This window comes from Cygnus olor, chromosome 2 (assembly GCF_009769625.2).
Source record: "Cygnus olor isolate bCygOlo1 chromosome 2, bCygOlo1.pri.v2, whole genome shotgun sequence".
Classification (NCBI taxonomy): domain Eukaryota; kingdom Metazoa; phylum Chordata; class Aves; order Anseriformes; family Anatidae; genus Cygnus; species Cygnus olor.
The window spans coordinates 18,021,130-18,277,574 of record NC_049170.1 but is presented as its reverse complement, the minus strand read 5'-3'; the positions used below and the strand labels follow the sequence as shown (position 1 = coordinate 18,277,574).

Here is a 256,445-nt window from a genome sequence, read left to right as displayed (position 1 = left end):
TTCTGTGCAATGAGAATTTTGTTATTACTTTTCCATCAAAACTGATTATTTTTAGTATTAAGGAGCTTAGAGAAAACTACATTTCTGATTGATCAAGTATCGCCCCGTAACATTCTGCCTACTTAAATCATTAGTCCAGCTGAAACAAGTACGCGTCTTGTAGTTCTTAGAATCATAGAATCAGAATATCCTGAGTTGGAAGGGACCCACAAAGATCATCAATTCCAACTCCTGGGTCCCCAAAGGACCAACCAAAAATCAGACCATGTGTCTGAGAACATTGACCAAATGCTTCTTGCCCCAAGCTCGAGTTTACTTGTGCCATTAAATAGTTGCATTTGACCTTTGGGGGATGGATTTCAATGGAAGGTGCAGAACCCACAGCCTGCATATGGTTGTGTTTAGATTAAGGCACAGTTTTATGCTGTTAACCTGCTCCTGCTTTTACCTCACAGTAAATTGTCTTTCAGTAGAAGTAAATTATTTGGATATTGTTTCATCAAAACTGTGTGCATGTTTAGAGCATTAAGCAGGAGGTTATAAAAGGAAATACACTGAAACAAAACAAACAGTACAGTTTTGGAGGTTGTTCATGCATATTTTGTACTTTGCTTGTTTCTTTTCTCCTCTAATGGGAAGTACATTTTCTAGTGTAGCTTAATAAGGGTCAAGAGAAGACTTGGAAGAAAATGGGCACCATTTCACTGAATGAGAGACAAACTATTAATTGGTTAATGATTAGAACAGAAATCAATGATTTTCAAAGCCACTGAAAGAGAAAATTTGGTCTTCGGTCCTCTATGAATTCAGCACTTCTCTGAAAACTGCACTCTCAAATAGTTAAGCTATTGGTTTGAAGGTGTGACGGATCTTTACAAATAGCAAAAGCAAATCTGCAAAATCAGCAGAGTCCGTGCCCTCATACCCCCTGGAGAAACAGGCCCGTGCTAAGCCAGGTAGACCCTTGGCATGGGAAGCTTTTTTGAACAGCACACGGGACCACATGAACTATATCCAGAATTAATGCATTTAGGACTACCAGGAATGAGATGTTAAAGCCAAACATGTGAAGTAACGTTTGACACCACAGACATCTTTTCACCTGGATTTGGACAGAAAGACCACAGACTCATTTAAACTAACCCACTGAACGAGTTGGCCTGTGTTAAGTCAGGATCTGGATCATGTTCACATCAGGGAGAGAGAAACATGCTGTCAGCGATCCCCTGAATACAAAACTCTTCGGGAACAAAGAAACATTTGTTGCCAAAAGAGCTGCCACTGGCCTTTTCACACCCCTGCTTTCTGTGGGGGGTCCCATCAGGTGCCTTCAGCTCTTTGTCACCCTGCAGACAGTACAAAAGGTTCAACTTTTTGTTAGAAATGTCACAGTCGCTTATGCTTGGTTTTGCTTTCTTTTCAGCTAGAGGCCAGAGCATTGTGCTGCAAACTAAAGCTCTTTCCAGATTTTTCTCCAGGCTGTTCAGCTCCCTTTGATCCCCTGGGGTTACTTTCCCAAGCTGAAACTCTGGACTGACAGCAGCACTCTTCTAACCTTCTCCAAACACCCTACATTATTTTAACATCGCATACCACCCTACGGACTGGAACCATGTTCTTAAAATATCTCCCTACCACCTCCCAGTCCAGAGCACTCACCCAATTTTCTGCCTCATTTTAAGTTTTGTGTGTAGATTTAGAAGTCGCTCAGGGAAAGACTTTTTGCATAGGTGCTGCTCCCTGTGCCTTAATTTTCCATCATCAGTGTGGGGTTGACATGACTACTTGTGAAATGTATAAAAGAGGATAAATCCAAACATCTTTTGGTCTTCAAATACTGTTGATGGCACTAGCAAACACATGTTATTGCTCCTCACTTTTTATACTATAATGGATTTATGCAGTGTCTAATGGCAGTCAAGTGGGTTCTGATTCCCAACGGATTTTAAGGTACATGGTTATCACTTTGCAAGTTATGGATGCTCAGTGAAGGGAAACTGTTTTGCACTATGTGAAATTTCCTCTTGGCTCTTTTATATTATAATCTGCAGTTCTTAGTGGAACAGATAAAACCAAACAAATCAGAAGTAGAAATGTCCTGACCTTTTCCTGCATTAAAGTTTTTATGGTCTCTGAGCTGTTCAAACGTAGGAAATAAATACTTACTGGTTTTTATCACTGGCATCAGGAGTCCTCCAGAATTTCCCTTGCACAACTTTGCAGCTTGCTGCTGCCATAGCAGCATTCCTGTGTACACATGAAAAATGAATTAAAAATCCTCCTTCCTTCTCCAAATACTATCCAAATGTCACAGGGGCGGTCTTGGGTATTTGTGTCTCTGGTATATCTGGTACAGTTTTGTGTGTCTGTTTAATTTCAGCAGATCTTCATCCCTGTTTAATTCCAGCAGATCTTCATCTCTGTTTAATTCCACAGAGCCAGGTAAATTAAAAGAAATAATGTCAAAGTCTCTTCCTCTTTGCATCCTTAACTTTGTAAACAGAGCTGAATGTGCTCAGAAGAGAGGTGATTTGTGGCACAATGTAGAAATCGATGTTATGAAAAAGCCGGTTTATTTGTATCTAAGGTCACTGTCACATTCTTCATGCAAAGTCCACCCAGATCTTGAGGAAACCTTTAAGTACTTTTCCTGATCCTCCTTTCTAGCATTCTCTATTGATCTCCTTCAAGGATTGCATTTCCTCCCTCTCTCTTACAAAGAGTAATCAAAATGAGCTCATTCACTATCATAGCCTCAACAATACACTCTGTGCAGGTGTGTCCTGGACTTGCCTCTTTATGACCCTTGGCTGCAGTTTTCGTTATAAGCCCTTTTGCATGTCCAATGTCCAGTTCTTGCTCTGCCTGTAGTGTTAACGAAGGTATCACACTAAAGGACTTTACTGCCATTGTACTGTACCTTTTGGATACTCTTTATCCTTCAAGTGTCATGGGTTTTGAATGAAATGCTCCCTTATTATTACTACAGATAATAAAAGGAGGAGGACTCCTTTCACCGTGCTGCTGTTTTCCCCACTGCTGCATGGCAACGTTATTGTTCATGCACTCGGTTTCTTCCAGCCCTCTCTGATGAGAAGGACTTCTGTGCCCTGCTGATCCTAACCACATCAGCTTTCTGGCTGAGATGTTACCTCCCCACAAATACTTTCTAGTTTAACCTCTCACACTCTGGGTGCTGTAGCAACCTTATTTACCCCACTTGTACGTTTTCCTTTAGCAGGTTTTCTCTTTGACTGGGCTTTTCCTCCTGTGTGCAGACCCTTGCTTCTAAGTGGGATTGCAGAGCACAGTCTCCTGGTGGAGGATTCCCAAGCTCCATTAGTCTCTGTGGGAGACTCTGCATCTGAAGAGGATGTATTGCAGTGCTTCAGGATTGCCAGGCAATTATTCTGCCCATGTTGCTGGCAAAGTGTACCAACAACTTGGTCTTCCAGCTGCCTCCTGGTTCCCAGTGGCAGATGCTTTGCGGGACTGCTCTGGATGGATCTCACAGTGTGGAAACCCATGTATGGGTGAGTCTTCTCTATGGTCAATGGAGTTTTATTCAGGCTCATCATTAATGTCTATGGCATAGTTCATTTCACACTGAAGACAATGCCTACCCTAGGTCATTTAAAAGGCACCCTGAAGTTGCTATCTTCCCACTGACCATAAAGGGAGATGAGGGTGACTAGCTCAGATTTCGAAGTATCCAAGATGTCTCATACTAGGTGAGATGTGGTATCCCACATACGATGTGACTCAGCCTGCACTGTACATATTGGCACTGACCGTGCCTTAGTTGCCTTTCCAGCCTCCCAGCTTTTCATCTGGCAAGAATTATTCAAATACCTAATCTTACAGCACGGATGACTGTCTGAGTAAAGCATAGCAGACACAGGCCAGACAAAAACCTACAATTTTACACTTAGTATTCATTGCTATTCAGTATAGAGTGGTAATGTATACAGGGATAATGTACTCCTTATCATTTAAAGGGAGCAGATCTGTTTTATCTCCTCCAGGAGCCAAGGCACGAGTGGGGATTTCATTAAGGTGCAGTGTCTCCATTTGGCTAGTGATCATTATATTTACTGCAGAATTTGTATTGTTGCATGCATGCTCTCATTTGGACCCTTGCACCCAGCAAATGAAAAACAGCTCACCACTGGAAGTTCAACAAGCCCCTGACAAGTCCAAGCAATAATTATTCAATGCATTCATTTTTTTCTGCAGCAGGGAAATTCTCTGCTTCCTACACTAAGAGATCTCTAAAGGACTAAAATGTAATTACAGTTCCACCTAGAGCTTGGTCAAGCTCCATCTGTTTCTCTGAGATGAACATTACAGCTCCGAACTGTGCCAGGAGCTGGTATGTAGGAGTCTGCCCAAGTTATCAACCTGTTGTCTGCTCCTTTCGTGAGTGTCGTTCTGTTATTTATTGGCACTCTCGTACAAAGCCCAATGAAGCCACAGGGAGTTTTTGCACTGACTTAAGTAGGTTTAAATCAGGCCCCAAAATAAAAAGTCTCTCTTTAGAAGGCAGGATGTAACAGAATGGTGAGGAACTATGAGTGGCTTAATCATTATATTTACTCAGCTTTATGACTAATGCTTGTGTCAGTTAACAAGTTTTATTAACAATATAGTGACCTTGAAAATTCTGTACATCTGACTAACTCATTCTACTTTATGAGTAAGTGCTCTATATATTGAGCAAGGATGTAATTGAAAAGATGTCATATAAAGTGACTTGATGCTTAAAATGATTTAAATATTATATGGATTGTAATTTCACTTGAAACTGATACAGTTTTTAAATATTGAAAGAATACCTTAAATTACTGAAATTAAGGGTGGCAGTATAGTATCAGCATCAGGTAAAATACATGTGTAAAGTGAAGTGAATATGAGGTTATTAATCATAGGTATTAAGTGCTAGATAGTACAGAAGTATTCCAGCACTGGAAACTATTAAATGTGGATATGATGAATTTGCGGTCCATAATTTGCCAAGTTTGGAAATCTGTATGACAAAGAAAATGGGTGTCCTTGAAATGTATTGATCATAACGCTAATGTTGTGGCAGGTCATATTTTACACGAAGTGAGGCTTAAAATATGCTCCATGCACAAGCAAGTGCAGAGAGCTGGACAATAACCGTGTAGTTATGAGGTGTGTCCCTGAGTTGCCACATCAATGGGGAGGGTGCAAACAGTACATCGCACTCCAACCCACTCAGAAATCTACACACCCCTTCTTTCTGCCCCCAAAATGTCACTTAACACTGAGCTAAATCAGCACATCTACTTAGCCATTTAAGCTCTTTCTCTTCCTCAAAAACTGTTATATGCCATAGCACAGGTGTGATATATGCAGCGTGATCACACCTCCCGAGATACATAGCTGGCCTGCCTTCTGTTGAAGCCAAACTTTTACACCGCTCAGCTAAATACCATACCCTTTCTTTGAGAAATGAATCTCCATACATTTCTCTGTGCATGTTGTATTCTGCCCTGCATTATAACTGTGTAGTCCATAGCCTCCATCAGTGTGGTAAACCATGTGCAAAAATGCACCATGGTTGAGCACCATGACTCCACGTCCCCCTTGATGGCATCCTTGACCCAACAGACACCAGGACTCAAGTGCAAGTGAGACCTGACCTTTCACATGTTTCTTAGTTCTGAAATAAATGCGAAGGACACTGCTCCTGTGTCAGTTCCCTCATCCAGGAGCACAGTAATGTCACAGCATTTCCCAGCCATGACACAACTCTACAGAATGGGGTGTGCTCCTTCACCTTGGTGCTCAGCTGTGATTGCCCAGTCTCCTCTCATCTTTTCTGGAGATCTAGCACGGGGGCACTGGGGCCACATCCTGATGAAGGGGTTGAGCCCAGGTGAAATAGGACCTGTTCTGTAGAACATGTAGAGGAGAGATCACAATGGTTCACTGAGATGACTGTCCTTCACACCACGTTTTAGCCAAATCCGTGTCCAGGAACTAAGATCCCCAGGTTGGTGGGGGGAAAAAAAAACAAAACACGTGTGAGAGAGAACTCCACTATGAAAGGTGTGTGGGAGGGATGAAGGAGGGAATCGAGAAAACCTGGGAAGTAACAGCAACTTTGTTGGATAAGACTACTCAAAATAGTATTCATTTAACTATGCCAACATCTCTATCTGCTAGTCCCCTTAGGCTCCCTTTATAAACAGAGATGGAGCCTGGGACACAATTTGTCTCCTGCTAAACCCAGTATCTGAGACATCAAATGAATCACACACCCCAAAGTACTAATTTCTCTTGAATACGGGGGGAGTCAAGGTGACTAGCTCAGACATTGGTGTTGACCTTGTGGACGTCTAAAGTATAACTCAGATGAGAGCCACCACTCTTGTCTTTACTGAGGAAGCCATTTTTTCTTCCCACGATAGTGTTAAGCAAGATTAGTACTTAACTATGAGTAACCTGTGTATGTGAGGTTTGTCAATAACTATAATTGTTAAGTTTTCATTTAACTTCCATGTCTCTATATATCCATATACATCCATAACTTCTATGGATGCATTTAAATACAGACATAGACACAAATACACAACCATACTCAACTATCCCTGATTTTTCACCTAGGAGCTGCACAAAGATGCTGTCATATAAAAGCAGTTATTTTAAAAACACAAACAAAAGCTTTAAAAGAAGGATGTTAACTTATGCATGTTAACTTTATTGTTATAACTTATGCATGTTAACTTTATTGTTATGCAGATGTTTTCTATCGCCATTGTAGTTGCAAATCCATTAGGATATACCTTCACTCCAGCAACGTACATACAGTGCTGCAGATTTTAATTGATCGTGTAAGGTGACTGTCAGTCCATGTACATTGAATGGATGCCACGCTGGAGAAATGTGACTCAGAATAAAGTGCCATCAGGAGGCTTTCTGTGCTATATCTGCTAAAGTGAGTCATTATGGAGTGAACTGCCTCTCTTTGCAGGCAGACCTTTAGACAAGAGACTATGAAACATCAAGAAGCTCTGAAACATCATCCTTGTTCTAGAAATCCTTTCATACAAAAAGAAGCCAGTCTACTGACATGAGACGCTAATCCAAACCTTCTTCTGTCTCGGCTTATTGCGTTTTACTATCTGGAAATATTTTCCCCAGAGCAGAGAAATGCTCTAGTGGTGTTAATATTCCCATTCGCAACAGAGGTTTCAGATGTGCAATGTTCTTCTGCCTTCTATACCTGAGTGCTATGGATGCCTATACTACTGCAGCTGTAGTCTAGATTGAAGCTGGCAATATCCTGTATTTGCAAGATCTTATTAAACACAGTTAAGTTTCATCATATATGGCAGCAACATACAGATAACTAAAATGTTGAAGTTACAAGAAAACCTGTAGCAACTTATGCACTCAGTTTCCATTTTAAATCTAAAAGAAATCTGAGCCTTTTTGCAAGTGAGGAATTGCACAGAGAAAATACCTTAGAAACCTCAGCTCTGCCCCGCTAGCAACAGCAATCCAACTTCCTTCCTCCTGGCAGAGCTTCTCCAAGACATATGTTCTTTGAGCTGACACATAGTGTGTTGCTATTAGGGGAGGACTAGGGAAGCTGGAAAATTAAAATTCTGTTCCGTGGGGAGTGTCACTGTTTGCTTATGTGGTTCTTTTCAAGTTTAATTAAAAAATCTAGGATGAGTGACTGCAGCCTGGAGATCATGACCACATTGGTGCACTGTGGAGAGGCATCTTTGTTTGCCCAGGTGTATGCTAGGACTTAAGCTCTTGCTATGGAAAGATACATCAGTACATTGCCATGAAAAGTTTCACCAGGCTGTCATCTGGCAGCAGTATAAAAAGCTTCATGGAAAAAAAGAAATCTTAACCAGCTCCATTGAGGGTATCTGAGATACTGTCCTGCCTCGATAAGTGTCCTCTGTAGCTTAGTTTTGTCCTTTGATACTTTCAGAAAGTCTTTGAAAAGCTTCCTGTAGATACTGCTGCTAGCTCCTGCTAGGCCAGAATGCTCCATGGCATCACTTCTCTTTCTCAAAGTTAAGGCTGAGGAAGTCAACAGTAGGATGGAAAATTGGCCTCAAGCTATGTCTAAGACCCGTTGTTTGCTAGGAAGGGAGTTGGAGGATCAGCTTCATTTATGGTTTGCACCTCTGTGGTTGAATCAGAGAGAAACGCATTTCTTCCCTCTCCCCCTCCTCCTACACCCTTAAATAATAATTCAGGAAAACATCTGAAATAGCTCTTTGATAGAAATGTGTATCTTCAGTTTCCTTATTTAAATGCAGGGACTTTATTAGGTAGAAAAAGTCAGCTTTCATTTATACCAATTTATATGAATTAAATAGCTGCAAAGAGGATCATAAAAACATGAAGCCTGAAGGCTCAAACATCAGAAGGCAATTAAAGCTCGAGGCTTTGCGTGTACTGGGAGGAAGAGCGGCTATACAAAAATATCTTTGAAGAGGATACTTCCATGGCAGAGGAGCAGCTAACTCCTACGTGCAGCAACACATACACGCAGCCTACTTTTTGTCAGCAATGTATCCAGGGGTCCCTAGGGGTCCTGCCTGAATACTGTCACTGTGCATTCACAGCTTCAGGCTCAAGAAAATCCACTGAAGGGCATGCTTAATCCTTCAGAGGAGCCTGGAAAACCCAGAAACCTGGACTTTGTTACACACACACACACACACACACACAAAAACAAACAAAAAAAAAACCAACTCATATTCAATATCTGATTTAAGTATTCCTTGACCTCTATCAAAATTACATGAAAAAACACCAGCATCTCCAACGCCAGTGACCCTATCATCTATTAAAATAAGATGTTTTAAGCAGAGTTCTCCGTGGAAGGTTCCGTTTTTCCATTAGAAGCTTTCTTCTCCGTGATTATTTCTCTGCCTTCACTTGTGTTAGTAATTCTTCTCATTTGCTGACAATATCATTAATATTATGCACTAGATAAGTAATGAAGTGAGTAATAAGGGGTAAACTGCTCTAGTTCACAATAGGAAGCCAGAAGAGTTCTGGGATATGGATTAGCCTGCAGAAAGGAGCTCTGAGCATGAGCCCAGAACCTCACAGTGAGATACGTGGATGTATATGGCATACAGCTGCCTCTCACCGATTTATTTATTCTTGCTCTGAGCCACCAGTAATGCCACTCCACTGGAAGGCTGTGAATGCACCGTGTGGGCACAGGCCAGGAAATAACAAAATTGGGCCCAGCATGTTTCCATCCAAAGATCTGGAAAACTTTGATCATTCATTAGGCAAGAAAGAGCGATACCGAAACCCTTTCCTTTGTACTAAAAATAAATCAGAAGCACAGAAACAAGTTCTGCAGCCTGCCACCAGCTTGGTCCTCCCGAGGGCTGTGGCTGAGGCTCCCACTGCTGCAGCTGCAGCTGTACCTACCTGCTTCAGGCCAGAGCATCAGTCCGTCGGGGCTTGAGAAAACAGCCATCTCCACGTTGGGTTGTCTTTGTTCCCTCTGCAAATTCGTTGCATTTGGCTTTGGATCTGAAAGCTTTTTTCTGGCTCTGTGTCAGCTTTGCCATGTTAACTTCCTGACGTCTTCTCAATTCCTGATATTTTGATGCAAGTTTTTTTTGTTTTTTTTTGGAGGGGGGCAGATTATTTAGCTGCAAATTAATTCATTTTACTGGACTTTTCCCTCAGCAATTACTAAGTAAATCACATATCATTCCTGATGTGCCCATCAGGCTCACCTCATGTCATGATGAAAACTGGCATTTATTCTGATTGTTTGTTTCATAACCTATGCAGCTGATTCTGGTAAAAATAAAAATTATTTTTAAAAAGTCTTTAAGAGATCAGTCAGGTGCAATTTTTCTCTACCAAAATTCTGGCAAGAAGTTCTAGATATCCTGAATAACTAAGAGTTTCACAGTCTCATATTTAAAATGGTTGTTAAAGACAGTTATATACTACCAAAAATAAGGCTGAGAGATGTATGTTTTTTTCCTGCGTTATCCTTTTTAATAACAAGAGGAGAAACACCTATAGTTGTTTGTTTCTCTCTCAAAGCCACTGCATTTTAAGAGCTGAAAAAAGATAATATAAGAAGTAGGAAATCCCTACAGCATGGAGATATTTAAGCGAATTGCCCCATTTAAGTAGGCAGTATCCAAAGAGAGTCTATGGCAGCACATCTGATGTACAAGTTACAGATGATTATTCAGACATAGGTGATGTAGGTTTATAGCAGTAGGCATAATACCAAGTGTATAAAGGAAACATCATAATGCCATGGATTTACCTTACCTCTACTAGATTTAGCATTAGGTAGCCAAATTTAATCTTAGGCTATATAAAATGAGTTGGTTATACTTGATTAAAAACATGGCAGGATTTAGAAAATGGGACTTTCTCATTGTGTTTGTTCTGCATTTATTGCTAGTTGAATCAAGTGAGCCTAGGGGGATATTCTACTTGAAACAGGTTTGTTTTCTTGAAGGTTAAGTTCATTAAATCGAATTTTGACCTTTTGGAGTTTACACTGGCAGAGCCTTTCTGCTCCCTGGACCTCTAAGCAAAACCATTGGTCCAGAGATCGCACCTTCCCGCAAACCTTCCCCACCTTCCTGACCATTAAATGCCCATCCTTGCTTTCAGACTGTTTGCTGCCATTCATCAACATGCAAGAAAAAAGGATGTCTACGAAGCAAGTATTAAAACAACATGGCTTCAGGTCTAAATGAAATACTTTGCAAAATAAAACCATTTCTGCAACCACAGATTTCCCAAATCAGCACAAGTGTGTAGTCATGAGAACATCTGTATGCATTTATACATACATATAACATATGTACAATTATATACGTACACAGACACTTAAGCATGTGAGATGTTTTTCAGCTTGCTGTGATGGTTGTGCTCTGACCCTAACCTGAATAAACTGTTTCATTAACTCCAGCCCAAGATGAATAGATTGCCAGCTGAACAGAGTCTTTTTATAGTACTAGTCTGTGCGGAAATTCTTCAACAAAAATGTTTTTCTGATCACATTTGCAATTCATATATGCTATAAACAGGATTCTATTAATTGAACACTGGAAAAAGAAATAAGAAAAAAAACACACTAATTATTGCATATATTATTAATGACCTTCCTGCATCTATGATAAATGACATGGTCATGTTTGATACCAACGCATGTTTTAAGAGTTTCTTACTGCTGGTTCTGTACAACTGCTCTTCAAATGGTTATTTTTTCCTAAGGATTTCTACATTTAGATGACAAATCAAGCAACTCTAATTGCCAAATTGTATCTGCTTCTTCATCAAGAGACACCTCACAGAGCTTCTGAGTCAGAGTAACCAGGCAACCCTAAGCCTCTAGACTTGGAGGCAAAGAAAAACGCGTACTCCTACAGCAAGAAGAAAAATGATCATTTCAATCTCTATTCAAAAATCTGTCATAATAGATAAAATGTTTGCTGCAACGCAAATATTTAATGGGTGATATAAATCCTCAGGCTCCCAAGATGTCCCGGTCAGGGGTTGCTGAGGGGTTGCTTGCCAGTTCTCCCAAAGTACTGGTGCTGGGCAAACCAGAGCTCCAGTGGGAGCTCACCTGGCAATGCTGGGCCTCTGCGCTATCGCATTTTTAGTTAGCTAGGTGTGTGAAGTTATACCAGGGAGATACCAAACTGCAATCTACTGTTTTCTTGGGGAGAAATCTCCTGATGGTTTTGTCAAAGCCAAGCATTCATAGTGTAAATTCCCATAAGTCCCAGTGACGACCTTCAACAGAGGGAAGCTGCATAACCTCAGCATCTGTTCTTTGAGCCTCTGAGGTTTATCCAATGACCTGCCAAAGACCACAAGATCATATTTATTACAAAAACAAAACAAAACAAACAAACAAAAAAAAACCACCAACCTTACACACAACTATCTATATGCACGCTTTGGACTACCAAGTGCTCTGTTTGTTCTCTGTCATCTGAAAAAGCAAACCTCTTCACAGGTCTCATGTTTGACACTTGGCTCTGCTTTGTTTCTCTCTTTGCTTCATTTCTTCTCTAAAATGCCCAGAGCATTTTCCTTGTCTCTGCTGGGTGAGGAGGAGAAGAAGCAGGGGGCACGGCAGTGTTTGCTGGTCCCTGTCCTGCCACCAGCCTCTGTCTGGAAGGCAACCAGACACATGATGAAATGAAGCTATGGACCTCACTCCATTGATTTCACTGGGATTTACGTGGATGTTTCCACGATTTTTGAAGGTAAAGGGTTTTAGACATTTGTTTAAATGTACAAATTAGTGCCCTAAGAGTCCATTTGTTTTAAATGAAACTACTCCCGGATTTAGATGCGGTTTGAGGCATAAAGGACATAACTGTGTCCTGCACTGGGTAATCTTTCATTTCTCACATCCTTAGAAGCACACAGGATTAATGCCTTGGTGTTGTGTGAAAAAGCACAGCATGGAAAACGCTGCAGTCCTGCTACCTGGAGTGCTGTGGGCAGCCTGGCTGGAGAGGGCTGCTTGCTCCAGGACCATGGCAGGGAGAGAGGAGAGCATCCCGGAGGCAAAACTGATCAACTGGCCAAGGATGAAGGAGCTGTGCTCAGTGCCTGACAGCCGGGCTGAGACCAGGAGGTCATCAGAGCCAGGTGGGAGCAGGCTCAGTGATGAAAACCCAGCACGGCTCGCTGAGTCACTGGGTTGTAAGTAAGCAGGACACGGGGACATCACCCAGGGCCTCATTCCCATTCTTGGGGCTGTCTGGACCCGGTGCTGTCTCCCAACACAGGTACAGCAGCAGTGCAACACGGCGTAATGTTATTTGGCATTCAATATCAAATTCAAAGGACATTTCCCCCCACACACACACACAAAAAAAGTCTATTTTGTAAAATGTACAGCCTTACACATGGAAGGTGAGATTTATAGGGAGGATTTTCAAGGCGAAAAGAGTGGCCGAGCTCCACCTGGTGCTGCTTCTGTGTCTCTGCCACCGGTGCATGGGATTAGGGAACGGCTTTGCAGCTTTTGGCTGCTGGAGGAAGTTCGTTGTGCTCATTTCTGCTCCCACCCAGCTCTTGCTTATGAGGGCACAAACAATGTTTTAAATGAAAGCGTTTTAAGGGGAGAAGGTCCTGCAAGATTTTCACTGCTATGTGTTGAACCAGTTCTAGCATGACCTCAATCTAACTGTCCACAATAGTTATCTTAACAGCACTACAAAATCCTATTTAGCAACTGAATAACATTTCCCCAGCTTTTGTAGATCAAGATACAGTTCAAGACTTAAAATAAATAAATAAATAAATAAATAAACAAAGTGTTTCAATGCCAGTTTGATGCTCAATCGGGAATTTACCCAAATCCAAAATTTCCCAAAACAGTACGACCATAGTAGAGAATCTAATTAATGCTTTATTTTCAAGTGTCCTAAATATTCAACAGCTCCCAGTGAAATCAGCTCGATTTCTACAACATTCAGTGCTCATAAAAGCAGCTGAGTCAGACCGGTAGGTATTTGTGACAGCACAATTTCTTTATCTATAATTAACTGCAATGTAAAAAGTTCCCCCAAGTAGTTTCTAAGCCCATTGCAACAGGAAAAAAAAAAAAAAAAAAAAAAAGTGGATGGCTGTGGAGGGGAAAATGCCTTTATTTCTGTGATAGTTGCAAAATAATAGAGAAGAGAGGTGTAAGACAAGTGAGCGAATATGTAAGAATCAGTATTATTTATGCCTTTCTGAGACAGGTCATCACATGGGACAAAACCAGAGCATTTACAGCTTTGGGCACATGGAAGTGGCTAAACCATAAGCTGACGTGTCAGGGACTATTTTACATAGCTGTCCTAAAGAGCTGCTGTGTGGGTCTCAGTTCCCCTAGGAAGGTGAAGGAAACATGAGGGGATGGTGAGTTTTCAGGGAACCTGTGTTTCAGTTCAGTTTTGAGGCAAAATTGTGGGCTTGGATTGAGCCTATCCAGTTACATCTCAAGTTGAGTTTCCACAGAAAAATCCTGAGGAATATTCACTTTCCTCTAGTATGCCCTCAAAGTCAGACTCCAAACCTACAAATTGTTCTCAGCAGATCAATTCTCCTATCCCTGCAGGATCACTGAGGGAAGACTGTTATTTAATACAGGTACAGTGAGAACTGCTCATTACTGTGGATAAAAAATGTTTATTCCTGACCAAATGCTTGCAAAAAGATAGCTGACCTGTGACACTGTCCTAATTTTAATTCCTTCAGCTGTCCATTTATGAACAGCTCCAGTTCGCGTGATTGACTTCAGTGCCAGTAGTTTATTCAATAACATTTGCAGTATGGTTTGTTTTGTTGGTTGTCCCTAAATGTCTAAATTATTATGACTTGCTATGACTTGTGTGTTCCTTTCTATTCCTCTCTGAGAACAGGATTAAAAATGTGTTCTCATTTTGTAAAGCTGGTTTATTAACCAGTGAGGCTCACACAGCACACAGAATTTTATAAATTCATCAATATGTGAAGGTCAATGCTTACTCTGGGATCATTTCCATCACGGTGTGACAGTGAGGTGGAGATATGGGGCCAGTCTCATTCTCTCCTTCCGCATCTCCAAGGAGAAAGTGTGGAGGCAAAGGTATATGAATAGGGACTGGAGCATTTTTTCTGCTGAGTCTCTTCCTCCAAGGGAAATTTGTGCCTTGGGAGATGGCCTGGGCTAGCAAGAGTCTGCAATTTTGCTACACTGTGCTGAGATGCCACAGGGTCCTTGGGGCTCCACCCCAGGATGAAGGTAACAGTTCCTCATGGTCATCAAGTACGGGTGGTGGCCTGAAGCCACCAAATTAGTCATTAGTAAGTTTTTATTTATCTACAAATATGTAATTTTTTCTTTTAGTAAACAGGCATTGGCTGGAGCCTGCTTCCTCCAGTGGAAGTTCCTCCCTATGGAAAATTCCCCTCCAGAGTTGATGTAAACCATGTAATGAGAAAAAGGCACCAAAAATGTAGTTAAAATTACACTAGCTGTTTTCTGTACTGGGAAAACAACAAAGAAAATGTCCAAGACATACTAGTTTACAGGAAGAGAGGAAGGAAGATACTAAAACAAGTGAAGGAAGTCTCTACATTTCCCATGTACATGTAATTTAGAAGGCAACATGGTGATAAATGAAATATAGAACACTTTTTAGATTTGATTTCAATATACACTGGAGGACACATTAAATGTTGCCCACCCTGTCCCCTTACAGAATGCATCTGTTCACTCCTCTCAGAAATAGGCAGCCATAAATCTTGTATGTGACTGGAATAAAGGTTGTGGGATGTTTTATTCAAGGAAACATTTATGAAAAGAAATCTAAAGGCATCAACATACCTCAAAAGGACGTGTGGTTTAAGAAATGCTCAGTTAAAGCTGCAGGGCTGTGTACAAAAGCCTGAGTTTGAGCAGCCATAAAATCACAGCATCACTTCATCAAGAAGGGACTTCCAGAAGTCAAATGGGTGGTGTCAGGAGGCTGCAACAAAAAAATGTCCTACACCTACAGCATAGAAATGGAAACCGCGGCACAGTTCTTGATCTGAATAGTTTCCCTGTCTTGCTCCCAGCATTTAAAGATGTTTCCAAGGCAGACCACAGCATCTTTAAATGAATTGAAATAAAGATTTCCTTGAGAGGTGTTCAGCTGAGAAGTTTAGTAGGAGTGAGAATAACCTACCAAAAAAGCCGGTCTTCATATTTCACCCGTATGAATTCTGACACCAAACAAGAATATGTGGAAGAAAGCAGTTTTAAATGACCACTACAACCCAGGCCTTACGAGTGGCCGCTATTAGACAGGGCAAGTGCCTGAAATGTATGTGAGCACTCAGGGAAGGTGTGAGGTGTTTCCCTAAAGCCAGTCTCCACCGATCCACAGAGTGAGAAATGACTAAAACAACTTGTGCTCTGAAAGCATATGCCGGATAGCAAATGCCATCTGGGGTACGCGGTGCAGGTCTCATCTCTCCACAGGTTTGGGAGAGCCTCGTGCAGTGTCTTGGGGAAGGAGCGAGCGTGCCAGGGTCAGCTCCTCTCTGGCAGCGTAGCCTCTGGCACAGGACTGGGGAACTGCTGCTTGACCAGGGGGACCAGTTGGTGTTAGAAGCTGGGTCCCAGCCCAAGTACCCTCTTGCAGAGCCCTTTTACCAGTTCTGAGGTGCCAGAGATGTTTTTTTCACCTTTTCTCCTACGTGAGGCTGGGCACTGTGCAAGCGAGACTGTTCTCCTGCTGGCATCTGCCATTGTCTCTGCAGGCTGACAAATTCTCTCTGTAATGAGTCATCTTCTATATTTAAAACTAAAATTAAAAATTACCTTTAGTTTTTATTTAAAACTTGAGTTGTCTCTGTTCTGGATCAGAGGAAAATTATGTCCCACCACCACTTATGTTCTACCCCACCACTACTTATGTTCATTTTCTACCCCTTCCTGTTTCAACGGTCAAGAAAAGATGGAAGTCAAATAACAACAAATTCTAATTTAGAAGGTGAAATCTGGCCAAATTTGACATGGTTTTGTCCTAACAACATGTGCCTCATCCGGTCTTCTATCATTGCAGGTGGACTTCACCCTTGTAAGGTGATGTTAATGAGCTGTGGTAATACATCTGCTGCCTTTTTTCTCCCCTGGGGAAGATTAACTTTGTCTCCTGCTGCTGGGAATGAAGCTATTTAAATGATAGAGTTCACAATGCGTGAACCTTCCTCACCCCCCTTCCATTCCCAAAGCTGTTCCCAAGGAATTAAAATTCAGATGTAATTGCACATTCTGATTTCTTTTTTCAGGGGGGAGGACGTTTTCCTCATGAGTGGGTGAGCAGAGGAAGATGCGGAGGACAGGGTGAATCTCATTTGAATGTTGAGTGGCATCTCACCTAATGCTAGTCCTCGAAACCTTAAATGTGGTGAGGAGTTAGCAAGCTGTCCTCTACAAATACCTGCCTTAGATGAGAGGAACTTTAAGCCCTATCTTGATCCACTGACTTGAGATAAAGTGACATCTGAAAGTATGTGTTAGTCTAGAATGTTTGCTGCTTTTCTCTACTGTATGCTTATAAGTAGAGGTTACCGCACTACTGTACTAATGTCAGCAATTACAGGGCTATTCTGTGCTGACACTGACTTGATTCTATTTAATTTTAAAAAACTGCGTAACAAAACCCATCAAATCCAGCTCCCAGGTTTTCTCACGGGAGCTGACAAACTGATGACAAGGTAAGCTCTGACATAAAACCCAGCACATCACAGCAAGTCTAGGAGTCACCATATAGGAAACGCTGTATACAACACAGCATTTTTGTATACCACACAGCATTTGCTATTCATGCAAATCACTGGCAGCCCCAGCACTGGGTTCCTCCTGCATCCATGCTGTCATCCACAATGTTAAAGATCTGAGGCTTTAGTACATTTTCTGACAATTTTTTTTTGAGGTGTCAATGTGGGTAGAGGTGCAAGGTTATAATTTTGTTGAGGAGCAGACCTTTGCGAGTGCATCCATCTGAGATATATATCTGGTCTCTCTTTCTTTTTTGATCAGCCCATCAATTCCTGCACCTGAGACCTAGATCTCAGTGCCAAAATCCCTCATTAAACATTGAAAATCTTAGCGACTGGTAAAACAACTTCAAATCTCCAGCGGAGCAAATGAGGCCAGAATTTAGTCCCCTTCCCATTGAAAGCTGGCGTGACTGCTGAGCAGAAGCGCACATCAAGGACGATGCCTGACTTATTCTCCGTGCCCTCCTGAAGGCTCTCCTCTGTAATGTGGGTTGCCATGGTGAGCCTGAGCGCTCAGGGACATCTTTGGCCAAGCGCTAGTGGAAAGCTCCTGGCGCTAATAGGGTTGATGTGGTCGTCTTTGGGGAAACGCAAGGGTAACAGATTGATGTGGTCTGACCTTACTGTGATGGGTGCAATTGGAAAGGGACAGAATAAACTCAGAAGCTGTTCCGCTGTTGATTCAGAAGTGTTTGTTTACAGCCAAGGAAAACAGAAAAGTTAAATTAAAAAGTTGTCTCTGGAAGCGCTCTGCTGGGGGAAAAAAAAAAAAAAAAAAAAGCAATCTCTTCAGCATTGTTTCTGTCTGAGGTATTCAGTGTCCAACGTATATTCAATTACCTCCCTAGCTGTCAAAGCAATTTTCTCCTTTTTGTATGCATTTTCCTCTTGTTTTTTCTTTAAGATTTGCTACTTTTGTTTTGTTCTTCATTAGGAATTGTACCTTAGGCTCCTCTTGGGCAGCCACAGCCTCACGGAGATCATACCTATGGCTGATAAAGACTAAGAAGTTCTCCATGCAGCTTATTTTGTCCATGTTAGCTTATGTGTCATTTGTTGTACTGACGACTCTGCCCCTCTTGGTGTGTATCAAACACATAAAGGCAGAGCAGCAGCATCCACGAGTTAGCACTTCAGCTTTGCTCCGCTGTGGCAGAGCTTCATGCCCTGCCTGTTCCTAGATCACCACAAACAATGAAGTCCCAGGTCCCTGCTGGTTTCAGGTCTCTTCCTTTGGATTCTTTCTTCTAGTCTTGCATGGATTGCAATGCCCAGGTAAGGTTTAGTATATACATCATAGCTCTCACACAGTGGGGAAACTGAGTCCTCTGAAATGTTGGCTGGCAAGGAGGTGTGGGTTAGCCCCAATAAGCAGCTAAGCACCATGAAGCTGCTCGCTCACTTCTTCCCAGTGGGAAGGGGGAGAGAATTGGTAGGGTAGAGGTGAGAAAACCCATAGGTTGAGTTAAAAACAGTTTACTAGGTAAAGCAAAAGCTGCATGTGCAAGCAAAACAAAACAAGGGATTCTTTCACTACTTCCCATTGGCAGGCAGATGTTCAGCCACTTCCAGGAAAACAGGGCTCCATCATGCCTAACGATTACTTGGGAAGGCAAATGTCATCACTCTGAACACTGTCCCCCTCTTCTCCTTTTCCCCAGTTGTTATTGCTGAACATGACAGCATATGGGGCAGTGTGAAAAACAGAGAAGGCCTTGGTGGTGCTCAAGCACTGCTGATCAATAGCTAAAACATTGTTTAGTTATCAACACTGTTTTGGTCACAAATCCAAATCACAGCACCATATGTGATGCATTGAAGAAAATTAACTCCATCCCAGCCCAAACCAGTACACACAGAAAAAGTATTTATGTTGTCTGTAGTGCTATTTATGGGTGATCGTTCATACTTCTATCACCCAGCACAAATCATCAAAGTGGTCCATTGCATCCTAAAGGTGTATCCCTGTGGTTTTCTGTACTAGACAAGCAATGAGATTGCTCCATTGGCTGCTGCCTCTTCCAAAACTAGTTAATGACAATATCATTAGACATTCTGCTTCATCTGAAAATTTAGCATACGCACTTAGAACTTAACAAGGCCACGTCTTCCTACATTGGTTGTTCTGAAGGGTCAAGAGTGGTAAAGAAGCATGAAGGTCCGTCTTTGGTAACTAGAAAGGCCAGTCTGGCTAACATTGTTTCCTCAGCAGTGTAGGAGGCTTTGCTGATACAATAAAGCAAACTAGCCAAGAGGTATTTAGCCTGGTCTGGTAGGAAGCATAAATTGCCCTGAAAGCTCTAGGCAGACAGAGTTGTTATAAGGTCATGTATACTGGAAGCTGCCTGCCACCAGGGGAAATTCATAAGGGCTTTTTGGAAACAAAGTTCATATTGTACATCCCTTCTCAGAGCCAGGTAGGTATTTATGTCTTTGCAGCCCCATCCACACCGCTGGTAATGGGTGGCAGGTGATGGCTGGTGCCCCATGGGTGAGGAGCAGGGAGTGGGCAGTAACTCAGCAAACGCACTCCCAATCCAGCTGCGTTCATAACAGAGCCCTTTGCTGGCAAATGAGCAGCATTGCTCTGTCATGAGCACACAGACAGTGTACTGCGAGTTTCCCCGAGTACCAGATGGAGGCTTGAGCTGGTGTCAATCAAGTGTTTTCAGTTGGAATCCTTGGAAATTGAGCCCAGGCCATTTTACTGCCAGTTGGTTACTGACAAAAGAGCTAAACAAACATCAGGGAAACAGAAGAGAAAATTATGGTAATTACACAGCCTTTGAGAGCTCCTCACAAAATATAATATTCTATAAAAACCATGATGCAGGGAGGTGACTCTCTGGGAAAGCACCACTGTAGATGGCAAAGTTCATTAAAAGAATGAAAATAGTTTAATTTCTGCTTAGGCAGCATTTTCTGTGTTCGGTGTTGAAATCATTCCATTAAACTGTTTCTTTTTGGCAAAAGGCTTTGTTCGCTAAATGTGAAAGCTACCCAGCTTTTCATGTATATGTCCCACAACCACCATCCCCAAAAGCCAACAGAGTAATGGTCAGTATGGCCCGAGGAGCCTAAGAGCAATGCTGCCCCCTCTACCAGAGAAACCAGTTGGCTGATGGCCTCAGTCCCCCGACACTTCACTGACACTTTGACTCCACCAGCTACAATACAGTCGACATACTTAGCTCACACACATGCATGTATATAGGTTTGTATCTGTAATATAGCATTTGTATTTGTATATAGTATATATGTATGTGTATTTGTATCTGTATATAGGTTTGTATCTGTATCATGTATCATGTATATAGGTTTGTATCTAGGTTTGTATCTGTATAAATCTCTCACCAAGTCCCAAACCCCCAAAGGACTGTATGGTCAAAGCCAACCAAGCCACTGGCTTCCAGCTGATCTGTAGGGTCCCTACATTATGTGAATGTGGGAGAGAATACTAGAACAGCCTGACTGAACGCCATGCTAAAGGATAGGGAAACTGTTTTTTGGAGCTGTAAGGCTCCCTTATTTTCCCTCCAACCAAAAGTCAATAAAAGCAGTTTCTTTTTGCATTGAGGACATCTCCTAGAGGACTATGTCATATGCTTTCTCTGTTGCATAGAATATGCCAGATCATGATTGCTTCATCTGTCACTGGGATATCATGAGATACCACATTAGTGCTGCACAATGCATGCTAACCCACGTCCAGATGGTGCACGATGGTCAGAGGATAATGGTTTGAACTCTCTTTGGCTGGTCTTGGTGATGCTCCTGCACTCACGTGGCAAATCTGCAATTTGTTTCTTCATGGAAGAGCTGCAGCGAAAAAGGAATCCAAGGCAGGCTGCCAGCCCAAGGAGATGCCAGCATGCCCAGAACTCAGTTGCCAACTGAGTGTAAGTGATCCCAGCTGCAAAATACACTGGAAATCTCCTATGGCACCAAATGCTCAACAAACAACAAGTCTGTGCAGGGCTAATGGGACCAAGAGGGAGCCCTCAGGGATGATATACTTTGGCCTCAAAGTACATTGTGATCGTGCAAGCTGTTAAATCTTCATTTTAAAGTAGCTCCCAGAGATAGAAAATTCCATTTCCTCTTTGAAATATTTTCTTTTCTACCAGTAAGATGGAGCCAGACTAGTTAGATTTTCCTGTTGACAGTCTGCCTTTTCCTGCAATGCCTAAAGCACAAATACTTCATCTTAAATGTTTGCTCTTAAAAATGGTGCATGTCTATACGAGTGAAAAGCAGGTGACTAAATGTTCTAGGACATGTGGCATGGTGACAGTGTAAAGCAGACACTGTAATCCCCAATTTGCTTGTCCTCATGGGTATTTAATATAAGCAATTTGAGATGCTGAAATGTGCCAGCTGTAAGCATGAGCCCCTTACGGCTCTAAAATGTGGATTTATGATGCTTTTGTGTTTTCTTCCTGTATTATACCACCCAGGTGTATAAATGCTGTCCTTGCTGGCTGCTCTTTCAGTATGCTGATATTGTTAACCTGTTTGCTCTTTGGCTGAAGATAAACCACAGCAGACAAGTATGATTATACGTATGTGTTTGGATTCCTGAGCATGTGAAATTGCTGATAAATTGTGCCCGGCCAGCACAGAGGCACAGCTACAGCACAGCACAGCACATCCATTTCACAGCAGGCTTGAGGGTGCCAAAAGTCTGCCTCCCACAAGGATGAGACCAAAACCACCTTGCAGCTCTGCACCTCTCAAACCTCCTGGAGAAGTCAGGGGTCAAAACTGCACATCAAGACAACATTTTAGTTTGAAAAGGAGAAATAAAATTGTGCTAAAAACATGCTGGAGTGCTCTAGTTTTCAGCTAGTTACAGGACAACCTGTCCTGCTTGAACCTGCCTGATCTCTGAGTCAGTGTTGTACTTACTGTTTTGTTTTAACATTATCGTTATTTAACTGCATATTAACTAATCCCATCTGATTATTACAGTTAGTTAACTATATGTTTCTTATAGGTGGTGTATTTACTGTCAGCTGCTGCTAGTCCTGACTTATTGGTGATTTCCTTCTGTTCTGGCTAAGAAATGAAAATTGACAATTACTGCTGTACTTGTGGGCACTCTCAAGTTTGCTTGCTACATCTTAGTGCTGAATACATTTAATGAAGGTCTTCAAAAAGAGAAGAATTTTAGGATAATTAAAAACTGCAGAGTGATGAAATTTATCAATGCAAACACAAATGTTTGGATCAGACTAGCTAGACAGAGACTAATGCTTGCACAAGGCTGTGTATGCCACCCAGTGTATGAAACTTGTACTTGGCATGAAAATCAGCCTCTGAGCATTCGAGTCCTTTCTGAAGCATCAATATAATATTTTGAAGGTCAAATATTGGAAAATAAGGAGTAATCTTCCAAATCATGAAAATGCATGAAAAATATTGTGGTTGAGGATTTTTGAAATTAGATTTGGCTAAGATTTTTAAAATAAAGCAGAAACAAAAATGTTGAGTTTGCCCCTTGTCTCAAGTAAATGAGACTTTAGAATACAAAAGATTAAAAGAACCCTGAAAAGCTTGTGATAGTTAATAGCATACAGGTAAGATACCACATAACCAACCACATGCAGTCACACTAACTTTTTTCAGGCTGAGAAAAGTGCCGTCTCGGCAAGGTAAGAAATTTAAATAAATTGTGCAAAGTAGTTTAAAATCTTTTTTTTTTTTTTTTTAACTGCCATTCCAGTTCCAGCATCCTGCACATCTCTCCTCATCAGCCTTTCACTGCACTCAGACACTTCATTCCGACATTTCTCCTGGTTGTCCATTTACTACATATTTGCCACAGAAATTTGTGCTGAAATACCAGTTTTTGAGGGGCTGAGGACTGAGTTTCCCCCCTGGCCTGCAGTGGCCCAGTAGCCCCCATAGGAACTTCCCAGGAGGCTGGTTGCCACGTATTTTGTGGAGGCAAACCTGCTTGGTATCTCCCTCCTGGAAGTTTCCTGCTGGTCAGCGGTGTAAAGAAAAGCCCTGCTAGCATCATTCCACCTGGCACATCATTTATGTATCAGCTGAATGGACTCATAATGCTCAAAGTGTCTTTTAGGTGTATTTTGAGATATGTGGGCAGGGAAGAGGAGCTCCCTTCTCCAGGCTTTTGCATCCTGACGTGGTAAGAGCAGCAAGTCCACTCCATTGTACATGCTGCAGCCTGTGTGAGGGTGGTGTGCTGATAGCTTAGACTGTTATTAAAGTCAAGCTCCCAGAACACTTCAGCTGCTAAATTTGACCCACTTTTCTTCTAAGAAACAGCAGAAAGGATACTTTGAAGACTTACTTGCATTAGGTCTGCTGTTTACTTACAGCCGTGGCTATGTGGGGAGATCTGCCTGCCTCTGAAATTTTCCTGGTGGATGTTTATGATGAGTGAATACCAGCAGTGGGACACAATGACAGGGTTTTTTGAGAGTGTCTGAACATCCTGCTTCATCCTTCAAGATAGTTTGTGCCCCTCACACAGGCTGTGCTCTGCAGCAGGCTCAGCTTGTAAACCCAAATCATTAAAGGCATGGAGCTCTTGGTAAAAAGGAGGATGTTTTGTGAGTAGGCCCATGTGGCCTCTGGTGTAGATGAAACCCAAACCTCCTCAGGCTGGCTGTCCCAGCTCTGCAGGATGTTCTTAGCTGCAGGTGAATATGTAACAGGGGTGGTTGCTGAAGGCATTTAGAAAGATGAGGTGATGGAGCAAGCGTGTTCAGATGGAGATAACATGAGTTGGGATGGGAGCTTGGTGGCAGGGGGTGCACTGCCCGGCCACCCACCTGTGGTGGCATGGATGAGTAAATGGTGAAGCTTGGGGGCATCCTCCCATCCCAAGCCCACCACCCACAACTTCTCATCTAATTTTGGCTTGAGGGTTTTTTATGAAATAGCTTCATTTTCTGCCAATGCTATTCAACTCCTCCCACATGAGGTTGAAGGGAACTGTATCTTTCAATCATCTCTTTGAAATGCTTGGGAGAGGTGCGCGCTATTTATTACTCCTTCCTTAGGACTACACATGATGGCGTGAACTTACCCGGGGTTGTGTGACCTGTCCTTACCAAAGCCTTGGGATTAAGCTGTATGTCTTCCAGCTCCTGGAGCTGTAGGATATGAGAGCATCTCAGCTTTCACCTTTTAAAAATTACTGCAGTCGTAAAGACATGAAAGTATGTTGCAAGAACAGTCTGTAGATTTAAAATTGAAAATACAGATCATGCCTTCATCGTGAAAGGAATAGGTTGGTTTGTTCTGATTTTTGTTAATGAGATGGCTTGGAAGCAGCCACATTTCCAGTTTTGCAGTAGCTGGGTGGGAAAGCCTCTGCTGCCAGAGGGATGTCAGATGAAGTCAGTGGTACAAATGAAGGTGAAGATTTGCAAAATCAAATTTTACAAATGTATATAATCAAAACAAGTGAGGTTTGTAAACCTTTCATGTTTTCTCTAAGTGGTTTAAGTGGTTGTCTTTCTGTGGCAAATGCCAATCTGAATTCTGATTTCCTTCTGTGAGAAACAACTGATTTTTTAACTATTGTCTTTTCTTTACTGGCACCTGATTGTACTTTTTTTTTTTCTTTTTTTAGATCGGCTTATAGCATTCATTGTACTGCATGTGATTTCTGAGCCAGACAAAGACAATTACTGAAGAGAATGCAAAGCATGTAGCCTATTTCTCTCGGCACTGCTGTCAAAATTGAGTGACTTTATTTTATTCCCCCTTGATGCACTGATTGAAACATGAAATTGTATTAGTAAGTGTCTCTCTCTTGCCTATTTAGTAGGGTTCATCTCTCCATTCAGGCAGGTGATAGCTCATATAAAATCGTAGAATCATTAAGGTTGGAAAAGACCTCCAAGATCATCCAGTCCAACTGTTTCCCTATCACCAGTATTACCCACTAAAACATGTTCCTAAGTACCACATCCAACCTCTCCTTTCCTTAAACACCCCTAGGGACAGTGACTCCACCACCTCCCTGGGCAACCCATATCTAATGCTGAATCCTCTCTTGCTTCATACAAGCTCCTCCTTTGGCAAAGTGAGGTTTTTTACCCTTGGACATTAGTTTGAGAACTGAAGTAAAGTGGCGCAGAACAATGAAAAAGCTGATTAAGCTAATTAAATACTATGATTAGATTAATGTGTTAGCCTGAGTGCAGGAGGCCATCACGACTATGACATCTTGACTCTTGCACAGCTTCTGGGTCCCATTTTTCAAATTGGTGAGTTCATTTTGTGCTATTCAAGAGGTTCATAATCCATTTAACACTGACGTGGATATGAGAAGCTTCCTGGGAATGTTATGTTCACTACAGGAGGAGAAAGAGCTTATGCCAAGGAACAAAAAGGTGTACCAGAGGTAGGAATGGGAAAGAAGGTGACTGACTTTCTACCTGGACCCCTTCAGCTAGAGAGAGTGAAAGCTGCTAAGGACATTACAGTGGAGTGTCCGCTGGTTTAGCCTCTGCTAGGGCTGGGAAGCTGGTAGGGGACCCACATCTGCCCCTTCCTCTAAGCTGAAATGCAGTAGAAAGTTGAGGCCATTATTTTGAAAATTACCCTGCTAGCTAAGAAGACCTCAGCTGGCTTGTCCCTGCAGCTGGGGCACATCGTCAAGATTTCCAGAGCCCTGCCAAGGGAAAGGTGCCCTGGGTGGCTTGGGGAGAGCTGCTTTCTCTGCAGCTGAGCGCAGCAGGTGCGTGATGGGGGCACAGACCCTGGTGGGAGGAGATAGCATCAGGTCAACCCTACAGCCCATTCTGCTGCCTGAAGGGATGACCACTGACCACACTGTGTCAGCAGCCAACAGCAAAGCCTGCACAGAGCTATTTCATGGTCCACATTTGTACTTTTGAAGTGAAAGTGCTCCTGTATGTTTTCAGCTACAGCTGGGAAAAAGCTGTGCCCTTTGCTGGGCTTTGCAGAGTTCTGGTGGCTTCCAGAGCAGCACTAAAAGGCTAAGCACACGAAAGGGCACCACCAATTTCTATTTGCTGTGGACATCAAAGCAACTGCCTGTGTCCATCAAGGCTCCAAAGCCAGCTTCTGTGAAATTTCAGCGGTGTGAAATAACAGCGTGTATAACAGCAGTATTTGCTTTAGGAACACAGCCTGCCCCAGAACTGCACATCCCAGTTACCTCAGCACTGCTCTTCACTGGCCTATGTCCCTGAATGCAGAAATGGAGTTTCTAAGTAATGTTTTGTCACCAAAGGTCGCCTTGACTACATTAAGCTGAAGATGATGGGTTATTTCTAAAAATGTCTGTGCACATACAGATGCTTGTGATGCTTGGAGCTGATTCAGGTGCAGCTTTGCCTCACCCTGTACTTACATCTATTACTTTTAGAAAATTATTTTGCTTTTTCAGTGACTGACTTTGAGGTGGATTGTCTACATTTCCACGATAACTATCATCAACTGTTTGTGTACTGCTGTATCCCATCTCCAACACAGGACTCAATTATATTTATGAAAACGAGTGTGTCAGAAAGTACCAGCAAATTATACCAAAGAAATCTCAAGACAGTTTCACAAGTCATTATTATCATCGTATGAGGTCAGGAGAAAACTGGTTTGTTTAGTGACACATTGTTTGATTTAGCAGCTGTGTGACTTACATCAAATTGAAGATTTGTTGCTACACTGAATGCTTAATTGCAAAGACAAGCCACTCTGTTAGTTCAAAGATAGTGTGTAGGCTGGGACAAGCAGATGCCAAAATCATGAGGACGATTAGTGAAGTTTAAATTATAAAGTCTGAATTGAAAGCCGTGATTAAATACTGACTGTCCTTCATTAATCACTATTTATGGTTTCCCTTCTGGGTTTCATTCGTCATTTTGACAGAAGCAACCCTAAAGGACCATGAAACACTTCTGTAAGGATCTGAAGTAGAGCTAAATACTGGTGTCCAATACGAATCTTGTTTACAGGGATCCTCTGTTTGCAGGCACCACCTATTAACATCAGTGTATTTTCCCGGGTATAGAAGGAATCAGAATTTGAGACTTACCTGAGATGTCTCAGATGTGTCTGAGATGGGATGACAGCGCTCACACCTATCTCATCACCTGCTGGCCCCGTGCTTGTTCAAAAGGCAACGTATAGAAGCCTCATATATAATCTTTCATGCAATTACCAGTGCTCACTTGCCTGTCTTGGTGCAAACAGGAATGCATTGGCTGTGTGCCTGGTGTGAGCACGGGCTCAGTGGTGGCTGAGGGTCAGCGGGGCCCAAGGACAACAGTGCAGAGCAGTGAATGCAGCTGGAGCCCCTCTCCCTGGGGCTGGAAGAGACACTTCTGTCTCCAAGCAGCCAGTTGTAAAAGTGTTGGCAGGAGCACTACCGGTTACCTGAATGAGGAATCTTAACCCGGTGCTCAGGTGTGCCTTAGGACCTTAGAAGGGGGACACCGAACATGGAGCTCCCTCTGAGTAGAGAATCAACTGTGTACATCCATTTTTTACCTGAAAAATCCTCACTTTTCCTTGCTGGAAACTCCTTTGCTCATCTCACCAGCAGATGGTGCAGTCTCTAGCATCATCAGCTGCTCAAGGCATAAAAAAACTTCCTTTTCCCCTCATGCACACACAAATACACATTTAATTACTCCCAAGACTGCAATGTGTGTGATCACTCCCACCCGTGCAAGCAGTGCCCTGCTCACCAGAGTTGCTTTCCGTGCCCAGCATCGGGGCACGACATCCGGCACATGGCGGCGGCTCCCTCACACCGGCCTCCTTGGGCGGCATCGGGAAAACCTGTCCTGTGTGCAGCTGATGTGGCTGCTGGTGCTGCCTGCTTGGGTTATAGGGTGTGTGGTGGCTTGGAAGTTCCCTCTGGGCATCCCCATCCCACAGAGCTGGGTACGGGCTGGTAACTGCTGTGGTTTTCCAGGGAGCTCGGTCAGGTCTGCCCAGTGCCTTAAGGCCGAGCATACGTTTGCTGGGAGGTAAGCTAAAGGTTGTCTTTGTGGTGGGTAAGCACGCAATGAAAGCTATGAGCAGAAATAATCAATAGAAGAAACCACAACAGCTGTTGGCTGAAATTTCATAATTCCTTGCGGTAACAACAGACCCAAATGTGCATGCAGGCAGTCATCTTTTCCCATTGAACGATGAAAATGAAATCATGACCCTTGAGTCTACGGAGGTAAAGAAGCAAAGCAACAACTGATTGGTTTGATTCAGAAATCACAGTTTGGGGGGCAAGACATTCGCAAAGAAAAGTTTTGTTTTGTTTTGTTTTGTTTTTTACATCATGTGAGAGAGGGGTACAACTGCACCAGCTGAATCATCACCCACAGGGGGACAATACACAGGTGGAAGCCTTCCTACAGTACCCGTGAAAGCAGTTTGCGCCCAGCTGTTCCTGTGGAATAACAATGCTGGCCGTGGGGCCTGCTCTCCCTTGCAAGCAGATGAGGCTGCTGCCTCTTAAGCTCATTGCTGATACTGCCCCTCAGCCTGCAGGATTACCTTATCAGCAGCAAACAGATGGAGTGTATCAGGGCCGTGCCAGTCATCCCACACCTGTTGATCCTGCATGGCAGCCAAAAAATTAATTGCTTTAGAAATGTAAAAGCCAAAGCCTGAAATCATGAAAAAAAAAGATTAAAGGGAAAAAGCGGGGAGGGCTGGGAGCTTTTTGCCTGATATTGGTATCGGTGTCAGCACATTTTGGAGGATGACTTATGCAGCATCTGATGCAGTTTGCAAACGCAAGAGAGGTGGAGACCCCAGAGAGCAGATATTCTTGGCAAGAAATACCAATTTAGCGGCTACCAATCAAGTTTAATTTGCATACATTTAGCTCAAGGAGATAAGAGCAAATGCAAAAAGCTTTCTGAAAGGATGCCGCACCGTGATGCTGTTATCTTGCTGCTCGGGCTGTCACTGCCTCCCCAAAGTGCTCCCAGCATGACTGGGGTGCCCCAGCACGTGGCATGGGGTGGGCTGTGCTGCTCTGCAAGCCTCCCTGTGCCATGGAGTGTGAACGAAAAATGTTTTTCAGCTCCTTGCCATGGTGATCTCCAAGTGCCTGAGCCGTGAGCATGAGTTAGGCCACTCTCCTCAGCCACCAGAGGGACACGTGCCATGAAACAGCTCAGAAAGCAAGTGGACATAATTTGCCCATGCAGGCCTACCCCATCTTCTGTAAATCACCAGTCACATTTTGGGTAATGGGAATAAAGGCAGCAAGTCAGGGGAAAAAATACTTATAAAGGTGCATTTGCAGAAATGGACATTTTTAGCTTTGCCTGCTGCTCAGAGCAGTCCCAGGAAGGAGTGATGTTACTCAGGTCCATGGACCTGGGGAGGCTGGTGCAAGCACCCCAGCACTGGAGGAGGCAGAGGTCTGTAATTTCATCCTGCCCCACACCTCGCAGCATCCCTCTGACCACTCTCTGTTTTTTTTTCCCACAGCTGATGGGCAGCTCTGCCCTGGCTGGGCAGGCAGCACAGAAGCCTCTCACCATTTGGAAAAGCCCAGGTGGGTGAGCAGGGTGGGCTGGGAGCGGTGGTGGGGTGTGCTTGGCTGCCCACGGGCTGAAGGGAACACCCCACACCTCCAGCAAGTGCCCAAAGCCAACTGGCAGGTACAGACCTACTGATGGCAAGGAAAATGAGAGACAGAAGATGTAAATTGGGTGTCTGTGCTCACCAGGGAGATGAGTTTCATTTTTCCATCTCTGTAGGTACCAATAGCCCAAAGGCCCAGGCAATGGTAAATGTGGAAAAATGTGGAAAAATGTGGAAAAATGTGGAAATTTACTGTCATGCCCCTGAGGAGCCCTGCTCCAGATGGTTGCTTCTAGAAGCCTTCCTTTGGGAAACTCATTCTGATTCCCTGAAACTAACTTTGGGTGATTCACACACTTGGTTTTGCCATGTTAAATGATGGTTGTCCCATACCAGTCCTTCTACAACCTTTATTTATGGGTACAAAATGAAAAGAGCACTGCTAAAAATAGCAGGAACTGAAGAGTGTTTCTATTCATTATGTACAACTAACATTATTCCACTTAGTGGTTTTGCCATCATTTCTAATTGAAATCTGTGTTCATGACCTTTAGTCCCAAATTTGTTAACTTCTTGTGGGAATAATTAGATTTTAATTCTCTAGATCCATCTCTTCTTTTAGTTCTCTCCCACAAAATGATTCAGGCAACTATGAGAAATTTCTTATTCTCCTTATTTATGCTGTTCAGACTTGCTTGACTTCTGAAGAGGACCTGGACTTCTCACTGTGCCTCTGTACAGAGCTCCACAGCTGCCAGCTCATGGCATGGACCATTCATGTTGTGTTGGGTAACTAATACCCAAATGGATTTTATGTACCTGACAGCAAAAGGAAATATTTTCTTAAACACAGGCTGCAGCAATGGTAAGTAAGTGGTGATGGAAACCTTGCTGGGTGTGGGAATGTGACTGTCCGTGCTACTGAACTATCAGATCAGCTCCTGGTCTGTTTTCTGCAGGGCCTACTGAGGGCTCTCTCAAACCATTCCCCATCCTGAGAGGTATAGTAATCTGGCTCAAAGCTGTTTAATAGTAGAGGGAGGTTTATGTAGGAAAGATCTAGATACTGCTTCCAAGAAAACCCTGCTGCAGAGGTACCGGCATCAAGTAAAATGGGTGGGATTCATCTCATCTGACTTTCTGCCCTTCTGCTGGTCACCTAAGGCTCCTGCAGAGTCAGTGGGGAGAAACTGCAGCCTGCAAGACTTCACCTTTCTGAGCCATGTGCTACAAGTTTTCATTAAAGTGGGATGAATCACTTTCCTGGAATTGCCTGTTCCTCTCTACTGACTTTAAAGAGAGTGATGTGTATTCGTTTGACCAGCTGAACAGCATCTCAAGCTACTTGAAAGGGAACACATACACACACACACACACAAAAAGGCTTTGGGACTGCAGAAAGAAGCCTTTTATGGAAAAGATGCCTGAAAAGAACCCATAAATGCAATCACTGCAAAACATCCACCAGAAATGCGTGTGGGAGGCAGGGGGTTTGCCCAGTCTTTCTGTAATTTCCATCCTTGTGCAGAACTGTTGTGCAGAAGGGGATATAAATACGTATACGTTTGTTTACTTAAACGTCAGCTGTCAAAGGGCTGTCAGCAAGATTTTGTCTTCCACGAAGCAACAGTGACATCCAGCGGTGCTGCGGGAGCCGCCGGGGGAAGGCAGAGCCCTCCCCGGGACACCTCCCTGCACGGCCACCCGCAGCCTGCCGGCATCAACGAGCCTGGGGAAAAAGAGGGAAAAAAAAATGCATTTTCTTCTGAACATGTAGTGGGAGCACATGCAGTTCAGTGGTTTTGCAACTGCATATGCATTGGAAAAAAAAAAATCAGTCTGTTTTCTAAAAAGTAACATCTGCACGTTGATCAAAGTCTATTTCCACGTAAAGAAATGCATGGTATAAAAATGATTCCTAAGCAATTAAATACTTAATTTCACTCACTTTAAGGCATAAATAAAGTTGTCTTTTTCTTTTACTTTTTCCCCCATTTTCTGTTTTGTATGCTGACTTATACCTGTCTCAAAAAATGAAAAAAAAATATCCTTGGATTTTTTCTCTAATCTCTTCCAATTTCCATTTGCTTTTCTCTATCATTTAGTTTTGGATTGGATTGACTCACTTTATTTTTCTTTTCTACTTCTGACCAGTCCCCTGGAATCGGCTCTTGGAGGGTGCCTGTCTCTTTCTGCTCTCGGTTTGGCTTCCTTATCACTTTGCATTGATTTTCTTCGTAGGACTTCATTTTAATCCAATTTACAGTGCCGGTAATCTGGGTCTCTTCTTTCAGTCACCTTTAGGTTCAAACCCATTTGCTTCCCACTGACAACTGACCGACTTTCTCTGCCGAAATCACTGTGCTCGCTGGTTCTCTGCCGGTCTGTTCCTTTCCTGGCTACCTCTTGCTGGCGGCTGGAAGCGAGGGGCTGGGAGATCGGCGGCACCAGCAGAGCAGGGGGGACAGGGGCTGTCTCCGGTCCCCCTCCCCAGGAACAGCTGCGGTGGTCGGGCTCTGTCAACACACATGAAGATGCACGAACTAACGGGGGGAAGCCAGCACACGGTGGTCAAAAAGGTTTTAAACCGCCCTCATCTCACCCCCCAGAGGTGGTGAGCGCTCTGCTTTCTGGAGTGAAATGGTCGAAACGGGCTGCCTTTGTCAGGCGTGAAGCTACTGTGAGATGGGAATGCTCTTCTTTCCAGGGTATTTCTGAGAGGTATCTGTAGATATGTGACGCTCTTCTCTCTTTTTTTTTTTCTTTTTTTTTTTTTCTTCTTTTTCTTGCCTTATTACTTTTCTTGCATGATTCACGTTCTTTTTTTTTCCTTTGATATGTAAATGAAAAAGCTGTTTCATCAGATCTATATAGAAAATCATTAATGTTCTTATATCTAATATGATAAGAAAACCAGAATATAATCATATGGTGGGTTTTTTTTGTTGTTGTTGGTAGTGTTTGCTTGTATTTTTAATGGGGGGGTGGGGGTGGGAGGCACTGTTATTTGACCACAATTTCTCTCAGAAATGTACGGCTTTATAATATTTAATTAAAGATAGAAAAATTGACCTTTCCAGTTATTTTCTGATAAAAATTTAATTTCTTCCATTTCTTCCATAGGACTCGTGGACACACTCTTAAAAATGCAGTAAGAAGTAGCTGTGCTTAATGGGGAAGGAGCAACACGCTGCAGTATTTTCTGCTGCTGACACTGAACCACAACAACATCAGCTCTGCATCTATCAGGGACAATTACAGTGCTCTTTCCCTAGTGTACATCCCTCTTTTGTCCACTCGCCAACTGGCTTAACCTTTCATCAGCAAATAATTTTCACTTAATGAGAATTTACTCTGAAGTGCATTTTCCCTCAGGAGCACAGGTTCCCCCTTTGTCCAGCAGGAGCCTCGCCATGCAGATTGCAGCAGTTATTGGGGCACGATGAGCCTCAGTGCAGGTATTGATTTGTCTTGGGCTGCTGTCTAGACCACTATTTGCATTGAGCTGTTACACACACACGCACACAAAGATCTGCCTTCATTTTTCAGCGGCTGCTTGCTTCATATATTGTGGCATGAACAGGCTCATGGAGCCTGGTCTGCTGGGCTCAGCCTCTGAAGCTGTGGCACTGCTAACGTGTGGGGACGCAGCCAGCGGGGGCAAGGAGGGGGCTGTAATGGGCTGTCACATCCCACAGGCTGCGAGGGCTTATTTTTAGATCAGTGCATCAGGCACACATGTTTGAGCGGTGTGAACTTGCTCACAACTGCTCCTTTTTGAAGAGACTTTCAGCAGCTCCGTGTGGCCCAGCCACAGTGCCTGCTCTGGGGACGTGGTGCCCGGGAGGCAGGAAGGGGAAGGATGCCTGAGCACTGCAGGAGGAAAGGAGGGAAGTACAAAGGGGGTCCTGAAGACACCAGGGATAGAAATGATATATGTTTATGACCAGGCACCTGGTCATAAACATGGGCAGGGCTGAAAAGCCCAAGTAGCTCTAATAGGAAAAAGTCACTTAAATCTACACTGACTGAGAAAAGGAGGATGGTCAAGGAAGGTTATTTACTGAATGAGACCTTAAAGGATTAAAGCTCTCCTCTGCCCTGCTCCTTCGCTCTCCCTACAACCATTCAGTCCCGTGGTATTTCTTCCTCTTGCTCGTGGCAGCAGGAGAGAGCTGGCACAAGCTCCCATACAAAGGATGTGCTCCTCTGCCACCCTCCCATAAGCACTCAGACATGGTGGCATTATTTTCCTTATTAGATTTTTTCTTTCTATTTACAAAATGTAACAAACAACCAAACAACCTTAGTTGTGAATCCAAAACATCTTTTGCTACCTGAAATCAAGGTGTTTTGTTTTGTTTTGTTTTGTTTTTTTTGACAAGACCATTTTCTATTCTGCATAGGTCAATCCTCAATTACCCTTCTTAATTAATTCTGAAAGAGGTGAATGATTCTGTAGCTCTGGGAAGACTTTTTTTTTTTTTTTTTTTTTTTTTTTTTTTTTCCCCAGATCATGTAACTTTACTGAAGTGCTTGATGGGCTTAATTTTGAAGCTCCCAATACCTTCTTAGTTTGGCTTTAATTTTCAGAGATTTGCCTCTTATAAAGTTATTCATCCATGTTGTTAACATGCAAGCTTTTCATGGGGAATTTCTAAGGAATTAATTCATTTAAATAATTCAGTTGCTCTCTATATGGTTGAAGTTAGCCATCTGCACTGAAGGACAACACCACCATGCAATTCTACTTCACCTCACTCCTGATATTTGGCAGGCATTTTCTTACATAACCAGAAATAAGCATTAGTGCCAATCCTCCTAAGATTGTTCAAGGGATGACACTTGGAATGATAGAGGAGGCATGAGCTGTTCTGGTTTGTGTTTTAATGGGCAAGATCTTCAGGCTGCTGACTTTTTTACAGTCACGTTGGAATTAATGCTTCCCTCTTGCGGGAAACATTCCTGGGAAATCAGCTGCATGTCCCCTGTCATGCTGAGCACTCCTAGAGATGAAAGTTCCTTGCAGTAGAGCACTGCTTGTTCTTCAATTCATGTTCGTTGTTCTTAAGAAAATCCCACCGTCATCTGAGGATTTTGAATGTTGGAAAGTCATTAAAAAAAAGATGTCATATAATATGTTTTTTTCTACATGGACCTAGTTCTTGCTGCACTCCTTGCACTTACAAGCTTTTGGCAAATGAAAATTCCCACCAGAGTCTTTGAGCTGAAATTTTGATCTATAATGACACACAAAAACAGTTGAAGGAAGTTTCAAGAGCAACGTCCTGTTATTGTCTTGCATCTCTGCATTGTCACCTGCTGTGTTGCTGATTTAATGTGTAAACCTTTGCACTAGAACCATATTTCATGTCTGAGGAGAAAGCTGCCTTGATACCCTGAGCACTACTACTGCATGCAGGCCTAGCCAGAACTTCTGAAGTATCAGCTTGCAAACAGAAAAGGGATTAATTTTTTTAAAAAAACTTCTCAGAAAAAAAAAAAAAAAAAAAGTTAATCTCACTTCTTAACTGTCTCTATTATTATGCTAGAGATGGGTTTCACGTGCTTAAGAGTGCTGTTCTATCAATTCAATATTTATGTCTTCAGTTTTTTAAGGGCACTAGTTTTATTTGCACCGTCTGCATTTGGCTTCCTCTTTTAAAGAGCACCAATAAAAATGAACAGCAAAATCATTATCTTGTCTGGCAATAGATGAAAGAATGCCTTCTCTAGAGTAATTTTAGAATCATTAGGTTGTAAGGTTCATTTTAACAAGGTGTGTTAAAGCAGCAATAAAGTCATGCTTTATCTCCTGCTCACCATTGTTGTGGTTCTGGCTTCCTAGGCTGCATGGGACTTTGAGTGAAAGCAGAGCAAAACAGCCCAGAAACAGGGCCCCAGGCAGCCCCCTCAGGCAGCAGACAGAGCCAGCCGTCCTCCTCCATGGCCCCCTACACGAGGCTGGATGACCAGTGCAGTGGGGAGTGCTGGTCTTGACCTCCAGCACCTTCCTCCATGGGGATACAGAAGTCAGGACAAGTTGGCCAACCCCCTATTAAAATTCTGGGGACTTGGTGCCAGATTGCATTCCTAAAGCAAAGGCTAAGTCTACCGCACACTTACCCCAGAAATACCGAGCTGCCAGATACACTTCCTCTTCTCTGCTGTGATCCACTTATCGAGTTATGACATTAAATATAATTAGCCATGCTGTTGCATTTGCAATCAATTTAAAATTAGCAGCCTTGGTTTGTTTGGTTCTTTGTTTTCAGTAAAACTATCCCAGGGTGTGAAAGTACCTGAAGATTGAGAAATAAATTAAGAGATTTATAGTTCAAGTCAGGCAATCTCCTTAAGGATTTGGGGACTGTTCTGAATATATCTGTTCTCAGTCACCACCAGCCCATGAACCCACCAGCACTTCCACACATGAAGTCAGCAGCTTTCATTTTCAGAAACAAGTAGTGATCATTGAAGCTTAATTGTAAGGAATTGCTTTCTTGACTCTGCACACCCAGTATGCTTGAAATCAGTCCTCAGAAATGCAGATTTGGTTAATGCAGGCCAATGTGCATGTGTTTTTCAGATTCAATCTTTAGTATATATATTTTGTGCCTTACATTTCATAAACTATTTGCAAAGCACAGAGATAGGAATGTGAGTAACCTAATATGCAACTGAAGCAGAAGAAGCTGTCTGAGCAACTAACCCTGAATGAATGAAGCCCTTTCAAAGAAGTTAATTCAATATATATCATTTGTACGCCCATTCCCTTTAATATTTTACTTTGAAGGGAAACTATCCGGGGAAAACCTGTCCCTCATTGACATAGCAAGAAAGGAAGTGACTTTGTGACCCTTGAAATCATGGAGGCTCTCCCCAGGGAACTGGATGGGAGCAGAGCTCCCATTTCACTCCTCTCACATCAGTGCTGTTCACATAGGTGCACCACTCAGTTACCATCAGAGCTCCTCTTGCAGCATGTTTCCCATCAAGTGCTGGTGAAGATGTTTTTTCTTAACTCCAAAAATCTATAACAAGTAACATGTTAATGAAATGTCTCAAAAAGAAAAGACACACTCAGTTATTTTTATATTGTTATAAGGATGCTGAATCTGCAAGTTTCCCTTTGATATTTCTGCCTCCCCCATTGGAAGATCTTGAGTTGTCATCTTCCATCAACATACTATAATTTCCATGCTGGAATGGAAATTTGCCATGAACTACGGAATGTGGGTGAGAGAATAAATGTGTGTCCTCTATCTTAGCACAGTGCTCTGGATTTCCTTTCTTATCACATGTATTATAGACACTGTACAAACGGATGGTAAGGGAAAATCCTGTCCAGTCTTGGTTCAAGACCCTTCTAAACAAATAAAGCAAAGAAGGAATGGCAGTAGGGAAATAATAGCTCTTTGTATTTTCAGTCTATGGCCTGGATTTTGGAAATTCAGGTACTTTTCTGTGTGGTGTAAATTAGGAGCCTCATCACCCCAGGATCCTTCAGTCCTACCTAAAGAAATAAGCACCCTCTGGAGCACTTTTGATCCTATTGCTCCAGGAAAAAAAACAGGCTAAGTTCGTATCTCTAGATCCAGGATGTGGTTAATTATTTAAAAACATCAAAAATTGAATTTTTCTCCTGTATCAAAGTACTTTTGACTAAACCTATATATTTTTACTGGCTTTCCTGCTCTAATAAAACAGTGTGGTCTCATTAAATGACAGGAAGACCTACCACTGCTGTCTTCTTATAAATCTAGTACCTTTTAATCAAAGAAGGAAGCTTTGTATTGTATCAGACAGCTTATAAAGTGGCTTTTACTGAGCTGAGCCACTTATTTGTAAGCCTCCCTATTAGGGAGCTGCAGATAAGCCATTCCTGAACTGAGCGAGGGCTGCGGGCTGGTGACCAGACACTGGTGCAGATTTGCAGCAATGTCCCAAAGTTGACAGATGGATGTAAAAGCTGGAAAGCACTCAAATCAAACTGTCATCCACCCAATGCGTTTCTTCCCTGTAACCCCCTGCTTTTACTGAATGAAATACTTCATTCAGAGGCAGACAGGAGAGCTCCTTTGTTTTTCAGCACCCTTTTAATCTCGCGGCAGGATTAAAATGCTTTTCGGTTTAATGCTAATCATATGCCCACTGATTTTAGAGTGGCCTGGAGTTCCTCTAAATTGTCAGCATGACGTGATGAGGTTGCTTCTGAGAGGATTAGAGAACTGTGCATGTCATTTAAGGTCAAAAAGGCCTCCCATTCCTTTTCAAAATACCAAATTTTCCTAAATTTATTTTTCCACACCTGTACAAGCATATGTGTAACATTGAAAATGAAGTTATACTTTGTCCACTTCAGAGGATGGCCTGGTAAGGGACTTATCCAGTGTGTGATCGGCGGTGACTGCCTCGAGCTCCCACTTCCAGAGGGGTGTCCTGAGGTGCCCCCAGCCCTCAGCTCCTGAGTTCAAGTCCCTTGGCAGCCTGGTCCCACAGCAGGGGCCTGCCTGGGCTGGGTGCAGCTGCAGCAGGGCTGGAGATGCTTTGCAGCATTACTCTGCCACTGCCCCAGGCTATGGCACAGCAGTTAATGGGAGAACCCAAACTCCTTAACCATTCTTTCCCCTAGTCCCTTAAGCTCCATGCACTCCAGAAGGTTCTTTCTTTAGTTTAAGCTGACATTTTAGAAATTTTTTGTCACAAGCATTAACTGTGACAACAATTTGGCTGCAGTGAACCCTGGTGCAAAAAACAACCTGTAATGCTTGGAGGTTTTCCCAGTCCATTAAGCAGCAGATTGACCTCCTCACTGGTCTTCCTCTGACCACGAATCTACTTACTGAATGGCTCCTGTCACTCTCCATGCCCCTTCTTAATTGTGTCTCATTTTCACCTCCTAACCACCCGAAGTTTCTGCTTGCTCCTGCCCTGCCAGTTGTGGCCTCAGTTCCCAATCCTTGGTTGCCTCCCACTTGTGTTTGAGCACAAGGAAGGGAACATGATTTGGCCCGTTAGTTGCTTACTAGACTTCCTCTCCTTCCACAGCATTGGGACAATGCTGTTCCTTTGCAGTATTGCTATTTCCTTTACCCTGAGTGTCCTTCAGACTAGGACTGTGGGACAACTGTGGTTGGACTTGACGACCGTATTGGTCTTTCCCAAAATAAATGATTCTATGATCCCATGATTCTATGAAGCTTGGGTCTGAGTTTGTTCCAGCATGGATTAAACTCTTGTTAATGGTTAAAATGTCTGTCTGAGATCCTTTTTGCATAGTGAAAAGAGCTATCACATTTATGTAGCCTGCTAAGTTCTGAGACACAGTGGTAAGGGACAGAGAGACTCGGTCACCTTGAAGAATTAAATGACTTTCTTATAAATTAACCATTGACAGTTTTTTATTCAATTGATTTAGCAAAGCTTTGTTATATCTTATCTTAACCCTCTGTTACATTTAAGTGCAGATTTTCAGTTCCTGCATGAGTGTGATGCAGGCCATTTGAAGGCTTGGGGTCTTTCTCAAGAGAATAGATTGGCAAACTTGGTCAAAAAATAATTCATTGTAGTGGGAAATGCATAGAATAAATTATTTTCTTATTGCATTCAAATGATTTTTTGGAGGGAATTTTCTATGCTAGCTTAAATTCCTTCTCCCTTTCTTCCTGCCTCCTCTCACCTCTCCCACATACTTGGGTGGTTCTTGCTGATATTTGTACTACTTCTTTATAGCAATATATATATTTTCAAATCTCTGGGTGCTTGAAGTTTGTTTCAAGAGTAGAAGATTAAGAGGTGAAAATAATCTGACTCAGTTCTATCTGAACTGATCTCCACCTTCAAACATCTATTCTTCTTAGGCATATTAGCTTTATTTAAAAACATTTCATTAAGTTGCTTGATTTGCAAATCAGTTATTTAATATTCAAATCTTGTCTAAGGGAATACATTCCATATAATATCAGCTTTGAAAAAAATGACTTGGGAAATAGAGGTTTATAGAGAAGTATAGAGAAGGTGAAAAATAAGTGACTGTTTCTCACCATGCAGCAACTTAAAGGGCATTAAATGACATTTTCAGCAAGTCTAAAAGAATGAAGCATTTGACATAAAATGGTTAATTAAACTGTGGAACTCGGCTGCTGCCACAAAATGCCAAATGTGAATGTCCGTGCAATGCTGGGCACTGGGGATAAGATAATGAGTTGCTCTGAGCTTTTATCTGGCTCAGACTGTTGGTTCTTACACTCTCAGATTCTTGGTGTATTTCTTATTCTGCATCTAGAAAATTTAGAAATTCATCCAGTTTCAGAATACTAGCTAGCAATTAAGCCCATGCTAAGACATGGATGTAGTGGGGATTCTTACCATATATCCTAAAGGCTTAACTTCCTCACCCCATGGGCCAGGACTCACACTGTTTGGGAGGACTTCCCAGCCTTATCCTCCTGCGATGTATCTATCAGCATGCGGAACAGATGCACCATTCTGTTTCACAGCCCTCAAGGAGACCGATCCCATTTAGATGGTAGGTGGCTTTTTGAAAATAAGAGAACAGAATCTGAATAGACATGACAAGCCGTGACACACTGACATTTTGGCAGGGAAAAATGTTTCGTTTCTATGCCAGTCCTTTATTGTCCTCTCAGGTAAACACATTTCCTGCCAAGGAGATCTGCTGTTAACATGTACAGAGATATGCAAATCCTCAGCATTGTGTTTCAGGGAAGGCAATAAATATGAGACAGTTTCAACTCAAAAAGTCTAATCATGGCCAGACTTCAGCTCCATGTCTCCTTCTCTCTTTTTAAGAAAGAAGAATATAACTGTTGCTTGGAAAGTTCTACGTGAATGTTGCTGGCAACTAATTGCTGCATCCATCCATTGCCACAAACAAGCCAAAAGCTCAGTGAGGGTAGGGTTGTGCAGTCCTTGGGCATGGCTCAGCACTGAACTGCAGCTTGGGGCTGCTCCTCTCCAGTCTCTCTGCTCTCCAGGGATAGGGATGTCCTGACAACTGACAACAATGGCTGGCACTTTTTGGAAGAACTTGAATGCTTTTAAATAAATGCTGCCTATTCTTGGAAGTCAGCTATCAAAGGCATCTCAGGAGGCTCTGCAATGTACTGCATGACCTATGTCTTGTTTTTGTTTTGTGAGCTGTGCACCTCTGGGTTAGCTAAACTGAGGATGGATGTCTTGACCTGAACTCTGTGGTTAAGCTAGGTTAGCAAATATACATGGCATTTTCCACAGAAAGAGGGACATTATGTCATTTAGTGGCTTGTTTTAAGAAAAAGAAAAGTTTTATCTAGATCTTACAGTCCTTGTTCTCTGACGACCCACTTTCTTTGGAGTCAGATCGTTCTGTGATCCTCCTTCCTAATTACAACAAAGGTTAAATATGTATTGATAGATTTTTAGATTTGTAGCTTATTTGTGTACGGTGGTTTGTTTTTTTTTTGTGTTTTTTTTTTTGTTTTTCAAGGTTGGAAGTGCATTTGAGAGCTGTGAGGTGAGGACATGCTCACTGGATGAAGCACCACAGTCACTGCCCATGCCTGCCCATGTTTTCAGCACCCATTTGTATAGCAAGTAGGCAGGATCTCCTTCCTGTAAAGAAGGTCAGAAGACATATGTAGCTATTCCATAGCATTTCCCCAACTCTTCAGCATTTAGTACTGTATCTGTACTAATAAATTGCACTGAGGTAGCTCTGTGGTGGCTCTTTCTGTGGTAGCACTGTGCTGACCTCCTTTTTTCTCTGCCCGTTGGCTTTGCCTCTTGCAATGCCAGGCTGTGGTGATGGCACTCAGCTGCCCGGACATCCTGCAGGATCTGTTTGCACCTGTTTGTTGTGACACTGGTGAAGATACAGTCCTCCTTTGTGGTCACCATGATGCTATTAGTTAAACCCTCTTTCTTGGCCTGGTGTGGTATTTCACAATCATGCAGCTTCACACGACAGCACACTGGCTCCTTTGCTACTTCTGCTGGAGTTTTTCATTTCCTCCCTCCTTGCATGGAGATCAGCCCCTTTTAATTAGAAATAAAGGCAACGGAGGTCAGCATGGAAAATCTCCACTCTTTAAGAGGAGCAGAAGGAGTCGATAATCAGCTGCCATGTGCATGAACACTCTGCAAGGGCTTTTCTCAGACTCAGCACGGAAAATGAAATTCACTCTGTAATCAGCGTGACTCTCTCCAGCTCCTAAAAAAAAAGGGCAAATAGACTTAAACATCCAAATTAAAGCATGGAGCTGAATGGGCCATAAAATACAGTATCTACAATGCTAGTCTTCTTTGAACAGTGCTCTTCACCTTGCACAAAATGTAGCCCCTGTGTAGTAATAGCTGTGGGGAGAAAAGGAAGAAAACAGAAGACATCTGTGCAAAATAAATATTGCTTTGCCTCTGTTTTAAGCACAAAATATCTCTAAGCTCATCAGGGTTTGTAATAGAGGGGTATTATTTTTCGTAAATGAAAATGTCAGAAGTCCAAAGTACAGGTTCGTGAATTTAATAGAAATTGTCTCTGTTGTAAAGAGTGGTTTACATTCCAGTCACGACGCATCAGCAGTTTATTCTGGAGTTCATTCTGAGGAGGTAATGACTAGGAAAATGACAAAGAAAACTGTTACTGACCATTAGTGAGCAATCACTCTGTCATATTACCAAGATAATTTAGATAAATGTGGGGTTTAGCTGTCTCCAAGGGAGACGGGATGCTGATATCTTAGACAGTGCAGCTTTTTAAAGCTTTTCCATTTGATGAATATATATTTTTGCCTCAAAGACATAGAATAGTTCCCCATATCTTCCTGATGGAAATAGTAATAGCTCATTTCAGTGCTGTCATTTTTGCCCAGTTGTTTCGAGGATGAAGCTACAGAGTTTTGCAGCAAATATGGAAGGTTCTGTTTGGAAACATAAGGTATTTAATAAATGAATGTAGAACATACCATGTTTTTCTTCAATTGGCTTCCATTATTTTAGCAGCTGCTAATTATGCAGTGTTGATATTTAGAGAAAGAGTAACAGATTTATCTGTTCCATCTGGATAATCAGGCTTTCAGAGCATGTCCTTCTACCAACAGTGGACTTAACACTTCCTGTGTTTTTTGTTGTTGTTGTTTTTCTTTTTTCCTGAGGCCATAGTAGGTTAAATTAAAAGGTGCAGAATTACAGTTGAGAAGTTGAAATAACTAAACAGTTTTGCTCTGTTTTATAAAAGTAGTATCACTGCAGTCATTGCTAGCATGAGATGGCTTACAAGAAGCTGGATCTGCTTGGTGTTAAGGTATGAATTCACAAAATGCAGGCCAAAGACTTACAAGATCCACCTGCCAACACTAGACTTAAGCATATTCTATAATAAGGGCTTTTATATGTTGCACATCAAATGCCACATTCTCCTCCAAAAATGTGAGAGACATAGCTTTGCAGGAAGGTTTTGCAGCAGCCAGATGATTGTCCAGATCTAAAGCCAGGTATCCAGGTGCAGGGTACCCAATATCTCTGTATATTTGTGAACGCCTCTAGAATGGTTGCACATCGGGTCATCTTTCTTGGCAGGAGCCACTCAGCTGTCATTCAACAACCTGAGTTTTCATCTTTAAATTGACTCTACATTCTTGAACATTACCAAACATTACCAAAGTGGTGAGATCCATCTGAAACAAGATATCCTGAATGAGAACCAGAGAGGTGCAAGTCACAATTTTTGACTTACATCTTCAGCTTCAGTCATCACTTACCTAGGGATCCAACTAAGCAAAAGGAGGACTATTATACTCTCAAGAACTGATGTAGTGATAGGATTAGACCTTGTTACTCCTGACATTATGTCAATTTTTGCAGTACAGAGTGATGTTTTTGCCTCAATTTAAGTGAATTGGATATTCAATATATAATACAAGTGAATATATTAGATGGCCAAAATGAAGCAAACAGTTGGGGTGTGGGGGAGCTGAAAGGACAAAACTGGTGTTTGGGGGCTTGTCTGACAGGCAGGTTGGTGATCCAGGCTGCTGCATCCTGGATTTTGATGGGATAGAAATGATACCTGGACAGTGTATCTGGATTATCTTGGGATGTAGAATAATTGGGATGTAGAGCTTGTGGAGCCCCACCAGAACCGGCAGCACTAACTGCAGCACCTGCACACACACACTCTCCTCAGAGTGGTTGCTTTCTACATCTGAAAACTCATAACTTTTGCAGAGCTAAGTCCTGCTCTCTGAACCCACGGTGTCAGCAATACTTAGTGAGAACAGATACAACCACCCCAACCAAACATATGCAGCAAAACAGAGAACTCATTTGGGGGACTTGGGTGCAAGCAATTCCTCTACCTACCACCCCCTGCCTGGGGGAAGGTGGTCACTCTGCCTGCAGGTACAAAGAGCCAATGCAAGCATTATTAATAAAGACTAGATTTTCACAATTAATGAATTGTTGATATAGTTTACCCCATTGATTTATTTTACTCATGTGTGCTTTACTTATGTGTTGTTTTTTATTTATTTATTTGTTTGTTTGTTTTTCCTTCCAGCCTGGTCGTTAAGGCAGCACAAGTCATCTCATTGAAGATGCAACCACACAGTTATTTCCATAGCAACAGGCTCTTCTAAGTCTTGATTAGGGTTTCTTGGCACTGCTATTTTCTCAGTGCCTTGTTTATGAAGGAGAAAGCTTCAGTCAAAACCTTTAAGGAAGATGTATATAGAGAAAACAACTAGGAAAGGAAGATATTTATTTTATGAAAAAAAAAAAAAACTCTTCAGAATTTAGTAGGATACATTTCTGTAGGGTTTTTGAACCTATAAAAATTGTGAGATGAGATTTAAGCTAAATATATCACATGGTGTGTATCACCAAAAGATGAGTAAAAATAGCAGCCCTGGGAGAACTGTTGTTTCTTATTCATATCTAAAACACACATTTTCCATGAAACGGCTTGTTGTAACGCCTCCTTTCTTTTTGTACAACAGATTTTCCCAGTGTGGAAGTTCCTCTTTAAGTCAGATTGCATTTTTACCGAGGTTGCTCTTTAACTGCTGAACAAAGGGAGGTTGTAGCTCCTGAAGTTGTCACTTGACAGATACTGAATTATTTTGTTTTCGTTCTTCCCTTAACACATCTCTACTTTTCTGAACTTTTCAGTCTCCATGTGTTGAACTCACTCAAAGTGCAGTTCCTGGAGGGGAAAGTGAAAGGATATATACCTGTTATGCAGTCAGAAAACTTGTACTAGAGATGCTGATGAACTCAAATAATACCTCTAATGCTATGTAAAGGTTTCAAGAGCTTTCTGATTAATCTCAATCAATCCTAAGAAATAACAGAAGAACAACAAAGTCCCAGCATACTTTCTGCAAACAGTAGCATAAAGGCCAGCAATGATTTAATTTGATAATCTTATATGAGCAAAAAATTTTTATTTATCCTAGCTGGTAAATTAATATGAGCACAGTCATCTTCTGGCCTCTAATCAATTCCGTGCTGGCCATAAAGATTCAGGGGACTGGGTCATTTATAACATCTCCTTTTTGACTCCTTTGCCAGCCTGAACAGTGCAGGCTTACTCTGCCTGCTTTTTTCAGTATGATCACAGGTCAAAATGTTCAAGCCTACCACAGATGGGCAAAGCATATAGAAATGCATAGAAACGTGTTGCTCAGACGGACACCAGCAAGATATTAAATACCATGGGATCCACTACTGCACTGTAAGAAGTTTGTCAGTTTGGATTTGTTCTCTATTCCTTTCTTAATAACTCCTAATGTTTGGTGTATATATTTTTAACTCTGAGCTGACAGTTTTAATGGGATACTTATAGCCCAAGCTTTTCAGTCAGTTCAAACTCTTTGTGCTTTGCATTTGTATGTATCTACATACAACTTCATTTCTTTTATTTTTTGCCCAGCTCCTCAGTACTTGCAGGGCTCTTCTGCTGCTCTTTACAAGCAGCCCTTGTCCTTTTCTCCTCAAATGACTCTGAGTCACCAGCAGGCCATGCCACCTCTCTGCTCTCCCATTTTCCAGATCATCTGTGACTGTGCTGCAACACTCAGACCCCACTGGTAGCCACATCTATTGCTAACACTGATCACTTATTCTTACCCTCTTTTTCCTATCTTTTATCCAATTAATTTATTCAGGCCAGGGCCATCTGTCTTCCTTTCTGGCAGCAAAACTAGGTGAAAAGCCCCTTGATAAGGGAACTTGTCAAGTAACTTTTGGAAATCTAAGTACGTGACACCAGCTGGAGCTCTCAGACACTGGTTTGCTGACTCCTTCAAATGAAAGGCAGTAAGTTAACAAAGTACAACTTGCTTAATTAAAAGCTGTCTTGGTTATTCTTACCCTAACACAGTTACGTCTCCTCCAATATATCATTTGCTAATTCTATTCTTCATGGCGGTGTCTAATAGTGTGAGCATTACAGGTGTCAGAGCTACTGGTCAATAGCTCTGTGGCTCATTCTGGGCCCTTTTTATTTATTATTATTCTTTTTTAAATTAGCATCACATTGGTCTTCTTCTAGCCCATCAGTACTAGTCTGATTTTAAGTGGTAGGCTGCACACTCCACTTGGTAGCTCATCCATTTCATTCTTGAGCCGCTGGCTGGAAATCATCTGGTCAAGCAAGTTGTTGCAAATTGATTTGCTCCAAATCCATATTTGCTCCATAGCTTTTCCCATTGGCCCTTCAGATTGGATAAATCCTCTGGTGAGTCTGTTCCTGGGAAGGAATTGATCCAAATTCCTCCTTAGTGAATAGGGAAGCAACATTTATTTTCACAATCCTGTTATCCAACAGCAGCGTACACTGATTTTATATTTTATGTGTTTTATGTATTTATTTTTTCTCCCTCAGTGCCCTCACTTTTTGTTGTACTTGGTACTGGATTCATGACCAGCAGCTGGAGCACAAGCTGTACCTGGCTCATGCTGTCCTGCACCCCTGAAGATACAACAGCCTGAGCATTACCAGGGCTCGCGTTTCACATCTTCTCACATCTTGAAGTAATTAAAACATTTTTTCTTTCATGCACAGTACAAATACACTCCCTCACACTCCATTGTTCTTTGCTAACAATTTGATGTGGTACTTACTGAATACAGTAAATGTCGTTCGGAAAAAGAGAAATAAATAGCATGAGGCAAGTGGTACAAATCCTCCTCTCCTCCTTAGAACAGAGGAGAAAATGGTCCAACAATTCGGTACATCTGCTGATACCACACATGAATAAATCAGTTTGGCAGAACATTTGGGGGATGGAAAAACCATTCAGAAGCTGTGAAGTGCCAAAAGTGAGGTTGTGTCACTCATGTGTCCCCTGGACAAGAAAAGGGAAAATACAGACCACAATGCCAAAGCTGCCAGTCAAATAGCTTTACAGGATGCTATGCTTGCCTGAAACCATGATGCTCTTTCACAGGCTAAGGAGATTTTAAAATTGCTGTTCCCACAATGCCACCATTCAGGGTGTGGACCCCTGATCATTTGCAAGGAGGCAAACTGTACCTCTGATAGGTGTAGGTGGATTTCTCGCCTGCAGCTGGGGGGAGATGAAAGCCAGTCTTACAAGATAAAAACTAGATTTCTTTTTTTTTTTATATATATATTTTCACAATGAAAATGATTCTGTATTACTTGTAATATGTGACAGTACAATACTATTTTTTTTCTGTCAGTGCACCTGCCCCCACAAAATCTCAATCTTCCAAAAACTGGAAAGAAAAAAACAAAACAGCTTTCTGCCGTGATTTTTTAACATTCTGCAGTCAGTTGCTGGAGGACACCATTACACGCCAGCCTTTGTTTGAGCAGGGGTTTCAGTACACTGTAGCAAGGGGCTGTATGCTTGATCTAGTCAATCTGGGGATAGAAAATCCACCTAAGATATATGAAGCAAAAGGATCTGTGGGAAGTACGAGTTCCCGTCCTTGTCGGACCTCACATAAGATAAGGTCACAGCAAGACAAAATAGGGTCACTTTCAGATAAAGTCTAATTAATAATATCAGCAAACAGTTTCTTTGATTGAAGATAACTTCTAGAGGAAGTACGTGATGTTATGAAAGTGAGTTCCAAATATAGTTGCAAGATAACCTTTACTGCACTGCCTTTATGGTTATCAATTAAGATACATATCCCCATGAGATTTAACCTGTCAGTTATAATAGCTTTGTAAATCTTAATGTTCTTCCACATATAGCTGGAGAGGTAAATTCATGGCACGGAAAGAGGACATATTTTTCCCTTCAAGTAAGTACCTGGAACTCCACAGCCATGCCAGGTACAAATACATATAAATTCTTACACACTCTATGCATGTATATGCATCCATATATATGAAAGTAAGTTATTTGAGATCTTTTATTTCTTTTAAACATGTTGTTTCTCAAATGTTCTATGTTGAAATAGGCAATTAATTTCCTTATTTTGGGAATGTGGCTTCAACATTGATCACATTTTCCTTCAGCCACTATCGATAAAAATCAAATAATTCAGTATAAACTAGACAGACAAGAATTCCTGAAATTCAGTCAGCTGGAAACAAGACAGACGAATGAATAAAGAAATAGATATCACTATTTGCTTGTGCTTAGTCTCAGGCAGCGGAGTCATCAGCAAACAAATTATTATTTTCACAGTTATACTCAGGGCCCAGCAAGTTTTTGAGGTTTTTGGTCTCTAATTTCCTTTGGTTTGCCTAAAGCATTTCAACTGCTATAGGCTAAGTGTGTTGATCAGGCTAGCCTACATCTACATTGGTCAGAGCTGCTTTTGTCAACTGAAGTCATTCACATTCATGTGTAGGGTGACATAGTGGTATATCCTGAGATGTCTTTGTAATTTTCCCACCTCACACCACCCCAGGGAATCACCATCAGTTTTTCCAAGTTAACAAAAGATAATCCTAAAAAGGACCTCACTGACAAAGCTTGAGGAAAATTCAGTGTCCTAGAAAATGTTATTGGCAAGACAAGCACAGCGTAACATGCTTAACTGCATTATTTTGTTCTCCAATAGATTTCTTTTTTTATTGCACTACAGTAACCTGTATGGTACTAAACATCCCCTTGATGCTTAATGCATCAGTTACATGCAAGTAACTAATTTTGCTTTCAAAATACTAATGGGACGTTTCTTCTGCAAGAGCTGTGCCTTGGACATGGCACAGCACTGGTGAATGCAAGAAATATTATTTAAGCATAAAATCAAACATGCTTTAGTTTTGGTGAGTTGCTGAACATCATAACCATAAATTCTATGTGAATGTTTCCCCAAAATAATTCAGATACCTCAGGTAAATGCTGTCACTGTTATTACAGAACCTTTTATATTCATACAGGCTTAACAGATTTATTAAGTCTTCTTCCCTAAAATGTCCTCAGTCTGCTGTAGATGACAGGTATAAACTCAGAAGACTGACACCCCACCCCACCCCCCAAATGCCAAGCAAATATTAAAAAATTGCAGTGCATTTTACAAACACATCAGTCATTCATTTCTCAACACATCAGTTGCTCATCTCCCAAGGCTGCATTTTTTTTTGAGCTGAGTGATTCATTGCAGCCTATCTTACTTTCAGTTCTCTGTGTCCTCTGTCAGGTTCAGGATCATGGTGAAGTGTCAAGCTGGGTGAACAAGCTGCTTTTCTCCTTCCTCCTCCAAAAAATCAGCTGGTTTAATCCCAAAAGGAAAAGGTTACCAAGAGATGTCCTGGTGCTGCCTGCTAGACCTTTCAAGAGGCAATAGTGAAATGAGTGTTAGTGAGGTTTTGGTTGTTGGTGGTGATGGATTTTTTTTTGGTGGTTTTATTTTATTTTATTTTTTTATTTTTTTAATTATTTTTTTTTCTTGTTAACCTCAGGCTCCAGGTGCTTTCACTCGGGTGTCTGATTTTCGGAGTATTCCCTCCCATTGTAAGAACTTAATTTCTAGTAAAACAAAATCTCAGCAAATGATGCCATGTCTCTGCTTTCATAGGATACCCTGATTTAACAAAACGATCACACCAAAGTCTCCTACTAGTCATAAAGCTTGTCCCCTTCAGTCGAAGAAACGTAAAGAGTTGATGGCACATGTTTTAGAATAAAACAGGGTACAAATCTATCTGTTCAGTGTCATATCTGATTCTTGTATCCTGATATCTCAGATGACATTGATGACTTTGCATCCAGCAATTTAGTATCAATCTTTCTGACATTCTGGGGTCTCCATAGATATATAGATCTTGACGCTTTAATTTATTAGACTGACATTTTGTTCTGCTATTAAACAAGAAGAAAAGGAAGAGTTGAATGCCAGGGTTCATCAGAGCAGTCATTTCTGATTCAGCCATTGACTATCTGGAGCATAAATAGGGTTATTTAATGTAGGAGCAAGATGTATTGCTTTTAGTTTTGCATTTAGAGAACAGATCATTCACTTCTCATTGCCTTTAATTTTACCATAGGGAAAAACTTAATGTGACTTATGAATAAAATCATTATAATCATGATTATTGAGCAAAATGGGAAAAAAGTTTGCCAGGAACTGAGCAATTTCTGTTCCTTGGCTTCATATTCTATTTACTGAAAAACAATGTCATTTGGAAAACAAATGAAGACTAATATTAGTCTTGCTAAAGAGAAGACGAGAACTGCTAATGGGCAACATTTTCTCTAGGTTGTTAGAAATAATGTTCCATATGTTTCAGCATTTCTAGTTTTGATGATGTAAATATTTTTCTTAGTACATAAGTGACTTCAACCATATGTCCTAGAGATCCAAAATTATACTTCTGCCATTTGAATAGCCAGATCCTGCTACCTTGTCAAGGCTGATTAAGCCCAGTCCATATGTCCTGGTTTCAGTTAGGACAGAGTTAATTTTCCTCCTAGTAGCTGGCAGGGTGCTATGTTTTGGATTAGAATGAGAAGAGTGCTGATAACATGCTGATGTTTTAATTGTTGTAGAGCAGTGCTTACACCAAGCCAAGGACTTTTCAGCCTCTCTCTGTCCTGCTATCGAGCAGGCTAGGGATGCAGCAGGAGCTGGGAGGGGACAGACCCAGGACAGCTGACCCAAACTGGCCAAAGGGGTATTCCATACCATCTGACGGCATGCTGAACAATATATAGGGGTGGCTAGCCGGGGTGGAGGGGGGGCCGGCTGCTCGGGGATAGGCTGGGCATCGGTCAACGGGTGGTGAGCAATTGCATTGTGCATCACTTATTTCGTACACATTATTACTATTAATACTATTATTATTATTATTATTATTGTTATTCTTTTCCCTGTCTTAATAAACTGTCTTTATCTCAACTCACAGGCTTCACTTTCCCGTTTCTCTCCCCCATCCCAGAGAGGGAGGGGGGAGGGTGAGCGAACGGCTGTGTGGTGTTTGACTGCCAGCCAGGCTAAACCACAACACCATATTAAAGTGTTACACTATTGGCCACAGGAATCATGAATTGTGATGTTTCCTGTTTCTTGAGGACCCAGAGCAGATGACTGTCACAAGCAAGGTTTTTCCTTGACTGGGACATTTTGAAGCCATGGTAGCAGCCATGTGTCCACGTCATCACTGTGGTTCTGATCAGAAGAGCACAGTTTAAGCAAATCATCACCATTTATCACACGGAGTAGATTGAGAGCATGAAAACTGGCTTCTTTTTGGGTGAAGCTGAGCAGACTCTGTGGGCACACTTCGGGTGCTCCCACCAGCTCTGGGTGTTTGGAGGTGGCCCAAGACAGCCCCCAGCTGCAGGCAGTGTGGACATCTGGTCCTCAGCACCAACTGCTTCGCTCTGCAGCAGTGCTGCTGCTGCTGTGCCTCTTTTCCTGCTGTCACAGGCCTGGTTATGCACTCATGCCTTGTGTCAGGAAAAATGATGTCGGACGAGCAAGTGGCAGCGCTGTATTAGATGTGGTTGGTAACCGATGGGTGTTACGGGATTGACAGATCAGTGTATATAATGTAAGGGCAGAAGGAGGCTGCTGTGCTCACTCATGTGTGACTGTGGCTATTCCAAAGGACAAAGATCCCCCCATCATTAATAACTGCACTACCCAGTCATAACATCTGTAAGACCTAGAGGAAGCAGGGCAAATATTTCAAAAAGAAACCCAAGATCTGCTTACATTTTCAGGTGGTGCCAGCGAGGACACTTCATCTGTAATGATTTGTTCCCATGGCTTATTGCTCTCCCTGTTTTATAAAAGGCCTCATTTCAAATCTGTTCAGTTTGCTGAGCTCCATATGCTCACCTTTGCACTAGTGCTCACTAGTGCTGGATTGCTGTGGGGACACTGTGGTGAGGGTGCCCTGTCCCTGTTCCACCACAGACCCATCCAGCTCCTGCCAGCAGCCCCCAGCCCTGGATAAATGACTCACCCAGGGGCCATCGCTGCACCTCCAGCCTTTGCTGCCCCTGCCACGCACAACACGTAAGGTTTTGGGGGAGGAAGGAGAAAGCCTGAGGAGGAAGCTCCTTTCCCAAAGCACTGCAGTAAGAGAGAAGGCAATGGTAGGCAATGGAAGGCATCTCATCTCCACAGGTGATGAGATGGTTTCCTGGCTTGTTTGTTAGTGGGGCATGCCTGTGCCACCACCTGGCTGGATGCCCAGAGCAAAGCAATGTGAGTAGTCAAGAAAGTGGTTTCTAGGTGCTGCCACCATGCTTTGACACATGGATGTAGACGCAGACTTGTCTCTCACTCTTGGAGCCAGGGACTGCCTGTGTGAGGAGCTGCTCACACATGTGGTTAATCCCTCTGGACATTAGCAGCAGCATCCACACATATCTCTAGCATAAAGCAGATGCCAGTTGTAAACTTAAGAAGTAATGAAAAGAAAGAAAACAAGAAGTTAGTCAACTATGTGTCACACTCTTTTTTAAAAAGTTGGTTTTGTTTGTTTGTTTGTTTTGTTTTTTGTGTTTTTGTTGTTTTTTTTTTCCTGAGGAGGAGGGTATGTGACTTTCTTCTGCATTCTCAAAAAATTTGTATCCAGACAAGGTGAAATTTAATAATCTCACCCAGGGCAATTACTTGAATTCTAATAACACATGTAAATATAGTAAAGATTAAAATCCTCCTGTCAATAAAGAATTTGAATCTTTAAAAGTTCACACTAAACCAGAGGGAATGTCTCCTGACAAAGGCCCTTCAAATAAGCAGGATGGTGTGACTAAGGCTTTGCAGTAAAAGGCTCTGCCAAGAAGCAAATGGCTGCTCTGCTGTTCCCCCTCCATCCTCCTAGACATTCAGTAATGTCAATGAGCTGAAGGGCTTGCGTGGCTATCACTGATTGTGTGTCCTCATCTCAGTTCCGCGGGCACATCTGGCAGTGTCACGCTCTGCTAACACTGAGCGGTAGCATATAAATGGGTGAGAAACAAATGGAGAATATTATTCACCAACATGAAACTCCATCAGTCGTGTTAAGATAGTTTTAAAGTAATAGCTCTTGCCATTTTAATTAGAAGAAAATGCATGCCATTATTAGCATGTAGCAGGAAGCTGCAAATCCATCATCCAGGAATATGCTATGCCTATTGATTTTATATAAATTCAGTGAATGAAGTTGCTATTCTGAACTGTTTTAACAAGACATAACCCCATTTTTGTAAGGTATTTGTTTTCAAGAGGTGGCTTTAAACCTTTTCATACATTTGGAGAATGTGAGATATTTTCCTTTCTTTAGTTCACGTGTATGTTGCTAAAGACTAAATATATGTATTTTTACAAACAGCATGATGCTGATTGCTGGAAGAGGGTTCTGTGAAACCACCACCCAGCATATGGCATCCATTTTAGCTCTTTTATTGCCCTAGCCTATTCAGAGCAGAAAAAAAGCTTATAAGCCTCCGTGTCCAGTATCTGCTGCCTGATTGCCAGAGTCTCTAGGATATACGCACCCAGCATATGGCATCCATTTTAGCTCTTTTATTGCCCTAGCCTATTCAGAGCAGAAAAAAAGCTTATAAGCCTCCGTGTCCAGTAGCTGCTGCCTGATTGCCAGAGTCTCTAGGATATACGTGTGCAAGGAGGGTTTTCCATGGAAGTAAGTTTCTTACCAAATTCAATATAACATTAGTGCCACTTACATGCTAGCAAAGCAGAACCTGTGCAGTTGTATTGGGATTGATGAACTGAAACTTTATGAATGGTTGTATTTTAGTAAATGGTAATGAAGTTATTTAAGGCGAATTTTGTCAGTGTCACGGTTTTGGTTGGGATAGAGTTAATTTTCTTTATAGAGGCTCACACAATTCTCTGTTTTGGATTTTTGATGAAAACAGTGCTGATAACACACCAATGTTTTAGCTGCTGCCAAGTAGTGCTCTCACAGAGCCAAGGCCTTTCCAGCTTCTCGTGCCACCCGGCCAGTGAAGGGCTGGGGGTGCGCCAGGAGCCGGGAGGGGACACGGCCGGGACAGGTGACCCAGGCTGACCAAAGGGATGTCCCACACCACGTGGTGACATGCTCGGCAGTAACAGCTGGGGGAAAGAAGGAGGAAGGGGGGGACATTTGGGGTGATGGCGTTTGTCTTCCCAAGGAACTACTACGCGTGCTGGGCCCAGCTCTGCTGGGAGCGGCTGACACCTGCCTGCCGGTGGGAAGCAGTGACTGGATTCCTTCTTCTGCTCTGCTCATGCGCAGCTTGTGCTTTACCAGGTGAGCTGTCTTTGTCTCAACCCATGAGTTCTCACACTTCTACCTTTCCAATTCTCTTCTCCATCCCACCTGGGGAGAGTAAGCAAGCGGCCATGGGGTCCTGAGCTGCCTGCTGGGGTTAACCCACAGCAGTCAGGAAAATGCTCTGGAATTTTATCATGATGATGTGTGGCTTTGGGGGAGTCACACACTTAAATCACTAAACAGAGGAGAAAATGAATCTCATTTGACTGTACTTGCAAAGTACTGGGGTTCAATCAGTAGCATTCTGTACCTGGGTGCTTGCGTCCCTTCTGTTTTTCAGCTACATCTAGTCTGAAGTAGCTGTTTCGCGACTAAAGAGAATAACACAGGAGTATAACGACTGCTTCTAGTAAGGTATAATTGACACTTTTTATCCTTAAGGTGTTGGGAAAGATTAACTAAATCATCTCTGGAACTTCCCATCACGCATAGCCAAAGTAATTTAAAAACTTTCCTAGACATTCAAGCCAGAATTTCTTGTATTTTGGCAAGACTTCAAGATCTCTACAAGCAGCTCACAGATTTTTAGTAAATGCTATACTAAGACAAGGGATTCAGCTGCTTTTCCCAAACCTTCACTAGTATGGAGTCCCCTGGCCATATGCCGGAGCAATGAGGGCAATGAGACATGGATCACACATTTGTGTTTCATCTCTTTGGTTGCAACTACACATTTTTAATATTATCTGAAAAGGAGAAAGCCTTTTGCAAAAGATGGAGCCATTCAGTTCCCAAAGTGCTCCTGAGTTGTTCGTCTGTATCCCACAGTGGCTCCAAGTTTGGAGGGGAAAGGAGGACTATGCACAAGCAGCTCATATCTTGGGAGATAATTGCACTGAGCTGCAGTGACCCATTTCCCATGAGATGAGAAAGGACAGACAGCACATTACCCAGGAAGGATCCCAGAGAGGCTGAAGCATGGGATAATTCTGGGAAATTCCCCCAAAATCTGGAGATATTTTAAGGCAAACTAAGGCCAAATGCAGGTGCCTTGTGCAGTGGCTGTGATACCTCGACAGCAAGTCAATATTACTTCTGTGTAGCTAGCCATGAAACCAAGGTAAGGACCTTTTCACTCAGGGGTGTATCTATTTAACGGCATCATTCAAGAGACTAAATTTCTGCAGTGTGAATGCAGCTAAGCCTGTTCAAGCATGCTGAGAAGGGGATTGCCCTGTACCAGTGTACCTGCACCAGATGTTAGACCCACACCCTTAATGGGCATTTGGCACAGCAGGCCAGAGCAGCAGAAGGAAGGTGTGACATCCTGCTTGGCGGTTAGGAGAATGGATGTGTGGTGGAGGTAGGGTCTGATGCTCTCCTCTGTGCAGATTCAGGACTGGAACATCTCTCAGGAGACTGTAGCCTAAGGTATTTATCACTAGGGAAGAAGTCACAGCAGGAAGCACAATTCTTACAGATTTTTTTAACATTTACATCTCCTCCAGCCCACACATAAATGGAGTGAGAATGATGCTCTCACCTATTGAACCATAAACCATTATCACTCATTTGGTTTTTGTCTCAGTGAATCTTCAAGTATTTTAAACAGCAAGGAGGACAAAAGCACCTTTCTCAAGGATAATTATATAATGCACCTGCATCAGAAGCGGGACTCATATTTAATTGGTTTAAAGAAGAAAAAGAAGGCAGTGGCAAACAATGGAATTATAAATCTATTATTTGGGATCATTCTGTGACAATAAATCAATGACTGCATCCCTTAGTTCCATTTTCAGCCTCTCTAAACTTCTAGGTACCCCTTAATTGGTTTGATTGTCCTATTGATTTCTACAGCTTGCAGGGGTCAGAAGGGTTACAAAGCTGTCTCTCACCTTAGCCCATTCAGTGTTAGCACCCACTCTATAATAAGCCACCTGTTTTTTACAATGTTAACTTACTCTCTTTCAATATTTGAAACAAGGCACCAAAAATCAGCATTGAGCATATAAGGAACCCCTTGTCTGTAAAAAAGCTAGATTTTAACATAGCTTTTAGTATTGCAAAATACTGCAGGACTCTATTAGAGACATTTGGGCATGGCTGAGTTTTACTTACACATTTCATTATTTATGTCTGGAAGAGAGAAGAAGAAAAAAAGAGGGGGGAGGGGGAAATAGAGCAATTATTCAGAACTCAGTTGCCTGAATTTCAGATGACAGTAGATATATGATGGTGTCCCTCCCCTCCATCATTGCCATCACCCACAAGGGTTGCTGATAGACATTAGGAGGTTCTCTCAACTATAGCAGTGCTAATGGATGCCATTCTAACGCTGTCCATCACAACTAATTATAATAATTTACAGCTCATCCATGGAGAGGTAGGGACAAAGCAGAGATTAGTAATCGGAATAGTGCAGTGGCAATTAAAACACTTGTGGTTAGCAGCTGCTGTAAATTGTTCGAAATCGGTATTTACATAAACAAGGGCTTTCCTGTAAGGAAAGGGGCCTGCGTGCTGTGCAGGTTTTGTTGTGTTCATTTCTGGTTTCTAGGTATCCACAAATGGAGACTTTCAGCTGCATGATAATATTTACTGCTTCTTCCCATGAAGAGCTGCTTTATAGCATTTGCATGACTGGGTCTCCCCTTATAACAAAGGAACTAAACTACCCTGGGGAATAAATTGCATTTTAAACTTGTAATTCAAGTACAGACATTCAATTTCTCATACACTTTTTGAAAAGTCTTCCTTAGGTATTTTGAGATTCATTCTGAGATTGTCTCCTAAAGAAATCTGTTTGGCCTTCAGACCTTCAAGGTAATTCCTGCCTGAAGGACAGGATTTGTCTGAAATCCCCCTCTATCAAATTGCCTTCCATCCCTGAAGACAAGCAGAGGGCTAGCCTTGCCAGGTAAGGGCTTATCACTGGCAGATTTCCTTTTCTGATTGTTCTTGGTATTTTCCAGACAGAAATAAAACAAAACAAATAGAGAATAAATACTATTTTAACCCATTTAAGTATGTCTGTACCTACTATTAATCAATCAGTTTCCTTGCCAGTTCCATACCCAGGATTCTCAAGAGAGATCTGAGTACCAAGAGTGTCTGGGGCCAGGGCTGGCAGCTGGGCAGCTGGAGATGCCAGGCACTGGGAGATGGACAAGACAGTGGGAAGGAGAAGGGTGTTGTGGTTTATGGAGGGAGGGATGTTTCGGCACCTGGGTACCAGTGTGAGGGTGCCATGGCAGGGCAGGTGTGTTTGAGAGGCGTGCCATGCGAAACAAAGCAGGCAGCGGAGGTTGATATAAGTTCCTCCATCTTGTGGATGTGACAAGTTGGGGAGAAGAGGATGTTTCTAGGAAAAACAGAGAGTAGTATTAGAAAACATATTAATTTACTTCACTTTATAAAGACATCCCCTCCCTCTTTACCCTCTTTGCATTAACCATATTCTCGTAACATATATCCTAGTTAGGATGGCTTTGCTACTGCTCTGTTAAAGACTGAGAAAGAAATATAAATTTCTTGACAAAAGCCAGTTTTCAGTGCCTGCTGACATTGAAAGACAAGGCAAGACAATGCACTAATAATATATCTTTACCTCTTTTTTTCTATAGGAAAATTCTGTATAGGAAGCAAACCAGAGAACTTTCATATAAGGGAAAGAAGAAATGAGAGAAGAAAGCTATGAACTGAACACTGCCAATTAAGTTATCAGATACAACTATGTAGACCAGTAACATATTAGAAATACTTTTGGTTACCTTTCGTAGAGCAGTGACTGTGACTTGACTGCTGTCTGTAAGTATCTGGAGAGGATGAAGTCTCCTCAGAGCGCAAAGTTCATTTTTTTCAGTAAATTAAGGCATTTAATCTAAATGTCATATTACAGATAGGCAATAAAATCTACTAGGGAGAAATTAAAACTGAATAATGCAGCTTGATAAAGCATGTATCTTTCATGTTATTTGGCAGTTAATGATTCAAAATAGTACAATAGAAATGTACTAGTTTATCATTTGAATTTTTAAGACTTCATGTTTTTCTTTAAAAAAAAAAAAAAATCTTTTGGAGGAAAGTTTGCAACTATGTTGTACAGGATGTCATAACCAAAGGAACACAATGGTCCCTCTCTGCCTTTAAAATGCATAATTCTATTAGCAATTTGCCATCTAGCCAGAAATATCAATTTGTTGGAAACTTCTTCACAGTTGCCTGGGGCATTCTGACACATACCTTTCATCCATTTTAATTCCCTTGGACAACTTTGCAAAGCTTGACTAATATTTTTTTTCTTGAAATGCTAATCTTATGAGCCACACATCATTTGGTTTGATCTCTAGGCTGGCAATGACTGCACTATGGAAAATATACAACAACAGTTACTGTTAACGGATTTCCATATCACAGTCTGCCTTGGGTAGAATCATATCATATCATATAATATCCAAGTTGGAAGGGACCCACAAGGATCATCAAGTCCAACACCTGGGTCCCCAAAGGACCACCCAAAAATAATAATAAAGAAATCAGAGAATGTGTCTGAGAGCATTGTCCAAACTCCTTCTGAATTCTGGAAGCTGGGTGCTGTGACCAGTGCCCTGGGGATCCTGTCCCAGTGCCCGACCACCCTCTGGGTGCAGAACCTTTCTCGAACGCCCAGCCCGACCCTCCCCTGTCCCAGCTCCACACTGTCCCCTCGGCTCCTGTCGCTGTTCCCAGGGAGCAGAGCTCAGCGCCTGTGCCTCCGCTCCCCTCGTGAGGGAGCTGCAGGCCGCCATGAGGCCTCCCCTCAGCCTGCTTTGCTCTGGGCTGAACAAACCCAGGGACCTCAGCCGCTCCTCATATGTCTTGCCCTCTAGATACTTTGCCATCTCTGTGGCCCTCCTTTGGACACTCTCTAACAGTTTTATATCTTTCTTATGCTGTGGCACCAAAAACTGCACATAGTGCTCGAGGTGAGGCCACACCAGCACAGAGCAGAGCTTCCCTCACCCATCTAGCAATGCCGTGCTTGATGCACCCCAGTGTACAGCTGACCTTCCTGGCTGCCAGGGCACACTGCTGGCTCATGTTCAGCTTGCTGGCAATCAAAACCCCCAGATCCCTTTCTACAGGGCTGCTTTCCAACATCTGTACCCCAGTCTGTATGTATAACCAGGGTTGCCCCTTCCCAGGTGCAGAGTACTACACCACTGCCAACAGCTTTCCACTGTTGCCCACACAGCAGCCTGAAGGGTCATCAGACAGGTGTAACAGCTCTGTTTCCCTGTTGCAAGAGCAGCCCTTGTTCCTTCCTCGCAGCTTGTGACAGAGGGAGTCCATCATTTTGATATGGTCTTTTCCTTTGATTTTCTTTTCCTATTCAGTGATATACCAGTCTTACGTGATAAAGTGTTGAAGTCATTACTCCGTGCTTTTTGATTCCTTATCATTGATTAATGATTCTCATAAACTTTTGCCTTTTGCTTCTTTTTTTCCCCCATTCTTCATATTTTCTGATGCATTCAGACGTGTGATAAAGACTCAAAAATGTCAGCATCACTCTACATCTATTACTTTCCCAAAGATCTCTCTTTCACACTGGATCTCTATTTGTCCCTTTCAGAGATGCTGGTCTTTGGCTGTCTCTCTAACTGATGTCGTGTATTATGCTGGCCATAATTTATGTAGCCAAAAAGTTTAAACCCTAGCATTCCCAAATCAAAGGCGAAGCAATGTCTCCTTATAGCTGACAGCATTTAGGTTTGGTATATCTTAGTGGGCAAAAGTTCTCAATAACTTTTGTAATTACTGAAGTGCATAACTCCTCACTGCATTTATATCCTGATGATCTACTGGTATTCATGGCTTCATCAGCAAAAAATATGAGGGCTGATTAGAGATTTCTCAAACTTTAGTCGAGTGTACAGTACCTGCACCTCGGTCACTGGTAGCTTATGGCAGCTGCTTTTCTAACTGGCTTTGCACATTGTGTCTTCCAGCACTATAGTTTTCTCTGTCCATTTCCTCCCTTTTCTGGATGGAAGCTGAAAGTTCCTTCTTCTCAGTGATGGTCTCGTCTGTTATGTGACTTCCCTCTGCTACCAGTTTTGCTCATTCAGACCTACTCTGTACCATCACCATAACAGCAGCTTTTACTGTGCCTGCATGGCAGTGTCTGACTGTCCCACTTCTGAGACCTCAGAGCAGGTTGGGCACCAAAGAGATGGGACATAAGGTCTCCCAGGCCTCCCCAGCCCCTTGCTGGCCCTCTCACAAGTGGTCTGAAAGAACATATGCCCTGGGTTATCCCTGCCCACAGCAGCCCCAGATTGCATACAGCAGCCTCAGATTGCATACAGCAGCCCACAAATCAATGCAGCCTTCCTGCTGTCCTTTATATCAAACCAGTGTAACGCTTGCACGATGTTGTGTGATGGCAGCTGGGACCAGTGCTGGTGTGAGTTTTGTTCAGCATCTTCATCAATCACAGTGAAATCTCCAGGTTTGCAGATGGTACCAAGCTTTAACAGAAAATAATAAAATTTAAACCATGCCAGATGATGGTGAGTGGAACTGACAGGTCCAAGACAGGAAGACCTTGGATCTTCAAGTCCTCTGAAATCATTGACTCAATGTGCAGAAGTAAGCATGAAAGCTGACAAAATGTGCATCATCAGGAATTATATGGAGTAAAAGACCGAGTTTTACTGCTACATTCTTGGTGGATAGGGGGAAAGGTGTTTGTAGTTTGCTTTTAGTTCTCGCAGTTCTAGTCCCCTAGTGATACATGATAAATTTTATTAATCTCCCTATGCTGAGTCTATTTCGCTGTGATGATAATTGGTGAGTGACCTCCCTGTCCTTACCTCAACCCTTGAGTCCTTTTATTGTATTTTCTCCCCTTTTTTTCCATTGAGAAGGGGGAGTGAGAGCAGTTGTGGTGGAGTTCAGCTGCATAGCAGGGTAAAACCACCACATTCCCCTCCCATCCAGCAGCAATACTTACCCCTCTCACCTCCCTGTGCCAGATGCAGCAGGGCATGTCTGCTTGCAGAGCAAGGGAAAACACAGTTTGTCTTCCATGTGATTTGCATGTACTAATACACCCTTGCAAACTGAAGACAGATGTTCAGATCTGCCTATCCTGAATTTCTGTTACCTGGGGAGTTATGACAGTGATTTTTTATTTTATTTATTTTTTTTTTTCACACAGCCAGGGCCTATTTGGCACAGCCAGAGCACAGTCTCATTTAACAGACCTTCTGGATTCAGCCTAATTCTTGCCAAGCAGCTCCAGTATCTCTGCACTGTACTTCCCAAGGCCCCACTCTATTTATTCATATCTTCTATAATGAAGAGTTAACAGTACAAGATTTTCCCCTGAGGTTGATGTTCCAGTTTCTGTGAGGCTGAGATCTAGTAGATACTGTTTAATATAAAAAGAAACAAATAAAATAGTGAAAGATTTTGCACCGTCTTTATCACTTTAAAGCAGTAGAAACATTAAAGAATGGGGAAGTAAATCTCAAGGTCAAAAACACTATCGTCGTTATATGGTCAATGCTATTTTCATTCACAATGTTTCTAGCAAGAATGTGCTTGACATAATACTGCAGGAGTGATGTAAATGTTCTTAATACCTTTGGAAATCCAGCCCTGCACTGCTTGGAAGAGCATCAGGTACCCTACTGTCAGACCCCCCTGTGCAGGATAGAGTCAGGAACCTCATCAGAGTCATGACATGTCTCAGGAAGCAGAGTTGGATTATTTCACTCAGGAGCGATGTGCCAAAGCCTTTCAGAAGTCATGCTGGAAGAATGATATAAGATTTCTTTTCTTTTTTTTTTTTTTTTTTTTTTAATAGTCTGGGGAAAGTATTCTGAGCCGGATGGCTAAGGGAAAAGAAATGACCTTGTGTAATAAAGTCCAAGGTTTTGCTGTTCAGACACATGTGGCTTCAGGAAGATCTTGATGCTGATTTCACTTTTGGAGGTTCCAGACTTTCTCCTATATTTCAAAAGGTATATTTTTAAACCTGTTGGAAAACAAAACAAAACAAACAAACAACAAGAAAAAACAACTTACACAGTAGCATGGGACAAGAACCTGAAGGACAAAAAAAAAAACACAAATGTGAGTTGAATGTTTCCGATCTGGAAGTAAATTGACACAGGCAGGAAGACTGCTGTCTGCCATATCTACGCAAGAGAAAGCAGAGAGCAACATCTAATCAGAGGACAGATACCTTGATTCTTCTATATAATGTCCCCAGGGATCATTTGCGGTACTTGGAATTACGTATTCATTTACAGACCACAATACAACAGCTGTGATATGTAACTGTCGCTGTTATGTTTCCCAAGTGCCAATCAGGAGAATCTTGGGATTCATAGGACTCTGGGGAATAACCACTTCTCATACTGTGAGACAGAGTGGATTGATTGTAACTTGATTTCTTCTCTGTTTCTGTCATTGCAGCTGAAGATTAGATAGGGAAATCTGAAATTCATGATTGAGCAGTGACCTAAAGTTCAAAAAAGCCCAAAATGCAAAATCACTGGCACTGCTTCTGCTTAAACCCAGGCAGACTGCCAGTTCCTACAGAAAAGGAGATTAAGAGATGTGAGAATTATCAAGTTCAAAGGTAGAATTCAACCACAAAGCACTGAGCCCAATTCACTGTGTGGGTAAGTCCTGTGGGAAAAATGGGGAGTCAACCAGCTCATGGAAAAGACTCTGACTGTACAAAATCAGCACAGGTTTCTGCCTAAACTTTTCTGTGCTTGGTTCAGTGTACTTCAGTAACTGTTCCCAGGCTCAGCAGCAGTATGAAATGTCTGCATGTTTCCTTCCAATGAAAAGAGATGCTCAGTTAACTGAAGAGTTTAAGAAGGTGGTGTCATACCAAAAACACATTCACCATCTGATTCAAAGCACTGAACTGCTTAGTCTGCCCAAAGCAGCAAATATATATATATATAATATATATATATAATATATATATATAAAAAAAACTTAGCACCTTTCTGCATTATGTGGGAAAGTTAATGTTTTCATTTATGCCATTTTACTTGCCATTTTTGCCCCTCCTTTCTCCCTGCAATGGCTCAAGCTGTCCATTCCTGGCTGTCCCCATTCCCCTTTTTGAGCAGGCTTTATACAGCCCACCTTCACCAGGTTTGGAATTTTCCTCCCCGATGCCAGCTACTTCTACCCCAGTACAGATCGCCTCAAACCATGGCATGTGTCCATTGCTCAGCCAGGGACTGCCCTGAAGGAAGAGCTAGCCCATGCAGAGGAGGCAGTCACTGTTCCCATTGGATGTGGTCCCAGCTGAACTGAGGTGGAGGGCCTGACCTGCCTGGATTTTGAGGAGACACATCAATCAGAGGAGCTCATACTTCAAAATTAGATCGTAATGATCACCTTCTCAGCTCTAGTAAGTGACCTAGCAGACACCCCATTAAGCGGGTCAAGGCTTCCAGATGGACCACAGAAACACCACTGAGGATGATGGAAGTGCCGGGACTGACATGTTCTGCCCTGCACGTGAGGGGCTGAGTCCTCTCGAGGGACTTTCAATAGAAGTATCAAAAACATTTCTTTGAAGGCAATTTGCCACTTCAGTATAAGAGGAAAAAATAGGGGTTATTAAAGGTTTGTGGAAGGAGAGGACAGTCCATAGCATAAGGAGAATGAAGCCATGATTTCTTTGAATTGCAGATGCCATGAGGTGATAGTCTCAGGGAACTGAGCAGATTGCTAATTCAATCCATAAATAGAGTGGGATATTGCTTCAGTCCATATTTGTCATGGGGAAAGTCTGTCCATCCATGCTGCATGGCCCATAGCCCTATCCTGGTTGGCCTGGCAAAACAAAGCATAGAGTGGCAAGCTGAGAAAGCAATGTGGACTCAAACATCTGTTTCTTCTAAAAATTATTTTGTGCAATAGCATGAAGCGCTTCAGTGTCAAACTTTCAACCCCAAACCTCTATCTGCATGAAAAAACAATTGACTTCTCCAGTGACACAGCAACATACAGCATTCACGTTCAAGAGTCCAGTGCATCCACCACATCTGTGTTTTGAGCAGGGCATAGATGACTCGAGGGCAATGAATTTCCCTGAGCCTAGCATGACAAGGCCACTTGATTGTGATTAATATGAAAGGGCTGAGATGCCTCAGGAAACAAGAGAATTAAAAACACACTGGCCTGGGGAAATGTCATTTCACCAGGAGGAGGGGACACACAGGCTTTTTTCAAGTCTTCACCTTTGCAATAGTATCAGAAAAAAAAATATATTTACACAATTCTAATAGTAGCATTTGATTTGTAACTGCAACTCCAAGAGCAGAAATAATCCACTTCTGAGTCTGAAGTTCTCCATGAATATTCACATCATGGCATTTCCAATAATATGCTTCTGATCTGTTCTTTCTGTCCCTTTCATTTCAATGACAAAATTACAGTATTTTCCCTAGTAGAGCATGAAAGAAAATACCAAAATATTAGTATATACTTCTATGATTTTATATGTGGCCAAGACATTTTCTTGCTACTTTAGCAAAAGTCATTGTACGTAGCAAAATAGCCCACACAGCGTACAACTACAAATGGTTTGAAATTACATGCTTGTACTGTATTCATATTGCAAAAATATGCATTCATTTCATTGTATCATTGTCAACATTTTTTTGTTGTTGTGTCCCATCTCCTAAGAGAAAGTCAAGTGACGACACAGTCACATGAAGCAAAAAATGTTTCATGGATTTAAGAAATTGTTGTGATGAAGTTTTTAAACGTTTAATAATTACTTGCTGGAATAAAAGCTACCGTGCAAGTTTTCAAAACCAAGCTTCCTGTGTTTGATTAGTGTATAAGCGTTAATACTGATTTCTGTTGTTTTAGTAGAAAATTGATATTCCTGGTCTACTAATTAATTCATTAACCAACTAATATCAAATATGTCCTCTAGCAACTAATTCCTTCTTTGTATGGTTTATGAGATGGCCTGATGGCTTGATGACCTGATATGATTCTCTGCCTCACATTAGGCTGATTGCAAAGTGAAGGAGTATTGCTGGACGAGTCAGCAAAGTACCTAATCCTGAACTCCCTTTTCAGCAATTCTTTAATCTCATTGGTGCTTGAAGTGACTGTGCACTGATGAACATAGGTAGGACAGAATGCACTTGGATGCTTAGGGAAATTGTATCATATTTATTTACTTATTTATTTATTTGCTTATGTACACATATTTATAGGAGGGTGGGATGAATCATTACTTGAAGACTTCAATTTTAGTAGATTTGCTTCTAAGATGAGGTGGAGAGAAGGATGTAACAATTGCACTCCTTCCTTGTTGGCTCTTGTGAATCCTAACTTGCCACTGTAGGTCAAAGAGAAAATACCATATAATGTACCACACGTTTAACATTGAATATTCCCTCCTGGCTCCATTGGTGCTGTGGGAGAAGTGATGGGCTGTGTGACAATAACAAGGAATCAAGGCAGTCGCTTCCTTCTCACAAGGATGACAGGACATCACTAGAGGAGACCCTTGTCCTAATACTGAAGATCTCCGTTCGATGGTGCTTCTTAGAATCATTTCTGCCTTGCCCAGCCTGCCTTCCTGTAGCAGCATTTAAGGAACACTACACAAGTCTGTGTTGCTGTTAATCACCTTTGGCTGGCCAAGAGACTGCAGACCTTACAGCATTCATCCATGACTCTGTCTCTGCCAGGTTTGTCTAGGTAGTGTAACTATTTTAAGTAGTTTGCTGAGCAGTGCTGCTGATGGAGGGAGCGTCAAATGCCTTGTTGCAAGATTCCCTCAAATAGGTATGTTTTTTTCTTTCATTTATTTGTCTTGTATACTTATACTGCAAAGAACAATTAATTTCCTTTCTACATAGAAAAGTGATGTAGTGAGATCTGGTATTTCATTATTTCTGTTCTATCTCTGCCGTTCAGTGCTAATCAACTGCCTTTCAGTGCTAATCAACAGCATAGAATACCAAACAAACAAATACCTACATAGATGAGCAGGAGTTTGCATACATTCCATTGAGTTATAGACAAAAAGAGCTTATGACTAACTAATATGCTTTATGGTAAAAACGTTTGCTGATTCCAGCATACACTGGAAATGTACGCTTGGTGTACTTAGAAGCTTAGAAATGAGTCACCTCTTTTAGGAGAGGAAATAAGCACCCAGCAATTGTCAGGCTAACAAGCTGTTCTGATTTTCTTTTATTTGTGAAGACTCTTCCAGGCAGGCCTGGAAAACATTTGAAGCCATACAAGTGAGGTGTGCAAAAATAGAGGCATTAACAGGGTTTAACTTACTGTCCTCCCAGGATGAGTCTTTCCATATCTCCATGTCTGCAGAACCTAGCTGCTCTTCAAGACTCTTCTTTCCAGCAGGTTTTGACCCCTTCAGCCCTCCTAACCCCCACAAACCTTTGAAAGGAACCCCCTGGAAATGGCACAAAGCTCCTGAGGACACAAGCTGACCCAAATGGGTAGCAAGCGGGCTATTCCCCCACGTTCCTTGCTCCCACCCAATACCTGTGCACAAGGATGGTGCAGGCAGCAGAGTCAGGGAGGTGCAAGCAGACTGGTGGCTGTGACTCTATTACATTTTAAACCCTTCCCTTTCCCAGGGGAACTGAACTCCAGCACCAGCACTGATTTCCTGAGCTTTTGCTGGGATTGCCCTCTGCTGGGCCAGGGCGAGCTAGGCTCCCATTGCCCTGCTGCGAGCATCAACTAACCAACAAAATCACTGTTACCAACACTGCTGGCTGTTACCTCCCTCTCTGCCTCGATGGTCCCTTCCTGAAAAGTGACTACTAATGGCAACAGTGATTTCTAAATCAGGACTGCCTTTCTCTGCAGGAGAGACACTTTAGTCTTTGCTCTTCTCTCTGCCAGTCCCACGTTATAATAATGAGGACAGACACACATTTAGAAACTCCAGCTTGAATGGGGGAATGGATGGCAGAGCTCTTTTAAGGTGCTTCACTGGTTATCATGTGTTTGTATGGAACATACAGGTGCCTTCGAAGACTTTGCATAAATAATAATGCTATTATTTATGAACTGTGGCATGCTGGATCTCCAGACCTGCCTGCACAGGCTGTGACTCTATCAGGTAGCATAAATATGGGCAGGCTGGGTTAGGGATTGAGAGGAGGACATCTGGATCCTGCAGAGAGGCAGCAGGTAGTGTTGTCCCTTTTGAATCTGTCTGATGTTGCATCTCAGAATGGTTTAGGGATGTTAGGTTATGGTCCCCTTAGTTTTATTAAACAATGAGAGATGTCTGGGCTCTCTCCATGCACCTGGGAGAGCACAGGAAAATCCAAGTAACCTCTGGCTTTGCTGGTCTATGATTTCCTACTACATATACTTTGCCATAAAAAAGGATTAATAGGCTTAACTTCTCCTACCCCCCCTTGCCCCCTTTTTTTTTCATAATTATGTCCTATTGTAGTGAAGTGCCCTCTGCAATTTCAGCTGCCCATGATAAACCTCTGTGTATCTTGGTGTGAACTGTAAGAGGTGGGGTGCACTACTAATCAGTTGCCAGCAATTACAGTAGCAAACTCTATTTCACACATGGATAAAGTGATTTTTCTTGCACATATGTGTATGGCAGCTTGCTATTACCCTTGACTCATCTGCAATGTTTAGACTGTTAAAGTATTTCACAAGGGTCAATTGCAACTATCGGCTCATTCAATACTTCACTTCAAAAAATGTTGCAGGTGGCTAAAAGTAATTTCTTGGAATCCGAGACACATGCTAGCATATGATCATTACAGTTTTCCAGCCTGTTTCGCATCATTTGCCAAGTGTTAGCTGTAACCGGTCCCTAATGCAGAGCATTTTACTGGAGTGGTTTAGTGCATACTGCTTCACAGCTAAGTGCCTTGGGACACTTCTCAAATATTTGTGCAGTGGGCAATCTGATAGAGCTGATCAGAGTGTTTGCAGTTCTGCTTTGTTTTATTATTGACTAGAATTTCAAGCTGACTCTTAATAGGGGAAAATTAGTAACTGAACAAGTGTGTACAGTCCCTCAGATATGAACCACAAAACTCCAGGTAGTCAAGCAATGTCCAAACCAACCCAGTGACTTCTGATTTTGAAGGACAACCTGCCTACAAATCATAAAACATCTGTATTTATATATGCAGATATTATTTGGAAAACTGCATCTCTTGCTCATAGGAGAATTATTGTCTTATTTACAAGCAGTAGTTAAAAAGAAGTTTTGATTGTCTTACCAAGTTGCTTAAAGCTGCAGACTTTTGATTCCAGGGTGAGATCAGAGCAGACTGAAGTAATGCTTTACAGAAAGGTACTTAGAGAAAGGGCAGAGCTAACAGACCCCTCTGGATGTCTTCCTTTCATATCCTAACACTACTAATGACAAGCTAAGTATGACAGGAATCAAGGGACAGATTGGTCTCTTATATGTGATCTTTTATCCGTATGCCCAATTACCATACCCTTTCACATAACCTCTTCTCATAAATTACTTTCTGCAAGACTTGCAGGACAAAGCCTGTTGGGAATTTGATTCCAAAATGAAGGAATTAGGATCTGGTGAGATAGATTCAGTGTGCTGTATGCAGACCTTTTATTGATGTACTTATCTTGATTCTTTAAGCCCAGAAACCTGAATAAGTGTTTTAGCAGTGCATTAATAACTCACATTTATCTTGGCTCATAAAAATGCAGCCAGAACAAATACAGAAAACCATTTTCTTTAAGGAAGAGAAGCATTTACAGGTTTAGATTTGTTCAGTGGGTATTTAATGCAGGCAGAAAAGACAATTCAGCAGGACAGGAGTGAGATAAAAGCTGTTGTGGTTCCTCGTGGATAAAGAGACACTAGCAGTGGTCAGACCTTTGACAACATAGTAATTAATTGTTGGATAGCTGATTTTTGGCTTTTTCTGTCCTTTGATTATCCCGGAGAGCCCTGGCTTGCTCAAAGCACCCCATGGTACTCTGGTACAGTGGAGTATTCCTTCTTATGGCACTACTATGTCTGATTTTTCCTGAACAGAAGGTGCTGCTTTGGTTCATGTCATCCAAAGTTATAAACCACCTCCTAGCACCTACATTATATGTACATGCATGTACAAAGCATGTAAAAAAGTTTTGTTTGTTAGCTAGTTAGAGGGATGTGGGAATGGAGACCATCTGTGTCTGGGTGGAACTGGCTCTACTCTAACATAGGGCAGTTCCTGGGCTCTGCTCACAGACCACCCCTGCAGCCCCTCCGCTACTAAAACCTTGCCATATAAACCCAATACATATGCTTATGTAGGTAAGAGACTGTTCCGTATTTTTATTTAAAGTCTGTTAGTAGCATGGCCACTCATTGACTTGTGACACATTAACACAGATCCTCAAATTCAAAAAAAAAAAAAAAGTAAAAAAATGTCTGAAAATCATTTACCCAGTCCTCTAAGAATTCAACAGCACAGAGTGAAAGGGTGAAAGGGGGTACACTGAGCGTATTAGGTACTTACACTGGATCTCAGGTTCAGTTTTAAGTGCTTTTTTTATTATTATTCACAAAACGAAAAGACTAAAGAGCTCAATCTGCCACTCAGGTGCCTGTTTCACAGCCACAGACTAGCTGCTGAGTCTGCACTACCCCTGTTAGCATCCAGGCATTGCCAGACAGGATCAGGCAGCTGAGCAGCTATTTTCTGTTTCTCCCATAGGCCCAGTCTGTAGCATAGGAGTAGCTCTACCTTTTCTCTCCACAGCCCAGCTTTCTTTCCCATTTGCATCAGGATGTCTGATAGGATGTCAGCCCCATAGCAGTCCTTGCTCTCAGTCTCCTGATATTTCCTGGTTCTTTTAAAATACCCCAGGGCCTACTGTCTCTCACCTAAAAAGCATGGGAAAGTTTGGCCTTTTCCCTGTGACTTTGTGGGCCAATGATTTCAATTAAAAAATGCAATATGTATTTATGAAAGTGCTCAATATATGGATCTCTCGAATTTGTTGGTCTGCCTTGATTGACAAATATACTTCAGAGCTGCAGTTTTGACTTTCTGCAGTCCTATATATATTGGCTTAGATATATGTTTTCAGCTGAGGTAGCAAAGGAAATTGTTGTAATGAGGAGCCATGGCCATTACGTGGTGTTCATTGATCTGAAAAGCCATGCTGAGTGAGCACACTGTGGTTCAGGCTCCATCGCAGCATTGTCTGTGGTGTGTGACTGCCCCAAACTGTGTGATTAGCTAGTCTTTACTCATAATAATTTCTGGTAATTCAAACAGAAATGTAGGTGTGTTTGTACGATTCTTATACACATTGCATTCTGTATTTACTCTGGATTTGATTCATGATCATCCTCACCTCCAGCAGCTACGTCTCTCAGCTGGTCACACACACATGCCATGAATGTTTCAGACTCAAAGCTCTGGGCCATCTCCCTGGCTGCAACGCCGTGCTGCCTTTGGGACTCCCAAACATGACATTTTTTCACACAGAATATCACCATTTCCATTAGTTTTGTTTTGGTATTCTTAAGTGGATAAGCTGCTACTTCCTTTTAGTCTAGTGTTGACCAGAGCTCTCCACAGGATATTGTTGAAGATGGTTGTGGCCGTGGGGCCTGCCATGGCAGGGGCTGAGCTTCAGCCAAGTGCATCCTACCATGCTTTGCTGTTTTCAGCTGACTCACTTCATACTCAAGACAAAGTGCCAAAACCAGGGTAGTAGGATAAACTGGGAGGTTGGTCTCGCATGGAAGTTTAGGCCCAAGGCTAATGTGGCAGAGCTGATCTATCTGAGAAGATTATATTCTGCAGTTTGAAAGAAATGATCTTAGCAGCTCATACTGACAGAGTGCAGCTCCAAGGCTGAAGTTAAGAAGTGAAGTTTCTTACCTAAATTGTGCTTAAAATCCTGACCTTCTATAGGGCATAGATTAAAAAGCAAGAAAATAAATTGCAGAACTTCAAGCCTGAGTGACAGATGAAGCACCTAGCTGAAGCCTCTAGCTAGCTGCAGATGCCTTTATTTTCTGTACACGTGAAACAAAGACCTTTAAAAGAGAAAGTTAGTAAGGCAAACCTGAATTATGTAGCTAAACTGCAGACGTGGTATTGAATCCACGAACATGAGGAGTCATTTTTTTATTGTTGAAAAAATGGCTGTGGGTCATCAGGTAAGCTTCAGCTAGAAAGGAAGCAGTTCCTGGGTAGCTTTATGTAGCCAAAATCAAGAAGTGCCATTTTGGATCTTTCAAACCAAGAAAGTAGCCAGTGAATTTTGCCCCAGAGGCTGCCTTGCTCCTGGCTCTACAATGGGAGAGCACAGCAGAATTATGGTAAGACACAAAACTCCCTGACATTTTAGCTTGCCAGAAGGAGAAAGATTAAGGTCTAGCAAAAAAAACCTGCATGATGGATGCTGCCTGAATTACCGAACTGCTGGATGGATGACAACTAGAAACAAATAGTATTTATTGGCAAGAAGCTATGAAATGACACTTTAAAACCAGAAATAGCTGAAGAGTAATTCCTGTGCTGCAAATAAGCATGTACATGTTATGATGGGAATCATAGCTTTAATCATACTTTAACTAAAGAGTAAACAAGTGAATATAAAAAATACTCGTTTTACCAAAGCAAATGTAATCAATGTTTTTTCTTGATTTTTTTTTAAATATTACCTTTTTTCAGTTCTGCCCTTACAATGTGTATTTCAGGGTAAATATTTATGTTACTCATCCCCAGGTTTTCTTAGAAGCTGGAATAATGCTGTTGCAATTTACCAATGTGATTCTACAAAGGAAAATTCCAGCAGAGGTAGGAGAGTGAGGAGACAAACAGCACTATCTTTATACCTGTACTGATTTTAGACTGCACAGTACTAGCAAGCTGTAAGTATTATTCTACTGGTTGTTGGTGTTGTTACATGGTCCAGGTATCTGTAATGCCTCAAACACTGACAATATTTTTGTTCTGTAACTGGAAGGATTTATTCTCTCATCTAGAGATGAGAGATTGGCTTGTCACATTCCTATTAGCAGTAATAGGAGCTACTTGCTAAAATCTCTTGATAATTATGAGCCAAGTCATTCATTAGCAATGCAGACCTAATTCTGCTCAGGAGGCAGTTGTATGCTGCCTACAGACCTGCGTGAAATTAATAAAGATGGTGTTTTGCACAGTGTCTTGTGTTGGATTCTTTGCAAGTTACCCTCTTGAAGAACTGAGAGTAAGGGTATCTTGGCATCAAGGAGTATTTTCTAAAATAATGAGTTTAAAATTTTGTCCTCCATATTTTTGTCCTAGTTCTATTGGCTCTAAATCTAAAATGAAAATATGGAAACATAATACATATGGAGAATAGTAAATATCAAGAAAATAGTAAATAAAAATGTTCCATTACCACTTTAGTGAATCTTTCCTCTTTGAGAAAGATTTCATGGAACATAAAAGACAGAAAACAAAGAAACAAACAGAAAATCAAACTCAAACATTCTCATTGTTACATGTAACTGGAAAAAATGATTCTGCCATCTATCTAATGCAACTTTCTTGTTTTTCTTATTGAATAAAAACAGTTCAAGGTAAGTTGCACAGGTAAAGTTGTAAACTATAATCTAAGTCATTGATCATCGTCATTTACCTATTTGGATTTAGAAACTGCAGGCCATATGACACATGAGAATAAAATATATCTTGCAGTACCTAGAGCACAAAAGCACAGGCCCTGATCCTGTTAGGAGTCTGTGAGGTGCTGGTGAGGAAATCCAAAACAACCAACCTGGACTATAACAAGCCTGAGCTTCTGGCCCAGAGTGACAAATGTGAAGGAGACTCACAGAAGACTGACAGAATCTGGAAGGAACTTACCAAGCAGTTCCTGTCTGAATTTTAAGAAAGGTACTGCAGATGAGGTTTGCCTGGAAATCACATGAATCACTTTGATTTCTCCAAAGCTTTAAAGGCTGGAGATCAGACATAATTTTGATTTGTCACTGCTTCTTTGACTGTAGGCACTTTGGTCTCTGTTAGGTGGCTGCACCAGTAGGTGCTTCTGCACTGAAATTTTTACAGACTGTCACATCATCCACTTCCCAAACTAAACAGATTTGGTTTAGTTCCCAGTTTTCCTTAGAATGAATTACACATATCTCATCTCAGATGATACAGCTTCCTCTCTGTGAAAGAAAGCACAACTACTTCAAATAAAATAAAACAAAGAATGTCACTGCAGTTTGCTTTGAACCTTTCAATCCTGAATCACATGATAAAATCGGGATTGAACCTCAGCACTTGGTGAAACAATCTTTAAAGACCAGGAGTATGTCACCAAACTAGTGAAGAGCTGCCAATTTCGAAAAGAGTGGAAGAGAGATAATGCATCTACTCAGAAGAGGCAGGACTCTAAACCAGATCAACTGATGTAACTGATCAAAACTCCCCTGCTTCTCTGACAAATCCATCCTAGTAGGCCTCCACAAGAAAACTCAGATCAGGAAACTCATGATCATCCAAACTTCGATACAGGCTTTCTAATAGACAGACTCTATAATGATGGTATAAGCTAGAACTAGTTGTAGTTTTTTTTGTTGTTATTGTTTGTTTTTTTTTTTTCCTTTAAAAAAGAAAAAGTTCCTTGAAGAATATTAACTCAACATTGTTTCATTCTGAAATGTTCTTTATCAGAAAAACATTATGGTTTTTAGAGCAGCCACTACCTTAGTGAACAAAGACCTCTGCCTCTATGTGAATAAATATAAGACCCTTTGTCTTAGTTAACTGCACCTGGCATCAGAGCAAACCTTGTAAGATGGTACTGCCATCTTCATGAATAAGGAACATTTGATTTATTCATTAGTTTGAAAGTGAGAAGATTCTGGGAATTTGCTGTCAAGCCAAAAGACTTTCTATTGTATCACCTGTTCTTCCAATTTGTATTAATGAAGCTGCAGAGAGAAAGAAACTAAGAGTTAAGAGTCTTTCACGAGTTATTTCCTCAGTTATTTCCTAAGCTGTCTAAGTGATCAGACTATGTGAAAAAGCCCTCTATATTCATATTCCTTAGCTAGTGGCTTACAACCTAAGTCACTTCAGGTTGTCACCTAGGTCCTAGGACATAGCCCTATGTAAGATGTGGCTAGGAAATGAAAATTTGAGGTTACGTATGACAAACCACATCAGCGCTAGCTAGAAAGTGATTGAAAGGTTATTTCCTACTTTTTTCTGGTCACTATAAAGAAACAGAGGGGTAAGAAATGAGCAAATACTAACCTTGTGTACATTGTTGTTTATCATTTTGCCCACGAGGGTGTACAGTTTAATGGTAAGGTAGAATATTTACTTGAATAGTCCATCTGAGATTCTCTATGTAGAAGGCCTGTGTTGGTGAACAATACTTTGCCATTCTGAAAGATGTGTTTGTTTTTTTTTCTTGTCATATCAGAAACTGTAGACCTCCTGCATGCTGATGGAATACTTTTTATAGTGCCATGGGCCTAGCTGTTCAATAAATTAAGAGCAGGAAATCCAAGACTTGTTATCTCTTCTCTCTAACACTACCTGGATTAATTGGCAAATTGTTCTCTGTTGCATAACAGGTGCAAAACACATCATATCCTGCACTTTGCTCCTTCTGAGAGAGGTAGATGAGGTGCCCTGTTGCGTTCTGTGCAGAGGGTCTTCTATATTAGATTTCAAAATTGAAATCTTGCCTGCTGTGTGTGAGCATGGATATCTCTTCTGCCTAGTGCAATGTCTGGCAACAGGTTGATGATGATGTGTGTAGGCTGTGGCACATTTAGAAATCCTATGAATAAAAAGTGCCAAAACCTGTTAAGTATTGCTCCTTAATGTCATCATGTATCTAAACAGGCAGCACATGAAATAGCTGCATTTCATTCAGTTATTTGTAATATCTTGTTTCTCAAGAGTCAGTCTCTAGCCCATTCCCAACCTGTCCAAATCAACACTGTTACCTTGAATGAGATCAGGATAAGGAATGTAAATCCTAATGGGTGCACCTGATCATCAGATACCCACATCTGCTCCTCAACTAGAAAAAAGTACCATACTGAACTCCCTCATCCGAAGACAAATATAGTAACCAGCTGTTTGTTCCTTGCATGCAGTAGTGTTCTGAGCAATAAGCCAAATGAGGTAGCTTTCACATAATGCATTTGGAGCTCCTTCTCAAGTCAGACAGGTACTTGTAGCAGAGAATCAGGCTCGTTGTACTTTGAGCACTCACAAACAGAGCAGTCAGGAGGTTTGCATTGCATGGCAAGATACAGAAAAATATTTTGAATCTGTCATAACCTGCAGTCCATTTATAAAAACCATTTTGTTCATATTTGCAGAAATTTTGCAGGCAATTTTCTGCTTGCTGCACACAGATCCTTTGATTCAAGCAGAACTGAAGGTATAAATCCGAGCTCGATTGTCAGATGCAAGCAGGGGAGGACGTGGGTGGCCCTGCTCTTTGATGTGTGTTTGTGGTGAGTGCTGGCCTCCCCCCGCTGTTCTGATTTCTCTTTCCCTCTGTGTCCTGTGGTGTCTGCTAAGTAAGGCAGTTGCCGTAATCAAAGCTAGAACCTCAGGACACAAAACCATCTCCAGGAAAACAGCCTCTCCTGAACTAGGAGAGGTGATTGAGGATGACAGTGCACACAGGATAGAAGCAGCAGCCCTGACTTCCATATGGCTTGGCAAAACAATCAAAAATTGCATTGTTGCCTCAATTGTACATGAAAGCAATGATTAACTAGGGTGATTTATCAAAAAGGGAATAAAGTAGACACTCAGCTTGTGCCGAGGATGTTCTCCAAAGACGAATGTGGCAGGCAACAACAGGACAGGAAAGGGGGCAAGTGGCAGCTGTGGAAACATGGGATTTCCACACCTATGAACCAGACCTGTGGGCTCTCCAGTACAGCACCTGATCTAGAGCAGCGAGCAATTATAGCTTCATCAAAGGAAAGTACACGAAGCACTATAATAGGCAAAGGTAGGATAGTCTGACCTCATATAAAATACCTCAGCCTAATTCTTAATTTGTCAGTGGCTTAACATCTGAAATGAGAATTCATCTGGTCTTTCCACACAGTGTGCACATGGGTTCACAGTTGTGTGAGGCTAGGTGAGGGAGGTGGAAATAGCACTAGTTATTATAAATGATTATTTACAGCACATAGCTTACAGGAAGAGAACACTGTAATGGCTGCAAAGTGAAGAACAGTCATTGGGGCTAGCTGTGCTTAAGACTGCCATAGCATGAGGCCAGGCCATCTCAGGAAAAGCTGTTCTCAGTGCCCAGCTTCACAGAAACAGGTGAAATAGCCCTACCTATACTTCCAGCAACACATTTCTACCACCACTTTCTCAACTCTGGAGACACAGTGGTCTGGTGTGAAAGTTCAAAGTCCAGTTCAGTCAGGGATCTGCAAGGGAAAACCTGTCACCTACATGAAGCTCATAATTTAAGGTGGATTGAAAATAAATTTTACTTTACAAGATCAGAGACACTTCCTCAGTATTAGCAGCTGCAAAGGCTGCAAAGTTTGAGCAGCAAAGTTTATTCTACTGAACCTTTAACTCTGAACACCTTCATAAAGTTGTTTTCATCTCCAAGACTGGAAACCTCCAGTTTTGGGCACATTTAGATCCATCATTGCTCCTCTAGTTTTTGTTTAGCAATCCTTTAAAAAAATAAAATAAAATTAAAGGCAAACTAAAGATCTAATTCTGGCACTGAATAGCAGCTAGACACAGTAACTGCTGGACCATTATACTAATTGCAACTTAAATGTTTTAAAGAACAGCCAGATAGGTTTACCTCAGCTTTGCAAAGGTATATTATTTAACAAACACACACAGTATAGTCTTCTTTGCCATCTATTTAATGTAATGGAGGAAACAGTTTTGGGTTTTTTTGACTGTTGGCTTTGTGTTTTTGATTGTTGGCTTTCTGATTTAATTTAAATTTTGTTTATTGAAATCTGCAGGGCTTATTCAATCATTTTCTTTCTTCAGAACAATTTGCATTCCCGTGTTGTTGTGACTTGCAGATCATATTGAACCATGTCAAATACCATCTGAGGCATAAGTTTATAAGTATATGAACAACAGAAATTGTAAATTCTGATGTAGAATTTATATAAACTTACAAAATGCATTCTGTGATATTCGTTTTAATTTCTTACAATGCCAACCATAACATAGCACAGGTAAGATGCATTTGAGAACTGGGATTCTGAGTTGGAAAAAATGAGGGGTTATTAAGTTTGTTTTGATTGCCAGAATACATTATCAGGCATCTTCTTAAATGTGAACCCCTGCAAACTATAGGAGCTTATATGAAATACCAAAGCTAGTCAGTCTAGATAGTTTATATTAGTCATGAGATGCTATAAAATCAGTCTGTCAACATTGGACAGAGTAGAAACTGCCTACTTGTAGGTTTCAAAATCTAACATGAAATGAAAAATCATCCTAAACCAGTTATGTTTCTAATGGACATCTGTATCAATCACTTGGACCTAAAGAGTTTGTTTGCTGACAATATCTTGGAAGAAGAAATTTTCTGACAACATTTGCAGCTATTGAGAGAAATTGGAGGAGTTATAAATAATGAAGACAAATGGTCATGGAAAGAGCAATTGAGATCATTTAGCAAACCAGCTCCCATAATCAATATGCAATTAAGACTTCCAGAAACAAACAATTCTTGATACTTTTAACAGCCCTTCATTTTTTTAAATCCTTTGCCTTGATTTGAAATTATTCTGAGATAGCAAATTTACTGGTGCCTTTAATTACTTCATTTCAGTGTATAAATTCCTCTCAGTACTTAAAAATAAGTGCTTTGATTTCAAAGGGTGATGGTTACATGGAATATGATCTAATGAAAATTTGGCCCTAAAGAAAATGTCACTGCAAAAATGCTGGAAACACTCTCCAGAAGCAGAGAAGAATTGCCTCAGTTATAGAATCATAGAATAATTAGGGTTGGAAAAGACCTCCAAGATCATCTGGTCCAACCATCCCCCTACCACCAATATCACCCATTAAACCATGTCCCTAAGCACCACGTCCAACCTTTCCTTGAACATCCCCAGGGACGGTGACTCCACCACCTCCCTGGGCAACCCGTCCCAATGCCTGACTGCTCTTTCTGAGAAGAAATTTCTCCCGATTTCCAACCTAAACCTCCCCTGGAGCAACTTGAGGCCATTCCCTCTAGTCCTATCACTAGTTATCTGTGAGAAGAGGCTGACCCCCAGCCCCCCCACCTTCCTTTCAGGCAGCTGTAGAGAGCAATAAGGTCTCCCTCAAGTCTTCTCTTCCCCAGACTAAACAACTCCAGTTCCCTCAGCCGCTCCTCACAGGACTTATGTTCCAGGCCCTTCACCAGCTTCGTAGCCCTTCTCTGGACATGCTCCAGGGCCTCAATCATTCCTGCAGTTCCTGCTCTCAGCCGAGATGACAAGGCCTTCTGGTTGTTCAGGGTGTGGAAGTGTTGGAAATGCTGCATACAGTTAACTGGTAGAGCACTGGGACACAAGCATGGTTAAACCAATACAAAACAATACAAAACAAAACAGGAATCGGGATGGCAAAGAGCTTTCCACCTTTTCTTTTTTTTTTTTCCCCTATATCTGCATTTTTTCCAAAATAAGTAGGATTTTTCAAATGTGTTTACAATCAAGCAGAAAGGAGAAATCAGAAAGATAGCAAATTACAGAGCAGGAAATAGGAGCTGCAAATGTTTGTGTTCCATTCGCATAACTAGGCATGGGCCCCCTTCAAAATGTAATTATGTTTGTGTCACTGTTTACTACACCCCCTAACAGGATTAAAAAGAAAAAGAAGACAAATCCAAATCCTCTGAAGGCTATCTTTGGAACATCCCCAGAGATTAATGACAGACTCGCAAATAGAAAACTGTTTATATGCATCATTTGTGATGTGCCTCTGGATTAAGAAGCTGAGGAATTCATAATAGTACCTCAGAATAATGTAGAAAAACTTCAAAGCAAACTTTTCAGGCTATTCTCAGATTATGTTGTCGTTGTTCATTAGGGACTGGTGTGATACAACCAACCTGTCTCTTTCTTATAGTGCCTGAAAATTGTCAAAGGTTTATTTATTTATTTGTTATTTTGCAAATGTTTGGGACCAACATGGTGTGGATTTGTGGTGTAAGTCTAGCAATGTGCTTGTTACCTTTGGCACCACAGGGAGGAAGATCTAGACTGACAGAAAGTTCCTGGTATGTGTGAAATTGTGTAAAATAGGGAAAAAATGAGTAGAAAAAGAACGTTTGAGACATTCTGTGTATCCACTGGAAGTATTTACCATATTATGTATAATTTGAGTACTTCCATCCTCAAATTTGCAAACCTCACAAGTCAGAACCCTTCAAAATCATGGTATTGGCTTTAAAAAATATGATATTAAAAATGAAGACATGCAAAATAAAACTCATGAAATTTTTCATGCTATCTTTCTTTTCTACCCTATACATTTAGATTTCATTTTCCAGGTTTCTTACATATTATGAGGATTAGAAGCTTTTTTTTTCCAAATGGAAACCTCAATGTCTGCTTAATCAACAGATTAAAGAACTGGTATCCTGTGACTCTTGCTAAAGCTACAGGAACTGATTCAGTCTTGAGGAAAGTTGTAAGAAATCTAACTTTTAATAATTGTGATGGGTATTGCAGGGAATTTTGAACATACAGAATCTTCTGTCACTAGACGATGCTGATTGAAATAAAAAATCATATCAGGTAGAAGAAAAGTGGGCAAGTGATATGGAGACCTACTGCTTAGGTGGATCCCATGGGGAACTTCCTGTATATGTGCTCTGGCTACTGATCAAGACTGAATTTCTCTCCTTTACATGCATTCTCATATAGAGTCAGAAGAGAAGTCATATTTGCTCAGTACTGAGCCTTCTTTTATAATCTGATATGAAAAATATCTATTCACTCCATTAATATACATGGTTAAAGGTAGCACATGGTACGCAACAAACTCAAGAGGCTGAATATTAGATGCTGTACAGGTGTATATTAAGTAGAAGCCTCTACTCCGAAGAACCTTTCAGTTTTAGGTCTTATTTTAATTTGTGGGAAAAGTATAAATAATCTTCTAAAAATATTGTGCCCTTTTTGTTTGTTTGTTTGTTTTTTTAGCTAAAGGTCTCTTCAACTCTCCTGTAAGTACATACCAGAACTGCACAGAAGATAACTAGATGTATATACCAAACACTAATTTAATTGCTTGAATTATTGATACATTGATGCTGATCTGTACTTCATTATTTTCCTGTCCTATTTATGTAGCAAAGTGTGTTTGTGTTTAATACTGCAAACGATGATATTTGTTTCATGGATATTTTCTTAATCTCAGACTGCTGATTACCTCAATCCTCAGGGGCCATGGAGAAGGGCAGCTGTAAGGAAATACAGTTTTCATATTATATATTTTTGTTTACTTGGATTGTGCATAACATGGGTGCTGCTAAACCAGGATATAAAGGATAGAACTTGGATGTCTGAGCACTGAGACTCACTGTACAACTGATTCAAAAATATTTTGCAAAAAGTATAAAACACCAAGCCTAAAATCTCTAAGCAGTTAATATGGGAACTGCTGTATTAACAACACAACCCACATGACCCCTATGACCGCATGACTGGTGCTTATTGCTTAGTTTAGTTTTTTAATCCTATAATTTTCAAGCCAGCTTTATGACTCTGAGGAATCTGTTGTTTGCACACTTGGAAATGGCAGTATTATAACTGCAAATCCTAACTTTTTACTGTTTCCAAGATCAGTATTTCACATTACATGCAGATATCCAGAAAGCAGCAATCCTCAAATATCCTGCTTTCTTCTTACTAGTTCACATCACCATACGTAATCAAAATCCTTTAAGGTTATTTTGGTGATCAGTGAGTTCCAAGGAAGGGATAAGTGTACTCAGTAAGTAACTACTGACATTAGAAGCCATTTTGTAGCATAAATCCTCTCTGCAGTTATCACTTGTCCTCTTTTTCTCCTGTGATTTCAGAACAAGTATGGAAGGTTTTATATTCCAAATTTTCCAATATCTTTTTCTTGATATTTGACTTATAAAAAATAAAAATAAAATTAAGAGCATTTTTGAAATTGAATTTCAGATATGAATTCAAATTGTGTCTGACTTAGAACTTTCTTAGATCAAAAACAGTATCTGCAAAATGCTAAAACTTTGCTACCTCAAACCCTGAGCAATAGAAGGAGCTGTGAACTTTCAACAAAATACCTTGCATATGTTTCTTTGCATTCCTCACCACCCCCAGTAGATGTGGATCAATAAACGTGAGTTAAGCTATCACCATTCAAAGGAAATACTTCTGTGCTAGGCATGCAGCTCCTGGATCTAATGACAGAGGCTGATACAGAGAAATTTCAGTGAGGAACTCTCAGTTTCCTAAATCACTTCTACTCTTCAGCAATGCCTGCTTTTTGATTACTCTAACATTTACCTGTGCTTGTTTGTATTGTGGAGATAGTTTTGGAGCGACAAATTTGAAAATTCTTTTGATTGCTGTTTTAATTGGATTCATTAATTACCACTGAGCTTTTAATTATTTTCCCGTTTGCCAAATCTTCTGTATTACAAATGCAGTTAAAAAGGCTATAAACTTAAAGAAACACAGGCATTTCTCCACTAGGAACTAGGCTAACTCGCAGGATGTATAAGAGCTGTTAAATAGTCACACTTTTCATCTTTGCTGATCTGGGTTGGATGTGAGAGGTTTTGTATCCTATTAACAATCTCCTGAGATAACCAGCCCTTCAAATGTGATTACAAGGATCACGCATCTTAAGACCTTCGAAAGAGGTTACAGAGCTCTTTTGATAAACTAAAGAAAATATCTGGAAAGCTTAGGGTTGCTTCAGAGAAAACTATGCATTCAATAATAACTGACACTTTTGGGCATGCTTGGTAATTCACTATTGTGGATGGTATTTATGATCAAAGGGATAATAAGCGATATATAGACAGACAATGTGGTGGTTTTCCTAGAGGACATTTACTCAGGTGTCACAAGAAGTATTGTTTCTCTGTAATAAACACCAAAAGGGGAGGAGTTCCTCATATTTACTCCAGACTGAGCTCAGTTAAGCAGCCAGAGAGGTCAAAAAGCAGTTCCCCAGAGAGGTAAGTTCTTTAATTCTTGTATTGGTAGTCTCTCTTCTGCTAGCTAAACATGCTAGTTTATTTTCTTAAGTTATCATTTATGTATCTGCTGATCTTTTTTTGTATCACTTTTTATTTGCATATGTATGTAATTAGGCATCAAAAGACCTCCTCAGGGGTAGAACAGTATTAGAGGCTCAGTTATAAAGAAAAGAAAATAGATGAAAAGAGGGAACATGCTGTAAGTCACACAAGCTGAACATGCTTTAAGTCACACATGGCTGAGCTCTGCCCAGAACTTGGAGCCCAGAGGCAGGAGGACCTCCTTTTGTAGGTGGTCCACAGTGCCCAGCATAGCATCCTGTATGTATTTCGGCATGTGTAGCAAGGGCTTTTTTTAAACTTGTACTTGTGTAGCAAGCATCTTTTCTCTCTCTCTCTTCATCAGAAGCTTCTAGGAGCCTGAAAGTCTGAGTTAACAGTTCTGAATTAAAAAAGGTCCGCTTTACTAAAGTATGCTTTTGGTCTGTTGTATTACAACAAAGAGTAAGATGTATTCTGTAAGCAACTGTATAGTGTGATGCCCTCTGAAAGTGCATCTGTTCGTATTGCTTTTACATTGTCCACAAATTAATTTTAAAACGAATTTCAGACTTATACCTGCAATATTTCTTATGCGGTTGAAAACTATGTTGAAAGGCAAGGAGAGAGTCTGAAACCAATCTAACTATGATGTATTAAAAAGATAGCATAGTATGGGTGCTTTCTCACAGCATTAAACACAACTTAATGTCACACTGAGTACAGCTGGAGATTATCACATTTAATGTATCTTCCAATACATAATTAGATATTGCCAGTACACAATACAATACTTGCCCTTAATTATTTAAAATTTGTTTAATGGGACAGGGACCACATACCCATATTCACTCAGTACTCTGAAGACTCATCTGGAAGTCTTAGAGAAAAGCAAAGACATCAATTATGGGGAAAAAGACGGGTAATAGCCAAGGCATATTGAGATGAAGAAAGAAGAAAAACTATAAAGGAAAAGGAGAAATGTCAATGGGCTGCATGACACTGAGCATCACTTAATCGATTCATGCCTATGTTTTCAAGTACAAACAATGGCTACTTAACATGTATGTTGTCATTCACTAAGAGCTGAAACTCCCTGTTTGTTTGGACAGTGCCTACCTTTATAACCTTCAGAAGTTGTTCGTGACTTACTGGTTTAAACTAGCACTCTTCCTGCAGCAACGGGCTGTCATTATTTATATTTAGGATCATCAGATGAAATATACACTAGTTTTGGGAAGTTTCACGGCACACTTCACCTGAGCAGTTAGTCAATGCAGAAGACCAAAATGTGTGTGACATGTCAGTCCAAATGTACTCAGTTATCTGAGTCATGCAGTGCATTTTTGAATTTTAGGCCCTTTTGTCAGAAGAGGGAGTGTTCATAGGGAATTTCAAGTTTTCATAGCTAGGAGAAAGTAACATCAGCACATGGATACTGAGAAGCAGACAAGGCTCACTATGGGCAATTTTTGTTTTCAGCCAGCACTATTAGAAGTGGAAGAGGATGTATGAATTGATCACTGAAGTTATTTTCTTTCCTGGTTCCTAAAACTGTGTTTATGGGCTTCTTGGCTCCTAGCTCCAGACCATTCAGATGCATGGAGAGGTGTGAGCATGCACCATCCCTTTTTTGTACCTGGATTTCCACTGAGAGAATTTTAGCTTTGTTCACTTACTTGTTTATTGGTGCACTCGGGTCAAGCTTCTGCATGATCAGAGGATTATGCAGTCACTCATGTGACCTGCCATCCCACCAGACACACGGCTCAAAGGCAGTGGGTGCTAGCTACTCATAATCACAACTAAAATCAGCAAGAGCTTTGCTTGGGGGGGGGGGGGGGGAGGCTGAAAAAAGGCTTTGCATAAATGCTGTTCACATAGTAATTCAGGCCTAAAAGATATGGTTGTTTTTACAACTGAGGCCATATTCCGCTAGTGATTCCAACCCCGATCAGTAAAACGACATTATAAAACCAGGAAATTCATATTGTATTTTTATAGTCTTAATCGAGGGAGGAGGTAAGTTTGTGAAGAGACTGAGCAGCCAGCAATGAAAGGCATTAATAAAGGCAATGGCACCTTAAACTTTCCCTCATAAATTTCTGCCTGCATAATGCTGAACACAGGCTAAAAATGTTAATAATTTTCATGCAATATAGTAAAGAAGTAGTGTTTTGATGAAGGCAGTTAAGGACCACCCCTCTTGTCCTTACAGATATGTCTCGTGGATGGTTAGCTCTGGAGTTTAAGAATACAGATGTTTCTGTTGATGATTTTCCTACACTGAGGAATTTATAAGGCTGCTTGTTCATGTGACTTCTTTGATGTCTGGGTTGGGATGAGCAGCCTTTCCCATAACTGATGTATTCACATGCTAAGGCCATCCATGAACTACGTTGTTTCTGCTGTGCTTTCATGAAAGACTGAGAAGCTTGACAACTCTGAAACAACGTCACCACTGTCAGAGCTATCTGAAAACAACCAACTGGTTCAAATATTATTAGAAAAATAGGAGATAAATTAATTATGACAGCACAAGTCTCCTATGGAGTCACATGTTCCATGGTGCTAATATAAGGGGAAGTAGAAGACAGCCTGCTGAGCTGGTGAGTTTGGCTTCTTTGCAGTGGATGTTGCAGGGCTTCTCCAAAGAAAATAAGCACAACATAATTAAAGACTGTCTCATAAGAGCTGTACTGATAAAATTTCAGTCATTTCCTAACTTTCAAGTGCTTCATCTAGCAACTTCACACTGCTCTCACTTATTAATGTTGCACTGCTATTGTGTATTCATCCCATGCAACAGCTGATAGGATGTACCCAGTGCGCACACCTGACCTTAGTTATTTTAGTGGACCACTAAGTTTATTACGTTCGCACAGGACAGCGAGGCTGTCAGCAGACCCAGTATTGGGGTTTGCAGTTCACCCCTACCAAGTCTGCAAACTTTATCGGTGTTTTGTGGCTGTCAGGTGCAGCCGGTTTGGTGGATCAGGACCCTGAGGCTGTGACCCTAACGTGGACGCGGGCCAGTCCCACTCGGCGGTGGCAGCCCTGATACACTGCGGTACACCCGGGTCGGGGCGACCCCCGTTAGGGAGGCCGGGCCGGGCCGGGCCGGGCCGGGCCGGGCCGAGCCGAGCCGAGCCGGGCCAAGCCGCCCCTGCGCCCCTCGCCGCGCCCTGCCCGGGGCGGGCCGAGCCTCCCCGGCTTTGCTTGCGGGGATTACCGGGGCAAACCGCTCATCCGCCGCTGACCCCGCGGCGGGGCCGGGGCAGCCAGGAGGAGAGCGAAGCCGAGGCAGGGCCGGCGGAGGAGGCGCGGCCCCAGCCCCCTCAGCGGGGCTGGCTCGGCGGGGACCGGAGGCTTCGCTGCGGGTAACCCCAGCCCCTCGGCACGGGAGCGGCGGGCAGAGAGCAGCGGGGGCACGGGGCCGCTGGGGAACCCGGCTGTGAGGGAGGTGCGGTGCGGCACCGCCGCGCTACGCGACTTCGGGGTGGCCCGGCCCCCCGACATGGCGGCCCGGACCCCCGGAGGGTCCTGCGGGGGGTCGGGCTGGTGCCTCCCTACGTCGGCTCTCCGGGCCGGGGCTCTCCCCGGGCCGGGTCCGTCCGTCGGTGTGTGTGTGTGTGTGGAGGTGTGGGCTGCTCTATTGTTAGGAGTTTTGAGGAAATGGGGAGTGAGCATGATCACGCTGTATTTTTTTTTTTTTTTTTACGGCCTTATAAAGTTTTCCTGTGTTAAAAGAGGAAAATTAAGTGATGCTTTAGCTTTGGAAGTTAAGTTCTCTGCTAATATATTGATCGAGTGTGGAGTCATTGAAAAATTGTTCTCTTCTGGAGCTGCAAAATGAACGGGGTGCAATTCAGTTCATGGATCGCCAGTGTCAGCTCATTACTTCTGGTGGCACAAGGTCCAAATACAATTTGGTAATGACACTGTTCCCCCTTCTGTTATTAATCTTGTCTTCATAATTGTAATGCCCCTGGATAAACATATTCTGTTGGATGACAATTGCCGTGAAAATCTTTTAGCTCTCATTCGTTTTCAGTATAACAGCTTTTAAAATTGACTTCGTAATACAATAATTAAATTTAGTACTTTGTTTCCATGTTCTTTTGTATCTGGTGGCTGGCTTCAAAACACTGGAAACCTGTACTGCCAGCCTGTTTGAACTCTGAAGTCGGATTGTCACCCAGTGGGCAGGCCCTAGGCATGAAGGTAGAATTGAGTGCTTAGAGCTCATGTTGATTTTACATCCTGTTGCTTCAAAAAGCCTCTCCTGATGGACCTTCCTGAGAACTGTAAGCCCCAACACAGAGTTGGACCATTACTGTCAGTGGTAGGAGGGGAATGGAGGAAAACCGATGTGGAAGCTGATGTAGACATCTTCCAGCAGCACCCTTTGAGAGCATTCAGGGAGTGAAGAGGTGGAGCCACCTGTGAGCAGGGCTGGCCAGTCCAGTCTGCTGCAAGTCAAATGTCAAGATCAGCTGAATAATAATCAGCAGATGAAATGTCAGTGTGGACACCCAGTATGCATTTATCAATAGGAGATCAGGTACCAATACCACCCAGTGCTGTTCCTCTATTGTGTGTAGAAGTTTTACCAAGGTCAAGGAGTCCAGAGGCATCAAGTTTCTCTGAAGGTTGTCTTGCTTAGATGGGAAAGGTGTTGCTGGATAACAGTCAGAAGAGGAAAAAGTGTGTATTAGAAACAGAAGAAGCAGTTACTTGGCTCTTCAGAGAATGAGCACTAAAAGGTGCCCCCAGAAGTGGATCAAATTCTTCCTTGAGCAGCCGTAAGATTAATGTATGTACTTTGAATTGTGCTCAGGAAATACATTGTTTGAGATTAAGCTTAATTTATCAACCTCCTTGCCTCCAGATACTGTAAAGTAACCATTCATTTCTGCATTTACATTAATTCGATGTTCAGTTGTTGGGTTCCACGTTTGCTTGGTTCTGAGCATTATCAGACAATGTCTAAGACTAGCAACTTTCAGGTGATGAGACATGACTGGTTTGCTGCTTCCTTGACTATAGCATGGAGTTGATAATCTTTTAATCAGTTCTTAAACTGTAACTCTTTGTTTCCAGCAGTCGGGTAGGATATGATTCATTTTGCCTACCATTTACATCTGAATCTAGATAACTGGGTTCCTCCTGCAGACAATGAAGATTTAGCCAGTATAATCAATGGAATCTGGAGAGTGACTCTTCTCATTCTAAGGTAGATACCAACCTGGTCTGGTGAATTGTTTTTTTGATTGTTTTGGCTAGGTCTAAAATGAGATTATAGTATCTACTTTAGGTTCCAACAGGTTTATTGTACACATACCAAGTTAGGCAAATCTCAGCTATTGTGTTGTACTTGTGTGAGCACACAACAGTGAGAGAAGTAGACTCATAGAGAATGTTGCTGATTTGTATTCCTCATCTACCATAGCTGGGGCTGATGACAGCTGCAAAGCATCTAGCTTTCTTATCTGTAAGAACAGAGATAAAAAGCCTCTCATCACAAATGTGTCACATCTCAGTATGATGTTTTTAGATATCACTCAGTTGAAAAGATGAATGTTACATTTGTTTTTCCAAATAATGAATAACTAAAAATAACACTTTTACCTCTAAGTAGTAGAGTAAAAACTGTGGTGAAAACATTTGGATATAATTCTGTACTCTGATAGGCTGCATTATTCTGGACAACAGGCGTAATATCTGAAAAAGTAAACCTGATCTCATATTCCCTGAATTGATTTGAAGGTGGTAGTTGATCTTAAATTTTCATTATGGAAATGAATTTAAAGTTGATGTCTTACTGTCAGGTTTTCCTAGGCTTAATGTGATTTATAGGGCTTTTATTTGGCCAAAACCACAAAATGATGGTATGGCCTAATTAAAGCAGCAGTCAAAGCTTGCTTGCTACTACTGCAGTGTCTGTAAATGGCTTGCTGTTTGGTTGTTATTCTTATTCCCTCTGGAAAGTTTATTGTAGATGGCAAAGGCAATTGTTCAGTTCTGGGAAAGCATAGGGGGTTGTGTAGAGCAGAAAGTAATAAGCAAACTGATGTACAGTCAAAGAAAACAATTCAGATAGATACATGGACAGTACAAAATTTAGGTAATAATGCAAAAATTTGTGAAGGTCTTTAGTTTCAAAATTATGTTAGTGTTAAGTGTACTCAGTTTTAGACAAATGAAGTAAAAAAAAATGCTCACATTGAGCTTAGATTTGTATTGCTTTTGTCATTAGCAAAATTGGAAGCCAAATATCCTTCTGAATTAAGTGGAGAAGGTATTGGGCTTTCAGGAGCAAAATGTACTCTTTGAATGTTTGATGAGATAGTAGGCTGTGTAAGGGGCTCGTTACAGCTAGGTTTATACTAGTTCAGGATCTGAGCTGCAATCTATGTTTGTGGTTGAACAATCAAATTCCTTGGACATTTATCCAGAAAATATTTGGTGCTGGTTTGGTGAATGGCATATGGCAGCCTCACGCACTTGGATCATCTGAGGAATACCATGCAGCAACCATTAACTTTCTTATTAAAAATGTATTGTCAGTGTAGGCACAAACTCATGAACCAAGAGAAAACCTGTGAGATTTTATTGTACTATTGCATCAAGTATTTCAAGGCCCCACTGTGTGTGGTGCTCAGTACCAGACCAAAGACTTTAAAAAGTAAATATCAAACTAATGCATCGGGTGGAGAAAAGGTGAAGTGGGAAGATTCATTTTCTTTGATATAACAAGCCTTAGCAGCCTGTACATGAATGCTGCCTGGCATTTCTTTTCTCTCTCTCTCTCTCTCTCTCTCTCTTTGTGTGTGTGTTGTTGTTTTGTTTTTTAAAATATTTTTTTTTCTAGCATCTGGTAGGCAAGAGATTTGAATTTCAGATTCAGCAGGAGTGAAAGTATCTATAAAAGTATATAGTATAAAAAAGTATATATAGAAAGTATAGAAAGTACTATATACTATAGTATATACTATAGAAAGCATATAACAGACAGAGAGTATCACCTCCATGTGGGGAAACAGATCCAATGGGCAACGTAAGCTAGTGTTGTTTGCTCCTGACATCTACATCCTGTGACAAATGTGAATCTGGCAGATTACAGGGTAGGGTCACCATATGTGCAGGAGCTGTCTGGTTAAACACATGCAGTGTTTGCAGTGGGAGAGGGGGAGCGATGTAGACAAATAAAATGAGAGATCAAAGACCACTTCAGTAGCTGTGTTTTCAACTGAATCTGTGAGGTTGCAGTTCTAATTTTCAAGACCACTAAACAGAAGATTTTGGTAGCCTGGAGACAAGATGCTGGTGGGAACCTTAAGGTTGGCTTCATTTTAGTCACAAATGAATAGATACCTGCTTTGTTAATCATCTGGGCTCCCTTTATGGAGAAGGATGAGAAGAGGTGCCCCACTTGTTTTATCAGCTCCTTATTGAGCAAATCGATATGCTTTCATCTAAGTGAGATGGAGGTCCAGTCAGAAACTGTTTGGGGGATGGAGGAAGGAAGTTGCAAACTGCCATGGTCTTAAACAGTGACAAACTTATGAGTGCTGAAATACAGATTTATTTATTTTTTTAATAGTAAAAATATTGGGCTGAGTTGTAGCATTCTTTATGAAATTCAGGCTCTGTTGTGCTTGAAGCTCAAGTTGCAGAAGCAAAAACTATTGCTTATTCCCACTTGACACCATCATCTGTAATGCTCTGTGGCCTTGACCATAAAGCCCTTGGTAGTGTAATTGGTATGTGTCTCAAGTTTCAGGTGTGATGAATGTGCTTCACTGAATTGCCATTGCAGCGATCTGATGGCCTACAGGAGATATACTGCGTTCTTCATGAGGCTGCCCCTTCCCCTTCCCTCTCCAAACTAGCTAGATATTGAAAATGATGGAGAGTTCAGTGAGCTGAGTGGGGCATTTCTGGATGTCTCTAACGTGATGCCTGAGGTCTGCTGAATGGAGTGTGTATGTTTGATATCACCTACAAAGCTAAAAATCATATAAAGCTAGCTTATCTGAAAAAAATCTCTCCCAATTTATTGTTACAACTGTGATCAGATCACTGACACCACATCCTACCTTTATCAAAACAAACAAAAAACTCACAAGCAATCAAAAAAATAAATTGCCGCCTTGTCCAGGAATTCCTCAACCTATCGTTTTTCTTTCTGGAAGCCCTAAATTTAGTAATTTTTTGAGCACACCAGAGGTATTTTAAAGAGTTTTTATAGAGGTTTGAGGGTACGTTCCTAGCTCAGAAGCTTGAATCAAGCCATAAGCTGTTTTTAAAGAAAAATTTTAATAGTGAGGGGTATGATAAATTACCCAGTTATTGAAGCATCCAGACGTATTCCAGAGACAGTCCTATTTATTGCTGAAATATGAGGTTATATCATTATCAGCTGTCTCAACTTCACTGAGATGCAATAAAACACTGTTCATAGCTCAGAACAGAACACTTGAAATCATTCGGTTTAATATATTTCTAATAACAGAAGTGGAAGCTAAACAATTTATCTGCAGAGGCTTGTTCTTAAACACGGTGGAAGTGAGGAAATATGTTCGATGTAACTTATTCAAGTCATGATTTTGAAGCTGCAAATCAAAAGACAAAGGATTAAAATAATTCGATCAGGAATAGGCGCTTTAAATTATTGAACTAAGCATGGCAGTTATTGAATGTGTTATTGGTAAGTATGTGGTGACTTAAGACAAGCAAAAGTGTAACTGGTCTGGTTTGTAGAGGAAAAAGCATGTGGCAGTGTCTCTGGCACTGATTTCTAGTAGCCAGTAACACCTGCAGGAGCATGTTTCCTCAGTCCTTTCACAGTTCTCCTTGCACTAGTCTCTGCAGACAAATACACAAGCGATCCAGGGAGTCAATTAATTTCAGCTGCATTCTGTTAATCTGTAGGAAATGAATGGAACCTGAGAAGCCAGCTGAAGCTGCTGTTTTTGATGGGTGTTTTTCTTAGAATATACCCTTTGCTGTGAAATCCCTGTGTGGCAGGGTGGACCTTTGATTAAGGATGTATTTTGAGGTTCAGGGTATCAGAGTTCCCTGCGTGGCTCAGGCACAGGATACGTATTTGAATCTTTGAATCCCTCCTTCATCTTCAGTACTCATTTTTGAATGGAAAGAAATGATTCTTCCTTTCATAACTTCTGCATATCTCCTGTAAGCTGCTTGGGTCGGGGATGCTTGCTGCATGTTCTTGCAATGTGAGACCTAGCAGGACCTAGAGTTTGATGGAAAACTATTTATTCTGTAGAAAATATATTGGAGTATGTGTACACGCAAAATGATTTGGGCATCTTGGTTCTTATGAAGGTGTCCATCGATTGCTCTCCACCTTTTTTTCTAGAAAATCATCCATTATGTATTGAGTATTCAGTAAAACTTTAAGCAAACAGTTGACTACTGTTCTAAAAACTTAGGCTCAGACAGAAATTTCATCGTTGTCATGTCTCCCAAAACAAAAGTTTGGGATTATGAATCCAATCTCACTGTCATGCCCCAAATAAATTGTTCTCAATTTAATAATTGAAATCAATAATTGTCACAATTAAGAGCAAACTATAAAGCATTTGCATATACCTATAACGTGGTCTTTTGTTTTTTGTTTGTTTTTAAGAAAAGATAAGCGTTACAGTTTTATTTGAACACTGTTCTATGGAAAAGAAAAAAAATCCTTGACCAAAATGTTATAAATTGTGCTCGCTTTCTGGGAAGGAGGAGGCTTTGCCTGGAAACAGTAAAGCTCTCAAGGCATGGATAAATAGTAGGCACGAGGTGGAAAGGTTATGCATTGGAAGAGACTGCAGTCAATCTCCCGACTGGGCTGTGCTTATAGGAAGCCAAGCAGCAGAGGTATACAGGAGGAAAGAGGAAATCTTGAATCTGTAATAGGAATTTGGGGATTTGCATATTAGGTTTCTACGTCTTGATCTCCTGCCATTGCTTTGACCTTAACTTGGATTTGTGTTAAGGGAGATTTTATTATGACGGGTAAAACTGAGTCATTTTGTTCCTACAGGCATTGAAGTCAAGGTGATGGGCCACGGTCACAGTGTTCAGTAGGCAACAGACTTCCGTGGGTTTCCTGGTGTTAAGAGGGTATTACTTTACTTTGCTGCCATGAGCTGGTGTAGAAACTGGTAATAGTCACGTGTGTATTTAAAACTAAGGGGAAAAAAAAGGGAGAAGGGGAGAAGGAAACCCTATCTTCTCAGTGATGAGTGAGTTAATCAGCCAAGAGCAGAACAATGGGAAGAATTCTGAACCTCAAGTTCCCCAGGAGAGCTAGAAAACTTGTCTGAATGCATGCAATGTGCCAATGTGCATACTGGATAATTTAAAGAGCTGATACAACATAAGTTTGTGTAGCAGTCCATTTCAGCTGCTTCTAGGGGGTATACATACTGCATTTATAGCGGGGTTATATGAATAAGCAGATGAATAAAGAAAGTATGATGAGTATGCTGAAAGGCAAAAATGAAGCTGAAATTGAAGGTATTCTGTACGTTATCAGAAAAGTGCAGTATAATACTATTTCTGTAACTGGCGTATCATGATATAAATTGCATCGTGTATGGATGTATGCTGTTGAAAATGAAAAATCCAAAAATAATTAAATTGATATAATACTCTTAAAACAGGCTGCAAAACTTAAAAAATGAGTGTATGAAAATGACTCTCCAAAGCTTGCTTATTTGTTATGTCCTTACTCAGTAAGGGTTTGAGGCTGCCCTCGTCTGCCCCTTTCATTTTTCAGTCTTGGCTCTGCAATTAGGAATACAAGAACATAATTTTTAACGCCCCTCTACTAGGTTTTTGCCTGTTCCTAAAAAACAGTAAAGGTGGGAGTTTCTGGTTTGTTTGTGTCTTGTTTTTTAACGCTGTAGATGCTGGATAGTTGGTATAAAAGCATGTGCTAGTGACTTGTATCCATCACTGACCAGGGCATAGGTGCAGTGTTTCCCGTACAGTGTGTAAAATAGGTGCATTAATGAATGTACACCAGTAAACACATCTTCCATGACTGAATGCTTGCTTGTCAGAAGACCATAATATTGTGAAAAGATCTACCACTTAGTCTGCTTGGCTCAGTTCTATATAAAAATTCAAATGCTAAGAGTAGGATTCCTCTCAATTTTATGCAGCAGTAATCTCTGAGCTTGACTCCCATTGCCCTGCCCCTTAAAAATAAAAAATAAAAAAATAAAAAATCCTAGAGTTGCATTTTAGTTTCATTGTGGGAAAGCTTCTACTGACTTCACTCAAGCCAGAAATTAAGGGAAATTCAAATGATCATTTGTACTAATTTGATAATGTGTTGACCATGTTAAGTACCTGTATTAATTGCAAACTTTCTTGTTTGTTATGCTTTCAGTGCATGTACACTACATGGAGAAAAAAAATAATTCTAGTGTTAGAGATTGGAATATGTATTTATTTTCATATTTGTAGGAAAACAATTGAGAATAATCATTTGTTCACTGATTGCTGAAATTTTTAATGCTTCCTAGGAGCCATCATTTGAGATGCTTCCTCTGACTGGGAAAACAATCGTATTTGATAGCTTTCCCGACCCCTCAGATACCTGGGAAATAATTGAGACTATTGGCAAAGGAACATATGGAAAAGTTTTCAAAGTATTAAATAAGAAAAATGGCAGCAAAGCAGCAGTCAAAATCTTGGATCCTGTTCACGTAAGCTACTTAAATTACTTGTGTTTGTACTTATTTAATTGTAACTGAATTTATTATGTAGTGTTTTTTCTTTTTCTTACAATCTCAATAGGTCATTTACATTAGAATTGATAGCTCCAACCTGCAAAGTGAAATGTATTTTCTAGATATCACTGCATTTTTTCTGTATGATGAGTGATCTTGGAAGTGGTTGCATACGGTAGAAGTCAGAAGTAGACCTAAACTCTATTACTTTTGGTTGCGCCCTGCTTATCCTTTAATTTCAACTATAGACCTGCTTATTTTCCTTTTAAATACCAGAGTCCTAGCTTCTTATAGTTTTATTGTTGTTCCTTTTCCTTCTTTTGATGTGCTAGCCAGTAAGGAAGCTATGCATTTTTAAGCGTCTTAGACGTCCCTTCAAGCATCTATTTTGAGTATGTGCTTTTAGCTGAGTTAAGTGCTATGAGTGACACTTTAAAAATAAAACAACATACTTTTTTTTTTTGTTATTATTGGTTCTGCATTTTCAGAATGTGCCAAAACACTTAGAGATCCATCTTTTCAAATGGAAAATACAAAGGCAGTAACTCCTACACACAAAGCACCGGGTGATGGGGATGTGGAATTATGTATTAGAGGGTTTTTGTACTCAATAACTGAGATTTGTTGGGTGACAGATTAATGCTCAAAGAGTAAGGAAGAATGTTAGTCTGGTTTATAAGGTGAACTCCATTGACTTCAGTGACGGCTGCATGTGGCGTGAGATCGTTCTTGAGAACAGTAACCTGCTAAACACGGACAAGGAGCTGTTCCTTTTTTGAAGTGGCCCCTTTGAGCTCACCTTTTGCACTCTCAGCACAGTGTTAGAATTTCTGTTGGGCTCATAGGTCTTGCGTAGCAGATGCTGCTGTGTGTCAGCACAAGCTGTGGACTGCATAGCAGCAAGGATCCAGTCCCATCCACAGTCTAGCTCTGTGACCCTGCTACATATGCTTCGACGTGAGGCATGTGCTTCCAGTGCACGATTCTCTGGGCAGCTGGAGAAAAGCACGCTGTGCTGTATGAAACACTGTGTGTCACGCCATGTCTCATTATGTTCCCGTGGCCTTCATGTCCACAAAATGTGAAAACATACTGTCTTGCATTATGTTTGTTGTGTTTCCTGTTAATCTGCTTTTCATTTCAGTATACTTTCAAAGTAACAAAAGGAGGCTAACCTCAATGCAGTATCACGTACCTCTCCCAAAGTAAACGTGGTTTGCAGCCGAGCAGTAAGGCTCTTGGTGAATTCAGATGCATTGGAAACTCTGGACTCTATCACTTTCTGTAAACAAAGTTTGCACGTTTACAATGAATAGAGGACTTTCTTGCAGTTGGTGTTCATCTAATGCCAGTATGGCAGGAAATGTTTCTGCTTTAATCTGTTTTGCAAGTGTTCAGGAATGGTTCTTAACAGGCAACTGGTTCTGAAGGAATCAGGTAAAGTTTCAACATTCTATACGCTTTAGAGGCTATAAGAAAAGGGTAGAAGATGAAAATAGAGAGAGAAAGAAGAGGAAGTAAAGATGATGCTAAAGGAAAGAGAAACAGATTAAACAGGAGATAAGGGAGTAGCATGTGAAGAAGCCAGAAGAAGTAAAAACAATGGGTACAGATACTACATAAGAAACAGAAGAAAGAAAAAAATATAAAGGTATAACAGATTCCCAATTGTAATGAAATAGTTGATTTAAAAGTTCCATTTTTTCTTGTTTCTTTGTAAAAACATCTAGTTTAAAATTTTCTTCTTGATCAGTTGAGACTTTTAAACTTTTGTTCATCTCAGCTGCTGAAAACCCTGTAAGTTGTCACCCAGAATTTCCATGAACTGAGAATGTTGAACTGAAAGCACTGTCACTATCTTTTTCAGCATACCCCGATATTATTCAAAAAAGGCATCGACTTATGTTAAAATTCTAGTTTTGTTTTAAAACTAGATTTTTCTCCTGTCAAATATTCTCATGGATTTTTTTTTATTGCCTATGTTAAAGGTGTTTTTTTTTTCAGTGTGCAAACAAGTGAGCTGAGGATACTGATACGTAATGGAAAGTCAATAATTCAGTCAACATCAGCGTACAAGACTTGAATTCTTAACTGAATATATTCTCCTTTTTATTCTAAGAATACCACTCTTCTTTTCCCCCTCCTATTCACAGGAGGTCTGAAGTAGCTGCTGTATCTCCATGTTGGTAATAAAATGGCAATCCAATGTTAGAAATAGAGTGAAAGTTATAAAACCAGACCTTTTCGTTTAAACTGAAAGTATTATTAATGGCTGCAGAGGGAGCCATTGCAATGATGAAAAAGGTACTTTATATGTTTTCTTTAAATTTTACTATTTTTTTCTTTAAAGATGGTTTCAGAAATGCGCAACCTAAAAGAGGTGGACTGAAGACTAGAGCAAAAATATGCTTTTATATTACTTAATTCAATCTGGAAATACCAATTTAAGAAACTACATTATCGTGGGTGATATAAAACTGAAATAAGCATTTCACATTTAATCTTTTTAGAGCTTCTAGATTCTTTATGTTAAATAACATCTCAGATTTTTTGACACTGAAACAAGAAAGCAAAGGTGTTGAAATGACTGTATATGAAGATGGAACTGAGAACAATCTTAGTCTTGTCCTTAGGGCTATAAGTAAGCACCAGTGTACTTTAAGACTCTTACCCAAAATATCTTACATTTAAGTTCCCATGAAAATATTCCATCTACTGTTTCTAGAAGAGGCTCTCCCTTTAGCTATGTTTTATGCAGGTAAATATGTTAAATTCAACCAAATATATCAAGTTGTCTTCCTTCATAAAATGCAAAGGAAGATTTTTCTTTCTAGTATGTATAGAATAAGTATTCTATTCATTTCACTCTTCCTCTTTTCATTTCTCCTCATATTGGTAAAAATTTCAAAATCTGAGTACCCCTCAGGAGACAAACATCTATTACATCACAGTGGGACAGTGGGTAATTCTCTTCCAATTTCCCCAAGGCATCTAGGTCTATTGTATGCTTTGTGTGTATTTTGGTTTTGACTTTATTTCTTTTCAGTTTGTCCTTTTGTTTTTACCAGATGCTCTTTCTCCCTCATTGCCTCTTATCTTTGTCTCTTTCCATTTTTGTCCTTCTGTTCCCTCCAGTACCTTGGTTGTTTCTTCCTTCCGTGTTATTTTTTTGGCTATGTTGTGTTGTGCTTGTGGGAAAATTCTCTTAGAGTGAATTCCTTCTTTTTTGAAATAGAGGAAAACTTCTGCTGCTTCCTCCTCTCCCCTCCCGCCCACCCCGCTCCCCCCCCTCCCCCCCCCCCAAAAAAAAAAAAAATCTCTAAAGCTCTTCCTTGTAAGGAGACTTACTCATGTAAGCTCAATGTGAAAGTTTAACAACCCAATTCCTGAAGATACTGGTGACAAAGGAAGTTCATTGAGGTCCGTCAAGAAAAATAGCCCAAGGCTAACATGGGGAGCTTTACTTGGGTTTAGTGTTGGAGAGATCTGCATAGGTCAGGTGTCCTCTTAGGCACAGGTGTCTTATGTTGTGAACAAAATGATGATTTTCATTCACTAGGACTACAAAGCATCCCTTTTCTCCCCAATAGTCACTTCCATTTGGTGGTGGTGAGGCAGGTGATAAAGGTTTTCAGCACTGAGTAGGTGCCTTTCATTGATATGAAATCCATTCATATGGATAGTGCACTTCATGAGTAGCCTCCCTCTACAAGTGATTTGTCATCTATTTCTTTTTGTGTGTAAATAGCAAATTGTATTAAAAGCACTTTAAATTTGGTAACAGGTTTGCTGCCCACTTTTTCAAGATCTAAACAATGCAGGGAAAATGGCTGCAGCTATTCTGCCTCTACATGGGAGAATGTGGCCCGGATGGACTGAATGTTTTCTCAGCATGATGGAAGCAGTCTGAAAACATCCCTCAATGGGCTCTTTTAGTGCATAGGTGAAAGGGGTTACCTGACTTGTCCAGTGCCCATAGTTGCTAGCATCTGTATTTGGCCTGAAGGGCCTTGCACAGCCCCTGGTGCGTGTGATGACAATCATTTGTCAGGTCTTGCCTCCAAATGGACTTGCCTCGCTACGTAAGAAACATGAGGTCTGTTTAAAAACAAAACAACAATAAAACGTACTGACCAAAATGCCACTACTCAGCTCATTGGAAAAGCTGGAGAAATCATGGATATCACCAATTTCTATGATAGCAGAAAATGAGAAGAATTCACACATGATTCCAGAAAGTGGAATGATAAATGAATAAGATGGGGCTGCAGTCATACTCATTTGTGAACAGAGAGGTAGCAAGGTAGTTCCAGCTGCACCATCTCTGGCTGGCAATAGCCTTGAGACTGGAGAAGTAACTGGTGACTTCCCAAGGCATCTGCGTGCACTCATCAGTCTGCACCTATACACTTGTGGATTGCACAGGCTTCAACTTGAAATGTTCTTTGCCCATTCTTCTGAGAGCTTCTCTGCCATACCCCATGCATTTGTTAGTTGAATAGGCAGAAGACCAAGGAAAAAAAAAAGATGTGACTTTCATTAAGTAAACAAAACCAAGCTTTGTAGCTCTGCAAATGGCACATTAATACTTGGATTTATTTATTATTTTTTCTCTTTGCATTATTTCAAACTAGATTTGAATAGTCTGAGAACCGTGTGGTTTTTTTGTTTTGTTTTTTAATTGCTCTTATTATTTATTAACTGCTATGTATTTCTCATTTGTGATCCCAGGATATTGATGAAGAAATTGAAGCTGAGTACAACATTTTGAAAGCTCTCTCTGATCATCCCAATGTAGTCAAATTCTATGGCATGTACTATAAGAAAGATGTGAAAAATGGAGACCAGCTTTGGCTTGTTCTTGAGGTAAATAATTTGGGAAAAAAATTTCTTCAAGTCAGCATTCTTATGTTGAGTATGAACACAATGAATGAGATGCAAGTTATTTGTTTGATGGCTTTCTTTAGAGTGGTTGCATGTGAAGTGATAAATACTGTTGTTTATTTTTTTCAGTGTTTTGAATTAATGTTCTGCTCTGATTTCACTATTCTTGTTAGGTATTTTATATGGCTAGTACTGTGCCTTCAGAATTAGGATGTAAATGCTAATAGGACTTGATAGGATTTGCTACTTTAGATCTTTCTTTGACAAAAAGTGTGTCATGGGAATCTTCCTTCTGTAGTATTTGTTTAAATATGACTAAGATATGATATAACAGGTAAAGTAACTGCTATGATGATTTTTTTCAAAAATAAATGGTAGAAATGAATTATGGTTTTTTATGCGCATAAATGTACAAATAAGACAAATAAACAAGTAGCCTGAACAAGTAGTAGCCTGTTCTAATTGCCAAATACCGTTGAAAGCAGCAGGATTTCCCCAAATGGAATGAGAGCAAGGTAAGGCCTGTAATTTGTGTGTTTCAGTCTTTAATTTCGACTAATCTAGGAGCAAAGAACTTGATCACTACTATTTTCATAGGTTCACTATAATCTGTTCTGCAAAAACTTCCTTGCTGATGTTTGTCATTGTTTGATAAGGTTGAGATTGAAGAATTGGTGGTATTTTATAATGCCAGCTACACGAATGTAATCCTTCTGCCAAATATCTCAGATAAGTGTTACCTAATCCTGAAAACAAGCTCTAAAAAAAAAAAAAAAAAAAAAAAAAAAAGCTTAACTTCTAAAGCTTTTCCAAATTCTGAATTGCATTGGGAATATGTTTTCAGGACAGTTTGCTCTAGAATTGATAATAAATTGTTAGGTTAGACTGACATCAAAAGATGTCAGCCTTTTGTGTAGTGAGCATCTTTGAAAAATCTAGCTTCTGTTGTGTCTGCTGGGCATTTGAGACTCCATCTGTGAAACTTCTGGCCTGTAAAGGATGGGTGCCAAACAGCCAGGATAGAACAGACTGTGAGGAACAGTCAAGTGTTTATATTTTAACTTTTATATTTTGAATGGATTTATTTTATTGATGTGAAGAACACAAGCTACATCTGGAGTACAAGTTTTATATTTACTCTTCACATGCCACGCTGCACATGTGCAAGCGCCACTGTGGGTTGGGTGGAATAGTCTTGGATGCTTTCTGTCACTGCACATGGAGATCCACGTGTACAAAGGATTTCAGTTGGTGTGTGTATGTGTATGTATACATGAGCAGAAAACTAATTTCCAGCAGTGACTTTGGTGAAACTGTATGTCTAATACAAAGGTCTGTGAAAGAAACCTGTTATGGCATAGCTTCCTCTGATGTGTCACCTTCCTTCCAGCTTGTATGCAGTTTTACAGGGCCATTGCAGATCGTTTTTTCACAGTAGCTATATAGGTGTCTTAAAATTTATGAGTGATTTTTTTGTTGTTATTTTGTTTTGTGTGTTGTTTGTTGGTATTGTTTCTTTTGTTGTTTTTTTTTTTTTTAACTAATATCTGTATAAATTCATAACGGCAGCAATTAGTCTTTAGCTTATAGAGACTTCTGTTTCCATTGCTTCAGAGTCTGTTTGTTTTGTTTTGTTTGTTGGTTTGGTTTGGATTTGTATTTTTTTGTTGTTGTTTGTTTGCTGGTTTTGGATTATTTGACTCTACCTATGTAGTTGTGATGAAATAATTTTTTTCCTGAAGAGGGAAATCCTCAGTTCTCAAAGGCATGTCCCATACTACATAACAACAAGCTCATCTGGGAAGATAGTTTTCAGGTTTCTTTTTTCTTAATTCTGTTTTAGACATTGTTTATATGAATTGTACTGTCAAATTCTTACACGTTTCTAGTATAACAGTCACATAAAACTATCACTGTTGCATGTGAATGTGACAGAGTATGGCTGCTCCTGTGTGCATATTTGTTTTAATCGGATGAAGGTCCATCTAGCCTGTATCCTCTGTCTGACTGGGGTCAGCTGTAGATACCTGTGGAATATTATGGGACAAAGCAAATCAGTAACAGGATTCCTTATGAAGCATGGGAGAATTCTGTAAAATGCTCTCCTAGCAGTTCAGCAACTGAGAGTTCAGAGATTTTTCTGAACTAGAAGTGGTACCTCTGTTATGGAAGGAAGGTAACTGTAGAGAAAGGTGATTGCATATAGACATACATGTCTGTATGTCCATTTCTGAAGCTCAAATAACTGGCCTAATCCTTCTGTCAAGGATTAAACAGTTCTGGTATGGTTAAATGGAAATAAGGTAGTACAGCTATGTGCAAAACTGTTCTCATCGTGGAGATCAGATTCATCACTATGAAATTCATCTGAAAGACTACAGTATGATGATTTTTGATGTACCCCATAGTTCTCTGTAGTTTTTTTTATATTGCACTTGATCGTGCTTGGTTTTTGGAGAGGAAAAAGGTACTAATTGAATTTGTACTAAGCTAAGGCAAGTGGCTGTGAGGTCCAGTTTTGAGGCCAGAACTGGCCAAGTAGCCAAAAAGACAGTCTATAGTGTTGTAAAGGGTTCTTGTGAGATTTTTTAGTCCCAAATATGTGAATCATCATAAAATGGTCATGTTGGTAATAAGTTATTAGATATTCTGGACACTGGAAAAGATCTTGGATGGGTTTATGATGAGGTTATTGATGTCTTGGTGTAAGATAGTCCACCCCACTTTTCATCTCTGTTTTCCAGGATTAATCTACCCTTACTTGACTTGTTACTTACTGAACCTGTACTCTCAAATTCCAGGACAAGATAGCTGTACATTCAATTTTTATCTAAAATTACAATTTTTATTTGCTGCTTCCTGTAAGGCCTTTTGGTGAAGATCTCAACAGAGGCACTGAATTCACAATTCAGGTTGAAGATACTGTCTTCTGAATAGAAATCATTAAAATAGATGACAATCAAGAATTACTTACCTACAACTAAATGGTATTAGAATCTCACCTATTGGTTTAGGTCATCTGACAGTTTCTGTTTCTGTAGGCACCAAAACCAGTTGCTTCAAAGTGATGGGAAAGATCTGTTGCAGGGTAATCCTGGGTAAACATAATACTTTTTCCTAATCTCCTCACTTAATAGTTGCCTAATAGCATGTATCTTTATAAAAAATATTTTTCTAATTTGAAGTGAAATTCCTAGTTTTCTGTTGAATACTATAATTTCATTTTCTTTGTTGTATTGCTGTGTCTCTGTGCTGATGTGTGGATTACCTAAATGATCTTGTAAAGCTTTTTGAAGTTGCAGTGCTGTGAGCTGGAAATGCCCTTCTGGCAGAACAGGAGCTATTGCTCATTTTAAAAAAAAATCTGTTAAAAGAAACAATTAAGAAACAATTACTTTCTTGATGTAATAAAGTATCAAGAGAGATGTAGTCAATCTCCTACTTTGATTTAGCCTTTCAGTGTAGGTCTAATCAGCTAAAAAACTTGCATAATGATTACATGGAAAAATAAAATTGAACAACCTTTTCTCATAACACTTTTTCTGTATTTGACATTCTAGTAGAGTATTTGTAGGAAAATAAAGTTACCATATAGTGTTTATCTTAACACATGAGGACCTAAATTTGAGACTGGTATAGAATAAGAATTAACTAAATAATAAACTAAAAGAAAACAATGCAAGAGTGTTTTATGTGATTAGGTTACTTTATTACAAAAATAAATAAATAATAAAAGCTTGCTCAAACTTGCTCAATTCACTGTTTTTAAGGAAACCACCTACAGAAATGAATGTTAGATGTAAAAATGAATGTATAGATGTAAAAATAGATCTATATGGTATAACAGTAGTGTTGACTCAGTTCAGTAATGCCTTTCTCTCTGTAGGCTGCACTTAGGCTGAACATCTGCCCCTGTGTGGATGCTGTTTGAATCACATTTATAATAAAGAACATTGCTAGAGAGGATTCTTGCCAGTTTTTTTTTAAGCCTTGTCATGTGTTTCCAGAGATGTAGGCAGAAGAAATTGGCCTGTTGAGTCTGTGTTGAAAAGAAACCACTTAAGTATTATACTTGGGATGAATCAGCCTAGCAGTTTTGTGTCAGCAGGCATCAGCATGATGGCACGGCTAAGGCAGAGTGTGCTATAACCCATTTGTTTCAGCTATGGCTGTTAATTAGGAAGGGAATAGATCTGAGGTAATTGGAAATCAGCTGATGGAAGATGGAGCAGAGGGGCACATCATATTGGATCTTACAGGTAAAGCGTGCAGGTTAAGGGCAGGTGGGGAGAACAAGTAGCACAGCCCTTGCCTGAAACATGCTGCAAAGAACTACCAAGTAAAGACTGAAGGCTGAAAGTACAACAGCAAGGTAAATAGTAGGTATTATACAGCTTTTACTGCTGTCAGCCAGAGGCCAAGAACCATAATGCAACTTATTTTTATAGTTCATTTCCTATACAGATCGGGTAGAACTTTAAGAATCATCTCAGTCTGTCTCCCAAAGACACACAGTTATGCTTGTCATATTTGGGATATGTTTGGGTTTGTGAGTCACATAAGTGATCTATTTTATTTTTTTTACCATTCTCAGTATCTTTTTGTGCTTAGGAAATAGGAAAAATATCCATTATTTTTATTTTTATAGTAAGAAGATAATTCTGTTTCATTTTGAGTTAGAACAGCCTGGTAGGGGAAGACATTTGGAGCAACTTCCCATCCAAACATGCTGTTTTGTAATATCAAAATATTTTGTAGGAACCTCTCGTGTTCTTGTTCTAGTGTGATCTTTGGCAGAGAAATCATGTGAAAGTGCAGAACAGTTTGTGCTTGGAACCTGCTTCTCTAAAGACAGTGGCATGTTAGCCTTTTCTATTCCCTCTACCTTTTAAGGTAGGAAAATAAAAGCATAAAAAATGATTGGTGGAGGAAATTGCCAAGAAGTTATAGAAATAAATACCTTTGACTGTGCTGAACTTCAAGAAGACTGTCAAAGCATTTTTTTTGTGTGTTTTGGTCCTCCATGTGTGTATGTGAACATTTTAAGAATATTTGCGGTGCCCTACTGAGTTAGACTAACGGTCCATGTAGCACAGCGTGAGTCTGTCCAATTTCTGCAGTCCATTTCCCTCATGCTGTCCAGCAAACAGGTTGTATTAAGTGTCCCTGCCTATTCTGTTTAGTGTCCGTATATGCTCACACTAAACCTGATGATGTACTGTCATGCTCTGCAGTCTCCTCTTAGAGCATGCAATTTTAATTTTGTCATTATTATATAATTATTACTGTGTATAATATTCCACATACTAGAATACACTGTTTTCAATGCTGTGAAAACATTTCCAAATCAAAATATTTTTGAATTTATGGTAAGAAGTTTCGAAGGAAGAATATGTTAAAATTTCCAGTTGACTGCATGCTCTGTTTTCTGAACAGCTCTAATACTAAAAAGTACCTTCACAAACAATACTTGAGTAGTGCAACAGCACTTGAGGTAGTGCAGTCTGTATGGATATCATTTATGCACATTCCAGATTGAAATCCACCTGATTAATTTTTGTTCTCATGTAGAACCTTTTCTTGTGTCACTGTAATCTTCGGTGGAGTAATCATGTGAAAGTATAGAATAGCTTGTGCTTTGTAACCTGCCTCTCTAAAGTGACATTAGCCTTTTCCATTCCTTCAACCTTTTAAGGTGGGAAAATAAAAGGATTAAAGAAATAGAGAAACAAAATGATAATTTGTATCATTCTACATTGTTACAGGCCAGTTGGTATACTTTTTTGATCTTCTGTGTGTTTCTTGATGGTAATTGAACTTGCTGATCAGACGCTGATAACTCAAAAGAATTACAGGATTATCATGAAGGATTATTGCTATCCAGTTGGCAGCTGTATTTGCTGGTTTAAAATCTGCATGAAGTAAATCAAAATTGTTACTTTGATCTTTTAAAGTTAACTTGAGGAGGAAACTTTTAAAATGTATAAATATTTAAATTATCTTTTTAAATCCATGGGACACTTCTATTTGTGTTTCTTTTTCTAAGGAAGAACGAAATCATTAAACCCAGTAAATAGAACCCCTAAGAGTCTGAATTAAACTGAACACAGAAAATTGTAGTGCTCCAGTTCATATGGCACTCTTTTCCCAACCATAGACAAAGTACAAATACATTGTGTGTATACCATTTAATCTCTACTCTAACAATTGTCTAGGTAGTCCCATATGGAAAAAAGGAATAAAATGCCAGCATACCAAACTGATAGTCTGCTGTACCAGGGTAACAGGTCCGTTGCAACTAGATTGTTTCTAGTGGCTTGCCTGGCCTGAGCTAAAATCTACCTAAAATGCTAGTAACTGTGAGAAAACCTGCCTAACAAAACTTGACTCTCAAAGGAAATCTGTGTGGTTAGCAGAGAGCAGCAAGCCTGGGGAGAAGCCAGACATTTTGGTGTAGTCTTAATTAGCAATGATAAGGGCAGTTGCCATTGTCTGGTAAGTCACTTACATATGCTGAGTATATAACAAGCTGAGAGTCCATAATGCAAATCCTTTATGTTTCTCTGCAGATCTTTTAGAAGAATTTCCACTCATGAATTTGCCAAGAGATGGAAAGTCCAGCACAATATGTAGAATATCAGTTACTCTCTCCACTCCAATACTAAAAGTCAGTTTTCATTGCGGGGGGGTTTACATCAAAGCTTAAAACAAGATAGTGCAAATGGATTTTGAAACAGAGATCCAAGGGGATAACAGAAGTCAGTTGTGATCTCAAGCATCTGCAAGCATTTGTCAGCATTGCAGCAGAGTTATTAAGGAGGATTTGAAGGATAGTGGTGTAGTTTTCTTTTTGTTTTGGCTGCTCCTTCAAAGCAGAAGAGCAAGCATGTCATGTTGATAATTAGCCAGTGATGGATACCAGCATTGTAAAGATAGATGTGCTACTGCCTAAGGAAAGGTATTAGGACTGCTATGGGTCTTGACAGTAAAAGCAGCTACCTCGTGTCTGGTGTAATTGAGAAGGGGCAGCCAGTATGAGGATTTGAGGGAAGGATGCATGGTCGAAGGTAGCTAGTTAGGGGTAAGAAGTCTCCAAGACCTTCAAGAAAGTGTTGCAGTAACTCCTGGATAAAACGATGAAAGATGAGCAGTATACCTGCTGCTATGCATGTGGCCTTCAGTGAATCTTTTGTGCTGTTATGCTCTTGTATTTGGTGTTTGGAAAGAGAAGTTTAGCAAATGAGATGCTTCCAAATGTTTGCAAATGCTGACTGCAGTCACAGACAGAGCCCTATTCATATTCATGAAATGTGTATAAATTTTCCTCACAGATCCATAAATGAACAGTGACAGCATGATTTACATATGTGTCAGACTGAGAAAAATGAGAGTAATTAATGCCCAAATCTAGTGTGGCTAATAGTTCTGGATCCTTCACTGACCTACTTTACATGGAAGTCTCTCATGTTGCCTTTTAGACACCATGTTTAATTCTAATATATGGTGAGACTCACTGAAGTGTGTCCTTATTTAAAAAAAAAAAAAAATCCTCTGTTTTGTCATATAGCGTCCTATGCATGAAGTAAGGTTATGCATCTAAAGACGTAAATCCCAGCAGGTCTAGATACTGCATTGCATTGGGGAAGGGAGATGTTTTGTAACTAGAGAGCTGATGTACTGACAGTGCATAGAAATCATAGAATCATTAAGGTTGGAAAGGACCTCCTGGATCATCTGGTCCAACTGTCCCCCTACCACCAATATTACCCACTAAACCATGTCCCTAAAATTCAAGGTTGCAGTGAGGTTTGCTACGAAAGAGAAGCAACCACCATCCAAAGTAAGATCAAGGTATCAGTGTGTGTATGTGTTGGCTGAAATTGCCGGAAGCACAATAAGAACTTCTAGGATCAGGACAACTGTAACAATGTATTATGAAACTCAGGTCTCTTTCCTACCTCAACATACCTTAAGAAGGATAGAGACACATCATCCAAATATTTCTGTCACTGTTGTATGGTTTAATGTGGATGAGACTTCAGCTGTTTGACGGAGGGGAGACTGGGTGGTGTAAAACATGGAGAGACAAGAAACTGGAAAAGAAACTGTCTACTTTTACACTCGCCTGAAATTTTGCAGTAGGTGACAGTGTATTTACTTCTGACTCATTAATTGTGATTTTATGAGCTCTTTAGGGGTATTAATAAGCTCGGTGCTAGGTAAGCAGATCAATATTTTTTTAAAAGCTGTTTATCTGAATAGTCCTTGACCAGGAATGCAATGCCTTTACCTCAGTCCCATATCCTGCCCTAGTCTGAAAGGGCATGGAGTCCTGTCATAGGTGTGGAGCAGGGGAAGAGTATGGTTCTTGAAGCTGCTGAACTTCATCAGGTGAAGATTTTGTCTTAAAATAACAATAGTTGTAAGGAATAGGTAGGAATATGGAAACTGGAGGCCTCTCTGGGTCTTACACAGTGTCTGGAGTGACTCACAGGAGTCTGTGGGAACGCACAGAAAGGTCCTGGTGGTCTCATTTTGGCTTTCAAAGAGATGAGCCTATCTAGCAACAATAAAGACATTACTGTACATATTACTTCTTTTTTATGTTAAATAGTGGACCTTCTGATTTGTACAGAGGCATAATTTATTTGGGATTTTCCTTTTGAGAGCTTGCAGTGTTTCTTTGTTAGATACCACGGTTGCTGTACATAGAGATATTACCATCCAAGACAATAAAGGCAGGTTTATGGTGGTCTGAAAACATGGTGGAGTTCCGAAAACACACTGGATGGAAGTTGGTCTGTCTAATAAAATGCTATAATAGCAGGTATGCAATTTTTTTTTTTTAGATGGGAGATTTACTTTAAAACAATCATCTTTCAGGAAATAACCATAGTGGAAAACAAACAGCCCTTTTTTCAGTGGGGGAGTGTTGGAGGGGAAGGGAGTTGTGATTTGTCTAACATCAGGTATTTCCAAATGACACACATAGAAGAAAAATTAAACAATTGGAAATTGCTTTTTCATATTATTCAATGTGGATCATTTTTCAGTAACGTCTTTGGTTATAATTGCTCCACTCTGACCAACATTGAATAATTTGATCCATTACACATCTGAATCAGCCTTGATTTCTCCATTTCTAATGTGTACCTCTTTGCTTCCCAATTATAGCAATTTTTCACTCTTGAATTATATCCCATTTTCCCAAGATCAAAGTTGTGTGGCTACAACTATTATTTGATGCTTCAAAGTTTTAGTAAATACTTGCGTTTTTTTCTGCAAGATGAGTATTTTATATTACATTGTGGTTTGCAGGGTCCACATCTTTTAGGCAGCTGTTGAGCATATGTTATGGCCCACATTGCTGAAGAATATAGCAAATACAAAAAGCTTAGTATGATAAATCTCTAACAACTTTGCTACCAGAGGGGGAGGGAAAAAAAGAGAGATTCTTATTATTCCACTATGTAGTTAAGTAGCATGTGAATACTATGCCCCCCATTCTAATATTTAACATTACTTTGCTTACTGTAAATTTTATTTTTGATCACATCTTTATTAAAGATATGAGGTTATTTTAAGAAAATCCACAATGAATTTGTGTAGCTATTGGTTGAATCCCAGATTACCAAGCTTTCTTTAGCTTTAGTTGAGGATAGCATCAGCCATAAGAGTGCTTGGGGTAGGGTTTTTCTCTTTTTGCTTTAGACAGCTGAAGGTTAAATACTTAAATTCAAATGTGATATTTTTTCTGTCTTTGCTCTCAGTTTATATGTTGGGTCCCTTTATAAAGGGTGTGACTGGAGCAAGTGAACTTGCCTGCAGGTAGGGAGCTTCCTCCTCCTTTGTATTTGTCAGGCAGAGAGGTTGGAGGCTGCAGAAATTGGGAGAAGAGCACTACAGCAATGAACCAGGAGCTGGAATGTGCAGGAGGCAGACAGGTGTCAGTGCTGCCAAAACGAAAATTTTCCTAGGGTCCAGAAAGAAAGTCAGTTTGTTGCAGCTCAGAAAGATGTTGGCTTAGCTGAAGTCAAACCCTGGAAGCAAAGACCTGTCTTGCATACACACTGTGAGCAGGGGGAGGTTGGTTTACAGAGCACTTTGATTTCAACTGTTTGAGCTAATCTCTCTGAGTTAAGTATTCCAGTAGCTTATTTAAAACAAAAAACTTCTGTTTTCAGAGTCCTTTTGGTTCTTACAAAATTCTCTGTATATTTGGTATGTACTTCTCAATATTCTTGCAGGTTTAGGATCCCGTCACAATTACTGAGTCACCATAGCTGCTTTTGCAGTCACCAGACAGAGGCAGGGAACTCCAGAGAGTGGTTAAGCTGACCTGTCCTGCACTCTGCTGGGTGGAGAGGAATTGCCTTTAGGATGAGTCTGTTTCAGCTTCACTCTTTTTTTAAAAAGAGACTGGAGACAAGGCCCATTGTTTCGATCCGTGCTTCCCCAAGCCATGCTTTCAGACTCAATCGGGATGATTTCGATTGCAGTCATTTAAATTACAGTGAATTATACTAAATTATTGTCTTCATCTAGGAACACAGACATAAAATGAATTATGTGTAGTGTGGACATGATAGTACTTGGAACTACTGTCTGAACCTTGAATCATAGAGAAATGAGGCTACAGAAGAGGAAGATGCTTTGAAACATTTCGTAATTGGTAAAGACTGAACAAGGGCAACATGCAGGCAATAGAAGCTGTGAAGTGCTTGCTGTTATGCAGCCCACCTTGCCGCTAGGCTTTTTGTATTTTCAGTCTTATCTAAGTTTGCAGCAGACAGTAGAAATGCTTCTCTTGATGTTACTGATCTCTAACTTAGGCTCCTATTTTTCTCCCTACCTAAATGAGTGTTTTTGCATTCTAAAAGTTATTTTTACCACTGCTCCTTGTGTAAAATAATAAATGAAAATAAATCGATGATTTGCAGTAAGGTTTTTGTATAAAAATGTTCCATCTTGGTAAGCTGTCTCTTGTGTTTGTTCAGAAAGTCCTGGACTCTTTACTGACCAGTGCTTTTCGGTTTTGTACTTGTTAGCGCTGATTTTGCAAAAAGATCCATGGACGGAAATGTAGTGGGAAATAGGTTTCTTGTGTACGCTAAGGCCCTAGAGTTATGTTTGGATGACTTTATACAGTCCAAAAGTACAAATGAGCTCTGCAAAACATCACTAAAATAAGAAGCTTCCCTTTTTGGTGTTTCCGCAGCTCAAAGTGGTATCATGAAATGCTGCATTTTAAAAGCTTTTGTATGTAGGGAAAAGCAATATTGGCATAGATGTGATCTTTTCTATTTTGGCCACAGTGTGAGGTGGAGACTTCTATGTTCAGACTGAGAAAAAGAAGAGACTGAAGGACACCATTGCTTGAGATGGAATAGGCAAACTTTTCCTCTGGGTGCGTGTGTTGTCACTGCATGAACTTGACAAGGAAAATGAGAAGTTAAAAGCCAAACTGAAAGTGAAGAGATCAGAAGCAACAAACAGCTGTGAGGCAGTGACTAACAGCCCTAAAGGTGCTAGATGATGTAAAAGAGCAAAACTACAAATAGCACGTGGACTGTGATCACTGAAGCTAAATAACAACTCAGGAAAGATGTCTTTCAGAGACATGTCTCGTTCACGCTAAATTGAAAGCAATCAGCTTTACCTAAAAGCCCAGAGCATTGGTATGGTTTCTTTGGATTATAGGTTATCTTGTACTATTGTTAGGAAAAAAATAGGAGTCACAGTGCACGTCTTTCCTCCGTTTGATGTGAAATTAAAAATGTGCTGTACAAACGAGCTGCATGTTGAACCACTTGGCTCATTGAAGAAACTGATGTGGTTCTCTAAGTCTATGCAAGGACCCTTGGTGTCTGTAGTTGGCATGAGATGCTGTCAGTGGAAGGTGCTCTTTGGCTGTAGAGAGCTGTAGAGACATGTCACACTGTAGGCAGAGAATAGGAATGAATCTGGTCACAACTGACTGTGACAGCCACTGTGGTGAGAAATGGAGTCCATCAAATTCTTGGAGACAGAAGGCAAAGGAAGTGACAATGCAAATGGCTGTGTGAGGTTGGTTCTGCTCTAATGGAGAAGTTCTGTTTTGAAAAGTTGAAGGTGGAAGGACATTTGAGTGAAAGAGACCCTAAGACAATTGTGTTCGCTTTCCTGAGGAAAGGAAGGTTGGTGGAGCAGTGGAGTAAGAGTAACCGGCTTTAGAAAGGTATGCTTTACCTGGCTTGGGAAGCTGGTAGGTAACTGTGCTTAGGGCAATAGCATAAAAAATGAAGGAAAGCAGGATAGTTGGGCAGTTACTGAAAGAAATCATCAAACTCACAGTAGCAAATTAGCTGATGTGGACAAAAGATACAAGCACTGACAGAGAGGAGTAAAAATTCATCAGGGTTTGTTTCTTTTAATCTTTTAGAATGTGTTCGTAAAGGAGAAACAAAAATGCACAACTAGAGTACAAGCGTTTAAGTATAAGGTCTGAGAGATTAATGTGGCATGGCAAAGACAAGATTGTGTTACTAAGAAGATAGAGAAATGGTAGAAGAATACTTAATAAGTGTTTACAAAGTGAGAAAAACTATGACGTAGGGAAATATAGAGCAGTCTGTGTAACTTTGATACGCAGAATGATTCCAGAACCCATAGAAACCAGCATAGAAATACCTAGAACACAGTATCATGATAAAAGTGGTCAGCTTGGATTGGGCCACAACAATTCATGTTAATAAAATCTCTTCTCTAACAGGATAACTGGTGTTGTAAGGGGAAAGCAATAGATGGCATTATGCCTTTTGAAAGGGTTTGGTGTGTTTCCATGTGACATTCTTATGAGAAAAATTGCAGAAAATTCACATAAACAATAAACCAATCTCATTTTCATAAAACTTTACTCAAAGAACAGTGGTAAGTAGTTCACTTTCAGGCAGGGAGAACCACAAGTGGGCATCTGCTTTTGGCCTGTTTCTGTTCATTAATAACCTAGGTGAGGAAACGAAGTCTGCATAAAAAGTCCGAAAAGGACACCTAACTGAATTACAGGCACATTGGAGAATAGTGTCAGATGCCCTGTTGTGACACACTGAGGAACTTCCTGGAATCATGGGTTAAATGCAGTAGACACATACAAAGTACTGCTCCCTATAGGAGGAAGAAGTGGGATATATATGTCTGACTAGGCCATGGGACTGCAGAACGGGTTCTCTACAAAGTGCAGATGTTTCTGCTCTCTCCAGTTTTTCTCAGATGAGACTCCCAAAGGAATACCATATTCAGTTTTGTGCAAAATGTTTCACAAACATCAGTGGCAAATTGTACACAGTCTAGGTTTAGAAAGAGTATATTATTTCAAAAGGTTATAGCAACTAACTTTTTTTCAACCCACAAAAGAGAAAAATAGCATGTTGTGACAGTAGTCAAAGATGATGTTAAATAGAGAATAACAATCATTTATTTTCAAAAGCTACAGGGAAGGGTAAAAGTAAAGCAGTTTTATTGTCAGCAAGGAATATTTGGGTTGGATAGTAGGAAATATGCTCTGACTACAGGGCAAGTGAAACCCACCGGCTGCTTAAATGGGAATCTTCCTCACTGGGAGATTTTTAGGAGTAGGTTAGGCCAAGCATCTGTCAAGAACCACTTGAAGGTACTAGATCTCTACACAATGAAAATACGGTGGGTTAAATTCCTGTTTATACATGTTTCTGTAGTTTTGTGACAAAAAGCAGCAGCAAATCAGATCTTTTGTTCTTAAAAAAGCCGGGACCAAAAGAAAGGTACAGCCAGCTCAGGGGCTGGCAGCACTGCCGTACTGCATGCTCAGAAACAGCTGAAATTTATTGATCTATCTTAGAACAGGAGAGAAAAAAAATAGTGCCTGAGATGGTTTTAAGATTCTTGTGTGTGAAGACTTTAAAGCAAGGCGGACAATGCTACTTTTTCATAACTATCACTTGTGTATGCCTTAAGTTGTGCATATGTGAGGTGTTACCCAGCCAATTCTGTCCACGCAGCCTGTAAGGATGGGGCAAGTAGTAACTGTAGTAGTTGTTACTGTAGCTGTTCGAATCCAAGCTGCTGAAATAAGATGAAAGTGCCTTGACAACTGCAGGGTGCAAGCAAATTTCACCTGACAGCTCAGCACAGATGCATAAATTAGGAGCAGCTGGATGATTAAAGGCTGTAATAGTCCTAACAAAAGTGCAACTAATAGTTCTCTTAAAAGCGAAGCTGATGCTTGAATTGTTATTCAGTGGGCTTCAGAAACCAGAAGAACTGAGCACAGAGAAACGTATCAGCTGGGTCAGGCGAAGAGTGAGTAAGACCTACAAAGAACAACTGCATGACTGTGATGTGGTGACAATTTTAACTGACATTTTGCGTTAGAATCGTGCTATTTATAAATCTATAGCAGAAGAGAGCTTTGCATTCTAATAGCTCAATTACAGCAGCACAAGGTTATGGCAGATGGGTGGGTGGAAGACTGTGTGTCATCCTGGTATGAGTCTTTGCCTTTTGAGTGCCAGAAAATCATAAGGGAGGAGCTCTTTGTTACCACTGTAGAAGTCATAAGCACATTTTCAGATGGATCAAGTCTTCTATCGAGTTCTGAGTATGCAAGAATTCCTCAGTCCTTTTTCCCTGTCTGTCTGAATGTCCAGACTGGGGACTGAGTATTTTTAGATTCAATTATTATTAACCATAGAAAAATGCAGCTTGGAAAGTACCTTCAGAGGTTATTGGGTCCACCCTCCTGCTCAAAAATGATTAACTTCAATGTCAATTTTGCACTAGGTCTTTTCCATCTGTGATTTTGGTATCTTCAAGGATAATGTATCCTTGCTGGGTGATGTCTTCCAGATCATAAGGACTGTCAGTGGGAAAATGCCTTCTTTGTGTCCTGTAGGAATCTACCATCCTGCAGCTGGTGACTGTTGCGTCTCATCCTTTTGCTGAGTACCTCTGGGAATCATCTGTCTCTGTCTTCTGCACCCTCTTTTATGTAGCCCAAAGATTTCAGTTTATCCCTTCAAGTTAGCACAATGGGCTGGCTTGCAACTAAATAGTAGCTATCAACACCTCTATTCTCTAGATGTTTCACTGGAAAGAAAAAGATCTTTAAAAAAATGTATTTTTGTTGCCTTCATGATTTTTTGTTGTACAGGCATTGCAGTTAGCTACACTCAAACACAGTAACTTTGGTAGGAGGTTGCACAAGTTTTTCTGTGGACAGCATGGTACTAAGAAACTGCAGAGATTATAATTACAAGCTGCAATGTTTATCAGCACCTCAGGAAACTTCCAGTCTGGCAATACTACGAAGTAATATTTATCCAATAATCTCACTGAAGGACTGCATGATTTAAGAAAATGTGATTTTAAAATATTTATTTAAGTTTTCATGACATTGTCCAGATCTTGATCAACATTTCCAAGGATACTTTATCTCCTTGCCTACTCAGATTCCCACTTGCAGCTGTCAGTTTTGGTAAAGAAAAAAAATCAAAACAAAACAACAACAAAAAAGGAGCTCCTGTAGACATGGTCCAGAAGTACATTAGGCAGTAGTATTGTAATTTTCTGTAGTTTTTACTACTAAAAAAAGTAGTAATTTTCTCTACTTTTGAGGGGGAAGAGAGGAACGTGGCTTATAATGAGAGGAGCTTTTTGATAGTTTTATGATAAGCATTTATTGAAAACACGTGTAATTTTATAGTCTTAGGAAAAAGAGTCACTGTTTGAACTTCGGTTGCATGTATGGTTATAGGGACATGTGGCAGCTTCACCTGCAAAAATAAACAGTAGAAGTAAGAAATGAGATCAGAGTCAATGTTTTACCCACGAGGACTTGTGTGGCCTGCAGAAAAATAGAACAAGGTTAACACTAACCTGTGTCATCTTTGTCGTCATCGTTCCTCCCCACCCCGCGCATCTCAGAGCACACAGATACAGTGTCTGCCATAATCTGCTTTTCTAATTGTGGTTTGTATTCTCATAATCCCTTTTCCTTCATTTAGCTGCTTCCATTCTATTACCTAGCTTTATTTCCCCTCATCCTCCTATGGTGGTGGTCAGAAAAAATACAAATCATCTGGTATAAGTAGAAGTACAGCTTTTTGAGACAGAAGTAGCAAAAGAAAATTTGCCCTGTGCATGCAAGAGCCTCTGTCTATGAGATCCTCAACTGACCTCAGCCTAACTGCTGCTCTGCCTTGGGAGTCACTGTAGATGTGATCACCCCCCCGTGATGTGGGTGAGTTTTGTTTTTCTGCTCAAGAACTCCTCAGTTGAGCTTTTACATACCCAGGTTCAGTTTTGGTTTGATCTGAAATTACCAGTTTTAGTACCTTACTTCACCTGGAATTTTATATAATTGCTATCTAATAATACAGATAGTTATAACAGGTGCTTATATTTTACAAGAGTGGTAGAAAAGTTAGTTAAAGCAACATGTAAAAGTAAAAATAAACATTGTTGTCCCAGACAATTCAATTCAGTGTTGGATTTACTACCTACGTATTGAAGAAGGTGATTTCTGAAGTATTTTTCCTTCTCCCACCTACAGAAAGAATATATTCCTTTCTGCGTTAGTTCTCTTTACCTTGAGCAGAAAGCCTAACAGATACCCAGCTCAGTAACCAAAATAGAAGACCCATCTATAAGAAGCAAAATTTTAATGTTAGATAATGAAGAAAAGTAATTTACAGAATATTATTGTTTTTATATGATTTATTTCACAGCTGTTTTGCCAGTTGTCAGACAGTGTCAGTGCCCTGAAATGCAAGTGCATTAATTTAACTGGACTTGTCATCATCCATTAGGTATGATTAAACGTGTCAGTGATGTGGCAAATTTAAAACAGCTGTGATTCTGGAAAGTGAATGGCATTGTAGAAAAAGTAAGTAGAAAAAGGCAATGGAGAAGGCAGACCAGCATGCCTAAAGACAGTAAATTCAGTCCTGCTTGGGAATCTGACCCTGATCCCACAAAGCACTTAATCTCATCATTTACGCACATGAGTTTTTTCCTTCTCTAAGCATACATATTGTCCCACTGAAGTTAGGGGGTGAGATTAAGCAAGTACCAAGACTGCTGCCGTACAGCTCAGCATTTATCAGAGCAGAGCCTTCATTGACCTGACGGGGGGAAATATCTTGCCACAGCACTTATGTATTGAACGATATTTGTGTAGGCGTTCACGCAGTGCAAGTTCAATGCAACCCAGGGTTCCTATAGTAGTCAGAAAATTATTGTTTTGTTTGGGTACAAAGGGATGTAAAGTGTTTTTTGCTGTAAGGTGCAAGTCTTTTCTGTAGTTGCTGCGCAGAAAAAAAAATGTAGAGGTATATAAGAACAGATTAAAAAAAAAAATCAAATATAAAAGTGTTCAATGTCTGGAGTTCTACTGTTGAAAGATTTTATCGATAAATTAAGCCATCGTGAATAAGCTACCCTATTTGCACTCAGAAGGATTTACAATTTTGTGCTACTTTGGTAAAATGTCTTATGTGGGTATTTATTTTGGTATAAAAAGCTACTAGATGATACAGTGTAAAACTTATAGATTATTTCACTGTTTTATTAGAAGCAGCTACTCCTTTAAAGAGGCAGTGGCTCTCTAATCAATGAGTATTGTTAGGTGATGCAGAACAGGTATCATTAGGGATAGTTTAAGACCTTAAGTACTGATTTCATCTTTGCAGGTACAGAGCTGCTACAGACTTAGATTGTTGCTTCTTCCTGCTAAAAATTTTAAGTAGTAAAAGAATAAACATGAAATGTTGCAGTTCTAGGCTAAACTGCTAGTAATCTTTAGAGCACAAGGTCAAACCTTCTTGTGTATGCAGAAGCAAAGGGACAAGTCTTGCTGGAGTCTGTCTGGAATTGAGGCAGGAGAAAGAGTAGGTTGTGGCTCTCTGCATCTGGAACAAGGAGCTGAGAGGGCTGATGCTACAAGGGCTATAATTTATCTTATATCCATGACCCACCTTGTTTTGGTGATAAACGAGACTTTTTTTTCCACTGTGCTTTCATCTCCATCTATGAAGCCCATCCCTTGTGTATAATGTCCTTCTGCACTACAAATTACATGCTGCTTGGCAAAGAAGGTAACTTTTACCTTGGAAGATTTTCCTGTTGGGGGAGTTTCTCTGCCACCTGCCTTCTGATGCCTTAAATCCATTTTACATTGTATGTAGCTTTTGTACCTGAGAATTGATGCTGTAATAATCCGCATTGCTGGTGAGTTGCACATGATGAATATAAGAAGCAATTAGCGTGCCCCACAGAACATGCTTTCACAGCAAATTTATTGCTCTATAAGCTACTTCCATTTCAGTGAAAGGCAATTGCTTATACAGGAAAACAAAGAAATAGACTGCTGTACTTGCATTTGGGCAAGAAGAATTAAATGCAGAAAGTGGTGAAAGAAGTTGGTATAAGTTGCTGTTTTTGTTGTTTGTATAAATGGTAGATGCAAGAACAAATTTGTGGTTTGCCAGTTTAATAAGGAGCTCATTCAGGCACAAATATAAAAAACTACTGTAAAATAAAACCAGGTGGCTGCTCCAACATTTCTTAATTCCTTTTTATATTCCAATTTTATTTTGCAGCTGTGCAATGGTGGATCTGTGACTGATCTTGTGAAAGGGTTTCTGAAGAGAGGTGAAAGGATGAATGAACTTATAATTGCTTACATTTTACGTGAAGCTCTGATGGTAAGATAAGCTCTCAGTGAAAGGACAGTCAATATTCAGTAAATGTTTTTTTTCTTTGAATGAAGGTCATGTACCCATTAACACAGCCTTTTATAGCAGTGTTTAGTGAAATCAAGGTAATGTGTAATGCCCTCTATAGACAGATAGAAGCAGCGTCACATTCACAATCCTTGGTTATCATGGGGGACTTCAACCCCAATATCTGTTGTGGGGACAGCACAGCCGGACATAGGCAATCCAGGAGGTTCCTGGAATGCATCGATGATAACTTCCAAGTGACAGAGGAGCCAGCAAGGAGAGGTTCTGTGCTGGACCTCATTCCCACCAACAAGGAGGGGCTGGGGGGGGGAATTTGTAACTGAAGGGCAGAATTGGCTGCAGTGACCATGAAATGGTGCAGTTTGGGATCCTGAGGGCAGTGAGGAGGGAGCGCAGCAAGCTCGCTACCCTGGATTTTGGGAGAGCAGACTTCGGCCTCTTCAGGGATCTGTTTGGTAGAGTACTATGTGACAAAGCCCTGGAGGGAAGAGGGGCCCAAGAATGCTGGTTAATATTCAAGGATCACCCCCCGTTCAAGCCCAGGAACAATGCATCCCAACAAAGAAGAAGTCGGGCAAAAACACCAGGAGGCCTGCATGGGTGAACAGATCACCTGGGAGGGATACAGAGAAATCATCCGAGCAGCTAGGGATCAGGTTAGCAAAGTTAAAGCCCTGCGAGAATTAAATTTGGCCACAAAGATGATCAGAGAGCTGATGCACCTCTCCTATGAAGACAGGCTGAGGGAGCTGGGACTGTTCAGCCTGGAGGAGACTCCAGGAAGACCTTATAGCAGCCTTCCAGTACTCAAGGGGGTCTACAGGAAACCTGGGGAGGGAGTCTTTGTCTGGGAGTGTAGTGATAGGACAAGAAGGAATGGTTAAATGGCTAAAATGGCTTAAAAAAAAAAAAAAAAAAAAAAAAAAGGTAGATTTGAGTTGGAAGTCAGGAGGAGATTCTTTACTCTGAGGGTGGTGAGGCACTGGCACAGGCTGCCCAGAGAAGCTGTGGTATGTCCCATCACTGGAGGTGTTCAAGGCCAGGCTGGATGGGGCTTTGGGTAACCTGGTTTGGTGGGAGGTGTCCCTGCCCATGGCAGGGGCAAAAAAAATTACTTTTATTTTGAGAAATAGCAGAAATATACCCAGATTCAAATTATGAGTTCAAATTATGTCTGGCTCCAAGGTATTTTTGAATAGCAAAATGATCATCGGTTCTAGTGAATTCAGACACCTCCACAAGAAAAAAAAATCAGCTTATCAAGTGTCTTTCTTTCTCATTGTCTTTTAATCAGAATTTGACTTCCTGCATTGGAATTATTGATAGGCTTTAGCAGTTTTCTTTGAGTTTATACTCTAAAGGTATAACATATAGCATACATTTATAGTGCTTTTTTTCTGCTATTATCTTAAAATTTCTGTTTGACATAAAGTTAAGCAATTAAAAATATATATTACTCATGGTGTGCCAAGAGTTTTTCCTGTAAGAATGACATCTCTGTGGTTTTGGATTATATATATTTATTTTTTTCTCATAATTATCTGCTACTTTTTGTTTCTGTAAATGTAATATAGAGATCAGAGCTGTTAGTAAAAAGTTCATGGTTATATCTCACCTTCCAGGGACTTCAGCATTTGCATGAAAACAAAACTATCCACCGTGATATTAAAGGAAATAATATCCTTTTGACCACTGAAGGAGGAGTCAAGCTTGTGGATTTTGGTATGTTACATTATTTATGTATACAACCAATGTTGTACATTTGAAACATGGAAAATAAAATAGAGAAAACAAATCGGAAAAGATGAGTTATAATAACTTTTTAAGATTTTGAATTCTTCATTAAAAATCACTTGGGTAACGAGAGTCACTTTTTGACTGGATGGAAATTAATTATTCACAGACAGTGCTTTTAGAACTTTGGTTTTTCCGGCCATTTTTCTAATGCCATTTAAAAAGCATGGCTAAAGAGTAAGTTATAATACGTTGTTAGTAAGTGCCAAATGCTTCAGGGCAGGCATAGTAAGTAAAGTGACAAAACAAGTTAATAGGGTTCAAAATAAGGTTGATATTCAGATCTTCAAGGACTGTGTGCTGATTCAGTGAGGTTAGAAACTGATAGCCAAAAGCCTTATTTTGTAACTGAGAGGACTTAGAACTTAACAGAAATTGTGAAGAATGGGACAGTACCATCTCGGTTATGTACACTTAATTTGTTTGATTTGAAATGAAACAAGGGATACCACCTGAATGCAGCAAAAGGAGATATATTATGTAGGTAATTCCCACTTTCCAAATTCTGTGAAGAGTAATGGATTAGTGTTTGGCAAGTCTGAACCTAAGACATTATTTAAAAGGCTCTGCTCAAGTCTGCTAGATCTTAAATGATTCTTGAATGCTGTCATCTGGTTTCACCCCCAAAAGGCAAGAAGCGGTGACACAGGTAAATGATGCTACCAGCTATTTCTCAGACATACCACAGTGGTTTGCCTTAAAAGTTTGACTGTTGTTTTATTTAAGGGGATTATGAAATTTTTCAGTGCTTCTTATTATGAACTGTTATTCTATGGTAGCACACTGTCTTCTAATGATTAAATTTAATTTATAGGTCACTACTTCATAGCACAGCAGCCCATTGTAAATGTCATGATTCCATTCAGAAGATGGAAAATTTTCGTTTTCCTTTACCCTCCTATCTTGTTAATGAGATTTATTTAATTGATACATAACAATTGTTTAAACTAATCATGGGATTTTAACTTCCATTAGTCTAGTGTCTTCCTGCTAGTAGATTGTATTTGTAGAACCCTACTACTTCACACACAAAAACTCCACAACTATTAGGGTTACTAATTCTGAAAATGTATGTATTTATGTTCATTTTTTTTATTACTCAGATAAAATTTTCAGTTGCAAAGCCTCCAGATCTCATAAATTATTTGCCATACAGTTACTAGTATTTTCTGATCGTCTGGAAATTTAATGTGAGGCAAAATCAATATTTTTGCCCACAGGTTTTTAATGTGTCACAAATGCTATTTTTTAAGGTGCTGAAGGCAATTAGAGCTGTGGAGGATCAATGCTTTTGAAAATTAAATCACTTATGCAGATGTCAAAATGTACAAGCTTTAGGGGTGAGGACCTCAGTTCTTTGTTTGTCAGTTACTGCAATCTACTGCTAAGGCTGTAATTAAAAAATAATTTTAAAATCTTGTGGGAAAAGAATTGTGATGCCAAAGCATAGATGAGAATGTGTGCAATAAACATGCATACGTGCACACACATTTACGTGGGTTGAATAAGGGCCAGTAGTCCTTCTAAAGGAGTATAGGAAATGCACCCTAATTTAGAAATAAATAGAAACTTTCTCCAGCCTTTTTTATTCCCTAAAGCCAATCTGAAGCCAATAATGAGTATTTTCAAATGGGGAAAAATTATGCAGTCTTCACAAAACCATCAGGGAAGACCATTCACCCTTCAGGCTGATGTTTAAGGTATTCAGTTGGGATTTGGGAGATTTGTGTCTTCTACTTAAGAGGATTTAAAACCACATTAATCAGATTTCAAGAGTATTTTTTAGCCAGGAATGTGATTTGATTAAAATCTCTCACGTTGACACAGCTACAGACTGTTGCATGTAAGTGTTTATTAGATCAGGGACTGAAACTCATTGCCTTTTTTTTTTTTTTTTTTTTTTACACAAAATAAGCCTGTGAATCTACAGGCTACAAATGATATAGATGCATGGACACAATCTCTTTCTTTCTCTCCCAGTAGATACTCAGTGGAAACAACATTTTTATTTTAGGTTGAACCAACTATTACATAGGGCCAAACAAAGAAACACAAAACAACAACACAAATAATCACACAGCCCTTTCTAGCATGCCTGCAGCTTTTCCATTGTGTAGAGGGAAATGATGACAGTGGATTAGGGGCTCCTTTAACCAGGAAAGACTTGACAGAGGAAGTGAGCCCTTCCCAAGATAGTTCTGGCTACACTGTTCTCCTACATGCTGGTTGATGATGAGATGATCCTGAAGAACCCTTTGCTCTCCTCCCTTGATATTCTTTATGCTGGTTTGTATTTATACAGGTGCATAAAACCTATATCTGAAAAACTGGCCTGTGAAGCCATATGGAGCACAATACCAAAAAGGATGTTCTCCATCTGTATGTGTTGAGTGGTCATATTGAACTTATGTTGCTGTGTCACTTTTTCGTTCTGAAGTACTATTAGGAGCTTCTAAGAGTCACAAGTGAAAAACAAACAAACAAACAAAAAAAAAACAGTTAACTTTCAATGAATTGTCAACTTTGACTTTTCTTTATTCTTTTTGTACTCACTAAACTTCAGTTATGAAATGTACCACCATGGTGAGTCCTTTCTTGCACAGCAGTACTGACTTTTTAGAAGCTTTATTTTGTGACACAATTTATACACATTGCCTTATGGTTGTTGTGTTATAGGCATTTATGTATACTGTGACCATGGTTTCTGAATACTGCACAGTCTGCAATAGATGACCTTCACAGTGCTATACAAGGAGTTAGATTACTATAATTTCCAGCTACAGACTGAGGATCCGAAACCCTGAGAGACTGAGTTGCTTGATGTAATACAGAAAGTCTATGGAAAAGCTCTCCCAAAATCTTAACAGTCTTAACAACAAACTTAAAACAGTCTTAGCCATTTGTTAGCCTTTCATAGGCATATTGATAGTTAATGAGATGAGAAAGACTTTGAAAGAATACCATGGCATTGCCTCACCCAGGTTGTTTTGAAGAGTGAAATTTTTGCTTTCGTTCGAAGTTCTGCTGCAATATTGCTTAATCTGTATAGAACCCACCCCAGTATTATATTATTCTCACGTCTCCGAAACACCTTAATCCCAATTGAGGAATTAATGATCAAAACAAAGTAAGTGAGTTTATAGTATCTCTGTACCAATGCTTCTGGAGATAAATTGCTTATCAAGGAGCTAGCAGATAGATGTTTTACTTTAAATTGTCCAAGCTAGAAGTTTGGAATACTGTTACCAGGGAAGCATCCTCTCCCCTCGCTTCCATCCAGTGTGATAACTTAGATCAGCAGAGATAAACAAAATCATTCTTTTTGACTACAGATAATGAGAAGTACCCAAGGGGATCAACACTACAGTTTCAGTCCCTGAATTCATTAAACTTCTAGATACATTACAAAATTTGTATTTTCCTCTGTGAGAGAAGGTTGACTGAATGCAATTTAACTACCTGAACATCTGTGGGAATTAGCTGCTTAGCTGTTCTGGAGGAAAACCTTTGGGGAAGGATGTTGCACCTGAGAATCGCAACAATTATGCTCCCAGTTTCCCTCTGCTGTGTCGAAACAAATAATAAATAGCTGAACTTTTTTCAAGTGTAACTGCTATGTTTTCAGTATAGGATAGAGACTTCATAGAAAAATACACATTTGCATAAAAATAAATGTCCTGCAGCACTTTAAAGGATGAAAGCTATATAATATTAAATAAAAAGAGTTGGAGACAGACAAGGTGTGAAGCAAATCCCCTTTTTATAAATATTCTTAATTACATTCACAGCTGCTCATTAGTTTTCCATGAAGGAAATGTTTTTGTTCTCACTTTTTAGAAGTCCTTTGTATATGTTTCTCAGATTTCTGGTTGCTTGCAGTTGATTCTTTATGTTAAAGAGGGAGTTTAAAAAAAAAAATTAGCCACTAAAGATGCAGATAAGCACTTAATAATTTTTTAGAAACTTCTATGACATAAATCCAAATGAATTAAATGCTAGATAACTTCTGAAAGTCTTGTGACCGCTCTATCTGCAGCTTGTACTGCCTAAATATCTTTCAGTGTCTGACCTTGTTTCATCAGTTTAAAAAGTCACTTGCCTGAAGTTACTTGCATGCATAGCATACCTCATCTGTAATAAAAATTCATATATTCATCTGCATCTTAAAATGTGTGACCAATTTCATAGAGAGCTGAGTGTATAACATCTGCTTATGCTGACAAATACTTGCTTCTTTGAATAGTCCCTCTCAATTCAACTTCATTTCTTGAAATCAGGATGCTGTGTAGGGCTTTTCATGTATTAAATACAGTTAGTCTAAGACAGAATTCCCATTCCTTTGGAAATTCTGAAATGTCAAAAAATGTGCTGTTCCAAAATGGGAGAAAATAAACTTAGCTGTATTATTATTAGTGTTTAATTTTGTTCTGACAAAGACCAGTTTCATTTTCAAAGATTTGATGTATTTCTTAAATCCCCTGCCCTCCCAGTGAGTCTGGGAGCTTGTAAGTCAGAGAGACTTTCATGCTTATATGTTTTTGAAAGAAGAGGTCACGACTATCAGCAAGCTAGACAGGTTGATGATGTGTGGAGAATCACGTGTGAGGAAAGAACCGTTCTTATCCCAAAAGTTTTGAAACATCTAAGTCATGGGGCGAGTGATTCTTTTAGCTAAAAAGAGGAGAGTGTAATGCTGATGGAAAATTCCTCTTCAGCTGTGTTTTTGAGGGTTGACCTTGTAGGCTGAGAGTCTTGAACAAGAGCAGAAGTAGCTTATACTTCTCTGGGACTGCTGAAGCCTGCTGTCACAGACTAGAAGTATCTCAGGATGAGCAGCTGTTGCCTTGGAAATGGCCAGAAAAGAACATATAAATTGTACTCTACCACTTAGATTTTCAGCACCACTGTTCCTTGCCATGCCTGCCCATGCATCAGATGAAAATTCATACCACGTGTAATTGAAGTTACCACATCTTGAAGTTACTACCATGAAAGGTCATTGAAAAAGGGGCTGAGAAAGTGGAGAAAAAAAAAAGCCAGAGGTTAAATCTTGTTCTTTGGAATTTAAGCCTACTTCTAACTACAAGAGATCCCATGACTCTCCCAGTTCACCTAGTACTGTCACTGGGAGAAAGGTGATATCAAAAAGGACTGGCACTATCCATTTTCAGTTTCTTAGGCATTTCACTAATGGTATCTAAACATCTCCATTGAAGTCTCTGGCTGAGCAATACATAGGAAGGTTCCAAGTTTGCTACGGGTAGAACAGGTTCCAGTGGAAGACATGGAAAGAAGGTAATGCATTCTCACTGCTGCTGGCAGATGGTGGAAAATTACAAACTGTTCTGCACGCAGTTAATAGAATAATGACTTCAAGGATTCCTTTAGTACAGTGGATAAAGAGATCACAATTTGCATAATTAAAACATGTATTGCAACATTAATGGAGCATATTTATAAAGTATATTTATAATGAAGATGGTTTTTGTATTTCAGACATGCTTAGTTTGTATTTTTCTCCTTTTTCTTCAGAAGAAGTTTTGCACTTAAAAGTTGTGTGCGAATACTGTCTTGGCATTCCAAATGCAGTTTCGGATATCCTACTGTGCACATAGCTGACACGATTTTAGCATGGGTGTATAGTAGCCTAATAGATTAGCCTAACAGCAGGTTTAACTGGAGTATGACTCATTGGGGAAAAAGTGGATTAGGAAAGAGAATACTGCATTACTTTTAGACATATTGGAAAGTGACATTACTTTGATTAATACTTGAACTATTTCTTCCGTGTAGTATGAAAACTCAGATAAACAGAGGTCAGCTTTTGTGTGAACTATTTCTTCCATGTAGTTTGGAAACTGCAGATAAATGGAGGTCAGCTTTGTGTTTGGAATGTAATAGGGTTGTTATTTTGCTACAGAGAGAATGATCATTCTTCTTTTAAAGAGCCAAGAAAATCTGAAGTTGACATTTCTGGGTGGCCTTCTTACTATTCAAAATTGCAATTCTGTGAAACAAGCCAAATGTAGGACATGGTCTTCTTGGTAGTGTATTTTTAATGAATTAATTTCTGCTTTAAAATGCATACATAATTTCATTTAGGTAATACTAAATGAAGGTATTCAGTTCATTTCATAATTCAGTTTAGTTCATAAATTAAATTTCTTGGTTATTCCCCACCCCAAAAGAATTTGTAGTAATTCTGCCGACATTCTCTGTGATGATTCAGTAGTGGTATGCTACTGCTTTCTTGCAGATTATGAAATATTGGTACTGCTTTACTATGATTAGTGATCAGTAACAGTTGGTCACTATAAGTCAGGTTGCATGGGTGTTTTTGTTATGTTTCGTTGCATGATATTCATGCCTATTCTGATGCAGAAATATAGCCCAAATCTCTAAAATTCACTGACTATATTAAACAGATTAAGTGTTTTTGAAGTATAGATGAGCCAGCATCTACTGTAATGAAAAACCAAGAATAGTAAAATCAGCAAGTCCAAAATATTAGGGCCAATCTCAAATTAATTAATAAGCCCATGGTAAGATTTCAGCTTAATAGATCTGCTTAATTACTCACCTCTCTTGGTTTACTGATGCATGGAAGAGGTTTCTTCCTCTGGTCCTGTGGGGAAAGCATCTGAAATCATGGGTCAGAGGTTGGAGAGGGAACCACAGCACTGAGTCTTTCATCATGACACCTCACCAACTCTCACGTTCCCTTGCTGTGACAATGCAGTGGCCTCTCCCTGCCGTTACCACGCTTGGTAGATGTAGTTTGTTGACTGATCACAGATCAGTTTAGCAAGCCTTGTGTGACACGTGGCACTGGAGAGGGACAGAAGGCTTACAGCACTGTACCGCAAATGCTTGCGGTATAGGTTAAGCTGCATGGATTGCAAGTTGAGAGCCACCTTGTGCTCGATGGATAGGTTGAAAAGTCAGTTATGAGTGATCCAAGCTGGAGTACTGGGGCATTTTGGGAAAGGTTGGTTTAATCTCTGCCCTTTTTAATATATTATGATTTCCAGCTTTGTATGCCCTGCTGACATTGAAGAGGAGCTCAGCATGACCTTGAATAGTTTTCCAAACTTCTGTAGATTGCTTGTTCTGGAGTATTCAGAATACCCTATTGTATCACCTTCTTCTTGCCCTGCATTAGCTATAAATGCTGTATGAATCATTCTGCAAAAAATGAAACAATTAATTAAAATAATTTCATTTGAATGTATTCAAAAATAAAAATAAAAATCTTTCTGCCTTTAGCTTACTTTAAGCAATGAGTCATAGCAAGACTTGTATTTGCCTTAGTCATTCTAGCATGCATCCGTAACAGAGCTGTCTGCTTCACTGGTTCAGATCAAAAACAGGCTATTATTGTGTTGTCATTTCTGCATACCATATAGCATGACACTCACATGTTACTTTTAAAAAGCGTTTACTAGGGGTCTTCTATGAGGTCTCAAAAGGGAAAAAAAAAAAAAAAAGAAAAAAAAACTTTGAAGGAAGCTTTCTTCATGAGCAGCTTGTCAAAGTGCTTTGAACCCAATCAAAGTAGTAATTCCAAATTTTTCAAACCAGGGTCAGCAGGGATAAGATGGATTGCATTGACTTGAGCCGTGGAATATTTTCTTTGGTGAATGTTTAATTCTTTGTCAAAGGCTTAGTCTTTAAAAAATTATTTTATGGGCCATGGGTGAATGAAAACCTTTGTGCTGTCCAGTAAAAACAAAAAAGAAATCACGTGGCCAAGTGCTGTACCCAGAATATGCTGTTCACTTGGTCTTTTATATGTTTTGTGTTTTTCTCCCTACTAATTCTCATAAAGATGTCGCTTTTAAACATTCAAGAAGCTTGACATAGAATGCTGGTGTCAAATGTCAGAGACGCAGGAAGCAAAAAAATAGCCCTTTCTGGCCAGCAAAGACTTCTTGGTTTTCTCCAGGGTCACAAAATATACATCTCTTGAGCCCTTTTCTCAGTCAGCCCAGACCATTTTGCATCTGAGGATGTCAAGAAGGGCCATCTGGAAAGTATGCTGCAATGCTCTTTTTTTTTTTTTGAGGTGTGGTAGTTCTAGAATTCTTTGAACGTCTCACTGACTTTTTTCATTTTTACCTGAAAGTTGAACCCAGTGACTCAATTTGAACTGATGTATTTTTGTCCTTAGGTGTTTTAAATATTCTGTCACATCAGCATGGGTATTGCTAGTAACCCAGATAATCTTAGCAGGTAAACTATGTCATTCATATAAGGAGAAAATGTTTTTTTTTTTTCTCCAGTCATAGAGTAAAAATTCCTTTTGGGTCTCAAAAGTGGTAGTCAGTTTGAATCCAAATATGTAAGGAAGGCAACATCTAAGAAGGAGGACTTTCCTCACCAGCACACTGTACCAGATTGTGTCTAGCTGCGCAAATCCCTAAGGCTCCAGATAAGAGTCGTTCTCCTCACGAAATCCACCCAGCCAATTGTGCATCAGGAAAACAAATGTTCCTGTGCATCTCTTTCAGGAAACCAGCTGAAGCCCTGAAGCATGAGATTGGATTAGAATCATTAGCCTTGTGCTGAATTGAACTGTCAGGAGCATGTGGAGGGCAGCCCGTGGTCACCTGCTCTATCCAGGGCCTTGGAGAAACGGTGTAGTCAGAATTGTAGGCTTGGGAAAGCTCAAGTATGCCACCACACCATCCTGCCCAGTCTCCTGTAATATGAAAGTCCTCATATTTCTTAAGAAGCTGTATTAAAACTTTTCATTTATAAAAGATTACTTTTGTCACAGATATAGTGAACGTTCTGCTTTTTTTAGGTCACTGATTGCTGTTTTATCATCTGTATATACCCTATAATGATTCTGTATCTGATTTAGGATTTTCATTTTGTTCTCTATATACTTAAAAGTGCCTTTTCTTTGTCTTTAATCCATGTGGTGAATTTACTGGGAAAGCCACTGGACTTTGATTTCTTTAGTTCTCTGTGTACATGACTTATATTTTTAAGTTTATATTATATATTCATTGTTTTTTATTCCCCATTTACTTCATGCCTCTTAGTTTTATGTTAAACACCATGGACTTTTCAACTCCATGTACATGTACATGGAGTTCATGTACATGGTCTTCCTGGATGCTAAGCTTTTGATCTTTCTGGATTTGTAAAGGGCTGTTTGGTTAGCTTTTGGACATGCCCTATTTTAGTTCAAGATCTGCATCTGGAATGTGTGTTTTCCTGAGTGTTTGGGAAAGTCTAGTTTTCCAGTTTCCTTGTCTTCATAATCTATTTCATCATTAAAACATCATTTGCATTAAGGCAATACATAAGGAAGGGCAGGGGATGTGGTGACAAAGGACAAGGAAAATGCTGAGGCATTCAGTGTCATCTTTACCACAGTCTTTACTTGTGAAATTTATCTTTGGAAATTCCAGGTCTCTGCCACCAGTGGGAAAGTCTTGAGCAAGGAAAAACCTGTGGTAGAGGAGGATCAGGTTAGTGAGCATTTAAACAAATTATATATACAGAAGTCCATGGGGACCTGGTGGGATGGACCCATGAATGCTGAGGGAGCTGGTCAATGACATTGCAAGGCCACTGTTGATAATCTTTGAAAGGTCTTAGAAATCAGGGAAGGCTCCTGAAGACTAGAAGAAGCTATTGTCACTCCTGTCTTCAAGAAGGGCAAGATGGAGGATTTGGTTCACAGTCCTTTTCAGGAGGGGGGCTGTTTTCACAAAGGGGATGCTTTGTTAGGGGAATGGACAGTGAAGGCACAAATGAAAGAGGGTTATGGAAGAAGTAGACAAATGCAGTGAGATACATAGCGTGTAAGCCCTTTGAGGTAGCTTGTGTGTTTTTATGTATAGATGTAGTACCTAGTGTGCAAGAAATGCAGTCTCCCTGCTGTGTGCAAAATGTCAATTTAGCAGAATTTGCTGGGGCTCGCAATTCCCCCATTAACATCAACCAGTACAACGTGCATACTTCTGTCACAGAGCATAATCATAAAACGGTGTTGTACAGCCTCCCAATTTAGATCAGAACAGTGTCTGCTCAGATTGGGTGCAAATATGAGACAAATCTTTCCTAATAATAGAGAGATCATTTCTGCCCTATTTTTTCTTTATTGAACGCTAAGGTCATAAGTAGGTGGCTTTGCTTTCGGTGTTTTTCCAATATGTCAGTTTTTGTAATGAAAAGCTTATCTAATACTCGTGGTGTAGGTTTGCTAATTTTCATTTTTTTAACTAGTAAACTAATGCCCGAAATAAGCATGTAAAGTAAAAAATATACTTTTTCCAAATATTTTCTTTTGCACATTAGAAAAGATACTGTAGTGCGCATTGATACTATTAATGCATTTATTTATTAAGCCATTCGTTTTCATAAGATTTACAATATCTCTGTAATAAAATGTTGTTTTGTGACGTATTTTTAAATCTCCATAGGAGAATATCTGACTCCTTTGGAACAAAGAGTAGTAAAGGAGATGGAGGAGGAGCAAGATGTTATTGTTAGAAAATGTACAAGTTAAAAAAAGCTGGCCAGTTATATGCTTGACTGGTTACTGAAATGCTGGAAGAAATGTTACTAAGTGTGGAATTACATCATCTTTCCCCTATACACAGAAAAAGCCCAAGGAAATATCATTTTTCATAAGACCTACACTCCATAATCTGAAATGCCACTTTTCTGCTAAGAGCAAAAGGATAAAAACAAACAAACAAACAAAGCCCACCAAAAAAAAAAAAAAGAGCCTAAAGAAGTAGTAGTGAACAATTCAAATTCAATCAGCTTTTTACTGAAGTAAAAAAAAAAGGGGGGGGGGAAGGTTCAGAAAGGAAAAAATCCTTCAGTTTATTTAATAATTACAGTTCAAAGAGAAAATAAATGTGCATAGACAGAGAAGATTGTGCACATTAATGTTCTTTTTATATTTGGCTCCTTATCTCCACAGAAAGTTATGACACTGGAATAATAAAAATTCAGTTAGTGCCTGCCTTTGCCTGCAGATCTAAATCCCAGCTCCTGTTCCAAGACTACAAAAAAAGAGCTTAGCATAGGAGACTCCCACAACGTCTAAAAAGAGACAGTAGCCTCCTTTCCCTCTAAAAGCAAGGATCATGTAATGATGTCCTTTTGTATCACTACGATGGTGACAGACCCGTGGTGACGTGTGCTTACTCCTTGCTTTCTGAATGATGTGTTTTGCTGGAGGCTGGGAATAGCCAGGGACTCTGTGAGCCAGAAGCCGGACGTCAGACAACTCCTCGATGTAGCAAAAACAAAGCCCCTGCTTATCTGAGCTTGAAGCAGAGTTGATGGACTTTATGCTTAACCTCAGATTTTTCTGCTTTCCTTGGTGCAAACACTGTTTTGGAATTTCTACAGGCATGCACAGAGGAAGAGAATCAAGTTTCTCATGTTTGGAGTAAAATACAGGGAGGCAGCCCCAAAGGCAACAGTTATGTTTCTCTCAAAGGAACAGGCTGACTTAGAAATCAAGATCTTGCTGCCTTATTTTCAGCCGTTATGTATGTTTCTGTGATAGACAAATGCAGATAATTTTTTGATCAGGGCTGAACACTTTGCTTTAGAGCAAAAAGCAGATCAAGCCCTCTGCAGTTTCTTGACTTCCAACTGAAAACAAAACAAAACAAACAAAAAACAACAATTATATCCAGATATAGGTTTAGTGAGAGTATTTCCACTGGGCCGTTGACGTGAGTTGCTCCTGTTATGAAACAGCCACAGGGTTTTCAGGAAAGTAAAGTCAAGCATATTGAAACCAGAGAATACAACGAGTTAAAACTGGCCAGTGGTGCTCAGTGGAGCTTCACATGTCAGATAACAAAATGGTACTCACAGAGTGAAACTGAAGGTTTTTGTTTTCTGAAAAAGAAAATAAGCTTATGTATGAAGGCAAAATAAATGAGCTTCAATGTCAATCAGAATAAGGTTGGAAAAAGGAGTAGAAAACAGGACCTTTCATCCCATCCTTGGTATTGGCACTTCAGAATATGATTTTGGTGGACTTCACATTTGGCTATGACTCATAAACAGTTCAGGCCTTACTAGCTGAAGGGCTGGTTTTCTGCACATGTGCTCTCCCCTTTGCACACACAAGAGGTATTTCCAACCCTTACTTCCATACCACTTATATTTAAGGCAGGAAATGGGTGGCAGGCAGATCAGAAGTTCGCTGTAGCCCACTAGAATTTCTAATATTTCAGTGTGTCTTTTAATCTAAAACAGAAAAGAATATTTTGATTTCAGAATTCACTTTCCAACTCATGGCCTGAAATAGTTAATTCCTTAAACTGCGGCTCATGTTGCAAAGCTGATTTGCAGGCATTTGATGTTGCTTTGAGAATGGGGAGACTTCTGTTTTTGTAAGCATTTTGATGTTTCACCATTTTGTTGTTTCTTCTTTATGGTAGAACAGCTAAAAGATGCAGATAAGTATCATTTATAGTGCTTAACCTGAAATATGAAATGGAGGTCTAGTGTCAGTAATGAGCTTTAAAAGTAAAAAAGAAACAGTGGGATGTAGAGTGGGGTTTTTTTGGTTTTTGTGTTTGTTTTTTTTAACCTCATGAAATGCTTTACTGCTCTCCTAAAACAGGATATAGAAAAACAGTAATTAGCCAGTCAAAATATATGGAGTCAGATTACTAATGAAACTTTCATTTGGGACTAAAATCTCAGTCCTGCTGAAGTTGCTGGAATCGAAGGATGTGCAGAGCCTGAGCTGAAGTGCTCAGTACCCTTGAGGATTGGGCCTATAGCAGAGAACTGGAAAGATAACATTGAAATTCACCTGCAAAGGAGTTCACAGCATGACAAAACCAGACCAGGACGGTACCATTCAGAAGAACTGTCTTGGATGGAAATAGCAGTTGCCCTGATGATAGCTTCCCTTCGTTCTTCCAGGTGTGTCTGCTCAGCTGACCAGCACCCGTCTCCGCCGGAACACCTCCGTGGGCACCCCGTTCTGGATGGCTCCAGAGGTTAGATTCAAGTTTCAAAACATTTTGTCAGTGGTATTCAAGCTGCCACATTCTGCATTTCTGCTCTTTCTCTGTCTTCCTGACTACTGGACCTTTCAAAGGATATTGCTATTTCTTTTGGTGAAAATGTGTTTTTAGGCTATATTCTTAAATGTTTGCAAGGATTAAGTTAAAAGGGTCTTTATTTTGAAATCAAAAAGTTAAGGTGAGGGAGCAAGAAGTTGAATTGCTTACTAAAATGTTAAAGAGGAAAGAGTACTACCATTGATCCTTTCCAACTTTTCAGACTATGCCAGGCATCTCATCTTCCCTTGGGTGGAAGGAGCCTAGGGTGGTACTGTGATATGTTATAACTTATACTTTTAAAATTCTACACCTGGACAGTTTTTAACACATCATATTCATAGCTGACAGCAAGAAATGAAAGACGTTATTTTGAATAAATAAGATGCATTATGCTTTGGCGATTTTTCCAGCCTGAAACTGAAAAATATAAATACGCATTTTAAGATGAGGCAGGAAAAAATTTAGTTATTAATAAGCCTATGTACTTAGTCTATTTGTGTGCACACAAACACATGCACACACACACACACCTATACATCCATTTATAACACATGAAATTACTCTGTCCATATTCATGTATGTTTATAAACATGCTTTATTTATACACATTTGCTTAGACCTGTAGGTAATTCAGCTGGCATTGTGAATGAACCAAAATGTCTATGAAATTAAATATATTTGCTGTAATATCTGGTAGCAACCACATTCTTGATAAATTGGCTTCGTCTTTAAATTGTCTGAATTGGCTGAATAAGAACCCAATGGGAAATAATGAATTCAACTCCTACTTTCCTTGTCGTTTCACTTTATACAAAGAGCAACACAACTCCATTAGTTCTTTTCAGGAATAATCCACAGATAAGAGGTTTATGGTTGCTGAGTTTCCTTTTTCTTCCCTCAGCCATGTGTGCAATTTTCCACCTTCAACTAAATAAGCTAAGGATTTACACCCTTTTGTCAGATCAGGGGACATCTGACCAGATAGCAGCCTGGTGTTCACAAAAGACCTACCTTCTGTAGTTTTAACCTTGCTTTTTCAGCTGCAGGATGTTTTAACTTCCTAAATGTGTGCAGTTCTGTTTATTTCACCCACTATCTCCATCCTGTAAGATGAGGTAAGAGATTCCCTCAGCTGTGGGCATGCTGTTAAATTCAGACATTTGACTGTACAGTGACAGACCAAGTCTTTTCCTCTAACAGGTGATTGCCTGTGAGCAGCAGCTAGATAGCTCCTATGATGCCAGATGTGATGCATGGTCACTGGGTATTACTGCAATAGAGTTGGGAGATGGGGATCCACCCCTTGCTGATTTGCACCCTATGAGGGCACTCTTCAAAATACCAAGGTAATATCTTGATGTGTTTATTTCATGCCAGGCTAGGCTGAACTTTCTCCATTAGCAGGTACTTTCTTCAAACTTAGACTATTTAAGTATGTACCGTTTCTTTACATTATTTATACTAGGAGAAGGTTAGAAATACTCTGTCCAGATATATTTTCTGAAGACTCAGATTCAACCATGCGCACCCATTGAGAAGGTCAGAGATTATTTGTCTATATTTGAGACAAAGCCATAAATTTTTTTCTCTGTGGACTGCTGCCCAATATGCACAAGCACAGGACTCAGCTGAGTCCCATATACCCTATTCTCACATATTTTCATTCAGATGTGTTATGATAGGAATGTAGAGCCTTAGTGGGCCAGTGTGGCAAACAGGCCTCACAGCTGTCCTCAAGAGTTAGCACATGTCCTTTGAAGCAAGGTGTTGTTCCACCACTCACATAGATTTAGTCCCCTACCTTTCATTAGCTTGTGCTGCTCCTGCCAGCTGCAGTGTTGCTGTCCTCAGGCAGTGTATCCAGGAACTTGTTTTGCACTTTCTTTGAAGCTGGAGATAAAAGTACCCAAAGTACCACTTACAGTGTTTCAAACAACATCAGTCTCAAAGACTATAGGGGATGATCATACAGCAGCTAGTGGATTTCACTCTAGCAGCTGAAGTAGTACTGCAACATTTGAGACCACATAGCATATACGCTTCAAGTCCTTTTCAGCCAAGTCACCCAAATTGGTTTAAATTACCTTCAGTTTTAAGAAATCTTGTCTGACTTGACACCAAAGCAGAACATGAATGCTCTTCTTACCCCTCTGTTTTCTACAGGAAAAGCAGTAACAAACTTCTGTGGTGAGTAATTTTAGCTAGACCTTCAAAAGGCCATCTAGCTTATACCCTTAGAAACAGCGGGTGCCTTTCTTCCCTGGAGCAAATGTAAGATCAATACCTTTTAACTTCATTAAGAAAAACATGAAAGTGCTAGAGTTAAGATCAGGCAGCACTTGAAGAAAGCAGTTACGATGACTAACCAGAAATAGACAGAAAAGAGTCACCTCATCTGTAGCTGATTCCGTTTGTCCAAGTGACTACACTTGGTAGAAATGGCGTTTCCGAATCGAAGACGACTGTTAAAACAATCAGAATCATATTAACACCTAGAGTAAACAGCTTTAACTCAACAGCAAAGAAAGAAGTATTTATCTACAGTATATCTTTATCTAGGCCTTCAGTTGACTTCTGATTATTTTCTGATGAATCAGAAATAGTTAATAAAGAGCTACTTTCTTCCAACACCTTGTTCAGCAATCTGATTAATTCAGTCCTTCTGGGAAAACTTAAAATAGATTTTCTCTTAAAAATTCTCTTAAGAAAGTATATTGTTTCAGGCTCGAAAAGAGAAACTTGCCATTATAAGTGAATAGTGATTAATGGTTTGTTATTTACATTTCTGTTTATTGATTAATTGAAAAAATACAGTAATTCTTGGCTACGCTTGGGTAGATCATCTCCTTGCTATTTCTTCTTCTTAGTTATGTAAAGCAGAAGAACCACCAAGGTATTGTGTCATCTGCCCATGCTCCTTTTACCAGTGGAAATCGATATCTTTTTTTTAGTGGCCTTCTAAAACTCATTATTCAGCCTGCCTTCACACATTGTTTTTGTCAACTGAGTAGTTTATTAACTTATCGTCACACTGACCTTTGCAGGAATCCTCCTCCAACGCTACAGCAGCCTGAACTGTGGTCATCCGAATTCAATGACTTCATTAACAAGTGCGTAACAACTGAGGCCATTGTAACTGAATGTGGAACGTGTAAATGTCAGGTGTAAAATATCATTGTACTCTCTGTGAAAATGTGTTGCTGCTAATATTTTTCTTACTCTGCTTCCTTAAATTGTAAAAATGAGAAATGTTTTGGGTGGGTGTTCTTTGTAGATATGTAACGGTTTTTGCAAATGAATGAGCTCTAGATTAGGTGTCCCAGATTAGCCTGGACACTTGAACATAAGAGTTTTACCTAAGGAGTAATCAACATATGCACTCCTAGGCTGTAACTGTACTTTTACTTTGGCTTTTGAATGAGGCTTCAGGTTTGAAACATGAAATAACATGCTAACACACTTGATACTTCTGCTTTTCTTGTTATTTCTTAATTTAAAGAATATTTAGTTTCAAAAAGGAATGATTTAACTTCTTAGCCATATCAATTCTGTGAAAACGTTTCCAGTATACAGCTGTTATGATTAAGATGGATGTATTTATTACGTAGGTATGAATGAACTACAGACAGGCACTTCAAAACTTATCAGTGAGCCCTGAATGATCATACGTTTTTTCTGTCAGCACAGGTGCTTGACTAAAGATTATGAGAAGCGCCCAACAGTATCTAGTCTTTTGCAGCATGATTTTATTAAGCAAATTGAAGGAAAGGAAAACGTGCTACAAAGACAACTCATGGAATTTATCGATGTTCATCAACAAATGGGAGTCACTGAAAAGGCAAGGTAAAAATAGCTAAAAAGTAGGACAGTTATACAGCCTTTATACTTTCACTGTTTCCAAATGAATAGTGCTCAGAGAACGATTCACCTCTTATAACTTCAGCTGACTGAAAAATGGGGTGTTTAATTTTGGGGACCCCCTGTAAAGCCAATGGAAAGCAAAGGACATCATGATTCACGTGTGGGACGAGACAGTCTTTAGAAGTGCCCCCCCTTTTTCCTGTGACTCTAGATACAGATTAGCTTTCAGAAAGCTAAGGTAACAGTAGATGAATGTTTTGAGTTCTCTTACATTTCCGTGGTTAATGTTTAGTTCGAGTATGCTAAAAGCAAGTGAATAACTTCTTGCAAGAATCAGATGCTACTGACTGAAACCACTAACAGTGGTACCGGGATTTGATTTGCAAATTAAAAAATAGTTTATAAAATGCTTATGTCTTATTGAGTAGATGTTTTCTTTCTTCTGTTAGTATTTAGTAGTATCAATTCTGCATAAATCGCTTGGCACCTGATGACTTTTATTTCAAACAACTGAAAATATCTTGGCTCAATATTGCAATTAATTAAAAAAAAAAATCCACTACACTAAAATAGTGTGTCAAATGTGAAATGCAGTAGAAGATTAGTATTGATATACTGCTGGTGTGATGTCTGCTGTGCTTCAAGGTAAATGATGATAGATATTTTTAAAATGGAACATAAAATCTAAAAGACATTTTGACATTATGAACTATATGGAAAAAAAAATTACTAAAATCTGCCACATTTACTTTTACACATATTTATAGTAACAATATATACGACAGACTTCAGTTCTGATCTTGGAGAATTTTATGATGTACTCTGTCATTTGAGAATAATAATAATAAATATATTTCTAAATAATTTTTCATGTTCAGGCTTTTTCAGACTCAGTGGAAGTGGATGTGAAATGAGCAGCAGTTTCTCTTTTCTGGCATTTCTATGAAAACCTATGCAGTTGACTTAAATTTAAGCCTCAGACTGGATTTGTATGTTCTGTATGGTGCATACTTGACATTTGCTTAATCCAGAAAGATTCTGAAACTGAAATAAGCTCGTTAGCTAGTGCTGAGCACTCAAACAATGCCCCAGACTTATATATGTATATTTATAAAACCCGGCACAATTAAATGTGGTAAAATAAATCCAAAACCCTAAGCAATATGAACTTAAATCCTGATAACACTTGTGACACTCGTCCTTTCAATGCCTCAGTCATTTTTGAAAATCAAGCTTCTAAGTCAGTTGAGTATTTTGAGTTTTTTTAAACATTTTGTAATACTTATGTTTTCTATCAAGTCCTATTCTGTTTGTTGGTTTTTTTTCTAAAACTCTTCATTTTTCATCAAGCAAATTACATGATCTTTCTTTTCCTATACAAGCCAAGCATAAAGAAAGTGGCCCAATTTGCTTGTGCATAGAGCAGTCAAATGGCAGAGGAGCAGAACAATCTGTTAGCACTTTCTCCATCCTGTTTAGACTGTGTTTTTTTAACTGACTGCTGTTCACATGAAACAGAGTTTAAGGGAGTATATTACTGTAAATCTCATTTGCATTGATTTAACTAAATCTTTTTCTACCTGAGATCCCTGAAGGTAGTATGAAAGACTGCAAGTAAAAATCACATTTTACAGTCACTGTACATATAGTCACTTCAGCTTTAATATGTTTATTGATATGTTTTTTAATATGTTTATTGGTTACATTTGTAGGAAGATTGCCTTTTGCTAGCAGTGAATGCATAAAAAGATTAGCCATCTCCCAGAAACAGCACAAATACCCATTGTAATATCTATTGTTATCCCTGTATAAGCAAGAACAGCAGTAATTGTTTTCCAGTCACTGCAATTGTAGTAAGTGTAACATTTCACTTTAGAAGAAACTAGAATCTCAGGCCTGTAAAGGACGTTAATATAGAACAGCATTTTTTTCTTCTGTTGAACAGTAAAAAGATTGTACAAAGATCTCTTAATTCAGTCGTTGTACTTTTTTAAAAGTCTTTAAATCCAAATTTGATATATCTTCTGACCTTCGATCTGCACAGAGCAAATGGTGTAAGCAGAAGTCTGTACAGAAGTATCAAGTAAATCTCATTCAGAGTCAAGACGCAGGCTGTGTAGTGACTAGTCACAGGGCTTTGTCTTAAAATCTCCTGGCTTTCTTTTCTTGATTAGTCTGTTCTGGGGCTGTTTATACACTGCTGTGTTAGGGCCCTACTGTGGAATTCTTGAACTTTCACCAGTTGCTGGCAACTTTCTTTGTAATGCTCCATCCTGATCTCCATCTGTCTCTCTCAGTCCCTAATTTGAAGGCAAAGTTCTCCTGCTGGCTGTCACTGGGAGGCAGGTAGTTAAAGGTATTAAAGAACCCTTCCTTCCACTGAGTGGAGAAATCCTCCTGCTTGTGTAGTGTTATGTAAATGGGAACAGTGTATAAACTCAAGAAATTTGGCTGATTCTATGGTTCTGTGAAACCTGGTAGTGTTGGCTTAAAGTTGGAAGTAAGGAATCCAGTTATTTTCTCAGTATGTGTTTCCTCTTCAAATTACACTTTATTAATACTTTTTTTTTTTTTTTTTTTTTTTTACTAAAAAAGAAGAGAGTAAAACCCTTGAAAATTAATAGCTGAGGTCCAGCCACTGGGTCTTCCCATGTCCACTATTCTTGTTTTCACTCAGTATCTAATCAACCACCCTTTTTGCCCAGCATGTCAATGTGTAATTTGGCTCTGATTGCCCACTGCAGTGGCAGTTTGTTGTGTTTGTGATATTGTCTTGTTGCTTGCTAAATGTGCTATTGGTATAGTTCAGGTAGAAGAGATCACGTTAGGTTATGTCACGTTCTCAGAGTTTTGTTTTTTTTTTTTTTTGCAGAAGGCCAGATCCTCAGATAAAATATTTGTGTACCATGTCTGCTCAGGATGAGTTTGTGATCTCTAGACAAGGTGAAGTCACCTTATAGTCACTCCCGTTAGCATCATTGTTCCTGAGGTATTTTCTAGCATTTATCAGTCTTTGAGTTATTAGGGCGTTGCACTAGGCTGTTTTACCAAAGGTGAACCTGGTTTTAGATGGTTGTGCTGCATCCTTTCCAAACATCTAGCAAGAGAAACAGATCACAGAAAATAAGACAAATTCTGCCATGAAGAAACAGTAACCTCATTTGAACCTTATCGTTCACTTTTGGGCACTGCTTAAGTTTCCCCTTGATTTTAGCCAATCCCTCAATCACATACTTACATTTTTGTAAGTCACATTTATAGCCATTAAAAGTTATAATTACTGATCAAAATAATTATTAGAAATGAGTGCTGCAGCATATACCCAAAAGCTGTTCTAAAAATACACTTCTCACCAGGCCAATTGAGGGGAAAAAAATCTGCATTGTAAAGAGTTTTACTTTGCAACAGAAATAGCTGTCTTTGAAATGGCCTTCAAGAAGTGTCGCATTTACACCTGACAGTCAGGCTTGCAATACTTTCATCTTGAGTTGTTTGGCTCTCTTAATCTTGACTGCTTTTACAATAATCTCTGCAGAAATATGCAATGATTAGTACAACGTGTATTTCCTGGGAATTATGACTCATTCCAGAATGAGCTGTATATGGGAGGGATATTCGCTGCACCTAGATTTCAGCAATCAAATGGACCCCAATTATCTTTATATGCCCTCTAAATAAATGTGGCAAAGAGACTGGTTCTGCTGCAGTGTGATTCACAGCAAGGACTTTTGGCTGAGCTGAATTACTCTCCTAAGTGTTTGTCCTGCTGTGTTGACCATGTAGGGATGAAAATTCAAAAATACAGCTAAACAATTTAACTCTCTATTTAACTCTTTAACTCATTCTATTTAACTCTTTGGAAACTTCAGGGAGGTAACTTCATAGAAGTTCACGTACAAATGCTCAAAGAGGGTTGTCATTTTATTCACCAGTATTAAAAGCAGTGCCATATCATTTTCTTCCATGACTTTCCCTGAGTGACTGCCCAGACTCATGTCACTTATTTCTTACGGGTTCTCTCGCTCTGTCTCTCTTTGACTCATCCTGCCAGTTGAAGCAACTGATAACAGCCCTTCAAGCTAAACTGTGCAGGGCAGAATGTAATGGAGAGTAGGAGATTGCCACACTAGCTTGAGGAAGGTAATATGAGGAACAGAGTAAGATAGCTCACACAGAGTACAGTACTGATTTGGTCAAACCCGTAGCAGAGCAGGGGATTAAACATGAGGCTTTGGAGTTCCAGACTAATCCTGGACCACTTCAAGCCACTTCTTCCTCTCCTGTGGTTCAGAATGGGTTTTGTTGTACCAGCAGGGTGTGTGTATTACTGCAGTGAGGATGCTCTTGTGTAGATATCTGTGCTGCAAACTGCTCTCAGTCAATAAAGAGTTTCTGGCAACACAGGCCTTTGAATAAGCAGATCTCCAGTCCTGTGTGCTTCTAGGTAATACCCATCTCCATAGCTGAATAGGAATGTGGTTCCAGTCTCCTTCCATACAATTCAATGGACAGCAGTAATGCCTAAATGGAGAAAAATTTAACTCCTGATGCAAAACAGGAGAAATGAGTTCCTCCTGCATTTAGGAGACTCCCTTAGAGTAATTCACAGTCGCATCAGTACACTTGCTCAGCAACTCATTTCTCCTGCAGGTGAGATACCTCACCAGGCATTGCTCACTTTTGGAGCTTCCCCATTGCCTTCTCAGCATAGTTCTGAGTGTAGAGCATGGGCCCGACTCATGAGGGCAATAAAGAACCAATCCAAAACAGATATGACAGATATCTTATTTACTCTGTTAAGAACACACATTTTTTCCTGAAATTTGCCAGGGATACAGCCATTTGTTGAGCCTACTACAAAGAGCCAGTAATCTACATGTTTGCAGGGAATGATAAACCAGCACAGAGTGGCAAACATTGTACTGAGCCACACATGACCCAACTGGTTGGGCATGGGCCACCTCTGAATGAAAAGTCCTGTAGCTCTGCTTAGCAGCAGTGTGCTCTCAGCAAGACTGCGTAAGTCTGAGCACAGTTCTGAGTGGAGCTGGTGCTGTGCAGTCACTTACATAGAGGGAGCACAGGTCTGTCGGCAAAGCATTGTGCACATGCAGTTGGAATCTATCAGTACATTCTTCTAAATTCAGATTTTGCATAGATGTAAGACTAGTTTTATTTAAGTGTATTTCACCAGATACATCCATTGCAGACATAATTTTGATTTTAAATGTGAATTAACATTGCTCTTCACAGCCTCTAGAGAAACAGAATCACCAGCAATGACAGATCCTATACAGATTTCTCTGTGTTGCTTCTTTTCTGTTTGACACTTTTAATGATATTTGTAACAGCTGGGAGGTGTACAGCTGTTACTATCTTCATGTTACAGGAAACCTGATTATTTTTAGTTTCTTCTTTACACCCAGACTAAGGCCAGCCCTTTTCTTGTCACTTCTTAGACTGTAGATGATTCTCCAACCAGTTTCGGCAGAGAGTTCAACAGGGCATCGTGAGTCACACTTCCCTTTTCATGGTATTTTTGGAACTATCAGAAATCTTTTAAATGCATTCTGACAACGTGAAGAAGAAGAAGCTGCAGTTCCCTCACTTTGATTTAACTGAATCTTGAAAGACAAGAATGGGGGGAATGTGAAGGAGGACACACAGGAACAATGCTGCCTAGACTCATTTTCGTGTTCATTCTGGGTTGATGTTTCTGGTCTTTAGCTGCTTCAATTGCTTGCTGAGCATGGCTGTGAGATCTAATGCCTCCAACAAATAATTTCTGAACAGAACAGAGAAAAGTGCTTATTTTGGTTCATCATGTCGATGTGCATGATGGTAATGAAATTTCAGTGTAGATGTCAACAGCACTGATGTGGGTTTTTTTGAGTGGTTGCAGTTTTAGCAAGTGAAGCAGTATAACTGCCCTTGAGGGGTCTGTGCCCTTTGACAACAAAACAGAAAAATATTGTGTTCTGCAAATCTGCTGCTCTGCTGTACTCCGAGAATGGGAAATATAATCTGGTTTAACAAGCACTACTGTTCTCATAATGTCAGCTGAAGAGGATTACATGAGAATCAATTTTATGTAATTAAACTCCTCTGGCATAAATAAAAATTGTTTTCTTAAAAGAAAAAAAAAAGTTAGGAAAAGAAAAGGCTCCATGACTAGAGCATTCCCCTCTCCCTTCTTGCAGGGCAGCTGTTAACTTCCTATGTTAAATGAAAAAGGTAATTGAAACGAAACTTGGGAAATATCACACTCTCACTGATGCACAGCAACATCTTCCTGTATCCAGTGTTTAAGAATTCCACCGGAAATGGAAAACATAACTTAATAGATGTCTTGTTTTGGGTTGTTCTTTGGCGATGGATAAAACAGAACAGCAGAGCTTGACACAGTACTGCAGTACTGCGGTTCCCACACCTTTCCCTCATGTGTATGTTGATAAGTCCTTCTCAAAGCCATGGTGATATTAGATGCATCCTCTGGACATAAAATGACCTTCTTGCAGGAACAAAGGAGAAATTGCTTCAGCTGCCCAAACTTAAATTTTCAAATGAAGAGGATAAATAAGAGGAAGTATAAATAGAAGAAGCCCGGGTTACAAAGAAAAGAGGTTTCTGTTGAGGGGGTAGGATTTTGTCTGTACCTCTGGCTTTGAATGCAGTAATATCCTTTAATGGTAAATGGAAATCAAGCATTGGCAGGCCGTGCAGGGCTGAAGAGTCAATTTAAAGCTTAATATTACCACGGTCTTTTTAATATAACCTGGGGGTACATAAAACCAAAAGTTGTCTCAGACTGTTATTGCAAGGATACAGTACTAACAGGACAGCTCTTGCAGTACAGATGGGTTCCAAAGGAAAGGGAAGAAAAGCTGAGATCCAGAAGACGTTTAATTGCTTTACATCAGGTCCATCCCTTTCAATGCTGCTTGCTTGTGTGTTTTCTGCTTCAAGATATTTAAATACATGCAAGATTACAGCCCAGTTATGGATTTATTGCAGCAAAAGTTCCTTTTTTCTCTCCCAAAGAGATACACTGTCCTCTTGCATCTCTCTGTCTATTTGCACAGCTTATGTGGAAATAGGCACATGCATTGCATGTCATGTGTTGCACGGTAGTAATAAGGCTCTGTTACTGGATTGTGTAAAAGTCCCATTGCTTTTTCCCCTCCATGTAATTCAGCTTCACCATCATCATTACAGCTGGGTCTACAGTCTTTTTGGCCTCTAGTAAATACTGAAGGAAAGAACGCATTTGGAAGTGGATTGCTTTCCTGCGCAGGTCTGGGGTCCTAATGACAGTTTGAGAGTAGTCTGCAAAATATCCAGGGGTAAAACTGGCAAAATTTGCCTCCTGTCCTTCATCAGTGCAGCGCAGATTCTGTTGATCCATGTTGTTCATTGTGCTTTCCGGACAGCAAGCCTCCTACTCACGGCCTTGGGTACTGGGCTGTGATATTGGGACAAAAACCATGAAACTGTGATGGCTCTTGCAATGAAGTCTGACATGTTCATGTCTGAATCTTAAGGTTGCAGAATTAGTCATCTGTAGTGGCTGGGAAACTCCTGCCTTTGTGCTACGGACAAAGGAAAGGCTCCAGTAATAGCAGACACCTGCCTGAGAGAGGAGGAAGCTGTTCTATTACTGACACCTGGGTGAGGACAGGCTGCTCTCTCACCCTCGGAGAGTGATCATTACACACAAGAGAAGCTGAAAGAAGTGCTAGATGAAGTGCACTCATGCCTGCACTTCCATCATTCAGATCTTGATTACACTCACAGTTTGGGAGGGCATCATTTGCCCATTTCTTCCAGCCCCTCTTCAGGCCTGGCAATCAACAAATAATGCCAAGTGGTGCCTGCTTCACTTTCTGCACCTGCATCCCTGCCAGCAGACAGCCTGTGTGAACCAAACTAGTACCCATGAAGTAGGTGATGTTTGGGGAGTGGGTGCAGTCTGTTACCTGCAGTAAATGTGAGAGTTCAGAAGATTCTTAGCTTGCCCCGTCAGTGTGATGTTTATTCATTCTAGTTTTCCATATTGGTGTAGCTGCCTCTTTCTCCTGTCAGTGGACTGCTCACTGTATATTAAAGGTCTTGTCTGGGTAGAAAACATCTGTCTGCTTTTACTCGTGCCAAATGTCAAAATTAAGCGATTACCCTGATCTTGTTTGGAGTTGAGGTAAAAAGTGATTGTGTTTCAAACAACACACTTTCTCTGCTGTCTCAGTTTACCAAAGTATATGTTCAAGGGGAGTGAGATCGTATCAGGAGATTCAATTTGCTTAGTAGTCTTTTGTCATATTGCACATTTTTGATTTAGTTTGTGAACTCTGCTGTTACTTATCCAGCGTCCCTTTCCCCGATTTTCCCCCATGTCATGGAGCAAGTATAATTAATGTAAATTGTAAATCTCATATTTATTGCTGTATTCACTGAGTTTAGCAATGTCTATTCTCTTGGATAGAAAACAGTCCAACTTGGGGGGAATGTTCTTGCAAATTTCTGTAGAAGTACATAACTTCTTTATTTTTGATTAAAAGAGAGAAGAAATTTTAAAATAAACTTTATTGAAGTTTAATCCTGATAAAAAGAAGATTTGAAGTTTTGAAATGCTTCTTTATTTTTTACATTTTTTTTCCTGTAGAGTCCAAGAAAATTATTCTGGGTCAGGATGTATTTCACATATTCCAGTGGTTCTGTAGCACTTTGCTCAACAGTGCGACCATCTCAGCCAGGCTTTAGAACACTGTCATTACTAAGCTAGATATGTTATCATCCTGAATGCCTTTTCTGCATCATTTTTGCCATATTATTTCATCATACACCCCTGGTTTTGTCCTATCCATAATGTTTATGTGGGTCATTTTTCTTTTTAAAGGCAAGTGCTAGAGTTTGACTGTTATATCCTTTATAAATATATACATATATATATTTTTTTTCTGTACTGCATAGCTCCAGTCCTGCATCTGATGTAGTCATGTGATCAAGTGGGGGATGTTACAATGAAAAAGTGCTTAATGGTATCAATTGTGGGATCAGACTATAAATTTTTAATTCTATAATACGGATGTGTTTTACTAAAAAAAAAAAAATTTAATCCTGTCCTGCTTTTCAAACGTCCATGTGTTTGAGTTTGGAGGAATGGAAAGCTGGAATATTTTGGCTGAATTGCTGTCAAGATGGTTACAGATGCAAGATCTATTCTGTTTCCTTTCATCAAGAAATTGTATGTCTGTCTTTTCTAGGTTTGAACGTATTCATACAAAGAAAGGGAACTACAGTAAGTCACTAGTTTCAAACCAAGAGGAGGTAGATGATTTAGCTACCTTGGAGGTACTGGATGAGGTAAGATTGTCCTTTTTCATGTTTTCCTGAAGAAGTGTAATCAGGTACTAAAATACAGTGATGAGCTTAATGTTCAAGTTCATATATATTAACACATTTCAATTGTGTAAGTGTACAATGGCATTTTACCAGTATATGACAAACATTTTAAATGAGATTTTTTGTGTCCAGAGTGGTTCCAACTCCATGCTAACACCTCCCCTGCAGTCAAAGCCTCGGACTGAGCAGTGTAGTAGCACCATTTGATTGACTGGATCTGTATCACTGGATTTTATTCCAGCTAAATACGTAGTCTGCCATGATATGTTAACCTGAAATTGATCCAGGTCCAAGAACAAGCATGTTCTCATCTGTTGCTTGGACATCTAGAGTTGTCCTAGACTACCTTACTGTGGCTGGGTTCTCTCTGACTTATTTTGGTGTGGAGATGCATTGACATCAATTTACGTCAGCTGAGGCTCTGACCTGTCAATACTTTCTGTTGAACTTTTGACTCAGTGGTTGATAGGAATCTCACTGGTTTGTCAAAGGTCAAAAGCGACTCCACGATATGCAGGGAAGCATGCGTAAGGAAGGAGGGAAATCTGTTGTGTTTATAGCATAAGTTTCAAAACCCCAAACAAGAATCAGGCACAGCACATTATCTGCAGGTCATAGAGGCCATTGGTAGTTGTAAACAAACCGTCATTTTTCCTTTACCAGGCTGTTCATAGGCTGGTGCATACTATAATTCACATCCTCTTATCTATAAGATTTCTCTGGTACATTGTATCTTTGTCAGTCCAGAATACTAAATGTTGCTCTTGAGCTGGTAAGTTACCTAAAGTGAACAGCCCATGGAACTTCTTCCATCATCCAAGAGCTTAGTAATAGTAGCTTAATGTTTAGTTAATGTAATTGAGCTAATCCAGACTTCATCTGCTTCACAAAGCTCAGTTTTAAGCATTTTTGTATTAGGTATAGTCATATGCTATCAATACTGCTTTTTGTCTTTGGCAATGAAGTGTATAAAAAGTCTAAGCAAAAGAGAAAACAAAACAAAACAAAAACAAAAAACAACAGACAAGCTGGAATTGTATCCCATCTCCTCAGAGGTGAAACATTCTCAAGAAAGTCCTCAGTAAGCCTCCGCCTAAAGGCATCATTTGACTATGTGATATTTTACACAATCTGATCCAGTTTATAACCTCTTTCATATATTAATGGCAGCTTCATAGAACTCCTCAAACTTCCGTTCCAGTTAAACAACCCCATCAAAAGGGCGTAACAGGAGGCCTTCTAGAATTTTGGCTATAGTTGCAAGAAATAACTTTAAAAAGGACAGAAATTGCACTGAAAAAAAAAAATAATAATCTGTTAATCTGTTAAATCTGGCCATGGCCAAAAGCAAGGTACCAAAGACAAAAAGGAAAGAGTTTTTCAAGTCAGTGGAAAACCAGGGTTTTGTTCTTATATTTTCCTGTGAAGGGAATGTAACCTCTTCAGCTGTTAAGACTTCAGGTCTGAAGTGCATTAAGCATAACACAATACACAACACTGTGAATAGATGGAGGGAAAGCAATTCTTTTTGTAGTCCTCTGCTGCTTTTCGCCCTCTTCCAGAGGGAATAGGGTCTTAATATTTTCATATATAACTCAGTATAGTCTCAAGGCTGGTTTGAATTTCTTCAGCCAGACGTGTGTTCTGTTTTGATTGGAAATCTAACCAGGCACTTTACATGCCCAGCTATGTATGTAGAAGCTGTTTAGGGTAAGTTTGTCAAGGAAATAGTTATGCCAGTAGGGGGGCTTTGATTTTCTTCTTGGATCAGAGAGAATTGTCTTTGCAGGAGCAAAGAACAATCACAGTAGAGACTGGTTGCTAATATAGGAAGATACCTGTTTGCTTTTGTTAACAGCATCCAAACAGTTGAATAACTGTGTCCTATCCTAACTGAGAGTAACGTTAGAGCAGCTGTAATGGCAGTTATGAATTCAAGCATATGGCTTTTGCTTGATGAGTTACATGAAGCTGTAGTGTTAGAAATTAACATGGGATTCTCACATGAAAACCTTTGATTAATTAAATTAAAGCACTACTTATTAACTAATTTTTCTACAGCCATTTGGGGATCTGTAAATGTGTATTGTTCAAAGGGAGATTGGACACAAATTATGAATGCCAGGGTGTTTGAAAGTATTACTCACTTCTGATCAAGATCATTTGTATTCCTTACCATTAATGCCTTCCCTCTCTTTTCTACTCACTCATTGTAACTATATAAATATTTTGTACGTTTTCCTAATATTCCTAATATTCTTTTTTTTTTTTTTTTTCCTATGAGTCAATGTTCCTATTCTTTCTCCATCAGAATACAGTAACAGAGCAGTTGCAGAAGGGTTATGCCAAGGATCAAATCTACGCATATGTTGGGGACATTCTCATCGCTGTCAATCCATTTCGGAACGTAGACATTTATTCTTCACAGGTGTGAAAATCTGGGTTTGGTTCTTTTTCACTAGCACTGATTTCCATTAAAATATAAATGTTCATGTTAAATATAAAGTAAGACCATTCTTGAGATTTGCTTCAGTTTGCTCTGAAAAACAGAATTAGCAATACAATAGTTCCTTCGACTGCATGTTGACACACGTCCCTATCACGTTGAATTTCAGCACTGAAATGAGAAACTCAAAAAAAAATTTATCTCAGGTATCTTTATGTCTATAGTGTAGATCATGTCTACATCATATCTTAAGTGCAGATAGCTACATCCGAGCAAGTCACACATTTTAATCACTGAATGTAATGAGATTTTTAGGTCATTGTTCTTTTAATGACTTTCAACATTAATTCTAGGATGAAATAAATTAAACTCAAATTCATGAGATTTGTTGGCTAGACCACCACTGAGTGTAAAAACTGCCATGGACAGTTAGTTTAGAAGTAGTATTTGTACAGATATGTGCATTAATATGGCTGAATCTTACCCCTTTTGTAGAAGAGAGCATTCCTCCTCCTCCAGTTCCTGTGGAGAACTTCTGTACCTAGGTAAATGGTTGGAGGTAGAAGCTGTGAACATTTCCTCCCAAGACAGCTAGGGAAGCCATAGCTATTTAATTGATCATACAGTTCATAAAGCAACACAGTAAAATTTTAACTTTTGTGAATTTGCCCCCCTGCTCAACACAGTAAAATTTTAACTTTTGTGAATTTGCCCCCCTGCTATACAAAGCGAACAGACATGAAATCTGGGTAACACAATAATTTGTAGTTATTAATTGTCAGTTACTGCAGGTACGGGAACAATCTTCTCTTACATTTAGCCATCAATATCATGCAGAAGAACAAAGAGGGTGTAAAGTATAATTTCATTCTAAGTGAAATAAATAAGTAGGTGCTTTATATTTGGCAACACTAAATTTGTTCTAATAATTTGAGTTTCACAGCATAGGGCTGACATCATGCAAAATTGTACTTCATCTTTTTTAGTAGTTCTTATAGTTCTAAATACAGATTCGTGGTATAGTGAGTGCAGTAACAACTCACTCAGAAAGCTTCACTGCTGGTAACCTCAGCATGGTGTCTACTAATTTGAGAATAGAACTAAACTCCGGTAAGTGCAAAAAGAGATGTTAATGGGACACAGTTAATGTTTTCATTTTTCTTACACTTAGCATTCCAAACTGTATATTGGAGCTAAACGGACTGCCAACCCTCCCCATATTTTTGCTGTTGCTGATATAGGTTATCAGTCCATGGTGACATACAACTCCGATCAGGTAAAGATGAGATGACTTACTTACATCTTTTGCTAGGCTGAGAGATACGTAATGCACTAAGACTCATGCTCTTGTTCTCTGCAGTGTATTGTAATTTCTGGAGAAAGTGGAGCCGGCAAGACACAAAGTGCCCATCTTCTAGTTCAGCAGCTCACTGTCCTGGGAAAGGTATGTTTCAAAGGGGATGCCTTGAAGGCTTTGATATTTTAGGCCTAATTGAATGACTGAACCTGGGGGCAATGCACTGGTAGGGGGCCAAGACTGTAATACGTTTTCCAAAAAACTTCTGTAAGGCCGGATTGGAACCTGGTGCTGATCCGTCTAGCCCTTTCTCTCTCCTGAAGTAGGTCACACAGAAATATTTCAGGGATTCTGCAAGGAAGCATTCCCTGCAGTGAGGGCCTGTCCTTGTTTAACTGTCTATCTTCAAATCACCCAAACTGTGTTACATAAAATGATCTAGCCTTTCACTTTCAACCACAACCAGTTTGCTGTCAGTGGGGCAGTCATTCGGGGAAGTGACCACACTAATTGGACAAATAGAATGTCATTTTTGCATTTCCCAAGTGCAAAAGCAAGCAAAACAAAATGACCTATTGGTGTGATGCAATGCAGCAGTAGGCAGATGGCAGCAGCAATAGACATTAATCCTAAAAGCAGACTAGCCATCTCAGAATGATGGACCACAGAAATGGATTAGCTCTGTTGTCATTATGATCATATGTATATATATGATATGTATGTGTATGACTCATATGATTGTGTGTTATCACTTCCAGCCAGACATTAGTTCAGCAGAATGCTGTATTGTGACAGGTTTCACGCTATACACCTGCCTTTTTTTTTCATACGATTTACATAGGAGTGGCTCTGCTGACGATATGTCTACGTCTACTTCACTATTCACAAGTATAGTGGACAGTCAAGTATGTGTCAGCTTGTGAAAGTCTGGTGTGTCAAATGCTAGCTGTATATGTGGGATGGCACACTCAATTTGAGAAGAAAGACTTCATCTACTGATTCCATTGCATTTTGATGCTTTCTTGAGTTAGCAGGACTATGTTTCTTTGAGATCCAGGCAAGGAAGGGACCTATGCACCTGATGAGGAAAATTAATTGGTCAGTGTGATTGATGAAAACTCAAAGACTGTTTTTGTCCATACTAGGTGAAATCATTTACATTCCTACTCCTGTGAACCCCCTCAGTGGAGGTATGGCTACATGTTTAAATGGAGGTTTGTGCTCAGGTGGTCACGTGCGAGCTAGCTTTAATGTCATTCATACAGCTGCAGTTGGAGTGAAAATGAGGAGGACATGGTTCAACACTTACATAGATATAATCTGTAGTTGCTAGTCTGTGCCACAACACCTTCACTACTTTTTTCGTGTACACTAATGAGTCAAGGTAACACGGGTGTGAGATGTGCCTAACCTTGTTACAGATACAGTTTGAGCTGTTCATTCACTGTAACAAAGCTGCAAGAAGATCAGATAGGTGGCTAAATAAATGACATATAGCACCCCTATTTGTTCAAGTTTATGCCCAGGCTTGAAGTATTGAAGTAGCCTCCTTGAGATCATGTGCATGAATCTAGGCCTATGAGTAAGCATTGTTTCATATTCCGTTCACTCAATGACACAGGAAAAAAGGAAGAACAGCCTTCAGTCTTTCCTTTCTCAGGCCCATATGCAACAGTCTGAATTACACAAAAGTCACATTTCATGGTGCCAACTAGATGAGGAAAGAAGCATTTAAGAAGGAATGTATTTGAATGATTATTTTTCATTTTAAGCAGTATCTTTTCATATCTAGGCTAATAACAGGACACTACAGGAGAAGATCCTCCAGGTGAATAACCTTGTAGAAGCATTTGGAAATGCAGGCACTATCATCAATGATAACTCCAGTAGATTTGGAAAATACTTGGAAATGAAATTCACTTGTGGTGGCACTGTAGTAGGAGCTCAGATTTCAGAGTACCTCCTTGAAAAATCCAGGGTTGTCCACCAGGCAGTGTAAGTATAAAAAGTGTATTTGACCTAATTGGGGTTTACAGAGAAGGCCTACAATACAGGAAATTGTTTCAGGACAAAACACAAAGAAGAATAAGGTACTGTGAGGTTTTCATTGTTGTTGTTTTGTGTATTTGTTTATATATATATATATATGTCTCTTTTATATATTTATATATATATAAATGATATATGAATAACTTACAGATCTCTAAGTTAATTGAAAACTACTCCCAGTATTTTTTTCATTATTTCTTGGGTTATTTAAACAAATCCCATAAAGATTCGTATGTCATATATAAACAGAATGTTAGAATATCTAAAGAATTAAAAGCTTTCTAGTGGTTCTGTTATACATTTCTTTGTGGAAGTTTGAAGTAAATGTTTAGTATTGTACTAAGTACATGACTTCGATTTAATTCCTCTCAGTTTCTTCTTGTCTTGTAGATTTTTTTTGCAAACTGTTCGTTTTCTGTTTTGGAGCATCTAGTAGGATCTGGTTTATACAGGGTCATAGACCAAATACAGTAGAGATCCAACTCTGTTGTGTGTGTGTATCTCGTAATATAAAATAACAGAAAAATTAAATGGTCTCTGCATTGAATTAAAATCATTGAAATGTATTTTCTGTCCCAATATGTAGCACATTCAGGTAAAAAATATTTTGCTAACTCTATTTCTGTCATCGTAACAATAGAAAAGACAGAGATTGAGACAAGGAATCTTGTCACTGTTGTAAATTTTTCTCCTTACTGATCTTTTCTCATTTTACATTTTTTGTAGTTCTGCATGACCTTGTTGTCTGTTGTATATTGTGATATGAAGGACTTCTAAGTCCCACTGGCAATGTTTTAATAAATAGTTTAAAGTTAGAGGCAATTTTATGAAATGCTGTTTTCTTTCCCCAGTTGAACATACACACACAGAAACTACTTTTTCAGAATAAAATTTGCTTTTCCCTAAAATACCTTTTTTTTTTTTTCAAACTGTTATTTATTTATATATTTTCTGTCACTGCCCGTTGGTATTTATATTTAGCCACATGCTGAGACAGAAAGTCAGCAAACCATTTAGGTGCCTCAAATGCACTTTAGGTATGTGTGTAGTTATCTGAATTCACAGGAAAATGCCACTGAACATAGCATGAGAACCACTGTAGGAGGTTAATGCTTGAAGCACGAACTTCCAAGGGTGCCTGAAGATGTTTCTGTTGAGCAGTGCTCTCCTCTTTGCTGAGCTGTCTGGGTGGCTAGTCCATACAGCCATGCCAGTGCAGAGAACTGGAATTCTGGTACCTGCATTGCACGGGCAGCCTGTTCTGCTCTTCTGGGAGAGCATAACTAAGAAACGTGGAGGGAGATCTCGGAATGATTTTTTTGCAGAAAACCAGTGATTAATTACCAAGGAAATGGAAGACCCAAACTCCAGACCCATTTCAAATCCAGAGATTTTGAACCTGTGTCTCCCACAAGAGAATACACAAACCATCAGGACATGCTGAGCTTTCACAGGATGTTCCAAGTGCAGCTCTGCAACCCGACGGTCAAGGCACTGATGGGGAAGATATAAGGATCTGCTCATGCTCCTTGAATTGATTTTTTATTTTTCTACTGGTGACAGTCCACAGTAATATACACAAACTAAGTTGGCACCAAACTCTGATTTAGGCACCTCTATGCAGAGAGCAGCGCACTGGGCTCTGAATCCATGTCACAGAAGCATGTAGTAATGCTTCTGAGACACAAGCCTCAGCTCTTGCAGAAGCCAGCAGTTTGAATACAATTCCTTTCCGCTATTTCATAGTGAGTGATTTGGCCATCTCAGAGTTCAGTGGTGGCTGTGAATTTCCACGTAAGCATCCATTTCCTGCTCAGAAGATGTACAGGAATCTTGTCTGTGCAAATAAGCCTTCTGTCCCAGGTTTGGGAACCTAACTTATAGGCAAAGTGTTCCAAGTCATAAGGCTCTTTGCTGAATGTCTGCCTATGGGTTTCTTGGTTCATGGCTAAAGGACTCAGCAAATATACTGGATTAAGTTAATCAGGAGTGTACAGCTCTCCCATGGTCAGAAAAAAAATATTTGAATATTTGTTAATGAAAGTTAAGCAGCCCATGTGATGTGGGTGGCTGAGCAACATGAATTTGGGTAATAAAAACTCTTTTAAAGTCTTCTGTCAATTTGTGTGAACCTTGCCTGTTACTAAAATAACATTTAACAATAGTGTAGTATATCATCAATAAATGTAACAGTTAAATTACTAAACAAGTTTGTTCCTTCTATTGTTTCAGAGGAGAGAAAAATTTCCATATTTTTTATTATATTTATGCTGGTCTGGCAGAAAAGAAAAAACTGGCACATTACAAATTGCCAGAATATAGACCTCCCAGGTAATACAGTTTATTTTTACATAAATTGATTACTAAGAAGTGTGGTGGTGTTGAATTATTGTCCTCATTTAATTCTAACTCTGTATGTGTCAACTCTTCCAGATATCTGCAAAATGATCATTTCAGAATAGTGCAAGATTTTATGAACAATAGCTTTTATAAGTCTCAGTTCGAATTAATTGAACAGTGCTTCAAAGTCATAGGTTTTACACTGGAGGTGAGTGCTGATAACCCTTTTAAAATGAATTTTAATGACTTCTTAAGAAGGAAAAGCTTACAAAATAATTCAAATAATCATCCTTGTTATTTTCTTACTTTAGCAGTAGTGTGTTTACATTTAATGATAATACATGGTCAAATTACTGTTATATTGCTACATTTAAATTTTTAAGGTTTCAAGGCACTGATAAACTAATAAAATGGTGTTAGTCAACAAGACTTTGAAATCAGCTGAGTAATTGGGAAAAAAGGCTTTTGCAAACTAAATGCATAGAAAATGTTGTAACTGTTTATTAGCCTATCATTTTAGGGCTGTGAATATGAGCCTCATCTCTGCTTTAAGATGATGTCCGTGGTGAGAGTTCTAAAAATTCACTGAGTTTATCTGATTTTGATGAATTCAATAAATTTTCACTACTCCAGGGGCAAAGTTGAGTGAAGTTTTTACATCCCTTTAGAGTGAATCTGATCACTGAACATTAACTGAAACCATTCTTTATCATCTCATATCATTGCTCTGCTGGCTACTAAACCCATCTCATCAGGTTGTTTCTTATGTAATTGTAGTAAAAAACAGGCCTTTTTGTTTATAAAATAGGATGCAAGGGAAGGAAACCCATTCTGCACCTAGTTGTCTCCTCTTAGAAGAAACAGTGCATCATGGCTGTAGTTATCACTGACTTTATTAATCACAAATAACAGTAGGAGTATGATCTATGAAATAGATCAGAGTATGATCTGTGAAATATAGAACTAGTGCTGCAGAATGGATATGTTTTAGTTTCTTTAAAAAAACATATGTTTTAAGGAGCTTTTCACAGAGGACTACTCTATCATTTGAAAATTTCTATTTTCCCTCAATGTAAGTATTTGAATAGCTAGCAGAACGTATTTATTCATCTATTCTGTTCATCTATACTCCTTTGCATTAACAAATGCCGGTAACAGCAGAGTTCACAGTCTTTCTCCTCTATGTGTTTATTCACAACTGCACTTAGTAATATCACGCATCCTTTCACACCTGTACTTCCAGTGTTCCAGAAGCAGCCTGGGAGGATATGCACCGGTCAGCACTGATAGCAGTTTTATCGCAACGCCAAAGACCTTGATAAGCCCTAATTAATGCCATGTAAAGCAGGAAGTTTGTTCTTGTTACAACTTCTTTTGTTCACTTTGATAGATGGAAACAATAGTGCTGATCATCCAGAAGAGGAGATCTTCTTTACATATTGAAGTTTCAGTTGCAGTTATGTCACTGGCTGCATTGTTCAGGTCTAGCATGCATCTTCACTTCATTAACTCAGTGAGCCACCATGAGCTTAGTCTGTAAAGAACCATCTACATGTAGATTCCCTACAATTTCCAATGTAGGTTGAGTAGAATAAGCAATCTGTGGTTACATTTGAGCCCTATCTACGACAGCCTGTCTCACATTCTCCACAGGGTGAATTAGCCTGTCTGAGGCTATGTCTGCAAGAGTGAAGGAATACAGAAGTCTTTCTCTGTTGAGGTTTTGATATGGGACACAAGGAAACTGCAGGGAACCAGCTCTGGTGCCCGTTGTAGATCACTCAAGAACTGCCAGGGGAGCATTACGTTGCCTGTTTCTGCATCAGCAGAGAAGGATGCCAGCAGGGGAGGGATGATTGGACTTGTTTCCAAATGGTGGCGAAGGTCTGATGAGTACTTGGACTGGGTTTGCATAAAGCTTCCCAACACTTCCAAGTAAACTCAGGGTGTCCACACCACCCTCTTTGTGGAGCGATGGCTATTGCCAGAAATCAGAGTGTGTGTGTGCAGGGATAATTTCATTTCATTGAGGAAAAGATACTGTTAAGACAGTGAGTTCCTTTCTAAGTTCACTTCTTAGTAATGCAGCCTTAAGCTTTGATATTCATCCCAGTGCAGAGAAAGATCAATATAATGCATGTTCTGTGTTTTATTAGCAGAAAAACATTGTATAGAAATGTGTTTTATTAGCAGAAAACATTGTATATCTTCTTCGTTCCAACTAAAACCGAGACCTAAACAACACTTTATTTCCTTTTAAATTTGTTTTTAACTGACTGACAGACTTTCATGGTAATACTGTCATTACTTCCAGTCTTAAATCAGACTGGTTTGTTCAGGCTGCATGACAAAATTAATAGAAAAGACTGGCTGAGGTGAACAGTAATTTTGCTATATAAGACAGATCAAGCCAGACTTAAAACACACTGAAAAAGGGCACAGAAAAGTCAGCAGCAATACGTATTGTACAGTATAATGGCAGAAGTTAAGCTATCCATTTCTTTGCATTTTATGTGTCCCTAAGCTTAAAATGAAAACAATTGCTTAAAACCTACATTAAACTGTGAGGCAATTATCCTGAGCATAATTTTTTAGAGTGAGATGGTCTAGTTTGTCTTGCTGTCACTGGACTAATTAATTTATTAACTTCTAAAAGTGCTGAAAACAAGATCAAGTCTTTAAGAGCAATTAGCAATTTTATCTGAGTAAATGATCCTGATGTGGTACCAGCAAACTTTGAATATTAAGAAAAATGATGTGGAATTATGAAGAGTCCATCATTATAACACTAATCAAATTTACAAAAGTGCTTCTTGTAAAACTACTATAAAACTTATAAAACTGCTATTTATAAAATACACTATTACTGTGTGCCTCAGAATATATAGTATCACAGATTTCTAGCTTAAAACCTAGTGTACTTTACAGGAACACCTCAGCATTTCTAAGCAGAAAGTACTCAGATCATCAAGTATACTGATAATGTTCACAGTTAGGTGAAAATTCACAGCTGAAAATCACAGTTCAAATCTAAGTCAAACCTGCAGTGAAATTATTTCATTCATTGCAAATATGATTTTGTCCTATGTTAATTTCTTAAAATTATTCACTGTAGTTTCACTTCATTGTCCAGACAAATATTAACCCTATTCTAGGTAGAATCCCTATTCAGAAACTACTAAACCATTTGAAATCTATAGATGTTTAAATATGTTTAAATACAGTCCATAACAAAGTGCTATGGTGAGTACCAAGTTCCTAAGTGACATTCTGAAGTGTAAAGTGCTTGCTAAATGGAGATGTGAGGTCTCATTCTTCTCCCATTGAAGCTCTTTTTCCAATGACATCGACAGGAGCTGTTGCAGACCTTTTCTTTGGAGTACATTGCTTCTGTGATCCAAAAAACTTCGATACAGATTTTTTGATATTTTTGTTGGTCTAGGTATTACTTTTTAGACAAGGCTGTGCCTGCAGACACAGTGAAGGCTATATATAAATACCCTCTGAATTCTTCTGTGCAAGAGGATTATGCTTACCACTGTTTTGAGCTTCCCCTACTCCACGGTCAATCCTGTTTTATAGACAAGTGTAGACGAGAGATTAGGCAACGGTTTATCTTGCCCTCTCTGCGTGTCTTATGCGTGAAAGACTATGCTGAGTACAGGCCAGATAATAATTGCTAAGAAAGTATTCCTGAAAGAAGGGGTCATGTTGTAGACAGCAATAGAAAGTGATTGTTCTACGTGCAGGAAACACATTGCAGAACAGCATGCCCATCACACAAACCAAAGTGACAAACTTGTCAGGATATTAAGCATTACATCTTTTTTTAATATACTTTTCAGGAACTTGGAAGTGTGTACAGTGTTCTGGCTGCCATTTTAAATGTGGGTAACATTGAATTTTCTGCAGTGGTATCTGAACATATGATTGACAAGAGCAACATTTCCAATCCAGTAGCCTTGAGAACTGTGAGTTTTTTCTTGATTTAACATTGTATGCCTTTAGCATTTTAGTAGCAAACGTTACTGTAAGAAAGTTATCAGTGAAGACTGTATTCACATGGAAATTTGCAAGAATAATTAAAAGTTGAAGTTAGATTAATTCCAAGCCCACCTGAATTCAAGCGTTTGAAAGAAAAATACCCAATTTATGCACCTTATTTGACTACCCGTTTACTGACATTCAGGAAACATGACTAATACTGCAGATGCTTGAAAGAAAATCTTTGGAATTTTTCCAAGGTATTTGAACATTTGATGGAGAACATCATTAACATTTTGAATATCTTTTTTTGTTTTCAGTTTCTTTTTTAGATCCTCATTAATTGTTCCCTGCATGTACATGTTGAACTATAGCTTACTAATTATTTGGAAGGGATATCTTACATTATAGGTTGCAAGGAAGCAGAGGAGGGGAAGAGGCAAAGATTCTCCAAGGAAGTTCTACTCATTACAGCTGGGGAGTAAATGTAGTCTTAATGCTGTATTTTGCACATTTTTCCATCATAGAAAAATATCGTGCAACTGGGAAAGAAGCAACCCTTTTTTTGGAGCAAAGACAGCTGCAGGTTATAGGGATGGATTATAACTGAGAGGGCTATCACACCTCACAGCTTTCATGCTCTGACATAGTCACCTAGATTCCCTAGCATTTCTCCCTAGGACAGTTTGGAGAAGCAATCTCCTTGATGGAGCAATTTAGACCACCTAAAGGCCTCTGCTTTGTCCCATTTACTGGCTACAGTGGAAGGTAGGAGAGGCTGGTGACTAAATTAGGTACTGACCATTGGTTGGTGTGACACCCTTGTTTGTCACCAGTTTAAGGCCTTATTTCGTAAAACATTGTACTTGCAGCCTTGATTGCAACATGCATATTTTTTCTTCAGAAGTCTGCCTCTGAGCTGTGACCTTACTTCCCAGGTGCATCCTTGCTGTGTATTCAGGCAGATGAACTGCAAGAGGCACTTACCTCTCACTGCGTAGTAACTCGAGGAGAAACAATTATTCGTCCCAACACTGTGGAAAAAGCCACTGATGTCAGAGATGCCAATGGCCAAAGCACTCTATGGGCGCCTCTTTAGCTGGATAGTCAATCGCATCAACACTCTTCTTCAAACCTGATGAACATTTAAGGTAAAAGAAGTCTTTCCAGAATAAAGAGAGATTTTTCTGTGGGAGACAGTGTGGTCTACACTGGAGCGTCTTAGTGTTCTCATCTACTTTCTCTGCTACCTGTTTTTATTTATGACAGCACTAAATAACCTTTTATCCATACTTTATGCTATGCAGTGCAACCAATACAGTAAGATATGGAACCTAGGCACAGGGCATCTGGGTTTTCCTGTTTAACTTTTACTCATTTAACCCTTTGTAAATTATGTGTAATTGTATTGAAATTACATGCCTAACTATTTTTTCTCTTATCCATTTACTCCTAACAGTCAGGTTAACTCTTTCATTCATCTGTTGATTAACAATAGGGTTAAGACTCTGCTCTATTTGCACCCATGTTGTGTTTATGGTTTGCAGTTTTGAGGAGGTGGCTTATATATACTATATGAGTAGTTTTCTGAACACATTTACTGAGTTTATGTCCCTCTATTCATTACAGAGTGACATTTAACACACAGACAAAAAAGACACTGGGAATGAGGATGTGATACCTTTTGCAAATTAACTGAAGAAGAAATTATACAGCTTACATTGTAGATTCTGTAGGTCAGGACCCTCTCTGGCTGCTAATAGCAGTGAAAAGGCATGAATTTATAACTACTTGAAATGGAATATCAACAACAAATAGCTTTGCAAATCTGGATTTCCTGGAGATATATATATATATATATTATTTTTTGGTAACATCAGATTAAAGCCAAGGCTGCAGTCCTAAAATCTGTCCAAGCTTTCAAATATTTGGTTACAGTAGAACAGCGCTAAACAGAATTTTAATCAGTAAGTAAAAGAATTAAATGCATGATAGATAGGCAGCACTACTAATCTGTGTGCCTCTCTCATGTGCCTGTTACAGAGTCCTTTTCAAATTGAATACATACCGTGCTGGTGAGGAAGGTGAAAGTTTGACCTGAAATATTCACTATACAAGAACAACAAAAAACAACAAACAAAACAAAACAAAAAAACAAGTCTGCTTTGTTGTTATGGTAGTAATATATATTTTTTGCTATCTTTTTGTAATTAACGCTGGAAAGGAACTGGAAAGACAAATTGCAGCAGTCTGATCAACAGAAATGTAATTTCCAGACAGATAAAATAGTCACAAATATAGGTCAAAATGAGTAAATGTCTTTGGTCCCTCCACCATGAAACAATGAAATTCGTGAGATGCTATTCAATGCAATTCTCAAAGATGCTATTCAAAGATAACATTCAAAGTGCTATTCATTAGTATCTTGAAGCTCCTTCTCCATATCCAATTTCCTACACTTTTTATGAAAAAAAAAGGAAAGTCATTACAGATAGCCCCTCCAAGGTAGCTATAGATAGAATGTGTTTTTATTTTAATTTAGCTTGGAAAAAATGCTAATGCCAACTATAGGTTGTTATTAAATTATATTGTTATTTTTTGTTTCAGCAAGTAATTAGAGATATTAGAGGGTTGTTACAATTGCAGAAATGACTACATATTCCTCAAAATGTCTTAGTTAAAATTTCAAACTGAAGTTTTAACTAGTAGTAGTTTTCTGGAACTTAATTGGTAATTTAAATTCATGTCACATTCCAGTACTCAATACTAGAAGTAGTTATTAGACGCATAGAAGGTCTAGCTATTCATTTGTCAGGCTTTCATGTTAAAATAAGCAGTTTTAATTGCTATGAATAAGAAATATGAAGAAATATTATCTAATGTCATCAATCTTTCATTTCAAGGTACGATTGAGTAATGCCTGCTATATTACAACAGAAACAAAAAGAACTGCATGTTGTTTCTGTACCAAGTCAGCTTTTTACAACAGATTATTAACTAGCAAATTTTAGTTTAAAAATAAATTGTAAATCTTCCATACACTTATCAGTTGACTTGGTCATTAAGTATTTCAGTGTATCTGGTCTGCAAATACAGATATCTTTGAATTTATGTGCATTTATTGTATTTCAAATAAAAATGAATTGTTATTTTAAGAAAAATATGGCTTAGCAAAAACTGTCCTGTTCAACTGCTGTATAGGTTTGTCCTATTATGTGCTTTCATGAAACAATAATGAAGATAGTCACTATAAAATAGTTAAGGTACAACAATAAAAAGTTTATTTAATCTTTACAGTGGAAATGATGATGGTTTGAACATTGGAATTCTTGATATCTTTGGCTTTGAGAATTTCAAAAAAAATTCTTTTGAACAACTCTGTATCAACATTGCCAATGAACAAATTCAGTTCTACTTCAACCAACATGTCTTTGCTTGGGAACAGGTATGTCTTGAATATTTTGATAAAGCTTCAGTATTGCTGAACATATAAAAGCTTGTCTCAGGAAATTACACTGTTCCTTCTCCATAGTAGGTCATAAATTGCAGATTATCACAAATGTTTTCCAAGTATGCATTATGTGAAGCACTGGTGGATTGCTATTTGCAAGTAAAATGCCTGCAAAAAATACATTAAACTTGAAATGTACAGTATCTAAGCAACATAACACAGTGATAATCAGACTGATGCAAATGCAGTGTTGTTTTTCTGAGGAATAACATGAGTGATGTAGTGTATGGTTCCACAGTAAAAACATAAATGAGTGGTAACATAATTTTTAAATGCAATGTTCATAATAGCTTACATAAGCTTAATGAACACTGAAATTCCATTAATTAAAAACTGAAAATATCACACTTAATTTGTTCTTGTTCAGGAACTAGATCATCTAAGCTAAATCATGATGGATTTAATCTAAATAATTTGATGTGAAGCAGAGAAAAGGAACAGAATTTTAACTATAATAGTTTATGAAATTGAAAAGGACAGTGAAAAAAAAAAGATTATCTCAACTTTCTAAATAATTCCATAAAAATCATTTTAAAATCATTATTCAATATTGTTATTTGAAGAAATTACATGTCTGGGGAAAAAATAACAATCTCGGTGAAAACAGATACATATCAGAATGCTGAACAGTCAAAAACAGAACAGTCAACATTCACATTTTAGGTGAAATAATACTTTATCTGTTTTATTGAAATTACTGATTTTGTAATCCATAGAGCAAACTGCTCCTGAATACTAATTTTAATTATTAGTAGAAAAAGAGTATTTTGTCAGTTTTAAGCACTGCTTGTTTTAAGGATGAGACAGGTAGAAGCTTGGAATGTGTCTAGGTATGCAGGTATGTGCATGTGTGTGTTGTCAGTGTAGAGGACTGAAGAGGATTTGATTTTAATTGGTCACTGTTTTTTTCCTGATTTGACTTGTTTCAGGAAATGCTGTCTTGCACTCTTAGGTCTTGTAGTTATTTTATAGATTTGGGGGAGATTTCTCGGTCACAAGTCTTTTCTCGTCTTTAATAAGATCTAAGAGAAAAATTAGCCTAATTACTTAGGTGTCTTCTTTCCAAAGTGCATTAGTTCACAAAAAAAAAGAGCTCTTGGCTACTGCTGTTTCTAACAGCTTGAAATTGAAATAGCGCAGACTGATGAACAGTTCATCCCAGCTAAATCCAGGCACAGACCAGGTCCCATGGATTTGCATGTTTCCACTTTGCTCATAAATTCCCCGACTTGATCGTCTTCCACCATGGGTACATGCTTCCTCCAGCCTTTCCCTCTGGTCTCAGGAAACTGGAATTGCTAAAGGCAATAAAAGCAAGGATTGTCAGGGAAAAAAAAAAAAAAAGAGGCAACAAAGGCATCAAGTATCTCTGCCTTTTTCATGTCATCTGACAATAGGTCCCTGCCCCATTCAGCAGCAGGCCCCCATTGTCCCTACTGTTGTTTTACCTCTAAAATACCTGCGGTAGGAAGCCTTTCTTGCTCTCCTTTGCTTCGTTCACCAGACTCAACTGTAGATACACCTTGGCTTTCCTAAGCCCATCCCTCTATGCTCTAATACTGTCTTAGTATCACTCCTCTTTTTTAATCAGACATGGGTCCAGTTCAGTGTAGTCTGCCTTTATTGTTTCCAGGTATACTTATACAGAAAATTTTGGCCAAATATATTAATTAAGAGGTTTGTGGTTTCACCATTTAGTAGGTACAGGTTGTTCTCCTGCAGACACCCTGCTACAGATAGGTCAGAGTGGTTATTTTGCTACTGAGGAGACTGGGGGAAAAATGAACTGATTTTGACAACATATGGTTTACCCATTTCTCCTTGTAGGAAATATGTATGACAACAGACATACCTCATGGAAGGGGAAGATGATCTTTATTTACAAAATCACTGTGTCATTTGGACCCACCTGCACTCATTCTCTCATAGATTTCATTGGCTCACATCCCCACACCCACATAGAAAACACCAAAATATGTGTGTTTTAAAGTGGTCTGGCCTGGATCATTTGTGAGCCACAGAGAGAATAAAGGACACAACTGGAAAGTCTTCATCACGTCTCTTGGGTTCTTCTTGCTGAAACAATTTTTGGACAGATCTTTTACACCCTTTATGAGTCAGTAGTTGTTATGGGGCTGTCCTTTGCCTCAGAACCTTTCTTCCACTTCTATAAGACAGGTCATTATCTGATTTTGCTTGTTTGGTATATATACAACTTTATGACTACAGTCTGTTTTCTTGGTGGGCTTGTAGGAAAAGAAAAGGCATATGTAACTTCATAATACTGTCTTGTAGCAGCCTCCCAAGACATTACTAGATTACATAGATTATGTTCGTGCAACTACAGGTGTAAATCCCCACTGCTTCAGACCCAGGAAATGACAAATGTGTTATTATTCTTCATTACAACCCAATGGCACAGGATGATTTGTAGTATGATAGTCATTATAAGACATCACTTTTCACTTGTCTATAGCATGGTTGTTCCAGTTTTACATCACAAAGAAAGTCTTTGAGAATGCAGATGCTTTCAGAATCTTTTCTGTTCATTGTAATGCTTCTTCTGTGTTAGCACTAGTAATGTACTTTAATTTCAAGTACAGACCATACCTGCAGACAAATCAGAGAAAGCTATTTGCAGGAAAATATAAAAAAAAAAATTCTAAATTTTCTATATGAAAAAAAAATTAAAATCATATAACTGAAATTAAAAGTTCAGCAGATAATTGCTTTTGCTAATGGTATGAAGTATCACTTATTTAAAAGCCAACCAATAGGATGACCCCCTCCTTTCATTAATGTGTCTGCCTGACTTAACACACATGTAAGGGTTTTTACACACATGTAAGGGTTTGTGTTTTTAATTTTAAAGACGGGTGTTGTATTTTGGAGGTGTGATGCCAGCAGTTACCAAGACCTTTGCACTGACTTTTCCTTAGCCCAAACTGAATGTCATGCAGATGAAGCTATCTTATCACTGGGGACCCAGGCTAGTATCTCCCCATAATCCTGTGCAACGCCAGATAGATATGTCAGATTGTTCCATGTTTTCTCAGAAATCTCTAACATGACATTGCATTGCACTCTGTAGATCTACCCAAGGAAGACTGGGGAATTTCATTTCTTTCCCACTTCCCTTAAGTAAAACGTATAGGTTTCTTTTTTCTTCATTTCTTGCTCTTTTTTGCCCAGTTCAGGTCCATACCACATGCAAATAGATGAAGTATATCTGGTGATAAGTCAAGGCCTAAATCAACTGATCATAGCCTAGTTCTCAATAAACCCATGTCAACCTAGTTTCATAACTAAGGAAGGTGAATCGTTTTTTTGGCAAGGTAAGCAATGAAAGCCAATACTAAATGAACTCATGAGACTAAATTGTACTTTCAGTGTTGCAGGTAACATGTTTTTAGCATTGTCAAGGGGTTCTTTCCTGTATCTGAATCTGAAAAGTGATCACAGCTTTGCTTTCCTCAGAGGTGTGGCCTACTAAAATATAGGCTCAGCAGTGACAGGAATAGTATTTTAGAATGTGGTCAAAAATCCTGAGCTTTGTTGTTCAGGAAATTCCCCAGGCAGCCTCTCTGAAGAGCTTCATTACCATACAAAGATGCGTTTATATGGGCAAATTACAGAGAGCAGTCACCCACGACCTTCAGGAAGGAGCACCCTCACTGCAGTTGTCTCAAAAGAATGAATGAATGTCATATGTCTTACATGACACATGTTTACTGGAGTGATATAAGTGGCCCAAAAAATGATGTGGACAAAAAAACAATTAGACATACCAAAATATACTGGATTGTACCATTCCCATTCACTGAACAGAGAAAATTGGTCTTACTGCTCGTTTATCATCTCTGTGTTAGTCTTTGATGCATTGATACAGTAAATGAGAGCAGTCTGGGTAATGCGTAAGGAAGAACAGCCTCTGGTTTCCCTAAGGAAGAGTTTATTTTTTCCATGGACTTCTGATTATAGGAGGTTTTCTCCTTTAGCTTTTGTTTGTTTCCCGTTTAACTTTTTTGCACCAAGTGATGCTGAAAAAATTTCTACAGGAATGAAAGTTACAAAGAGAATTGCTCAGTATTCAAAAATCCATTATACTAAATGTTTCTCATAGCATTTAATGTCACTGTTATACTCCTGATGTGGTTTTGCTAGTTTTCAATAAACTTTTCCAACTTTTTGGTGTATACCATTATGTCGAAGATGAGGTGAACAGGCAGAAAAAATAGGTTCACAAAGGGATGCTTCTGTTATTGTAATAAAATTTCATGCAGAATATAAATACTTTCCTACTGTGCCCACACTTTTCCAGTCCAAAACTATATGGCCCCACATCAATATTTGCAGAACCAATGCAGAATAATAGAAAATGTTTTGTGATTACAGGGGATACCCAGGGCTGCTCTTTAAAATTCCTTGTTACTGAAAATATAGAATAAGTATTTCTTTCTCTTCTAAAAGACCTCAAAAGTCAGTGTTTGTGTAAATGGTATTGCAACACCACTGAGGCTACACCTGTGCCTCTTGTGGGGTGTTCAGGCTGACAGCAGTCACAGGGTCTGCCTCTGCACAAGGCTAATTGTGTAGTGGCAACTGGAATGATTGCTCCTATTCTGTGATGGAAAATAATAATCTGGAATTTGGACTCATGGATGAATATGCAGATTAGAATGAGATAAAATATTTAATTTGGCTATTTAATATTTAAATTTTATAATGATTTTGAATCTGTTTGGGTGGAAATCCAAACCTTATGTGAAAACATATAATTTTCTTGAAAGGAATAATTGCACTTCATAATGAATTTTCCCTTATCGTGCACATCTAAGGAACTAAGAGGATGAGGTACAAGCCATTCAGCAGCACCCCTCTCAGACCAACCTTTTTAACTCCTTGGTTCCAGATTTAACAAAGCACATAAGCTCCATCTCCAGGTTCCCAATTCACCTTTGACTTCGTAAACAAAAGTTGGAGCTAAAATACTTTGTTGTCTCAGCCTGGTTCAGTGGTACAACTAATACCATGTTGTCAGAGATTGCACAGCTTTCATCGTGTGCTTTTTCATGAACAAGAGATTGAGTCTGCCTAGAGACTTCCGAGGGACACTGCTTATGTAGCAGCAGGAGGCTCAGGGTATCTACTACAGCAGAGTATCTGTGTGCCAGAAGTCAAGTCAAAATGAAAGGCATTTTTTCTTTATTGTTGAGTACATATTTGTATTTAAGAATAAAATGGGTTAGGCCTGAATACAATCTCCTTTCCCTGATTTAAGAAAAAGGCTGAGTATAGCCTAAACTAGATTAGATTCCCTGTAGGCAATGGAGAAAAACAGTTAGATCTGTCTCCACTGACTGGGGAGGTAATGTGGGCTCTCAAATTAGTCACTTCTTTTATGCGTATATTGTTAAGTGGAATGAATGCTGGCATGAGCTTTTGTTAGGTTAATAGTAAGCAAAGGACAACTTTTGTGCCTTCAGTCCTGTCCTTCATGGTGTTTCTCTAACATGTAAGCTACTGTACTGATGTAAGTTAATTCTCTGCTAGCTCCCTGCTCTGCAGGTAACGTTGTCCAGCCAGCCAGCTTTCCCATTTCTTTCTCATTTTGGATTCTTCTATAAAAATTAAACAGTGTAATGTCAAATATCTAAAATGTTTTGGAAAGTGGTAAGGTTATTGTCAGTTAGAAGGATGCTACTTTTGCATTTTATATGCAATGTGGTTTTTTTTTTGTTTGTTTGTTTGGTTTGGTTTGTTTTTTACATTCATGTAACAATCTTCTACCTTAACCTGGAAAATGTTTATTTTGAATTACTCTCTGGTGTTCCTATTTAAACCAAAGTGTCATTGTACCACATTCTCAGAAAAAATTGCATTACTTTTTTTTGTTAAGCATGAAGATAATTTTTAATGTAACTAATGATTCTTTTGTTATTAAGTGAAACCAGGCTGCACAAGCTAATATTGCCTAGTTTTGATCACAGAGAAGTCACCATAAAATACTGAGATGAGATAGGAGCCCAAGTATAAGTGAAACTCAGTCATTCCTTTTGACATCCCATCTATAGGAATACTGTCTAGTGGATTATGCTTTAGAATTTCAATGAGCAGCTGCTATTTTAAGGATCCTTCTTGTCATAAAATCATGGGAGATTACAGCATCCTGTAGCTGATTCAGCTTATTAATTCAAATAAGATCTATTTCATTACAGTTTCATGATGTGCATCATGAAAGCTTTTCTGCTTGCTGCTTGTATCTTAATAATATGGTTGAAGACCAGCAATTGCATAAGAAAATGTAATATGGTATCTCTTAATTCTGAGCCATCTGTCATGCCGGAGCCTGGAAGACTTGGTTATCAGCCATCCTCCAGGAGCCCATGGGAAGTGATGAAGTGAACTCGCTCCATATCCTACTGGGCAGATGGTAGCATTACAGAAACTGTCAACGCTCACATCCCATTCAGTTGTCAGGATGCAGGCACAAAAGGCTGAGTGGTCACATACACCAAAGGCTTTGAAGGTCAGGCCTTGCACGTTGGCAGTGCAGGAAGGGGGAGCTGATGTTGCTGCTATGCTGTTGCAGAGCAGCTATTAAAGAGTTCCTTTCAGTTTCAAGGAGATTTCGTCTATCAGTTCTCTTAACCAGCCCTTCTCACAAGCACTTGAAGTAGGAAAAAGTCAATCATTAGGTGTGTTGTCTAAGAGAGGAAGTCCTTCTTTGTCATTCATTAGGTGTTGTTGTCGAAGAGAGCTTCTTTGAGGATGTCAGTGTCACTGAAACACTCGTTTCTGACAGATTCATCCAGAGCAGTATCTTCTGCAATATCTTCCCTTTTCCCCCTTGATAAGAGTAGTCCTGATAACCCTGAGCAGTAACAGCTGGTTTCATGAATGTAACATCCGTGTGTCCGTACAGCCACAGCCTTCGGTAAAGCTTCCCCTACGCCAGTGTTATCTTTGGGAGGTAACACAGACTTATTCCTTTCCTGCCACTAGCTCCTACAGGTATATAATTAACTTCCTACCTATATCAGTGATACATTTATTACTCTTCTGTCTTGTTCTGCTACTCTGGTCATTGATTAAAATGAGAAGCAAAACTCCACCTGTCCACTGCTGCAGGGGAAAAGTGAATGAAATTAATATTATGCACCTGAGATGCAGAGCCTTCATGGGGCTGTAGGAGAGATTCTTATTGTTCACACCCTTGTATGATCATATAGACTGAGCCATAATCTATCCTTTGAATTAAGAGCATAATGAGAAATTAGATCAATCTGGATAATAGAAAAGTTTAGGTATATATTCTGTCTTCTCTCTCAAATGGATCAGCAGATCTATTTAGGTCAGTATTTCCAGGACAGTGTTATTGATTTTTTTTTTCATTTACAGTTTCTCTCTGGCTTAGAGATGAAGAGGTATGAAGTCTAATAATGTGTGCTTTTCTGTTGTATATGGCAGTTAACTGCTTTTTGAAACACTTCGTGTGCTGCCTTCTTCACTCACCCTTGACTGCCATTCAGACTCAAGTGAATGACACATAATGAAAGGTCATTGGGGTTAGAGGTCTTTGAACTCATTAATATTAGCCATCATTCATTTTCATGATACTCAATTTACAATGAATTCAGGATAGCACAACTGTGACATTACATCATCAGTTAATAAAACACTTTTATAAAGTCCTATCCTTTGGAAGAGAGATGTTTTTTTTTAAATAGATCAAAAGGCTTAATTACGTGTTTCATAATGTGGGGAGCAGTCCACACAGGACTGAAGGTAGCCCTGGTATATATGGGAGCACTGTGCAGTGGGTAACTGCTACTCCATTAGGTAATACAGGCAAAATTTATGGAGGGGTGGCAGTTCCTAGAACATCCTTCTCTTCGTAAATCCATGCCTGTCCTCTGACATGCTGAAGGATTAAAGAAAGCCATTCTTCTATTCATTGCATACAGTTTAACTGATTTTCTAGATTTTCAAGAAAAAACATTGCAACACCCATGGACACAGCTTTTGTTAATAGGTTACTCTCAGTCTCAATGAGAAGTCAAGGATATTTGCAGTCTTCAGCAAAGAAAAAAAAAAAAAAGCTCCTTTATCATCTTTTAATCATGCTGAATACTTTTCTGCAGTTCCTTAAAAGCAGTAAAAATTATTTTTATTTAATTTATTATAAATATTATTTATTTTTATATATATTATTTTATTATAAATAAAAATTATTATAAAATTTATTTAATTAATTTTTAGAAAGTATATGCACCATCCTTCTCAAAGTAAGAGCTTTTCCAGGTGTTTGAGGATGGGAGTCAAACAGTTGAGGCCTCTTTGATCTTGAGTCACTTTTGCAAATCTTGGCCACTGTACATCAGATAGGTCTAAGCAATAAATTGGGAATGTAAATATAGCTCCAGATGATTAAGAAATATCTTTTACACTGCAGACCAGGGGAGTAAGTAGAGACTGAAATCTATCTGCAAACACTTTCTGCAAATCTTTCAGTTCTACAAGTCTGGTTTTTTAGCTCTTGCATATTCGTGGGAAGCATCTTTACCAAATATGCCAGAGGAAGCCCTTAAATACATTGATAAAATGTGCCTTCTGTTGCTTGTTACAGAATGAGTATTTATATGAAGGTGTTGATGCAAGAGTTATAGAATATGAAGACAACAGACCACTCTTAGATATGTTCCTGCAGAAACCAATGGGTTTATTATCCCTGCTGGATGAGGAAAGTCGATTCCCACAAGCAACAGATCAGACACTTGTAGGTAAGTTTATGGTTTATTTTAAAAGTTTTGTATGATGTCTCCCTGTTACATTTCTGTTTGCAGTGTCCAGTTTGGGGTATATGCTAGCTGTGTATTTTCAGTGAGCCCACATTTCAGTATCACAGCATATTTCAGGGAGGCATGCATGCAAGGATGGAAACATCTTTGAAGTTGATTTAGGAAACATGATCAGTACAAATGAACCTAAGCTGCTGGTCCACATTTTTAATTCTTCTGCCTTCAGGAATTTTTAGCTACAGGGCTTAAAAAATAAAGATCAAACTGAGCTAGAGCTCTAGGTTCATATGCCAAGATGTTCAGCCGTAAAGTTCAGCTCTGAGATTGTCAATGAACCATATCTGAACAATAATTTTAGTACTCTTTAAGGATAATGGCTGCAAACCTGCTTCAGTGTCTTTCAGCAAGTTATGTGTCCTATTCTTTCTATTCAGAAATTAAAATTAAAACATCTGAATATGTTGTGATTTGGATCTTGATAATTTCAGTGCTTCTGAGTCTCCAGTACAGAGCCCCAGACAAATTGCTAAATGATTCCTCACAATTCCCCAGTGTGGTAGGAAAGATTACTACGTTGTTTCATACATGAAGATCAAAAGCTTAGAAAGGTAAATGATTTTCTGAGGTCACACATTAAAAAACGGTAAGAAAATAACTGATTCAAGAGCTCCCATATTCTCTACACAGTGCCTTTTGTTACAAGAACATTTTTCTTCCTTTTCCCTTAAAAACATCAGTCTGTTTTGTGCCACTGCATTGTCTAAGAAGTTAGACAATATCTTTAAAGGGAACTGGCTTCAGAAGACAATTATTGTACAATAACTCCAGTAAGATAAATTTAACTCCGGTAAGATAAACTATGTGTTTCATTCCAGAAAAATTTGAAGACAATTTGAAGTCAAAGTATTTTTGGAGACCCAAAAGAGTAGATCTAACCTTTGGGATTTATCATTATGCAGGAAAGGTAAGAGACCTAATGATATTGGTTGGGGACTGGGGAACTGTAGGGCTGGAAGGAAATGGAAGAGGTCAACTGGGTTGGTTCTCAGCCTTCATCTATTCAGACCTGACATGGAAATGTTGGCAGTGCCATATACCTCAAAAGTAAATTGAAAATTTATTTTCCTTCATACACACATACACACAAAATCAATAACAGAGCTGTGTTTTTTCTTAGATGTCACCAAGTAAATGAACTGACTGTACTATAGCAGAACCAAAAAATCACCATTATGTAACGCAACTCTGAGCTTCTTGCCCTAACTGCCCTAAGTCTTCTGCTGTGCTTTCTCCCACTGCTTCAAATCAGGCTCCAGCTCCATTCTTTCTCCCTTTTAGCCCAAATCCTAACTCATTCACCCCATCAGCCTTACTTCTTAGTCCTGTACTTTGTCATCAGCCAGACAATGCAGGCCCTGCCTTCTGCTTCATTTGATGAACAGCATCTTGCCCTCCTCTAGATGACTTATTGCATATGCCTTTACAACCTCAGGAGGAGTTGCTGATGTGCTGAGGGAAGATGCCACTGGCCAGCTGAACCTTGCCTTGTGGAAGCACGAGCTCCCACTTCCTTTTGAGCTCTTTTCAGGGGTATAGATTGGGCATCACTGTCTCACATGGGAAACTGTGTTATGCCTCTGCAGTACTGGAGCAGTTGGCCTGGAAAGAGGCAACATCCTGCCCATCTGATGGAAGATAACTTGCCCCTTGTATAACACAGCCAGCTAGAAAAGACCAGGGGTGACTCCTCTGAACCTCACCTTCAACTGACTAACATTTCACAAGTGTGGCATATGTCACTGCTGAGGAGCAGGGAGACATCTCTGCCTGTACCATTCCCGATATCAGCCACTGAAGCTGGGGATGCCACCAGCCCTTTCCAGTGTTGAACATCATTTTTCATTAGGAAGTTTCTCCCACTACCTAACTTAAATTTCCATTGCTGTGATTTAAGCTCATTACTTTTAGTCCCATTTACTGTGAACCTGGAGAACATTTTTTCCTCTTCCTTTACAAGCTTTTTTTTTTTTTTGTAATTTAAGATTGTCAGTGGGTTGTTTTTTGTGCTTTCTTTTGAAATTAAACATGCCAGTATCTTCTACCTTTTGTTACCTTTTGGCCAGGTTTTCTTGTGGTTCATTTCATGAGTCCTGGAGGTACATTTTGAGTTAGGTATACCATACCTGCATGTGTTCAGAGAGATTTCAATTGCAGATTGTGACTTTGAAGGCTGCCTCTATAATTAATACAGAAATCTCTAGGAAGAGGATCCCTAGGAAGAGGATTGCTCCTCTGGGGCAAGTGCGGCACAATATGAGTGGGACAGAAAGACTGCACAATCATATGGGTAATACTGTGTGACAGGGTTGAAAGCAAGTGCATTGTTAATTACGTGTTCACTCCTGAACTGGTGTAAAGGAGGATTACAGTGTGGTTGTCCTACTGCTGGATCCACACTGGCTAAAACTAGTGTTAACACATCTGCGTTAGGGAAAAGAAGTGTCTCAAACTTCCTTGGAGTAATAGATTTGCTTTTAGTGACCTGCACCATAATGGTTCTCAGTATTGAAAAGTTAAAACTGTCAGTGATCTAAAGAAGACTGTGAGTGAGAGTAAGCCTTGTGGCAGAAAAACTATTTGTGTCTAATATATTACAAGCCACATGCCAGAGTACTTAAATTTACAGTTACTTTCCAAAAGCCCATAAGATGCATAAATGCACTTTTTAAACAGGTTCTGTATAATGCGAGTGGATTCCTAGCCAAAAACAGAGATACCCTGCCAGCTGATATTGTCTGCTACTGCGATCATCTGAAAACAATCTGATACGACAGTTGGTAACCCACCCTCTTACAAAAACAGGTATTGCTGTTCTGGTAATCTTCCTATCCTCCTTCTCTAGCCTTCATGCTGACCACTGCTGGGTTTCATATGACCATTTATTGACGACTTTATACACTTTGTGGCTTAACTTTCCAACCCTAGAATCTATACAGAATGGAGCCCCTGCCGTCTCAAGCTGCAGGGGAGGGACTGGTCTGGTCAAGTGCGAAGGAAGTGGTAGAGGCTTCTTTCAGGGTCCCCTCTTCAGGTTAGGGGCACGGGACAGGGAGTGGAGTGCATCACTTTTGTTGAGGACTGAACAGAAAGGATCAGGTAAGTCACTGGCCTTTTTTGGACAGGGTATATGTAAGTTGCCTGTTTGTCTCAGTGCAATTTTTCCCTAAAGTAGTAGGAACTAAAGTAGTAGTCCTAACACCTACTGCAAAGAGTGAGGAGACACTCCTCTATTTCCCCATTCTTAGTCCTTTATTGTGTCTAACTGTTGAGGTCCTAGTTGCGAACACTCCCTCAGGGAGTTTTTAAGGGAGTGGAGGAAAGTAACTGGCTCTACAGAAATTGCTCCTAAGTTGCACCTCAGACGAACTAGGCCCTTTGTACAGTGTCCTACTTGCCTTTTTAAGATGGTAGGTAAGTCTCCTTACAACCAGAAACTCTAAGTGGCAAATACCATTTGTGTCCTTTCTTTAAATTCTACCATGAGGTTACCCAGTAACTGCTGTTACATTATGTATATTATAGCCAGGCAGGAGTTATTTGTTATTGTGTAGTATTGCTCCCTGTGTGAGGGCACTGATGCTGTATAGTAAGTACTTTGCAACATTACGTTCTTGTACAGCTACAAGGGAGACAGGAAAGCTAAATTGGAAGAGCCTAATGGAAATTTCTCTAAAATTTTATCATAGCTTACAGAAACTGAGGTTTTGGCAAAGCCACTATTCTTCACAAAGGTAGCTTTGCTGGAGAAGTGCAAAATTCAGTCCCTAAGGTCTTTTTTAATCCAGTATTCTCAAAAAAGCACTAAGCACAGTGTCCTTCCCTGAACTTTTTAATGTGTTGATATCTGCTGAGATTTTAAACTATAATTTCTATGGAGCCAAGGTCAGAGCCCAAATGGTCCCAAGAACTTTTGTTATGTTTTGCAATATAACTCTGAAGGTTAATCTTCTTGTTAAACATTATCAAACATTGTAGCCTTTTGAAACTGACCTAAACCATCCCACATCCAGCCAACTAAAAGCTAGTTTTCCGGTCTGTCATTCATCTAGAATCAGTGGAAATGGAGAGGCATATCCAGAGTCCAGCCCATCCTGCCTGCCATCTCAGGTGTTTCTCTTAGGATGGGATAAATCTCTTCTGAAGGTTCCTCTCTTCATGGAATACAACAGGAATCCTATAGACACCTTATGTCCAGACAGCTAATGTTAGGTATAAGTAATCCTCTGTCTTTCCATCCCACCCTGTGACATTCAGCTAAGCACAGGGGATTTTTGGCACTTGATATCATTACATAATAGATGGCACATTAGCTGAGCATCCATATAGTTGCAGCTATTTATCCAACTCTTATCCACCTGTTACTGATAGTACCTGAGCACAGAGAGAGATTACAGGCTCTTGCAATGTGTAATGAGATGTCAGATGTATGATGTTATTAGCAGAAGCAATTGCAGCATGCAGCATTGGGTGGGGTTTATCAACATAAAGTGACATTGTGTAAAGGCCAGAAGCATTTTCATTATTCCTTTAGAAGACCAGTTTCTGTATAAACCACTTCTGTGAACCTCTTCCAAATCATTATGACAGGGGTCGTACTTGACTAAGAGTTCCAAGGTTGGAGTTTTAAGACAAAGTCTATGATAGTAAACAAAACATAGCCAGTGAACAGTAGCTGAAACACTGCCGCAGGATTGCCCATTTTGATTAATTGTAAGCAACCCTCCCTGGGCCACTTCTGGTCCACGTCAGCTAGCATTCTCCCAGGAATACCCAGGCACATGTCACAACAAAGTGCAGGCCAGCAATGATTTCCAGTGAGCTCTGTGGGAGGACAGAACCCTATTTTTACCAGTTAGTTAGAAGAGTAGAGAAGTATACAGTTTAGCTGTGTAGACTTGAGTCATGCCATGTCACTTGACCTCAGGGCCAGAGAGGGGTGCTAGCACATATTTTTAACGAATATATGTGTAGCCTTAGAACTAGGATAATAAAATCATCCTTAGGGTAAAAGGTCGTGGATGCTAGAAGATACACGTTTTTTTACCTTCTGCAGCAGTCTGTTTATTTTTTTGCTCTAGTAGGTGACATAAGTGCTGAAGGAGGAAAATTCAGCCCATGTTCCATCATCATGCAATTTCTTCAGAGCTTGTTCCATCCCAAGGTGAAAAGAGAAATGAGGACATGCTCAGAAAAGTCAACAACCTTTATAATCATATGGTTACACTTAATAAGGTGGTTTAACATACTTTTTAGTTTAGATGAGATCTAAGCATTTTGGTACGTTGCATTCTTTCATCTTCCCATAGGTAACCTGGCACACAGTAAAAGCAAAACTACAATCAGTTACCAGATGTGGACCCCCCAGAAATCAATCAGTCATACGAAGGTAAGAAAACTGATTTTGTGATTCTGCATTTAACCTTGTTTTAAACTAGAAAGGAAATACTGTTATTGGTACTGAAAGTGAGCAAGTAACCCCTTCGATGGTTTTTTTTCCCTCTCCTGTTTTTTTTTCTGTTTAGCTGGATATCTTTGTGTTGTGCAATTCATATTCCTTCCGTGAGGTAAAAACCTAACATTTCGCTTCTTTCTGGCTATAGTTTTATAACAATTTCATAAAAAAATTACTTCCTAGCTATATTGTAGCAAAAAGAGAAATTAAAATTTTGGTGTGGAGTACGGTCATGTTCCACAGAGAGTGACCACAATAGCAGTGGCACCAGAATAACAAACAGGACCTCAGACATTGTCAGGTTATTTGTAGCAGTTATTTAGATGTTCTGTTATCAAATTGTGTCCTTGGTGTGTGAATGTTTGTGTATTGTGTAGCAAAGTAATGTAATGGTGTAACTACTTTGTGCTAGTGATCATGCAGTAACTTTCTCAGTTTTGAGTACTTTTTTTAATTGATGATTTTCTCTGAGGGTGGTTTGCTGAGGCATTGGGAAGGGCATTACATACTCAACAGAGATAAGAAGTGTCTTTTTTTCTCTTCATCCATATAGAATGAAGCAGGAGATACCGGACATCATCCAAGAGAGACAACCAGTATGAAAACACAGACAGTTGCTTCTTATTTTAGAGTAAGATATCAGATCTTTTAATTTCTTTTTCTAGAGTAGAATGCATATTTATTCTTTTACCTTTTGAAATGCACCTGTTGAGTTAGAGTCAGCAGTGACACATTTAGAGTTTGTGAGCTGCTTATAGGGCTCAGCAGTCTATGCAGTACAAATATAAAGGAGATTGTGATGTTTCATCTCTAATTGTACTCAACACACAGCCACGTTTCCATCACGATGATGCAGGATGATTGATATGAATTGTCTTTCACTCGCCTGCTTTTCCCCAAAGGAGATAAGGGGAAGTTGGATATCAGTCATTTAACATTTCCTTAAGAGTTTAAGAAGTAAAAAAGCAAAATTAATTAATTTGGAGCAGGAGCTACAGAGGAAGATCTTGACTCCTCAGAGGCTATTCTGTGTGCATTCTTTTGGCTCTTTTATCAGTGCTCTTCATTTTTCCAAGCACTGGCAGTGCTGCTGATCCTGCCATAGAAAATAGCTGTGAAAAGCATTGTTTCCTCCAAAATCATGCACAGAGTTGGCTTAATGGTGCCCAGGTCTGAATTTCCAGCTCCTCTTATCTCCCAGCAAAAATGTAAAGGTGGCTCAGGTAATCTTCATGACCTTTAAGAGTTCATTTACATCTATGACAGAGAGCAGTAAGGAGCAGGATCTCTGTTTAGTAGACTTAATTGCATAGCTTTTGGGACTGTCAAAGATAATTCCAGCCCAGGTATCATGGTGATCCAAAGCTGGATGGCGTTTTAACGTTCTGGATGGAGAAATGTATTGAATCTACTTCAAAGCTCTTGTCTTTGATTCAGTGCATTACCAACAAGTCTAGCAACTGAAGCTGTGAAGGATTCATTATATTTGCACTTTCCTGTTACTATTTGCTGTAGTGGAAATCCCTGCTCAGATCATGCTAGCTAATGCTCTCAAATGAAGATTCAGCTTCATCCCTACTGGTTTACTCATATGCAAATATCCAAGGGTGATTGAGAAAAGCATCTGCTACCTCAGGCTGAGTAGAAAAAATATATATATCCATTAGCCTGCCCTATTTGTTTGTGTTCCGTTGCCACATGAGTGATAAATCTAATTAAGCACTTTGCTGCTTGGTGCAGCATTTGTCCAAAATGGGATTGCATATTTTAATAGGAAACATATGTCTCTTGATGTCCTACACCAGTTTCATGTATCTAACCTACTGCTGAACTGCATTACATCCTGGCTGCCTCTTTCTGTTGAGTCAGGCTGAATCCTGAGTAATGAGCCTCTTCACTTGTGTTTCTATAAGATATTCCCATGAAGCAATTTTATGAAATACAAGTCAAGCTTGTTTACAGCCAAATTCACCTCAGTTGTCATGGGGAGCTACAGGCAGCATCCCTTTGTTAGCCTGGCACCCTGGTGAGGTGGGAAGAGTGCAACTTTTGAATTGTGATTTTGTGCATTTCTAGTTTTACCCTCCTCAAAGGTTTGTTCCTGGCAGGGCAGCTGTAGTGTCACCATCAGCCCTAATGAACAGGATATTCTGTATCAGAATAGAGTAAGCAGCCCCTCTTCCAGGGTGACTTTAGGTTCCTCCATCCTATTGAAGGGATGGCAATATTTACTGGCTTGCTGCACTTCCACTGTCCACCCTTAGACTGATGATTTACTCTCTGGACAAATAAAGATCTTCAAATATGTGACAACAGGAAAAAAAATGCAAGTGGGTTGTAATTGCCTAACAAGAGTCCAAGAAAAGGAAAGAAGTATAAGGAGAGTTTCTATTGTATATTAGATGAGCTGATGTATCTGGCAAACATGGAGAGGCTTCCAGGGACACTACCCCTTCGTCAGGTCTGACAGCATTTAACAGCCTTTAACAGCCACACTGTCAATAATAAAGCTCAGTAACAGCTGCACAATCCAATGCCAGGCTAACTGATGCAGTTGCCCCAAACACCTATTTGTTCTCTGTCTTCAGTATTAGGCATAAAATGGGCATTCATGTGCTTGTGCATTTCATGAGAATAAGTGGTATGCTTTTAGAAATATTCCTCATTTAACATTCCCTTCTGCAGTTGTACTCAGAATTCAGTTATGACTTCGCAAACAGTGCTTTGCTTCTGCTAAATGTACAGCTTGATATGAACTTGGTGTGGCAGACAGCCTAACACCTGCTGCTATATGCACTGGTCTTCAAGGGAGCCTGCAAAAAAGAGATCATTTTTTAGAACCATAATTAAAGATAATGCTGCTTCCAAAACCAAAGCAGGTGTTCAGTTATTGGCAGTACCATAAATTTTGCATATACCAAAACTGTACTTTGTGAGAATGTCCTGGGTGGACTGTGATACGTCCATGTGGAGCCAGTTTCTCTAAAGTATTATGCTGATCTTTTCAAAGCTAGAACTCATGTTACACAATTTACTTCATCTATCACTAAAGTACCAGCTTACTGAAATCTAAATGGATTTGCACATGAAATAAATCTGATCATATGAAATGAAATTTCAGCTACACGTGGACCTGCATAAAAGTTTTATACTTCTCCTGATAGCAAATATCTTGTTCCTTTCTGCAGTATTCCCTGATGGATTTGTTATCCAAAATGGTCGTTGGCCAGCCTCATTTTGTCAGGTGCATCAAGCCAAACAATGATCGGCAGGCAAACAAGTTTGATAAAGAAAAAGTGCTGGTTCAGCTGCGTTACACCGGAATTCTGGAGACAGCAAGGATTCGAAGACAGGGTTATTCACACCGCATACTCTTTGCTAACTTCATAAAACGGTAACATTGATGTGAAGAAGTGCCTTTTTCTCTTCTATCGTTGCTGTTCAGTGTTGGTTAAGCATCAGCAATGCGTTTGGCATGGTATTTAAAGAAAAAATACAGAAACATTTCCTGTTAGAAAAGAGATTACAGGCTGGACGACAGGATAGCTCAGGCACAAGATTGGTAAGCCTTTTTGGATTGGTAGGGAAAGATGATGCATCCCAGAATGACTGTTTCATGCTCCATCTGCATTTGATTAAATTATTTGTCGTGCTTATAATCTGAAAATTTTCTTCAAAGACTGGAGGGTTAGAAATGTAATGCTTCAAATTAAAATGGAGAATCTGGAGAAAGAGCCTCTGAGAAGCACCACCATTTCTCTAGCTCTTGATGTTCAGCACTGTGCAACATCTGCCTTTGCAGGGGGGTGATAATTTGGAATGGCTAATCTAGGACTGAGAAGTTCATTAAGTTCATAGTTCTGTTTGAAATATGCTTTCTAAGTATTAGTCATTTGTTAGAAGATAATGAACTCACTATTATTTTATAATCCCTTTAACTCTCTTCTTCTGCCACCTCAAAAAATTAATACTGAGCATTTAACCTAGACTTCTCCTTTACAAATAAAGACGCTGATTATTTGCCTCAATCAGAACTTAAGATTTATGGAATGGGGAGTAAAACTGGGAAGAAGCAAGCAACACCCACTCAGACAGAAATGCTTAAAAGTAACAGTGCACTAGAAACAGAGAGCTAGCCGCAGAGTGCTGCTGGCACAGAAGGAGAGGAAAGAGGAAGTAAAGTTTTTATAGCTCAGTATCTGGAAAGAGTATTGCTGGGACTATTACTGTCTTGGAAGAGTGCAGGATGAGAAAAGGTAGTTATCACTGCACCAAGTGTTGTGGCTTTTGGTTGCTGCTTTTTATCAAAAACTTTGCTGTGCAGGTAAAAGAGAGACAGTCAGTGAGCACAATGGGGAAGCTCTCTAGAGAGCGTGCCCCTGATTGCAGTGAGGCTGTGCAGGTCTGAAGCACTGATGATATGGCGCTCACATAGACCTGGATTTTTAAATACCTGTCTCTTTGTCTTTCTTTTATTAGTAGTTGAGACTTACAGGTAGACCTAGGATATTTTAAAAGTTATTTTGTTAAAATAAACCAATTCATTGTGTAATAAAAAATATATATATACATATACATACATATATATAGGAATTGGTGGTCATAATACAGGAATAAGCATTGTCTCCTTTTTTATAGTCCTCTGCGAAATTATCTTCATCTAAAGTTGGTACAACCCAACTTAGTGTATAAACTTTGAGTAACGAGAGAAAAAGCAGAACACAGTGTCAGGAACACACATAATGGTATTCACATATTTTTTCTGAATTAAAAAACAAAACAAGACAAATAAATCAAAACAACACAAGTATAGTTCATTTTGTAATGAAATTACATTCTGGAAAATGCAAGTGCTTTCCTACCTACCAGCTGAGTTGGTATGTTACAGGTAATTTTTATGCATGAGCATCCTGACCTCTTTTCTCAGTCAGAGTTAGTTCTGAGAAATTAGTTTGCCAAATTAAATGCTTACATGATATGTCAAAACATTAAATATTATGTTCCAAAAGGATCTACAAAGCTGAATCCAAGAAGGTAACAAGAGCTGGGATGAATCTCACATGTTTACCATCTAAGCACTTGAAATAAAATAGGAAATCTTCACGACATTTCTAGATATGAAGTAAGCTAATTTAGGCAGAAAAACACAAATATTTTTATCTTGCCACTGAAATCACTTTCACAGAGAGTCAGAGCAGCAAAGGACTGGCACACAGCCCCATTTGGGTTGCACACTTTTTTAAACCTTTCAATGTTGACATAGAATTAAACAGCCCTCCAGGGTGTGCAATATGTCACTCATCCACTTTTAATTGAGTTTCTTAGTGCTGCATATAAATCACAGCAATTTTTTTAGTGAGCTGGTTTTTTTTCAGTGCTATGTTTTCTTTCATGCAAATGTTTTTATTATTTAAATGAATGATTTAAATTTATTTGCATATATTGTTCACCGTTAATGGAATAACGAATCATATATTTGTCTTTAGGTATTATCTCATCTGTTACAAAACAAATGATGATCCTCCAGTCAGCCCGGAAACCTGTGCTGCCATCTTGGAAAAAGCTCAACTGGACAACTGGGTTCTTGGAAAAACTAAAGTAATTAGATATATATACACTGTAACAGCATTATTGCACTATGTCACTGTTAATTTATTAGACAATTGGTTTTCTCACCCATTTGATTGGAGTAGCTCTTGGTCTCTCCTGGTACTAAAACAAAAACAAAACAAAAAAACAGACTTTGCTGGGTAATGTTCCATGATACCTGGCTGAAATCCTGAGCCAGCAGTGTGTTAAAATTCTGATTGACTGTAATGAGGCCACAGTCTGCCTCACCTGTACAAAGCAGTATGTGACAATGACACTGCTTGCATCATTTTTCCAAAAATGTGATAGTGAGGATCAGCTCATACTTCTTCCTTGTAGCAGTCAGACTCACAAGGGGAGGGGAGAAGGTTTTCACCTTCCAGCCAGAGGGGTCTATGCTAGAGTTTGTTGAGGACTGGGAGAAGACATAGATCTCAGATACGTGAAGTCGGAGGAAGGCTTTTCTTGATATACAAGAAATATGTTTGTTCCCATACTCATGCCATTGGTTCTAGCTCACCAGCCTTCCCAGTGCACCCAAGAGGCCCCCCCGGCCCTGACATGACGGATCCCAGGAGATCTGCCAGAAAAAAATAAGCTGTCAGACAAATACTGCACCAAGTCTCAGTCTTCTAATGTAACAGAAGTGCACGGAAAGGAGAGAGGGACAAATGGATCCTAGATGGATCCTAAACTGCACGAAATACAAACCACCTCAGAGCAGAAGAAACAATTCTTCTTCTGAGACATATTCCTGGATAGGCTGGACAAGCCATGAAGTTACCTCCTCCTCAACGTTTATTTCCCTTTGCTGTCTTAGTGAGGCTAATGGATAACATGCAGTGAAGGGAAGGGTGTTTTGAGATATGAGATCTATATGTATGTTTACTTAATTAGAGTTAACCTGTATCTGTACTAGAGTGATCAAAGATCACGGGGAATTCTGTAAAACGAGAGTAATTGTTGTCTTAATTGCACAAGCTCTATCTACATATTTTATTTTATACTAATGTAAACCAGGAAAGTGTTTGTATCCCTCATGCTGGGCTAGTTGTTAAGGATCTATATGAGCTTCATGCTTGATAAAAGCAATTTAGTAAATAAACAATGCCTTACATTTAAACTGGGAAAGTTCTAGATTTGCATCACCTGTATGCAATATACATCAGATTTCTGAGGTTAGTGAAACCGTCAGACTCTTAGGTTTGAAAACAGATTTGTAGTTACAGCCCGAGGTTTTGCACTGGGACTATGAAACACGGCCACTCTGTCTAAGCTGCATTAACTAGAACTACTGCTTGTCTGCTTACTCTTTTTAAGGTGTTCCTCAAATACTATCACGTGGAGGCAGCTGAATTTAATGCGAAAGGAGACAGTTGACATGATTATTTTGATTCAGGCTTATGTCAGAGGGTGGCTGGTGTCAAGGAGATACAAAAAGATAAAGGAACAAAGGGAACAAAGTGCTATTAAAATACAGTCAGGTAATAGTTTTAAAACATTTAACATTTTCTAAATCTAGCACATGTGTGTAGCTGATAGATGGATGTGCATGCCGGATGTGGATTTTGCTGTTTTTCTGCTGTTACATTTTACAAAATATCTAATACTTCATGATATTTGTTTTTATGAAGAAAAATTTCTTTTAACCAGCTTATGACAATCTTCTTACCAAAGCTACATTTATCAATGTTGCATTTAAAGACAGTTTTAACAATGGAAAGGACATGATTGCATAAATGATACTGTTATTAATAATATTCTGACATGCTCTGACAAGGTTGTGCAATATAATAATGGAAAATATAATGTATTAACTGTCCAAGACAATAAGACCAATTATGCCTTTGATGAAGACGTCAGTTGAAATTTTAATGTATTTCAAACGGCATCTTATTTTACATTTTGATTCTCTCATGTTTGTATTTATTTCATTCTTAATAATCTTACTCACCAGAAAATGTAGTTTTTTAGGAGATTCATATTGCTTGTGCTTTTTTGCCATTTTTGGAAAGATAAAGCCTGAAAAAACATATGAATATCTTAATGGAGGCCTATAATTCCTTACAGACTCTTTTTATTTTTAAAGCCTTTCTGTGTATCTTAATGGATTATTTATTTTTTCACATCTCTTTTCAGCTTACAGGGGTTTTGTTGCTCGTAAAGAATACACAAAAGCAAACGTAATCAAAAAATGGAAAAATACATTGTTAGACTTCAAGCAAGTAAGAATTGTTTGCTTTCCTTGTTTTTAACATGCTATCCAAACACAATATGTTGATCCAGATCCTTTGCTGTTACCTAGCTACACTGATTGACTATGCTCATTTACAGATACTGACGTATAATTTATCTATCTATATGCAGTGGTTGAGGCAGGTCAATGTATTCCACTACGTGTACCTCAAAGCAGCATAGAGGCCCTTCCACAGGTGGGAGGTGGGCTGGTTAAATGCCATGGCAAGACTTTCACTCCTAGTTTGTTATGTCTAATTATTGCAGCTGATGCTGTTGTAGCCCTGTATGAGATTATGTGCATATAATGTGTGTGTGCATGCTGTTCGGTTGGGAATAGGTTTTGCTACATATCAGTTATGTTTGAGAAGACTACAACCTGTAATTTCACTCGTATCTGATTCTTTTTTTTTTTGCCAGGACTCAGTCTGAAATTATTCTGCCACTTCTGCAGCAATAATCACCTTGCACCGTGTTGTATACTATATGACATCCCTTTTTTCCTTCCTTTCTGTCTCTCCTGTCCCTGCAGAGATGTCCCAGAGCCAGATGTAGTCTAAGCAGCTCTGAAATCAGTGGCAATACAACTCAGAGAGGCACAGGTCTGAAAACAGCTGGCACAAATCTGCACAGTGCTTTTAGTAATTACAAAGGTAGTTACCCCAAACATAAGCTAATGCTGCCAGTATCCAGGCTATCTAGATGTAAACTTCCTCTGATATGCCTTCATGGAGTATATACCAAACACTAGTGTTGGTTTTAATCATTGTCACAAGCATCTGTTAATTGCACTGAGCCAATGTTAGAGTGTACTGAAGAGCACTTTGCTGCAGTCAGTAGAATTTTATCAGCATAAAAAGCAAACCTAAAACCAGAATAAGAATTCAGTGATGTGCCAAAAATAATTACCCATCTGAAACTTGTCAATTATTGTAGAATATTTTGCAAATGCAAAACTAAGAATTTATCACTTTACTCAGTTTGTCGATCTCCCCAGTGTTTCCTCCGTCCACCTTCTTTATCTTGAACATAGTTTCAAGGTTTTTTTTCAGTGCGCAAGAAGCTAAAACAGAAGGAAGTCCATTTTTACTTAACTCTCAGAGTATTTTTTTCGTATTTATTTTTAAGTCAATACAAAACTTCTCTTCCAGTTGAAAGCAATGCTTAGATAGCTACAATATCAAAACAAAAGCAAACTTCAAAAGTGAACCAGAATAAGTCTAAAAAGGCCATATTGGCTTACATAGCATGTCCACTGACAATGTAACTTGATATATTTAAAAATATCTCCTGTTGACTTATTTTTAAAGGGAAATGGAATGAGAATTTGCCAAGAAGTCCAAGAAACTCTGAAAGTATTCAAATGCTTTACAATTTGCACTTTTCGAAAGCCCTGCCAGACAGCAAAATGAAACCCAAGTGTGCCACTTTGAACAAATATTTGAGTTCCTTTACTCTATGTCCAGTTATCAATATGTAATTTATGGCCTTTCATACAGTGCTTCTTACACCGATCCACTGCATCTAGTGTAGCCCAAGCTGGTCTAAATTGTGAGTAGGGAATGCTAAAGCAAAAACAAACAAACAACAAACAAAAAACTAACGTAACGTTTTATGAATGTGTTAGGACGACTGCTTATGCTCCTCTCCTGTTCTTAAGTGAACTTGACCTTCCTCTGTGATGCACAACACTCAGCACAGTTGGAATGAGAGTTCCTATATCTACCATCTCCCCAGGGTAGTTAAATCACCTGAATCCTCTATCCCATAGTCCTGCTATTGCATATGGAGTTAGAGTTCAACAGAAATATTTTGACAAAACACTTTGTTCATCTTATTTTGCCAGGGATTAGTGGATTTGTGCTGAATCTTTGAAATTGCAGGCTTGTCCAAACCACAGCACTGTGGAGAGTGTGCCAGTTTCCATTAGGAAATGATTTGCCAACTTCAGGAATTTTTGAAGCAACATTCTGAATGGGATTCAGTTTCTGATTATGACACCTCAGTGTAGATCTCTGAAAGTGACCTAGGTTTCTAAACTCCTCTATAGTCAGCAGAGCCTAGAGTTTGAGTAATTTTATTCTAAACCACCAAATGCTCAGCAAATTTGTACCTATATTGGTATCTGGTGCCATTTGAGATGCCCCAGGTTATCCTGTCTGGCCTCCAGCTTTATTTCATGTGGCACACCCAACTTCCCCTCAGCAGAAAGCCCAGTCTGTTTCGACATGTCTGCCAGCTCCATGTGGATGCTTTAGGCATCGTGGAGCATTTCAGATGGCACTAGATACTCACGTGCCAGCAAGCATATTAAGCCCCTAGTGACTAGTCATTGACTTTATCAAGAGGTTAGAGACTTAGCACAATTGCAAAGACCTTCTTATACACACCTAACTTTAGTTACCTTCACCTGGAGCTGAATCCCAGTCCTTACACTACCAACTGGTATAGTGGTGAGGGTGCATATGTGTCTGGTGAGAGACCTATCTTTGAGTATTTATCCTGGTTCACAACAGAAACTTGAACTTACACATGCCACAAAGCAAAAGTACTGAGTATGCTTGCCACAGTGTGCCTGGTTATTTGGGAGCTTAGCTCACTTTTCATACTGAGCTTTTTCATTTTGAATAATGAGTCTTTGCAAAAGGAGCATGAGCGAGGTCTGATGTAACTGCTGAGCTATAAAATTTTCAGTTTCTCTCTGATCTGGTGAATGTTCAGCTAAGGAATTAAAGTTCCAAGCCTGTGCCAGAAGACAGGCTGGTAATCTCTATAGCCTGATTGTCAGGTGTTTCCCAGGGAAATAAAGACCTTGAGTCAAATCAATTGCCTGAATCAGGCAAAGCAGGTACGTGGCGCTGAGAGCACAGTTTCTAGATGCACTTTGACAGCACTATGGTTCTGTGTTTTTCAACATCTTCCTTTATTTTTTTCATTCCAATAAAATACTGAGAAAGATCTTGCTTGTGTCTCATGTAGAACGGCTGCAGCTTTCTGAAATCCCAAAAGGTTTTGTGGGACAGAATCATTTCAGCTGAAATGTAATCATAATTACTGCCCCAGTCTGTATGCTCTTATTTCTCGTTTTTTTTGTTGTTGTTTGTTTTTGTTATTTGTTTGTTTAATAATGTTATCATTTAACTCTCTGAAATGTTTGGGATACCCATTGTTTGTTGCCTAAGGTTGTTTTATATTACAAATTATGTCAGTTGCCAGAGGATACTTACTCAGGAAGAAGAGGAAGGAACTAACTGGGGCAAGGAACAAAGCAGCAACAGTAATTCAGTCTCACTACAGGGGATATAAGGAGAGGAAGAACTTCAAAAAGAGGAGGTAGTAATGTTTTCCATCTCTTCTGTCACTGTGTCCCTTTTTAGTAACTACACTGATAAAACAGGGTGTAATCTAAAAGCGAAGCAAATTAGAATTATTCTAGATGTATATGTAGTAATGTACATTCACTTGGAGTTCTTTCAATGTCAGTAGGCAATTTTCTCATATTTTCAAGCTCAGGGAATAATGGCATATTTAGGGGAAGAAACAATACTGTGTTTTACCTGTAATGTTAATGTAACTTGTAAATGAAACTCTTTTTGGAACTGGCTCATTGCAAAAAAATGCTCAGACAAGAGCAAGAACTAGGCATCTGCAAGGAACTGCTCTCATCTTAAGTCACTGTCTGATAAGCATAGGTGATGACAAGCAGGAACCTAGAAGACTTGCTCAGATCAGACAGCTGAAAGTAAGGGGAGGCAAATCACTTTCTAATAATTCTGCAAGATGGCTGTATTCCCAGTCACTGAAGAGGAGCGCTTTGCACCTCACCATCTTGTTTTCAGTGACAGCATTTCAGTAGCTGGAGACTACTCCAGAGAGGTAGAAAGCAGCTGTGAATGAGTCAAAAGTCTTTGTCAGGAGACAAAGGGGAGGAACAGTGTGGCAGATTTCACCTGGCACTTCAGTTTTATAGACCAGTAACAAACACAGTGGAGGGAATAGGTCTTTTAAGTTTGACCTGGACCTATGCCCAGGATTATAGAAAGAAAACAGTCCAGTGTGACGTCAGGCAGTTTTCTTTCATTTAATACATTTAGGGTTGTGTGTATTTATACACAGTGGAGGTGCTACAATTTTCTGCCTTCCATTCTTGTTAACTTTCAATTAATTCTTTTTCTGTTTTATCACTTGCCTTGTGCAGCAATTTTCTGTGAACAGTTTACAGGGATATCCCTTTAACATAAGAAGTATTAGTCAACAGAAAAACATAGATTGGTTTTCTATCTTCAATTCCAGCTATGTGCATTAAATCTTTCCCATCTTGCAATGCATCAGATTGCCTTTTACTACACAAGCATCACCAAAGGTAGTTGCAACGTTGTTACTATCCTTCATCTCCTTCGGCTATAATTTCTCCCAAAATTCTATTCCATTCAGGGAATCATTTAGAAAGAAACAAACTGAAAATGCATCATCCTTTAGTGAAAAGGAAAAGGATGAAGAACCTCAAGATAATGAGGAAAGTCCAGCTGGAGTGAAGAGTGCCCTTCCAAAAAACAGAGGAAGAAGCAGCTATTATTGTTCAGAGCAATTACAGAGGCTACAGAGCCCGTAAAAAAATAAGGAACAGTGTAAAAATATAGGAGAGGAAGAATTATCTGCTGTCGAATACCTTGAAGCACAACTGCACCCACTCAAATGTTATACTAGAAGAAGCAGTGAATGAGGAGATTCAAGATGAAGGGTGATAGCTGTTACTGATAGTGAGTGCGCTAGAGATGGCGACATAGGGAACGTACAGGAGCAAAAGAAAATGCCTACTAAAGAAGAGACAGTTTTTTCCATGAAGCAGAACCCTGCGGTAGAGCATGCTGGTGAAGGTGAAGACCGGGCGATCTTTTGGAAGAGTCATCCAGCAAAGCTTCTGTCAAACTCACAGGCTGAACCTGATCTCCAGCAAGGGCAAACTAACCAAGACACACTCAGTGCAGATGGGCAAAATCAAGAATCTGCTGTGGTCCAGCCCAAGACCAATGGGGATGTGGAAAGAAACCATGTGAAACATGAAGTGATGATGCCTAGAGAATGTAAAGGAATTATAAGAAAAGAGTCAATAAGAGGCTCATGGAAGCATGCTGAAGCAGAAAAACGAGATTCAGAAGACAAAGAGAAGGCAGCAGTGGTTATTCAGAGCAATTACAGGGGTTACAGAAGGAGAGGACAACTCAGAAAAGAAGGGAAATTACCTTGCAAAAGCCAAGAGAAAACTATAAAGGAGCCAACAGAAGCAGTACACATTCAAAATAATGACCCCCCAAACAACAAAAGATAGGGAAAGCACTGTTATGGAGGCTGAGGACTCTAAGACACTGAAGGGAGGTTCAGAGAAAGAGCCTTGTGATTTGGCAGCCTTTTCGCGGCAGGTAAGAAGCTTATAAGCTAAATTTGTTAAACATAACACACTGAGCAATGACAGAATGGCAAAGTTATTTAACTGACTTCAGTGGAACCAAGTTTTCCACTCTCTCAACTGAGATTGATGGTATTTTAATTCGTGTGCATAAAAAGGCATATTTGGGGCTGCAAGAGAAATACCCTTTTCAGGAAGGAGGGAAAGATGAAGTTAGAAAAATGGGGAAAAATTATGTCAGTATTAACCTAAATGCAGAAGCTCTGGCTTTATTGAAATGTGCATTTACTAAGCAAGGCCCTTAATTCAGCATTTGAAATGTCTCTGTAAATAAAACTGTAAGTTGCTGGTGTCAGTGCCAGGGACTTGCACGTGTGCCAAGACACATGCCTACAGTTGCAGAAGCTGTTCTGCATCCCGACATCAGCAAGACACCATCTGCTCACCTGAGTGAACCATATGAAGTAGCTGCAGGACTGGGCAGTAGTGTGGGGCTTCCTACACTTTTTTTGTTGGTTGTTTAAGGAGAGGGCTGGGAGGTAAGTGTGGTAGGGGGCCTGCACTTGTAGTAGCTGGAGCAATACCTTTTAAATTCATTATCAAGCCCACCATTTTACCCTTGGGTACCTTGGAACATATGTACTACTTATATAATAATGAGAAATCCTGTGTTACATTTTTTCAGATATCGAAATTATCTGAAGACTACTTAGCGTTGCAGCAAAATTAAATGAAATGATATTGTCACATCAGCTGAGACTGTGATGCTGTCCAAAGATAAGCAAACTAATGACAACTTTCTTCTAATGTTTGTCAGTCAGGTAATGTTGAACCTTATGTTTAGGCCGAATTTTCATTTGTTAACAGGACTGCAAGAAACAACTCCTATTCATGGTTTAAAGGCCAGGGACTAGAAGAGGGACTAGCTCTGGCTTCTCATGTAACTCAGGCTGTTTGTTTTCCGTGCTAAGCCTCATATGGGTATGTGTCTGAAAAATACTTTTCCAGAGAAATGTCCAAGCATGACTGAGATTTACACATTTACCGTTTTTCTTGGTACTTTGTTTCAGCACTTCTAAGATTGGTGAATGGATCATCGTGAGGCCTAGACACAGCATATCTCGTAATAATTTTATTTGGTAAAAAATCCACACTGACTCTTTTTTATTCATTGTTCCTCAGCAGTATGTGTCATGGATGAGATAGGCAGCTACGTTTTAAAAACAAAATATTTTTAGGTACTATGTCAAACACTTTGCCACAGTTTATCGCATTTATGCTGAGTAAAAGTTTTAGCTACCCAGAAGTGCAGCTGAGTGTAGCAAAACTTGCAACTCCTCCCCATGTTGGTGGGCATGACTTTATAAGTAAATTCTTATTAATAATTAGCATCCATTTGACTTCTATACTTAAGAGGATATTACCTCTGAAAACACACTCCGAAGATACATATATTCCAGTTAGCATGGGCAGTAGGGTTCTCAAAATGTAACCATTCTTGGAGCAGATTAGGTGCAGTGGGGAGGAGTACTGATAGATGGAAGACATGGCATTCAGAGTGTGCCCCACCAGGAGGTCCACAAAGAGCTGACAAAGTCGCTCAAGCCTTTTCAGTTGGAGTGGACGTAACGGGTTTTCCTCAGCCTGTTTTTGGGCCGTAGATGCAGAGGAAGACGAGGGCAAACATGGCAGTTGGCTGGGTGGGCCTCCATTTCTGCAGGGCAGCTTGTGCCAGCTATGCCACTTCCCTGCCTCTGGGGAAGAGCTCTGCTCACCTCTGTACAGCTGGGATCAAATGCGGAAGTGCCCCTGGCTGCCCAGAGCCAATTGTAATACTTGCATTATAACATTGTGGCGTTGGTTGCCACGTTTGCTAAAACATCATTCAGATCCCATGGCTAAGTGGAAGAGATCCTAAAGGTACTGCACCCCCACTTTGCAGTCCTTTCAAGAGGTCAAGCATCTAAAATGAGGGCTTGGTGTTTAGAAAATCTAAACCTCCAAGTATAAACTGGCTGCTCCTAGATAATCTGTGTAGATCAACCTGTTCCCAAAAAATAACAAAAGAATGTAAATGTGAAGTTAAAAACGAAGTTTCGTGATCTTTCATTAAAGGCTGAATAATGTTTAGGTTTGTACTGAGTTCTTTATTAAATATTGCAGATTTTTTATGAGGTAGATCTGTGGGATTAAAAATGCATGCTATGGAAAATAGCTCTTGGTTCTTACACGTTCTTCCTCCAGAAGCCAGGGAAGAGAGGTAGATAGAGGGATGGGAATAAAAAAATCCCTGTTTAACGAGTTAAAGGTCTCATTACTTACACCAGTGAACACAGTGAAAGTGTATCAGTATGTTCATGCCATGCGCAGAATAGAACAACGTCCTCCATAAGCGCTGCTATAAATTTAAGTAGCTCTGCAAGAGGCAAGCGAATGTCAGAGCTTGTCACCTGTGCAAGCAACCCTGCTTAAATTGGTTACCAGTCAGCCACTTAACTTCCCTTTGTTTTTGAAAATGTCACAGTGTTTTACATCTCTGTGGTGTTATAATACAGTATTTTTCCAATGGTGAAGTGTGTGAAAGTGCTGCTTGTATCTTTTTGAACACGGAAGTGAAGAGCGTCATACATTTCTTTGAACCAAGTTTTTAAAACAACAGTGAAACAGTTGTTGAGTGGCATAAGGACTTTGGTCTCATTTTGATGAATAGAAAGAAATGCGACATTTTTTACAAGCTGGTATTATGTGGCTTTAACAAAAGGAGGATTTATTTTCTTATTTTTTTTCTCCTGGCAATGTGTGCGTGTGTGATATGACAGCACTTTGCTCTTTTGTGTACCAGGCATAGTCTTTGAGAATGTTTTGATCCTTTTTTTTTTCTTCTCTTTAAGTTACAGGTGCAAAAAGTGACTGTTTGTTAATAATGTCTAATTGCCTTTTGCAAAAAATGTCAGCAATGGTAATCATAATCCATGTTTGTAAGGAGTTACTCTTTTCAACGTGAATGCATTTCAAATGAAATAGTGGGTACTATTTGACCACGAAGCTACAAATGAATTCAGTACAAACGGAAATGTGCTACTAAAGCACAGGCCTGCTAGTGTCCTACTTTGCCCTTAAATGTTGTAAATCATGAGTTGGCCACTTCTATCTCAAACCAAACTAGCCTTTCCAGCCTGCTTATGGCTCTCCAGCCAGTAACTCACTTAATGCTCTGCTCCAGTAAGTAAAACTGCTCCAAAGCCAGCTTTTATTATAACTGTTGTTCCCAATCTTTTTGTAGCCAGCTGTCCCATGGTACAACAGGCAGTATTACACTTGGAGCTGGGTCTGGTTCCTTGGCCCTACTTGCCCAGCTGGTCTGAGTTGGGCAGCTGTAGTCCCTGTGTGCTGTGTTACCGTCATACCTCACACAAGTTGTGTGGCTACTCATGATAAATGTGACAAAGGTGACTTTTGACAGATAGTGAACGTTAAAAAAGCAAGGCAAGCCAGCTGGCCTCTAGTCAAACTTTGTCCCTTCCAAGCCATGACGTGAAATTTCAGTCTCCATACCACGGTCAGTCTGACAGTGAACAGCAGCTCAGCTGCTCGCCTAGGGCATGCGGGATGGCAGCAGGGGCCTGAGCCTTGATTCCTCACATCCCTGCAGCTGTATTTATAACTGCTAAGCCTCACTGAAAGACCTTTCTTGGTATGGAACGTGAATGTGTTTTTTTTCTACATTCAAACATAATTCACACAACAGGAAAACTGTTTACTTTCCAGCTAAGATCAATCAAAAGAAGATGCTGCAGCAATTCCCAGGTGTGCCTGGGAGCCGGTTGGAGCCTAAGCATTACAGAACTCAATCACAAGGCTGCATTGTCTCAACTTAAGCAGATATTTATTATAGCAAATACGATCTACCTGGATGTACAGAATAGGTAAATAAAAGTATGCCTATGATCATGTAGGTTGCACCGTCTACAAAACAGGAGTTACCAGCGGCCTGGATTTCTTACTTTCTGTATGCAGTGTAGTGAGATCTCTGACAACTACAGAAAATAAAGATTTGAGATAATGTGCTGCAGACTGCCATGCTAAAGTGAAGCAGGTAGACATGGTGAGTGATGACTGTCTGTTATTAAACAGGGAGGAGCCTTCCTGTCCTCTTGCGTACATTATGTGTTACAGTACAGTTTATACACATGCATTTACAGAAGGATACACTTTTACTGCAGGTTTCTCTCTAGGGCCACCTTTGCTGTCCTACCCTTATGAAAGCAGAGGTTGCTAGCAGTTGTTTAAATCATGTAGTATTTGCCTGCATCTAATTACTCTGGTGGTTTACACTTATTTATGTATCTTCCTCAGCTTCACTGGTTTTATATGTCATTTTACACCTATAACATGTGAATTGTTTTATAGCTTTATGCCAGATAGGAATGCTTGTTTGCCTTCATCAGTGGGTAGGTGGCCACTGTCAGTTTTAGAACTTAGCTGCTCCTATAACAGAACTTACCTGCTCCTATAATAAAATATTTTATTATATTGCTGCCCACAGAAGGGAAGGAACTGCGGGACATCTGGGTGGCGAACTGTGACAAGTGTTCAGATTTTCAAAGTTGTTTATTTTAATAAAAATGCAAATCCTGCAGTTTAAATAACCTATGAGTCAAAAGGTTAAATGAGTCTTAAATCTACAAGGTTAAATTGTTCATAAGTGAATTTAAAATGCTCAAGGTACACTGCACAAGGTTACTGGAATAAACAATATTCTCCGTGGCTCAAATCACCAAGTAGGTTATATTTTCTTGTTAAATACATTCAGCAAACATAATGGCTACATCTCAGGACTGCACCTTTGGACTACTAGTGAGCCTTGGGGTTACAGCAGTGTTAGCATAGATGCACTATCTAGTTTTTTGAGGTCGAAACCTGAAGGCGTGCGAATTTGATCATGATGGGAACAGATTTATTTTTTTTACCAGATGAATAATGGTGCTCATCTTTGTAAGTATTAAATGACAGTTCAAGTACAAAATCTCTGGAAGAGAATTTTCTATATTTAAAATGAAATTCACTGGAAACAAGGAGCTCCTGTGCAGCTGAGAGCCTATTCAGCTACACGAAGCCGTGAGTCAGGCAGGGTTTTCACCCGGTATTCCTCCTGCTGTAGGTTGCTGCAGCACTGTTTTCACTGAGTACTTGGGCAGCCTTTGCAGGAAAAAGGGAGCTCTTCTAGTGCTAGGGGAGCAGAGCAGTATTGAGAGGCCAGTCTTTTCCTCTTTGCACAGAGGAACTGAGTAGCCAGCCGTGGAGCACTGAAGAGTGGGACTGGAGAAAAGCAGGGCAGTGAAGTGCTTGTGCTGTTTGGTCATTCTTTGGGCACCATGCAGCCAGGGCACATAAGATCTGTGCTGGGAGCTGGTTAGATCCATTGGCAGAGCATGAGGTGAGGGAAGTTGAGGAAGTGGAGCAAAGCCATTTCCCTAAACAACAATCAGGCTAGGCCACCAGACTCTCAGATATGAGAGTATCAGTTTCAGCCAGAGACTGGAACTTCCTCCCTTGGTGAGGCAGGCAGGACTTAGGAATGAGAGATCAAACATTGTCAAATACTGTTGGGTGCAACTAGAAAGCTCTCCATCTCTTGCAGTTCCTAGTTCTAAGTCTGTGCCAAAATAATCCCCCTATGTTTTTTTAGATTGCTAAAAGCTTGTGTCCATCAACCATAATTTCCAATTCTTGGCATGGGTGAACATCATATGAATAAACAAGCCCTAAAAATTACTAACCAGAACATTAAAGAATAGTGCTTTTTCTACGTGCATTTCCCAAACTCAATTTAATTTTTTTTTTTTTTTGAACAATTAGCACAACAAAAAGGAATGCACCTAAATGTTGTAAGCAGTAATAGCTGTTAATTTATTGTTGTCATGTCCTGGAATTCCAGTTACTATCTCTGCATTTTTATGATTACTTCCAATCTCCCCAACAAAACCCAGACAATTACAGGTCCTACTGCCTGTTTGTTTGTTTGTTTGTGGTGGGTGTTGTATCGTTTTTTGTTTTTGTTTCTTTTTTTCCTGCTTATTTCTGAGACTAGCTTTATACTTCCTGTCCCCATGAGATGTGGAGCAACGCTGAATCAAACAAGTAACATTTCACTTAGGTGGCCTGCAGACAGGTTTATCTGTTTCTCCAGGTGGCCTAAGAAACAGAGACCTTTCATCAGTTAGATGCTTATCACAGCTGTAAGCACGCTATTTCTTCAGTCTTCGGTATAAGATCTGTTGTAAGTCATATGTTAATTTACATTAGCATCCATGGATGTTGGTTCCTCTAGATTGTTATCTTCCAAGTTAATCATTGTACGTCAGGATGTGCAGATACATTTCAATGTAAAGGGCTGGTGATACTGACTCATCTTTATTCAAGGATTTCTTGCCTGTACTTGAATGTTTCAAACATGCGCTGCTCTCTGCAGTTTCTGTGGTTTGAGGTGGTGTTCAGGATACGCATACATTAAATAGGCAGCCACACTGTTCACACACCTTGGCTGACCCTTAGCACTGTAACTTGTTCATTCTCTTGGAGAGTGAGCTTAACTTTTGATAAACTTTCCACCATCACTTGATCAAATGTATGTTGTGATGGTCTGCTTCAAGTTTGGGCAGTGGAGAGATTTAACTTCCTGGGCATGGATTACAGCATGGCACACGTTCACTGTTAAGCTCAAAAACCTTCCTACAGGAGAATCTTAAGCAAAAATAAGCAATGAGGTGTTTTACTATGGAGAGATCAGGCTTCAAAAGAAACATTTTCTTTGTTATGGACTACAGAAGCAACATAATTGGCCTATTAACAAGTGAATGATTTTACACCTTTCTGCTTCATTGCTTAATGCAGAAAGGTATAGGCCATCTAGAAAACAAGCACATCAAACTCACCATTTATCAGGACTGGGTATTTAATTTGCCTTCCACCTTTAACTCTACCAAGTAAATGATTTCTGGAACTATCAGCAGCTAATAAAAAGTAAATCTTACTTTGTGCAGTGTGTTATCCAATACCACAAACAACTACCACACCAGCTGTATTTCAGTAGCAATGAACGCAGACATCTAAGTGCAGAGGGAAATCACAAGTTTACTTTCTGGGGAAACAAAGAAAGCTAAATCCAGCAAACTACTTTTAACGTACTGTGTAATTTAAAGGCAAAATTCAGGATTGCATTTTCAGCCACCTATGTAATTCTAAAAAGGAACAATGGATGTCCAAGCTTAGAGTACTGGCTGCCCCAGCAGGATACTTCTGTCTTCTTGGTTCTTTTGCATAGCTTGTACATATGTAACGTGCATGAGTCCAGATAATTAGGTATTTTTTCCTAAAACCCTTATCATTGTCAAAATTATTTTTTTAAATGGAAGACAAGTCTTCTTTGCAGAGCACATATGCAAGAAGTGTACAACTAATTTCAGGTGGAATAATTGTTGTCTAGAATATGAGAATGCTTTCATGTGTTTGACAGTGATGAATTAAATAATGTAACAGCATACATCGTTATAGATTCTTGGCGGACAATAAAAAATCTTTAGGTATTACGAGAATCTTTTCCTTGAGATTTTCTTAGAGCCTCCAATTTGATTTCATTTTCTTTTTCCAGATTTTCATGCAGTCAGGATCTTTGATACAATTTTTGTAAATGTCCTACATACAAGAGTTTAGGTATTTCTCTTCAATTACACCGAATTTTATGTGCTTGGTTTTCTGGTTTTGGGTTTGTTTGTTTGTTTGTTTTAAGGTATTGTTTCCAGTTTAGGCTCCCATTGTGTTTAAAAATACAACAGGGTAGGCTTGCCTCTACTCAGTCACAAATGGAAACTCAGATAACTCCAGGTGGCCCATTTGAAATGCAGCAGAGTACCAGCAGCCCACATAGAGCACAGTCAGGCCTTCCATACCTCCTCAAATGAAAGAATGTAATTTATATTTAATACAGGTTAGTGAAACGAATGTATTGCATCTAAATCTCATTGTTTAGCATGAATTATCTGTACCCTGACTTAGAAAAACACCATCGTTCTCTTAAGTGCAAAATGTTAAAAGGTACTTGTTCATTCATTACATGAGAAGCAGTCTGCATTTTAGATAAGAAACTAAAACAATAAATGTAATCATTATCCATTTACATTTTAAATTAACATTATTCATTCTGGCTCCTCTGTATATCCATGACCTTTACAAGCCTTTATTTATCACACATAACAAAAAACTTACCCAGCTAATTTTGCAGGAGTCAACACTGATGTATTACTGACCATTTCTCATTTTAAATGATCATGCTACCTCTATAATTAAAAAGATGTCTGATCTATATGGGAGAGGTTTTATTTTTATAGTGAGAAAGAGTTTCTGGTGGCCATTAGAGAACAAAGTACATTCTTCCCTCTAAGACTCAATCACATGTAATTAGCACATCTGGGTTATGGAGTCAAAGTCATTTCATGTGAAACAGGAGTAGATGAGCAGAACACATTTCAGTAATTTATTGAAGCTAGATATTTATTCCACCCTCACACTATCATCATTGATGAGTGCAGAAATGTTTCTTTTATAGACTCTTATGTAGCCCACAAATCAGTCTCTAACCTAGAGTCTGGAGATTACCAGAAGACAGCAGTTCCATTTTGTGTGAAAATCTTGGTTTTGTTTCCATTAGAATTAATACATTCCTGGTATTTTGTAGAAAGTTTTTGTAGAAGTAGAAACCGTTGAGTTGAGTACATCTAAACCAGAGAATCTAAACTGGATTGCTCTGGATGCTATGGGCATAGTCACGCTGTGTTGCCCAACAGTATGTCATTTGGCTTGAAACAGAACAGCCTCAGCGGGGGAAAATCTACAGCATAATAGTGAAGAGGACCAACCTTTGAATAGGGTAGGGAAGATATCTAATGCTGGTTCCCACATTTGACACCTTAATGGTTGACTTGAGTCTGAAAAAACATCACCCTCCCTGCTCAGCTCTCTGTTTTGAGCTGGTAGCCACTACCCTTCAGAGGACCTCTCCAAATGTGCAGCATCAACCCTTTTCAGAGGAGAAGCCCATGCCAGGCAGGCTGCTGGGCTGTTCCAGTGACATTCATTACGTGAGTCCATGTGGGTAGTCAGGCCTCAAATAAATAAACCCATTCTCCTTTCCAGTCTGGACATGGGAATGCCCAAAACTGTTGCTTTCTTGGGTGACTGTGAGCAGTAAATTGGCTAAATGGATTTTTTTGCTCTCCAGTGAAATTCTCTTTTTGTAAAAGCCTTCCATTTTGTGAAGAAATAAGCCTTACTTTTTTCTGCTTTTTCCACAGTTGCAGCTGAAGTTGAAGACTCTCGCCCAAAGCAGAGACCCCCAAGGAGGCCACGGAAGCCCAAGACATTAAATAATCCAGAAGACTCCACCTACTACACTCTAATACATGTGAGTTTAGCAAGTTTTTGTGGGCTAAAACTGCCAGATAATTCCCACCTAAACATACTCCCTAATTATCTGATTCCTGTATTCCTTTCTGATATAGCATAAAAGCTGTGCCCTACTGAAAGGAAGCATGCCATAAACATCCAATTTCAAACTAGATTTGAAATTATTAAAATTCAGAGTTACCCAGCTTGGGACCCTACATCAGGCCAATTTTTATTTTTGTACCCAACCATATGTACATTCATTATATGCATAAGCAGCATTTGCACTTTCAATACCTAGAGGAAATGCCTACTCTCCGTAGTTTCTTTGTAAGTCATGGGAGAAAAACAGGTTCATTTGGAGAGCTATTTTGAGTGTCTAAATTACTGCTCGATCTTGCAGAGAGAGCAAATATTAAAATAGGCTGTATTAGTATGCACACTGTAACTTCTTTTACAAATGTGTCAGATTGTGATTATGAAGGAATTGGCAAATACAAACAGCTCAGGAGACTAATGGATTTGAGCGTCTCTATATATAGCCTTTGGTCCAAGTTCAGATACCAAGGTCTGCTTTCCTTTCTTGACTTCAGTGCCCTTAAATATATAGAAAAAAAAAAGGAAAAAAAAAAGAGAGAGCAAGAAAGTAAGCATAACGAGAGAAAATGTAAAAGCAGCTCAAAAAGCAGTTCCAACAAAAAAAGCAATTAATGTCATTTGCTCGAGGTGCCTGTATCTTAGTGACCTATTTTAGCAGCCGGTGAGAGCCCAGCTAATAAACTAACCGTAGCAATTGCTTCTCCTTTCAACAGAAGGTGTCACAAGGGCCTTTAGGGAGAGTTGTGTCTGGCATACCAAAAAAGACAAATACGGCTATATTTTATTATGGGGGCTTTGAAATAACACAGCTTGGGAACAATGATAATCTGAAAAGAAATGATATCCTTAAAAATAAATTGGCCTGTAAGAATGAGATTTGTTTTGTGAAAACAATATTGGTGAGATAAAGGACTGAAGTGAAAGGCATGACACTGAATTCTGTATTGGGAAATGTTTGAGGAGATGTGTAATTCCAAAGCAAATGCATATTTAGAAAGCTGAGACTATGCAGGCAGGACCATTGTATTTTATGGACACAATTTGTTACGTGGCCATCTCCATATCAGAAAACGGGCATCACATCAGTGCAAACAAAAACTGCAGTGATATTGGGGATTTTTTAAAAAAAATTTTAGCAGCAGTTTTGGAAGGTGTAAAATATTATTAACTTTGATTAGTTGTATTTTTTGTGAAGGTGCGAAAAAGAGAAGCCTGTCTTCCTGACATGAAATTTACTGGTAAGGGAAAGAGTCAGAATAAATTTGTACTACACTGAAACTTAGAAAATGGGCCTACCAGTTCTTCTGTTCTTGGACATTGGAAGTCAGTTTTCCCAGCTTTCATGGCTTTTCTGCCTTACAAAAAATCTTTGTGATCAGCAGCTATTCACACATTATCAAGACCAGATTACCTGAAAGTTAGGGCATGCATTATGAATGCAAAAAAAAAAAAAATACTTTGTTTTATGGTCCCCTTCTGCAAAAACAGGTATTTCTCTCACACCACATTATAGATGTTGATTAGACACCTTCCGTTCTCACTCATCTTCACGCACATCAAATGAACTAAAGTGGTACACCGGTGTAAATGAAGCCTGACAATAGACTTTTGTTCATACAAGCCACTAAAAGCTTATTTGGGAGGTTATTACTTAAAATCAGTCCATCATTTTGAAATTATATGTCTTGTGCATCTGCCTGCAGACTGAGGTGTGTGTCCATCAGGATTCCTAGTTCTCATGGCCTTACAGTGTTACAATTCATAAATTCTAGTAAGTGTTCCCTAGTTTGAGAGAAACATAATCAAGCCCAAAATTAAGACCAAATTTAAGACCATCTGCACTTAAAAATACTGCTTACATAACGCTTTAGATGCTGCACCATAACGTTCTTCCTGAGTGTAAAGACAGAAATCTATTAGAGATAAGAAATTACTCACATTCCTTATCAGTCTCCCTCTTCTGCATTTCTGGATGTCTCATATCCTAAAGACGATTTTGCCACCCAGCATACTTCTTATTAAATGGGGCCTTTGTCAATTTTATCCTACTAAAACTTGTGACGCTGGATTGGCATTAATGAGAACAGGATTATGCCTTCTCCCACCGTGTTGCCTGTATACATGGTAATTCTCATGGCATCCAAGTAAACTTGCCTCACTGAGATAGTGTTGTGAACATCATTAAAACAGCTACAGATATATGAAAGTTTTACTTTTTATTATTGTTGTTCTGATCACAATTACTTTAGCTTTTTTTTTTCACAGCATTTCAACACATTCTCAGTGACATGCATAGTCACAGAGTCTGAAAAGAGATTTTGCCAGCGCACTTGCTCTATGGCTCAACAAATTAAGTTCTCTGTATTTTCATTAAACAAAACATATGCAACACTTTCCTACCTAGCATATTGATGAGTCATATCTTTGCATAAACTTTCCTTTCAGTATTTTTTAATAATTTTGTGCTTTTTTAGAAATCAATGCAAGATGAAAAACGGAAACCAAGAAAAGAAAGGTAATTTTTTTCATTATTTCACTATTGCCATTTTAGTTCTTTAGAAATAGTTCTTAGCTGCACTTCAACCATGAAAATAAAGCATTAAAAAAGCATGGTGATTTGGTGATTCACAGGAAGGGCATCATATACAAAGTTAAATATGCAATTTTCAGCAACAAAAATCCATTATGGAATTCAGTTGTTCAGTTTTACTGCAGCATGGCCCTTTACCATGGCAACACAAGCACAATAATAAGTTAAGATAAGGTCCGCATCAAAGATAGTTCTGACACGGAAAATAATTGAAGGTGCTTAAAATTCCAGTCAAACTAAATGAGCAACCATTTTTTTTTCCGTAGCAAAAATACAAAGGCTGTTAAATTTCTCTCCTAAAAATATACAACTGTTTGGAAATAGATGATAAAAATGGAAACAGTAAGATATTAGTATAACAGTAATACATTAATAACAGGTAAAGAAGAGTAGCTATTGAAATTTCAACCTGAAGCCTTTCTTCACATTGTAACTAACCTGTTTTGATAGCTCTATGTAGAAATGAAGGAGGCAGCACATATAGAATCATAGAATCATACATCCTGCCTTCCTGTATTTTAGATCCTGTAGACTTTGTTCACAGCTTCTGACTTACATCTTAGCTCTGTATTGTTTGTGTTTCTATACATAAGCTTTTTTGCTGTTCCCCAGTGACCCTGTGTAATGCTATGTTGGCCTCTTCATAGATGCAAGATACTTGAGCACTGTATGAATGAGCTGTTAGTGCTATCCTTGGCTGAGGTTGCAGAGTCAAGCTCCATATCTAAAAAAATGTATCTTCAGTGAAGTTACATGACATTATACGCCCTTAAGTTGGGCTCAAAGCATCTATCATCATTAAACCAGCGTTTAAATTGTCCTTGATTATGCCACTGCTTCAAGGACTCACTTAACATCCGTGTCTCCCACGTCAGTTCTAAGTTACAGCTTTTCTGATACCATTTGGATCTTGAAAATAATCCACATCTACAGTCATCTTATGTTTAGAAAACAATCATAATCATCATCATCTAGTGTTTCTCCCTCACTGGCCTCAGTTTGGTTTCACTCCTCTTAAATCTAGTTAAACAGTTCCATGACTGCATCTACTTTCATGTGCTGACTGTATTAGTCAAACACAGCAACAGAAATCAAGGAGTTATTTCCATCAATGTGACAATTGAATTCTGAAGGTTCTTTTCAGGTTGCTTTTAGGTTATTTTTTTCTGTACATATGATAGTCTGGTTAAACATTCATGTAACAAAAACCAGGCATCTGCATTATTGACACCAATATCTACTAGTTGCTTTAGACTCTCTTCTTGTAGTCACAGAAAAAAAAAAAAAAAAAAAAAAAAAGGCATCTTTAGGAAAACTATTGATATCTTCCTAAAGGAAATATCTAAAATAGGCCAGATGAACTGTATCATAAAAATACCTCTCTACTGATTATATGGCAAACCCATGCTATTTCAGTGATATATGTTTGCTTTATGAACGTCTAAAAGTATTTAGCATTGCAAAATTCTCTATCTGCATCATACAGCAGCTACATTCCAAAGACATATTTCTTGTGTTTATATATTTTTTTCCTTAGACCCTCAACACAAAAACAACCAAAAATGGTATTTGGTTGTGTTACTTTTAATGTTGAATATAATGTTGAAAAGTGAAATTGTTAATTTGGAGTATTTATTTATTGACAGTCTGAGCAAAGTGCTAGACTTAGATGTCTATTACCATGAAATTTCATCTCCTGATTGCACCTCAAAGGACAGCAGCTCTGTCACAAAAAAGAAGAGACATCCAGCTGAGCGCAGGATTTCAACTTTAAGAGCTACTGAATGGTAAGTCATACAAAATAATAATAGGAAAAAATAAATGTTGTATATACTCATTGAGAAAAAAAATGCATATGCATATTACCTGTCTGCAAATTCAAAACAAACAAACAAAAAAAGATGCACTTTCACATTAGACATAAATCTATTTTTAAATTTGTGGAATCTTGCCAAATCAACTTGGAATATGTGTAGCTGAAAACTTGACAGGGACAAAGAGTAGCATGATTTGTCTTCAGCCTGCCAGCTTTGGCTTCCCAAACTCCAGATGAGATAGACAGAGATGTAAATCTTTGATCTAAAATTGAATTCAAGTATAGCAGAACTTAGAAGTTGTATTTCTGACTCAGTCTGGCTTTAAACAGGGTAGATGTGTGGCGAATTTTCTGCCTGCTTTCTGCAGGTAAGACACCTGCTTGACTGCCTCCTCCTACTGTCCTGTAGCAGCATGTGTGCTTACAGCCTGCAGTGGACACCACCAAGGTGGACAGTCAGGAAAAGACCCTGAAGGTTTGAGGTCTGCCCTACCTCTTCTCTTCCCACATAGACTTCATAGAGGGTGACCTCTGCTGGGCAAAGGAAATTCATATTCTTTCAGGCACACATTGCACATACACGCACATTTATATATCTTTATATATCTCCTTGTGTCTTCATATATACAAGGAAAACCTGGAAATGGTCTAAATAAAAGCCTAAGGAAAACACCAAGTCTAGGATGATGGCTGAATTTGAAAACATATCAGCAAAAATGTTTGTAGAGTATTTTGTGCCTGTTACTTATTTCACTTTTTGGCATTCTTCATGTGGCATCTCAATTAGTTTTAGAAAGGTGTTGTGAAGGCATGGAATTAAACATAGTATCAGGGAATTACCACACAGTTTACATCTCTTGGAAAATGTTGCATTTCCGGGGTTGTTAATTACTCCAATCTTTCACCCTTTGTTTAGAAAGCTGCAAAATTGTATGAGGTCTGGTTTCTCATTCTAGATGAATGAGAATTTCGCCACTGAGCTAACTGAAAGGAAATTCAGGCCTTGTATTGCATGCTGTCTGATTGCATCCTAAATAGCCAAAATGGAAAAAAATCTGTGAAACTCTTAAATTTACACTGTTACTTTTGAGGGCAGATTTATCTTTGTCTTAAATTCAGTTGATACAATTTCTGCGCTTCAGTATCTCTTGAATGGGGTCACCGGGATGTAAAAACTATACAGTCAATTTGGTCTGGAGAAATGAATCATTGCAAGTTTTTTTGGCAGTCTACCTTCGACACTGGTGTAGGACCAGCGGTGCGGCACACCTGTAGTATATATTTGTGTAGTTATTTCAGACTAATCGCCTTAATAAATAGCTGAGTTTTATTTTTAATCTTACTCCATGGCAACATCTGGTGTTAGGCCACCATTCCAGCCTGTCAGAGTTGGCTTCCCAAGCTGGCTTGCCATCTGAAAAAAAAAAAAAAATTAAGACGAAATGGACACTTACAATGAGCTCAACAGGCAGGTTAAACTTACAGACCAAACAAACATACACCAGCTGAAAATCTGGTTCAATGCCAGCAGGCAAAAACTGCTGCAAAGCACCCACGTGTTCTCAGTGTTTTTATGTCCTTTTATTATGTCCCCTTCGCAGAAGAACATGTTGTTCTCCTGTGTTCATCTGCTCTCCAGATAATGTGTTTGTTCTGAGGTGCCTGCTTGATGCAGCACAGGGAGACAAGGCCTTGCAAAATCGGTTGATTTTTTTTTTCTTTTTTTCTTTTTTCCTGTCCTGATGGTGGAGGTTAAGCAGTCGATTAGGAGTGTTTCCCAAGGTAAATGTTTTGATTTTAATTTCTGAAACACTTCTGCACTTAATCCCTAGGTCAAGGGTTGCCGAAAGCCCCCTGGAAGAGAGTAAACCCGAAGATAATCCCTATGACTACAGAAGACTGCTGCGGAAGACCTCGCAGCGCCGGCGCCTTATCCAGCAGTTCTAGCTGCTGCTGCTGCTGTTGCTGCTGCCATTTGGCTTTTATCAATCTTTTTTATCATTTTATACCATGAGCATCCTATTTTTTTTTAATCTGTGATGTTTCAAGTTTACGTGTGTGTTCATGTGAATATGAATTACTGTAGTTTACAGCCCAACACCGTTGCAAAGGGACACTGTCAGTCACATACAATATACTTTAAAAATAATAAAAAAACTGGTTTTTCTTCACATACCACTGCTACATCTTAAAATTATTAAACATAAGCAGCTTAAATCTAGGTTACTTTTCTCAGTGCATATCGCTTTCCCTTCTGCATTTCATCAGTCTTACCCAATTAAAATAGATCATTTAGTTTACAGTTTCCTAGTTAAGCATTCAAATTTCCATATGCACCTTCAGAAAACCTTAGTTATTGTTTCTAATAAATTGACTTACAGGAAAAAAAAATTACAAGAACACCATAGGGGAATTTCTGTTTATTTTAGGTTTACAATGCCTAAATTTGAGGATGAACTGTATGTGGTGTCCCTGTAATGAAAACAAATGAATTGATTAATTGGATAGCATACTATAGCAGTTTATTTCATTATTGACTTTACTGTAAAGCTAGTAGCCAGTTTTAAAGGTCAATATTGTGTGTATAATTTTTATGTTGGAGACATCTATTTATGGGAAGTATATCCAGCCCTGTCCTCTGCCTCTGCGCTTTGTGACTAAATGATGAACTTCTAAATCGTGTTGCTTTGTTCTGCTTTGCATTAGATTTTTTAGGAATCTTAATCTCTGGGGTGCCAAAAAAGAAATAGAAAGACGCTCTGTGGTTGATTGCTGCCTAAATGCAATGATCATTCTTAATCAGTTCCACTAGAAATTAAATAGAAATAAAAGCAATAGCCACTGCGTTCAAAATTTCCCCCGATTCCTTATTCAAAAGACCTTATTTCACAGAAACCACGCAGATAATTGCTCTGCTTCCTTTCAGGATTCATAATTGCACGTTCCCAGCTGCAAAACAAGAGAAGGCAAATTTCATGAAGCCCATATAAAGGCCTGGTCCTGCTCTCTTGCTTAGCTCTCCTAAATACTACAATTACCGGCAGCAGCAAGCCACAGAGGTTGGGTTTTTGTTTCCGCCACCCAGACACTTGGCCTCGCCCCAGGGACAGGTAGCGGTTGCTTCCCAGTCTTGAAGAAGCTATGAGGCCACGGCACTGAGTTAAACTTTGCTGCAATGTAAAAATTGTGGTAAATTGTTTAAATTTTGAAATCTATTTTAAAGTTGCTTTCTCATGTATTATTAAAACCGTAAATAAAAAGGCACAAGGCAGTGATGCGGTTGGCTGTGTCTGAATTCCACCCAGAAGTGACGAAACACGGGACTGGGGAACAACAGGGCGAGGCGGCGAAGACCTTGCAGCGGCCTCTTGCCATGGAAAGCCCGAGTGCCCTTCTCCGTCTCCCTAAAGCCGATGCCTTCAGAGATGCCCTCAGCTGTGGCAGCCCCAGGGCTTGGCTGTGGGCTCTGGGTGACCAGGGCTCGCTGCAGGGCCCCATATTGGCCTGGTGCGGCCTCCCCTGCCTCCCTCCTGGGATCAGGGCTCAAAATCTGTGGGCTCAAGACTTTACATCTGCGGGAGGAGAAGCAGCCACGGTGGGCACGGCTCCTGCAGCCCCCAGGGGAGGCCAGGGGCGGTCCGGGTGCCTCCAAAATCGACGTCGGGGAGGCGAGGGGAGCGGCTCGTCTTCTCCGTCCCCCGGTGCGGCCTCCCCAGGGCGCAGGGAGGCCCGGGGAGCCCTCGGGGCTGCCGAGAGCTCCGCCAGGAGAGGGGACACCAGGAGAGGGGAGCAGCGGGGACACCGCCACCCCCAGCCCGTCCCGACGGGGTCCCCGGTGAGGCAGCCCCCTCCCCGCCCCGGGAATGCCCTGCTCGCTGCCCTGCCGATGGGGGGAGGAAAGAGGGGGGCATTGTCTCAGCTCCTTCCAGCTCTTGCCATAGGGGAAGCTTCCCCCGAAACTCCGGGGGGTGTCCCAGAGTTGAGTCGGGACGGGAAAAAAAAAACCTTCCCCCGTTTCGCTCGGCGCAGCCCGCTGCGGGGACACCCCCGGGGGGGAACACAGCCGCCGTCGGGCTGCTCTCCCCGGTCCCGTCGGTGCCAGCCCCGGGGTGGGGGCTCCGCGGCTTTCCCCCTCCCCGACCCCCCGCCTCGCTCCGAGCCGGGGGGCGGCGGCGGCGGGCGGCGCCTGCGGGCCACGATCGCGTCGGCAGCTCCGCGGCGCGGCCCCGGGGGCGCCCACGGGCGCTGCTCCCACCCACGCGTGCCCGGGGCGCCCCCGCCCCTCCGCCGCCCGGCGCAGCCGCACACACTTTGCACGCGCACTTCCACGCGCACACACTCGCACACACGCAGCTCACCCTCCCGAGGCACACCCGCTCGGGCCGCCGGGGCTTGCAGCTCGCCGCTCCGCGCCCTCCGCTTCCCTTCCCTTCCCTTCCCCTGCGCCATGGCCAGCCCCGGCTCCGGCTTCTGGCCCTTCGGGGCCGACGAGGGCTCCGCGGCGGCCGAGAGCCCCGGCACAGGTAGGGGGGCACCGGGCGGCCCCGACGGAGGGCACCGGTGCTCCGAGGTGGGGGGGGGGGGGGGGGAGGGCTGTCCCTGGGAAGGAGCGGCGGGTGCCGGGCTCGTCGCCCCCCGTCCCCACGGATGTCGGCCGCGTTTTGTCTTGCAGCGAGAGCCTGGTGCCAGGCGGCGCAGAAGTTGACGGGAGGCCTGGGGAACAAGCTGTGCGGTAAGGGCAGGGCGGCCCCCGGCGGCGGGGGGCTGGGGGCGGCCGCGGGATGCGCCCCCCGAGCCGGGGAATTGGGGAGACGGGGGGGGACGGAGGCTGGGACCGCGGTGCTGAGCCCGTGTGTGTCCGTGTCGCTGTCAAGCTTTGCTCTACGGGGACGCCGAGAAACCCGTGGAAACCGGCGCCAGGGCAGCCCCCGGGGCAGCGGAGCCGCGGCCGGTCTGTACCTGCGACAAAAAACCCTGCGGCTGCCAGAAAGCCGACGTGAATTACGCCTTCCTGCACTCAACAGGTAACGGAGCTCCCGGGCGGCGGCGCGGCTCTGAAAAAGACCGAAAAAGTCCCCAAAAAAGGATGCTGCGGGCCGGGAAGTGCCGCGGCCAGGGAGACCCGACGGGGCGAGGAGGCTCCGTGGGGCGCCCGGCCCCGGCCCCGAGCCCCGTGAAACCCGCTAGAAATAAAGAAAAAAAAGTCCCGAAAAACTGAAAATTGAAAAAAAATAAAGCAGCGTAAAATAAAATAGCCCCCCCCGCGGCGTGCTGGAGCCTGCAGGTCGCTTTTTATAACGGGTAGCGACAGCAGCGACCTTCCCGTTGGAGCGCCTGGGGTTCGATTAAGGGTGGCGGCGAGGAGGGAGAAGCGGGCTCGCACCGGCTGACTTCGGCTCGGGGTATTTCTTATTTTTGCCTTTCCCCTTTTTGCTTGTGCTGCAGCCCCCGGGCACCCCAAGCAGCCCCGAGCAGGGCTTTGAGGGCTTGCCTCAGCCCCGCTGAGTGGTGCCGGGTGCGTGCTGCTGGGCTGCCGGGCATCACCCCCGAAAAACACATTCGGTTATCAACAAGTTACCTGCCAAGCCTTGCGCTGGGCACTCGCGAGGAAGGTCTTTTATTTTTGCAAGGCAAATGACAGGTTTTTGAGTGCTTCTTGTAACGTTTATTTTCCAGTCCTTATTCTTCCCTTTTTTTTCCTTCGTTTTCCCTTTTTTTTCTTGTTTGCCTGCTCTCTCTCATTGTCTTAAAAATTGGTCTGAAATATACTGCAGGCAAAAATTGCTGCTTTAGGTAGGAAATGAAAACCTAACTAAATCTCTGAAAACATTCCTTAAAACACGATCTTACCAAATTGCTTACTAAATAAAAATAAAATCCACTTTTGTTGAACACAGAGAAAAGATTTCCCAAACATAAACGGGAGAAGCGTGTGCCCAATGTCTGTGTGTATGGTCATAAAACGAAGTTAACTTTTCCTTTCTCCATTCCCAGACCTTCTGCCGGCATGCAACGGAGAAATAACAACGATGTCTTTCCTCCAAGACGTTGTGGACATTTTACTTCAGTATGTGGTCAAAAGTTTTGATAGATCGACAAAAGTTATTGATTTCCACTACCCAAATGAGCTGCTCCAAGAATATAACTGGGAACTGGCAGACCAGCCACAGACCTTGGAAGAAATTTTATTGAACTGCAGGACAACTCTGAAGTATGCAATTAAAACAGGTAATAGCCGCCCTCCTTTTCTAGCCCGTATGGTCTCACCCAGTGATTAAAGGTGTTGTTTCATTTTATCTTGAAGCATCAGAGATTTGAGCAGCTGCTGTATTTTGCCAGTTGCAGGCAGTTTCTAGCAGGGACGGGGATCGCTTTCATAAACGATAAAAAGCTCTCGCAGCCCCATCACGGTGGCAGTCCATGCAGCCTCATGCACCCTTTCCAATTTAAAATCAATGCCTCCGTGCATCGGGGCTGCCGAGTGTGGCACTCGGCAGCCACCTTCGCAACTTCCCGCCGTCCCTTTTCATCCGTTTTGCGTGATAGGGGCTGGAACTGGGTCTGCTCCTCGCAGACAGGGCGATGCCGAGCACAGGGGTGGCTGGGGCATCCCTGCAGGGAGGGCAGGAGGGACCGGGACTGGCCCATTTAGCGGCCAAAATCCCAAAATCTCAATAAGCATCCTGTAAGTGCGAGCTCCCAGCGGCCATTTGCCACCTCTCTCCCCTTACCTGCATGAGGACATAAAACCCGGATAATTTGGCAGAAGTGTCTGCAGGATTATTATTGTGGTGGGTTGTTTTTTTTTCAGGCTCGAGGAATAAAAGCACCCCCAAAATTGTTTCAATAGCCGTTTTTTGTTAGTTTTTCACTGGGGGCGAGTTGATGCCTGCCCGGCCAAGCTGGGGCACGGGGCCTGCCCACGCGTGGGGAAGCCCCAGCTCGGCACCGGGGCCACCTTAAATAAAGCGCCGAGGAGCAGACAAAAAGCACAGCGGCAATTACAGCAGGACTGGGAAATAATGCGGGGTGCAGAGATCTCTTAGTGGGAGTCTGAATTGCTGAGAAATTGACTAAAAATAAGTGCATGCCAATTACTGAGAGAGACAAAAGGCTGCTTTGTGAATCGAGGCTGTGGGGAAAACAAAAACCAGGTTTTGTCACCTTTTGGGAACAAACTGATCCCAGTAACCATTGGGGGGGATCTTTGTAATCCTGTTTGTTTAGGGGTGGCAATATCCAGCTGAGTGCTTTTGATATATGAGTCTGGTGCTGTCACAATGTCTGTAAAATACTGGAATAAATAGTTGGGTAAATGATATCCACTGGAACACAGTCGATGAGTCCAGTGATCCTTGTGATGTGTCTGGACAGGGCGTAGGAAATATTTTCCCTGAAAGCTGTGAAACACGGGGTCTGTGAATCTGTGAAATCAAAGAATAGGGATTCTTAAGCGATTTTCGTTAACCCGCTTTGTGAAAGCCTGTTTCACGTAATGGAGTATTTTCTGCATCCAGAAAAGACCCTTCAAAACAACATTATCGCTTCCCTTGTGTAAATATGCTAGGCTTTCCCTTCTTTGCATTTTTTGTTGTTGTTGTTTTGATGCAAATTGCACTTTCCAGGCTGGAGGAGCGGTGCTGGGGTGGCAGGGCTGGGGTGCACGAAATGTGCCGGATTTCCACCCAACCCCCTTTATTCAGAGTAAAACGCTTGAAATGCCCTCAGAGAGGTGAGGTTTCTGCAAGAGAAATCGCATCGCCTCAATTTAGTCTGGGGGCCGCAGCCAGCGCCCTGCAGCCCGGCACTGACGCCCGCTGGGGATGCGAGGGGCTGGAGGGCGATGTGGTGGGCTGAGGGGCTGCAGGAGGAAGGCACCCGTGCCTCTCTGCCTTCCCCTGCCGTGTCTGTCCGTCGAGGATGCAGTGGAAGCGGGTTTGTGAGGGCAGGGTGTGGTGTGGTGTGGTGTGGTGTGAGCGTGGCCCTGGCCTGTCACGGCCCCAGCCTGTCACCTCACGGTTTATCCAGGGGTACGTGTGAATGCTCTGCATGTGGTAAACCTCTCGGTGTGGGGCACAGCTCTCCCACTGCCCCCATGTCCTGTGTGTCTGTCATGGTCACCGCTTTGTTCCTGACGGCCAGGACAAACGAAGCGCCTTTCAGGCAGGAGGCACCCGAGCCCTGATTTCTGAGCCCCTCTCACAAGCTCGTCTTGCCCGGAGCCTGCCTGTCAAGCGAAGCCGCAATTTTCCGCCGCTCACTCACGTACCGGGGTGCCACAGGGATGGAAAAACCCTGGCGGCTGGGATTGGGGTCAGGCTGGGGGAGTGGGTTTGTGGCTGTGGCATGCTGAGGGCGCGTCGCAGAAGAGCGGGGCACTGAGGGAAGGTGGCTGTGCAAGCAGCAGTACTGCTCTGAAGATGTTACTACAGGGAGTTGTTGCTACAGGGAGAGCACTGCTCCCCACTCCGTGCTCCGGGGCAAGGCTGTCGCATCCCGCCCGTGCAGCCAGCCCCTTTCGTGCAGCCATCCCTGAAGCGCGAGGTGGGCTGTGAGGTTTCCGTGAAGAAACAGGCAGCGACAGCGAGGTTGTCCCCTGGGGCTGGGTGCTGACGGAGAGCTGCTGAGATGCCGTGGCTGCAGATAGGAGTTCTCTCATTCCGCAGCTTTTCTGAGATGCCGTGGCTGCAGATAGGAGTTCTCTCATTCCGCAGCTTTTCGGGGTGGGTTTATTTTGTAAACAAGAGTCTTTTTCTGGCCTCTTCGAGTCTTCCAAAGATTCACCAGAGGCTTTCAGCTCGTAATTCTTCCTGCTTTCTGGCAGAAGTTGGGAGCTAGCTAGGAGCTTGGCTGATGTCGAACCCGAGATACAAATACTGAAACCTCAAAAATAAATAAATAAATAGATAAAACAGAACATCACTGGGCAAATGCAGAGCCCCTGGTGCAGGACGGCTGTGGTTGTGTGTGGCTTTGGTGGCAGTAGCAGGGCACACACGTGTCCCGGAGCAACCCACCTGAGGGGAGAGCAAGGGCCGGATCCTGCTTTTGCTGCTGGTTCTCTGGAGGGCTTTGCCCATGTGCCCCAGGCAGCGCTGGTGGGGGAAGGAGGCATCTCAGGGCAAAATGCAGCCAAACAGGCCAGAGAGAGCATTGGGTTTATCACAGACGAAGGATGCAGGGACTGGATCTGGTGCCCCTCCAGCCCCTCATCCCTGTGCTCTGCCCCCAAAGCCCAGCCAGTGCCTTTGTGCACTGGGAGCTGGGAACCAGGAGCAATTCCCCGTGCTGCTCCGCGAGCCGCGTGTCTGCGCCTGATAAGGGGCCACTGGAGACCAGAGATAAGTTTTCCCTCAGTTCAGGGTCTGTGTTTCCTCAATCATCTTGCTCTATCTTTTGTTTTCCATGATGACAATAACAGTGCCTCATCTGCAGGTCAGGACAGGTGTTTTCGAGGCGGAGGAGGCTTTCCTTCACGTCGGACAGCATTTAGATAATTGTTAACCTTCCTTGATTTGTACTTGTAATTGTGCCACTTAACAGCAGTTTGCAGGGAGCAACTAGAAAAAAAAATGAGTTTTAATGGTTTCTGTTCCTTGTTTTAATGTCTCTAGACACATTTTTAAGAAAAATCTCTGACAGGATTTTGGAAAAATATCAGGAGCCAATTAGATTAACCACATAAATGGACGATCAGCCCATTGAGGATATTCTTGTGCATCCTCCTGATGTGGCAGCGATGCTGGTTTTGTTTAAAATCACAATTGCAAGCAGCCAGGCTGTTGTAATTGCAGCTTGGCAGGGAAGAAATGACAAGTACCGCTACCTTCCCTGCCATCTTCCTGCAATCATCAGCCTTTGAGTCATATGCAGAGCAGTCACCAAAATGTTCCATTTTCTCATTTTGCCCCATCTATTATAATCATTAGCCATTCATCACTGATGTTATATGTACTGGCAAGATCCTCAGATGGTGTCTCATGCATGCCTTTCAAACCTAGCCAGGCACAAACCCATTCGGTGACAACATGTGACACACGAACAGGAGCGAGCCGCTGTTTTTGTGAGGCACCATCATGCTCATTTTCAAAGCGCACTGAAAGAATAATGGGGGATGCCGGAATGCATTATTCTGTGTTCGGTGAAATTACTCAGATTTACTTCATTTGGAATGAGAAAGAAGAGAAATCCTGCCTTTTCCAAAAAATATATATATATTTTTTTGCTGTTTGCTTTATTTCATACCTTGAAAGCACTTCCTTCTGTATAGAAATCCTTAGGTAAATACACTGTTCAGCACTGAATAGTTTCAGTCAGTCATCAACCTTTTGATAACATTTTCCATTTTATGCAGGGCATCCTAGATATTTTAATCAACTTTCAACTGGATTGGACATGGTTGGGTTGGCAGCAGACTGGCTGACATCAGCAGCAAATACTAATATGTAAGTAGCAGAATTTTTCCGTGATATTTAATATAATTTTACAGTTATACTGTACAATATTAGCTGCTGTAGCTGAACGGAAAAAGGAATACTTTAATGTTAAGCATGCTGGAAAAACTATTGTCTGCTTTTTAAATGATTGCTCTACTTATTTACATGAAGATTTCAACATTGTTCTATAGATTGTCTTCTATGAAATTCCACCATACAAATATGATGTCAGCTTTGCTAACCCCCCAGAATGTACAGAAAAATATATTTTAGTATTTTGCATGCATAAATATGTGAAATGGAAGGTGTCCTAAGAAACAGTTGCATTTATGTAGGGGGAGTTAGGTATAATTCATACTCAGAGCAGTTAGAGCCATTGCTTTCTGTAAGAAGGAGGTGCAGAATTTAAAATGTTTTTGGTATTTTTTGCACTGAGGGGCTAGGAAGCATTTTTGTGCACTTGTTTAGCTTCATGAACTGTCTTATCATCATGAACAGGACTGTTAATGTGCATGCATCTAGATATGCAAATAGGTTTTGGCAAGGCGAAGGTCTGGTTCTGGCCAGCAGCTCTTGAATTCAGGGCAAAGCCTTGAGCCTGGAGGAGGTGGGCATGATTTGTTTCACTGAACTGGGTGGAAATGGAGTGTCCAGTGCTCTCGGCATTTCTCCTTTTAGACATCTGACATGAAATCAGAAGGAAGATTATCAAAACTATAGTAAAACAGAACTCTACTCAGCGCAAGATAGAGTGTATTGTGGCTATAATGTAATGTAATATTGGTAACAGATGTGTTAGTGTTGTAGCTCAAAGCATTAAATATGGACATTACTACATTTCAGGTTCACCTATGAAATTGCTCCAGTGTTTGTACTTTTGGAATATGTCACACTAAGGAAAATGAGAGAGATGGTTGGCTGGCCAGGGGGCTGTGGCGATGGGATATTTTCACCTGGTACATGATATTTCAAGCTTTCTTTATTCTTCAGACTGTGCTATGTGACATCCCCTGTAGTTAAAGATCAAACATAATTAAATATGCATGTTCAAGAGGACACTTGCTAATAACCGCCACTGGCCTCTTTGAGATAAAGTATTGCATGTTTATGAATTTCAGGGATGTGATTATGAGAGTCTGTGAGCAAATTGCTCTGCATTATGAGCAGCTGTAATGGCACATGGGAAACATAATCAGAAGAGACATTGCCTTGCAGTTTTGCTTTGCCCCCACTTTTCATAGATTACATGAAACAGAAGGAATATTGTATTAATAACAGAGCGAAGAAACACAACAATGCTCTCCATCACTGCAGGGGGAATTGGAGTGAGGAGGGGAAAATGTAGCATGCCTTTAAGCAAATTGAGTGGATGGGTAGGATCCCACCCACATTACAGTATGCATTTAGCTTTCCACGTGTGAGCTGGCGTTTGGGGCTCAGTGGGGGTACCTGGATGGCTCATTACCCTGAGTGCTTGAAGGCTCAGAAACCTGGTTCCTTCAGGGCACATCAATAAGGCAAAAATTTAGTGTAATTAACTGTGGAGAAATCATTGACTCTTGACACATACTACATTGTTAAAATTTTTTTAATCATTCCACTTATTCTTGATTTTTACTTTGTCACCTCCTATCTCACTCTGGAACCTTGTTGCTAAAAATTTTGGCCTATCTGTCTCCCCAGATTGAGAAAAAAAATAAAGAAAGAATTTACATTAGGCACAGCATCTTGGCATGTCAAAAGAGAACAGACTGACAGTTGGTGGGGAAGGAGGTCTTCTGGAAAAAATGTTCATTGACCTAATAGAGAGGGAAAGAGCATTTGGGCTGTCAAGCAAAGGAAAGACCTTACGGATAAGAGCCTAGGATGTATGGGCCTCCAAGTGCACAAAGGATGAAGTTTGTGCTGTGTGGAAGATCAAACAAGACTCATTTGCTGCTGACCTCTGGCATCTGAATGCACATGTGGGAGGTGGTGCAGGAATTTTGGGTTGGTCCTTTCCGCAGAGGTGGAGAAAAAGGCAAGAAGAGTTTACATTATTTCTCATTGAGTCCTTATGTAAAAAAGCAGTGAGAGCCAAAGCTCTGCAGCTTTCACTGTAGTGCTTAGAGGTCCTGACCAAAGCCTTGGCCTGGAGGTCATGATGCATCACACAGGATAGCGTCTAAACACATATAATGAGCCCAATTCCTAAGACAATGTTTTTTGAAATTTAACAGTGATTGGTTACTGTCCTGACCTGACAAAGTACATCTGGTCTTCAGGTCCTCACTTTTCAGGATTCAGCCAGGATAGCCCTGGCTATCCTGGATAGGACCTAGTGAAGGAGAGGAGAGCAATAGCAGTGCTGCTCGGCAGGATGTGATGGGCAGAGGATGGGCACAAATGTGCCCAAATCTGGTATGCTGTGCTTGAGATAGCGTCAGTCAGGAAACGTATCTACCTCGGGAGGAGAGAGGTCCAGGTCTGACGTCAGCAGAGCTAGGATGCTACCTGGCGTGCCGGATAATGGAGCTGACTTCATTCAGCTGTAATGCCGATGCTCTCAGGAGCAATGTAGCAGAAGAAAGAGAAACAAACAGAGGAGGAAGGGGGGATGTGTCTTCTGTGTTTCTGAGCTTGTTCTCTGAGCTAAAAGTAAAGGCAAACAAATTTAGGTCTCTAACTCTTCTCTTCTATCTGACCAAGCAGAAGGCAACCCCAGCTCCCAGCCAGGCAAGCCAAAATAGGTTCTGAGGCAGCCAGAACTGGGGCAGGCAGCTTTTTGGGCCACCAGCCACACCAGGACAGGCTTTCTATCAGTCATATGTATGTGTAATGTCTGGTTTGTGGAAAGTGCATATTTCTAATTCACTGTGTAAAAGGAGAAGTATCCAGGGTGCAAGTCCTGCTTTCTTAGACAATAGTCAAAATCACCTGTGTGCTGTCTCCTCTTTTCAAACTATCACAGCTTCTAGTGAAGACCTTAACTGCTGCAGAGAAAAGGTTCTTGCTCTCTGCATTCTCTGTAATGAAATATACAGTATCGATACGTGCAAAACATAAAGGCCTGATTAGGATCTCCAAATTTTGTTGGTGTGTTTTGTTGCCTGCAATTAACGGTGGGTGTAAACACAGCTGTAGAATTAAAGGCAGAATGTGGGCTCATTAATAAGTTTAAGGTAGAATGGCTAGAAAATAAATAGTAGGAAAACCTGGAAACCTAACATTTCAGTCTTGATTCTTTTGACGCTAAGCCAGTGACTTTGGACAAGATAGGCCAAATTTCTTAAACCTGGACACCTTAGATCAGTCACCTAAATCATCAACAGTAGCTGCTGCATGACAACTGCATGTTTTAGGGACAGGAACCTGACCATTTCCTCTAAATCTCTCCATTTCTTCTTTTGTCATTTGTCAAAAGAGGTGTAGAAGTATGCTCATACCTCTCAAGATATTTGAGAGAGGAGGAAAAAGTAGCCCCCTGGTCTGCCCTGAGCCCCATACCAGCGGTACCATTTCTCTGTTCACCTGGATTCACATGAGGGCCCATGAGGTCAGAGAAAGCCCAGAGCAGGAGTGGCATCACTGCAAAAGCAGAACTAGGACACTGGGTAGAAGTGAAGGGCAATGCACGATTTCTGTGAGCTATGGAGCACTACATATATATATATATATATATATATATATATACACACACACATATATACTTCCATTGGGATACATACAAATCATGCTAAGTCAAACCTATGTTAAATTTACCAGAACATGTAGCCTGCTGGTGTAACATGTTGTAATGTCACTGCTTTCAGCAGAGCTATCTTGATGTGTTTAGGGTGTGGATTTTATTTTATCTCACTTTGGCTGTCCAAGCATTAGGTATCTACCCTGGACTCATTACAGCAGCTCCTGTCTATTCAAGGGAGAGGGGTGGATGCATCTGCAGTGCACAGCATCCCAGCTACTGCTGACAGCTACCTTAGGATGAGCTGAGCCATCCTCTGGAAGTGTCTGCCTCATGCTCTTCACTCCATTTTTAGATGGGTGAAAGTTAGGTTGCAGTCAGACTGTTCACTTAAAAGCCTAAAACCATGATCACTATACACCTTTTCTTTGTATAAATATATGTGCATAGGCATCAATATAGAACCGATCTGTATATATATACACTATATATACAGGATAAAGCTGATGGGTTTTATATATACATGTATGTTTGTGTGTGTGTGGCTGTGTGTGTTCATATGTAAAAGTACCCAGACTCTGCCTCAGGTTCTGCATTATATTCCCATAGTGCTCATGCAGTATGGATGTGCAGCCAAACACTGCTTGACTGTAGGCACAGACGCTCAGTGAAAATCTTAGGAAGAATGAAAAGCATGTTTTTAATGGACGAATTGATACTTGAAGTACAGAAACAGAATACTGTAAACCTGTCAGCTGATGCTTGAAATGGGTATTTTAAGTTAATGTACCTCAGGGATTTTAAGGACAGTGTTAGGGAAATGTGACTTTTTCCCCTTGCTCCCATCAGGACAAATGAAAAGAAAAATATGTTTTGGAATGACACTTTTTCCTTTCTCTTCCTTCTCCCCCTTCAGTTACCCAGAAGGCAGTATCCATTGGGACACACTGTGTGGGTTTCTTCAGAACTGGGGTGTGAAATATCACTCTGGTTTGGGAAGGGAGAGCACGGGTTAGGTCGCTCTTGGAAGCCACTTAGGAAGCTGCCTTGCAGTGGCATCTGTGGAAAGGAGTGGGGTTAATGTGTAGGTAGTATATAGAAAGATAAGACTGGGGACTAAAGGAAAAATGGTGAAAAAAATGAGGATAAAAGGAAACTCCAGTCATTTTTTTCAGTAGTACTTTATGCATAAATTGTTACCCGGGTATAGTAGATCTGTTACTGTACAACCCAGCTGTGAGGAACCTCAGGATGAAGAATCCACATTTCTGCTCTTGGGCAGAAACATTAACATTAGAGTTAGGAAAACTGTAGCAAGACATATCATTTGTACTGAAATGGTATTAAAATGCATAGCAAAAGTAACAGTGTATTACTGTGGACTCCAGGTGGTGCCATATCTAACATGTATGCTATGTTGATTGCACGTTTCAAGATGTTCCCAGAAGTTAAAGAAAAAGGAATGGCAGCTATTCCCAGACTGGTTGCCTTCACATCTGAACATGTATGTGTTTCTGTTTTTTCCTGTCTGGTACACCTGTTTGTATGAATTCGTGACGAAGAAAATAGCTAAACAAGAATTGCTAGCCAACTGTCTTCATTTCTGTTATTTCTTCACTGGGAATGAAAAAATGGGAAGGGGCTGGCTTCCTGATACATGGGGGGATGAGCTGTGCACTTCTCTGTGGCTGGAACCCAGGGAGAGCAGGCTCTACAAACCATTGCCCTTCTTTTTATTCTGCCTTGTGTCTCTATCGACACTGATATGGATGGCAAGTACCACAGCAAGCAGTGAGAGCTCAGCATCAGGCTTCTGAGTATCCGGTGTTTGGGTCCTAGAATCATAGAATGGCTTGGATTGGAAGGGACCTTAAAGATCATCGCACTCCAACCCCCCTGCCATAGGCAGGGATGCCACCCCCTAGATTAGGTTGGCCAAGGCCCCATCCAGCCTGGCCTTGAACACCTGCAGGGATGGGGCATCCACAGCTTCTCTGGGCAGCCTGTGCCAGTGCCTCACCACCCTCTGAGCGAAGAATTTCCTCCTAAGGTCTAGTCTGAATCTGTCCAGTGACCTGGATCCCTCGGGGACAGCAGATCCCTGTGTCTCAGAGTACTTCTAGCTGAAACCGCCCCTGCCATTCCTTAGCGAGAGGGTAATAACACACATGAAGACGGTGTTGGAGTGCTGTGTGTAGAGCCAGCAGCTGTGGTGTGCTGTGGGGCACTGGGCTTCGCTGTGGGTCTATCTCTGAGCTAGGCCCTCAGCATACCGGGGTTCGCTGCAGGCACCAACGAGAACTGGCTGTGCTGAATGGGGGCTGCTGAGGTGAAGGGAGGTGGGCGTGAGGGGACCAGAGTGCCCATGTGGGAGAGATGTGGCTTTTTGCTTATTTAACAACCACGTTTCTGTCATGTTAAGTCATGTTTCTGTGTCTATTGTGGGGGTTATTTGGGCTTTAGGGCCATTTAAAGCTCCTTGCAGCTTATAATGGAGAGTGTGCGTGCAGGACGAAGCGGGGGAAAAAAGGGTTGTACTCAGTAAGGGCTGTGAACTGTCTTCAGGCTTCATGGTCCCTTCCTAAATTTCTCTTCAGCTAGGTGGGGTTGGCCACCAGGACTCTTTGATGACTGGGCTCAGCAGGGTACCATCCATGCTAGGTGACAACATCTGCCTGGCTGCCTTTTTTGACTTACCAGAGAATGTGTTTCCAGTCTGTGCGATTGTGAAGAGCTCAGTGTCCTAACAACTGATCAGAAATATTTGGGAGGCAATCCCTCCAAGCATGCCTTTCGTGGCATTAGGATGAGATGCAATACAGAACGGCAGGCTCCACATTGCAGAATAATTGTCCCCAAAGCAGTCGGACAAAAAATATTCTATGAGTGTGTAGCAGCTCTCCAAAGTTCGCTGCACAGCTAGAGATCCATTATTCATACGAAAGTTACAAACCTAATAAGTATTGCAAATAAGGTTCAGCATGATTATTTAAAATAACAAATCCTATTAATCATTAGAGAATTTCATTGTATTCATAGTATTGGGATGTTAAACAATGAGCCAAATTGTGCTATCAGTCTCAAAATAATGAAATGAGCTTTAATAATTGTGTTTTCATGCCAAGGAAGAAGCAGCTCCCTTAGCAAATTAAACATTCCAAAGTCAAATACACCAGTGAATCCACAGGCTAGCATCTGAAATGTTACATTTTAAAAGTAGCCTGAAATTGCAGTTTTGTCCTTTCCTCAAGCAAGTTTTTATAAAGTATGTAATAGCACATCTTCTAGGGCAGATAAGAAACCACACTAAGTGAAGGCAGGCAGGATTGTTTAACTCTTAATTGCCCAGCAGGCAGCGATCAAGGTTTAACCTTCAAAATAGCAGAGACTGTTAAAGGAATTGCAGAAGTCTGTACAAAACAATCCCTTTTTAGTTAGAAAATGTCATGCAGAACCTGAATAGACAGTAAGATACAAGAATGGCATTTGTCTCATTTATCATGACATGCTGATCTTCTGCTTCCTTTCAAATTCCCCAGTCTGATTCTAGTTTCTCCCTGCCACAGTTGGATGCTTTTGTATGATGATGGCCACAGAACAAGCAGTCTGTAAATGGGATACTGTCATTTCCCCATGATCTGCATGTGTAAACATAGTAAACAAAGCTTAAAGTTACTGTATCTGCTTAGAAACATTGAGATTTTTTTCTTGAGATTTTTCAGTCGGAAGCAAAGATTCCAATATCAGCAATTTTCAGACAAGAATATCAGCATCATGGACCAGACGCTATTTTCATTTCTGCCAATCTAGAGTTTCTGTTATTATAAATGAGTGGAGTTACTCCACAGTTGCCACCAATATTACTGTAATCAGAATCTGGCCTCAATCTGATGCCATGATGGTTTCAGCTGTCAGTGGAGGAGAAGGGAAGGGAGGAGTAATTTGCAGCTCCTAAGTAATTCCCTTCCTAATTTAGGAGTCATCATGTGCCTAAATTAGGAGCCTTACTCCCTGCACAATCAATCAGTGAAGAGAGGCATCTCTGGGGTGAAACTCAGAGCATCCAAATTAGGAACATAAATGTTGCTTAATTTAGATATTCTAAATCACCTTCAGGATGGGTTCACCTACTTCTGTGCGTTAACCATACAGAGACACCCGTCTCCTGATATACACAACCTACATTGGGTGCCTAAAGTAGGTTATGTGACTGCTCCAACCCTGCACGTGCCTGGTAAGCAGGTTTTTCCCAGGCTGTTCAGTAGGACCATGACATCTCTTACACTCTGATTCTGTTCATTTCTGTTTCACCAGTGACAGCGAAGTACATTATAACTGCTTAGGTTGGGCTTGGCTCGGGTATAATTGCAGTGAGGTGCACTTGCACTCAAAACTTAATTTAGTCCTATATGTTCACCATTTTATCATCAGTCATTCTTGAATCTGCACTGGTGCAGGAGCAGAGTGATGTCCTTCAAGGCAGCTGTTCTGGACTGCTTGTGATGCAGGAGACCTTGTCTCAGATGGGTAAAAGTGATGGATGCCAGTTGTAGAAACCTATTTTAGTCTATCGTTTCACACACAATGAAACATCTAAGGTGAAGGCCTCCTATGTCCCCATTGCATCAGCGTTAGGTTGGTATGAGTGTTCAGATGAGCACATCCTTTTTTTGCCTTCTCAGAATATTTTAATTGATCCATTTGCCTACAAGGCAAGTGCTATTGCATTTTAACCAGTCCAGCTAGCACTCTCTTAGATGGCATCTGGCAGTAGCTGGGAATAGCGTGGAGCAGGGAGCATCCCTGGAAGGTGAAAAGGACAAAGTCACTGTACTCTGAGGAGAAAAGGACTGTAGAGGGGAAAAGTTGAGATGCAGAGAACTAGCCAGATTCCCATTACAAAACAGTCCTTGGTCCTTTTATCCAGTTAGAAATCCAACGGGGCATGGAGAGGCTCTTGCTGCCTCTGGCATTCCCCCATTGGCATGGCTTTTGGGGTGAAGAGGTGCCTGTCTGAGGCTTCACTGGCAATACAGCTCCAGCAGCCACTGGCTGAGGAGGGAGGGTCTGTTGGCCACTCAGGTATAAGAAGTCAGCCTTGTAGACAGACATAGCCAGGGGGACCTCGTCCTTTTGGGGGAGAGCTGGGAGCAGTGACTTGTCCGTGGTGGTAGGGGAGCACCCTTGCATGGACAGTGCATGTAGCATCCCCACAGCGATCAGATCAGTGGAGCCAATTTGTGATAAATCGCTGCTTCAGCTTCTTGCACACTGATTTCCCTTCGTGGACTAAGCCCCATTACATGCAGGGAGTACAGCAAACTACTAGTAGCTGCAGGAGAAGGATGTTTTTTGTCTGAACAGTTGCTGAAATCTAACGCAGAGGTTGCTGGCTATGAGACAGAAGGAAATTAAAATTGACTTCTGTCCCAAAGCAGACAGTTTGACAGACCTCCCTTTCCTACAGACTTCAAAAGAGTCTGGTTTTGTTTCACTATAGATAGGAAGGCCAGTCTCTTCATCCCAGCATTGCTGTGGCACATGATGTTGCTCTCTAGCCAGGTTCCTTGGAGGCAACCTTTGAGGCTGTCACCTGCAGGAAGCAATGCAAGTGTGGCCAGGGAAGGTTTGAGAAGCCTGGAGAGCCCATTTTCCATTTGGTGGCATCAATTTTGAAGCTGTAAGCTACACTTCTAACCACCCAGAGTAAGTAGGGAGTGGTATTTTTTCCTCACGAGGAAATTAAAAATCAAACTGGGGGATTCAGGCATTCTTCTTTTGCATTGCCTAATGCTCAATAACTAGCAAAGGTTTGTTGTTTTGTTTTGTTGTTTTTTTGGGGTGGTATTCAAAGCCAGAGGGGAACAATGAAAAAGCTGGCGTTACTTGAGGAGCAACTTAATTCAAGTAACTCCATTCAAATCAAAGTAAAACGACTTTCCAGAAAAACAGCAGTCTGGAGCAGCCTATTTCAAAGCAGGTATTAGTCATGTAGGTCTTATCCTTCTTCTGGTCAGTATATCATGACTTTCACATTGCCACAGAACCCTTGTGAGTTCAGTGCAACATTTCTTGTCCACAGGTAGCACTATAAAACCATCAGCACTGGGAAAAAAACAAGTTGTGAGTCTTGCTGGATTAGCAAAGGACTATTGAGTGACATCTTTCAAATATGCAAAAGGTCAGAATATTAGTATGTTGTGCAGAAACATTAATATATTAATTTCTTTCCTGACATTAGCAACTAAGTTTAAAAATTGAATAGCAGTAGCTAAAGGAAACAACAGCAAACATATATCATGATGGTGTATTTAAAATGTGGGACACGGTACACTTTTTTGTAGGTAACTGGAGGAAAATCTATAGCTTACAACGAGACTTCAGAGGTAGGATTTATGTCACTTAACTTTAATCACTGAAAGTGTAAACATTTAATCTGAATTAGTCTATGCACTTTTTATAGCCAATAAAAAGAGATAGATCTGCAGAAGACAACTCATCCCAATCTAAAATTGGTGCCAAAGCCTCAGGGATGCAGTGCCTTCTGGAGGTACCGCTTCTCCCCCACTACTGAGGGAACCCAAGCAGCTAGCCTAGGTCAAACACACATTTTTAGATGCTTCAAACACAGAGAGAAGGAGACCAGCCTTCAGGTTCAGGGATCCTACATTATTTCAAGCCTAGGGGAGGTGGAGAGGAAAGCGTGTTCACCTCCTCTGCTGGTGGGGTGAGGCTGGGGGTCCAGGTCTGCAGGACACCAAGGTGCCATAACCAAACCTGCAAACCTCAGAAAGGTTTTGGCTCCTGGGTGGCTCAGCTTGCTCAGCATCTGGGATCTTGCTGCTGACGAGCTCCCTCCAAATAGCTTATATCACTCAGGATTTTTTGTGCTGCCATCTGAAAAACCAACCGTGGCTCTGGGGCTTACAGCATGAGGACACTTCTTCATGACAGCTTCAGCCCTGCCAGATGATGAGCAAATAATTCAGCAAGCTATAAAAATAGAAGCATCTGTATACTAAAGCGCTGTTCATTTAAAATAAAAATGGCATACTTTTCAGCATCATAACACTTTTAGCAATAACAATTCTTCCTTTTTCCAACAGACTTATTTCATTACTGCACCTTTAATTACTTTGCAGTGTTTTTACTTTACAAAGCTCACTATGAGAAAATGGCTGTCAAACTTGCTCCTAACAGCATCTGAAATTTCAGACAAAAGGAAGATTCCCCTGACTCGAGATCACTTTTTTTTTTTTAATTTTTCTGACCATTAATATGCTTTTGTCACTAAGATTGACTAAAACTCTCTTCTTTCTCATTCACCACTGAACTTCAAATGTATTTCTCTTCATGGAGAAAAGAAATACAGGGGATGTATGTGTAATCTTCCAGTCAACCTTGTGCAGCACAAGGGTGCATGAAGGAGGAAGGGAGGAAGACAAAGTGACATCCCACTCCCACCTGCACGTCCTCCTGTCTCTGACAAGCACAGGACAGGGGTGAAACTGGTCCTGCCTACTTCTCCTAGCCTGGTCTTTGATTCAGGACTGGCATCAAGACTGCCCCATCCTCCCTTTGTGGCCCTGGCTCTCCCACCACAGGACTTCAGCTCTGACTCCTTCATGGCTGTGTAATAAATGATGGTGTTCAAGCTCACTTTCTTGCAGGGCTAAGCAGTATGTAGCCCCCATATTCTAGAACGGGTTACATTTAATGTCCTTCTTCCCCCTGAATCTGTCAGTAGTTCTGTATAACCAGGACTATTTCCACAGATCTTTCCTTCTCTTAGACCTGTATGTTTTTCTGTCTGCTTTTAGTTATGCGTACACCCAAATTTTCAGCATTGTCCCAGGAGTACTGAAACAATGTTCAATAATTGTCATCATTAGTAAAGCCTTTTTGTTCTTAAAACTGCATTTTTTTTTCCATGTTAAGTTTCATCCTGGCTCTTTTATAGCCATTCGAGTGGCTGCAGTGATTCCTCTGATGTTACCCTGAGACACAAAAGTGTAACAGCATTCATATATCTGTGCCTGTGTACAGAGACTGAGCAATTTCATATTCAAAGTTTGTTTAGAAATTATAATTGCATTACCCTTCCATCCATAGACTTGTGTATTTCTTCCCAATTTATCTCTAAACCTGTTTTGGTTCCTGACCACTGAATTCCCTTCAGCAAGTAAAAAGCCTTCAGGCATCTGAGATATCAGCAGTACATTCATTTTATTCCCAGTGCTCTATTAGCAATGCCTTGAGACTTCTCAGCGAGGCAGCTGAGCTTGGCCATGTTCCAATGGATGCCTTTGAGCACATGGGCTTAATTTTCTTCCTCGTAGTAAACCATTCAAATCCATATTTCCTTTTTTAAGGCACTTTGAATAGTTCTATTTTCTATTAGAAAAACAAATTGCAGCAATAAATCTATTTTAACTAGTATGGAATAAGGAGCAACCTTAACCAGAGTAGTCAGGGCTGTTAATGAAAATTACCCGAGTCATTTTTAAGGCACAGTGATTTTTTTACTTAATAAGTTGAAGGCACATGTTGCAGTTCTACTTTTCTTCCTCTCTGTCTTAAAGTTGATGCAGATTTGACATTCATTTATCAAAGTGTTCATAATCACATGGAGCCCTTAAGCATGCTGTGAAGTCCTGTTGACTTCAAGGCCTTTAGGTGAAGCAGATGTAACAGCCATCACGCCCAGCTCTTTCCATACAACTGCACTGCAGTTGAAGCCAACTACTTCCTTGATACAACAGCAGTGAATACTTCTTTGCCTTGCAGTCTGCTTCTCTACTTCCATACCAACAGGAGGATGTACTATATTTTTTTTCCTTTCTTTAACATTTCAGGAACCTAAAAAGCTGTACTAGATCTATATCGCCTTGATGTTTTTTTTGCAGTGTTACCTCCTGAGCTAACACTACTGTAGTACAGAAAATAATTTCCTTTTTTTTTTTTTTCTGACATTTGATAATCTGTAGTTAAAATGACTTTGGACAATATCGTTACAGTTAGATTTGAGTTAATAGAAAATATGATTCTTGGTGGTGTAATTTGATACAAAGCTATTTCATTATTGTAATCACTAGGGTTTGAATTAGAATTATAAGCCAACATGAGTTAAGTCCTATGAGCTAGAGAAAATTAGGCTGACTTGCACTCCGAATATAGTTTCCACTTTTTATCTTGTACATACAGATTAACTAATAGTCTTACTAATATAATAGCCCAGTCCTGATTTTAAACTGCAATAACTCTGTTTGTTAGTGGGAGTTATTACTAGCTTTCACTGGCATGAGATCACAATTAGGATCCCTCTCTTAAATTCTCTCAGTATGTTGTTTGGCCAGAAGTTATATAGCAGAAGCTCGTCACCTTTGATGCCACAAACCAAATGAATTCTCTAGGGGAGAAGTTTTTGTTTCAGAGAATCAAGTACGTTGCTGAATACGTACCAGCAATAGGCAGTGCAAATATGCATCAAGGGCAGAATTTGGATCCATCACCAGCCACAACTGTGTATTTAATATTCCAGGAGTAAATCTCTATCAGAGTGGTTGCTGTTTCACTAATCAGCTGTAGTGACCCAATATGAAGCCTGAAATTACAGTGATCAGTTTCAAAGAAGTCTATGACTAGAATTACTGCCTGTGTGGAACATCTTGCTGAAGGGCTTGCAAGACTGTAGTGTTTTATATTAAATTGGATAAGAAATAGTAATAAAAACAATAAATAATAATAAAATGTATTTTTTCAGAGTCACTTTTCTGTGAAGAAAGGAGCTGCAGCCTTGGGTATTGGTACAGATAGTGTGATTCTGATTAGATGTGATGAAAGGTAAGTAAAGATGCTGAATGCTACTCCTTTTATCAGTACGTAGAAGAGGATCATAGGGTACTCAGCTCAGAGAGAGCATATAGGATACAGTCAACAGTTAATATAACTCACTGTAGGGCTGTCATCTTCAGCAGCCTTACGCTGATTTATCCCACTCAAGGGGCTGGCTCTGTCTGTAAGCTTCTTTATGAATCAGTTTTTGGAGCTCATCAAAAATTTTAAAGTTCCCTCCTCAAGGATTTCTGATATTTCTTATTCTTTTTTTTTTTCCTGAAGTGAAACAAAAAGTCAAACTAGCAATCATTCTTTGCACATTCTGTTAAGAAACCATGAAGGTTTTGATCAAAATGGAGCATTTAAATACTGTCACATTTTGAACCAACAAAATGAGCTGCAATGAGCTTTTTAAAGAAGTGAAATCTTGAGGAGCCTTTGCTAATGTAATTCTACCACTTCATGCCCCCACCATTCTTCTCAGCTGGACTACATGTCACCAGGAACACCTTTGCAGTGGGATGTACAGTCAGTTCAGTGAAGGGTCTTTCCAGCGTCATGGGCAGCATAGGCCAACCAGGGGATGGCCCATGGAAAGGAGTAGCCCGGCAGGCTACCTACAGTTCCCATAGGTACTACAAAATTGGTTGTAAATAACTTCTTAGCTCACTCAAGTAAAAGGTTTCAATTCTCTTTGAAAACCCATTTTGTGAAAGTAAAGGAATGTTAACAAAATCAATGCGATTTGCTGAAGATTTCCAATTTAAGGGAAAGCACATTTTCTATAGGACAAAAAATAATTGAAAATACTTATCAATTCTACTGAGAACCTTTTCAGTAAAGTATACTCTTACTATGAGTCCCAAATATCATTGTTGCAAGGTTCTGAATTATTTATGGTTCTAGCTTAAATGGAAGGTTTTACTGCAGCCAAAATGCTCTACTCCCACTGTAAAAGGGGAGCACCAACTAAGCAATTTACAGTGCTAATCATAGCACCTGCACATTGACTTGTGGACTTATTATCTCTTTATTAACAAAAGACTGAACACACCTTGAAGAGGAATTAATGACAATCTCCATACAACCAACACACATCAAAGTAAATTTCTGATTGTTTCTACTCACTAAAGGCAGACTTGGATCAATGAAGTCATGCCTTCCTTTTCTTCTTGTGCAAATTCAGTGTGATGGTTTTCTATGAAGACCACAATGCTTATCCAACCCATCCTGAAATAAGCACTAGGATTATTGCATTTCTCACCAAATCCCAGGAGGTGACACCAGGACAGAGCAGGCTGTTGGTGCAGGATGTGAGCTGATGAAGTTGTAGACCTTTAGGAGCGTGAAGAAGCACCATGAGATTTTTTTGACATTTTCACATGACCAAGCATCCTTCTTGGTGGCTTCTCTCTTCCCCATCTTGGTCCACACCCACCAAGTTTGCCTGGTTTTGCTGTCTCATGGGACTATGTAAAGGTGTGGTAAATTTCAGCCAGGAAAACATGCAGAAAATCATGTTCTTGCTCATGTCTCGCACCGGGCAACTGTACATTTCCATTGCCTCTTTCATCACCACGCACATGTATTGATAGTAATAGCATATTACCTGCAGGTTTGACATCAAAACACTTCAGTCTGATGTGGCAGCAGTGAAGACTGTATACAGACATGGGTACGATGAGAAGACTTTGACACCATCAGTCTCCATCTTCAGTGTCCTTTTGCTGCTGAGTCCCTTCAGCCTTCCCCAGTAGCCCTCCTGCTTCTGATGCTGCCTTGCACATCTCATATAACCCCCGTGCTATGTTATTTGGGTGAAGTTTGTATAAGCGCTTAATTTGAAGTAGTTCAATACTGAAGTATTTCGGTACTTCAAAGCCTATTATTTTTCAGCACCTTTGAAGACTTTCAGGTCATCTGCGCTCAGGTGACAACACAAGAAAATGCTGTGCAATATTACTGGCCATTTCCTAGATTTGGAGCAGGGGGTTGTGTTGGACTATACTCAAAGCCAATGTACTGCTATCTTCTTGGTAAAATTCAGCATTGCTTGGACATTGCACTCACCTGGCCATGAGTTCCTGCATGTGTTCAGTATGACCAGGAGCTGGCTGATCACTTACCTTGGTACAAATTTTGGCAGTGAATGGGTCTGCCCAGCTTTGTGTTTTCTTCTGTGCACATCCTCAATAAACTAGAAACCATTAAAGAACAGCATCTAAACTATGTTTAGAGGAGGAATTCAGAACCTTCCCACAGCATGCTTTTTTTTTCCTTTATTCCCATAACAGTCCCAGAAAGTTTTTGAAAATGAAACAATTACTGCTTTTGTCTGAACCTGTACAGGTAACTGAAGGAACTCAGAATGAGTTCAATACTTTTTATATTTTGAACTTGTATGACAAAAACAGGGCTAATTTTTAGAATAGAGCTTTTCTAGTTTCAATTATTCTTTCAGTGTTTTGAATAAGTAAAATGAAGGACGTTGTGCAAAAAAATCAGCCGTGCAAACCCATTTCTACTGAAAGAGTTACTGACTTACCATGAGGTGTGTAAGGATTAAAACTTGTCAGCCTTATTATTTTATTACAAGAAATTAATAATATTTTGTTTTATTTACATCCATCCAGATACTGTGAAAGCACCATTTTTTCAATGCAAAAGTAAAACTAAAACTCATAGTTTTATTTGTTTCCTAAAACTGCTATTTCAAGCTCTAGCAGAAGTTGTTCTTTTTTTATTTAGAGCAACAGGAAATCAGCCATTTAATGAAAGAAAAAATACATCCAGCTGTACTAAGAACTGAGGAAGTCCTGCAGTGTATATATATATTAATCTAAATGGACAACACTTAAACCCAGTGAAGAGTTTATTCCTGTAATGTGGGGAGCTGTCATGTTTGTATTGCCATTATGTGTACTCTTTCTTAGCTAGTCTTGCTTGTGGCTAAAGCAAAGAGAAATTTAACCTCAGTATTCAATATCAGCTCTGTTTTACTTTGCACTTAGTTCACTTGCAGGATTTCATAAATTAGCCGTCAAGCCTTTAACCACTGAGTCTGAATCTCAGGTAAATGGTTCATTCTAAATGTGTTGCAAATACGGTATACAGCCAGCACAAAGGGCTTGGCAGTGCACTGTGTCTGGACTGGTAGCTTCTTCTCATCTCCGTGCAGCTCTGCTGGCATTTGCTGTGCCTGCTGAAAGGGACTGTGGGGCTTGGCACCCAGCAAGCATCTTGGGACCCTGGGCTGAGCCCCTGCCTGGGAGCAATTCCCAGGGCTGTAACCTCCATGGAGCAGCACAGCAGTCTTTAACAGGGGGTGACCCTGAGATAACTTCTCTCAGTAACCATCACTGTGTTGATGCAAACTGGTTGACAAAATAAGCCGGCTAAAAACGTAGACTAATGGACAGAGTCTTTCTGAGCTCTTCAATGTTGCATAAGCCATGGGCAAGAAAGTCACTTTGTTCCTTTTTTGGGTTTACTATGAAATTAAGAAGTAATAGCAAAAGCTGATTTCAGGATCAAATTTGTAATATAACTTTCTTTTGTCCCAGAGGGAAAATGATCCCATCAGACCTTGAAAGGAGAATTCTTGAAGCCAAACAGAAAGTAAGTTTACTAGCATTTCTGCCTCAAAAAAAAAATGAAAGAATGAAAGAGAGAAACAAGAAAAGGAAAAAAAAAAAAAAAAACACAATAATGTTACAGCTGTTTGCTTTCTTGGTAAAATAACATAGGCTTGCCCATTAACTTTTGATGTATTTCTTAGAAATATGACCTGGTAATTAGGAAGGCAGGAGTTGCTGAGAAAAAAAAAAGTTTAGAGCTACATCACAATCTTCATAAGCTCTTTGGCTTTTTTATATGTTGTTCTGCGTAACATCTCCCTTTTTCATATTATCAGCCTCTGATGCAATTCCTCAGCTGAATATTAGCAAAGACAAAGAAATCATCTGGGGAATTCATATGTACTTTAATGCACTGAAAATATTTCTCACAGAGTCACCAAATCAATTGGAGGTAAACTCAGATCCACACACTCTCTAAAGTACACTACTTTTGTATGTGTTCATTAACACAAGCTAGAATTAAAACATCAGATTGCAGTATGCAATGGACTTGGCTCTGTTCCTTCAACAACTTTTATCTAAATAGTCATTAGAAACACAGTATTAAAAGCACAATAACACAAATTTTCATTAAGAGCTCACTTTGTCTAATAAAAGTAACACAGTATATAAAAAATAAGGCAAAATTAGAACAACTAATGAATTGAGAATAAAACACTGGTATACTCAAGACCTTATAGTGCAAAAGCCAGGTCACAGTGTGTACTTGGTGAAGCACAGGATTTAGCAGTGGGAGTCCAAGAGGTGGTCCCTGGGCTCCATGGAGATCACTGTCTCCTCAGAAGAGCTGTCTCCCCACTGTGTGCGAGGTGAGCCCCACACCTCCCCTGCCCAGTGCCCCCAGGAGACACCCCTGGAGAAGATGCTCACCCTGACAGGACTGCGCCACCGCACGGTTGGACTCTCTCTAGGATAACTCTAACACAGCCCTGGGCACAATCCACTGGAGAGGTTTCTTGCACCGTGGTGCCTTGTGAATAAGGCTTTGTTTTATGTGACATTGCATAGAGCAGACCTTTTTGTTTCAGGCAGGTGGTACGGAGCAGAACTGTTCTTTTGAGCCCTTACCTGTATCATGAATCTTAAATAAATGGAGGATACTGGTTTGGAAGTTTGCTGCCACCTTAAGGTAGAAACTGTAATATCACTGGCATATAAATTAAGAAAAAAGAAAGTAATATAGCAGGTATGTCCTCTAGGAGACACTTGTGGGCTTGTTGTGGAGGCAGCCATCCCAGCAATGCCAGTTCCAGCAGTGCAAGAAGAGTTTGGGCTGCTGCGGTCTGACTTTGCCAAATGCCTCTGTGCTTTCTTGTAGGGATTTGTTCCTTTTCTAGTGAGTGCCACGGCTGGGACAACAGTGTATGGGGCATTTGATCCACTCATAGCTATTGCAGATATCTGCAAGAAATACAAAATCTGGATGCACGTGGATGTAAGTATCAACTTATGTGGGGTAGGAGACAGATTACAAGGCGTGTTAGCATGAATTTATTAATTTGTACCAAAAAAAACATTTTACTTGGTTCCTGTAATTAAGTCTGTTGTCCAAGCACTGACTTCCCACTCCTCTGAAAGGCTCAGGAGAGGGGGACATTATAGGAGCTGTGACTATGCAGTGCTTCTAGCAACTGGGACACTTAAGATGGATGAGCTAGTTTGGGAGCTTTTGGCCTTCAGCTTTATCTCTAAGTATCATTAATACAAGAAATCCATAAGAACCATACCGCAGACTGGCTCAGCTTCTGCAGCAGCTGCAAAATAAATGCATAAGAAAAAGGCTGCATTGTTTCTGGAGTAAAGTACCCCAAATTGCTGAACAGATTAATCGAAATGCTAAAAAAATTTATCAGATTGGCTGCTTTTCTTAGCTTTATCTGGGTTCATGCCAATAAGTCTTTCGGAAGGATCATCTTTCAGCCCTAGAATTGATTTTGTGTCATTTTTGCAAAACCTTTCTCTAAAGAGGCTTGGCAATTGAATTTCCATAGGGCTGGGTATCTTGCTTTTGGATTACTCTGTCAACCAAAATCGTTCTGATTCAAATGAAGAATTAACATTTGCTTAAACTACTTCTCAGTCACATGAAGCGTCTACTCGTCCCAGATCTCTTGTGGGCAAAAGCAAATGGGTGGGAGGCACGCAGGTCAGAAATACGATGAAGACTCACCACAGGAGCTGAGATCCCGGTGTGTTTTGTTATCACTTGGACAGTAGAAGGGAGAAAGCAGCTTGCCCAGGAGCAGCTCTGCACGTCATTAATTACGGTGTGGGGCAGCCCCATGCGGCAGTGACAGTGGTGAAGGAGGGGTGAGCGAGCGGTGCAGCCGACCACGGGCTGTGAAATGCTGCTTCTGCACTGCTGGAAGAGAATTGTTAGTGCAGGGGATGCCTCAGGCTCCATCTGCCTGGACGTTTTGCCACATCAGCAAGGAAAAAAGGGCCCCAAAGTGATGTGAACTCACAGCTGTCATCCTGGAGCAAGGCAGAGGTATCTTCCCATTAAGATGATGTATCTTGCCTTCTAGGGAGCGTGGGGTGGCGGGCTGCTGATGTCAAGAAAGCACAAATGGAAGCTAAATGGTGTTGAAAGGTATGATTTATTAACATTAATTAAACACATTTATTAAGTATGTTTTAACAGACTTGTGATTACCATAGTAATGTCTATAAATACAAATAAAAATCAGCCAGTGTTATCTCCAGGATTCAGTAGGAAGCAATTATGCAAACGGTTCTTCCAGTTGAAATAGTATTGCTAAGTGCCTTTGTTCAGTGTTACAGTGTGGCAGCACTTTGTTTTGCAGTATGAACAGCAGACATTTCTTGTTTGCATTTTCATTCCTTCCAGCATACATTCTGCAGTCCAGAGTGGTTTCTGCAACATCCTCTGATTCACTATCCAAAATTAGTTAGCAATTGAATTTCTCTAAGACATGCACCTTGGAGGGTTTGCATGCTGAGGTCTACATGTGATTGCACCTGCTAGTTGGACAGGTGCCATGGCAGTCACCAACCACTGCCCTGTCACTTTTGGAGAAAATGCCCCCCTCCCAGCTGTGCTAACGACATCCCCTCAGTAAATCTGTGTCTGGATATACACAGTTGTAATCATGAGCTCATCAATATTACAAATACGCACAGATGAGCATAAATGATGGCAAAACAGTTCAGCATCTGGAAAGACTGCGCTTAAACTTACAAACAACTGCTTACCCAGAAACTTTTAGTTGAGCTGTGGATCTCCTTGCCATAGGATGTTAAGATTTACCTGAGTTCAAGGGAAGACAAAGAAAAAACATTTAGGACTTCTGTGAGCCACAACTGACAGGACTCAGCAAGTATTTGGAGGAAGTTTGTATATGCTTGCCCTGTTTTACCCTCTTCCCAGACATCTATTTAGGCCACTTGCTAGAGACAGTATGCTGGGCTAGGTGGAGTCCTCACATTTGTGTATTTTCTGAAGCTCATGATGCTTGAGATGAAATTATTACTCCCTCATGCCTTTTTTATCTCTAAATCAAATTGCCGATTGAAATTACAATCAACTTCCTCATCCTGTTCCTATTCTCATGTATCTCACATGCAAAATTTGGAAAGCAGCCAGTGGTTCTATGAATTTGATATGCTTTAGTTAAAACTGCCTCCAGCACTCCAAACTTAACATATTTTCCCCTAAAAGGACATATATCCAAATATCCATCGCATTATCTACCCAGCTGCCTGTGAGGATAGAGTTTGAAAAAAAGAATTTACCTCCAAATTTGCTGACCAAGTCCTGCTGGCATGAGAAGGTCAGGTCTTAGATCCTGAACACCACTGGAGTTCCTCCAGTGTTTGTTAAGCACCATCTCCATGTGGCAGGCAAATTAATGATATTTGTCATTTCCAGTCCTGTTCCCCTGCTTGATGGACACAGCAGCTCACTTCAGTTTGTCCAGATTTGTAATGTGGGCACCTCTAGAAGAGACTTCCTAGATCCGATCTCTATGGACAGTCCTATTTCATGGTACAACTCAATCATTACAGGTCTGGATACACGAGAAGTGGTGTTGTGTTTGATAGGTAAGGGACAAGAAGGGACCATTAAATAGAGCACTCTTGCTCTGAGTTTTCCCATCCCTCTGGTAACAGGCAGTCCAGAAAAAATACTGTCAAAGGCAGGGGAACTGCAGGGCTATCCTTACGATTCCCTCCAGGCCCTGCACAGCAGATTTCAACGGCACCCTGAAGAAAGCATGCCTCTTGGTGTCTGGAGCAGATAGGTCTGGCCACCGCCAGGAGATGCACTCTGGTGCTCCCCTCCCAGAGTCTCAGGCAGGGGTTGACAGCTACATGAGAAAAGCATGCTCGCAGCTGAGTGAGCACTCCCATGTAGGGTCTGGGCATCCTTCCCAGAGCTGTGCCTGGCCAGTGAATGCACCTCAGTCTGTTTTTAATAATGGCTGAGGGCCAAATTCTGCCAGTCTTGAATTTCTCCTGACATCCATTTGGAAACTCTAAAGGAAAACTTTTCCTTTTCTTTTTGTCTGTGATCCACAGTCAAAAAATCACCCAGGTGCTTGGTGTGCAGTTACTTTGGCGAATGCAAAATGCTTTAAAAAAACCATCTGTGGATCCATGTAGCTTCTTTCCTTCTCTGTTTCTCTCAGTCAGCAATTTCTTCAAGCACATACTGATGGCTCAAGACCAGAAAAACTGATGAAAAACAAATGAAAAGTGGGATATTACTATTTAAATAATTATTTTTTTCTGGATGCAATTGGGATGAATTCGTGACCTTAGGGTAAATTAAATGTTTTAGGCAGATAATTAATATCTGGCTGTTGACAGTACATAATCCCTTTGCTTAAGAAAAACCCATACCACTACTGTTACCTAGAAGTCTCTTAAGGAATTTCTGCCTGATTCAGCACAGGCACAGATAAAAATGAAAAAGTATCATATTGAAGGAAATTTGTGGACCTGAATGCATGTTCAGAATCATTAGCTCTGGTGTTGTAGTCAGATGGCTGACTCTAAGCTGATTAAAATCTGCCAAATACTTAAAAGCCAAGCCAAGTGGCCAGATGTTGCCTGCGGAAGACTGTTCCCTATAGATTTTTGCATCAGGCACTTGTGCAGTCCCATTTAAACAGCAAAGAAGAAAGCACAGAACTGCTGCGGTGTCCAATGTGCATTTTGGAATTGCTTGCTTTGAATGAGTGAAAGCAATTTGGTAGGAAATGATAAGGACTAGCATGAATCTATAAAACTGTCTCCAAATCCTATGAAGGAAAACATTACCTGCAAGTGCATCCTGAGTCCTTTAAGTATTTGTATGCCCCCATTGACTCCTTTATATCAATTTACACAATCAAAACTCCAGTCATTGCACTACACAGAATCACATTCACTGTGCATCCTTGACAGCTTGCCAAATAGGATGCAAATGTATACATCTATCAGCTAATCATCATATGTAATAATAGTAATTACCAAATAGCCAGTCAAGCATAACACAAAATTATAACAATAAACAACTGGACAATCTGCCATTCAGCACTTGCCACAGTCCCAAATGTCTCGTCTCTAGTCTGAATTGTGACAGCACCCTGTTTCTTCGCAAGATCTGGGCTGACAGCTATTTTTGCAATCTGTGTGTCCTGAAGGCAGGCAAGCACAGGCTCTTCTGTAGAAGGGTGGATCAGTTCTGTGTTTATTACTGTGGTAATTTTGTACCCAGTCCTCCAGTCATGTGAATTATCATAGCCAAACTAAAATGAAAGGAGCTACAAAAACTTACCATTAGCACAGCAACTAGAAAAATTACTTTTGGCCAGGTTTTCCAAGAGAGTCAGAGACTCAGAAGTACACAGAAGTATGTAAAGAAATTTTCAGAAATATTTGTGTGCATTAATTACTAAAATCTTACTGAAATTGAACTCGGTGAGAGGGAATCTGCTAGTCTGCCACCTTCCTATGTACATCTCTGATCAGCTGTGTGCCTTTAGGAAGTTCATCAGTCAAGTGAGTGTTTTTGAGACGTTTACCCTATGTTTATGAAGTATAAATGACTCCCGAGAAAGTTTAATACTAATTAAATGTAGTGGATAGAGCAATTATCTTGTAATAAGTTGCCAAAATTGTCATCCAAAAACAATCCAGAGCTGGGTCCCTTATGAAGGCATTGCTTTCCCAATTAGCCATGATTACTTTCAGCTTTGCTTCTTCAGAAAAAAAAAAAAAAAAGAAAAAAGAAAAAGAAAAAGAAAAAGGTGTGCCTTGCTATGTTTGTTATTATTCTGATTACTACTAAATGTCTCCATGGTTTCACCACAGTGTCTGAGCTTCATGTGGTTTGCTTTCCCAGGGCCAACTCAGTGACCTGGAACCCGCACAAGATGATGGGCGTCCCACTGCAGTGTTCAGCCTTGCTAGTAAGAGAAGAGGTATGTCCCAAAATACTTGCTTCTCTGGTCTCTTCTGACATTTTCCTTCTTGCAGTCCTGCATGTTTTCTCCATATGTGTGTCATAGTTAGCATTTGCTAATGTGATGAAGGTTATAAAAGAAACTGAGAAATAGACTTTTACTTGTGTACTCAAAGCTGTGAGTGCAAAAGGGAATTAAAGTAGCTGTCAAGCAGAAATGATAGATGCAATTAATGGCAATATCTTCACAGAGTTTTGTGGCTGTGTATTCATAATGTCTATCGTTAAGTTGTGGGTGCCTAGCTGTGTAGCCACACTGGCTTCTGTGTAGCATAAAAGGTGGCTGTAGGCAAAATCTCATCCTCTTAGGATGAACGGTGTGGTATAAATGCAGTACAACAATTGTTCCAGGATCATTACACTTTCTAGACTTTTATGATAGATATTTCAGTCCAGCTCTGATCCATATACCCACTTCGGGGCACATGAAAATAAAAAGGGAAGACTGAAGTTCGCTTGGAATAAGAAGTAGAAATTTCATTCAGTACTAGAACTTGAATTACCCTTCAAGCCTGTAATTTCCATAAAACCATCGGTTACTGGGACAGCTGCTATACAACCACTACTTACTAGACCAGCTATCAAAAAGCTGGTTGCTGTTTTGCTAACAGCTGTACAACAGATTGTATACAAAGTGATTGCGCTTAGGAATAGAGAAGCTGACTTTTATTTGCCCTCAGGGTCAGTTCCCTGAAACAAATCCCACCTGATGAAGTCAGTACCATCCTTGACCTCTGGCAAGAACAGATGGCTCAGTTTAAGAGAAAACCAGTCCTTCTCCTCCTCCCCCCGTTCATTTTACTGTCTCAGTTTTGAGTTACACATAAAGCTTGGACTTGATGATAAACAGCCAAGTTTTGTTTCTTATTGGGCTGGAAATTGCAGTTTTAGGCAACAGATATACAAGATATATCTTAAACTTGGTTGAGGAGTTCACAAGAGCCAGAACATGACTCTCTGCATTTCACTTAAAAAGCTGAAGGAGACCTTATGCTTTCATGAGCCAGGTTCTTCCCCTTGTTGCCTGCTGGCCCTCCCACAAAGCTGACTTTCTGAACAGTATCTTGCAACCCAGAAATAGCTCTAGCTGGCCGTTTAAAAGCCATATGCTCTTTTGTCTGGTCAAAGCTTTCTGTACCACTTAGGCATCCAACCTGAGCTGGGGGCTTTGCAGATATCTTTCTCGGAACAGAGCTGTGCCTACATAAAAAGGACAAAATCAATGACAATCAGAATTTTAGACACCAAAGCAACTAGAAAAGTGGTGTGATAATATTTACATTAGTCACCAAATTGGCCTGGTCTGAGTCAACCAGAGGAACACCTTCCAAGGAAAGGAGGAAAAGGAACCAGATCAAGGAATAAACAGTGAGATCCAAAAATGAACTTACGCATGACGATGCTAAGAAGCACAAAGTCCAGGCTTCATTTGAATAACACCTTGGCTCTGGGAGTGGATTACACATTGGTGGGTCAAGTGCCAGCATGTCCTGGACACCAAACAAGGTGTGAAAGAATTAGACCACTGAGCAACTAAGTTTGGTTTTGTCCTTTTTTTGATCTTTCTCTTGTGCTTGGACACATATTCCACTGAATTTGGGTGTTTTGTAATTTCTGCTGTGCAGCCACTTGCCCAAAGCAACCCTCGAAACAGTAGCCACACTTGTGCCAACAGGACTTTTATGTGTCTCTGTTTCTATAAGGGGCTGATGCAGAGTTGCAATCAAATGCATGCTTCCTACCTCTTTCAACAAGATAAGCACTACGACCTGTCTTACGACACTGGAGACAAGGCTTTGCAGTGTGGGCGGCATGTTGATGTCTTCAAGCTATGGCTGATGTGGAGGGCAAAGGTAGGATATCCTGCAGTGTACGTGTTTGTGTTAAAATAATGCACACCAGGTACTGGTTTCTTTTCTGTGATCATTGTTTTAGGAAAAACCTGATCTGAATTTCACATATATAACATGAAAGAACATTATTATTTTCCTCTTTTTTATACTTTTAACAATTTAGCTTCAAAGCAGCACACATGATTTTGAAACTTGAACTCCATGGCTTTGCGTAGCATTTGCTTTGTGTAACTGTAGGAGTCTAACAGCATAAATCATATGCCTAAGAACGTTGTTATATACATCTCTGGAAGTAAAAAGATGTTTTATTTTAATGACACTCAGAAATTAAACGTGGCAAATCAAGACTGGAATACCTAGTTTCGATACATTAAGTAGGCATGGAGTCATCTTGTGAAGGAGTAGATGAAAACTCATCAAAATCTGTTCTCTAGGAAATGTGAAAACACCACCTCTGATTAATTCATCTGTATTTGTAAAATGGTGCTAAATAAGTTCTTCCATATATTTATCCAATCTATTATGTCAAATTGCCTCAGGTTTTTTTTCAGAGGAGATGACATCACTATTCTCATTTCCAGAAAGCCTTAAAGATCCTCATGTGCTTCATTAAAACTCTGAAAACAGTTCTGAGGCAGACACCAAGCATGGCTGGAGGTGTGGGAGTCTGTAAAGGGGGATGCAATTTTCAGAGGTTGGAATAGCTGTTGTACTAACTGGGGCCCCTACACGGCAGGCAGTTTTAGCAACATGTCTCTCTTTAGCTCCAGGCCTTTCTCCCGGGGCTACGCTAGCTCTACACTGTTTCAAAATCTCTATATACAGAGGGATAATGACACGAGCTTTTAAGTCAGTTCTGCACTGCCAGAACAGATTTAGCAGGGATGTGCCTCCATTATTCAGAGACATTTCTTCTTTTAAACCCCATATTTTCAATGTCTTATACTGCTTTTTCTCTTCTCACACTCCATTTGTAATATTAATGTTACAAAATAAGATGTATGTTTCTTAAGTGGTTTATCTATTCCAGCTGTTTGTTCCCCTTCCTCCCTCTTAAAGCTGGATCCTTTGTGGCATCACAGCTGGTGACTGCAGGAACAATTATGATGTCACAGACAGAGGATTATGACTTCTGCCAGAGAAGAAAAAGCAGGATTTGCTGGAGCTCTTCAAAAACACGGCTTCTGACTTGATGTGGTGTTAATTAGAATAAAAAGGGGAAAAACACCAGGGAGGCAGGGCAGTATTTGAACAAAATGTGCATTTCCACAGCATCAGGCTGGTCTCTGAAAGCATATTTTTGTGTTTAACTAAAAAGGATTATTCTTGGAAAAAGCCCCGGCTCATTACCTCTTAGAGATTAAAGCCCCCTATTCTAAAAATGGCCCCAGATTCCCCATGTATGCAACTCAGCATCTTCCTGTGGAGACAATCCTCCGTGCCAGCCCAGGCCTCTCTCCAAAATCTACAGATGAGGCCACCCTTTATCACCAATGTTACCAATATTTTGCTGAGAAACAAGTAGTATCAGGGGCACATTTTGCATTAGGGGAGTCAGCAGCAAGACCTATAGGTGCACTAACTGCGTGCAGGAAAGCATCCTTCATCGGACAGAATCAGATCCTTAATCTGTCCCACAGAGACTTCAGAGAGGTGACCTGTGCTGGTGCTGTGGTGAGTGCTGCGTGGTCCTTTCACTGCTTCTGGTCACAGAACAGAGAGTCACATCATTATTATTTTTTCCTTTTTCCTCTAAAGGGAACCACAGGATTTGAAGCACAAATTGATAAGTGCTTGGAACTTGCAGAATACCTATACAACAAAATAAAGAACAGAGAAGGGTATGAAATGGTGTTTGATGGAAAGGTATGTACTGCAACTGTTTTTTTCTTCCCAGTTGGTCAGCAGCACTCACCTTAGATAACGGGATGCTACCAACACTTCAAACCAAAGAGCACATAGCAAAAACCAGTGTCCCTTGTAACAAAACTGTTGTGCTGATAACTCTCTTCATTATGGGATCCAGGGACAAGGCAGCTGTGCATAAGTTACCAGTTTGTACAGTTTCACCCCATTGAACCTAAACACAGGCATCTCAGGGTAAAGCAGCACACGCACAATTAGAACCAGCTTTCAAACAATAAAAAAAGGTTGTAGTTTTGTAATTCCATGGTCCGTTAGGAATGTGGGTTACAGTGCTCCATGTAGCTGTGAAAGGTTGTTTGTGCAAAGTTCATTTATCAGCAGCCTCCAGTGAGCAAGCACAGGGGCCCCACAGGGACCTGGGGTGACCTGTGGGGACCATCCGTGTTGCAGTCCCTAAGTACCCACAGTGCCTAAGTACCTACAGCACAAGGATAAATGTCACCCTTGTGCCTCCAAACAGAGATCACAGATCCATACCTGCATGCCACTATGTAATTTAGTTCCCACACCTTACACATCATCACTGAATTTGGTCCACTGAGTCTCATGATGGGTAAAGATACTGACAGCAGTCAGGGCTGCTCTAACTCATGCGTTTAGCATCCAGCAAAGAGGAACATGGTGAGGCAGGCAACTGTTGGGAGATTGCAAAAATACAGAAAATGTCAACTGATTTTGCCTTTCCACTTGGTGCTCCCACATAAGTTGAAGTAGCTAAGGCACTGTGATGCATACGTATTAATTCAGGAGCTAGCTGAATCAAATGGAGAAGTAATAAATTTCATTAAATGTACAAAAAAATCTTAGACTATCTCATGCACTGCCTGTGACTCCTGTTTACAGGGCCAGATTTTACATTATGCTGTCATGTAATAACAGTAAATGACACGGTCCTTGCCTCTAAATTATCTGTAATAGGCATTTGCCTTATCCGTATTCCCTTCAGCCTCCTTGGGGGACAGCACCTACAAAATCTAGATGCTTCTCAGTAGGGGATAAATATATTTGCACAGCTGGGTGATGTGTTTCCGCATCTGACATCCTGGGAATAAATTGCCTAAAATTATCCTTTCTGCATTAATAATGATGATGACTCTCAGCGGACTACAGTAATGAAAGCCATTGATTGCTGTCACAATATGATGCATGAGAGGGGGAAAGGCATGAGTTTAATTGCAAGTGAGATATTATGAGCATTTCTTGCAGCATAAACCATTATTATTCTGTGTTTAGCCTCAGCACACAAACGTCTGCTTCTGGTATATACCTCCCAGCTTGCGTAGCATGGAAGACAACGAAGAAAGGATGAGCCGCCTTATGAAGGTAAGAAGCATTCCCCCAGGATGTTGGGCGGTGAACAGTGAAATCTGGACAGGCAGGCAGGCCCCAGAATGAGCTCCAGAGCATGGGCTCAGGTCACTTTATTCTGGCAAATGACACATCCATCGTCATGTTACTGCAGGTTAGCCTGGCACCATCATGCTTTGGTCTCCACATTTGGTATTCCTTGGGTTTGCCTCTTCTCTAGAGTGTGTATTCAAGTTTGGTTACAGTAAACCACAGTTGGTAAACCCAGCAAATGTAATAATTGCGTGGGAATACTATGGCACTCTGGCATACAAAAAGAAGATGGAAAATGATTATGAGCATTACAAGCACAAGTTACTGTGTCCAGTTACCTGTCAGCAATACTGAGAAAGTAGAGAGGGAAAATTCCCCCATGGTTTTAAAAGCTGGGTAAAGAGACCAGATAAACCCAATGCCTTTCCAATAAGCCATTTACTCCTTCATAGAGGTTAACTTTTTTTATTAACATTGGACATATTTTCATTTTAACATTTCTTGTAACTCTTCATCCTTATAAAAAAAAAAAAGAAAAAAAGAAAACATACTCCACTTTTTGTTATGATAATAGTAATAATAACAATATTACTATTAATAAAAATAATCCCCTGCTTTTCGTTGTATGCCATTGCAGGTGGCGCCAGTGATAAAAGCCAGGATGATGGAGTATGGGACGACCATGGTGAGCTATCAGCCTCTGGGAGACAAAGTGAACTTCTTCCGGATGGTCATCTCAAACCCAGCAGCAACTCATCAGGACATTGATTTCCTGATTGACGAAATAGAGCGCCTGGGACAAGATTTATAATAGGCGGGTGTGAAAGTCTGTTCCTGGACCTCTAAGTAGACAATTAAGTTGTCACAAACTGTGCGAATGTATTTGTAGTTTGTTCCAAAGTAATTCTATTTCTATATTGTGGCATTGGAGTAGAGTACAGTTTAAAATCAAGAAACATGGCTCCTTTAAAGTCCTTTCCTGCGTTTTAGAATACCTCTTTAATAATTAGCTGCACAAAAAGCTGCATTGAAACAAATAAGGAAGAACAGAAGATACTTAAAATGTTACCCCAAATTTTAACAGTGACTACTTCAAATGAAAAGCAATCAGACTGAATGATGCAAAATTTGCCCAAAATGGTGACAAAATCAAATTGGGGGAAGGGGGAGGGGGTGGTGAGAAACAGAGTATACAAGCTGTATGTTTAAAAGTGAAAGTATTTTGCCTTTTTCGTAGTATTAGAAAAGAATTTCTAATTTACCTATAGCAACATTTCAAATGTATTTAAATAGGTATAGTTTTACAAAAGGAAAAATATATATATATTAAAAAATCCTATTTTGTAAACTATATATTTTTATTTTATATGGGTTATAAAACTGCAAGGACAGAAGCTGAAAATTAACTAGAATTCTTTTTCTTTTGATGGAGGTGCCTCAAATGTTTATTACTGCTTATTTTAAACCATAAGCCCACATACATTCTGAAGAGGTACCCATACCTCATTTCTCCATGTCACATGGATTGTGGATCTCCAGGACTGATTACTGAAAAAACCTCAAGAGTACTGCAGCTCTTAAAACCACTTAATAAGATCAATTACAGTACAACAATAGGATGCTATTATTCCTAATTATGTTTCCCACTTGGCCTAACTAAGCAGACGCACAATCAGTATACAGTGCTAACCAAGACTGAAATAAGGTTGTATTTGGATGGTTTCTTTGTCCTGTGGTAAAAAAGCCTATCCAAAAAATGTAATGTGTCTGAATAAATGCTTATGTTGTAACAATTTCCTCTATGTGCAGTGCAAAGCTACACCGAAAATACAAATTGACTGAATTTCTTTCTAAATAAAGCTACATTAAGAGGGTAAAGACTTCTCACAGATGTGCAGGTCTGCAGGACAAGGCCTAAACTAAACGTGACTATAGTCCAAATGGCAGTGATGGAGCGTAAGTAACAAACTTTGTCAGAGGCTTCTCCCAGTACTGGACTACATCCCTGTTTGCCATGGCTTTTGAAATTGCAGAAAAAAAAAAATGAGCTTAGGCTACATCTGCCTAGAACAGTCCACACGGAGCCTCACTGGCCTTCACAGGCACAGCTCTTGCAGAATTCATGTGCTGCATCATTCCTTAACATTAGTGGTGACTCCGAGATGGCAGCTGAAGTTTATCCTCTTTCCCCTCGGTATCTGGAAGCGTTAGTATGAATTATGGGGCTTAGGCCTGTCTATTTATAATCCTACTGAAGTTTTGGTTTAACTTCGCCTAAACGGCCAACTTCTGTTTGTAAAGCAATATGGTTTTGCTGGCTCTAAAATACTTGAAGAGAAAATAAGAAGTGCAATGTGGTTTTAATTTAATCTAAAATACATAAATGAAGTATTAATGTAATATCATGAGGACATGAAGTAAGAAGGAAATAAATTGTGTCTGTAATTGTGTTGCCTTTATTATATTGATAGTACTGTTTTGTCACCTCAGATTGAGGCTGTGCACTTTAGATTTAAACTGTACAATGTTGCAAATCAACATGTGTTGCTGTATAAGCTTGTACAATATATTATTGATATGTCATTATTTGTGTGGTAGTGGTATTTACTCTTGATATTGTAAGAGCTGCATTCACGCCAGTCCCTCTACTGTATCTTTGCTTGGTATTAACCTCTTCTTGTCGGCTTTTCGGCAGACCTCTCACCTCACTTTGGTGGATTTCCATTGCTGCCTACAGTGCATAATGGAGTGAGCTGAGCTATAGAGGAGATGCCAATTCTGTCAGGAAGGACTTCAATGTGACCTTTGCTGAACGTGTCAAAATCACCAGCCTAATCACTGAAATACTGAGTAGAGCAGCAAATTACAGTCTTTCTTGCTGTGAAAAAGGCAAGCAGAAAGCATTAAAAAAAATAGTACAGGGACAATGATGAAGGTGATGAATAGCCTGGTTACATCTTGCATGTGCAATTCTGTTTTAAAGTGCTAAGTGCATATGATGTATTTATTAGCTGTATGTGCCAATCCAAGATTTACATTCGGTGTTCCAGGAGAACCAGCATTTTTTTCCACTTTACTATGTTTATTGCAGCCCGGAAAGAGCGGCATAGCAACCTGTTCTTGTGTTTGACCAAAGTATCTTATATGTGTTGTTGATCTAAATCCAAATAAAAGTGTAAAATGTGACTGTGGGTCTTTTCATTAGCAGCACTGATGGGCACTGTCAGCAGAAAACATATTCATCACTTGTGCCACTTTGGAGCAAGGCCCCAATAAAGAGAATGTTTAATTGTACTGCTTTTCTGTGTCTCCTTCTGGATTTTTTCATGGCAAGATTCATTCTGTTAATTATCGTAACATAAAAACAATTCCATCACCAGACCCTTTTTGAGGCAATACTTGGCACCAACATACAAGTGTAAATCTGCCATCTGCTATTCCTTTACCTTATCTTTACAAGACAGATTTAGTCGCTTTATTCTCCTCAGACAAGCTCAACAATTTTTTGTCTTTTGTTTTGTCTTTTCATTCTATGAGCACTTATCCCCATATTAACCATAGACTGTAATCAGCCTCCAGCACAGTGGAAGTTGTCAGGATGCTTTCCAGGGTGACACAAACTATATGATGGCAACAATTTAAAAGGGCCATGAAATAATAATAAAATAAAATTTAAAAAATAATTAAAAAATAATTTAAAAAAGACAAAACAACGGATGCAAAAATTAAGATTTTAGTCTGCATGTCTCCCCTGGCCTCATTCTTCCAAAGTTCTGTCTGCCCTATTTTCCTTCTCCTCTCTGAAGAGCTTCATAGCCTACAGCAGATGCAGAGAAAGAAAACAAAATGATGCTGTTTAGGAAGTTTTTGTCTGAGATGAGATTTTGTGTATCTGCTGTAAGTCTGCAGTAGAATTTGTGATTAATGCCTATACCCTGTACTTAGTAAGAGCCCAGCTAGAGACTCTGTAAGGAGAAACAGAGCTGGAGAAGATGCTGGGCAATAGGACATCCTCCTTACCCTGATGAAGCTCTTTGGTGCTGGGACAGGGAGCAGTTTTCCTATTTTTGCCTACTCCCATGTGTCCACGAAGCTTGGGCTTTGCTGTAAACTCTTCACACCCAGAGCTGCATGGCGTGTCCCTGTGAGATGGGGATGGAGCAGATCTGCCTGTCCCAGCCAAGCACCTCCTGGCCACGCTGAAGGAAGGCAAAATGAAGTTGACAAAGAAGAGGAAATCACGAGAACCTGGATAACAGCTCTCCACAAAGACTGGTTCCTTTTGACTATATGAGACTAAAAGCTGTTTTGCTGTTTCTCTGCTCTTTACCACAAGGCCCTCAGAAGAGCACTCTGCATGGGGAGAGCCATGGATCTAGAAGAGGAGATGACCTATCTCATTGCAGAAGCATACCCTCACGGCAAGCTTGCATTGGCCATTTCCCAAGCTGCTGTGCAATCACATGAAGGTCCCAGGAGCCATCAGTCCCTCAGGTCCTCTGACCACCCCACTGGGCTGTGTCTGCCTCTCCACACCAGACCTCCTTCTCTACCTTCTCACGCCTCTTTTATCCCTCTTGCCCCTTCCCCACAACATGGATGTATGTGAGCATCTCAACCATCTTCATAACCATGGGACCTTCTTTCTTAAAGGTTCTTTTGAAACGCAGCCTGCAAATTCAATTAAAAGTCTAGTTCAAGAATAGGGTCTTCAGTCCAAGAAGTGGCAATCCTTTCTTTTAGCATGGGATGGTCCTGGTCCAAGCTAACACCACGAGAAGCACAATATCAGTGAGTGGCCCCACCCTGGAGACAGTCTGCTGTGAAAGGATGGAGAGGAAGAAGGAAGAGCATGCAGAGTTTGGGGAGGCATCAAAACCTACTCTGAGCCAACCCAATTGACTCACATCCATCACAGCACAGTCCACTGAGTGTGTTCAGTGCTATTGAAGTATTTCATAGTTTACTTCTAAAATTTGGATTTAATAAATTCTGGTTTAGTGAATCGTAGATAAGCCAGGTTCTGTGAAGCAGAGACTGGCTGAATGAGCAGACCTGATGGTGGCCTTGTGCAACTCTGACACAGTTGGCATCTGCTATATTCTGGAATTTTACTCTGGGGGGGGGGTCACAATTTCATCCAGAGTGACAGTCAGCTCTTTACTGAAGATACCCTTTTACTGAAGATAGCCATTCTTCCATAAATAAATACTGTGTCCATTTCTTGATACAGAGAGCAAAACTGCATATTGTCAGTAAAGCACAGCAGCACATTTTACTGACGATGCCTATGGGCTGTGAGGAGCTAGAAAATATATTCACAACCATCTTAGGCACCATTCATGGCCAGCGGAACTTCAGACTGAGCAGTGTGCTCGCATCTAAAAAGCCACATGTCAAACTATGTAAAAGTTGTGAGGCTTTTGGGAGCTTTTTGGTGGTGTTGGTGGTTTGTGGGTGTTTTTGTTTTTTGTTTGTTTGTTTGTTTTTGTAGGAACTGACACATGATTTAGAAGTCCAAAGCATTTTCTTGGCCTGAGGTTTGCCTGGAGAAGCGATACTCAGTAGCTGGTAGCTACTGGGAAGCTAATGCACAAACTACAAGGTAGATGTGTTCTCCTGCGCCTCCTGCAAATTCTTAGCCCTGGGGCTGTGTTGGTCAGAGCCCCAGAGAGGCTGAAGGGCAGATGGAGGCAGAAGCTGTCAGCCCAGCTGGCCTGACACCACGAGATGGACCATCCAAGGACATGGCCGATGAGGTGGCTGGGTCTCAAACCTCCATGATTGGGGTTTCTCGTGAATGCTTCCTGCTTTACTGTAAATGGCCTCTCCCAGAGAGGTGCCTTCACCTTCCCTACAGCACACAGTTCTGAGAAAGGCAAGTTTAAATATCAAGTCAGTTGCCTTAAACTCATATTCTAGCATGATTAAGGAAGAAACAAAGCAAATCAGAACTCAAGGGATAGTATATCTTTCATCCAATTTAGCTAGGCTAGCTGCCAGTAGAAAATCATCCTAGGTAGAAAGGGAGCCCCACAGAAATCCACAGGATACTGCCACTAATGTCTTAGCCTGATAATGTCTGCACTATCAGCTTTCTACCTGACCAGCCTGGCTAAAGGGAGCAATCTGACCGTTCAGGGAAAGCCAAGTGCTGCAGCTGGGAGAATTACAGATCTGGCTCTGCTGTTCACTGAGAAGACAGAACGGCTGCAGGTCACAGCTCTCTTCATTACAGCACCGAAGGAGGCAGGTGTATAGATTTTGTAGTGTGCTGTGGAGCAAGAAATTGGGTCTGAGATTTCAGTCAGAGAAAAGGAATATGTGCTTCTTTTTGTGTTAGAATAAAAGCCTGTGTGCTTTGCTGTTGAAATTCTTGCATTAGAAAGATGGATGAAAAATCTGTAAATTCACAGTGCACGAACAGGGCAAAGGCTGTTTCTCAGGGCACAGAAAAGTCACAAATTAAGGTGGGGGGGAACCTCCAGTTGTCCAAATGCTCTGCAATAGCTGTCCCTGTACATGTTCTCACTCCAACTGATGCCTGGTGCCAAGTCTTTCAGATGTGTTCAGATACCTAACTTCCATGGTAGGAACCCAGGTGGCTTAATCCCAGCCCACTACACCACTCATTCGCAGTCTGTGACCCGTAAACCCACACAAATGATTTCTCAGAGACCCATGACTGATGACTGGGAAGAACAAGTTCATGTACTGCTCTGCAGTATGCAACATTTCCAAAGGGGTCCTCAGTCCACAGAGAGATTTTAGAGGGTCACAAATCAGGAGAGCTTAAAAACCACACAACTATGCAACCTCTCCTTCTAAATCATTTCATTTTGCATCACAAGGAACAGTGCCTGGCATCTGGCCTGGGCACTATGATCACACAATATTTTAAATACATAACAGCCAGAATACGTAATATTTTAAATACGTAACAGCCAGAACAGCCACTCTGCTCAACAGACATTAAACTAGCATGCAAGACAGGAAGTGTAAGACTAGTTTACGTAATTTGTCCCATTGTCTTGATACTATTATTCTATTATTATTTTATATAATCCTATACATTTCCATTTTCTCACACTTCTGCATTGCCTGCAGGATGGACTTCTATTTTCCTTCCCATCCTCCTCTGGCCTGATAGTGAAAATGGTTCTGGGACAAAGCACGGATGTTTGGAACTTGATGTAAACGCACTTTTGCTGCTCTGAGGAATTAAAAGGAAATGGCTTGTGTTGTAATAGGTAGCTGCAGAGCACAGCTTTTTAGAGACAGCCTATAAAGAGCAGTGAGGCAGCGTGGCTGGGGATTGCCAGCAGAGCACCCCCGGTGAACCCTCCTGTGCAGAGGCAATGCCCCCACCATGGGAAGCTACTCCACAGCAGCTCCTGCCAAATAGCTTACTCTGCTAAAGCTGATCCAGCTAATTTCCCCATTCAGATGAACCACTGCTGTTTGTGTTACATTGGCACCCAGCTGAAGCCAGAGCCTCTCAGCAGCTGATGTTGTAATGCTGGCAGAGGCAACTGCTCTTACCATGAGCTCAAGATCGAAAAGCATCGAAAGGATTTGGTACATAAAGCTTGCCTCAGGATTTCGTCTCACATGAGGATTTTTCCCTTTCACCAATCTTTCCTTCTCATCACGAGAGACCATGGAAATAAAATACGAAGTTTGCAGCCAGTTCTCTCGTTGGATTCCTCTTCCAACAAATTTGACTTTGGCACACAGGAAATGCAGAGCTGCTCCATTCCCTTTCACCAGTGCCCAGATGCATGACTCCCACCAAGGTGACTGACAACACCTCCTGGCTGCAGAAAGCTCAAAGAAACTAGGACTATGCTTTTGCACAGTGCTTGCAAAGAGGATTCCCAGAAACTGGGCCAATAAAGCTGTCTTTCCTAGGTGGAGTGGGATATTATTCCTTCCTCCTGCAGTGGACACTGAGATCCTGCCTGGGAGCAGGACAGATCCAGGCAAGTTATGAATCCCTTGCAATGGATTTGTTTCCACATATATTCCCCATCCCTTATTCTATGGCTATGGCTCTTGCACCATGTTTAGGCAGCTACTCCAGACAAGCCGGCCTACATTCAATTTGGGAGAATGAGAATTAAACCATATTAACAGTGATACTGATGAGAGTTGATGAGGATGTTATTAATACCATGCAGGGTGCCTTTGGTAAGCCCTTACTGTCGGGGACATTTGTGACAATTCTGAACAGAAGCTTCACTAGAAATTTTTAGACTGCAAGATCACTGTTGGGTCATTTTCTATAATAGCTTTGGATACAAATATAATCATTTCCTGCTTGCAGTCTACAGACCCAATAAGCTGCCTCAGGAATTAGAATCCAATAGGCAATGATAAATGACAGGGTTATGAAACATTGCAAGGGCCTCTATCTCACGCTATCCTTTCACCTTCAATACAAATGAGCTGTGTGACTGCTTCCTACAGAGGTGTTTTCCATGCTTAACTGAAGAGATCTGTCTATTTACATTTCACATTTACTAAAATTTCATTAGATGTCAGTAATTGAAAGAAACGATCACATTAAAATGAAATACAAAATACGTAGTGCTCAAGAGTGTCAGTTGATGCGAACACTTCCCTTAGTGCCTTGTTGTTGTGGTTTAGCCCGGCTGGCAGCCAAACACCACACAGCCGTTCGCTCACCCTCCCCCCTCCCTCTCCGGGATGGGGGAGAGAAACGGGAAAGTGAAGCCTGTGAGTTGAGATAAAGACAGTTTATTAAGACAGGGAAAAGAATAACAACAACAATAATAATAATAATAGTATTAATAGTAATAATGTGTACGAAATAAGTGATGCACAATGCAATTGCTCACCACCCGTTGACCGATGCCCAGCCTATCCCCGAGCAGCCGGCCCCCCCTCCACCCCGGCTAGCCACCCCTATATATTGTTCAGCATGCCGTCAGATGGTATGGAATACCCCTTTGGCCAGTTTGGGTCAGCTGTCCTGGGTCTGTCCCCTCCCAGCTCCTGCTGCATCCCTAGCCTGCTCGCTAGCAGGACAGAGAGAGGCTGAAAAGTCCTTGGCTTGGTGTAAGCACTGCTCTACAACAATTAAAACATCAGCATGTTATCAGCGCTCTTCTCATTCTAATCCAAAACATAGCACCCTGCCAGCTACTAGGAGGAAAATTAACTCTGTCCTAACTGAAACCAGGACACTTGTTTGTGCATAATGCAGTTCAATTTGTGTTGATTCATTGCACCCTTTGCCATTTCTCTAAATTCACAGCGTCATGTTTTTATGAGCTGGTGCTGCAGGAAAATCTACAAGCAGAGCATGTATTGTTGGGATGACACTGGCAACCCAAAAGGTATGCATGGATCATCTTACTACTTAGCCATTGCTTCTGAAACAGTCTGCCTTTTATTTACCACTGTGGCGGATTTGTCTGCTACAGATGACAATTTGCAATCACTTTTCTCCTTTTCTTCAGCTACTTCTGCTACAGTAGTTATGAATGAGAGAGAGAGAGAACTAATCAAACTCAAAAAACCTTCCAGTGATTGAATCTGATTGTAGACGTCTCAATTGCAATGAAGTTGAAATTACTGGTGTATTATCGTTCTTGAAAGCAATTTTTGTGCAGTAACTCTGGTAGAAATCTCAAATAAATTGTAGCTATTGATCACCATCTATCATATTTCCCACACAGAAAGTCTGGCTCTTTTTCCACATTGTAGGTAACCTCGCTTGCTCCCAGGCTTGTTTTTAGAGCGAACCAGCTAATCCTTTTCAATGGGAAACTGGACACATTTGACAGGAAAGGTCACCACAGAGCCCAATGCAAGCAGACAGCATAGCTGCAAAAAGAGCAGAAGGGACAGCATTTTGGAGCAATGCCATGAGTAGCTGTCTTCTCTATGCTTTCCTGCTTCCCAGCCCAACCAAGATGCTCCCTGTTGTCCTTGTTCTGGGGAGAGGGAACTAATGCTGCCCAAGTATTTCTCATCCCTGAGCAACCTCACCCTGTCACAGGACCTTTGCTCATCACAGCACGAGCCAGGCTTTGCCCTGCAGTGACTGCAGCAGCCCTCTTCCTGCCCAGCAAGGACTCCAGCACTCTGTTTCTGTGTTGTATCTTCCCCTTCTTTAGGAAGACAAATGTCATTTGCATCAGGGTTTAGCTCAGTGCCATAAAATAATTGAATGGAAATGACTGTGTTCTTATCTGCCTTGTACAGTAAGTCCCCATGAGGGGACAATGGCCTCTGTTATTGCTTCAGCTGCTATGACCCTACCTAGAGGTCCTTACTTTCCAAGGCAATTCTGTAAGCAGAAGTTTACAAAAGTCAGGGTGGGTGCTGGCTTCTGGCCACCCATCCCTAACCTCAATGCCAGGACCATGCATGAGCTGTTGACTGTTGGTGTCCGTCATCCTCTGCTGTGTTACTACGTAGTCATTGCTCTTTGTTATTGAACATGAACAAATGCCGAGTCACGTCACAGGATGGATTGCCACAGGGAGAGCAACAAACACTGGGCAGCAGACAAAATAGGCCGAAGATCAAGAAAGGCTCCTAGAGGAGGCAGCCGCCCCTCTCACTCAGTGGTTGGGACCATCAAAAACAACACCATGGAGTCTCGGGTCCACTCTCTAATATCATCTAACAGGATCTGAATCCACACCAATGTACTCTGATAAAGTGTTCATTGGTGCTTGTAGGGGCAAGAAATGCTTTTAATCCTTTCTGCTGGCAGATAGTCTGGAGGAACCTGTGTAGGGACTGGTACAAAACTGGTTTATAAATGTGTCCAGAGAGTTTTCTGTGGGTCATACAGCTAGAGGCTTTGAAGGGGCCTGTCCCAAGTGTGACTTTATTCAGGGTTCTCACTGATGACTTGGACAGTAAAATACAGAATACGTTTGTCAAGTGCCTATATAGTATGATGCAAGGACAAGCAGAAGTTTGGGAAGAGCAGTGGAAGGGCAACAACTGAATTCAAATCAATTTTGGAAAACTGGGTAAATAATCTTAACAAAAAAAAAAAAAAGTTAAAAGCAAGTAAGAACGGTACTTCAAGCAGGACAAATCACTCACAGAAGGGGCAGTAGGCTATGCAGTAGCTTTTCAAAAAACAGGCTGTTATTAGTGAACAATATCCCATCAGAGATATAAAGGATGGAATCCTGGAATCTATGTCAGGGAAAATGGTTTGCAACACAGACTGAGTCATCCCTCTGTTCTGCTCTGCAGTGATGACGGGTACAGCCTCAGTTGGGACATAATACTCAGTTTTAGGCATCACACTTCCAGGAAGAAATTAAGATGACAGCATCAGTAATTATTAGAGATCTAAAAATGTGCAACCTGCAAGGAAATAGTAAAAGAACTGGAGCTGTCTGCCTAAAAAACATGTCAAAATTATGATGAAAATCTTCTAATATTAAGAAGTTTGCTGTAGAAAAGGATTTTCTCTGTGGCCTTGAAGGCTCAGAGAAGAAATAATGTTTTGAAGCTCTAGCAGAAAAGATTCAATATTAGAAATAGCTTTCCAGTGGTAAAGGTAATAAAGGTTTGAAACAGATTACTTTGGGATGCCATGGGTTGTCTCCAGAACAGGGTGGATAAATGCTAAGACAGAGAGAAACAGCTGACCTAGTTTTGAGCATAAAGGTGGACCAGGAACCCTCCTGAAGTCCTTCCAGCTGCATTTTTTTTTTTTTGTGACTCCAGGCAGCAACCTGGAGTTAACTTGTGACTTCCTGCAACTCATTTCAACAACACAAGATTGTGTCAGTTCTGTAGACCAATGTGAAGTTAATTATTAGGGAATCAAATGCAGCAAGAGATCTGTTGAGGTCTCAGGAGATCAATGTCACAACAAACTTAGGGAATGTTGGTAATTACCTTTCTTTTGCAAAGGCAATGACCTCATGAACTGCCAGCTCCCCAAACTGCTGCTACACTACCCTAACCACAGTTATCTGTCACCTCCTAAATCATTAAAAATTCAGCAGAAAATTTCTGAAACAGATTCTCAAATCAGAGTACTGTGAGCGAGAATAAATCAAGAAGATAAAACTTGTGATTGTATTTTGAAATAACAAAGTAAAAACAAAAAGAAAGAGAAAACATTGTGAGTTCAGGCTTGCTCCAGTGAGCTCTGCTGGAGGAGGACCTCGGTGCGCTTCTTTGTCCCTTAAAACCAGGACTGGGAAAACAAACTCAGTCTTCTGTGTATTTTTCTGATTTGTCAGCCTGTTTTGCCTACATATTCTGGTCATGCTATGTGCTGACATGAGTCATTTTTTTATATAGATATTATGGGATTTTAAGAAGCCAAGATAGCGCATGGAGCTAGTTCAGGTTGTGCCTTCAGGGCCAGGGGAGCAAGGAGAGGCTGGGGCAGGAGCAGGGTTGCTGGAAAGAGGCTGTGAATTCCCTTGGGACCAGAAATGAGGGGAGAGGCATTGACACTACGTGCAGCAAGATGCTCCTGGTCTGGACCCCAATGATGTACAGAAGGCAGGTCCGGCTGGTGGTGGCTCCAATTCATCTTTCCAGCTGGGTGACCTCTCATACCCTGACTCATCTTGAAAATTAACCCAATGCAGCAGTGAGCAGGTGATAAAACATCCTTGTGGCCTTAGTTACTGACAGATCCACACTGGAGGAAGGTAGCTGTAAATCCTGCTCCTCTGCACCCCACACACAAGCCACATTTTGATCCAGCCTCTGCGTAAGTCCATGGCAAAACTCCCACTGACTGCAAATGGGCTTGGACTGAGTTTATGAGCCACATCATTTACATGATGTCTGTGCTGCCTGAACTAATGTCCATCTGTTTGGATGCCGTTAAGGGCTCCTAAAAAATTGGTTGAGCCCTGGGGTGAGGCAGGGCCCGACAGGCAGACCACATGGAGTCCTGACTTGTCACCATGGCTGCGAGGCATCCCCCCATCCATGTCGAAGCACTTCTCCTCACCCATGGCAATGCCTCAGTGAGCTTTCCCCTTAGCAGTGCTCATGGTCTCTCTTCACCTCCCCGTGCAGGGGTGGCCCACACACATTTTGGCCTGGCTGAAGCAGGAGGAGGCAGCCTGGCCCAGCCTCTCCAGGGCCTCATGCTGTGAACAGCCTGATATCTGGCCTGCACCTGGTTTTGGGGGGGGAAATACTCAGTTTGTGTGCATGAGGTAATAGGAATAGGCACCCAAGACTGGATGGCAGCTTCTGTAGTCTGACAGTCAAACAGGGAAATCCCATTTACCTTAAATAATGAAGATGGAAAATTGAAGACATAAGAATGAAGACAGTGAAGAGAGCTGGAACAAGAATAATGGATTTTTCAGTTCAATGGTAAGGAAAGGAGATATTTTTTAAATCTATTCAAATTGATCTGAAATGAATTTTTATCATGAAAGCTGACAAACAAAAACATTATTTCCATTTCCTGTCAACAAAAAGCTGCTGTTAAAAATGAATGTAATGCTTCCTTATGGGGTTATTCAGCCTTTTAATCCTATTTGTTTTTGTTTGTTTGTTTGTTTGTTTTGTTTTTGTTTTTTAAACTGAGGTTTTCAACAAAACCTGCCATTTCAACATTAATATCACTTCTTCATCTTAAAAATGCAGAAATTATGTAGTTTGAAAGTGTTTAGACAGTAAGTACACTTTTGTCCAGCATAGCCATCAAACCTAGTTTGATCCATTTGGAGCCCACACAGCCCTTTTTTTCCTCCCAGACTTCATTTCCAGAGGAGTTTTTTCTTTATGCCAAGTCTATAGGAAAGTATCTGCCCCAGCTGGCCATGCAG

General features: G+C 40.4%; 2 protein-coding genes across 3 annotated transcripts; both read left to right on the top strand.

Moving 5' to 3' along the window:
- The first annotated feature begins 91,907 nt into the window (after positions 1–91,907).
- MYO3A (myosin IIIA) lies at positions 91,908–206,867 on the top strand. The gene is given in 47 exon segments (XM_040548931.1): positions 91,908–92,029; positions 94,381–94,563; positions 99,319–99,453; positions 118,086–118,190; positions 119,852–119,951; positions 132,948–133,024; positions 134,291–134,436; positions 136,135–136,200; positions 136,778–136,933; positions 146,212–146,311; positions 148,662–148,778; positions 149,968–150,072; positions 150,157–150,240; positions 151,886–152,088; positions 154,375–154,473; positions 154,576–154,690; positions 158,328–158,478; positions 159,405–159,532; positions 159,534–159,596; positions 159,598–159,617; positions 161,764–161,911; positions 170,607–170,760; positions 171,654–171,742; positions 173,512–173,569; positions 173,572–173,640; positions 173,764–173,934; positions 176,145–176,224; positions 176,844–176,921; positions 179,479–179,684; positions 181,777–181,888; positions 183,200–183,226; positions 183,228–183,363; positions 184,019–184,048; positions 184,051–184,104; positions 187,324–187,447; positions 188,549–188,663; positions 188,665–188,728; positions 188,731–189,422; positions 189,424–189,534; positions 190,207–190,240; positions 190,243–190,278; positions 190,281–190,310; positions 190,313–190,342; positions 198,872–198,981; positions 201,536–201,576; positions 203,298–203,438; positions 205,300–206,867. Coding segments are annotated over 47 exon segments (5,253 nt in total). The 5' UTR covers positions 91,908–91,984; the 3' UTR covers positions 205,415–206,867.
- Positions 206,868–207,716: 849 nt separating this feature from the next.
- GAD2 (glutamate decarboxylase 2) lies at positions 207,717–245,933 on the top strand. Of its 2 annotated transcripts, XM_040548170.1 has the most exons (16): positions 207,717–207,990; positions 208,140–208,199; positions 208,342–208,491; positions 209,462–209,695; positions 213,822–213,912; positions 214,747–214,859; positions 218,956–219,071; positions 227,331–227,410; positions 230,968–231,022; positions 232,361–232,477; positions 233,571–233,635; positions 237,395–237,473; positions 239,218–239,367; positions 241,126–241,233; positions 242,527–242,616; positions 243,272–245,933. In XM_040548170.1, exons 1-16 carry the CDS (start codon positions 207,915–207,917, stop codon positions 243,443–243,445), a joined length of 1,758 nt encoding a protein of 585 aa, XP_040404104.1. In that variant the 5' UTR covers positions 207,717–207,914; the 3' UTR covers positions 243,446–245,933. The 2 variants fall into 2 exon arrangements, with proteins under 2 accessions (XP_040404104.1, XP_040404105.1); XM_040548171.1 differs by lacking the exons at positions 207,717–207,990; positions 208,140–208,199; positions 208,342–208,491; positions 209,462–209,695; positions 214,747–214,859 and having other exon boundaries at positions 213,875–213,912; positions 243,272–245,927.
- Positions 245,934–256,445: the final 10,512 nt, after the last annotated feature.

Coding starts and splice junctions, on each gene's coding strand:
- GAD2 (XM_040548170.1), top strand. CDS start 207,915: ATGGCCAGCCCCGGCTCCGGCTTCTGGCCCTTCGGGGCCGACGAGGGC. Junction 227,411..230,967: donor CTGATTAGATGTGATGAAAG/GTAAGTAAAGAT, acceptor CTTTTGTCCCAG/AGGGAAAATGATCCCATCAG. Junction 232,478..233,570: donor AAATCTGGATGCACGTGGAT/GTAAGTATCAAC, acceptor CTTGCCTTCTAG/GGAGCGTGGGGTGGCGGGCT.